General features: G+C 39.9%; 1 protein-coding gene across 5 annotated transcripts; it reads left to right on the top strand.

The window, feature by feature from the left end:
• Positions 1 to 14,817: 14,817 nt before the first annotated feature.
• TOX (thymocyte selection associated high mobility group box) lies at positions 14,818 to 206,411 on the top strand. Of its 5 annotated transcripts, none has more exons than XM_028736880.2 (10): positions 14,819 to 15,681; positions 116,869 to 116,934; positions 129,331 to 129,573; positions 158,878 to 158,916; positions 163,005 to 163,283; positions 168,597 to 168,827; positions 187,848 to 187,928; positions 194,354 to 194,740; positions 201,901 to 202,052; positions 203,503 to 206,411. In XM_028736880.2, the coding sequence occupies exons 1-10, from the start codon at positions 15,547 to 15,549 to the stop codon at positions 203,537 to 203,539; spliced, it is 1,650 nt and encodes a 549-aa protein (XP_028592713.2). In that variant the 5' UTR covers positions 14,819 to 15,546; the 3' UTR covers positions 203,540 to 206,411. The 5 variants fall into 5 exon arrangements, with proteins under 5 accessions (XP_077789109.1, XP_028592713.2, XP_028592715.2 ...); XM_028736879.2 differs by lacking the exon at positions 14,819 to 15,681 and adding an exon at positions 59,248 to 59,268; XM_028736883.2 differs by lacking the exon at positions 14,819 to 15,681 and adding an exon at positions 115,611 to 115,625.
• Positions 206,412 to 239,857: the final 33,446 nt, after the last annotated feature.

Below are 239,857 nucleotides of genomic sequence, written 5' to 3' on the forward strand. Positions count from 1 at the left end.
ACGGGCAGGGGTACCTTTACACACACACACACACACACACACACACACACACACATATATATATATATATATATATATATATATATATATATATATCCTCAGTGTTAATCTGATTGGTATGGATAACATTTATTTTTATTTTATTTTTTGCATGAAGAGACTAATTACAATTATATACTGTGTGCTGTGCAGTCGACTGATGTTTCTCAGAAGGAATATGCTATATTAATATAAATTTTTGGCACCATATAAATGTATGTTCTAATACTGGAAAGTGTTTGAATTTGTACAAATTGGTTCCAATTTTTTATTTTATTGAAAAACACTTGCATACGATTTTACATGAAGCATTGCTCAAAGTTGTAAAAGGCTATCTTTATGTGCGCATCAAACTACATGCATGGTCAGCAAGTGCAAAGTATTTTAAACACAAGAAGACTCCTATAAATAAGCCATATATTTGTTGCATATTTTCCTTTATGCATAAGGACTTGTCACTTTGTGATGAATATTTCATTGCACTTTCCTCCAGAGGAATGAATGGCAACCATTCACTTGTATCCATATGAAAAGGTGTATTTGAGTGCACCAGCGAGAAGCCTGGCTTAACCTGTTCCCTGTCTCTGGTGCCCATCAAGCTGTTGCTTATCTTCATAGACCTACTCTTTCATCAGTACAGCCTTATTCTGTGTTCTGTTTTGTCACACTACAGTGGCTTGAGTGTAACAGAGAATTTGGAATTATGTAGTGTTAGGAATTATTATGTATTTGCTACGTTTAGATACTGCCTTTCTGCCATTGCTCTCAAGTGTGTTCATGGTTTAAAATAGTGGCTTACAATTGTTCATTTTATTTTTAAGACCTGCCTTATTTCTGTGGTTTTAAGTTGTTTAAAACTGTTTTGAATATTGTGTTTTAATTGTTGTAACCCCCTGGGACCTTAAGGTAATATATTATCATTATAAAAATAGGGGAAAATCTATCTATTTGCTCAGACTTTCTCTAAGCAGTAGCACTGCACTCTTCTGCCTTACTATTATCTGTGATTTGGTTTCTCTGTTCCAAATTGTCATCATTTGTATTTTTCCTGTTGTGAACCACTTTGAGATTTCATTTAACAGTAAGTAAGATAGAAATGCTATTAAACAAAAACAAGATAAATAAGATTCTGTGCCAGAACTGTGAGTAACTTTCCTGTCAGTGGTCTCTGTTTTCTCTGTTTTGTATCTGCAGCATGGCTCATTTTCTATTTTGTTAAAATCCTGAAGTCTGGCCAAAAAGAACTGTAATCCTAAAGAATTCTGGCATTTCTTTTTACCATCATTTCTTCTCCAGCAGAGTTGTCTTCCACACAGGGGAATTTTCGCTTTCGCATAGGAGTCTGCAACAGTTCTACTCAATTTCAGGAGACTGATGTATAAGCTGTTATTCCTAAATTGCTCATCCTTCCCCACAATCAAATAGACTACAAATTGGATAAAGTAACTGGCCTTGCCCAACTATGAGGCAGAATTTTCACGCTTACTGAGTTTTGCAACTTTTCAAGCCATTCAGCCATGAAGACGGAGTATGACTTTACTAAGCTGCATATTCCAAGCCACATGTTTTATACATTGTATAAATGGCATGCAGACTATGTTTGGGGTGGTCACCCTTTCTTCAGTGTACTAATTTAGTCATACTTAATAGAAAACCAAGCCATATGTCAAGACTTCTAATTCATATATAATTATATGTAGCAGAAGCACAAAATTCCTAGATTTCAATATATGTGTCATAACCTTACACTAAAGGTTGCTGGAAACCACAGGAGAGGAGAGTACTTTTGGACTCAGATTTTCCTGGGAGTAAACGCCACCAAGCACAACACAGAATTTACTTTTAAGCAGTGCTTTTTTTTCTTTAAAAAAATGTTTAGGGGTACTCTCATTTTCCTACTCATATTGAAATACTGCTCCTCAATGAGGCCAGACTTAGATTCACAAAATGTTTAGGGGTATGTGCCCCTCCCCCCGAAAAAAGCACTGCTTTTAAGTGAACATAATTCTTAGGCTCTTTTAAGTGAACATACATATAATTCTTAGGCTCTTGAAGTATTTTGTGCCTATGGAATGGAGCAGAGTTGTTCTCTTGACACTAGCAATGCTGTTAGCTTACGTGTGTGGGGATCTGCTTGGGCAGGGCAGTGGCACAGGCAGGGTTGTGCACCACTGAGTGTGCCAGAATGCCTCTGTCTGTACATCCACACAGCTCTGAGTTTGCCACTGCAGCCCAGCCCAGATCAGATCAGCAGCAGGGACATGAGTGTCAGGAGGGTGGTTCCACACTATCACGTGGGCTGCTGCTGATTTTAATACAGTGATACCTCAGGTTACAGACGCTTCAGGTTACAGACGCTTCAGGTTCTGGGTTAGACTTCGCTAACCCAGAAATAGTATCTCAGGTTAAGAACTTTGCTTCAGGATGAGAACAGAAATCGCGCGGCGGCAGCGGGAGGCCCCATTAGCTAAAGTGGTAGCTCAGGTTAAGAACAGTTTCAGGTTAAGAACGGACCTCCAGAACGAATTAAGTTCTTAACCCGAGGTACCACTATATTTCAGATTGTTTCCCTGCTCATGTAAACAAAAGGAATCACAAGCCTTAAGACAAATTCCAAGCTCTAGCCAACCATCTACTTACAGTAATTGCTTTTATCTTCTCAAAAGGCTCACTGCGCAATCCGAAACATCTATATTCAGCCTAAAACAAGCAGGTTGTTCCTTATTCATGGTGAGAGATATGTGTGCTATGTACCTCTTGAAGCTGTCAAGAAGCAGGGCAGGCTTTGCAACACACATTTAAAGCACATCACTTCCACTAAAGGATCCTGGGAAGTGTAGTTTGTTGAGGGTACTGGGAATTGTAGGTCATGGGGACTACAATTCACAGGAAAGTAATGTGCTTTAAATGTGCATGGGTTTGGCCTTAAATGTAGGTTAAGTGAGCCCACAATCTGTCTTCACCCAGTGGTCATGGTAGCAAGAGGCTGAGCAGCATGTGGGGGGGGGGGGGGTTGGTAGGGAAAGGAGGGGAATTGCCTTTATATATGGCACACGTAAGGAAATTGTGACATTTGAATCTGCTGGGAGGGTGAAGATTTGCCAAATCTGAGGAGACAGTGGAACACACTGATGACTTTCAGTATCTGGGCAGCATATCCTGCTGGAAGTTAAAGATTGATCTGACATGGAATTGGATTTGTGACCACAACATTCAGTCACAGTAGCAGATGCAAAATATGCCAATGAAGTGTAAAATGATATTGCTACAGTCTCTTGTGCTTTGCATCTGGTAAAAGTGTAGCATGTGCTGAGAAAAGAGGGCATTCAAATGGTATCTCCTCTTTGAACAGGAATGATACCATTGAGCACTGCTAATTAGGTAGGAGTCCTCCGAACAGAGCATCCAGAGTAGAAAGTAATCTAAATGTCCAGCACAGAAGAGGAAATGAACATTAGTTTAAATATACTGTGCAGGTGAAGGAAGAGTGTTTTGCAGGGTTTCGTCTCAAGGACAAGGACTAACCATTATCAACAGGGCTTGATAGTGTTGTGGTTTTATGCGGGAGAAATGAAATCTGCAACAAGTGTTGCCGTATACTCCCAGCCTCTTTGAGGAGTGTTCCGGTTCAGTATTCCAGCTAGCCTGGAACAAGAGCTTTATAGTGCTCACGGCGGGAGGAGGAAATGCAAAGTTTCACGCCAAGCTTATCTCCCAGGACAAAGTTCTTTGTTTTATTGACCTTGCTTTTCAACTGAAAGCCCTCACTGTGGCTCACAACATATAAAAACTGTGGTGGATATACTTCAAACCATTAATTTCAAACAATACAAATGCCAGCCTATCTGAACCAGGGCACAGGCCTGGCATTGTCTTTTCTTGCCTCCCCCTTTTTCTCTCTGAATCCTTCCCACAGGGCAATGGATGGCAGGTTGCGGAAGAGGAGACAGTTCAGCTTGAGTAGGAACAGGCACTTGCTTTTGTCTTCACCTGGTCCTTCCCACTGGGCATCTGGTCTTGGATTGCCTGTGCTTTGCAAAGGGGTGGTCCAGCAGGAACAGCCATCTGACCATAGCATTTCCCTGCCTCTCCCATCTCTTTCTCTCTGGGTTCCTTTCCATAGGAGAGACAATCCAGCTAGACAAGGAAGAGGCATCTGATGTTATTCTTGTATGCCTCACTCAACTCTGAATTCTGAATTGTTATCAGGATATCCTGGATCACGCACTGGGCAAGGGCCATAGCTAAGCGGTAGAGCATCCACTTTACATGCAAAAGGTCCCCAGCATCTTCAGGTAGGGCTGGGAGAGACCCCTGCATAAAACCCTGAAGAGCTGCTGCCAGCCAGTGTAGACAATACTGACTAGATGGACCCATTGTCTGACTCATTATAAGGCAACTTCCTATGTTGCACATTTGTGTTTTCCTGAACTCTTTAGAGCACAACTAGTATTCAAACTGATTAATTTAAAATCAGGGGGATCACATGTAATGATTTTAATAATATTCCCAAACATAAATGTAAAAAGTTTTAAACAAAATCGTTTACAGGGAAAGATGAGGCACCAAAGTTCTCCCTGGCCTGCCACCATCCCAGTATAGCACAGCATCTCATGAATTTAAACCTCACAAAACTAAGGTATGCTCTTTAGGGCAAAAGAAAAGGAAATATGCAGCTCCCTGGTCCATGGTAAAGATGAGCTGGAAAAAATCCAGCTCACTAACAGATGACCAGTCCAATTATGTTTAAGCACTTTATGGAAAATCTAGTTTATGGAAAGGTATTTATGGTATTGCAACTGCTTCTCTAGATTCTCTCCGACATATAATTCTTTTTTCAATCTATCCATAAGAAAATCAATTATTTCATATTCTGTTTCAGTTCTGCTTTGCCTTGCCTCAGTTCTTCCACCCTCAAACTGAAAGCTCCCCCCTCCACCTTTTCCCTTTCTTTCATATCATCTTGCAGCTTTCAGGGGGGAAAGCTGTCTTTCTGTATGCTATGTTCTTAGGCTTTAGCAATTTTCCATTTCACTTCTTCCTTGTTATACTTTTTTCCATTTAATATTTTGGGAGAAAATTTGTTCTTTTGAAGGTGAACAGGATCCTGTCAAAATGATTCAAGCCAAGAATGTTTAAGTAGAAAGTTTAGTTTATGCCCAGTTTCCTTTTAATTCCCTTTAATGCTTGGGTTTTTTGGTGTGTGTTTTTTAAGTAGAAAGCTCCAACAGAAGACATTCATGCAACTTCTGGGCTTTTGCATGCACACTTGCTGCTGGCTTTGGAGTATGTCCATTCCCAGCTCTGGTATACCTGACCCACTGCTAAGGAACTGAACTGTGTAGGTTTTTCCAGTTTTGTGAGTTTGCCAAATAGAAGAGCAGTCCACCTTCCAAACATCCCTGTTTGCTTAGTGGCTATTTGGTTCAGTACAGTATATCTCTTCAGGTTTAATTTTTTTACATCCAGAAGGGTTGGAAGAAAGATGTTAGAGCCACAGTCAACAGATCTTCTGTGTCCATTGGCTCTTCTGGGTTCTTATAGTACCTAGTGTATCATTCTGGGGGGTGAAACAATTGTGTGCTACGCACCATTGACCCTTTCTTAAGTAGATTGATAGTTAAGTGTCTAGAAGGTTGGCACTGTCCTAGTTCACATATTCATCTTCAAACAGAGTGGGTACATGTAATGACTCACTTATACATATAAGTCATCACCTGATCTTGCAGTAATCAAATGATAAATAGTGCTCGGTACATGGTGTATCTACAATTACTGCTTTCCAGAGGTAGTCACACCTGCGCATAGTGCTATTATGAAAAATACCATAGGTGACCAGTTCTCTCGTGCATTTCCGTGGGTATTCAAGTTGCTTTGAAATGAACTTGAAATGGATTGGTGGCATATTGGGGCCTTTGGTTTTTCTTTTCACAAACACTGCAATGTATATTAATTTTTCAATGTATAGCAATTTATATCCCATTTATGTTAAGGTAGGCAGTGTACACAGCATCACTTGAAATGGTGGGAGATCTGGTCAGATCAAATTGTGTGAAGATGAAACTATGCATACAAGGCAAGACTTTCTATAGTCTTGTATTTGGGATCTTGAAAAAGTAGAAAAGTGGAAAAGATTTGGAAAAGTGGATAAAACATTATTTAAACTGGACACTATAAATAAGAGGGTACTTGGAGAGTGCCCTGGTTTGTTTGTTTATCACAAACATCCTCATCAAAGTAGGCCTATATTTAAGACTCATTTATTGTTCCCGCTCATGACTTCTAAAAACTGCTAACCCACATAATTGAATATTCAAAGCAGGCAAGACAGGGAGGGGAATCTGTGGCCCTCCAGATGTTGCTAGACTGCAATTCCACCATCTCTGGTCATTGGCCCTGCTGGCTGGGGCTGATGGGAGTTGGACTCCAGTAACATCTGGATGTCGAAGGTCCTCATCATTTGTAGGCCAATGAAGCATCCCTTAGTCCACAAGTAGATTGTGATCTGCCAGTTGGGCATCACTACAATTTAGATCTCTACTAAGAGGGACTTGTCTCTAGTTATGAAAAAACACAGCAAAAGAGATCATGGTAGAGATTTAGGAAATTATGCTTGGTGTAGAGAAAGTAGACAGAGGTTTTTCTTCCTCTACCACAGTAACAGATCATGGTATCACCCCGGGAAATTGTTTGACAGTAAATCAGGATAAATAAACTTACATGCTTCTTCACAGAATGGCTTAGATTGCTTCAAATAGGAATTAGTTAAATTAATGTAAGAGAAGTCTGTTAGCCATGATGAAACTTCATATTCATGGGAGGTATGTCTCTCATTAACAGCTGCTGTGGACAAAAATGGGGGAACTTTTTTTTTTTTGCCCTTTCCGGTAGCATTTGGTTGGTAACTGTGGGAAGCTGAATACTGATGGATCCTTTGGTGTAATCCAGCTGTGTTTCTCTTACATTCTTATGAACTGAGGCCAGTCCACATATCTGAACTGGAGGTGGGAGGGAGAAGGTCTTCTGAATGGCTGTAATATTGTGAATATTCTAATATGAATACTGAATATTCCTGCATTAATCCTGATAATGAAATTTCTAAGAGAATGGGATTGCATGACTGTTTCTCCCATATAAATACAGACGCCCCCATTCGAACCTAGAAAACATGTTTGTCAGGAATAAAGCTCATATGTTAGGGTTCCATGGACCAGGAGGGTTTGTTGTTATTGTTGATTTATTATTATTAACCCAAGAAGCATTAAGACCACCCAAATTTTGATACAGTTTCAAAAAAGGCTTAATGTATAGACTGAACTTTGGAATATATTTATTTGCGGTACTCTATAAAAATATTGAGTATCATATCAAGCTTTAACATTTTTCAGTAATGGAAAGATCATGCATCACTGACACATCACTGTATATTGTAAGAAAGAGGGCCGATGTGTCTCTGCCTAATTCTTCATAGAGAAATTGTTCAAGTACAGCTCAATTCTGTTAAAATTTATTTCCTTATTGCTGTCAAGGTTGTTGATGTGCTCTGTAAATGCTGATTCAGGAAATCACAATTTTCAAGGTCATCTTTGACGCGCTTTTTAAAAAGTAGACAGACCTCTCTGTTGAGCTGCTGGAGCTTAGAACAGATGCCCAAACATTCTGAAGGAGAAATATGGTTGAGATTGCCATGTTCCATTAGAGAAAGGTGCATTGAACAAATGAGAAATGAAACAAATTAGTTTTATTAATTTATTACTTCTATTCCTAGGCTGTTTACTATCCAAAGATCTTGAGGTCATTTTACAATACATGAATACACACACACACACACACACACACACATATGTATAATGAGTACAACAAAAACCATGTCAGCGGATTGTTAGTATTGTGGATAAATCAGTAATGGTTGCTCCCTGATTCCAACTGCCCACTGCCACAAGTGAAAACTTATTTCTACCACAGGCAGAGTGAAATCTAGCTATTCACCCCCAGGAATGGTCATTGCTATCTTACTAACCAAAGGTGGTAAAGGTACTCCTAGCTACTTCAATCAACCCATGTTGACAGTAAGTCTTCTTTTGTTAGCTGTTGGCAGTTTCCAGAAAACACCACCCACAAATGGCTTTGGAGACAAGAGAGTGGGGCTGAATAGATTTGTTCACAATGCTATTGGTGCAAACAAATTTTAGTTGCCAAGAATCTATTTTTTTAAAATGGTTTTAAAATAATTCAAGCTAGAAATGATTTCAGATAAAGCCATAACACCTTGGCCAATAAACCCAACCCCAGAAAGAGAGGTCTTTGCATAGAGTCCTGTGGAATCAAACAACAGGAATACAGATGTGAATCTACATTGCAGACAAGAGTAGAATAGAGGTAGGGGTTACTGCGGTTGCTCCCTAGTGACAGCAGTGAGCTCCAGGGAGTGTGCAATTTTGCACCACCACTGAATGTGAGCTTGAGTTGGGGAGCCAAAGTGAGTGCATTGCTGCCAATGGGGGCTTGCGCCCATCGGGACTGGTAGGGTGGTAGTCAGTGAGACCAACAGTAGGTGGAGCCAGAGCCTATGACAGGTGGAGCCAGAGCCAATTCTACTTCTGCTACTATATTCCCCTTTGGAGACTTAAAGAACAAAACAGACTAAGGAGGAAACTGACAGACAGGGACACCCCCGGAACTGGTTGTAAGTAGAAAAGCAGGCAAGTGGGGGCTGGCACAGGGCAGACTGAAGTTGGTGAGGGCATTGCTCCATTTGCCTTAAAGGACACTGATAAATACATGATTGTATACTTGGTAGGTTGGGTTGGTTGCCTCTGTTGAATTTCTGTATTTTGGATCTGCTAGATTGGCTGTTTTAGTTTATCTCTATTCTATTCTATTCTGGTATAATAATAATAATAATAATAATAATAATAATAATAATAATAATAATAATAAATGATAAATAAATTTTATTAATATCCTGCCCTCCCCGGCCAAAGCCAGGCTCAGAGCAGCTAACATCATACAAGTAAGACAATGCATAAAAACAAGTGATCGATAAATTAAGATACATCCTGGTACGTAGGCTGAGACCCTATCTGCCTGCGGACTGTCTCGCCAGAGTGGTGCATGCTCTGGTTATCTCCCGCTTGGACTACTGCAATGCACTCTACGTGGGGCTACCTTTGAAGGTGACTCGGAAACTACAATTAATCCAGAATGCGGCAGCTAGACTGGTGACTGGGGGCGGCCGCCGAGACCATATAACACCGGTCTTGAAAGACCTGCATTGGCTCCCAGTACGTTTCCAAGCACAATTCAAAGTGTTGGTGCTGACCTTTAAAGCCCTAAACGGCCTCGGTCCAGTATACCTGAAGGAGCGTCTCCACCCCCATCATTCTGCCCGGACACTGAGGTCCAGCGCCGAGGGCCTTCTGGCGGTTCCCTCATTGCGAGAAGCAAAGCTACAGGGAACCAGGCAGAGGGCCTTCTCGGTAGTGGCGCCCGCCCTGTGGAACGCCCTTCCAGCAGATGTCAAAGCGATAAACAACTACCTAACATTCAGAAGACATCTTAAGGCAGCCCTGTTCAGGGAAGTTTTTAACATGTGATTTTACTGTATTTTTGGTTTTTATGGAAGCCGCCCAGAGTGGCTGGGGAGGCCCAGCCAGATGGGCGGGGTATAAATAATAAATTATTATTATATTATTATATCCCACAATTAATTCAAACAAATTAAAATTAAAACTGGACAAGTGGCCATCTTCAGGTTAAAATTGAAGGCGGTTACCAACTGTTTCCACTGATATTATAAGCACCTGTGAGCGGGCTGGGAACCTCCTTAGTGCTTGGTCTTATACAAGGAGAAAATGAGTCAGACTGAAACCTGACCAAAGGCCTGGCGGAACTGCTCTGTCTTGCAGGCCCTGCGGAAAGATGTCAAGTCCCGCAGGGCCCTAGTCTCTTGTGAGCGAGCGTTCCACCAGGCCAGGGCCATGGTCAAAAAGACCCTGGCTCTGGTCGAGGCAAGTCTGATCTCCCTGGGGCCCGGAATCTTTAGGATGTTGTTATTTGCAGAACTCAAGGTCCTCCATGGGGCATACCAGGAGAGGCGGTCCCATAGGTACGAGGGTCCTAGACTATATGGGACTTTAAAGGTTATCTATATTATCTAATTGTTACACTTTAAAATGTGGATTTTATATTTTTTGTATTTATTTGTGATGATTTTGTAGATTGTTCAGAGACTTCTTTGAAATATAGAGTGGCATATAAACTACCAAAATAATTCACCCAGACCCATTGAACTAGTAGCATACATCTTTCATTATGGATTAGGAGATGCAAACCAATCCAGATACTTAATGAGATAATGTGGGTGTGCATTGTGTGTAACAAGTCAGCTGTTTAAGGGAAAGGATCCTCCTAACTCCCACATGCTTGTTCGGCTTGCAGTTTTCTTGCACTTTCTTGTTCTCTTTTTCATACATTATAAGGCTAAGCAAGAAAAGCTGGAATTTTCTTTTTTAGGAGGGCCACAGGGGTAAATGGGAAACCAATTCCCACAGGTCCTAGTGGGTAATTCAGTGAATTTATATTGCACTGGAGATTCTGCTGCTTCTGGATTATGTTGTTTTATAGCATTCGTCTTCTGTATATTGGATATACTGTCATGCTTTATTTTTTATCTGTTGAGTGGGCATTTTTCCATTTTGTATATAAAGAGCAGTATTTAAGTTGAATAAAATAAAGATTTTAGGGGGAAACTGGGGAAAGTCTGGATTTCTGGAAGGGGAAATGATATGTGGGGTTTAAAGTTTGGAGCTTGGTTATGTACTTTCGCTTTGTGCTCAGTTTGCGGTCTTAAGCAAGTTACTTGTCTCCATCTAGACCAGAACTTTGTTGCCCTGTTGTTGGCCTCCAGAGCTTGGCATTTGGAGAGATGCTGCCTCTGACATGAAGATGTTATTCAGCTACCTCAGGGGTCTGCAACCCGCGGCTCCGGAGCCGCATGTGGCTCTTTTACACCTTTGCCGCGGCTCCAGGGTGGATACTAGTGAGGGGAGGAGGCGCATTGTGCGCCCCGACACTCCCCACTGTGGCGGGCGCTGTACTGGCTGTGATGTCGCATGGGGGTGGTGCGTGTGTTAGCCACGCACCGTCCTGACGTCACCTTCCTGGTTTTGTGGCTCCCAGGTTTTTTTTCTTCGGAAACGGGTCCAAGTCTTTGTCTTAAAGGTTGCAGACCCCTGAGCTACCTGTACTGATAGGAGCTGCTTCCATTGGTGTAGTATGTAGAAGAGACTTTGGGTGGGTGGGACTTAGGGAAGGTGTGGTGGTAGTAGCCTGGCAGCATAAGCAGGGCTTGTAGAATCCTCACTAGCTGAAGGTACTGTCTGCTTGATCTACATATCTCATTTGAGTTTATAGGAAAGCCAACTGGAATTGTAATGTTGAAGAAAAGAAGTGGTGTTGATTAACTGTTAGTTAATTTATTGTCTGTCTCCCTCCTATAAGCTATGAGCTTTTTGCTTTCCCGTGTGTTGTTCAGTTTTGTTAACTGTTTTACTGCTTATGGTTTCAAAGCTCAACAAGCTACCTGCTTAATTTCAAATCCTTCGCTTTTTTTTATTCTGCAGCTACTAGTGACAAACAGTAATCATCTTGGTGGGTTGTCAGTAAGAAAACCTGCTAAGTTCATTTAGGGTTTCCTGATTTCATTTTCAATTTAACCACCTCTATCTGTGCTTGACAACTTGACCTTGAGCTTTCTATTTCAAGAGAGACAGCATGTGCAAAGAGAACAGTATGGAGCCAGACTTTATCTCAAAGGTGATTCAAAATGGGTGGGTTGTTTGATTAAGAAGATATGGTATGTGCAGAAGAGAGTTAAACATTCTGAAATGCCACAACTTCTGCTGTTTTAAAGAAAGCATTTGGAGCAAAGCCAGCTTAGGCCTCAAACTTAAGCACACTTACTTGGAAGTAACTCAATTTCCATTTAAATCAATGGGATTTACGTCCATGTAAATACATCTGGGTTCAGGAAACTACCTTGACAGAGTTGTACACAATGCTAAAGATTGAGGCAAACGGAATGGGAGATTGACAGAAATGTCTCCCCAAGTCTCTTTGTATTCAGATGGATTGTGGAAGGATGTGTGGGACAGAAAAGAGTAGAACTTTGCGATTCTGGAGAAAAACATTAAAAATGCTTGACATTTTACTGGGCAGGGCTGGGCCTTAGTTACCCTAACAGACCAGACTCCACTGACTTTAATCAAAAAGCAGCATAAATGAAGAGTGGAAACAATGCAACAAACTAAAATACTAGAATTCAACAATGGTGATTCATTGTAACTGTGTTTCAGAGGCATCCTCTCAGTTAACCACATACTGTATCCTGATAACTAGGAGTAGGCTCTGCTGTAAAGGTAAAGGTAAAGGTAAAGGTACCCCTGCCTGTACGGGCCAATCTTGACAGACTCTAGGGTTGTGCGCTCATCGCACTCTATAGGCTGGGAGCCAGCGCTGTCCGGAGACACTTCCGGGTCACGTGGCCAGCGTGACGAAGCTGCTCTGGCGAACCGGCACCAGAGCAGCACACGGAAACGCTGTTTACCTTCCCGCTAGAAAGCGGTACCTATTTATCTACTTGCACTTAGGGGTGCTTTCGAACTGCTAGGTGGGCAGGAGCTGGGACCGACCGATGGGAGCTCACCCCGCCATGGGGATTCGAACCGCCGACCATGCGATCGGCAAGTCCTAGGCGCTGAGGTTTTACCCACAGCGCCACCCGCGTCCCTACAGGCTCTGCTGTACAGGGCTCTAATCCCAAACACACTATGCATACATGTAAATCTGCCACTGTGAACATGTGGTTTTTGTATGTATGATTATAGGGGCAGAGACTCATCAACGGTTTTGCCCAAGCTTGCAAGGAATTCAGCCTTACAATCAGCTTGACAAAGGCTGACGAATTTTCTACATGTAGGGAATTTTCTACCTGATTTCGAAAATTATAGGACCAGGACCATCCTTTGTGATAGCCCTGCACATGCTATACTTATTTATGTATCTAGAGCACTAAAATTATATTTGTAAAGACAGAAAAATGGGAAAAAAATAGTTTCACTATATATACTAAAATAAAAGCTTTTATAGATCAGTTAAGCTAAATGATTATTATCAAATCCCATGAATTAATGCACATTCAGTTGTCCTTTGTGTTAAATGAATTTAATTACTTTTATAAATTACTTTTATAAATTTTGACTACACCTGAACCACATACTTGTACCAATTCTTGAATTAAACAAACCTAACTGTCCAAATTTGCATGACAACAAAACTAGAACAGGTTTGCTGAGGGGATTAAATGAGGGGGAGAACCATAAACACCACCTTGAGCACCCTAGAGAAAAAGGTGGGATACAAATGCAATTAATTCAATAGTAAAAATAATGTTTTGTGTTTTCTTCATTTTTTGGCCTCTGCTGTTGTCCCCACCCCACATGCACACTAGTTTTCAAAGCTTTGCTTTACTTTCTTATGCCACTTTACAGTTTCATTGTCCTAAATAATCATAACAAAAAGGCTATGTTTGCAAGATGTATACGTCATCTAAAATTGTACATTCTCCAGTCCTGCCACTACCACTGCATCCAGGTGGCTGAAGTCATTATTCCCATTTTATGTGCTGGACAACTGAGACCCATATGGCTGAGGGAAAGATGTCACATGCCTTAGGAGTTCCCTTGTGCATGGGGAAGTTCCCTGTATTGTCTTACTGCTCTGTGAGCATTCAAAATCTCTTTGTGGTGTGCAGTAGGCCATGCCAGCGAAGCTTTGAATTGCTTTCTCTCAATCTTCATCTTGGCTATTAATTTCAAAATGGCTCATTTCAGTGGTAGAGCGTCTGCTTTGCATGTAAAAGCTCTCGCCTTCAATACCAGTATCTCCAGGTAGAGCTGGAAGACACTCCCTGCATGAAACCCAGGACAGCCAGTGCAGGTCAGGGTTGACAATATTGAGAAAGATGGACTAATGAATGGTCTGCCTCGACATAAGGCAGCTTTTTGTGCAAAATGCCTTGAAGCATCAATCTTGCATTCTGGACATAGGAAGCTTCCTTATAAAATGCCAGACCACCGGACCACCTAGTCCATTTCTACCTTGCACTCACCACGACCTGTTCAGGATCTCAGACAGTTTCACATCACCAGCTCCCTGGCGAGGCATGGCCCTGAACCTGCAGGTGACTGCAAGCCCGGCTAGATCCGTTGGTCCGAGCATGGTGCTGATAATGCCAAGGTTTCGAGTTTGCTCCCTGTATGTGACAGCTGCATATTCCTGTATTGCAGGGGCTTGGACTCACTGGTCCTCGAGGTCCCTTTCAGCTCTGCCATTCTACACTTGTACGCTGCAGGCTGGAGCTGCCTTGAAGAAGTTCAACTCTGCACATGCTCAGAGGCTCCCCCCTCTCTTCCACATTGCTTCAAAGGGTCCAAGAGCAAAGCTAAACTACTGGGGACAGGCAGGAAATGGGGGCTCGGCCTTGCTCAAACTATCTTAAAGTCCTGGCACCCACCCACCCACATTTTCTCTCTTCTTTTAATCGTCTCCTGTCTCTCTCCCCCCCCCCCTTTTGCCTCGTTTCCCCTTCCTCCTTCCTACAGAAGCGCGGAGATGCCATAGTAACTAGCCCGGGTAAGGGCAGAAGTGCAGGAGGAGAGTTGGCAAGGGAGGCCCGGCTGGCGGGCGCCACAGCGCCCCCTGTCTGCGCTCCGCGCGCGCTCCGCGGCGAAAGCAGCAAATGGCTCTGGATTCGCGAGCTCCTTTGTGTGGAGCACACTCGCAGCGAAGCGGCCGAGGCGCACGCCGGCTGCCTCCTCTCCGCCCTGCCGCCAGCGACGCGGGGCAGCCCTGCCGGAGCCGGGAGTCCGCCTCAGTCCGAAACCCAGCGGCTCGACGGTAGCTAGCAGGGGCTGGTGCTTCCCCCCCCGGCTCTCTCCCTTGACTCCTCTCGAGGCGGGGAAATAAAGACCTCCGAAATAAATCCGCTGAAAAGAGAGCGGAGAGAGCGAGCGAGAGGGCGCGGGCTGGGCAGGGAGAGGCGAGGGCGCCAACTCTCCTCAGGCGCAGCGCGGTCCTGGGCTGCTTCGGCGAGCGGCGCGTGTGGGGACAACGGAACTCCTCGAAGTTACCTGCCCGGCCGTGAGAGAGAGAGAGGAGGCGGCTTTTGTCTCAGGTAGCCGTCGCCGCGCCCGGCAAGACCGGTGCTTTTGGGAAGAGTTTCTCTTCCCTCCCACCAGCCCTTCTTCTCTTTTACGAACCGCAAACGGATGTGAGGCGGGGAAGGTGTTTCTTTCCCACCCCCCTCCTGCTTCTCCTCAGGCACCTCAGTTTTCAGGGGTTTCCCCGCCCCCCGATTTCTCTCTCTCTCTCTCTCGTTTTGTTTTGTTTTGCCTGAACGCCGACACGAAGCGGGAAGACGAGGAGTTTGCTTGATGTTTTAGTGCGATGGACGTACGGTTTTACTCGCCGCCGCCTCAGCCGCCGCCTCAGCAGCCGCCGCCACCCTCGCAGTCCGCCGCCGCTCCGGAGACCCCTTGCCTGGGACCTTCTCCTTGCCTGGACCCCTACTACTGCAACAAGGTGATTCGGCTACCCCCACCCCACCCTCTCTCTTTCCTCGAAGGGAGTTTGGCTTGGTTGGCAGATGGCTGGGCAGCTTGAGCGAGACTTGGAGCGGGGCAGGTTGCAGGCTGGAGCCAAAGGCACCACCAGCGCCGTGTGTGTGTGTGTGTGTGTGTGTGTGTGTGTGCGCGCGCTTGCCTTGCCGTTGTGCAATGTTTGTGTTGTGCGCGACGGCAGGGGAGGCAACTGGGCGCTTTTGCGAAGCCCCTCTCGGCCTGTTGTGTGGGGTGGCCTGGGCGCCTTCAAAATGCAAATCCATGAATTGGCCGAGGGGCGGAGGGAGGGAGGGAGGGGGAGAGAGAAAGCCGCCTCGGGCTCGCAGCCCTTACTCGTGAGTAAGTCCCATGGCAATTTATGGAGAATCCAACGTAGGGCAATGCTCCCGGGACTGCAGCCCTGCCTAAGCGCAAAGTCTTTTTTCAAGTGCCCCCCCCTCTCTCTACGCTTGGGATGCTCATGCGGGAGATTTAAATTCACCCCTCTTTTGGGTGTTACTTTAGGGGAGGGAGACTCGAAAGACAAAGCGTGGTCAGATCGCAAGCTGGACAGGGTTGGGTTGGGTGGGGGACTGTGGGGGGTTTCCAAATTGCAGAAGCGTGGCAAGTTTTGTATCGACTAGAAGGAAGCCCAGAATCAAACTGCATCCATTCCCTTTATAACTTGATTCAGCGCCATCAGAACAAGTTTTCTCCTAAGTAGGAAAGACGAGGCGAAATTTGCAAAGCCCTGGGCAGGGCAGAAAGAGAGTGGAGTGTACTGCTCAAGAGTTTCGCGGGACTTATTCCAAGTATGTGTGCATAGGGTTGCAGTCCGGGTCGTCGTTTTCTCCTGTCTGGTTTTGTGCTACAATCTTTAACGCTTAAGGCTTCTGCCCCAGAACTTCAGGGCCACTGATTCCTTATTTTCCACATTCTTTTTTCTCCCTGGCTTCGGCCAGCTGCTAATACTACTATGCATGATGTGCATCTCCCTCCACCCTCCTCTGTTGTAGAATGGGCAGTGCTGGCCATAGGAAATAATCAGGAAGTGCAAGCTTTCCAAAACACTCCCCCAGGAGGGGAGAGGAACAGAACTGCGAGCAAGCATTGGTAGTAAGATTTGTTTAAACCTGGGTGCCTGTTAAGCTTTTGTTTAAGCGCATAGGCTGGAAGGCTGGAGCTTTTGCAGGCAGCACCAGATCTTTTTGTGTATGTGCCATATAAACTCCACATCTGATTAATCAGCACCTGGCTATTCCTTGCTTGTTGGTGATTCTGTGCTTGGTTTGATTTGCAACAGAGAAGGCATTAAAGATGCCCTTTTACAAAAGGGGAGTGTGTTCACTTTATGTTCGAAAGTGGAGTGTGGGCATAAGCCCTGGGGTTTTTGTCTGTTGTCACCGGTGTGTTTGTGTTTAGGAGCTATTTCAAGTGTTTGTCTAAGGCAAATTGCACCTAGACATAGTGCTGTAAATACAGACTTCTGTTTTGCTGCTTGTTTTAAGAACACAAACTGTTGCACTGTGATAAAGACCCATTCACTTTTCAGGAAATATTTCCTGCATGATATCATCTGTCATTCATTATTTGAGGAACCCTGATGAGGACAAGACTTAAGAGTGTCCTAACATCTTAAACTTGGAGCTTGATGGCAGAAATTCATTAGATTGATTTGTGTACAGTGATCATCTGGGCTGCAGCACTTGGGCTTTTAATTTTTACAATCAAGTAAAACCCTTCCTTTGAAAAAGTTACCTCTTTTATAAAGAAAGAAAGAAAAGATTGAAGTTTGGATAGCAGGAATAAACCCTGTATATGTGCCAGGCTGTTCATGTGCTGAGGCTTCTTAAGTATTGAGCAATGATGATTATAGAACTACTTTCACTCTGTGACTTGCCACTATAAAATATAATCTCGATTATCTTTTATTGTGAATTGTAAGCCTGCCATGCTGAAAAGTAAAGAAGCATTGGGTAGAATTAATGACATAAGCGCCAAAGTGCCTGAAGAGCCATTTGGCAATGAAAACTGGACGAACGGTTATTAAATCTATCAGTGATTTAAAGCTTCAAAAAGAAGGTAATGACTTGAATACACATTTCGCTCATCATACTCAAGATGGTGAGCCAGATTTAATTTAAAAGTTAAATGCTTTGGAAAATCAGGAATTACGTTAATATATTAAATCATTTTCCAATTAAGTGCTTTAAATCATTTTGGGTGGCTATCATTTTTGATTGAATAAATTAATTTAGAAAGCTTCCCCCCTTCTCTGTTTGCCCTATGTTCCTAGTCAGTTTTTTATTTGCCACCCCCCCCAAAAAAAAACCCTGGTTAAGTCCAAGCATAAAGAAGCAAACTTCTTTTGACTGTGAAAACGAGGCACTCTATTTAACTTAGTCAGGACTGATAATGGATTTCAGAAATGCTCAGTTGTAAGACTTGCTCTGTTCTTCTTTCTTTCTTTCTTTCTTTCTTTCTTTCTTTCTTTCTTTCTTTTTCTTTTTCTAAGCTTAGGAATGACATACCAGGAATGTTTCTTGTAAAACAACATTCTTCAAGCAATGTATATCTCTGTCAAACAGCCCTGCCAATGACCATTGATTATAGAAAATGGACTTAGAGTAGCTTTGCTGGCTGGGCCCCTATGAGGCATGTGTTGACTGAACATCTCATTTTCCTCCAGTCCCTCAGCCCTATCTATCCAGGCTGATTAACGTTGTTATAAAGCCTTAACTTTATGTGTGCTGTTGTTCTTGGGTACAAAGAACATTTTTATGAACAGCTGTTGGATAATTTCCCCCCTAAATGCTGCATCATCTTTAGCAGATTTTATGAGTACAGATGCAATGGGAAGCCCTATAACCTAAAACACTAATAGCAGACATGCCTGTGTTCACCGTTTCCTCTGAACTTTCAAGCTGATTAGACATTGCAGGGCAAACTTGTTTGCTTTGTATAAACTGTACTATAAGCTGCATTTACTTCAGAGTGATCCCTTTTAAGCCAGTAGAGTGGATCACAGTCTTAAACTTGTTTGAAATGATTGGAAATCAATCAGTGATCCTCGGGTGCAGGTCTTCTGACATACAATGTCATAGTTCATGTGTAGTATAAGAGTTGGCCGTATCTACATACGTTTGTGGTGCAAGTTAAAATGAATCACCCTTGGCCATGTTTTAAATAACATACAATAGTATAGATCTTTCTGCTCTGCTGATTTTTCTGTTGGCTGTCTTTGTTTCAAAAGATGACTGAGGTCTTTATAAACTTAAAAATAATGTCCCGAAACATTTTAGTTGGCCATTGCCATGTTTTGCCTTTCTGCATAGTGTGCTTTGTACGTATTGTATTGGATCATGTTTCTTTCCCATCAAAACCTCAGAGGGAGAAAAGTGAAAGAACAATGCAAGCAATGTTGGTTATGGCAACTGTGTGAGGTATCTCTTGTACAAACAGAGAGAATGGATGGCATGCTGCTGTATATAGGTCAGCCTCTGAAATAACATAGTGAAGCTCATAGGCTGGGCAGGCAGATTTAGACTTGAGGTAATATGGTTTACCTCTGAAACTTCCAGGAGAGCTGTTTAGGGATGGCAGCCTAGATCCTCATAACTTAAATTTCCCTGGAAACAATTCTGTTGTTATATGCACAGGGCATGAGCACAGCAGTGAAATAACTCACTAGCCTTCTGCTGTTTAGAGATGTCATGCCTTTAGTTTGAAGATATATCCATAAAAACCAGTATTTACTCCTTACATATACTCATTTCTTAAGTACTGTGAGTAGACGGTTGCTTATAATTTTTGTAAAGTTGCTGTTATTTTGAGCACAGCTGAACTGTTTAAGTATCTGCTTTATTATGATTTTGTTTTGACACTGGTAATAACAGAGATGCTGACTTATGCCAACAACAGGAGGGGCATAATGGCCTTTATGGCTCCCAGTAGCTAGCATTGCAAAATTATGTACGGATTTTCTCCCACCCCCTGAGATTTACTGGTAAATATATATATGCCCATGGCTCATTTGCTGTTTACTTCTTTATACTTGTCAATGCAGTGGAAAAATACAAGCTGATTAGATAGAGAGAGAAAAAAACCTAGACTAAACAAAATGGGGGTAGGGAGCAATGCAACATAAGGAAATGAGTACATAAAACTTCTTTGTGGGCAAGTAGTATTTTAAAACTTCTTTGTGACTGCATAGTCAGAAAACCATCGTACTTACAACAAAGATTCTTGTTAGTCTTTAAGGAGCTATAAGACTCTTTGATATCTATGTTGCAATCTACAACACAGTGCAAAACAATTACCCCTTGGAAAATGTTTATAGTGTTTATTTTACTATTGTATCTTTATCATGCCAAACCAAAACTAAAATTGAGCTCTTTATAAAATGTCCCAAAAGTGTATCTCTTTCACAAGCATGCTTTGTTTCTGATGCCTGGTAGTCAAACTCCTACTCCCCCTTGAATTCAAGGAGAGTACCTCAGAAAAACTCTAAAGTGCTTACGTAGCTAATATTTTGAGAAATTTCAACATCTGCGTGGAATCAATTGGGTGTTGAATAAATTTTGTTCTTTATTATTTTCTTGAAAGGGTAGTTTTGGGTGCTCGCAAAACATTTTTACTCCATTTTTACTCTTAAAGAGAGAGAAACTGTGCTTGTATTACTGATTTGTTGTGTTGATGTTTTTAATAAGCTTTGATACATTTTATGGTACCAGTTAATGGCCACTACTTATTGTGGACAAATTAGATTGCAGTAGTCCAAAGAAGCTCAACAACTTTTGTTCCCCTAAAAAAAGCTGAACAACTTTGACCTGAACCCCCAAAAAGGGGGTAGATCACTGCCAGTTTTTAACTCTGTGAGTAGATCACAGTCTCTTGGGAGTTGGCCGCCCCTGACATAGTGAGTTAGATTCTCTAATCTGTGTGTAATAATGAGTGGCTCAGACCATCACTTTACCTATAAGCAGTGACTTCTGCCAGTCCTCTCTTGGGAAAGGCCTGCACGAAACATATTCTCGTGAATGGATTCAGCAGGAGCTCTAGATTCCCATTCATTGCAATTCTTATGCAGCTGAAATATTTGCTGTGTTGACCATGTTGAACTAGGACATGGATGAGGCCCTTCAGATGCAGTTGAACTCCAGTTCCCATTAGCTCCAGCCAGTTTGTGGTCAGGAATTATGGGAATTGTAGTCCAGCAACATCTGGAGTCTCACAGGTTTCCCAAACCCTGGTGTGGGGAAATCAGGATATATTGTGCAGCTTGACCTGTCACGGTTTGAGATTTTCCAGCTCTTATGTCCTGATCTTGAAAGGTTTGTGTCCTCTGATACCAAAAAGTATTAGATAGCACAGAGCTATTTTCACAATTACTTTTTTTAACAAACAAACCACAGAAGTTTTGATAATAACATAACCTAATAAAAATATAACATAATAAAATATATTTAGGCTCCCTACCAAGGATACAAACCTAGTAAATGAAATGCCATTGATTCCAATAGACTTTGCTCAGAGGCATGTCTGTTTAGGATTAGAGTCTGAATACTTGCATTAGGTGAGAGACCAGAATTCCTGAAACTCTATATCCAAGGCTGACACAATAGCACATACTGAATACTCCTAGCACAAGCTTTCCCCTTTCAATCAGGGTTTCACAAACTTTTAATAGAAAGTAGGCGTCCATTCTCTTCTATCCATGTTCTTTGTGTCAAAACATATAACGGTGGCAATTTCTGACATTATTTTTTTTTTTTTACAAAAGTGATGCTTGCTCTGTGTGGATGTTTTCATTAAGGAATTGTTATTCATTAAGAAACCTGTTATAAGCTGATCAGTAAATGAGGTTCTCAATGCAAGTGCCAATAAACAGTTAATTATAGACAGCGAGACATGGAATTTGCTTAACCCAAATGAGTTTTTCTGGTGGTAACATTTTTCCCCCACAACATTGGGCTTGAAAATGGCAACCTTGTAATATACTCTGCAATGAAAAGTACATTCCAGTTTGGCAACAGATTAGACAAAAAATTCTGTTCAGTTTGTTGTCTGTGCTGCACTGTTCAGCGTAAAGTGGATAAATGCTCTGGGCTGAAGATACATCTTTTGTACTTGCATTTTAAATGTCTGTTTGTATGTAGTCCTTTCATGTTCTTTTGCATATATATGCAAATATATAGATATAGATATATAGTTACTTTCTTCAAATCTACTTTAGTGTATAAACCAAGTGAAGTTTGTTTTTGTATAATTGCTGTGCCCCCAACCTCTTGTCCAACCATTTGATTTTGTTGGTTGTTGGGTCACCAGTCTTGAGATGATTCTGAATAGCTTGCATATCCATATTTGTGTATGAAACATGTTGGACTACCTTTACACTAGAAACCAGTAGCCAACGATTAGCCAATTTTGTTTAAATTGATGCACACACTATACATATATATTGTAGCTATTGGCTGTGTGCAATACATCTCACTAGTGTTTAAACAACTGCATTGTCTCCTGGTCTATTTCTGAGTACAAATTAGTTACTGCCATTAAACAAACAACTTGGCATGATGGTACTGAAGGACTGCCTTCTTCCTCATGGACTGCCTGAATGGTGAAATTCTCCTTGCAGTTCCTTTGCCCACAGAACTGGCCCTGCCATTAGACAAAGTGACATTAAGCTGCCTCAGGCATCTGATTTTGGTTGTCACGAAAGGGCAGCAAATTATTTAATTTATTATTATTATTATTATTTTTAAAGAGGGGGAGAGATGCTTGCCAAAATAAGTGGCTGTGGGTACCTTTGAGCATACTATATCCTGTTCTGTCTCAGACAGCAAAATGTTTGGGACTGGCTTTGTTCTCTGAGTCCCCAGCCTTTGAAGGTATGGTGGATGGTCTGGCCTTTTCTGTTGAAAGGCCTTTTCTGTGGTGGTGACTCAATTATGGAACAGTATCCCCAGGGCAGCTTCTTTGTCCTAGTATTCATTGGGGATTTTTGTTTTATCAAGTGAAGACAGTTTTATTTGCTCAGGCCTTTTACATTTGGTGGTTGTGCTAAGGTACAACTGGTTGTTGTTCATATTGTATCAAATTTTTTTGGTCAGCAGTTTAACTATGTAGCATGAATTAATCTGAAAGCCTTTTGACAGAACAGCAGGATAGGCAATCTTTGGAATAAGTGAATAAAAGTATCAGTCATTCCTGTCCCTATCACTTCTTTGGCTGGCTTGTCCCATAGACCATAATGTCACTGAAGACAACAGCAACTTGTCATGAGAAGCCCTGTATCAGTTTCTCCCCTCAGTACTGCCACCTTGTTTATTCAATACATAGGCCTTTCTCAGGACTGCACACACCATACATTTAAACCACTGGGAGCTGTAGTTTACCCTTCACAGAGCTACAGTGCCCAGTACCCTTAACAACATATAATTCCAAGGATTCTTTGGGAAAGTCATGTGCTTTGAATGTGTGGTGCTTACACAACCTCTGTCTCCTTTGCCCAACATTCTCTGCTTTTCAGTTAATTGTCTTCCATTTCTCAGCCACCACATCCTGACTTTAAACCTCCTTCTTAGCCCTCTGCTTTGACATTGCCCAGCACTTCTGTCCTTCCTATCTTATCCCTCAAAGCTGCATAAGCTATGGATGGGCAACTGGTCCAGATGCCATTGGACTCTAATGCAGGGGTAGGCAACCTAAGGCCCATGGGCCAGATGCGGCCCAATTGCCTTTTCAATCCGGCCCACGGACGGTCCGGGAATCAGCATGTTTTTACATGAGTAGAATGTGTCCTTTTATTTAAAATGCATCTCTGGGTTATTTGTGGGGCATAGGAATTTGTTCACCCCCCCCCCCCAAATATAGTCTGGCTCACCACATGGTCTGAGGGATAGTGGACCGGCCCATGGTTGAAAAAGGTTGCTGACCCCTGGTCTAATGCCTATCAGGGATGAAGGGAGTTGTCATCTAACAACATCTGGAGGGCCACAGGCAGCTTACACTGGCATTAACTTTTCCTGCAGTGAGCCTTGTGTAAAGGTTTCAATGATGCAAGCCAGATAATTTTCTAGTACTTTTATTTTCCATGGGAAATTTTCCATTTCTTAAATTCATTAGTAATGTTGTCAACATCTAATACCATATTGGGCAAGCTTGGAAGCTTTTAACTTTGTTGACTAACTAGAACTATAATAAACATGCTAAATTAGATAACATCAAGAGCATCGGAAAAAAATTTGTGTGCAAACTGATTCTTTTCTGATGCATCGGGGGGAGGGATCCAATTCTTCTAAAAAGAAGCCCACATCACTGGAAGTTTTCTCTATTTTCCCTATCTTCTCCCTGGTATTCTTATCCTGTCTCTAAGCTATGTATTTCCTCAGCTAAACCTAACCTCCTAGAAAATGCCTCACTCCACACAACCCCAACCTCTCTGGGGCACAAATGGTAGGAGGGAAATAGGACAGGCAAAACAAGAACAACAAAAAAAAAACACCTGTGTACTATTTGTATACTTAATTTGTTGAAGTCAATTATATCCAATTCAGCATTGTTTTCAAAGGTATATAAGGTACTGGCAACATACAGGGATTTATGTGTCCAAGGTGGGCCAGTGCGTACTGGCAGAGGAAGAGGAGTGTGGGGGGAGCGCACCACCCCCAGCAGCACAACCCCCAGGGTGCCATCACGGCTGCTCCCCCATCTGCACTGGGCGCCCCGCCTCCGCAGGTGACGTGACCCGCCCCCAGGACACGCGCCCTGCCCCTGCGGGCGGTGCACCCCACCCCCGCCAGCTCTCCGCCACTGCCAGTGCATACTGTCGTTCATGTAATGGGTTTCTCACCATTTGGAGGAAATGCCTCCATTGTGCATGTGATGGGCAAATGGTAGAGTCCTCCTTCTTTTCCTTATTGAAACTGATACTATCGAAAGAGGGATACACTGTGTGGAAACAGCAATACCAGGGTATAGGCATCCTGCATATGGTGGGTCTGTCTGTGCTAAGGATCAAAGGCTTCCCCTCACTCATTCCAGCTTTCTCTCTACCTGTGCTCACTTTCTCACTGTTTTCCACAATAGAGGAGCATAGGACGCTATCCATATCTAGCATGCCTACTTGATTCTTTTGGATGCTAGTCTTCCTGCTGTGCTCAAAGAGAAGTTGATGTCCCTGCTGTCATTAGATGGGAAAAGGGATTTGGTATAAGAACATGAATTTCATTTCTTTTTTCTGCTGTGGACAGTGCTGAGGTAATCCATTGGTGTGTCATCTAGGGCAGCGAGGGTCAGAAGATACAGTGGGATCATCGCCTACTGGTAGAACTTTGGGTGATTTGCAATAGAATGGAAGGATTTCTGCCCCCTAATTGCTAAACGAGCAATACACCAAAACGATCCTTCTCCAAATTAGACTGCTGAAGTGAAAAAAAAGAAGATTTGAATAACCATGAATGGATTTTTATGTCAAAGGACTGTGAGTTCAGCTTATTTCTGGTACTCAAAGCAAATCCTTGTGCTCAGTAGCTGCTCAGAGGGAGGCTCCATGTTCTTGGGTATTCCTTTGGAGCAGGCTATTGCTTTCTTGCCCTACATACAGACAGAGGAGGATCACTTTGTCTAATCCATGTAGAATTTGATTTATAGTTATAAAACATACATAAAGGGAGAAAAGCACTTTTACAGGTTTCTGTGTTATATATTTTGGTTAGGCTGAGTGGTATCCTACGTGTTCTCATCCATTAGAGTGTCCTCTCATTCACTAGTTAGTTTCACTTTGTAAGCTTAAAGATTTCATACTCAGGGTCTCTTAACAGTTAAGGCATAGTTAATCTATGTGGGGTAGCCAACATAATGCCGTACAGATGATATTGGACTATAGCTCTCATCAGCTCTAGCCATCATGGCCAATGGCCAAGGATGATAAGAGATGTAGTCCAAGAGATGTATACGGAGGGCATCATGTTGATTACTCCTGATCTATACTGAGCAATCCTCTCTGGGTTAAGAACATAAGTAATAAGTAGTTACTTGCCTATGCTTTGGAAGAATCCTAACAACACTCACACACTAGTATTCCTCCAGAAACTGAACAGTCTATCTTCTGCCCATCTCCACAAGAAAACAAATCTTTATATCTGTATGTCTTCTCACCCCGTTAGTATATGATGTTATAACTACTGAAGATGTTTTCCTAAAAATCCACATCCCTTGCCCATTTAATAGTGGAAAATAAACTACCAGTTCTGTGGTTTTCAGCTGTGGACATAATAAATGACACTATAGTTCTCCTCCTTTCAAGTTCTAGCATTGTGATACTTCAGTATTATATTCCATCACAGCCACCCTTTGCGAATGCAATCAAATTTTTGAATGGGCTATAATTCTTCCACTTTGGGCAAGGCCATCCTTATATCTGACAATAAATGTTTAATGTGTTGTATTTCTCCCCCCTCCCCCCCACAAAGATACATGTATTGTAAAGCTTGTCAATTTATTTCTGGATCAGTCCAGTTTTTGTTGTTTACAAGACTTGCTTTCCATGGAAGAGGCTTCCAATGTTACAAAGTCCCTTTGGCAAAGAATAAAATTAAGCTGATACACATTGTGCATATCAGCCTCAAGTAGCATGCTAAAAAAAAGGGGGGGGGGAGTAAATGTAAAATGACAAGAAAAACTTTCAACAAAGGTACATTTTACATTTGGCAAATGCAGTAATTAAAATTAGTCATAGAAACCTACAGATAGTAGAGCTTAGCATCATAGTTAATGATTTATTTTATGTTAATGACTTTCTGCTAGGGCATAAAAGACTGCTCATAATGGACTCTCAATGCTCTATTCAGTTGCCAAGGATAATGGGATAATCTTCCCCAAAATTAAGCTTTTTTTGAAGTATATTATGCTGTTATTTTTCAAGTTAACTCTTCAAAATTTATTGCAGCACTAATCTTTCAAGACCTACTTGTATCCTTAATGGAAATGTGTTTTAGAAACATCAGGTTCCTTGCTCGTTAACCAGGTCAGTTAATTATGTTGGAAATGTTTCATTTTATGTTTAGTTTTATATTCTAGAGATTAATATTCATGAAGTGGAAGTCTTAAATGTGGCGTTAGGTTCTGTGCTGAAGCTGTAGATGTTCTAGCGGATTGCTTAAGTGAAGGGGTTGGAATATAAAGTTTTTTAGAAATTTCCAACCCATAACTAACTGACCAGTAGTGAAACCATTTTTTCATTTTGGACTAGGGTGTTTGTGGGTTCTTTTTTTTAAAGAATGTTGATAATTGGTTATAACCAACACTATATTTCAATAACAGATAATTTGCCTACTGAAGTTTGCATAATGTGCTAATCATGTCTAGTGGTTAATAAAGGCCTCCTCTCTCACTCCCCTGATGGCTATAAAAGGCTATTATGTTTGTGGCAGCAGTTCAGGTACAGCTGCTGTGTGTTAATAATGCATCATTGTCCCACTAATAAACACAGCAAAGGTCATCACCCTAAGCACCTAAAATACCTATTTTCTATCCAAAATATTTATTAACACCTTAAAAGCATATCTATTCATTTTAGTTAACTGTATGTGAGTTAATGACACTCATAGCTTCTTGTGTATCAAAGCTTTTGACTCCTCTGTTGTACTGTGGACATATGTTAGTGTTGTAGGTAATCTGTTACTGCTATGTTCCCTGCCCCCACCCCTGCCCATTTTAGCAAGCTGTGCAGTATGTGAAGACTGGTCTGGCGTTGTACAATTAACTAGATATGCTGCTTAGTAGTAATGCTTAGTTTTTAGGTGGCTTAGTTGAAGATCATAGGATAAGAGATCAGGCTGGTGGGATGAGGGACAGGGGCTTTTCTACCCTTGCCCTATAGCTATGGAACCCCCGTGCCGAAATGTACAAGCAGCCTCCTCCCTGAGAGTGTTTAGGTGGCCTCTGAAAACATTTTTGTTTAGGATTGCTTTTAATGAGGGGTTTTAATAGGCAGTAGTCCCTGTTTTTAGTCTTTTGGGTGGCTGTATTATAGGGACAGAAATCCAATCACCTAGAAAGATATGAAATGTTACCATGGTGCTGTTTACTTTTTATATGGTTTTAAATTGTTTTAAAAGTTGCCAGCTATCGGGGAAAATACTGAATTTTGAACGGCACCGAGTAAAAGTATTAAATAAGTAAAAAAATAAATGAATACACAGTCTTGAAGACTGGCTGACAGTAATCATAGTTAAAATGTAGTGACGTTAATTTGTGTGTGTGGCCAGGCACATATGAGTAGGGTGTGGATGAGTTTCTTGCATCTGTTTGTGCAGTACACTTATTTAAGTTTTAGCTTAGTGCTCTGTGCTGTATGTCCATGGCCTATTTGTTACTCACATATTCCCTTTTAAAAGGCAGGGATTGCTGTATTCATAAAGGCTTTATAAAATATACTTTCTCCAGACAAAGAGGATTCACATGGGATTTCCATTTTGCCAAGGAAACATGCAAATCAATAGGCCAGCACTTATCTGCATTGAAATTAGGTATACTGTAATTTATGGGCATAGCAATATTTTTTCCTCTGTGTTCCATAGCCTAACATTCTTTAAGGTAACCCTGGTTATGTCTCCTTGGAGAGAAGCAACTGAACAAATCTCATTTTCATATCATGTGCTATTGTCTCATGTTTTCTGTTACTCATTTTGATAACCTTGCATTTCCCCCCTCCTGTTTTGATTTGGAAACAAATGTTCAGAGAGCAGAGTGATTCAACTGTGTTTCTATCATCAAGAGAAATGAGAAAAGCCTGACTAACTGAAGGAGTTTTATTTGTGCCGTACACAGCACACAACAGTTCATTTGTCATGGTTTAAATATATAATACAGACAATAAAATGTGTGCAGGCACAGTTGTGATATATGTAGTGTCTGGCCCTGTTCCTATTGTTCGTGGTCTCTACGGTTGTCATACATTGTTCTTTGCACATCATCCCCTTAACTTTGACACAATTTCTAGCTTTCAGTGCTGCAGCATTTTCATTGCACAATATACATGAGTTTGACAGGGTGTGTTGAGGACAACTCTGGCAAGCAATTGATATTTTGAAGTGGCAAGCGTTTCAGCAGCTGCTTGCTTGTGAAAAAGGAATGATAAGATATACTGTATTGTTAGTTTCAGGCAAAGCATTAAGGTTTAAGCTCTGTAAAAATGTACACATTATTCGTCAGTGGTGAAGCAAGTCTTTTATGTTTTTTAGAGCTTAGCTCCCTGGCTGATGTGAACTAGAATGACATTGGTTTAATGGTCAGTAAATGAATAGGAGTACTTTGAATTTGAACTGCTGCCAATTTTGCACCAACAAAGAAACTGACAAAAGAAAGATTTTATGTGAAATGCAAAGCGCAAGAAATGTTTTGGAGGGAGAGGAGTAGCAAAACTCCAAAAGAAATATTCTTTAAGGCAGCGTATAATTTAAATGATACCAAAATGGTTAAATTATATTCATTTCATGTGGCTCAACAGTTTTGGACATAAGCTGTTACATTTAATGTCTTGCAGAACTTGTGTGTCTGCCCAGTCTTTTAGAATATATCTGTGTGGAATTCACAGTGTGTTTTTCTAAGTACCGCACTGTGCCCTGAAGGCCTGTTGGAAGAACATTAGAGTTGTCCACTGCTGGGGTTCCCAAGTATCTCTCGCTATCTGGTAGTGCGAAATTGTAGTTTAATCAGTTGTGGCATTTCCAGTGTGTAACATTCATTAGCAAGGCAATTTGTCATGACTGTTAATAGTCAGAATGCATCTGTTCTCCTCCTCAGTCACTGACCATGATAGGTACAAAGGCAAATATTTCCATTTCTGAACTTAACTTCTACTGAATTGTAATCCATGGTTAACTGCTTCAAGATGCATGCACCAGCAGCACATCAACAGGACTATGTTTCCCCGACTCTGCTTTTTATAGGTTTCCCCCCCATAAAGTATATTAAAGGCATTAAAGGGTAGGCATTCTTTGATTAGTTGTTAAGCAGGAACTGTAAGTTATGGGTGTAGTATTATCTATATTCTGAGAATAACACTATTTAGAGAGTATCATATATTAAAATGCATGAATATATATAAATAATAGCAGCAAGTATATAGTCTGCCAGTGATTATTTATTTGGAGTGCTTCACTGATTTTATATTCACTTAATATTTTATAGCCAAAATCTTCCTTTAAATTAAAAAAGAAAAAACTATTATTGTACATAGCAATATGATCAAGATCTAATTAGAAAAACTTTATATGTCCACCCTACCCCTGCAAACTCCCTCGTAGTTATGGTTCTAAAAGTAATAGGTTAATTTATTTCTGTTAGATGTTTTTTACACATAGATATTGCTCCTGTGAAAGACAAAAGCTTTATGGTGCATTCTTAATTTTAATAAAAGGTCCTCTACATTTGATACTTAAAAAAAGAAGAAGAATCTGAACCCAATGTTGATAAAATCTCTTCCTACTGATAACAAAACTGTTACTGTTTAAGTTCTCATTTAGCAGTTAGTTGGTACGCTTCAGTGAATGTTGTCAAAAAGGCTTTTCTCTTGAGTGATAGCCTTGTAGGAATGTGAATAGAGATTTTAATTGTATATCATGTGTGTATATCAGAGTGAGTGGATTCACTGACTCTACTTAGCTACATCTTTACAGGTCAAACATGCAAAAATACTGTGAGATATATATATATATATATATATATATATATATATATATATATATATATATAATTATTGCTTAAAGATGCTGCCAACCACTGGGTTGCTTCCAGTAGTATGTACTGTACAGTACCTTCATTTTCATTATATGCCAGGATGTGTTTTTTTTATAGCCTTTGCTCAGCAAAAATTTATAGCTATCGCAAAACTAGGTTTATTTTCTAAGCCAGTGAAAATTTTAGCCGAGGCCAACTCTCCTTTAGTAACGTGGTTTCTACAGTCTTGATTCACAAATCAATAAATAGGAATGCATATGATTGAATGGGACCTGACTTGGCCTAAATCTAAGGCTGATATTTTTACCTAGGATTGCACAAAGTGAGGATGACTTTGAATAAAAATGCACAAGGTTCTAGAACCAATGTGCACTCTCAGCTGAGATGCCTACAAATGTGAAGATAGTGCAAGCCTCTTGCATGGGAGGAGATCTGGAAGTTCTGGTTTGTATTAGGAAGCAGAATGCTTGAATTACTCCACTTTCTTGTTTCTCCCTAAAGTTTCAAACATCTAGAGCTAGCTGCCCTTTCTGTGATGATTTAATGTTCGTTTTATACCACAAGGGCACTAAGCATTATAACAGTGTTGAAAAGTGACATTCTAACCAGGAAGCATAAAGCCTAATCAGGGGTCAGCAAACTTTTTCAGCAGGGGGCCGGTCCACTGTCCCTCAGACCTTGTGGGGGGCCGGACTATATTTTGGAAAAAAACATATAAACGAATTCCTATGCCCCACAAATAACCCAGAGGTGTATTTTAAATAAAAGCACACATTCTACTCATATTAAAACACACTGATTCCCGAACCAGGCCGGATTTAGAAGGCGATTGGGCCAGATCCGGCCCCCGGGCCTTGGTTTGCCTACCCATGGCCTAAGTGTTAAACTACATATTACATTGAAAATCAATAGAGTACTGTGGTTTCCTGAACATTATTTAAAATTGAAATGCACCTATTATTGGGAGAGGGGCTGCCAGCTAGTTTGCAATGGTGGTGTTGAAGTTGCCCTCCTCCTCTCAATTGTTTTTACTCATATTGCCCACTGTGGTTTGCCTTATGAAGGGAATACCCCACCAGGCAAACAGCAGTTGCCCTTTGAAAAAGGGAAACTTGGTCCCACTCCAAAAAGATTGGCAGCTTCCAACAGCTCAGTTTGGGAAAAGAAGTCAGAGAATCCAATCACAATGTTTCATGTAAAGTGTAGCTTGTCCTTGAGTAGACTGAACAGGGGCAGAAGTCAAAGGAATTTGTGACATCCCTGTAGCCTTTATCATCTTTACCCCGGTTCTGTTCTTAGCACCCCAGAAAGTCAACTGGATTTACCTCACGATTAGATCTTCCTTCAGATATTTGAGGAATCAATAGGTGATATCACTTGCTGCAAACAGTAAAACGCTTGCATACTATGAGGTAGTAGAAATCTCATTAGGGTGCTTAGGTTCCAATCTTCAAGGCTGACCCTAATACAGGGTTGGCACACTGTCTCCGAAACTTGCTCATGAGCAACACAACATCAACACAGGCCGGAAAAAAACATTTACCTGGATCAGACACTCCTGTATATGTTAACTGTGAAAGTACAGTAATTTTTTAAAAAATGCATTGAACATTTAATTGCAGTCGGGTGAAATGTGGAGAAAAAGTTATCTCTGCTTGCCTTGGCTGTTAATTAGGCAGGTAGGCCAACCCTGTCTTTATTTCAGTATAGTGTAAGATCTGATTCCCCCCCCCCCTTAAGTCTTTAGAGATTTGTAATAGTTCAGCATGGTTTGTAGTTGTTAGACACTCTGGTGTTTTAAGATTGTTGGTGTTATTCATGGGTTTTATCTGTACTTTTGTTTTGTTATGACACTGTGTTTCAGATGGAATTTATCTACCTTGCTCTTAAATGGATATGATATATCAATTGATTAAAAATAGTATTACTTACTGAATAAATATATTACATAGCACCAGGAGGTCCATAGTACCAGGTGGTAGGTATGAATTTAAAGTCTTTATTTCTGTGCACATAGCAGTAGATGCTGCAAGGACTACAGGGAACATAGGAAGCTAGCTCCACTGGAAGACCCTTAAGACCTGGTTGTAGCTGTATAGGACCCTGCCTAAGAAATTGACTCAAGGCCTGCTTAGGATATTGGGCTTTAGTGAGCAACATGTACTTTCCATTAGGAAAACAGGTAGATTTGGGTCTTGATGAAACAAATTACAGGTACAAATTTAGAAATAGTCTTAACATCTCTGTAATTTAATTTGTTGTATCTTGACTCTCTATGTTTTTTGGGAATGAGATTTGATACTGAGGCCAGGGAAATGGGTGTCAGGGGACGCTGGGGAATGTCAGCAGACAGTTCAGAAAAGTAAGAACTAGATCCAGAAAGAACTTTGTCAGGAATTATGCAAGTCAGAGGGCAACTAGAACGTATGGGGTGGTGGAGGAACTAGCATGCTTTCCACACTGCTTTCTCTCACACAATAACTTAACACATAATTGGAACACCTCAGGTTAAGTACTTAATTCATTCTGGAGGTCTGTTCTTAACCTGAAACTGTTCTTAACCTGAAGCACCACTTTAGCTAATGGGGCCTCCTCCTGCTGCTGCGCAGCTGCTGCACGATTTCTGTTCTCATCCTGAAGCAAAATTCTTAAGCCAAGGTAATATTTCTGGGTTAGCGGAGTCTGTAACCTGAAGCGTATGTAACCCGAGATACCACTGTAAAGTTTTTGTTGATGTTTGACCAGTCCTGGACTCTAGGAATGTGTTCTAGTTTTGCTTAATGATGCTTACTTCTGACTAAGGAATGTAGCCTTTGCCAGTGAATGAACCAATTATTGTTTGGCTTTTTCTTTTTTATATTCCAAGTGTAAAAATAGAAATTTTGTTTACAAATACAGGAGCAAGGAAAGGGGGATGTCACATCCCATTGCTAACCTTATTTATTTCTCTGTGATGAAAACTTCTGGTCTGTACTCTGCTTATGTATAATCCCCAGCAGGAAAAACTGAAACAAGCCTATGACACGGTTTGCTCACAGCACATCACAAATTGTTACAAAACAAAACAAAACAAAACAAAACAAAACAAAACAAAACAAAACAAAACAAAACAAAACAAAACAAAACAAAACATGAAACCCATTGAATTACTGTACCATTCTGCAGTGTATCTGTGTTCCTGGGAATAATCCTGGGTGATTCATTCAGGAGAATGCTGTCAGATTAACTTGTGCTGTGTTCTCACCAAACTGAGGTAAATATACAGAAGGTAAAATTACCATTAGTGAAGAAACTTCAGTTAAATGTGTGTTGCTTTTTACAGCATACTCTCATTGTCTTCACTTTCTTTCATGGCGTCCCCTGACTTTGATGCAGAAAGGGCTCATTTTTAATGCTTTTCAGTGTGACAGTCAATCTATGCTGAAAACTGCAGCCATCTAGTTGCAAGCTGAAGTTAGCCCGTATTTATTTTAGCACAACGCTGTTACAATCTCATATTTATCCAGTTAATACAACAGTATAGTTTTGTTTATTGGTCAGAGAGTCAAGGTTTTGAACCAGAAGAGTTGGATGCAGTACAGCACTCTTAATAATTTCATACAGTACAAGTCATTTTGGGCCTGCTGGGAGGAAATTTGACTTTCATAAGTCAGTGCTTGTAAACTGTTTATACTTGCAAGTATATAGTTGGATATACTATTGTAAGTGGGTGATGGAAATTATAGCATGGAAAAGCACCTTCTAAAAGAAAGTACGTGGAAATATGTTTCATGTGAAGTCTTCTGACTGGAACACTGAATGGAAGCACTCGTGTGTTGCAGTATTCTGTTGCAGTTTGCGCTTGTACTTCTGAATACTAGATTCTTGGGTAAATATCTCAAGTATGCTGTTGCCTTCTTTCCCTGCTTGTACATTTGGCTGGGATTTGAGATGCCATTTGCCCAAAACAATGCAAGTGAGTGACCTTACTCCCAGCACCAACCACCAATACCCCATCATTCTTTAAAAAACTGCAATATGTGTCTCAAAATCAGTGGCATGCCATGCATGGTAAGCTGTGAATTGTTTCTCCTCCATACTCTAGTGGTATCCAATCATAAAAGCCTAATGCATTCAGGGATCCAGTCTATAGGACTGAATAAGAAGAAGTCCATTCTTTATTGTGAGATGCCATACACTGACCTTTCCAAGAATTCCAACAGTAAATACAGTATCCTTGGAATGCCTTCTGTAACAGCTTGTAGGTAGCTCACTAGTAGTGAAATCCACTTCATTGTCCTAGGGCTTTTGTGCCAGTAGAGGTGTCCCCTAATGGTGACATATTTTTTTTTTGCAATATCTCTCCCTCCATGGCCTCAAAAATCTGTTCTAGAGGGTTTTCCAATCTGCCAGATTTTCTTGTGAGTCCTGGGCACCACAGGTGGAATCTGCAAAAACATCTTCTCCACTGAATCAAAAGCCCTTGCCCAATTGAATACAACTGAAAGTTAACATTTATTTATTATACCTCACTGATGAAGTATCTGTTTTAACACATTTTTTATTTCATCTATAGATAATATCATTTATGATAATTTATTATTTTTAAAATATGTATATTTTTAGAAGAAGCTCTGTTCACAGTAGCCTGGCTAATTTAGTAGTAGTTTATGTCTTGATTTCAAAGGATGGAAGTCCACTTAAAAAGCAATTACCTGACAAAACATATTTGCAAGTAATTATGGCCAACCTTGCTTACAATAGTTCAACAAACCCTATATTTTCTTAACATGGTATGCAATTAGATTATGATTACACCTTCACAATGGTTTATTGTAAGAATTGAAATACACTCCGGGAGCTCTTATTGCATTTTAAACACTCTGTTTGCTTGGGACCACTGATGGCTGTCAGTAGCTCTTCCTTAATACAATCTCATCTCTCCGTTTTTACCTTCATGTGTTTTAAATTGAGTTCAGTGCCAATAAAATGCTTTCTTCTCTTTGTTTTTGAATTTTTAATGTTCCAGCACTTAAAATAGCCGAAAATGACACAATGCTAGCCACAGTTTGGTAGGCTATGTATGTCTTTAGAGTTGTTGGCTCACTAAAAGAAATGAAACTACTTTTCATGTCAGAAAGAAGGGGGGAGAGGATGGGTTCAGTACAGCGTGTGCCCGTTTCTGGTTTTTAATATTCATCTCTGAATTAAGAATTACCTCTTTAACATCTTTCTTACTTCACTGGTTTAAAATTTGCCTTTCATATGCAGGGCAATCTTTGGGTGAGTCATTCCAAAGTGCTGGTGGTGTTTGTTCCTTCCTTATAATTGCATTTAGTGTAAAGCTCTCTGCTCCGGGTTATGTCCACTTAGTTGTTTAGATGAAATAGCGTGTTGCTGAGATGGACAGATTGCACTATTGCAATATGTTTAAATGCAACAACACATGCAGAGTATATGTCATGTTTTTTATATTAGCCATTTCCTTGGCTTCATGATAGCTTTGGGATTTTAGAAAACTTAGCACTAATAGTACATCTTAATGTCACAAGTTTCTTCCTGAAGACCTTATTCATAAATATTGAAGGAACTTTTGTCTACAAGCTCCTTTATTTTGTCAGAATTTAATTTTATTCAGGAGCAGACATAGTGTCCTAACATACATTGTCACATTTAATGTAACACGTAAATCACATCTTATTAAGGATTCTATTAAATTATTAAATACTGCAATTTTTTTAATGTCATATCTTGAACCTGTGACCAAAGTGTTATTGGCAAATGGATGCTTTATTGGAACCTGCAAAGAGTTTGTAGCTTTCTTCTAGGGAGGTTTGACCAATGTTGTGGTTTTTAAAAAAATATTTCCCCAGAATTCCTATGCCTGTTATGCAGGTGCTAGTGTTGTTGGGCATCTAGTTTCCCATGCCACAGTGAGATGAACTGCACCACTAGAGTTAAACCACAATTTTTCCATAGTCAACAAGCACCAGGTCCATGAAGCCAGTAAACCTTATTGACACATTCCTGCAGTTACAAGCAGAGGACACTAAACAGCGTTATCAGTGACTACTACTAAAGCATATTCAGAGGTGGTATAATTCTGAGGACCAGAAGCTAGTGATAGGCACTGGGTGGTATTTGATTAAGTCAGACTAGATCCATTGAAACAAATGGATTTAACTTAATCCGAACACAACCCAATTAACCTCAGTGAGCCCACTCTGAGCATGACATACTTGAAAACACCCATCATTGGATTGTCATTGCCAGCTTGACTTAGTCCTAGAGGATGGCTCAATTTGCATGATCAAGAAAACCATCTCTGTCTTACCTGTATTAGCAGCAGAGGATGGAAAGCCTTCCCATTAATTTATGATTTCTTCATATCCCTTAATAGGCATTTCTTGGAGTTGCCAGTGAAACTTTAGAAAGGAGCTTCTGCTGTGTGTAGCGGTTTTAATATAAAGGTCCTACTTGTGTGTGTGCAGACATGAAATGAATAATGCACCAAAACATGGATGCCGTGAGCAGACAGTGATCAACTAATCCCACTGTCAGGCCTAAGGCAGGTTCCTCAGAATACTTGTATCCATCAAAATATCTGTCCAGAACTATGAGAAAAGCAAAACTATGAGTCAATGAAATAGGTTGTCAGTTTTTGTAGTTCTGAAAGCCTTAGGGAGGCATTCATGATAAACTATGAATTCATTTTTGGTTTGTTAAAGGCAATATCTGTCTGTTGCTCTAAAAAGAGAAAAAAATCTATTTGTACAAATAAATTAAATTAAAATGTTTATTATTTATAACTTTAATGTTTTATTCAATATTATTACATAAAGGTTATCATCCAGAAGATAAAATTTTGTAAATAAAACAAAAAATACAGAAAATATCAAACAGATTTCTAAGTTTTAAATTAACCTAGCATAACTTCGTAAGCTGCTTGATTATACTGTATCATATTTTTGTGGCAATTAATGTAATAAAGAATTAAGAGTAGAAAGAACAAAAAAAGGAAAACTCAAAACTATGCTGTATTTTAAGGAAGCATAAGTTCTTCTGAAAGTATTTCAAAAATGGACTCCATTTTGCAATAAAATTGTTGTGCCCCTGTCCCATTTCCTTGGATTAAAAATAAAAATATAATCTATTTGATTTTGACCTTAGAGCAAAATCACAAAGTTTATCAAACCATTTGTCTAATGTTTAATTCAACTGGGGACCTCTATTCCTGTATGAGCAAAACTCATATGGCAACTATCAAATGCAAAGTCAAATTTAGATGTCCTGTATTGATGATAATGATAGTAGTAGTAATAATAATAATAATAATAATAATAATAATAATAATAATAATAATGGGGGAAGTGGTAATTGATACCCCAATATGTTAAATATTAAATTTGTAGCTTTCCCACAGTATTTGTGCACTATACAGCAGGGGTTCCCAAACTGTGGACCACCAGTGGTCCATGAGCGTCATTCTCATGCTTCATGGCAAGTGGCGTCAAATATTAGTATTGATTTTTAATTGTATTTTTATTGCTTCTTTTATTTTGTATCTTGTATTTTGCTGTATTACAGTTTTAATTCTACGGGTTACACATTGTCATTCAATAAAATACAGGATACAAAATAAAAGAAGCAATAAAAATACAAAACAAACAGCATCTAGCACAGTGGATTACAACTGCAACAAAAGGCGGAGAAATCATTAAGTGGTTCTTTAAGACCATCAGCAATTTTCAAGTGGTCCAATGGGGGGGGGGGAGTTTCAGAACCACTACTGTACTACATATCCAACACATACAATGCTAGCATCCTGGTTGTTTCCTACACCTCCAACATGTTTTTGAAGAGTACATTTTATTCTATTGATTGTTACTGGAGTTAGCTACCAGCTTGACAACACCTTAATATATAATGAGAACCTAAGGGCTTTATTTCAGAGTTTTTCCCAGACTCTCTTGGAAATATTACATCCAACATCTTGTGCTCATTTTACCATTTATTTACCACTTGCTCATTTTAGCTTTCATATTTCAACAGCAATTTATATATCTTAGATAGTTCATATTTTTCAGTCTTTGAAATAACTTTCTCAGATTCTGTTCATTCCCTTAACGAATGATTTGCTCTCAGATACTCTAGTAGTATCTGAAAATTCTCAAATCACGGAAAATCTTCTGAATGCCTTCTTATTTCAGTCCTATTATTTGTTTTATAAGGCCTTTATAGCTAAATAGGTTGTTCCTTCTCCAGTTCTTACAATTTAGGGGTTTGTTTTATTACAGCTGTTTTTATTGGATCATAAATAACTGCTTTTGTTGTTATGGTATTGATGACCATGCCACTTAATGACTTTTGTTTGAATTTCCTTGATGGTTTCTGTTGTTACCCTCATATGACTACTTTTTGTTCTTTGTTCTTTTGTAATTTTTGTTTTCACATCTTGACAGCTGCTGTTAAGACTAAAAGTATAAAGGTAGTATTTTAAAAAATGAATGAATGAAAGAATTTATCTATGAAGAAATCTCCATAACTTCCAGTGAAACAGTCTTTTAGCATCTCAAGAAATAATAATACAGTGGACCCTTCAGATACAAACTTAATTCATTCTGGGGGTCCGTACGTACCCCGAAAAGTCCGCAACTAGAGGCGCTGCTTCTGTGCATGTGCGCGGTGCGATAGAGCGCTTCTGTGCATGCGTGTGTGGCAAAACCCAAAAGTATACACTTCCAGGTTTGTCGCATTCACAACCCAAAAGTTACGTTATCCGAAGATAACGTAACCTGAGGGTCCACTACAAAATTATTATGTCATAAACTTTGTGGCCTGGAACTCAAGTCTATGAAAGTTTATGTCATCCAAAATTGTTGGTCTTGAAAGCACTACAGGATTCTCTGGGCACCTTCTGGCTGTCACTACAGGCATTCCTGCCACTTACACAGGGGTTAGGTTCTGGGGCCCCATGAGTATAAGTTACAATAGCGTAAGTGAGGAACGGGTGGCGCTGTGGTCTAAACCACTGAGCCTAGGGCATGCTGATTGGAAGGTCGGCGGTTTGAATCCCCACGACGGAGTGAGCTCCCATTGCTCGGTCCCAGCTCCTGCCCACCTAGCAGTTCAAAAGCATGCCAAAAAGTGCAAGTAGATAAATAGGTACCGCTCTGGCAGGAAGATAAACAGTGTTTCCCTGCACTGCTCTGGTTTCGCCAGAAGCGGCTTAGTCATGCTGGCCACATGACCCGGAAAAACTGTCTGTGGACAAACGTCGGCTCCCTCGGCCAGTAAAGCGAGATGAGTACCACAACCCCAGAGTCGTTTGCGACTGGACTTAACTGTCCGGGGTCCTTTACCTTTCAAGTGAGGAGCATCCTATAAAATGCCTCTAAATACTCGCTTGTTTCTGGGTCTCCAGCTCACTCTTCAGACCAGACCAAAAAAATCTACCCTGCATGTCAGCTACCGGGCAGGGAGTCTGAGCAGTTTAAACAAAGCTCCGTTGTACTTCCAGTCTCTTTGGGGCTTCTTCCACCCTCATGTCCTCTTCTGGCTATGGGGAAGATTTCCTCATGAGCCACAAGGACTCTCCAGGTGTCTCCTGCCATTTCCTGTTATGATTTTATTCATTTATTTCCCAGCACTGCACATATATGTGGTTGCACGTGAGTCAGTCACATGTAAGTCGGGAGACTCCTGTTTTTTCTGGTGGAATTCCATCACATACTGTAGCGGCAAATTCAGGTTGTGCAGTCATTGTTCATTAAGAGACCTTGCACAACAAACCTGCGTCCTGCAAAAAAAGGAGAGAGACCTTTTTGTGAAAAGGATAGTTTTGGAAGATTTGCTGGGCAGTGTGGGATAACACATTGTAATCTAACCTTCCTGGAGACAAATCAGAATGAACAGGTTGTCTGGAAGGTCCCTCTGCTGTCTAACACAGCTACTTCTCTGCATGTTTTTAGCACAACGTGCATTTTCCCAAATCACATTCATATTGTCGTGTGCTCCATGTGAGCTAAATGACTAACCTTTAAATTTATAGGTCTCCTGGTCTTTTAGTCACTAAATACATTTTGGCCCAACAGCAGAGCCCTATAGTAGTTGTTCTTGGTCCATTGCCTATATTCATGCAGACAGGTTTTATAGGCGATGTAGTTTGTTTGTGGTTGTATGAAATAAATGAAAATGTTTACATTGATCTCAATTGACTGTAGATTGAATATAAATACTGCCTACTCTTTCATTTAGAAGGAATGCACAGTTATTTAATAGTTTCTATATGCTGGGAGTATCAATATTCAGTGCTGCATGAATTAATAACATTTTTAAAGTAAATATATGATGCAGCCATGCTATTTAATTTGGGGTTAATAAATGCTTGCCAGACAAATGTGCAGTCATGTAGTTGGGCAAATGCACAAAAATGTCATTAACTTGTTTATATCTCTAGGCAGTGATGTATGTGACAATGACTCTGAATTGTCTTGCTTTGCATACATCAAAAACTACCTCATTTGCCAAATACGGCTGTGATCTTTTGTCTGTATTAATTGAGAATGGCATCCTTATTCATCATGTACAATTTTCTTTGTAACCATTAAAATACCATCCAAAAATGACCCAACTGAGGAGAACCACAGAATAATACATAGCTCTCAATGATCTGTTGTTGTAAGCTTTCAGTTTTATGCCACTGAAATGAATGAGACCAGAATGATATTTGAGTTGTAGTACAATTGCGGCAGAGTAGAGATTTCTTTCTTTCTTTTCTTTTTTTCTTTTTGGAATATATCAGTAACAGCATTTTGCTTAAAGCAATTTCATCAGCAGTGCATTTTTGTTGCCTCCTTTGACCTTCTGGCAAAAACAAAAGCTCATGAAAAATATATTAAGATAATTTACATTACTTGTCAAAAACTGTGTTTGTTTCTTGGATAATAAAGGTTTCATTCCCTTGATTAAATTTATGTTTATATTTGACATTTTCCTGGGGTACATAAATCCACATGGCAGTTAAAGTCTATGCACTCCCAGTACCGAGTGCCAGCTTGAGTTGAATTTGGACACATCGCATAAATAAAAGTGGTTTTACATTTCACCTTCATCTGGTAGGTAAGCACTCCACCTTTTCTTGTGAAACATAATCGCTTTTGACATGGCAAAATTAGATCCTGGCTATTTATTATCTGCTGAAATCAAAAACCATAACTGGAAAAGCATGTGGCAAGTCCATTGGAGCAGCTTGCGTGCAGAGAGGAAAAGAGAAGACTTTCCAATTTTTTTAGCTCAAGGTGATTTTCCTCTAACACCCAGAGCATTTTAATTAATTACCCTGAAAGATAGAGTAAATTATTATTTGAATACTTTATGGCATTACATGTTAACATTTCAAGGACAAAGTGCTTTACTTGCTTTTCAACAATGCTTCATCTGTCAGAATATATCTTGTGAATTTATGCAGTATACCACAGTGTAAAGGATAGTCAGGTCTTCTCTACTATGAATTATTATTAGGAGTCAGTAAAATTCGGTCTTCTGGAATTGAACCGAATATTTATGAATGCTTTGTTTAGGCCTGAAAATTAGCAAAAGTGCAGATCTCTCCTGCTTCTTGCAGTTCACACAACCTTTATATAGTTGCCCCCCATTATGTCAATATAGCATGGAGGTTTTATTGTACAGAGTTGTGTACTGATGTTGTGTATCATTTTTACAAATTTAGTATATAACAATTGTCCCCTGCCCTCAGCATAGTAGTCTTCATATATTTTTTGTACATTTATATCCCACCATTCTTTCACAATGGAACTCAAGACAGCTGTATATGGGGTTTCTATGCAGTCTGCTATCCAGGCACTGACTAATATATAAAAGGATGTCATATAGAGGAGGGAGAAAGGTTGATTTCTGCTGCTCCAGAGAAGCGGACACAGAGCAATGGATCCAAACTACAAGAAAGAAGATTCCACCTAAACATTCGGAAGAACTTCCTGACAGTAAGAGCTGTTCGACAGTGGAATTTGCTGCCAAGGAGTGTGGTGGAGTCTCCTTCTTTGGAGGTCTTTAAGCAGAGGCTTGACAACCATATGTCAGGAGTGCTCTGATGGTGTTTCCTGCTTGGCAGGGGGTTGGACTCGATGGCCCTTGTGGTCTATTCCAACTCTATGAGTCTATGATTCTATGACCCTGACCTAAACCTGCTTAGTTTCAGCAAGGTGGCTCCATCATGTGATCTCCAGCCATGCCCTGGCGCAGTGCCTGGGCCCCATGCCAGCTCTAGTTCATGTTGGGTGGGTATTTTAATGTATAATAAATAATGTAATATAATGTAATCTGTTTAGCAACATTTGTGTGTGTGGCAACTTAGGGGGTGACACGGGGGGGGGGGAGGGCTCTAGCGCTTTGTCCACTGTCCTTTGCTTTGTTCCATATCAGGATTGGACTGCTCCTGCATGGAGGTGTAAGCTCTCATTGGGTTGTGAGGAGGATTGGGAATGCAGTGGGGCACAAAGGGCTAAAGCCCCCATACCCATACCCACACCGGTGTTCCAATCTAGATCCTGTCTGGAAGAAAACTACTGCGCTGAAAGACAAACTATGAGATTAATGTAATGTGTTGTTTGGCTCTTAGCTACAGTATGGCAATCAGCCTTTACCTGGGCTTTGCCACATCACTGAGGCTAAGAAAAGATGAAAGAAGGCAAATATTCTTCTTGGTTCCACTAATCAGAACAGTTACAGTACACACCCTAAGGTGGGGGCAGTTCTTCACATTGGAAATCCAAGACTGAGATCATGGAACCTATGTGCATTGGCCGTTGAGGCTGCCATATGTGCATCTGGGAAGTGCCAGGGAGGCTCTGTTTTCTATGCATTTTTCACAATCAAAATTGTCATATAGCAGGGAGACTTTCATCTGTGCACCACCTCTACCACCTCCAAAATCTGGATGAGGCTCATAAAAATATTCAGTTTTCATGTGTGTACATTTATAGTATCTTTACCTGCACCTTGTACACTATTAATGAGGACAGAACGGTGGCCTGCAGTTGTCAATTTCATTGTTGCAAACTATTGCAACTAGACTATGCATCTATTTGCCAAGTTCAGCAATGATTTCATTTGTTGGACATTAAGTGCATTTAATGAATTCCGTTTACTCCAGATTCTGTAATTTTATGTGATTAGTAAAAGAAAACAAGATATAAAGCTGACACTTGCCAGTGAGTCTACTTAGAGGTGGAAAGCACATAAAATGTCTGAGCTGTTAACTGAACTTTCTAATCAATAATAACAAGCTGTACTCAACAGATATAATATGTCTTTTGCTATAAAAGCACCACAACCTTCTCCTGACTTCAGCCAACCATCAGTAGATTAGATTAAATTCCCATTTGCTGCATTATATTAATATTTTCAGTCCAAGAAATAAATGCGTCAGTTTCTATGGCTACACTATAATGGGCACAGCCATAAGAGAATGCCTTAAGGGCACATAAAATACTTAATGTACAGATTGAATAGGTGCACATTATTTATTACTAACCTATCAAGTCAAGAATTTAGTGATCTCATTTTTTCAGATTTGCTATTTGAACCAACTAATTTGCTTGGCTGAGGTTATTGACTATTTAAAGACACAGTGGGGTTTCTTTAAAAAAAACTGTTAAGGTAAATTTGGTTTAGAGCCTTTTCATTATTACTCTGTCATATTTTGTTAATAATAAAATGTAGCAGTCTTCTTGCATGCCAACTATCACATGACAATAATACAATGTTTGTTAAATGGATACGTTGTGTAGTTCTGAAGTTTGTTTTATAAAAATACATAGCAATTTTTACAAAACTTCTTGCTTAGTCTGTTTTATATTACTGTATGTGTATCTGAAAGCATCCTTTCCATGTGTTCCATGTTTGAGTACTCTGCTATGTCAGAAGCCTACTGTACGTGGGACGTTAGCACATTGTGGAAGATGCTAGCAAGCAAGATATGCCTTCACTGTTTAGAAATACAGCTTATAACTTTTGTTATCAAAATACTGCAAACACTCACAGCACCTATATGTGGTCTCAGAATTAGGGCAAATAAAATAGTGTGTTGGTGTAGGGGAAGCCTGCCAAGCAGTTTATGAAATGCAATTGACCCTCTTGATTGTTTCTACCTTCAGTTAAAAACAAGCAGCATTCTGGCATTTGGGAAGGAAACGTCATGAACTAGTAAAGCATTATACTTACAGCCTTTATTGTCATTTCTGGTTGGTGTGCACCTAAGTCATACCCAGAGCATATTTTAAAAACCTCCTGCACATGGAAAGCTAGTACATGAGAGCGAGGGCTAAAACCCTCATATATTGTGCTACTTGTGCTCCAAACATGTGATCCTCACCTGCAGTCTGAAGTGGTACAATACTGGATGAAATGTACCATCTAGCTTTTTGCTAGTTTGATTATAGTATTGGGCAAAACAGTGTTTGGTAGGTAAGAGTAAGTACAGTATTTGTTGCACCTTCTGTTACAACAATACATGCCAGCAGCTAGTACATAAGGAAACAAAAAGGTACAGCATAACCCTCAAATTCTATTTTTTCTGACTTGAGTGTAACAATTTCAGAAGAGTGTTGCAGGATAAGTGTCATACCAACTAGATTAGGGAATCCACCATGTTAATGACAATAATATTCAAATATGTTACATGCAATATGTAGCTGCAGCCCTTTGACTTGCATTTTATTTCTAATGCGTCCACTATTGTTGAACAGCATACTAGTAGCCCTCTGCTTTAGAGCTAGCAGATTTAGAAGAAGTCTTTACAAATGTGCAGGGTGAGAATTTTTTTTGACTGCTTGTTGAAAGTAGTGGGGGGAGTCGAGACATGCTGTCCTAGAGGAGTTGCCACGGTCCTAGCAGGGGCAACTATTATGTCTGTCCTGGAGCCCCCTCTAGGGAAGAAAATGACTTGTCTGGTTGCTCTGGGGCACTAAATGATTTGCTCTGGGGCACTAAAAAAATGTTAATGGTGGCTTTTAGACCCAACTGGTTTGTGTTATTTCTGGTGCTGCTGTCCATTTTCATGACCCACCAGCAGAGTACAGGATCTACTAAAGGGCACTTGGGAAAATGTTGATTAGAAATGATTGAACCTGGTGCTTGCATACTCATAAACAACATCTCTGTATCATCACTAGTGTCATATCTCTTGTGAGTTTTATCACGAACAGTGGAAGCATGTGGAATGGATTGCAACAATCCCCAACTTGTTAACATTTTTACAATAGGGTACGACTGGGAAGCCACTGAGATTGTTTCCTGACCATAGACTGTGAATATACCCATTCTGAAAGATTTGATGAAGGAAAAAGCTGTATAAAATATTATTTTGCACTTTCTATGTCCACTGATATTATGTTTGATCTTAGTCTGCTAATATAACTGTAGTAGACTGCAGCGCTGCCAAGAGCTGACATTTCCAGAATTTCACATGTCAATAAAACTGTTTAAAACATTGTAGGGAGTCTGAGTGAAGACAAGAGAGACTTAGCAGAACATATTAGTGGTTTTAACAGAGGCCTCCCAATCTAGTTAAGCCTTAAAATTTATGTTGTGGAAAATCCCATTTTTAGTAAGTCAAAATAACCTTTGTGACAACTTTTATAAACATAAAATGCTAAAGAAAAGTGACAGTTATTTACAGAGCATAGCTTATGTAGAGTGTGAACATAAAGTTATAACCTATGAACTGGTTAGAAATAGAATAATATGCCCATGAAGTACTACAGACTTGGGAAAACACAGAGTGTAATGTCTTTGCCACCTCATAAGTGACTAACGTTTATAGGCCCTTTGTGGGCATTTGCCATTATCAACACTACAGTAGTCTTTTGCTTTTAAGTACTCTTGTGGATTAAATACATCTTGTTAAAACAACCGACTATTAGATTCCAGAGAAAACATAACTTCTGCAGTTTTTCTGCTGCTGATGGAAGGAAATATGGAAGGAAATGAAACATCTGTAGAGTGTGCAATTGATTTAGCTATGCTGTGTAAAGAAATACCTTCAAGGACAGTGATATTTCTGTGAAGCCACCTCCTCTCTGGTGCTGTGGAAAACTATTATGATGCAACTGTTTGGATATGTTAATTACATTTAGAATATGCTACACTATCCAAGGCAAAATGTCCTGGAAAGTATGAGGAAATAGTTGCTTCATGCACCTTCATATAACCTCCGCACAAACAAATCAGGATGAATACTCAAGAAAAAGGTTAACTGTAAGAGGCTGATGTAGCTAAAGCTAGAGGGGAGATAATTTAGACAGAAAGTGTTCACAGTTTTAGGTCTAATATATGCCCCATATTTGCCACTTCCAACCTCTTCTCTGGGTGGACAGGCACAAGTAAGACATGAAGCAGGCATCCCATAGTTGCCGACAGAGGCTTTGAATCATGTGTATACATCAACTTTATTTTGTGAGTTTCCTTTCCCCCCACTAAAGGTTGAAGGTTAGTGCAATGTAAGATACAAATAGAAACCATGTTATCAATGCAGAACATTGGCTTATGTTGTCAAGTGTCTTATCTGACTGGCAGCTGCTCTTTGAAGCTTCAGGCGGATAACTTTTGCCAGCTGTGTACCAGCAGTTTTACTGCAAACCATTCAAATGGTGATGCCAGGCTCTGAACACAGGACATTGACAAACTGAAATATACCAAGAGGGCAACCAGCATGATGTGGGCCTGGAAAACCAGTCCTGCGAGTAATGGCTAGAATAGCTGGGTGTCTCTAGTATGGGGAAGAGAAGGTAGAGAGGAGACATGATAGTTGCTTCAAATACCTGAAAGCTTATACAACATCAGATGGAGCAGAACTGGGCAGGACTGGAACTAATGGGTGGAAACTGCAGAGAAACTGATTTTGATTAGAGATCAGAAAAACATCCTAATGGATGTTTGACACTGGAACAGACTGCCTTGGGAGGTGGTGGACTCTCCTTAACTGCCAGTATTACAGCAAAGGCTAAATGGCCATCTGTCAAGGATGCTGCAGATGCAACCTGCATCTTAGATCTTAAGCTGAGCTAGGGATTGGCTTAGATGTCCTACAAGGTACCTTCCAACTTTAAAATGCTGTGATCCAGTAAAATAGATCCCAGTGTTCTAGCATGGATTGAGGCTTGGACTTTCTTTGTCAGCAGACTCTTGAAATCTGCACTTCTACACAGGATCGCCAAGTTATATACAAATACATCAACCAAGGCTGGCTTGCTTTGCATTGCTCCCTGTGAATAATATTAATATAACACCAATAATCCAGTACAGTTTTAATAATTAGTGATACTATTTATGTATTTTTTAGTATTTCTGTTTCATATCTTTTTCTCTTTTTTTGGTAATGGGTTTATCAGTCTGAATTATCTTTAATAAGATATTACCTCTGCTGCTGGTGGTGATACTAGCTTAAAGTTAATTGCACATAATATAAATGTATATTAGGGGCTCAGTTACAGCATTTTAGTTTGCTTTTAATGAAATAAAATGGGATTACAGTATCAGAAACAATACTTGTGTTCATGTTGCATTCTGATGCTTAGCGGTGGTGTGGGAGATAATCAGCAGAGAAAGGTATTGCTCTTCTCTCTAGGAGCATAAACAATGAGAGGTACAGGATCCTGCACTCTACCATCCTTGCTTTCCTATCTTTTCCAATACAGCAGTACCAGTTGGCTTCTTCATAAATTACGTAATAGGAAATTTATTAATTGCTTGTGTTGATGGTCTTTACTTTTTTATTTATCAGCCCTGTAAACTAATAATTTTCTTTAGGATGCAGCATTTAGTCTTGGTCTGGTAGATTGGTGGGACATACCCTCCATCATTTCTTTGATGAAAATAGGGACGTCCCGTTCCATAATGATACTTTTACTATTTATACCCCACACATTTTACTGGGTTGCCCCAGCCACTCTAGACAGCTTCCAACACATATAAAAACATAATAGAACATTAAACATTTGTTAAAAACCTTCCCTATACAGGATTGCCTTCAGACGGCTTGGGGGTTGGATAACTCCATACCCTCCAACATTTATCCAATGAAAATAGGGACATCCTAAGTAAAAGGGGGACATTCCGGGATCAAATCAGAAACTGGGAAAGCTTCTCTAAATCAGGGATGTCCCAGGAAAATAGGGACACTTGGAGGGTCTGGTGGGATAGTGTGAGAGGGAAAAGTGACACTTAAATTCATGCAATCTGCTTTTGAAAGGAAGTTAACAAAGCTTTTAGAGCAGGCATAGGCAAACTCAGCCCTCCAAATGTTTTGGGACTACAACTCCTATCATCCCTGACCACTGGTCCTGTTAGCTAGGGATGATGGGAGTTATAGTCCCAAAACATCTGGAGAACTGAGTTTGCCTATGCCTGCTTAAGAGCCTATAATTGAGAAGCTTTTTCTAGCCCGACACTGGTAAAATTAATGTAACACAAGCACATATGAGCATATGGGACAAGGATTTCTAAAATGGGAACTCAAAGGATACTGTCTTAAGCAAGGAGTAAGGCCCATTGAACTGTGTGAGACTTACTTCTAAGAAAATCTACCCAGGATTGTACTTTCATTATTGACTCAGAAAGCTATGCTTAGAGATTTTTCACAAGTATCTATTTTCCTTGAGAGTTTTCTTCTTTGTACAGTGCTACCTGAGTGGAATGCAGTGGTTCAGGTTGTCAAATGCTGCTTATCCAGCACACATATTAAATCACAAGTATTATGCTTATGTTTCACAAGTGTTGTTCTGTATAAAAAGTCCCATTCCACATTATCAAGGGCATTTTTGGATCTTGGTTTGTAGCTTTCTCTTTGATGAAGTTCTTTTGATCCTGGCCAATATCATTGTTAATTCCATTAGCAATTATTGTAGTCCCAATTTTAAAATCCTGTATGAATAACAATATATTGAAAATGTGAAATATCAATTTGAAATTCAGTCAAAAATTCCAGGTCATTAAATTTATATTTTAAAAAATGTAACAGATTTCAAAGTACCTGATTTGTTGCCAACTTACACAGCATCATAGCCATCAAAAAAAGTATTGATATTTTCAAAAATGCTGGGGCCATGGCAAGTCTCCATGGAGAGAAAGAGAGATCATTGTTTTCTTTCTAAAATGAAATGAGTGAATAGTGTGTTCTTATGAAACAATCCATTGTTTTAGTGAGAGTGATGCCCTTTTATATACAGTACTTGAATCATAGAGAGGCAAGTCCATTTCAGGTGGTCACAAAGAACATGTGGCGATGCAGCAAGTGTTTGGATGCATCCACTCCACTCCAACCTTTCAGACTTCTGCAGGAACAGTAGCATAGCTGAACACGCTTAGAAACTTCCCTGTCTGATAATGCAGTGTTCTTGATTGCAGGAGGCATATAAGTATATACATACAACAGAACAAACTTAGTAGCTTTGCTCAACATGGAAAGGTTGTTAGTGCAGCAGGCTTCCCCAGTGCACACAGGAGTTGGAGAAGCCCCAATTACTCTCCCTAGTTTGAGCCATCCTGCACTCATTTTTAAATGCCTACATTTCTTACAACAAAAATCTTTCTCCATTTGTTCTAGTTGCATTACAATGAGCAAATCAGACCTTTGAAGTAACATCTCCCCTGTCTTCTAATAAATAATTTTCTATGCCTAGGTTAAGCACAGAGTTTTATCCTTTGAGTCATCTCTGTGCCTTTTGGAGAGACATTAGCAAAATATATTTAAATAAGAAAATGTGAATGATATATTTTGAAGCATTCTTAGAAGTGAGCTATTGCTCCTTTCTGCTGTAGTCATTAATAATGACAGATGTATACAGTGTTCACCCACATTATTGTCAGTACCGGTGAAAGAGAGAGAATATTTATTACTTGAGGAGGAGAGAGGGAAAAGACATGAAGTTTCATTGGAAGAAAAGAACAAAGCTGAATGTGTTTCTTTCAGATATTTAACGAAGTGCCTTTGTGAGGGTTTGGAGCTCAGTAGAAGTGAATATCAATATTTATATAGCATTTGCTCACTACCTAGTCCTCTAGGTGCTTTCCAAAATACAGTGAAGTAAACTCAGTGCTTACATTATATAATCATATTTTCATATCAGGTGAATGTTATTATGGAGGAAAGTGTGGCTATATATGCACTCATATTTTGGGGAAGGGCTTTAGCTTAGTGGTAGAGCATCTGCTTTGTATGCAGAACATCCCAGGTTCAATCCCAGCATTATCAGGTCGGACAGGGAATCTCTTCGGCCTGAAACACTGGGATGTGGCTGCCAGTCAGTGTAGGCAATACAGCTAGATGGTCCAATTTTCCGACTTGAGACTAGGTGGTTTCTTGTGACCTTGAAACAGAACAGAAAATTTTAAAATAGAAATCTGTGACAAAAGAGTGAGGTTAAGAGTAAGCACTAATAATAATAATAATAATAAATTTTATTTATATCCCGCCCTCCCCAGCCGAAGCTGGGCTCAGGGCGGCTAACAACAATCAAATAACCAAATAGTTGAATAATCACACATTCTAAAATATTTCATTATAAAAATTAATTAAAATCAAATTGATGGCAACCAAAATACTGTGCAGGTTGCCAGAGGAGGGGGTCAGGCTGCGCCCCAACCAAAGGCCTGGTGGAACAACTCTGTCTTGCAGGCCCTGCGGAAAGATGTCAGGTCCCGCAGGGCCCTAGTCTCTTGTGACAGAGCATTCCACCAGATTGGAGCCACAGCCGAGAAGGCCCTGGCTCTAGTTGAGGCCAGCCTAACCTCTCTGAGGCCTGGGACCTTAAGGATGTTTTTATTTACCGACCGTAGGTTTCTCTGTGGGGCATACCAGGAGAGGCGGTCCCGTAGGTCCCGTAGGCACTACAATTTCAGATTTCGGTAACTGTTTGTAGGGGGAGTGTGGAGAATCACAGAAAGTTTTAAACTACTTCCCAAAAAAGTTCATAGGAGCATATGTTGTGGTTACTTTGTGTACCTTGTAATAACATTGCTGTAGTTATCAGCACAAATTAAACAGTCCCTTCCTCTACACCCATCAAGGGTATGTAGGCCTTTGGCATGCACAACTGGTATAGATTCAGTTTTAAAGTGATTTTTAAATGTGAGAATGGAAACCAGGATAAACATTTGGAAGAAACAAGTTCCACGCTGCAGGATCTAACAAAGCAAAGGTCAGATCATCCTCTAATTTTAAGATATGATGGCATTGGCAAGCGCCTTAAAGAGAGGGTTCTTATGCATGATCCCTACAGTGAGGCTTTAGGAGTGGTCTACCTGGCAATATACGGTATCTTGACTTGGCTATGGTGTAGTTTTGACAGATAAATACAGGCTTAGTTCTCACTAATGTGGATCTGGAGATCCTCAGTGAAGTTCACAAAATCTTCATTAGCATTGCTGGTCTAGATGTTGCACTTAAAGAATTTAACCTGCGTTTGTGTTTCTTCACATGAAGAGATTGTCAGTGATTTGGAGGGCAGTAAGAAGAGGCCTAATCATAGGGATTAAGAGATGAAAGTCAGAAAGTTGAGTCAGCTGAAAGAAACATCATATTTCAGGAGTCTGGTGGCAAAGGTTTGGAAAATCAGACAGGAGAGGGAGAATGGATCAATGGATTTTGTGTAATATAAGATGTTTTTGAATGTAGTAGGAAAGAAGAGATGAGTGCAGATGAGTGATTATGTGCTTGAGAGGAGGGATACTGTCATGGGAGATAGTGACAGGGAGTTGGGAGCAGATAGGGTCAAGGGAGCGTGTAAGGGATTACACAAGGACATCACTGAATGAGATGGCAGGAGGAGGGTTGAGGGTATGTAAGAGGGAGGAAAGCTAAAAGAAGAAAAGGGTCAGGAAAAAGAGAGAAGGGGGGAAATCAAAGTGGATAGTTTCATTTTTATTATGGAATAAGGATGCAAACTCTTGAGCAGAGAAGAAAGAGTAGTGAAATAGTGTGGGCCCTGCCTTGGTAAGGCACACAACTCTAAAGATTCTTAGCCCTGAATCATAAAGGTAAAGTAGTGTTATTTAGCCAGGTAAATGGAAGACAATAGTGCATCAACCTCCTAGGGGTGGGGGGAAAGTGTCATGTACAGGGGAGCTATAAACCGTGTTTAAATAGGGTACACTCCTGTTGGCTGCTGTTCTGAATATATGGTACAGATATGCATACCATTGTTGTGTTTTAGGAACACAAAAGAGCTGGCCTGGTGGCATTTAATTGGACTTGAGGGCTTTAAAAATGAGGTGCTGAACTGAGTACTTTAGCTCTATAGGTGCTGTGGTTTAAGAGTGCTGGTCTAATACTACTCTTATTTCTCAGCTGATTTAATGACTATTATTTTTAGAGTAATGTTACTGTTGTACAGAAGATGCTTTAAAAAAGGAGATGGCAGTGTAACAGTTGTGAAATAATGATTTCCACCTGTGTTTACATATAAAAGTAACTTGGAGCATGATCTTATTACAGAGAGAGTTGCCTCTATTGTGGGAGGGGGGAATATTATTTTTCTTTTTCTTTCTTTCTTTTTGGTAAACTGAGCATTTTAAAATTCAGTTTTGTATCTATTATGGTGTTTATTTTTACAAACAAAGAATTTTAATTAAGGATACGTTTTGGGTTTTTAAATTTTTTTTAAAAAACACTGGAGTGAAAGTTGAATCTAATTCATTGGGTTGGGTCCAAAGTGGGGTGTGCAAACATCAGAACAATTAATGCACACAATTATAGGGCAAAATATTTAGGTCGCTCTTTTGTATAAGGATGTTTCAGTCTGAAGCTGGAATCAATCTCTCTGATAGTGAGGAGGACTCCCTTTGCTTACGGCATTTTAGGGAAGAATTTGTAGATTGCACTAGTACTGTATTATTATTATTATAATCAGCTCTGGTTAATTATTAACCTGCTTGATAAAATCCTGTCCTGGTCAAAATGACCATGATACTGTTGTCAGGAACAAAGAAATAAAATGTAGGCCCAATATAGGAATCTCCAACCTTTGCGGACCACCTGAATGTCCATCTTTGACCATCACTGGTGTGAGAATCATTGAACTAGAGTCTTCAGCAATGTCTGATAGAGTCCTTGGTATGAGAATAGGGATTTTTATAAGGATGTCCCTATTGAATAAATATTGCTTAGAGTTTACTGTGTGTTGAGCTGGGCTCATGTAGTTTTGTTTAAGGCAGTCTTCTAGTCAAGGGGCTGCTTGTGTGAACTGGGTCTAAGAAGTACTACTATGATAGTGAATGTGATGCTGTGCTTCTGAATCATGACTCCCAACCTGTATTTACTTGTACTGTTGATTAAGCATACTCTTTTGTCATAGCTGCTTAATAATATTGTTTTGGAAGTACAACAGATAGACAAAAGCAAAGATAATTGCACTATAGCAGTGATGCATGTTGACTCTATTGACATGTGACACCCCCCCCCCCATCTTCCCTTGCACATAAAAAAGTTAATTGACTAGGTTTCTTTTGGCTCATTACATAAAAGACATTTCTTATAGCCAGAATCATATTCTGAATTCCTTCAAATGAGAGCAGAATGGAAATATAACAAATAAACTGTGTTCTCATTTTGTGTTTCAAACTGCTGTGATTTTCTTTTCTTCTCTTACAAAAATGTTTCTGAAAATGCAGTTTATTTCTTGTCACAGTTTAAAATGCTGCGTTATTAAAGGTATGAAAGGGCTTACTATTTGCTCTTTAATTTCCTTACTAATATGTTGGCATGTTTGGTTTGAACCTGAGCTAGTGGAAGTTTATTCTTAACCAAAGCAGTTCCTTTTGGAAGAAAGTAGGTTAAATGTGAGTTGTAGAGCCCCAGGGCTCTTTTTTTTTGTTCAGCTTTAAAACTCCTTCAAGTGGGCCTCCTTTTAGAGACCTGGATTCATATGTTTGTGAGGTTGATCCAAATTAACATCAGAATACTTCCTTTCAACTTTTATATATACAAAGAATTGAAGAAGAAAAAACCCTACTATACTAAACTAACAGGGTTTGAAATCCCTCTGAATAAAGAGAGTTAATTTTCCTTTTGCTCAACGGGATTTTTAAATGCCTGTAAGAGTATGTTAAGGTGCTGTGGAGTATAATAAAATGCTATTACTGTCAAAAAAAAGGTACATAATGAAGGCATCTGCACAAAAGGCTCGTATAAATGTCAATCACTTCCTTCTGGCTTATACTCTTAAGTGCAATATTTGAAGCAGATAATGTTTAATGTTTGGACAACATTTCAGAACCTTCCATTTTCATCAAAATATCAATCTGTCTTTATCGCACCATGGTAGAATGGCTTTGTGAGTTATTTAAGTGGCATTATTTAGGAAACAAACCAATATTGCATAAAACATTTTTAGTCCCCAAATGCATGCATGTGTGTATGTGTGCATATACTCACATGAACACACACATAAATGCACACATGTGCATGTGCACACATGTTAGAGCATGTTCAGGTTGCTGTTTAAAGAAAGTGGTCAGCCATTTCCACAGTTCTTTCAGTTCCGTTGTTATTTCCACCCAAGTCTCATCGCTTCCACAGTGCACAGTGCAGGTTAACTGGGAAGCTAGGATAAGATCTAGTTGTGTGTTGGTAACATGTAAAGATTTGAAAAAAAACCAATGTGGAAACAGAGAAAACAGATTATGTTCACTTCTGTGTTCAACTGATCATATGAAAAGCAATGTTCAAAGAACATCAAATCTGATCTATAATAGGGAGATATTTTTAGCCTTTAGAAATTATCATAGAATATATCTTACTTTACTTAAATTACTGTTATTTGGCCTTAAAACATTTAAAGACTTTGTATTACTTAGATACATTCACTCAATAAATTTAAATTGATTTTAAAAATTTAAAAATTGATTTGTTCTACTGCTGTGTGTAATCATCCAAAGTTATGCCTGAAATGTGTATAATTCCACCAACTAAGCTTATAGTTTTGCAAATAAACACTGTGTCTGAAAGTAGCATCGTAACACCCAATAATTGTAGGTCTTTATAGCCTGAAACTTCATGCTTATCTATTTTTATCATCAAGTTTATTAAAAGCTCAAACATATATTATTTCAAAGTATATATCAAGAACAAACCATAGTCAAGTGCAAGTTCAGAGGATAAATAAAAACAATAATATTAGTTTCAATTACATACTTAAGCTTATTCACAATAGTACGTGGAGATGTACAGCTTGTGTGGATGGCTTCATATCAAATATGAGTTTTGAGAAAGGGTTTGAAAGAAGCAAAGGAGGTAGAATCACATAGGTGAGGGCGTTTCGAACAGAAGAGGCAGAATGGGAGAAAAGTTGGAGGGAGAAGGAGAGCTTTTGACAGCTGCAAATAAAGGGGCTGGTGGAGCAGAGCTCATGAGCAAAGATGTATTGGGATATGAGAGCAGAGAGATAAAAGAGGACAAAGCTATGACGAGCTTTTAAGATAAACACAAGAAGCTTATGTAGTTTATGGAAATGAACAGGGATTTAAGGAGGTAAGAACATAGAACATAAGAAGCTGCCTTATTCTGGGTCAGACCATTAGTCTATCTAGCTCAGTATTATCTACAGTTTCATGCAAGGGTCTCTCCAAGCCATACGTGGAGATGCTAGGGATTGAACCTGGGGCTTTCTGCATGTAAGGCATATTCTCTACCCCTCCCCAGTGTTCAGATACCCCTCTCCTCATGTGAGGTGTCCTGCATGATTAGAAGGATGAAAGAAGTGAACAGTTTAGGCAGCAGAGTACTGGATAGCTGTGGGAAAGACCAGAGGTAACTATTGTGTGAAACACCCCATAGTCACCTTTGGCTGGACTTAACCATCTAGGGGTCATTTACCTTTACCTTTTGTTGTGTGGAACAGATGGGAACAGGAGATCATAAGGGTCAGAAGTGACGTGACTTGGCAACATTCTGAGTGTGGGGAGCAAAGGAGTCAAAGCTTCTTCATGTCTGGTAATCCAGGGTGCCCTGTTATTATCAATAGCTAGGGAGAGGAGTGAGGAAAGCAGGATGCTGGGCTTGGGAGAAAAGATGAGAAGCTCAGTCTGTGTACATAGTGAGTTTTAGAGGAGAATGAAGCATCCAGGCAAAAATCCCACAGGCAGGTAGAGATGAATGACTGGATCCATAGTAACATTTAAACCTGGGAACAAAGTGGTGGTAGGAGCGTCAGCAGTGTTGGCAGGGCTCCAGTGGCTTTCAAAAAGTTCTTTGGTTGATTTTTTAAAGGGTTTAAATGCTAAGAAGGAGCAGAAGGAAACAAGGCTGTGTGTTGAACTATAACAAGGTGTCCTAGTTCTGTGCACCAGAAATGTAAGTCCACTTTAATCATCATCATCATCATCATCTTCATTTATTTAAAACATATTTGAGCATTTTGCTATTTAATTTTTATATGGTAAGTTGTAAACACACTGACTAAGAGATGAGGTAATATTAAATAGAGCAATAACACCATACACCTAGGATTTCCATTTTCAACACTTTTGTCCAATTTCTTGAATGGAGAATAAACCTTCAGAGCTTGTCAGAATTTCTGGGCTGGTTCAAACTTCTAACTTTTATGCTCCATTCCACTCTTTCCTCTCCATCCATGAGGTCTGATTTCACCTCTGATCTGCTGTTTGGGCAAAGCGTGGCTGGTTGTTATATCTGAATCAGCAGATTATGGTTTGCAGTTGTCTTTCAAACCAAAACTAGAAATCATAGTTTGGAGGGCAGGCATGAAGATAAGTGTGCTGATTAAGAAGTAATGGCAAGTTATGGCTTGTTTAAATAATAAAGCCATGTAGGGCTTTAGGTTATATAAAGGGCATAGGAAACACAGAAGCCCCAGCTCTTTGATCAAATAGTGGTTTGCATCTGGAGCAATCTATTATCATTTCTGAGGTCAAAAAGAAAAGGAAATGTAAGTGTAATGAGTAAATATTTGAAAATTTATACCATTTATTTAAAGGCCAAGTCTTTCTATGCTTTTTAAAGGACTGACTCTATGGGTCCTGATCTGTGATGCGGCAGCAAAAATGCTATTCTAGACTGCATCAACAGAAGTATATTGTCCAAGGGAAGTAATAGTAGCACTCTATTCTGCATTGGTCAGACCACACCTGGAAGTCTCTGTCCAATTCTGGGCACCACAATTTAAAAAGGATGTTGACAATTTGGAAGGGCAACCAAAGGAGGGCAACCAAGGTGATCAAGGATCTGGAAACCAAGCCTTATGAAGAACGGTTGAAGGAGCTGTGTATGTTTAGCCTGGAAAAACGAGACTGAGAAAATATGTGATAGCCATTCCAATATCTCAAGGGCTGTCACATGGAAGAGGGAGCAAGCTTGATTTCTCTGGTTTTGGAGGGCAGGACCCAAACCAATGGTTTCAAGTTACAATAAAGGAAATACCAACTAAGCATCAGGATGAATTTTCTAATAGTAAGAGCTATTTGACAGTGGAACAGACTCCCTCTGAAGGTGGTAGCTCTCATTCCTTGGAAGTTTTTAAGTGGTGATTGAATGGCCGTCTGCCATGGATGATTTAGCTGAGATTCCTGTATTGCGGGGGGTTGAACTAGATGACCCTTGGGGTCCCTTCCAACTCTGCAATTCTATGTTTTATGCTTTAAGTGTTCTGGCAGTATTGTTCACAACCAGAGCACTTTCTGACATTTATGCAGCAGAGCTAGAAAGGTTATTGATCAAGATAAATAAGAAGCTATGCTATTAGATACTGTTCATATTATCTGTTAAGCTTGGCTCTTGTGCACCTTATTCTCAGCTGAAAGTTGTTCAGCCGTGAATACTGGCTGTAAAAGTTAATCCATCTACATACGTGGTCATGTTCCTTTTATCATTACACCCACAGATTGCTTCCTGTCCTCCATAACCTACAAGCAAACTAGTCATTTGATGCAATGATTCTTCTGTAAAGTAGTCTGAGATAAAAAGGTAAAGGGACCCCTGACCATTAGGTCCAGTCATGACCGACTCTGGGGTTGTGGCGCTCATCTTGCTTTATTGGCCGAGGGAGCCAGTGTACAGCTTCCAGGTCATGTGGCCAGCATGACTAAGCCGCTTCTGGCAAACCAGAGCAGTGCACGGAAACGACGTTTACCTTCCCGCCGTAGTGGTATTTATCTACTTGCACTTTGACATGCTTTCGAACTGCTAGGTTGGCAGGAGCAGGGACAGAGCAACGGGAGCTCACCCTGTCGCGGGGATTCAAACCGCCAACCTTCTGATTGGCAAGGCCTAGGCTCTGTGATTTAACCCACATACACAATCCTTAAAATAAAATTATGTAAGTCTCTTGGACATCTTTTGTGTAACAAGCAACTAACAAGTTTAATAAATAATAATGATATTGAACATAATAAACTATGCTACTATTTAACCTACTTTTCCAGAATGGTTAACGGATTATGTTTTTCCTTGGCAGTGAAGGCCAATTGCATTTCTTAGACCAACCTGCCCAGTCTGACAGTACAGCAGCATGAAGGGTTTTGTAAGAATGGGTACAAATGAATGCCAAGTGATCCTTTACTCCCCATAAATTAACTGTAATAAAACAGGATTTGAGAAGAGACTAAAACCAGATTATATTGTGTAAGTGTGTGTATCTGTAGAGGTTGATGTTAGCAACAGGTTTTAAACAGTGCAGCCTACATTGTTGTTTTCACACATGTGCATTTGGGATCCAGGGGAAATTTTTTTTTAAAAAAAAGATGTTGAAGTGGTGGTGCTTCTGTTTTCCGGTTACCTTGGCTGTTTTCCCAACACAGGCAATCCGTTATGACTGTGAGTTGCATGTTTGGTTCTTCTGAATCTATTAGTATGTTGTGACCAAAGCAGTGAAACTGGGTACCAAGGCAGTTTGCTTAAAATATTTGAAGATCAAGATAAGTTACAAGCACTTTTCATGCCACCCTTTAGGCTGCAATCCTGTACCTACTTTTTGAATAGTCATTGTGTTGTTAAGGTATGTAATAGCTCAACTACAATACGGGCACTACCAAGAAGTCCTCTGTAGATGTTAAATGGGCCTCTCAAATATGTAGGTAAGTGTAAATTATTATATAAAATAAAAGTTAAAAAATTTCAAAATTTTTTTTTATTAAATTTCTTTTATTTTATTAAATAAATATATATATAAATAATAATAATTAAAAAAAAAACTTCCTGTATTACCTTTCCTTATTTCTGGGAAGGGTACAAAAGAAGCATGGAAAAGATCTGCAGGAAATATTATAAAGCTAAAATACATTCAGGAATTATTTGGCAACAGACTAAGAATATATTGAGGAAATGTGTAAGAGATACTTATCAACTTCATCTTGAAATGCAGTAGAATTTTTCCTAAACTGTTTCAGGCTACTGTTGAAACACTACAGAAGTTATTGATATCTAAAGTAATTTGTAGATTATGGTACCTGGTTCCCAGGTGAGCTCTATTCTGCTGTTACTTGCAGTTAATTCTAGAATTGCCTGGCTCTAAATCTGTTTCTCCTCAGTAATTTTACACAAGATAAAGTGGTTTTCTTTCCCTACAAATGTAGATGTAGAAGGGCACATCTTGTAGAAGGACTCATCTACAAATGCCTTTTATATTTCTTAGCATATATTTCTCAGCGTATCTAGTATGTATTACAAATGCAAATACCCTTTAAAACATTTATCTGGAAAGGTTTACAGATTTTAGTAAACATGTTGGATTTCCCCCCATCTTACTTAGCAACTGGATTAGCATTTTTAGACTTTTACACTTTAACAAGTTACTGTGATTGATCAGCTACTTAATTACCATTGATTCTCCATGTGAGTACATAATCTCATGGCATAGCTAGAGTAACAGTTGTTAAGAACTATTTAACATCATACTCTCCCTGTGTGTAAATATATAAAATCATTTTACTTTCCTTTTTGGGCAACATGTTTCCTAACAGCTGGGATTTTTTGAATAACTGCCATCACTTATGAAAAATGGCAAATCTTTTTGCAGATTTGTGGTCAGTGTTATTGAATTCCAATCCATATAAATGTTGATTAAAATCTGTTTAAGAGCATAAACGTTCTGAGATTGTGCTGAGGATCCATGGTTTATAAAAGTAGGTTTTCTGTGTGAAAAAATATGGAGATAAACACATATATTATTAAATACATACAGCATTTCAGTGTTCGGATTTGATTATTCTGTGATTCGCCCTGAGATCTATGTAGAAAGGGCAGTATACAAATTTAATAAATAATAAGTAAACAAAATTTTAATAATTATGAATATTTGCTAAAATATGAAAGTCCTGACAATGGCAGTTTATTAGCTTTTCATTACACCTATGTTAACAATCAACTTTGTTTTGCTCAAATCCTGCTACATGATCCATTCTATGGTGAAATATGTGTTTCTGTGTTCAGGGCATCTTGTCAAATATTTCCTATCAGGTTCTAATGTTAACATCCCAGGACGCAGTGTGTTTGGGCACAGGAGTCTCTGTCAAAGTGGAAAGGCCAGTTGAATATGACAGGGAGGCTTCTTGGGACTGCCATTGACTTCTGAGAATCAAGAGATTAAGGCGCTGAATGTCATTGGAACCCTTGGCTCAGGCTCTCCCTATCAGGAAAAGACAAATGTTCACTCTCAGGTCTGCCATAGTCCATCTATTTTTCTGACCTTGAAGTCAGTATCTGTTTCAAAGATTTAAGTTATTAGACCCATGAAGATTTAGGCATGCCTTTTGTTTTGTGGTGAAGTCTGCTAAGCTTATTTATTAAATTTGTATGCCTCCCTTCATCTGTAGATCTCAGGGCATTTTACGACACAAAATACACGATAAAAACAAAACCCACAAACCAATAAACCTCCCATCTCCCCCTCTTCCTTCTCCTCCTAACAAATTTTCAAAGGGGTATAAATAAGATGTTAATCAGCCTAAGGTCTGGTTGAACAGGTGTCTGTATAGGTGTTACCTAGAAACCTACCTAATGGTGGTAAATCAGAGCATGTTACTCCCAGAAGTATCATAATTACACAAGGATGGCTGGGAGACTTTATAGCACTGGGGGAACATAGGCCTTAGCTGATGGCTGGGGTCAGAGATACAGTGGTATAGCTGGGGTGAAAGAGTGGTCTTGCTATAAAATTTAATTTGCCCACTTTTCAGAAAACAGGCTTGTCCTGTTCATAATGACCATAGGCTGTGGGCCTGTTTTTGGGGTGAAGTAGTCCAAACCCACAACTGGAATTAGTGGTGTGTTACAGAGTGTTGGATCCACCACAGTGTTGGGAATTTCCATTCCACCTTAAGGAACAGACATGGGATTCTTATGTGTCACAAGTATGTTTACATTCCAGCACAGTTTGCTGGGAACTTCTGTTTTGTATAGCTTTTGCTTTTGCCTCTCTCTCTCTGAGGAGACGAAAGAGAGACAACATGTTTTCTTTGTCCTGATTTATGCTTAATAAATCTGTAGCTTGTTAGTATGCTTCCACAAGCCTCACACCACTTCTGTTTGCGCAGCATGCTCTGCTGATATAGTGTGCTCAGGCTTTGAAGTCTCAGTCGCTGATTTACGTCGCACCAGAGATTGGGGGTTCGTCATGACTGGAAGGGCATGATCCAGCTGGGGGCTAGCCAGCTGGCTTCTCGACCCCCGAAGGATGCCAACACACAGCACCCAGAACCCTTCTGCTTGTGCTAGTCAGGTTGGAAGTGTTGGGGGAAATGCATTGTGGGGTTAAGCAGAATCATTTATACATTCTTTTAAATACTGTGGTGTTAAGCAGAATCCTTTACACATTCTTTTAAGTACCACATTTTCATCATTTAAAAAAAATTAAAGTTCTAAAAATGTAGTTACAGAACTAAAGTAAAGTAATAACAAATTCATCCTATGCATACTATATTTTTGGAAATGCCTAACTATTAAGACATGCCCTTGGTTACACCATGTTTATTTCACAGTAAATTACTGTAATGTTGCACAAGATGTGTGTGTATATATCTAGTGAGTCAAAAGAAACAGTAAAACAACCCAGAGTATAAAGGAACAAAAAGAATTTTCAACAAATAGAATGGATTCCCACTTTAACAAAAGAGCTTTAGAACTTCCCAAGGGTCATCAGTAGGTCAGCAACCCAGAGAAGATAAAGAATAGTATTTTGATAATGTCTGTTTGCCTTGCCTCCCACAAGTGTAATATACACACTGTTTTAAAAATTGCAGTTTTAACACTCCAACCCTTCTTCTTAATTGTTTATACCATTTCTCCATTTTATTTGACTGGGCATTATCCTGTTTTTCTCTGCCTCATTACACTTACGAAAAATAGCTTCATGGCCTGATCTTACAGATTGGTGTTAACTGACATTGTCCGTTTCAGAATCATTCCTACCAGTAGACTTGTGTCTCTCTTTAAAATGGAGAACTATTGTTATCTACATACTGAAATAGCTTTGTATGCCAGCGTTCTTTCTTTCTCACAGTGCTCAAGGTACATAGGAAATCCTGCACTTCTGTTAATTTAAATGGCCAGTGACCATGTAAGATTTTTTTGGGGGGGCTATAGATGGGGAGGGCGCTATGAAGATTGGAAACATTTTTTTTTCCTGTTCCCCAAATATCTGTTACATGTACTGTTGAAATGGGGCAGGTTTATTGGAAGGCAAATGTTGCAGCTATCAAACATAAGCTACACTTCTTGGCTGCCAAATGTGAGTGATTGGCATAAGCTGCTTATTTCAAAATGTGTTAATTATTCACAGTTTCTGCAGAATTGTTTTCCTTCACACATGATTGGTGGCTGTGATGACCATTTTGATGAGCTGCTTATAACATTATTAGGGTGTTTTTGTTACTTGTTTTGCTTTCTGGTGCCTTGCGGGTGGGTATGCTTCTCCATCACAATTCAAGCATGTTTCTTACATGCCTAAAGCCAGAAACTGAAACACACCATTTACCAAGTCTACCTACTTTCACTAGGTGCTCATAAATGTAAGTTATGCAAGTTCATGAATAATGATACATTAAGTGTGCTCTTTAGGACATTAAAAGTTAAGTACTGTGGTTCAGCAAAAAATATTACACAGAAAAAGATTTGTGGGGCAGAAGGAGTTTAAGGATGAGAGCATAACATATATATCATGTATTGTTTATGACTAAACAAAGATGATAGAAAGGTACGCTGTATCCATAACTGCAATTTCTTGCTTGGGCTTATTACAAGCTTGTGGCGTAGTGGAAAATTCTGAAGTGCAGGCATTCTTCCTGACAACCCCATAGCCAGGTACCCATAGCCATGCCCTTTTGTAAGACTATATAACAAAAGTGCATTTTTGACCAGTGCAGACATTATTTCTTCAGTAACAAGCCTGCTTTTCCCCCTCAACCACTGCTCTGTCTAACATCCAACTTGATGAAAAGTTCTGTTGGACTCAGAGGCCTTGGAATATTCCAAAATAATGGGCAGTTTAACCCTTAGCCTTGCCTGCTAATGCAACCCGCCTCTTCCTATGCTTAGCTTATTTGGTTGGATTGTAAAGAAAGTTTATTTATTTGGAGGAGGATTAGGCAATAACACACCAAGAGATAAAATCATTGACATCTTATTGTAATTATTTGTATGGTTTTAATAGATGTTATATAGGTATATCGTTTTAATTCTATCGATGTTTAATTGGTTTTCAATGATAGTTTTCTCTTTGTTGGTTTGTTTTTAATCTGTCAGCCACCTTGAGTCCTGTCAGGGAAAAAGGCAGGGTTTAAATAAATATATTATACTAATAATCAACCATACTGTGAAATAAGTGGTGATGCTGCTTTCTCACTTATCCCGGCTCCATTACAATAATTACTTCTGTAACTGTGTTCATTAAGTTATTATATCAGCTTTGGAAGTTAAACTGGATCTCTTGGTTCCAAACAAACTATTATTTTAATCTGTAGAATGACTTACAAATAATCGTTTTTCATCCATTATTATCACAGGTGGCAAAACTTTTGTGCTTGAATCAGGACTACACCAGACTTTGGGGGTGTGGCATGACATGGTGCTGATGATGAGCCCTTAGCCGGACTATAGATTTATGAAACCATTAAATTTCATAGATGTAAGGGCTAGATCTTCACATTTTGGGTAACTCAGCATGTTGGGAGGCCACCACCGATAGGAGCTTCACTTCACTTCAATTTAAAACCAGCACCAGCACCTGGCCCTTAAAAGCATCCCAGGGTCTGGCAGGAGTTGTGCCAGTGCGGGGCCCCTCAAATCCCTTGGGAGCTTGGCGGGTGTCCAGGCTTGGCTTGATTGACCAGAAATTAAGGAATCTTCAGTTTTGTGTCCATACAAATAGAATGGTAGCAGGTCCCTCATATTTAAGGTACAGTGCAGAAAATGGAGGCTTTTGCTAGGGAAGAGTATGTTTTTAAAGGAATGATTTATTTATACAAGGCATCTACCCATCCTTGTTTCAATTTGCCTCTAGATGTTTGAGGCCAATGCGCTAAGAGTCACAGCTGCTGAGTTCACATGTTACATTATTCACATAAGTGCAGTTCACTTGATAGACTGAACTTGTGCTACTCCTGCCATCAGTTATTTCCCAATCCAGAGGGTATCTGTTGTGCATTTACATACTATTTGACTTAAATTGACTGAAATTATCCCCTTTGGACCATTTTACATTAGCAAGATTGTTGGAATATATCCTTTACCAGGTGTGCCATCTGCTGCCCATAGCCATATATCCCTCCAGTGGAAAGCTGAGAAACCAAGTCATCCCTGCAGCCACATTAGTCTTTTATCTGTTTGAAAGATTATGCTCCAGGAACTTGCGTAGCACATGGTGAAAAAGTTTCTTTTTCTTTATTTAAACCATTCTACGTTATTCTTTTATGCAGTCATTTTTCGACATGTTTTTGTTTCCATAGCTTCACATTAATAACTTGAGTACTCATTTCAAAGAGGTAGCAGAATAATATGATTGAATAATTTCTACCATAAACTAGATCCATAATTCTGTTACTGTACATATATTCTATATCTATCTATATAAGCTGAAATTGCATATAATTTTTTTTCTGGAATCTTTATAGAATTTCCACTCGTATGCTTTATGCAAGTTTTTTCATCCTAAGTTTCCCCCCCTTTTGGGATGGAGGCAGGGCCTGCTATCTTCGGTCGCATGGATTTTAACTATAGGTTACCTAGGAACACTGGATTGATTCTAAACACTAGAATGGTGAACTTTGACCTCCTTCATAGCAGATGGAACATTTAGTGAGCAACTGGTCATGTGTACTGTTAACTCTTAGCAACTAACAAAGACACAACATATGCCCTGTGCTTTGCACAGGCTGGAAATAGATGTTATTAAAATTGCATCCTCCAAGCACCATACAGTTGTAACATGAAATATTATGTTCATTAGAATGGAGTAACATTTCCCTGTATTGCCTTTGCAACAACTGCACAGCATGTTTTTAAAATGAACATTAACAGACATTACACATAGCCACAGTTGTCAGTGTTTAATTAAGGAGGGTCTCTGCAATGTAGAATGTCACTGTTTGTAAATGTGTTATAAAAGGTTCAAATTAAAATGCTGTACAATTAGTTTGCATGACAAAATGACTTTGCAAGACCCCTACAATAGACAATTTAGAGAAATAACTATTCTGTGTTTAAAATACTAAAGGAGCAACAATTTAAGCAGATGGCAGTGGCTTTCCTCTTGATTATAACTTTGAGGCATGCTTTACTAAATGGAATCAGCGGGGTTCATTAAGGTCCCGTTTGATGTATCAGTATTATAAAAATACCATGTTAATTATCCTCAAACGTTGCAAGTTACCTCCATTTTCCTGCAATCAGAAGATGAGAGAAACCCTGTGAAGCAAATTAGTCCTAATTGAAAGAAGACTGATTAATATTTAAATAAGGCATTGTGTGAGGGATTCTGCCATGAGAAAAATAGGCTGAACATCTGAATTAATTGCATAGCAGGTTAAATTAAATTTCATATAACGGGTTGGAAGATGAGTTGGCACAGTGCTTTAGCAAGGAACACAATGGCTGAAATACCCGTCTTTTCTTCCACTCTTGGCTGGATTCCATCAAGGTCCTTGTAGCCCTTACCTCTTTGTTGTCCCTCTTTCAATGCAAACAAAGGTACTAACAGAAAATTGCAACTACATTTTTTTAAAAAATGTTAATCCTCCCCCTTTTTAGAGGAAAATGGAGGGAGGGGAGAAAACACCTGTCTACATTTTGTCTATTTCTTTTCCATGTTAGCTGCAAAACTAGGAAATATCAGTATCTTTCTTTCTTTTTCCCCACCCCTCTGTTCCACATTTAATGAGGATTGATGACATAAAATGCTAATGGCTGGAATTTAGTTAGAATTGTGCTATTAGTGGGTTATCACTGTCTGACATTTTCATGTACAGGAGCATACATGTGGAGCCTGTTTAAAGTGATTGGGTTACTTAAGGGTCCCTGTTAGGGATATTTAATCCAACATAAATTACTTATGCACTTTGTTAGTGTTCAAAGAGAGAGTGTCACGTTGTACATGTTGGCAGTTTTCCAGTCAAGAGCTGTTAATTACTGTACAGCTCGTGAATACATTTTGTGGCAATAGAAAGTGGGGAGGGGGCAAAGGAAGAGAGGAACTCTGTATCCATGGTCTGTTTTACTAAAAAACTGGCTAGGTGAGAGTGCAGGGGGGCAACAGAAAATTACACTGAAGTCATTTTCACCCTTAGGAGTTACAATGCAGTTTGTTTTCATGTTGAAAATAAAAACAAATGACAGCACAGCTCCCTAAGGGGGAGAGTACTTTAGCTTTAAAGAATCCCTGCCAAAAACAAGCCATTATCTATTTGTTTAGCGATATTAAAAAAGGATCTTCTCTAAAGCTTTATTTCAGAGTCTCACATCTTTGTAAAGTTCAGGGTTTGCTACGATACTGTTTGCTTATCAAATTGCATACAAGTGATAACTCAGGAAATTGTGCATACAACGTATCTACCATTTCTTTTAAGTGTATGACCATAAATGTATAACCAAGTTCTCTTAACATTGTTGAACTTACATTAGTAAATTAGTTTTCATCCCTCAGTACAAGGGATGGGATGGGGGTGGGGAAAAAGCAAATGTTGGTTGATATAGTTACACAGCTTAACCTTGGCAAGTAGCCATAAGAAATACCACTGACCAACTAAATATATTTAACATGCAGTCACATAGATCATGTTACTCTATTAGCAGGATAAAAAATATTATTGTTTTAGCAAGCTATCTGAGCACTGTGCAGATAAAGGGTCTTTTTCTGCCCTTCATATTCGTAAAATGGAAACGAGGGGAGCTAACATTTGTCCTAAAGTAGTATCTTTCTTTCACATTGTAGTCTAACATTTCTATTACTTGCGGAGTTGTCCATAGAAATTCCTTATCATGAACACATTTCATTTTCTGTCTGTATTTTGAAAATAGCTTTGGGCACAAAATATGCAATATTATGATTATGCAAGAAAACTGTTCTTTGCATGCATCATTTATAAAGCTGGGAGGGGGGCTTTTCCAGCAATTTTACAGATACCTTGCCCAGCTAAACACAGACTGTGAGCTGTAGAAAATCTAACCAGCTGTTTAATAAGTTAACATACACTTGTTATGGGTCATCTTATCTGTGAACAGTTCTATTTCCTGTTTTGCAATTCATCAGAATCAGTATGAGGTCATCCAAGTAAGTTCAGGTTATGTCTTCTCTCTAGCTGAGAATGATTTTTCTGTGCTTTTTCTTTTTTGCAAGCTATTAAACATGTGAGGAGCAAGGCTGCCAGTCTCCAGCAACCCAGTACCTATTGGTACCTAAAAACATGGGCCTGGCAACTGAGGAAGAAACTGGTTCCTCTTCCTCTGATGTATGCTGCTGTTAGCTAAATTTGGCACCAGCATAACTTGTTGAATGTGTCCCACCTATTAATTCTGTTGCTTCACTTTATCTAACCCAATTACTATTTCATAACTGAGATAATGGCCTGGTTGGCATGGCACTGTAAGCCTCACTATGGCTTGCCAGGACTGTGTTAATGTGTGGCTCCCAGAGACAGAAGCTCATAGCCACTTTGCTCATAGCCCCAGTTTCCTTTACTGCTGCACTGCATGCCAATTTAACCTGGGCTCATGGCTAAACTCTCCTCAGTAACCTCCAACTTTAGCCAAGAACGAAGCTTGGCTACCGCTCATGGTTAGTTGGATTGAAATAATAGGGACTCTTTAGATCCTTTTCCCACCTTGGGTTTGTAAAGTGCCTGAATTTTTGCTAGAGTGTGTGATCTAAGACAGGTTTGTCTTACAATGAAGACTAGACTGGTTGTTGATTAAGATGTCCCAAAGCAGAAGTGTTGGAAATGATTGGTGGCGCTTGTTGCTGTTCAGCTGCTGCAAGAGCATGGGGCTTCCCATGCTTTCTTTCTAGGGCTGGTCAAAAATATATACTGCCATTTTCCCCCAAAAAACTATTTTTTTAAGTGTTAACTTTACTAGAAGTCTAAAAACAAATACTTTTATCTTTCAATACCTATATTAATTACAAAAAATGAATTAGTTAACTGTTGTGAAATGATCAAACACTTTTTTGGGGTGGGGGGGACAAGGTTATAGAAATTTAATAAATAAAATAAAATAAATAAAATAAAATAAAGCAGCCCCCATTCCTACCCTATTAAATAAATGACACCGTAATGAAATTAGAAAGGTACACTGCCACCAGCACAGTTGTATTTGTGGTTTCATATGGATGATTTACTGGTATTTTTATTATTGGATTTTATTCTTGTTTTAAATTGCATCAGGACCCCTTTTTGTGGGAAGCAATACATAAATTCAATACACCTAACCATTAAGGAAGGTTTGTAAACTGGAATAAAATAAACTGACTGACTGTGAGCAAATAATAGGTGGCTATTGGCTGATCTGTTAACTTGTGGTCCACATCTACATAGTTCACCTCAGCCTGTTGCTTGAGGTATTTTTTCATCAGGCAGGAAAAAAAAGAACCTGGGGCAAGGGATGGAGGGGGATGTAAAGTGCAAGAGGCAGGCAAGAACCATCAGTAACTCTTTGTCAAATGTTCATTGAATGGAAGAAGTAAGCCATTTGCTTTATATGTGAATGGGGATGACATGTGCAAAATGACCCTTGTGGCTTGCTTGGATCTTTGGGCACTAGCCCCGATTCTACAATTAAAACCAATTGGTTTTCTCTTTATTGGCTAGCTTTCCCTTCAGTTGGTAGAAGAGGAGAAACCCCTGTCCTTTTTTGGCTTCTTCTAACAGTGCCTGCCCTTTCCTCACTATTAAGTGTTAAACAAGTCTGTCAGTTTAACCTGTACTAAGCTGCAACCTTGGTCTACAGCATGTGCAGGCTAAAGTATCTATGGGATAAACAAATACATGAGGACAAAAAACCAGCAATACAGAAACCCAGAAACACTTTAAAATTCAAAAATATCCACAGCGGCCTAAGTACCAAAGTCCCACATTGACAGACACTTCAAAACAATTCACTAAAAGGACCTTTAAAAGGGTCAATGGTTGCAACTTAATATTCAGGCACTACTGTGCTTGGATTGGCCTGTGGTTTTTCACTTGAAAGCCATGGGGGTTAATTATAGTAGTACAGCTTTATATTATAAAAAATAATTGAGACAGCTTTTTTTTACTAATTATTATTTAAATTTCAACTTACTGATTATTAAAGTTATTTTAACTACAGTATTATTTATGGAAGCTACGGTAATATGCAACCAGAGTATGTGCTCTGCTATTGCACCATAATCTGTAACTAGGGATCCCACTTATTCTAGCTTTCCTTCTGGAAAAGAAAAGGCAAAATTTATCTAAGGATGAATCTGTTGACGATTACGAACTGAAGTTCATTCATAGACAATTCATCATTTAATGCAAGAACTGATTCTCACAAGCCTATTCATAACTAAATTACTTCAGCTCCTGATGACATGCAGCTGAAAATTGAAGTTGTCTCCCATTGAAAAATATTATGTTTCAAATGATGCCTGTTCAGAAGAAGAATGTGCCTGTGGCATTTGATCTCTGGAGGCTCTTTACACATATAAGCTTTAATTTGTAGCAACCATGCACATATAAATTCTCCTAAGAATATGGACTGACAAGAGACCACCAAGAGCCAGTGTGGATGGTTAAGAAAGCCATATGGTACAGTGCATCCAGGAACACAGCTCCTCATAATTTACAGGGTGATTCATAATGAAGCATATAGTTTCCATTCACTATAAATGGAAACTGTATACAGTCATACCTCGTGTTGCGTTCCGCTCTTGTTACGGACTTTCAGCTTATCAATGCTGAAACACTGCAAACAGTGTTTACTTCTGGGTTTGCCACCCACGCATGCACAGAAGCGATCTGCGCACATGCGCAGAAGAGCTCAATCGTGCCGTGCACATGCACAGAAGAGGTGCTTTAGTTGCGGACTTTTTAGGGTGCGAATGGCACCCCGAAACGGATTAAGTCCGCAACTAGAGGTACCACTGTACTTCATTAAGAATCACCCTGTGCTTTGCATGTATAGTATTAACATTCCATATTAAAATGGGCCTGCCACTTAAAACTAGGGTATCAGGGCCAATATTGTAGCCTGCCAACACATGTGGATGGATGTAGGAGGGGGGGTTGCCTGACCAAGCATTTCATAGAAGAATGACTGCCAAAATATGTGGCATTGTCTGTATCTTGTATTTGTCTAATAGAATTGAAGAACTTGATTAAAATAAGCACCATAATGTACAATGTCTCTACTAAAAGACAAAGATTCACTGTTCCAAACCATGGTTATGAACAGCTGCCTAACTGTGAGAATCCCCCCCCCCCCGTTTTCTTTGTAATGCCGGGTGATTTGCTTATCTTCACATTTGTTGAAAGATGTAATTAGAACATTTATTCTGTGAACAGCTTTTAATGCACAGTCAATAGTATCTGTGGTTATCTTAAAATGAAACAGTTATTACAAAGAGCTTATTGTTAAAATTAGGGACTGCAGATGCAAAGTTGTATTGTTTATTCTAGTTCTTTCTGTGAGCTCTGTAAGTTCTTATAACATGGTAAATTGTATCATCCTTGTTTGATTTCTAATCCTAGATGATTAGCACTGTTCACAAACTCAGACCCCTTAAAAAGGTTATAGGTGATAAATTTGCTGACCATAGAAATGATCAGACACTGGTTACTGAAATTTCTGACAGATATCATATACAGTTGTACCTCGGGTTAAGAACTTAATTCGTTCCAGAGGTCCGTTCTTAACCTGAAACGGTTCTTAACCTGAGGCACACTTTCGTTAAGGGGGCTTCCTGCTGCCGCTGCGCCACTAGCGTGCGATTTCCGTTCTTATCCTGGGGCAACCACTTCCTGGTTAGCAGAGTTTGTAACCCGAAGCGTCTGTAACCCGAGGTACCACTGTATAGAGTGATCACAGCATTGCATTTAATGTAGTTTAGGTGGCCATCCCATTTCCATTTAAATCACAGGAAGCAATGAGAAACCTTTAAAATTAATGTATGTTTATTGTTAACTTCAGCAAATATAATTGCACTGAGTGACTACAGATTACCCAACATAGAGACACAAGTGATTTGTTTGGTGGTCTGTCTGTTCTTTAATACATCAACTTGATTCCTGTAATTTATTCCACCTTGACTTTCGGTTTAGATTATTGCAGTGCATTTCAGTTGTAGCTATCTTGGAAGATAGCTTGGAAAAGTACATATGGAAAAACCGAGTCTCTAATCTTGTTAGGAAGCATTAGCCATAGGGAACAGGTTACCCCAGTTCTTCAAAAACTTCACTGACATTGTTACTTCCAGGTCAAATTCATGTTATTTAGACTGATCTTTAACGACGTATGTTGGCCATTACCTGTGGAACTATTTCTTAGGCTTGTTTCCTAAACTCCAAGAAAGGCAGTGCACTCGAACACCCTTTCAGTATTTTTTAATCCTTGCTTTCAATTGGAAATGACCTTTAACCTCTAAAGAAGCATGTGTGTGGGTGTCAGTCAGATCTTGCTCTTAGTTTTAAAGGAAATCTCCTGTTTCTTTACAAATAAAATAAGAAAGTAACTGAATTAGGCAATGTTGTGTAAATTACAGTTTTTTCTTTGGAAACAGTTTCAAAGAAGAAACTGTAAATTACAGTTTCTTTTTTGAAGAGAATCGGCAGAGGTAAGAATAACAACGGATCTATGAAGGAAGTATTCAAATTACTGAATGTTTTGCAAAACATACATACTACTTACTAGGCAGAAGATCTCTAAGCTGTTTACAAAGGGCAATCCAAAAGATTCATTAAAGCACACGGATAAAAGGCAACATTTAAAATAATAATAATATGATATTTAAAACTATAAATAAAACCATCAATTTAAAAAGTCATTGTGCTTATTAAAGATCCTTGTTGGCCACATTCGTCAGAAATGTACATATGCTCTTCATTTACTTCTCATAATGTTGATTTTCAACAGTGAGTTGCTTGCGGGTATTAAGTCACTCTTGCATTGTTTGGTCCCATGCTATAAAAGTTACACCTATAAACTAGAACCATGTGCATCATGTGACAAATACAGTTGTTCTCCATCTTTGCCTCCCATATATCAGATGCTAAGTAACCTATAAATTGTGCCATAGAATTGATATTTTTGTGGGGTTGACTCCATAAATGTTTAATTCAACACTTCTGCTGAAATAGCTGACAGTTTTGGGGAAAGTTCACTGTTTTAAATGGACCTTTGATCTTGGTTTATTATAGCGGTTCTTATATTTGTGTGACGGATCCTGTGTCAGATACCAGGAGCAATGTATGAAAGGAAGATCTGGTTGCCCAGAAAAACATGTTGAAACTATATGAATAGCATTCTGCAGATTTTTCTTTCAGTGTGCAGGTACATAATTCCTCAAAACATAAGCCCAGACACCAAGTTACTTGACCCTGTCTTGTTGAAGTTGTTTGTCGCAAAATAACCTCTAATACTATGGGTTCATAGCAACAAAAGTAGTAGGATTATGGCCTACTCTCTTCAAGACATCTTTGAAGTTGGCAGAGTATCTTTAATTTTATTTCAGCTTTGGGATTTAGATGTGAGTGCTTAGGAAGCTATTAGCTTGGGTGGATTCCAACACAGTAAAGAATAGGACTAAAAATCTCTAATAGCATACATGTTGAGAGAGTGTAGAGTACTTGAGTTGATAGAAGGCGTCTGTAAACCAGCTGTGGTGGTGAGTGGCCTTTGTGGTCCTGGGGAATAGGTGACTAGGTGTTGAGCTTCCGTGCAAATTCACACTCTGCAGATGTTAGGCAGAGGAAGCATGAGGCGGTTTAAGTCTGCCCTGCCTCTCCATCAACCTGTCTTTGAGCACCCACCCTACCCACGTATAGGCATTGTTGGTTGCTGTTGGAGTCCAAGTAGGAATTTTTGGCTACCAGCTGATTGGTCTTGCTAGTGTGTTTTTCTACCTACTCTGTATTGATTGGGTGGCAGATTTAATTAGCTTTTTTTGGTGGTGGGTGGACACACAGCTGTTAAATAGGTTAAATAAATGTGACCCAGTTCATCCAACCTTGTCTCCTGCTTTCTTATTTCCCTGTTTGGTCAAAATAATGGGACTAAAATTCTACTACAGAATGTGTTGAGAGAGTGTACGATTAAAAACAGAGCTCTATGGATTCATGGGTTCGTAGAAGATGTCTAAAAGATTTTGATGCATTGGACTTGTTGGACAGAGGTTGCAGTTGGAGATAATACATTAATGCTGCAGAAACATATAACTAACTAGATGTTACTACTAAATCTACATCTGCATATTTTTTGAGCTATTGTTGGATGATACAAGCATCTGATTATGAGGGAAAGCATATAACTGTATTCTTATCTTTGAGAGATCCTTCTAATAAGTGTTTTTGGTAAACGTGTGCTTCACATTGTGATGATCTTCTCTGTTGGCATTTGATGTTTATTTATGGTAGATTTGTTTTTGGACATCAGTGTTTTAGATTCATGACAATTCTTCTCATATGGTAAAATGACAAATTTCAAGATGTAGAATGTACTATTGAAGATCTCAAAGGGATCAATGATGTTTTAAGTTCTCAAACACAGGGCTAAAGTGGCTTAAACTTTATCTGTACATGCGTTATGATTACAGCAGATTCCAGATCTGGGTCTAGTGAAGAAGTTTCATTGAGTTTCACTTCCTGGACTCAGCTACACTGGCAAACAAAAAGTACACACACACACACACACACACACACGTGTGTGTGTGTGTGTGTGTGTGTGTGTGTGTGTGTGTTATATGTATTATAACACTGTGACACTAGATGGTGCTATGGAGTCCCATTTTTTGCTAATCCAATTACTCATGCAAAGTTTAACAAACGTGTTTAACAAACTGAAACAGTTCTTTGATGTGTCTAGATCCAGCCCATCTTTGCTGGCAAGTGCATTACCCTAAAGCATGTAGGCTTAATTGAGGGTCAACCATGTATTCTAAATAGGAAGATAATGGGTTGCCTTACTATGCTGAATGCTTAACTCTCAATAAGAATGGGTTGTTTTGGCAATCAGGCAGTTCAGCCTAGGTTGTTAGGGGTCCTAAATCTAAAATTCTGTGTGTGAAAGCCAGTGTGGTATTGTGCAGAGTGTCAGACTAAGACCTGGGAGACAAGGGTTCTAGTCCCCACTTGACTGTGAAGCTCACTGGGTGACCTTGGGCCACTCACAGTCTCTCAGTCTAACCTACCTCACAGAGTTGTTGCAAGGATTAAATGGAGAGGGAAGAGTAACTATGTTTGCCACCTTGAGCTGCTGGGAGGAAAGGTAGAACCTATATGAAATAAATGAATGTATGTATGTTTATGTGCCACTCCTTCTCAAAGGGTTAGGCAAGCAATGAGAATGGAAGCATACATGACAGTCTGTGACTGTCTGTGCAGTTTATGGCGTGAGAAGGTGCTTAAAGCTGTCAGAACTATTGGAGACTGTATTTTGGTGGGGGCAGCAGATGAAGACAAGGGGGCTTCTTGCATTATGGATATGTTTACCTCTTCGTGCTGCAAACCTCCATGTAGCAGGGCTTTCTCCTCCTGCCAAAGACTCCTGGGAAAGTTTGGGGGGGGGGATAGCAAGAAAAGGCTAAAGACTTTTTTGATTCCTCTTCCCTTCTCAGCAGCACAATCATGTCTTTAGATTTTAATGATTTTGTAGCTTGCAAAAACTTTACCATATATATAAACAAGAGTGATATCAGGTTGTCATATTCAGAGTGCACCCATTGAAATGAACCCTGAATTTGAGTTAGTTGTTATCACCCTAATATTATAATACGTTTTTCTAAACATATTTACCCCCACTTTTTAGGATGTTGCAAGGATTTTATACATTTGGCACAATGAAAGAGAGCGAGCTGAAATATATTTTAGCCAAGCAATCATTTTAAAATTTTCATACTTTCGACAGTGACTTTTATGCATGAAGTAAGGTAGGATGAATGGCCTACTTCTGTCTGTTTTCATTACTCCATTATTTCTCTGTGCTGCTCCATCTTTTTTTACTCTCTATGCCTTGTGGGATATTAAACTTTCTCTAATTATTTCAATAAGATCAGGGGTTATCGATTTTTAGGGTATCATTTGCTTGTTCCCTAATAAAACCTGGCTCTGTGCTGAAAGCCAACAAAGTTATTTAAAAACAAAACAAAATAAAAAACCACCACTTTTTAGTAAAATAGATTAGAGTATATATTTAAAGGCCAAAATTATATCACATGTAGTTTTTCTTTCCTGTTAAAATAAGAGCCTCATTTGTTCTAAAGGCTAGTAAGTATTGCCGTTTTGGTGTTTCAAATAAAAAAAAATTTAGGTTATGTGGCAAATTTCAAATATTAAGTGAACCTTTAAAATGAGTAAATAGGGGACATTGGAATTTTTAAAAAGAACAAAAGCAGGAACCATCAGTAAGTTTGTGTAGCATTGAAAGTTCAGTGCAGCTAACTGATTTTCTTACTTTTCATAATAAAGTATTTTATAAACATATTCCCTTAAAAATAACAGTGAAGATGGATTAGGACTGGAATAGGCAGCATACAATCTTCAAAACTATTTCATACACCCATTTATTATAGCTTGCATTTATTTTTGCACCAGCCACCAAGGGCTTCTGCATAAATTGTATCTCATTAGTTCCTGCCTTGATGGCAGATTTGGCTCAAGTGCATGGAATTCATTGCACTTATGATACCACGTTAGGATGGTGGATGACTGTGGAACCCTCAGGTAAATTCAACCTGTCTGCCTCGTCTTGCTCTCCCAAGGCCAAAGACAGTGATTCATATACATGATTATGCCTTCATCAGATATGAATAATGACACAACATATACACACTGGATAGCCTTACCTAGGTAAAACACGACAAAAAAACATAGATAACATCTTAGTTTGGGCTTTGTAGGCCACCTGTAGACTACAACCACCCAGTAGCAGATGGTGTTGGGGCAGTGGGGCTGACCTAACCTCTGGTTAGTGGCATCATTGCTGCTTACCAGGCAGCTAGAGGGAGTAAGGTAACAGTGTCATTCATGCACGGCAAGCACACTGCGGGGACAGCAGATTGGCTCCACCAGTGCATTTGCACCACAGCCAACTCACTGCCCCCTTGCCCCCTCTACCTCCTAGTAAGCAGCAGCAAAACAACTGATCGGAGGGCAGCTGAGCACCCCCCAACCCACCATATTATCTGCTGCTGCAAGCTTCACTAGGAAATCCTTACAATCATAAAATATATGCAGTGTAATATATATCTATCTCTATCTCTATCTCTATCTATCTACGTATCTATCTATCTATCTATCTATCTATCTATCTATCTATCTATCTATCTATCATCTATCATCTATCTATCTATCTATCTATCTATCATCTATCTAATCTTAATGACTGCTCCATGGCATTTGATAGGTCTTCTGCCTTGAGATTATTTTAAGTACATGAGTTTGGAATTGACTTTAGGGACATGTAATACATGTGCTAAACATTAGCTATCTTGTCCTTCTCCCATTGTCCCATGGTAGTTCAAATTAATTATTATAACAGATTTTAGTTTGGATATAGACTACATGGTGTTTAAAGATTTTTATCACCTCAGATTTACATTATTTGGGGCAGTACTTGGGCACTGTAATAGATGAATATAATTCACGTTGACATTTAAAAAGCATAGTTTATGTAGATTCTGCTAAATAATACCATAGCTTTGTTTTAAAAAAAATGGAAGCAAACTTGATGCCTGGATAAAAACCGCATTACTGTTTTTGATCAAGGCTTAAATGTTTACACATTGGGTGTTTTAACTAATGTACACAGACATCGTTTTAAGACTAACTGTGGAATTGTGCTACCTCTGACTGGAGTGCAAAGGCAATTGAGCTTGAAAATTGAGTAAAACTATACAAGCTCGTTTCTCTCTGTCTTTTGTTTTTAGCAGACATTGACATCCTACTTAACTTTCAGAAAAGATTTAAAACTATTTCCCAAAATCCTTGAGAAGATATGGAAAGCAAGCCTGCCCCTTCATGTCTCCACATAGTTTATATGTAGGATGTAGGCATGTGTTGTTGGACTTCAACTTCCATTAGCACCAGCCAGCACTCCCAGTGTTCAGGGTGACTAAGGGAACATGGGAGGCATGGATCAGCATGTTGGCTACCCTTCATTAAAACTCTTGTTTTTACTGAAGGCACTACTTCCTTACTTTGAAAGTTCTTTACAACCTTGCCTCCCATCTGTCTATGGTCATATATTGATACATCCGTGCTTTTGACCTTGCTTCTCCAACTTCATCAGCCCAAAGGCCCCATCTTTTATTAAACAGTTCTTATTTGTTCTCCTCAATGCCCATTGTACCTTGGACACCCTCCTAGAGTTCTTAGTTGTGCTGTTTGCCTCTTTTTTCTCAATTCCTCGTGCATAAATCTACCATTATCTGTGAACAGAGTCCACAAATTCACTTTTCATCTTGTGGCAAGCGCAAGGTGGGGGTTAATCACTGACCATATGCTAGACTTTGAAGCACCTAGAAACACTGCTTTGGGGTACCTCTGAAACTGAGCTGTTTTGCAAGGCTAAAGAACCTCTGTCTTTCTCCCAGGGCAAGGGAGGTGTCTCTCTGCATTGTCTTTATTTTTATTTTTAAAATATTATACCTTCATCCAGGTTTCATCTTACCTCCAAAAGAAATTTAAGGCAGCTAACAAATCATAAACCATATTAAAAATAAACATATTAACACAATATATTTAGCAGGAAACAATACCTAGGGATAATTTTTTTTAACCCTTTCAAATTAAACAGGAAAAATGTCCAGCCAAAGCCCTCTTTAAATAACCAAGTTTTTACTGGTCTCCCAAAACAGTGAAGAGTAAAGAACATCTGACAGAGAGCAGGCACCACTACCATTAAACTTTGCCTCTGGTAGCTGCCAGCCTCTAAGAATCTTAAGTAGAGCCTCCAAGGATAAAGTGAACATACAGGGAGGAATTTCTGAAATAAGGTTGTCCTTCAGGTACCCAGTTCCAACCTAAACTTAACGGCTTGGACACCAGCAACTTGAATTGAACCCAGAAACAAGCAGGCAACAGTTACAGATCAAATGGGACAGGACTTCAAAGTGTCTTCAACTCTTCTAGTGGTTGCAGGTGTGATCTTCTTGCCCCCATCCTGAAACTAAGAGAAGAGGAGGGTAGGATTGTTCCTTCAGTTGTGCTGAATTTTAGAGGCACCAGGAAACACCTCTTTTGGAATTCCTTCAAAGTATAATCCACAAGTGGAGAATGCTGTTGCACACAGGTTCTACTTACGTACAGGCTTCCCTCGAAAATCTGGTTGGCCACTATAAGAGCAAAGTGCAAAATTAGCTGGGACTTTGGCCTGATTCAGAAGGGCTCTTCTTATATTTTTAACTGCAGGATAAGGCTCAAGAGCATATAATCAGTGATGGGGACTTTGGGAGGAGGGAAGAGAGTTGGCGATGGCCACATTTTGGCTGACAGCAAGGCCATTCTACATTTGCTGGTTGAAGTTCTCCATCCTCAACTGAAAGTGCACATTTCTTCTTTACTCCCTTGTTGCTCTTGTCTGTCTCCCTCCCATCCATCTGTTGTCACAGGAGCTTTGCCAGGAAAAACAAGCTGGAAACCCTAGCAGTGTGTAATTGTTAAGTGGAATAAAGGATACAGAGCAGTAAGATTATGCATTTAACAGTAACAGTAATTTGAGGTGAAAATAGGTTGCTTTGTCCTATTCAGCTGTTGACGTTTTTTGCAAAATTGGGTGGGCTGGAGTGTGTACTCTTATGGGACAAAACTCAAAAGTAGGTGAGTGTCAATTTAAACTATGTGTGGAAGTTACTTTGCTTCAGGCAAAGCTCTAATCTATAGAGCAAGCATTTTAGCAAAATAAAACTAGTAGGTTGAAATACTAGTTTATGCCTGGTAGGTAGCCTATGAACTACTTAGTGCATGGGGTGTGTGTATATAAAAGGGGTGAATAACTGGCTTAATTAGACATCTTAGGAACATAGCACCTAAAGCACAAGTGTAAAAACAACTTTTTCTGCTTGCTCTTTTATTTTGTGGTGGTCATAATGAAAAATAAAATAAAGTTATTGAGAGCTGAAGTAGAAGGGGAAACCAAGTAGTTTTTTCCATTCACCTTATTACTGAGCTGTGGTTACATGAACTTCCTTTTTTCTGTTATCAAAACCTCTCAGCTAAATGTCAGTTAAATATGCTAAATAACCAAACTGTTTCAGGCACAAAGAAACAACGTAGAGGTACCTGTGCTTGATTGATTATGGAAGGCCAAGATATACATGTAAAGTGTAGTGACTGGTGCATTTTGCATTCCTCTTTTAGTTAATAAAATAGTTGTAACATTCATAAAAAATATTTTCCAGTTGAAAAAAAGTGTTTAAAACAATAGTAAATAAATAAATAAATGTTGTGGTCTTTAAAGTGGATTACTTCATAAAACTGAAAGTGTCGCATTATGACATAGCAAAGTAGTGCTGTCCAAGAGATTAAGGCTGTTATCCATTGGCCTGGGAGTAAGCTCCATTGAACTGAATAGGACTTACTTCTCAGCTGACAGGTACAAAATTTCATTGTAAATATAGTAAAACTGCATAACCGCACAAGATGTATGGGTGATACCAATGTTAGTACATCTACTGAAAGCACTGGGTGGCATTCAACTAAGCTTTACTCAGAGTAGACCCACTGAAATTAATTAACATGACTAAGTTAGCTCCATTGATTACATTGAGTTGACTCTGAGTGAAACTTACTTGATTCCCACACACTGGACATAAATCCATTTATTTCAGTGGATCTATTCTAAGTATGCCTTAGCTGGATTATCACACTATAATTACAAGACTGTAATGCCTCAGATGGAGTAAGAAGACAAGTGCCACAGGATGGATGAACTTTGCCACTTGGGAAGGTCTGATAATTGCCCTGAAATAATTGCCTTATAAGGTGTATGGTTGCAATAACAGAAAAAATTAATAATACAAAAGGGAATTTGACTGGAAATGAAGACATTGATCTGACATAATAAACATAAAATCAGAAATTCTGACTGAGTCTACCCTTCCAAAGCCTCTTCAGCATGTCAAATAGCATTTAACTTGGCTGACTTGGCAGAAATCTTGCTGCAGAATACTGTGTTGGTAATAGGCTTCAAATGATTTTATTGGTGCTGGTAAAGGTCATTGTGACCTCAACACCAACACCACTGAACTAACTTAAACTGATGAAAATAAAGCTTTAATGGGGTTGGATCATAACATTTAATTTAATTAAACCACATTTTCTATTTATGAAATCATAACAGTATTGTGTGAAGTTCATGCTAAGGCACTGTAGATAGTGTCAGTACATACCGTAATTTATTTGGAAGATGGCACTGAGTTTAGTTGTATCTGAGTGAAGTCAGGTGTTTCCTGTGGCTTATTGGAGAAAGAAGAATGTTCTCGTCTAGCTTCCTAACTGGTGTGTCCTCCATGTTTTCCAAGCCTTCCATGATAGGGACCAAACTGTGGGTGACCATCATTTATTGTTTACAAGCTTTGCCTCCATCCACAGAGGTTGCAGTTTGCAATGGGAAACCTGCAGGGAAGAAGAAATTCAATTCCCACTGGTTGTTTTTGTGCTGAAAATTACCTTTTCTAAGATGCTTATTGGCTGGAAGAACAGATAATGGTACTAATTTGAGGTATGGCTTTTCCTGGGGGGGGGGGGGGCTGATGAAGATGAAAGAAGGCACTTACGGCTGGACAGTGAGGACGATCCATATATGGCACTGGCATAGCAATGGTATTTCGAGTACCACCACTCTACCCACCATATTTGTTTCTTGTCATGGAAATGGATGGTTTGGGGTTTATTTTCACTTTCAAAATATGCCATCAAGTGATATTTTCTTGGAAACGTGCAGCATCCTTGGATATTGAGCAGAAATATTAAGTTGGATTTGGCTGCTGCTATCAGTAGCCCTGTAAGTAGCATATTGCATGTAGACTGTTTACAGCTGGTGAAAATATCGACCCCCTTCAGGCAATTCTTCAGCGTCAAAAGTGTTTGCAGCATGGCTGAACACTTGCACAGCCACATTCTTCCTACGCTCACAGGTCTAACCTCCCATCCCCAATAACTTGTAGTTGAGTGGTCATGTGGTAGTGGCCAGGTCAGTAAAATGTGGAGAGCGGCAGTTATGTTCAGGGTTGTATACAAACACTGCTATGTATGTTGAATTGATTAGATTGTCCCTTTTGTTGTCCCCTCTCCAACAAAGACTATCAGGGATACTATTCTAAAATATATTTTATTGGGGCTCTTCCAATTTTATTCTTGATTTCCCCACCAGATATTATTATTGTAGAGCAAAAAGAACACCAAGTACTAACAGTGTATACACATACAAACCTACTTTCATTTTATTTATTTCTTTCTAATCAATGAATTTGTTTTATAATGATGAAATTGCAAATGAAGTCTGTTCTAGAAAGATTAATTTAGTCCTGCTCACAGCTGTGAAGACTGTGGAAATAAATATCCCCTGCAATAATGTGTTCTTGACAAAGGGCATAACAAAAGAATGATTTCTATTCAGAGATAGGGGGAATATTTATTTTGCATGCTGGGGGGAGGGGTAGTGGTCTGTTGCTGCGACCCTGACCTAGTTTTGTAGCTGCTTATTATTCAGCTATATGTTTCAGCTCTTTCTGTAATTTAATTTGGCAACTTTTTCTGCATGTCTGCTCTGAGCTCATACCAAGAGCACCTACCGCTATGTCCCGTCCAAAATCACATTTGTGTTTTGTTTTTAAAAAACCTAACACATTCATAACTCAAAAAAGAAATTCTTTAATTGTTACCAGAGAACTGCCTGATTACAGACTGACTGTCTCGTCCAGGCCCTGCCATAATTAGTAACCACTGTTGACATTTAGATTTAAATTGAATTTTCTTCTAATTAAACCCAGAGGGGGTTGATCCTCTCAGATGTACAGGTTAATAAAATTAGTCAGAAACTGTTAAACAGTAAGCTGAAATCTCTGAGAGTGCTGTGCCAGTGTATTGTTAGAAAATCTGTAATTAATAATAAAAGGATTCATTAGATTGCAGAGTTGCCTTTTTGTTTTGGATTGTGTATGATTTTGTTGCAGTTATTTCTTTAATTGGTTCCCCTCCCCCTTGGTAACTATAGTAGTACTAATTTTTATAATACTTGTGAATATGTAATCAGAAGCACTGTAGCACTATTCATCCATGCCTTGCAATATAATGTTTAATAACAGAATCTCCCCCCCCCCCCAGACATGCACTGAATGGTAATGAAATACAAAAGACAAGACTCAAACGGCTTAACTTTTGAGCAATATTCTTCCTATCATCAAACCATGCAGGGCAGATAACATCTTCATTCCAGTGGTGTCTTACTATTTTTGCCCAATTAATAATTTGAACTACATCTAATGAGTCTGATATTAATTTGTAATTTCTTTGCCCACATATTGCCAATTGAGTTGTGATTTACTTTATTTTTGTCTGGCCAACAATCTGTTGTTCTGCTTTCTAATCCTACTTAGAGAATGAAAGAAAAAAACAATTAGGAATGTGTTAATATTGGGAAAGCTTAGTTGTCAAGACAATACAAAAATATAAACAATGGACATGCAGGAAAGGTATGGCATTTCCTGTGATAGCCAGGGTTAAAAACAAAACAGAGCAGGCAAAACTGTAGTTATCCAAGACTAAGACATAACTTTATTTCTCATATTATTATCTGCCGCTACAAATGTTTCATCTCATAGAAGATGATGGTGAGGTCACACGTCGTTGTTGTTTAGTCGTTTAGTCATGTCCGACTCTTTGTGACCCTATGGACCAGAGCATGCCAGGCACTCCTGTCTTCCACTGCCTCCTGCAGTTTGGTCAAACTCATGTTGGTAGCTTCAAGAACACTGTCCAACCATCTCGTCCTCTGTTGTCCCCTTCTCCTTGTGCCCTCAATCTTTCCCAACATCGATGCCACATGTTATTATTCATTTTAAATTTATACTACTATTAAAAGCAAAAGAGCATTGGCCTAATCCAGCAGGCTCTTCTTATGTTTACACGGCATAGCTGAGAGGTCCAAGAATCTGACCCCTTGAGGGATAGAGAGAATTCAGAGCTGTTGCTATTCTACCTCAAAATGTCACATGTCAAGGCTCATTGCTTGCTATTGCTGGTGAGAAAACTGGCTATTGCTAGTGATTAGCTTTAGTCTTCTGGAGTGCACCTGCACTGTGACAGATTTTCTCTTTCCCTCCACGAGCAGAACTCCTCTCTGCCAATGAAGGTCAACAACCAATGTGCCATTCTAACCACCCAATGATCAATATGGTGGAGGGAGGGGCGGTTGGATATAATTGTTAAATCATAATTATGGTGCATGAAAGTTTTAGTTCCACCTGTACTATGGACTTGCACTAAGACCTTGATTTCTTTTCACTTCTCCGTCTGTGAAATAGCAGTAATCGGACCACTTTTTGAAGCTATTACAATAGCATACAGAATAAAGTATTTGCAACAAGGCACACCAATGGCAGCTCCGGCTGTTCCAGAATTGAAAGATACTGCTCTGATAACCTCTTGGATAGATTCATGCAGTATATATTGCATATGTCTGCCCTTGAAGATAGCTTAGGAGCTGCAACTGGAATGGAATGCCACAGCTTGATTGCTATGGGGAGCAACAAGAAGGGATCACATGGTTCTGATTATTGAAAGAACTGCCCGAGAACCACTCAGCCCCATTCAAGGATTTGGACAGGTGTATGTGAAGGAGCCCCTTCCTGTACCTTCAAACCCATGCATTGCAATGGGTTAGCTCCAATGGTGAGTAGGATGGGCTTTCTCAGTGGTGGTGCCCTGCTTAAGGAACTCCCAGGAAATTATTCATTTAGCCTTCACTTTTAACGTATTTAGATATAAGTTAAATGTTCTTTTGTTGTTGAGGATTTGGGGTTTCAACGATGATTTTTTAGAATTATGCTGCTGATAGTAACTCTTCTGTGAAGTTCACTTTAATTTTTTGTGTAAAAAAGATGGGGTTACCAAACAAACCAAATATCAGAACAGAATTTGAAGTAAGTTCCAATATTAAAGTGTAGATCAAATTGAAGAGGGCAAAGCTAGCATTCAATATAAATGGCCCACTTTTTGGCCCTGGCTTTTTATTTTTTATTTGTAGATGAAGCAGTAAAGGAACAAGGTGAAAAACAAATGTGCAATAAGTGAAATAACTCGCACTGTATTCAGTACATAGAGTTGAGTACCTATATGATAATTTCAAATGGTAACTGTAGTTGCAGGTGCAGGGATTTTCTTCTAAAATGAATGGAAATTTCCTTCAAATGTGTTTGTTTTTCCTGCTTTTTTGCATATCCATTCAAATATCTATGTAAGGTATCTACACAGATAATTTCACAAACAAAGTTAGTTAAAAGCAGCATGGGTAGTGTAGTAATATTTAAATACAATGGTTTTTAGAATAAAATAATTGAACAGAAAATGTATTGATGAAGCACTCTTCTCATATTTTGCACTGTTAAAGTGTAGTCTAATGGGGAATCATGACTGAAGGTCAGTCCACTAACACATGGACTGTTCTTTATTTCTAGAGATCACAGCTCAAGAGAAAATGACTAAATTGCAAGTGTGAACAGCAAGGTCTCATAAACATTCGAATAAAAATCCATAATGATTTTTATGATTTTTATTTCCATAATGATTTTTTTAGTTCAATGGCATTCTAATTACTTAAATTCCAAAATGCTAAGTACTGTTATGTTATGGGTCATCCTTTGAAGGCCATTCTTGTTCCACAGGGTGTGTTGGTACAGTTTGGTTCGCCCTGCCCAATTGTCTCTGTCCCATTCGCCATTCTTATACCTTTAACCTATTTTCCTATGGAAATTTGTGTAAACATTGGGTTCGTTTTATTTGCTTAATCTCAGCAATTGGCACAAAGCAAAGAAACAGATCAGAAAGCTATTGCCTGAAGTCTTCACAAAATGTTAAATGGTTAAAAAGCAACCCTGAACTGGCCTCTTCATTCACATCTTCATGCAGACTATTAAAATGAAAGATTGCTTTTGCTCAGGATGTTTATATTCAATCTGTAGCAACTATTTATAGACACCTTGTGCTTTTTATTATTATTACAAGTAACCTTTGTGGTTCTGGGTATTAACCTGTAGACTAGTATCCATAAGACTAGGGGGGATGCATAGTAGTTTCTGGGCAAATAAGTGGATCAGCCATATTGTGGAGAAAACTAAACATCTGGGGAATGGAAGAAATCTTGTTTGTTTGTATACTCCCACTTGCTAACTGTGTAGAGCGTAAGTGGGTATTGAATGTATAACTAAGTGAGGTAGTGCCATTTAAATGGAAAGCTTTCAGTTCAGTTTTCTTAAAAATAGATTGTCAGGACTTCAATCCTTAAAAGAAATAAGAAAAAACTTTTCATGAATTTCTGCTAAATGAAGATTCATCAGCACAGTGTTCTTGCTGAAACCATATAAGGTGTGCTGTGCATATGGATTTAGTAGTACCATAGATATTCAAACCTAATGGAGCTAAGGTTTCATACATGTGGCTGGAAGGTTAAGCCCCGTGCATTGGGAGCACCCATGCTGCCATCTACAGACAGCACACAGTAGTACCAATATATTTGCATGTTTTGCTCCTTGAAGCATTTAACAATGCCAGTAGACTGAGACGGCCCGAAGTGTATCATCCTGTGCTAACAGCAGGATTTATCTTGCCCTGAACACTCCAGACAACGTATCTGGGCATGCACTGCCGCTCACACTGCACAGTTCTATGGGCATATTTCCAGCACTGCTCTTGAAGTGAATAATCAATGAATATGTCTCTGTCAGTTCACATCTGTGGTTGCCTGATATGTAAATATTCTGTTTGGCAGTTTTTGGATGACTTCCTTGTTCTTGTATAAAAGCTATGTACTCTTGTGCTGTGATTAAGCAAGGAGAAGTGTTTATGTTTGGGGGAGAAAGGCTTGCTATGGTGTGCTAGAGAAACCTGTGACTAGAATGGGAAAGGTTGTTGCTTCACTTCTTTCCCCGTGCACAGCCTGACTGAAGTCAGTGGAATGCCCACAAATATCATACAAAATTTCACTAAATATCGGGACTTTGCACAACAGCCTTTCACGGCAACATAAAACAATGATTTAAATGACTGGCAACTCAAGAAAATGTGTTGGCGGAAAATGTATTAAAGACACCCCTGAAAGCCCAAAGTGAGAATGCCTGCCAAATCCATACTGGAATAGTGTTCCACAGGATGAAACCAGTGGCACTAAATGCCCAAGTTCTGGATGAGGCCAGTTGGGCCTCTGTAACACGGGGGACAGTTAACAGCACTCCTCTGTAGTCGTTATGCACATGATTCTGTTCTTGTCATCGCCATTACTTGCACAGTTGACCACTAAAGCAAACAGGAATATTACAAATAAGTGTCTTTAACTCAGCAGCCTTTCCTTTATATTTAAAAAAAAACGTAATTTGGAATTTAAGATGCTTTCTGTACCTTAAAATGTATTGTGTGACAGTGATCTTCCATTTTTCAGTTTATACATAATCAATTTTTGGCGACTATTAAAGATGTTTCACCTTTTTTTGCCACTTGAGTAAAGTTTAGAATGCTAGGCAACACCAAATTATGCTTCGCCACTACATGAATGAACCTTGGATCATGAGTTCATCTTCATGTGCTGCAGTGTCCTTACTGCTATTCTGGTTTACGGCAAGCTATAGCTTGCAAATTACATTTGAACCAGCAACCTGTGTTAACCAGGTTTGATAAACCAGAGCTTGATGCTTTGAAATGTTGGTTGTAGGGCAGGTCAACCCATTGTTTGTCAGCTCCGTTCTGCAACATACTATGGTTTGCCACAAACAAACAAAGAAGTCAGATCATGAAAGGGGGAAGGGAGTGCATTAAATCAAGTTCATTTATGTAGTGTCAAACTACAATTTCTCTATATATATATATGAACCAAGCCATAGCATAATAATTATGGCCATGTTCATATAAACAATTAAATTTAGCAAAGATGCTTGAAATCTTTATTTGTTCATTATGGATAGTTCTGTACAATCCTTCCTTAAATATTCTCAGGGCACTATACATAAGAAGAAAATACACAATTAAAATACAAATCAAACAGAAGAAAGACCTTCAGATCCAGATAAAAACTATCAGAGGGGTACCTTTATCCCCTCAGCTAGACCAGTAAAGAAAAAGCGATTTATATGTGTTGTATATGCGATATAACATTGTGCCATCAGATGGCGACATGGAATCCCATTTTTCTGTACTTGTTTCCCCCTTTTAAATTTACAACGCTTCTTTGATGTGTCTAGATCCAGCCCATGTTTAAAAGGCCTGGGAAAATTGAAAAGGACAGTATCTGAAAGGACAACACAGGAGGGATCTGGTGGACCTCTTTGGAGAGAGCATTTCATAGTTGGTGTTTCTACCACTGGGAAGGCCTTCTATTTTCAATCTGGTTTGCTTCTGCCTATGTATACACTATACACAAAACTAGAATGTGAATATTTGTTTCTATACATAAGGCATTTTCCCGGACTTTAAAATAATGCTTCACAAAATATTCTTGCGGTTTGAATTCTACTGGTCCATAAAGAGTTGCAAATGACCCACTAAAATAATAAATGCCAAGTATTTGTTCAACCTATTTTCTTAGCTTTGAATCGAAATCTGCAGATCTTTTCCAGGAAGCTGTTGCTCTTTGAAAGGGTGTGCTGTTAATGTTAGTGCTGTTAAAGAAAAGAGAGAGCTGAAGAAAATTGCTGTTGACTGGAATCAAACTACACTTGTTGCTTACAATTGATTGTATGTTCTTCAACCACAAAGATAAATTAGAACACAGAAATACTGCAATAGAAAAGTGGTCTAGATGTCAGCAACAGTATAGCTATTTTTATCTTTCTGTTGTAAACCATAGCTTACAGTGGCTGAAATGACATTGAACTGTTTTTCTCTTTTGATGATTTACAGCCTGTAGAGTGCATTGGAAGTAACAGATATCACGTTTTATGTATTTGAAAGTATCAACACTGATGAGTTATGCTTGAAGATTTTGAGCCTGAGTCAATATAATGTAGCAATTTCAATTTCTTAGATCTCCCCCCTACCGGGGGGGGGGCATAATAAACTACACACACAGGGAATACTATCACTATAATGAACTTTCATTTCCCGCCCCAGTTTTACTAATAACAATCAAGTGTACTGAACTAGATTTTTATTTTGTGAAATATGTATTCTTTTCTATCTTAGGGAACCAATGATGAAATCTCTATTTTTACCCTTGGCTTTGCTTATGTTAGGGGCATTAAATATATGCTGTCACTCATTTACAAATATGAGTGATAAAAGGCAATACAAACTGAGCAAAGGGCTACATTAAGGTTGTTACAATGTTAAAAGTAGACAGTGTAACCTAAACAAGTTTACTCAAAAATAAGGCTTTTTTTATTTTAAAGGGACTAGCTTCCATGTAAGTGTGCATAGGATTAGAAGCTAAAGCAGCAGTACTGAACTCAACATTGTAGGCTCCATTTAACACAGTGAGGCTTACTTTTGAGTAAACATGCACAGGACTTGCCTTTAAATAATATACATAGAATTATTTCTTCTGGTTCCCTCCCCTTTTTCAGATTGATTTTATCTGAGCATTTTAGGTCAAGTTACTGAGTCCCTTAAATGAACATAAGCACAAATTTGCATTTAAATGGAAAATGCTTTGAGCCTGAAACTTCTCTCTTTCTTTCTCTCTCTCTCTCTCCCTCCCTCCTTCCCTCAGAGAGAGAGAGAGAGAGAGAGAGAGAGAGAGAGAGAGAGAGAGAGTGGAGGGCTGGGAGAGAAAGAGATCAAAACAGTTGGACAAGTAATGAAGTAAAGACCCACAAGGAATGCAGTCTCATACCACCTGTACATGTATTTTGAGAATAAATTCCACATATATAAGTATACTTACTACTGTTGAAGGACTTGAAAATGAATGACCACAACTGAAGTCCTACTGAGCCCATGTATTCACATTACAACATTATATATATATACAAACACACACACCCCAAGTCTTAGCTGAAGTCAATGCAAAACAATAGAATTATGGAACTGTAAGAGACCTTGGAACTAATCTAGTCCAGTAATGCAGGATCTGCAATGCAGAACACAACCAAAACGCTGCTCACACATGGCTGTCCAGTCTCTGATTAAATACCTTCAATGAAAATAGATATGTTCCACCAGCACCCAATGCAAAACAACTCATACTATTAAAAAGTTTCTCCTAATGCTTAACAGAAATACATTTCCCTTCAATTTCCGCCATCCATTCTAGGTCAGCGGTCACCATGTTTTATATTTTTCCTGGTACTGCGGAATGGTCCTAGTTGCTGTTAGCAACACCACCTGAGTGCATGAGGTCTTTTTCTTTGTCAGGTTTTTGTTGTTGTTTAGTCGTTCCGTCATGTCCGACTCTTCATGACCCCATGGTCCAGAGCACGCCAGGCACTCCTGTCTTCCACTGCCTCCCGCAGCTTTGCCAGACTCATGTTGGTAGCTTCGAGAACACTGTCCAGCCATCTCATCCTCTGTCGTCCCCTTCTCCTTGTGCCCTCCATCTTTCCCAACATCAGGGTCTTTTCCAGGGAGTCTTCTCTTCTCATGAGGTGGCCAAAGTATTGGAGCTTCAGCTTCAGGATCTGTCCTTCCAGTGAGCATTCAGGGCTTATTTCCTTCAGAATGGATGGGTTTGATCTTCTTGCAGTCCATGGAACTCTCAAGAGTCTCCACCAGCACCATAATTCAAAAGCATCAATTCTTCAGCCATCAGCCTTCTTTATGGTCCAGCTCTCACTTCCATACATCACTACTGAGAAAACCATAGCTTTAACTATACGTACCTTTGTCGGCAAGGTGATGTTTCTGCTTTTTAAGATGCTGTCTAGGTTTGTCATCGCTTTTCTCCCAAGAATCAGGCGTCTTTTAATTTCATGACTGCTGTCACCATCTGCAGTGATCATGGAGCCCAAGAAAGTAAAATCTCTCACCGCCTCCATTTCTTCCCCTTCTATTTGCCAGGAGGTGATGGGACCAGTGGCCACGATCTTAGGTTTTTTTGATGTTGAGCTTCAGACCATATTTTGCGCTCTCCTCTTTCACCTTCATTAAAAGGTTCTTTAATTCCTCCTCACTTTCTGCCATCAGAGTTGTGTCATTGGCATATCTGAGGTTGTTGCCTTCTATATTTGTGTTCTGCTGGCAATAGAAGACCTTTCTTTTTAAACAAGCTTTGATCCTTTCTTAATTTGATTTCATTATTATTGAGGTTTTATGCCCTTGATGTTGTTTTTAGTCTGGTAATTTATTATTATTTGTGTAAAAATATTGTTGGTATCCATCTATCTACAGAGACAATGGAGTGTTCCTCTGGGGGGTGAAGTAAAACCACTGGAGAGTCACTGTGCCAGCTGTAGCTGCTGAGACTGGTAACCCGTAATTGCTGCCTCCTATGTTGTTCTTGCTGTGTTAGCAGTACCAAAGTCATCTCCCCTGGGGCACAAGTCTGGGCAGTGTGTATGGAGGTCCTGGGTTGTCCTGACGACAAGATCCCCCTCTTGGCCTCGCTGATATGGTCCAAAGGAAAGAAGAACAATACATTTTGCACAGCTTGGCTGCGGGAGTTGCCAGAAGGAGGCATACAAGATGTCATCCAGCCATCTTAGGGACTCCATTCCTCATTGTGTAGGGCTTACTCCTCAGCCTTTTGTTCTCCAGAAGCTGTCCTACAAGACAGTGGGTATAGATTTTTCCTCACGATTTACTCCTGCCTGAATAAATAAATTGAAATTGAAATTTGTGGGCCACAGTATTAAGCACACAATACCTATTTTTATTGAGTGCAAATGTAGCTAACATTCTGTCAGTTTTTATTTGATGCACAACACTCTTGCATGTCATGGCCTGCCATAACGGGAATGTTTAATGATTTGCTGTTGCTGTGTCCAAGCAACACATTTTTAGGCCTCACATCTGTCAGTAGGCATGCTACTGCAAGTCCCTTAGCCCTGTAGAATTGGTATAAAGCTAGAATAATGAAGGCTAGCCTGCAGAAGGCTTTGATAGTTTCCACCAACCTATGCATAAATCCATCAATGACCCCTATGACGTTGGACTCAATCTTCTTTTTGATCTGCCCACTTTAGGGGCATGACACTACAAATAGGGACCATTATAAAGAAATATCCTGTATGCACAGTCAGAATTGCTGGAATTGCCCTATTTCCAGTACAGAGCCCACATCACTTTTCAAAACTGGCAAGTGCTTTTCAAGAGCAGCTCACTCCAATGAGTACAAAGTAGAACAAGTGACTTATGCTGGTTTTCTTCTGTTCTTTTAACATTTTTTTCACATGCTTGCATCTGAGAAATGGCCCTATCACAAGATATAGAAAGCTCAACTATGTGACAGGGAAAAGGGGGATGAGGAGTCACCACTCCCATCTCTCAGATGCACACATGTGAAAGAATACAAAAATGTTCCCCAGCTATAGAAGAAATAGTGCTCTAGACCTTTCAAAGATGTTGATTACATTACTTGTTAGTAAAAGCTGCACATTCCTGGGATTATGTGAATGTTTGTGAATTGTTTATGGGGATGGAACATGGTTCAATGGTAGAATATCTCCTTTTCTGTAGGAGGCTCCAGAATCCGCCTTTGGTATCTATCTAGCTATCTAGCTATCTATATTTTAAATATGAAATATTTCTGATAAAAACCCTGGAGAGCTACTGCCAATCAAAATAGACTATTCTGGGCAAGATGGACAAATAGTTTGACTTAGAAGAAGGAGAGTTCATTTCTAATTTAAATTAAATGTGGCTCTATAGCTCAAAAGGAAGCCATAAGCTAAAAGCATTACCAATTCACACCCATTGTTATCCAAGCTGTCACTTATGTGTTGTTTTTACCTGTATGGGCCTATGGCCGTAATAAATATTATCTATCTTATCCGAATTTTGCTCCAGAATTTGTTGGCAAATTCTGGATATGAGTAAGCACTACTAGAATATTGCTGTCAGTTGAGCCCTTCTGTTCTTTTGGGAGTCTGAAGTTTTAGAGGGTTGATGTACTCTGTTGGATAGATCTCTCTCTCCCCCCCCCCCTTTCTATTAACTTGTCCAGTCACATTAGATACAAGTTACATTGCTTGCCATTATCACATCCCCATCATCTTGCTCAGTTGATGAGGTCTCTTGAAGGCAGCACATTCATTACTGAGGAGCTAAAAATAATCCTCTTGGATTTTGTGTGGTTAGCCTAAACTCTGTCGTTGAATGTGTTTGATCTAGGTGGTTTTCTTTTGCGTTTGTAAAGCCGTTGGCTCCCTAACCCTTGAAGAGAGTTGGCTGTTATCAAACCCATGATCTTGTAACTGGTTTCCCTTCTCCTGACGTCTCTAGAGAACTGTCAGAAGCTCGATCCATTTGAAGGGAAGGTACCGTCTTTCTTTCCATTCTGTATCAATATGCTTTGACATTTGTATTTTTTTTATAAAACACACACACACACAAATAACCCCCTGGTACCATACCAGTTGCTACTTCAGCAATGTTGATAGTGCTCCGTGTTGATGCAGTAAGCTATGTTGTAAATGTAGCAGGATTTCAACAGAATTATAAGCAATCATTAAGATGAAATGGAAATGGGGAAAGAATGTAAGTAGAAGAGAGTTGTGTTTATTTATGAGCTTTACACTTGAGGGACAAAAATGGACAGGACAGCAAATTCTTGGGAAATTGTCATTCACAGTTGCAGACTGATCTTCACTGATATATTCTGTAAGATTTACATATAGCAATCTACCAGGACACATGTCTTGTTCTTACATGTGTATGTGGTAGATATTTTTTGGTGGTGTTAGCTACCTTAAACACAGGGGAGAGCTCCCACTCCCTCCAATATATAAATCAGTTAAGTTGTATTACTTAAATTCAAGATTAGCTTGATGTGGATAGGGATGCAAATTTGACTTCATATCTTTTAAATTGAGCAGAAAGTACCTCGGGAAGGGGGGCGGGGCAAAGAGTTGCATTTGTTTTCAAGTCAAACCAGTGTGTAGTGGCTTCATTATTTTCAGCAGTTAGAATGGCTTTATAATGTAAATAAGTACAGTGGTACCTTGAGTTAAGTACTTAATTCGTTCCGGAAGTCCGTTCTTAACCTGAAATTGTTCTTAACCTGAAGCACCACTTTAGCGAATGGCGCCTCCCACTGCTGCCGTGCCCTGGGAGCACAATTTCTGTTCTCATCCTGAAGCAAAGTTCTTAACCCGAAGTACTATTTCTGGGTTAGTGGAGTCTGTAACCTGAAGCGTATGTAACCTGAAGCATATGTAAGCCGAGGTACCACTGTAGGGGACTTTTACACCTATTCTTATCAGGTTTAGTGCTTTTAGTTGCACTGAGCTTTTCCTGTAAATTTATATACTGTGGAACAAAAAGATGTGGAGAAACTTTGATCAAAGCATTAATGACTCCCAATTCAATGATGAAAATGGAAAGCCCGACAAATGAAGATGCTTGTTTGTCAGGTTAAGGGAAATGGATAGCATGTAAAAATCAGCTGTTTTTGTATGTGAATATTCAAATGTATTAATATTTATTATTCGAACCCATAGTTAAATAATCTGTTTTTCACTTCTTTTATCCTTCAATCTTGATTTGCTGCATTTCATCAGAAGCATCTGTCAACTGACAGGCACAAAGCACTATAAGAATATAATTTACCATGAGTTTTAATTGCTAGTTGATTGTTCTTGTAATAGTCAATTAATTTAGCTATCATATTTGAGATATAAAATGAGTTTCTTCTCAGCTTTCTGTACTGAACTAAATGTGTGTTTTAATTTTCATTCTGCTCCTATATTGTAGATTTAGAGTTTTCTGGCCTCTGGCTGAGACAGTTTAATTACCTCTAATATTTAATTTTTTCAGCATGAAAATAAACTTTCTAGACACCTGCGGCATTATTTTAGTGCATGAAAACTTGAAAGTCAATCTGAATAGGTCTAGATCTATGGTGCAGCCACTGTAGAAAATAATAAATAACATAGCATAAATTTTAATTCAGATCCTTATCATGCAGGGAGAGCTAATTTTGAATTAAACTTGAGTGGAAACAATTTATAAATCACATTGGTACAGTTTTAATGTGTCCCTATTCTTGGAGATTATTTGAGTTTAACTCAACTGGTTGAGCAGGTTAAAAGTAGTAGCATTTGGGTAGCCTAATTGCTTTACATTTACAATACAGTAGCTTGTGCAAGTTACATCATTCGTCTTTAGAAATAACATAATATGGAGGCTTTGGTTGCTTTGCTTTTATTAGCATTGTTCTCTGTTTTTACATGCTTTCAGAAAGGCAACTTCCATATTGCTTTATGCACTGCAATAAAAGTGTGTTTGTCTTTTCATTTGGAGGTGCCATTCACTGACCGGTAGAAGAGACCTCTTTAGAATGCTTTCCTGTCCATAAATAATGGAGTGGGGGACAAGCTTATTATCTCTCTGAGAAACAAGTTCTTTAAGGATCTGCTTTTATCAGGAATGAAGAAACTCTGCTGGATTTGTCAATCTTAATTCAGGAGCTGCTTTTTTCTGTTAAGAAAGTAGATCATTTGCTGTAAGCCAGTCATCATGTGGGGGATGTGGGGATTTTTAAGAGTTGAACTAAGCAATTAAAGAACATTACAAGGGTTTTGGGGTGTGGGTGTGGGTGTTTTACAGTTGATCATTATGCCTTAATGGCTTAATGCATCATTTGTAGTATGGTAACTTGTGTTTAGGGGACGCGGGTGGCGCTGTGGGTAAAACCTCAGTGCCTAGGACTTGCCAATCGCATGGTCAGCAGTTCGAATCCCCGCGGCGGGGTGAGCTCACGTCTTTCAGTCCCAGCTCCTGCCCACCTAGCAGTTCGAAAGCACCCTTAAGTGCAAGTAGATAAATAGGTACCGCTTTATAGCGGGAAGGTAAACGGCGTTTCTGTGTGCTGCGCTAGTGCAGGCTCGCCAGAGCAGCTTCGTCACGCTGGCCACGTGACCTGGAAGTGTCTCCGGACAGCGCTGGCCCCTGGCCTCTTAAGTGAGATGGGCGCACAACCCTAGAGTCGGACACGACTGGCCCGTACGGGCAGGGGTACCTTTACCTTTACCTTTTAACTTGTGTTTGGTCATGTTTCAGTGGAACATGAATGACACAAAACTGGTACATTTCTAGGTGCTGATTTATTACACCTGAATTTAACTGATTAATAGGTGAAATTGATCAAGAGAAAGTAGAATAGATTGGATTGTAGATTTCTTACTCCACAGAAGCCAATAGCAGACCACTGAAATCCTTATAACCTCACAACTACTGAAAGATGAACCCCTAAGTGACAAAATGGGAATAGGTTACTTTTAAAATAGTCAGATTACAAGCAGGTGTTCCATTTTTCATTTGGTTTTGCTGGATATGTTTTTTCTTACTAAGTTTTTGTTAAAATTGTTTACAAACTCCTCAGTTATTTTAATTTGTGTTCATTTAGTACTACGTATAAGAATGTATTACATTCTGCAGTTTACTGTCTCATCCGCTATGTATGCATTTGTACATTTACAGTGGCCCCCAATGAATGATTTCTTTGAAACACATTGGGCCTGGAGACTTCCTCTGTTTTTACCTCCAGATAACCTTCAGAAAGCTAGTTTTCAATTATATTAAGACATCGTTAGAAGATAGGAAATGACTTTTCTAATAAAGACTCTATAACATTATTTGTTCCCAGTGTTATGTGGGAAACAAACCAGGAGTCAGGGTTTGGACAACATGTTAAGTCAAGGTTTATTGTTTGCTGTTGCTGCTATAGTATACCCAGCAGCAGAAAAAGAGCAAATCAGGGACTTTTGAACAGTGTGCCAAGCATGCTGCTTCTTTGAATTAAAGCATAGTTAAGCATTAGCTATGGTTTAACATGACACCTTTGAACACACCCGGAGAACATTTCCTTTAAATGTTTGGACATCTATAACATATTTGGGGGTGGGTGGGAACAGCTAGAATGATGTCCTGGTAATAGATTAGATAAGCCTTCCTCAACCTTGACTCTCCAATGCTGTTAGATTGCAACTCATCCCTAATTATCAGGACCAGTGGTCAGGGATGGTGGTAGTTGCAATCCAGCAATATCTTGGGGAACCAAGGTTAAGAACAACAGTGCTAGATTGTTCTAAGCAGTGCTTTCTTCTAGAGGTATGCAGGGGTACACATACGTTTTGTGAATCTTTGTACTTTTGTTCATTTACTGTATTTATTTTTTCCGATTTGAACTATAAAATGGTGATTTTCTTGAGTCAAAATGAGAGTACCCCTTAACCTTTTTTTTTTTTTTTAAAGCACTGGTTCTATGTACAGGTGGCAATCATTTTGTTCGTGTTCAGTTGATGCACGGCTCCTGGTGCACGGTTTGTTTTGGACCCAGAAGAGGCCAGAACAGGGGTGGAGCAGGGGGGGTTATGTGTTCTGCACCAACTTGGGGGCCCTGCACCAACTGGGGGCCCTGGTCAAACCCACCTTGCATAATTGATCACATGACACAGTGCGCGCACACACCATTTGAATGGCAATGGCCATCAACTTTGTGGGGGCCCGGCCCCTCAAATATTTTATAGTGGGGGTTGAAGCCCCCACAGCACCTAGGAGTTGGCGCCTATCTGTCTTACAGTGACTTATGGTGCTAGAAATAGATGTAAAACATTTGTCCTTTTTGTATGGAAGGTATGTTATGTCTATTTAAAAAATAATAATACATGGCTTATGATTATGATATGGAATGTAGGTTGACATATATTTTATTGGTAGTTCATACTACTATAATGCATGGTGTCATAAAAATTAAATTATATGAAAAAAGACCTATCTGCTTCTTATATCTGTTTCTTACAAAGTGAATCACTTGAACTGAAACAGCATTAAACCAGTTGACAACCTGTATTCAAACATCATTGTGGTGAAATCAATTTGGAACTTTAGTGCTGAGAATTCTGATGGGAATTGTGCTGTCTTGTATTCAAAATAGAAGTGTAATATATATGTCATGGTAATTTGAGTTGACCTTTTCTATAAGTTTAGAAGGTAAAAATTAACATTAATTTATGGTTTACAGATCTAGGATTAGGTTTGTTAGGGTGTTCTTATAACAGTTTTTTTTAAAAAACACATTTAAGTTTTTTGTGTGTGTGAAAACAGAATGCAAAGCTGAGACAATAAAAAGTTACTTTGATTTCTTCCGCTCAAACTTCTGTTTCCTGAGGTTTCCTTCCATGTTTCCTGTAACCATTTTTATTTTAACTTCTTGCACTTTTATACCTGTCACATTTCAGCCTTTTATGTTCTGTTTGAAAACAAGTCTTTCTAAATAAGCTACAAGCTAGTTTCTTGAGCAGACCAGAAAGATAGCCTGAGGTTGTCCTGAGAGTTTTCATTTTATCATTGTTCAGAAACAGCAAGGCCTGCCAGGTACAACTAGTGTAACAAGCACTCCAGCATCTCCATCATGCAGCAAGCTGCTTCTGGCAAAGAGATCCTGTACAGTGAAAACATTGGTGGAAGAGCACAGATTCTGTAAATCATGTTCCTTTCATTGATTACAATTTCAAAGTGCATTAACCCTCCTTAAGGCTCCAGGCACCACTTTAGTAAATACTAGTGATGTGTACAGCTGTTCAGGCAAACTTTATGAAAATACATTTGTTGATGCAAGATAAATACACACAGATAAATGTACATGGACACATACCTGACTGCAGGATGTAAATATGTATCAGAGGTATCAATTACTTTCCCGTTTCTATGTGTATTTACAGCTTGTAAAAAAAGAGAGAGAAAATTTCATTTGCATATATACAATGGGTGAAATTTTAAATCAGCTTTGATACATTCCATATTAAAATAATAAATCCATCAGCTATGTAAAGCAGCCTTTCCCAACCTGGTGCCCTCCAGATGTTTTATACTGCAACACCCATCAGTTCGGGAGTGATGGGAGCTGCAGTTGAAACCATCGGAGGATATCACATGGGGGAACAGTAGAGTAGAGAAAGTAGAGCAGTTTATGTGGAAGCTTCAAATAATTGCATGAATTCAGGTTTTGTTTAAGTAATCAGGTTTTTATGAAGTGCAATTTAGCATCTGAGTTTTCCATAGCCTGGATTATATTTGTTTCTATTTTTTTAAAGTGCCTTTCCTGTTGGGTTTTTTATTTTTGTACTTCCATGCCAGTACTTTGAAGGCTTTAACATTTATGTGAGTTTATTCAGAAAAAAATTAGACTTCCTTTCTGCTTGAGGAGCTAAGTGATTTACTCTGTTTTTGAGCTTCAGGGCCAATGCTTAATTTTCTTTTTATCGCATTCTTAGTTCTGTATGAAGCAATTTCCTTTAGCTTCACTGCACCAAAATTCTTTGGGTTTATGCTATTTACATTTTGCATTGGTTTTAGGATTCAGTTTGGGTTCTGCTATAGTGGACCCAATTTTACCTTAGTTTGTGCATAGAAAATGATAGCGAAAGGGTACAAATTTGAAATTCTGGGGTCAGGGATATCCCTGCCCAAGGCATTAAACAAGGGAAAAGGTCTCCTGTGTCCCAGGTATCAAAGAGCAAAGCATCCTTCAAAGATTGTGCAGCATCGTGCACAGTATAGGCTAAAGCAAAGGAGTTTCTCCAGTTACTGCTGGGTGGGGGAAGTGAAAGATTTTTGCTTTCATAAAATTCTATCCCATATTTCTTTCTATAAAGAGAAAAGTTAGATGAGTAAGTGTCCCTTCTTAGAGCTTACAATTCCTAGCAAGAACGTCAGAAGAGCCCTGGTGGATCAGGCCAGTGGTCCCGCTATCTAGTCCAGCATCCTGTTCTCCCAGTGGCCAACCAGATGTTGATGGGAAGCTCTCAAGAGCTGAAGGATTTGACTTTGTCTTATAAACAGAGTATTACTTACAAGAAGATGTAGCAGTGCTTTACCAGTTTGAGTGCCATAGAAATAAAGGGATCACTGCAGAACTTAGTGCTACAGTGCAATGGTAAAAGGTAAAGGTAAAGGTACCCCTGCCCGTACGGGCCACTCTTGACAGACTCTAGGGTTGTGCGCCCATCTCACTCAAGAGGCCGGGGGCCAGCGCTGTCCGGAGACACTTCCGGGTCACGTGGCCAGCGTGACATCGCTGCTCTGGCGAGCCAGAGCCGCACACGGAAACGCCGTTTACCTTCCCGCTAGTAAGCTGTCCCTATTTATCTACTTGCACCCGAGAGTGCTTTCGAACTGCTAGGTTGGCAGGTACTGGGACCGAACAACGGGAGCGCACCCCGCCGCGGGGATTCGAACCACCGACCTTTCGATTGGCAAGCCCTAGGCGCTGAGGCTTTTACCCACAGCGCCACCCGCGTCCCTTTAGTGCAATGGTACTAAAGCACAATTAGTTGCTGCAGTGGTTTCCCACTGAACTTTGAAGAGGAACACTATAACTTTAGTGTTCAGATTCAGAGCTGGCAGCAAATCTGACCCCTGCAATATTTCTGTTCAGGGTTTTTTCTCACTGTTCATCATAGCACAGTCCTATAAACTTGGGAACAAAGGCTGCTGCCTTATGCTAAGTGATTCTATGGTGGCAGGGTGCCCATGACAGTTTCTCAAGTTTTTTGTTTGTTTTAAAATTGTCACAGACCCCACCCCCCATCTAACGACTGTACCATACTGTTATATTCAATAATTAAAGGAATAGGTATTGTGTATGTCATCCACTAGATGGCTTCCTCTGTCAGTATTGTAGTTCTGGCAACATTTTTGCTTCAAAAATGAGTCTGTGCATGCACTACCATATTTTGCCAGAAGTTGCTGCCACAGACTTCAGTGGGGCAGGACAATCTTAATAATGTTCAAACAACTGCTCAGATCTTTACTAAACCAATGAAGAATTGCCTTACTTTCAAAGACTGAACAAAGAATTACATCAGTAGTTTCTCCCATAATTAAAAAGAAATATGTAATTTGCCAGTTTAAAAAAATGAATAAACTGGGAGCCAACATGTCAGTTTTAAGCACTATTTAACTTGTTCTATCTGTGTTAACTTTTATTGGATGGGTTTGAAATCTGGCACATTCATGGACCCTGTCAGGTACACGTCTGTAAAGTTTTAAGTTAGCTCAATGGGTGCCATTTTTATAATCTATACAATTTTGAAGCTTATTATGGTAGGTTTTTGTTTCTGTTTTGCTACCCGTGCATTGTTTTTATTTGTTTCTGTGTTATATATGTTTGTGTTTTTATTTTTTAAACCGCCTTGTGAGCCTCAGGAGAAGGGTGGTATAGAAGCATAATTAATTAATTAATAATACTTTGCCCCTTTGGTATTCAACTTAGTCTTTAAGTATGTATTATTCCCATACTTTAATGAGGAAAAAGCTCATAAACACATAGACCAGCCATGTGTAGATCTTGTTCAGGGGGCAAAATGCTATCATTCTTGATCAAATGGTTCTTGGTGCTCCTGTTCAGCTGGGACGATACTGAGGGGTTGTCCTGCAAGGATATAGAAGTCAGGTCTTTGCTGTGAATTTGTGCCTTATCCATCTTCCTCCCAAATGTGCTAAGAGAGCAAAAAGCCTCCTCCTAGTTAAGCTAAGCTTTTTGTTTTGGCAATGACTGCCAAGCAAGCTTTACAGTTGCCTCCTGGAAAAAATCCTCATGTCTGCTGCTCGGACATTGTTTTGATGGTCAGGGGGTAAAGCCTTGAGACAGGATGCCTTTGCCAGTTTCTGGAAATTGTGCTCAGGTCCTGCTTTTGGACTTTACACAGACATCTGGTTGGCCACTGCGAACAGGATGCTGGACTAAATGGTCTGATCCAGGAGATCTCTTCATACTTTCCTATGTTCTTGTGCAACTCTTTCCTGTAGGCTTCCTTCTAGGTCTTCGCTCACCTCTCTTCACACTCAGAGCTCCGTATGAACCATTTATTGGTTAATAAGTTGTCTGACAAGGTAGCCACTTTGTACCTAATTGCTCAGTTTATTTATGTATTATTGATGAGCTCAGTCTTGAACTCCATGTTCCTTGGAGGCTGCTTGATAAATCTGTCAGCTAATCCTGTGTAAGACACAGAATTTCCTGCTGTAGCATAATACATGACATTGCTTTTACTTTGTATTCCTGAAAGAAACCTGGTTGCGCATTTTCAGTGGGCTGTGTCTGGCAGCATGAAATAAAATCAGATACATAATTCACACTGCTTTCTGCATTACCTAGAGTTCCACTGTGATGCCCTGTAATGTGGTGAATATCTGTTTAGCTTTTTAAATCAGTATTCTGGCTGTTCTGGCTTGTAAAGGGTCACCCTACTGAAAACTATTTGAGTGAGGCAAAGGAAACAGGTGTTTTTAGCCTGGAAGAAAGAAGTCAGTTTGAGTATCCAGAGGGTTCTTATGAAGAAGGAAAAGGTGACAGTTTATCACAGTATCTGAGGAAATGGAAATTAGAGGGCTCAATCTGTAACAAAGAAAATTTAGTTTAGCTCTCAAAATATATGTAAATAATGGACCTTAGTCTAGAATAAGTTACCAATAAAGTTGTGAATTATCTTTCTGGGATGTTTCTAAGGCAGAATTAGGTAGTGAACTGCCTCTGGTAGGCTAAGTAGGGAACCCTTCTTGAATTTTCCAAGTTTTATGACTTCAAACTGAAGACAAATTGCCAAATGTGTAAGCCCCATTTACTTAGAGACTGTACTGAAGTAGCACATGATGGATTCTGTTCTTACCTATCTGTGAAATCTGTCTCACACAACTTGATGGGTGTTTGTAAGCAGAACTACATGTTGCTGGGAGCCACAGCCTCACATCTTCTCCGATAAAACTAGTAAAAAAAGAGTGTGTGACTTAACTGTCTGCTAAGGAAGTGTAGTGAGAGGGGGACTTGAGAGGGGGAGAAGGAGATCCTTTGAGGTCTTCAGAAGAGGACCCGGCTTTAGATTCCCCTATGGAACTGTGTAAGATTTATGGTGGTATATGGTAGAGCTTTCTTGGTGGTGGATAGAGCTGGGTCATATCTGGTTTCCAACATCACAATATATCACCAGCTAAACATCGTGATACACCAATATACACAATATCTGAAATAAGGATGGAGCTATGTAGAGGCATTGGCTGGCTTCACAGTTTTTCCCACATTGTGATTTTTGCATAGCACTCTCACACATCATGATTCGTGATGTATTGCCAGGTCAAAATTTATGAAACCAACATCATGATATGGACTTGAAACTGGTTTCGGACGATATATTGATATATCACCCAGCCCTGGTGTGGGGCTGATGTACATCTGTTTTCTGTGAAAAAGTCACATCAAGCTTGTTGATGGATAGTGACACCAATTGATATTTAGTGTAAACCATTTTGTTTATTCAGACCTTTAGTAATATTTAAGTTATAAATATTTCACTGACCTGTCACTGTTACATGTTCCACAAAATGGTATGACCACAGTTTACAGAACCTCAAAAAGCAAGGTCCAAAAGAGAGAGGAAAGAACAGGGAAACTGAACCCTTCACGTATACTTGTCACATGAGCAGTCTTTGCCAGGCTTGGTTCAGAGATAAACGTGACTGCTGAACTACTGTTTCCTAGATAGAACCATGTAGGTTCTGTAGTTTTTTGTATGGAGGTCAGGTACTTATATATTCTAATTCTGTGAATTTCAAAATGTGTATTGTTTTCAGGAATATATTTCCCTTGCACTTGAAGGTCACATTGAATGAAGCTGTAGGACAATGCTAGAGAACAGTCTTATTTTTCTAGGTGAAGTAATCACATCCTCTGGGAAAATAGAAAAAAAAAGACTTTGCACCATTCTTGGTTCATAACTGAGGATGAGAAAGACTTTCCAAAGGGAAATAAGCCAGAATATGAACTTTTCTTGCTGTAGCCTTGTTAGGCTGCTACCCTGCATATTGGCCAGTATGCAAGAAATCCTACTCATTGTGGCTAACTCAAGTGTCTGAAAAACCCAAAGTTAGGAAACTAGATACATGTATGTGGTTAAGTTTTAATTAGTGAGATAGATTCTGTGTTACTAACTATCCACATAGATACTGGGGAAAGCAGGTCATTTGAACTGTATCCTTCCTCAGCCTTTTCTCATTTCTCATCCTCTAACAAAAACAAATTCACTTTCATGATGAGTCAGTTAAAGATATTAATGGAACGCCAAATTCAAGGAATCTACCCAAGAGAGGGTGCATTCAGACAGGATTATTGCATTAGTTTTCCTGGTTATAACGGTAGTGCTGCTGCACAATTTATATATTGTGTTAATGGTTACTTTATGATACTGTAGCTTTTTAATCAATATATCACTGCGTTTATTACATTTTAAATGGCAGGGGGGAGTGTATAAGTGTCTAACCACTACATCACACTTTTGCATACAAAAGATAAAATTGTTTAATGTGTATATGACCTTCAACGTACTTTATGCAGCCACCGGGTTCAACTGACAAGCCAAGTCTGGTGAGAAAACAGATGCATACTTGAGAATCCTATGTATGCCACCCTGAATTTGCAGATTGAGAAGGCAGAATATAAATCTATGAAATAAATATCAGTGCACCCATGAACTGTAGTGTGCCATAATTGCACCTGTACATTGTGTTCACTCTTTTGAAAAAAAAAAATATGTAGCAGTGGAGAAACTTGAGATTGTGGAGAATGTAGTTTCCATAATAGTGAAGTATTATTATTTATTAGACTTTTCTGGTTTTGGTTTCCCAAATGTCTCCAAGCAACCTGCAACACGTTTAAAAACATAAACATAGATAGTTTTTATCATTGTGTAAAAATATCAAAATACATAACATTAATTAAAATATATAAATACCAAAAAAGCACCCCTTCCCCAATATATTTTTGCACAGAAGGGAGAACTATGCTGGCTGTGGCCTCTCCCATGGTTTGGATTGTGAGAAGATAAAAATCTAGAAGAGAAGAAAGACGTGGCTCAGCTATTCTCAACAAAACATTGCCTGCTCTTCCTTTGGCGTTTCTTAAATTCATTCTTTTTCTTTCATTCATTAAATCCCAGACTGTAGTATAGGCAGCATGAAGAAGTTCTCACTCATAAAGTGTTCTCATCTACCATGTGACTACTGAACTTTCTTTCCCCTAAAACATAATGCAAAGTGCCAAGGGAGGATGCTTGGTGCCAGGTTGTTTTGACTTTTGGCGGATTAGAAAGTGACAGTTCAGCTTCTGCTAAAATAAATAAGTGTGTAAAATTTACTAGACATCTAGGTGCATGTTGTGCAAACGTGGTACAAATTCACAGTTAAAGGAAAGAAGCTAACTCTGTTAATGAAGGATGTTGGACAAGCTAATTTCCCACATGAAGACTCTGCTAGACACCTATCCTAAAGTATTGAACAAGCTTGTCCTTCTTTTAATGAGGTACCAGATTTGCATACTTATTCAGGAAAGTGGAGTAGCTTGGGGATGTTCTGTAGATTATATTCTCCTTCTCACATGTCAGATAATCTGACATGCTTTATACCATGTCTGGTTATTTGTCCATCTATCCCAGTACCATCTACTCAAACTGGCAGCAGCTCTCAAGAGTCTCAGGCAGAGTTCCTTCTCATTACCCGATCATCATTTATTTATTCTTAACTTGAGATGCCAGAGATTCAGCCTTGGATCTTCTGCATGTGCACTGCTACTACGTTATGGCCGTTTCCAAATCAATATGAATATAATCAGCAGATAGCACAGAAACCTGAAACTCTGAATTAAAATGACAGAAGTGATATATGGATAATTGGCAAAGTAAAGCTTTGTGCTTACACATACATACACACACACACACGGTTATTGACTGTTGAAATACTTAGACTTTTGTGGGGATGAGATACAATGAGAGTTCTTGATGCTAAGCTTGAACACTTTGGTTAGTGGAGAGATGCTTGCAGCATTTTTTTTAAAATCTAAATGATTCAGAATGCCTTGACCTGGAAAAAGTGAAATGCTGCAGTTAAAATGGCCCCCTGTTGTTGGTCAGGACACAGGAGCTTAATCTGTTGCTTCTGCTTTACCCCCCATATTGCTTGCAAATGTGTAAGACAATATTAGGCCACTGTGGGATTTCTATCTTTTTCTGAGTTGTTCCCAGCACGTGTAGCACGGTAGTCTGAAAGAGGTTCCTAGTGAAGCCCCACAACTGTAGATCTGTAAGAAATCCTTCTATTAATTCAATACACAGAAGGGAAAGATCTTGTAAAGGCAAAAGCAGTGAGTAATCTGGCTGGTTTAACATAGACTTGGCTCTGGCATGGGGGAACTTGGACAGGCTGCCCTTGATGACGGCACCCAAGTGCCGTCCATAACTTAGGCCTCTCCCTACTTGCATACTTCAGAGTTGACTTTATCCAATGGCAGTGCCCATTGCAGAATGACCACTGCTAGCTAGGTATATCTGCTTGCAAGCTAGTGCAGCTGGGAAGCTAATGGCTGTCTCTACCACAAAGCTCAATGTTCTGCAAGCAGGCTTTCTTTGCTGTAATGGGCCTCTGCTTCTGGGTGAATGGGAGGTTGGTGGCTGCCTCTGTCCCTCTCTGTCACCCACATTTTTTCCTGTATGGTGATGTCTCCCACAAAAGGAGCTAATATAAGAAAATGACAAGTTGGTCCAAGATGCAGAGCATTTAATTAATCCATCACTGACTTATTTTTTATTTGTTTGAAGTGCAAACCATGTACAGTGACGCTCGGGTTGCAAATGTGATCCGTGTGGGATGCACATTCACAACCCGCAGCGTTTGCAACTCGCGTCTGCGCATCTGCGGACACGTGGGTTGCGCTTCGGCGCTTCTGCGCATGTGCGACTGCCAAAACCTGGAAGTAACCCGTTCCGGTACTTCCGGGTTTCGGCGGTCTGTAACCCGAAAAAACACAACCTGAAGTGGCTGTAACCCGAGGTATGACTGTATTCTAAATGGCTTACAACTGGGGGAAGGGGATAATACTAGAATCATCATTGTGATTATTTTTCTAAGATACTAAGATAAATGAAAGAACTAATACTGTATATGACCCTATTGAAAGCCATGCCCCTGAATGGAAATCCCAGTTGCCAGATGGAAAATACACACACACAAAAAGAAACCCAGAAGCTTCCCCATTCCTTCCCAAATAGATAAGCAAAGAATAATTCTTGCTCAGCTCCAGAATGAGGTTGTTCCATAGCAAAAAAGGTTCTCCTTCTAGCAGCCGATTGTCATTACATAGATGGATGGTACCATGAAGCAGGTCCTAGTTTTACAAGCAAAGATGGAGGAACAGTCCTTGTCATTTATTTTCAGAACTTACAGACCTAAAAAAGCTGCTCATTTAAAATGCAGTAGTTTCTCTTCCCGTGAATTCTGTTTTTAAATGAATGATCATATTTATTGCTCTAAGATGTTTACAACAAGGTGCTTTTTGGATTCTACAAAACTAATCTATCCTTGAAAGGTTGAGCACATCTGCCAGAATTGGGAGGCAGCTTCAGTGTTGCCTGTCCCCTTCAGATGTGTCTGATTGCTTTCATCTCTATATTCAATAAACAGTTTATTCAGTGTTTCAGGATTTCAGTGGTCTTTTAAAAAATGCATTTAACCCACAAGGTCAAAGGAAGCTGAAATCCCACAGAGAGGGTGCATAGTTCACCTCTGCATGCCCACAGCCTTACACTAAGCAATATGGTAGCCCACCCTGTGGTGTCTGATATATCCACCATGTCTCTGTCTGGACTCTCCTTCTCCTCCACTTAGTTTGATCCTGCTTTTGCTAGCCTGCTGTGCTCAGTGCTGCATCTTCATTCACTGCAGAGAGAGATGACAATAATTTTGAGACTCAGCCAGGCACTGACACATGCAGCTCAAGGCAGAAAGCTAAACAGACTTACAACCTCTCTTAAAGTGTTGCATTAACTTCTGTCAGAGGTACAAGAAATGAATGAAATGGAGGCTTGACCTCTGTTCTATGGCTTCAAAATTCATTCTGTTTGTATTGCACATTTAACCAAACATTCAACTCCTCTATATTTCCACAGGTACTATAAGAACAAATTAAGTGAGAAATAAACACTCATAATTTAAATAATATTTATGTTTCTTAAGGATTGTTTTCACCACCAGTGCTATAATACGATCTTTGTGGTTGACTGGAAGCAGCTTCTACGGTATTTTCTATATAACTTGCACCAATGGTGAAATCCCACTGGTGATCACTTTCAGTTCAGGAGATTCTTCTTCTTTTTTGTGCTATGTATACATAATCAAGTGATTAAATTGCAAGGCAAAAAGGAATGTTGGTATGATTTTAATATTGAATCAGGATTCCTTTTTCTGATTGTTTTTAATTAATGCACATACATGATCATACATAATGGTAATCTGTAAGAAAAAATATGTAAATTATATGCTATGTATATAATTTGTATTTGCTCAGAAGTCTAGGTCTTTAATTTTAAAAAGCAACGACAATAAAAATGGAAGTACGGCGGAGCAATAGTATCGATAGTCCATAAATTGGATCATGTTGTTTAGATCTGGAGAATTTTGTCAGCATTACAACAATTTACTTAATGATCAAAATGTATATGTGCTTTTAAATTCATGTAAAACTATTAAATATACATCTTTATTTTTGTGGAGCAGCTGAACATGAGATTGGGTTCTTAATCTGCATATTATTTTTCACAAGCATGCTCCTGAGAAAGGACTCTATGTTTGTTCTGGAGTCATTTTCTGAACTTTTAAAAATTGATAAATGCTGAAAGAAAAAGATCCCAATCACACATGCCTCAGTCATGAGACATGGGAAATGCAGCAGTCATGGCTTCTTGATTTATTACCGGTAATTGCATCTATGTCTCACCTTTCCTTCAGGGAGCTGAAGGTGGTGAACATATTTCTCCCCCACTTCAGTTCATCCTCACAACAACAGCACCATGAGGTAGGCTAGGGTGTGTTATAGGAGAAGAGCATTCCATGAATAGAAGAGGAATGGAGTCTATACTACTGGCCTTGCCCACGGCATAATGTGTCTCTCCACACAATGAGCACAGGCATCTGAACTTTGCATGATCAGGGTTCCATACGGCACAAAAGCCAAGCACATAGAGTTGTATACAGTGGCACTTCTCCTTTAAGATGAACCCTAGGAGATGATATAGATAGATTGATAGATAGATGATAGATAGATGATAGATAGATAGATGATTGATAGATAGATAGATAGATGATAGATAGATAGATGATATAGATGATGATAGATGATAGATAGATAGATAGATAGATAGATAGATAGATAGATAGATAGATAGATAGATAGATAGATAGATAGATGATAGATAGATAGATAGATAGATGATAGATGATAGATGATAGATAGATAGATAGATAGATAGATAGATGATAGATGATAGATAGATGTATTGTCAGAAACAAGGGCTCATGCCTTTTAGGGTTTTTTTGTTTGTTTTGTTTACCTTCACTTGGAAATTTCATGCTGCTGTGTAAATCACATGAAGTATTGCCAAGTTAGGAGAAGATTCTGTTTCAGTTTTATAATGACATATCATTTACAGAGCCGTTCTGTTTTTAGCTATAATGGTTTCTGTAACAAGATCAATTTTTCCCCTTTAGCCTAATCAGTAGATGATTTACTTCTGTAATCTACCTTTGCTTCATCCATATTTTTCCATTTCTGACTAGCAAACCCTAGAAATTGCTCTTTCTGGGTCTAGGCTTTGGGTTTGTTTTTTAAATGACTGCACTTTGAAAGCTTTTTTGGGATTAGTGTTTTACAGAAAATATAGGTTAAAAACATTAGTAACCCTCCCCAAACACATTAAAATACAAAGGATCACTAAGTGGTTATGATTCATATTCTCTCTCTCTCTCTCTCTCTCTCTGTGTGTGTGTGTGTGTGTGTGTGTGTGTGTGTGTGTGTGTTTGAATTTTGTAATGCTGTGCTTCCTAACAAATTGCATTATAGAGCAAAATCTTTCCAGTGTTTCTTTTAAAGAAAATTATATGCAGCTAATAAATCAAATTATAATATTGGCTAGAAGGCCAAAAATTGAAGTTATATCTAAAACTTGTGAAAATGGCTACTTTTAGTCAGCATAAGCAATCAAAATGTGCTGACTGTTTAGAATTCTTAAGCCATTTAAAGAATATCCTAGCAGGAATAAAACAAAAGGAAAAGACTAATGTTCCAGGAAATAGGTTTATTTGAGTTGCTTGCTCTATGTCTATAGCAACTTTGCAGAATGGAAGTTGATCACTTTATGTTGAGAAGAAAATGTGACCTTTTAGGAGAACCTGTGCACTTGGGGCCATTTGTCACATCAGCATTAATCACTTGACAATACTGTATGTGCAAAGGAGAGCCAGCTCATACCCTTCTGTCTCTTTAAGAATTTTAAACTCTCCACAAAGACCCTTTCATGATAGCAATGCAAGTCAGATGCTAAACTTCGCTTGAATACACAAGAAAATAGTTAATCCCACCTAACAGGAACTCAGGCGGAGAACCTTCCCAATTCACACCTCTCTTGTCCTACTTCCAGTGAATAGGAACACACATATAAAATTGGGGTTGCTTCCATATCTTCTTAGCCCATTAGTTCCAGCAGGGTAAGTGCCCTGGCTGACATCTAGGGTCCCACTCTGCATAAAGAGCAGGAGGATCCTCAAAGACACAGGGCTCCCTTAACACATTTTTAAGTAAGTGAAGTAAGAGATATTACCATTTCAAAAGAAGCCCCCTTCCCTTGTTAAGCTTGGGTCTAAAATAACATAAGAATACCACTGTATTTATCTCAGTGGTGTGGACAGCCAAATGAGATGTCATCCACTATAGCTTTGTTCACAGTGAAATTGCATCAAATAAATTGTCACTTTCTCTTGTGGGAAGACCTTCTTGCAGCACCTGTTGGTTCCATCATGATCATTGTGAGGAGTCTCACTTATAGGCCATTCCAGTCTTAAGTGTCTGAACCCAGGTGGAACTTATCTCAACCCAGCTGGATCTCATGTGCACCTTCCCTTAATTCTTCTACTGCTAATGTTTTCCACATCCATATTTCTTGTGTCACAGGAGGTATTCAGGTTTATCTTCCCCTCCCATCCTTAATACCATTCACAAACCTTTGAATTCCTGCTGCTGTATTATAACATTCTTCCGCAGAGATGTGAAAGCCATCACAGTTGATGTTTCCTTCTGACAATAATCCTACAATTACCCTTACACTGGTACCTTGGGTTACAGACGCTTCAGGTTACAGACTCCGCTAACCCAGAAATAGTACCTCGGGTTAAGAACTTTGCTTCAGGATAAGAACAGAAATCACGCGGCAGTGGCACGGTGGCAGCGGGAGGCCCCATTTGCTAAAGTGGTACCTCAGGTTAAGAACAGTTTCAGGTTAAGAACGGACCTCTAGAATGAATTAAGTTCTTAACCCAAGTTACCACTGTATTTATTTTCCTTTTACCTTACTCAGCTTATGGAACTTGTCATAGCACTTGTCACAGCACTTGTCATAGCATTCTAGAAACTATCTCCTTCCCATCTATCACAGTGCTGAGAAACATCTGCTTAATGAACCTGACATCCCCTATACCCTTGGTAACAATGTACCGTATTTGTTTCATTATTTGTATTAGGTTGTTATTCGTCCTTCACTCTAAGGTCCCAGGGCAGGTTGCAACAACTCAAATAATACAAACAAACACAAAGGCAACACCATAATAACATTAATTAATAGTTTTCAGGTAGATCACAAAAATAGTTTTCAGCTGTCATGGCCAGCGAAAAGGGAAAAGTCTTGGTGAGATATATGACCTTGATAATTCTAGCTCAGGTAGAATTGAAATATTCTTTCATCTGTTGATGAAGGAGTTGAGTCTTTGAGAGTTAATGTTGGCTTTGCTCTCCCATTTGGCACTGCAACCAAGGGTAATATATTATTTATTAACTTTATTTAATCACTTCTTATTGAAAAAAGTCTCAAAGTTTCTTATAACAAGTTGAGAATGCAAAGATTCCATAACATAGCCAAAAGCAATGAAAGCATGCATGATACTAGAAGTGTTCATCTAGCAGTAATCAAGAATAAGAAAAATACCATTCTCCACCCAACTAAAGGAACATCAAGAATAGCCCCCCCCCCCCAAAAAAAAAAAACAACAACAACCCACAAACCACAGAAAGATCCAGATGCCTGGGTGAACAACGACATTTTTGCTCAGGGCTGAAAAGCTGACAACATTGATGCTAAGTGAACCTCCTTTTGGAGAGCATTCTACAACTGGGCTGCCACTGAAAAGGCATTTTGTACATTTTAGGACTGCAAGGTCTTTGGTCAGATACTTGCATCCTTTAAGTAATGTTTGTGTTGGGTAAGTACTAGTCTGCCAATGTTGGTCAGCCAAAGGACACAAGGGTATATTCAACAGTTGGGACATAGACTGTAAACATCCCTGCTTTAATTACCTGTCCAAAACGTAAATCCTTTGTTTGGTGATCTAGTAACAAGCATGTAATACAAATGGGCACACTTAGTTTTCACTGAAGTTTTTCAGATCTCTTAGCTAGCAGTGAATGTAGAGCATTGATACAGAATGTTGCATATTGCAGTTTGGCAAAACGGTCAGCAGCCCAAATTGAACATTTTAGACCTTTTTATCAAGGAAGTGTAATAAAATTTACTGATGGGAGAGAAATAGCAGAAACTTTTTGGGAAAAAACTCTGGTGCAGATCCTGAAAACTTGAGCTGGTGGAACCATTAGAAGGCAAGATTGTACAAAGTATCAGAATTCCACTTACCATAGCAATCAAAATCCCTAAATTTTATCCACACAACTTTTTTTTTAACCTCCAACTGGAAAAATGCTACAGCTATTTTCTCAGCCTTGGTTTTATACTTTATTTTCTGTTGCTCTCCGTGGGTGGTCTCCCACTGTAATAGTTCCTACACCTAATTTTCTTCTGCTTGGCTGTATTATATGAAGCTTTAGTATATGCAGACCTTTCATGTCCTTCACATTCTAGCTTGACATTTCTTCTATTAAGTCTTTGAGATGTGGCATTCTAGCTGACCAGGTACGTTCAAATTGCTCAATAAAAATATATATAGCTCAGTTTGGATTTTAGTTCTCAGACACACTATTTTTGAAAACAGATAAGGATTCTTGCCATTAGTAGTGCTTCTCTCACTAGCTGGTTTTTCTTAATTAATTTATTTTATTTTTAGTTGTTTTTAGAGGGGATAATAGTCTTCTAAAGGACTTGTACACATCAACAATGCACAATCTAATTAAGTCATTGATTACATGGTACTAAATTGTCTTTAATTCAAATAACTTGGTTTGACAGCCTGTTTTGGACCACAATTCTCAACACAGTTACCTGAACTAAATGGGACATATTTCTGAGTAGGCATGTATACGAGGAATATCTTGCTAATGCGTGTCTGCTTGGATGTTCCACAGTACTTAAAGGGTCTTACAGTCATGCTACATGAGACATTCATCATATAATTTGCCCTTGAGATTCTTTTAAGAGATTGCCATGTCAGATTCAGACTGAATACCTAGCATTTGGCGAGGGAGGGTAGGGAGGCTTTAATTATTCTCCCCCAGAGTGCTTCCAATCTGGATCGTGCACCTACACACCAACAATGTGGATTGGCAAAATTGTCCCATCAAAGTAAAAGGAAGCTTTCCAGACACAAACAAATTGCAGGCGTTGAGGAGGAGCAGTTCAGATCCCCTCATGCTAACGACCTGATTCAACTCACCAGCAGTGGTGGGGTGGAGTCACCCACCTGACATTGGCAGGGCTGGGCTAGGGCAGAGACACAGCAAGATGAGACTACATGAGTGTAATGGCAGGAATCTCAGCAGTGGTCAACCTGTGCACTGAGATAGCCATAACCTCACCACCACCCTGCCCTAGGCCCATCCAGCTAAGCAGCAGTGACTCTGGTGTCAGGAGGGCAGCTCTGAGGCTCCACTTCCCATGTGCCATCATGCTGGCAATTTGTGAAAGATGAGGTTTGCACCATGATAAAAATCAACTACCGGGTTAGTGTGCATAAGATTTTAATCGAAGTTGCAGGCACAACCACCCACTCCTATGCCACATTAAATATTTAGTGATTTGAGCAGAAAGGGTTGACTACTTTCTGCCATACAGGTTTCAAGTAAAAGTCCTACTGCAATGTTAGGGTACAGTGTTAACTGCATACTACTTTTTTCATTTACAAAGTGTATAGAATCCTTCATTCGTTTCAAGTCATACTAGGAATCATGCTACAGAATCCTGATAGTCTTCTTCCTCTTCTTGTTGGTTTCACCAAACTGCTCATGCAGTACCAATTTAATGTGAAAAGAAAATTTGTCAGAAGTAATTTATCATGTTTGAAGTATCATATTAATTTTCATATAACAATGGGTTTCAACTAGCATTAGCATGGCACTTGGAAGCCCAGATATATAAGCTCAGGCTAAGTATCATATAGCTAAAGAAAGCGTAGTCAAACCAGTTAAGGCAGAGGACTATAAATATTCTTGGATTGACATCAGTCTGGCTGATGAGTTGATTCTAGTAAATTAACAGCACAGTCCCATACTGAGAGGTAGACTCCATTAAATACAGTGAAATGGTTTTTGGCTTAAGAATGTCACATAAGAATCTGAATTTGAACATTTATATATGGGCAGACTTCAGGCTTGTTAGATCTAGTTTGGGGTGGTTGATTTTAGAAATCCAGGATCTACCAACCAGAGTGTGGTGCAAAAGACATACAGCTAGAAGTGAAGAACTGGGTGCCTCTGAGCACATTCCAAATCCAGGGATTATTATTTTATTCAGTATTAGAACTGAGTTCACAGCTCTCTCACACAAAAGTTCTCTCCTGGCTACCTTCATTTCAACAGTCTAGATTAGGTAGGAAAAAGACATTGTTGGTATTGTTAAACAATTGTGAGTCAGAAAACCTCACTCCAGAGTCAGTGGACTTTCTCTGGGCTGTCTAGGGCTGTGTTTTGTAGTAGGCAGTTTGTTGTCTTGTAGGTACAGCAGATTAAAATGATTTTACTTTCTCCTGCTGCAAATGGTTTTCAGGAAAAGTTTGAGTGAACAAGGATGGGGAGGAAGCTGGGAAAGAGTTCAATTTTAACTCCTGTCATTTTGATTCTTGTCAAGGATGATAACAGGGCAATCCTATCATGTCTACACAGAAGAGTCCAGTGGTGTTTCCCAGGTCAGTGGGTATAAGATTGCATTCTAAAAAGGCTAGCTTTGCACAAGTCAAACACTGGATACAACAAGCCAGAGAGGCTTCAAAAAAAACCTAGTTTAATTAAAACTGTAATCCTACCCACGTTCACCTGGAACTGTGCTCCATTCAACTCAATGGAGCTTAATGCTAATTAGACTGTATAGGATTGCATTGTTTAGTACTCTAAAATAACATGATACAGGAAAGTGATTTGGTACAAAAGGTAGGTTTGGTAACTTGAATGCTGTTGGGATAAAATTCTGGCTCCTTGTTATATACTTAAAAAACAAAACAAAAACTTCATTACTTCCTTGCTCTAACTTTATATGATCTCTTACACCTGTGAGTAAATTGCACAAAATATACCCAACAATACCTTGGAGAAACAATTTTAACAAGCATAGTACAATTCTCAGGATTTGTCTCTTAATCTTCTTCTAAAGTTAAGTAGGAAAACAATGAGAATTACATGCACATTTAGATGCATACTTAAGAGTATGAAATAAATAAAGTATGAAGTAAACAACACTTGGTGATAAAACGTGTCTTCATTTCATAGTTCTGTGTACTTGATGGTATTTATATAATAGGTTATGTAATGTTACACTGTCAAAGAGATTTATCACACAACTGTATTGAATAACATGAAATGTACTGTATATCTATTCTATCAGTTAAGGTAGCAGAGAGTAATTTATTTTCACTCTATCAAGTCAACTATTGCCTTAACCTGTCTTTGTTTAGCTACATATATTTACCACCTTAAATTTCTAAAGATTTTTCCTTATTTTTAAATGCGTATTTAATATATTTAATTATAAGTTGTTATTTATCAGTACTGAAACATAGATTTTGTAAAGAGCCATTTTTTAACTTTTCCATTATTCTGCTTTTCTCTACCGCTTACTGCAATAAGTATACATGGTGCACAAAATGAGCCATTTTGTTTTAAAACAGATTGCAGATGAAAGGAAACCATTCATTGCCTGCTGTAATTACTAGAGCACTAATTACTCCTAATCACTGGCATCCAGGGTCAATAAGGATGACAACAGGAACATCAAAGACAAGACGTGCACTTGCAGTTACACATCTTTTAAACCAGGCTATAATTTTTTAATGGCGACCGTTTGTCACTTGACGCTAGAAGGATTCAAAGTTGCTAATTTTTAATCCACAGATAGATAGATAAATAAATGTATATTTATTTCTTTTTCATTTGCAGTTTGACGGTGAGAACATGTATATGAGTATGTCAGAGCCGAGCCAGGAGTACGTGCCAGCCAGCCAGGTGGGTTAATTAATCTTCTCTGCCTTGTTTCAAATTGTAATTAAACAAATTCAAAGAGTTGCATTGCAAATGAGTGGCACTATCAGTAACTGCTGCAATCAGAAATAATCATAATTTATAAACAAAGCATTTAAGCCTTGTTTCCAGCTAATGAGATAGCACTGATAAAACGCCAGAGTTGGCAGTTGTTGAAGACACCACCTCGTTTGCTCTCCAGAATGCAAGCAGCTGTTTTGCCAGCATGATCATTCCCAAGCAGTTGTTTTACCTTTAGGAAATCCTCTTTACAGGTGCATGCTATTTGTTTATCTGACTACAGACAACTTCATCATTATAAGCCACAGGTGCCACAAATTGCTTAACTTGTCACGTTCAGGTCTGTTTGGTCTAAAGAACTGGTGTATTCAATTGCAAGGGCACCTTATTCCCCCCAATAAATTCTAACCCACCACATGGCCTGTTTAGACCTTCAGAGTTACAAAACAGGCCAGACAATAAAATACTAAAAAGCAAACAAAAGTTCATGCTGAATCAGGTATGGCTAGTCGGCTAGTCCAGACATTTGTTTCTGATGCTGGCAGGTAAATATATGGCAAATGTAACATAGTATATTACCACACACCCACATACCCTTCATTCTGTAATTAAAAACTTTAACATGACTGGGCCATGATGTTAAATATTTTCTTTTTTAAAGCTGTGTTTAAAAAGAGAGTGTTCCCAGACGATTACTTCCCAGTTGCCTGCTGAATTCGTTTTAGAGTGCCTTTTGGAACTTCTATGATTGAACTTGCTTGGCTAAGACTGCTATAAACTCTGCACGTAGTTTTGAATAGAACTGTTTGATTAAAAATTGGGGGTGGGATATTCTTTTTTAACCTTTACATCCAAAAAACTGTCTTGACAAGTTTCGCAGTACTGTGTTAGATTAAAGCAACCAGGCATCATCTTGTTCGTGCCTTAAGGGCTTTGAAGCACAAGGGCTAATTGAATTTGTTTGAAACTGTAGAAGTACAAACTCTCTGAATGATTGCTGTTACAAAGCAGCTGCTACCTTTCAGAGAATCATTATGTCTGTCTTAAATAGTTTTGAACAAAGAATGTACCTCCACATTTTCCAACTGAGCCATTTTCCTTCTGCTGATATGTCTATACTATGCATATTAAAACACCAGGTATCACTTCATTGGGATATTTTAAGATATTTTTAGAAGTTGGTTACACATTTTATGCCACAGGACCATCTCAAGTATTTACCAAAAGGATGCTAAAATGCCCTTTATTGGTTGTAGGATTAATCTATATGATTTTACTCAGAGTAGATCCATTGAAACTAGTAGACTTGAGGTTGTCCTGTGCATTGTTTTCAGCAGGTATACTCAGAAAACAACTTAATGTTGTCTACAGCCTATACTTTTAAACTTTAAATACATGTATTCAAAATGCGACAAGAAAGGAAAATTCCACAGATGAAAAATGTTCATGCTGCTTCTCATGAATTTATACTTCACAACGAGAAATAAGATGAATGTACTAAGAAAGCTGAACTTCAAATTCCTTATGTTCACTAGAATGTGTTCATATTCATGGAGGCATCTTAGGGCCTTATTCTAAGGCTTTAAAAGTCAATTCATCACCTTTAGGCTAACATAAGTAAAAACTCAACTGTCAATCAGGAAAAAAGTATAACATCAAACATCTGCATAGCTTGGTAATCCAAGACAACTTGCCTCACAGCATCACTTGACAATTATCATTTCTGTTCAATTTTCAAATCAGTACATGCTTTGGGACTTATGTACTAAGTTGCTAAGTAGCAACATATGGCTCACTACAGTTCCTGTGATGTTGCTGCAAGCAAACAGCATAATTCCAGACTTGAAATGATTTCCACAGAAAGCCGTTCTTGGAAATGAGCCAGAAGTATAACTATACCATAAAAAATAATGATATTCTTTTAGTTTGTCCCAAAAGACTGTTTGATGCTGCTAAGCTTGTGTATATTTTATATATGTAAATATTGTATTCTTGGTGACAAATATCTGGTGTAATGTTATGCATCCCAGGCAGCTTTTAAAATATTCTCGACGCTCAGATATTCATTATCACACAGTAAATCGTGACGTTTTCATTAATAATTGAACTTCAGTGTGATGATATTTAAAATAGCATGGAATGTGCACCCATTAGGGACTCTTTTGCCTTTGCCTCATGGCAATCTTCCATGGTCATCTGTGTGCATCTCCTGATAGTATTTTCCATGTGACACATCATGGAACTTCTTAGAGTTGAGTATTTTCTAGAAACTTGAAAAGATGACCATAGTATTTTATCAAGAGTCCCTTGGTTGTGATTATGGAATAATCACCCTGGAGAACACATCAGACATGATGCCCTACAGAATGGGCATTGCCTGTTTCCGTAAGTATCTAAGATCTAGTGCTTTAACATATAATGGTGGTTATATTTGAGATTATGAATTAATTTCCACCAATTCCAGCCTCTAAATCAGTGAAACACATCTGAAAGGCTCTATAATTACTTGATAAGATGGGGTAAATTCCTTTTTATTTTTCCCCACTGCATGTGATAGGACATGACCTTTGCATTTTGCTTTCTAATTTTTTTGTTGATGAATTGGTCTTCCGGGCCTGATATTGCACCCCTTTATTTTTCACACTTTTTGTTATCCTAAACAGCTTTGATATTGGCAGTCTGGTGCCTTCCCTTTATAGTTAAATATAAGCCTGGATTACAGTTATTAATAATTTTTGTGCAAGGCTATACCTCATTAAAAAGATATGTTAATTTAAACACTGTATGCTATCTATAAAGTGTTATACAACTTTTATCAGCTGCAGTAGCTGGTTTCTCTGTTAATCAATAAAACAAAAATAACTAAAGCTATTATTTTATCTTCCAGAAGGCAAACAGAAAATCAATCATCCAATGATACATTTTCAGGAAAGTGCTCGGGTTATTTCCTCCCAGCTCATAATGCCTGCTTTTATTTTCTGCGTGAGATAACATACCCTTGGATGGTTCATACCCAGTATAAAATGCCCCTTAAAATATGCACTGTATGTTCTTCTGTGCTCCTTTTCAGGTGTAAAAAGTACCCTGCAGGTATCATAAAATGTAGGCTCCTTTCTAGGAAACTTTCTAGGGCAGCAGTTTAAAGATAAACAACCATGGGGAATATTGAATGAAGATGACCATCTAGGTCTGTGGGCATTAAAGTATTTTGAACAACTTATTAGGCAAACAACTATGGACCTGTTCCTTGCTGCAAAGGCTCCCTCTGTTGACCCTTGACCCAGTGAAACAATAATGATAGGAGGCTACAAATTAATCTAGTTAATCTCACAATGTCTGGCATCTCAACAAGCCCAAACTAGTTACTCAAACCCGTCTTCAGCATAGCATTCAAATGATTACTCTGTGCAATCCCAGAGGTATTCATTACAGACAAAATTGCTCTTGCTGCCTTGCATACAAGCTGAGTTTTCAATGGGAAATGAAAGGCTGCCTGGAAAAATAGGACACCTAATTAAGTTAAACTACTCTAGCATTTGGCTTGACATCTTCATTACTCAAAATTAAAAAGATGCTTCACTTGAGCACACAAGTTACTATTGTTTATGTTGTTGCCTTAAATTGGCGGCTCACACGGCAGTCTGTTTTTCAGAATTATATCTTTTAATAGCTCGCATATTTCTTGCAGTTTATAAAAATGTCTGAAGAGCTACCAGAGGTACTCATAATAGTCTATATACTGTAAGTACAAATGATTGCATATCTAGTCCTAAGTCTCAGCTGTTAGATGTTGCGCTGGACTCTCACACAAGGCTTACCCATCCTGTGAGTCTTTATTGATTTTTTTTTCCATCCACCCTAATTTTGCAGATTAAATTGAATACTCCTTCCAATAACTGTGTCCCCAAGACCAGATTCCTTCTCCTCCAAGAGGTGCTTGGGACTTTGTGGCCACCTTGAGTGGTTGTTGTTTTTAAGTAGTCTTTTCAGCTCCCTTTGAGTGGTGCTCAGTGGAGAAGCAATACAACAGAATTGTATAGAGCAGCAGTCAAAATCAGAAAATGGAAGTTCTTTTGACAATAGCAGAACGGAAACTGAATCCTTTTGGCTCAGTTTTACTTCTAATTCTGAATTAATGGGTCTCATCCTAAGATGGAAAGAGATTTTTACTGATTTACTTTCCTGCTTGCAGCTCATATGACCCTCGCCCCGAAAAACAGCGTAAGAGGTAACATGTGGGATTACAAAGGAAGATGGTGACAGTCGCCCCCACTCTTTCCATTCAGATGCCCCTTTTGTCAGGATAGGACTGTTTGTGAGTGGAAAGTCACCTTTAGATCCAACACTCGTGTGTGTGTGTGTGTGTGTGTGTGTGTGTGTGTTTTAATGTGCAGTAAGCCCCAATTTACATATGGTATCATGCCTAAAGCGAAAACTGTGTATAGTCAAAACACATTGGGTTAAATGGGGAGTAGGTTTACCAAAGTCATTTTCTCCAGAATCCCAGTCTCTTTCCTTACCCTTTATATCCGCCCGCCCCCATTTTTTATTTTTTTTTTATTTTGCTACTCTCGTAAAACTGAAAGCGCACAAATAATACTAAGCAAAATTTGACTGTGTTAAAATACAGCTGTCTTTGTCATATTAGGGAGTCACCTATTCACATACTGGTGTGCATTGCCCCCTCCCCCACCATCAGATTAATTCAGCTAGAAAATAGGTTCTGTAAAAATTAATAGAGAATTAGTAAGAGTAATTTTGGATTTCACCCTAGGAAACCCAATTTCCTTTCTTTCTGCATAGTACACCTTGTTGTGTTCTGATATGCATTGTGACGGAATGTTTTCATAGTAAGCGACTTTAGGTTTGCAGCCTAAGACTATCACAGTAATGAGAACATATGAAAAGCACAGCATCTTCATTGCCAGTTTTAAAATCAAAGATGTTAATGAAGCATCTGACAGGTTAAATGTGGTGTATAATATACATTGTTGTGTAGTAGCAATGTTAATATTAAGACATATTTTTATGCTGCAGTTTGATTGCTACATTGTTTTTAATGGTATGGCGTTGATTAATTCTACTGCGTTTATTTCCAGTATAACTTAGGCTATCTGACAACCGAGTCTATAAAACGGTACTTGCAAGCAAGCGTCATTGATTCCAGCAAAACTTACCGGTACTTTCAAGTACTTGTGTTCAGGGTTGAGGGATGAAAATTATCACTTGGACATTTATTTTCATACTAAAGCTCTGTGCTTCACAAACACTAAAATATAAAAGTAATGGGTGGCAGACTGCATGGCTGATGTAAGGAAAGAAGAAGAGGAGCAAAAGGAAATCATTTTCAATGGGTTTTTAAAATCTTGTTTTATCTATATGTGCCACTTTGATAGCTGAAAAGTGAAGTAAAGATTTTAAAGAAAAGAGGAGGAGGGGAAAATACTCTAAAATGTAAAAAAAAAAGTACGTTCAGAATGGAGTGGAACATCATGAACCTCACATGTTCTAACAGGATGCAGTTTGATCTCTTTAAATATAGAATAAAAGACAACCAAAAATCACAGTTAAGAAGAAGCAAAGAAAAAAGCATGTATCATATGACAGGACTCAATTATTACTTTTGGATAGCTTTATCCAAAAGGACAAGACTTAGTCCCTGGTAGCACTATATATTGTTGCAAGCAAAGATCAGAATGCTATCTAAAAATATTTGGGTCTACGTATATGTACAACTTTGGAAACGAACTATGAAAGACCAAACCCTGCAACAAACCCAGATACCAACTCTGTCCCTGTATCCAGGAGTGGCTGGCGTGGAGGACCACAGATCTAATCACCTGACATTGTGTTGCTGACATGTACTGAGCAGTGAGGGGCAGGGCACAGTGGCAGTGAGGTCAAACTGCCCCGATCTCACCCCACCCCACCCCGTCCTCACAGTCTTGGTGTGTGGCAGTGACACTACTGCTATGAGGCAGCTTTGTGGGCCCAGTGCTCCCCAGTGGCCATTACTGCTTTTACCTACTTGGGCAAAACTACTACAGAACCTAATAATGTCAGCCACAACTTCAAGGACTCATTCACCTGTTCATCTTCCAATGTGATATATATCATCATCTGGCAGCAATGTCCTTCTGCATTCTGTCTTGGACAAACAGGCCAGTCTCTGCACAAAGGAGTAAATGGATACAAATCTGATATTAATATGTATATATTGCTTAAGACATTTGATAGTTTTTAAGGTGCCACAAGACTCAAACATGCCTTTTAGTATCTTTGTCAATAGTGTGCATTTTCCACTGTTTGGAGAGAGGTAGCACATATGCAGCAATAGGACCATACTGGTATTTCATCAGACACTGAAAAGATGAGGGCATGGTGAGGGGTCCAGTTCACATATGGGTTGTAATAACGACCACAAGGAGCTGATGCTGCTTGGTTACTTTCTGAGTAACAGTTACTAATTACATAGCACAATCAGTGAATAGATTATTGCATCTTCAGCCATTTAGCTGCCTTAAATTTCCATGGAAATGGGGTTCTATCTGTTGGCATGGCTTTTTCCTTTTGCTGCCAGCAGTAATCCTATACACACGAGAAGTAACCCCCATTGAATTGAATGGGACTTAGTTGTAAATACGCATGCATAGGATTGTGATGAACCAGTTTAAGGTTGGGTCACTACCTATACGAAAATAGTTGGGGAAGCTATTCAAATGGCATGTTTAATTAATAAACACCTATTTCCTTTTAGGGGACTCTGAATTTGCCGCTTTAAAAATCAGTTATGCAGCAGTCAACATTCTCCTGGTCTTGTAGTGGAAAAATAATGTTTTGCTTGAAGCACTGCCCTTTATCTAATGTGAATTAAAGAAACTGATGAACACTTCACAGGGAAAATGTACCTTCTGCAACAATATGCTCTTGATGACTTCTGCTTGACTTAATTTATTGTGTGTGTTTTTAAACGATTGTGACATTGCTGTTGTCTGTTCAATAAAGAAATATAAGAAATTCTTTACAGGATCATTGAATTAGCCATATCAGTGATGCTGTTGGACATTTTTTGTTGAGTGTTAAGATGATTTATAAAGTAGATTGAAGTGTTGTACAGTAATGTATTATATCGGGGGAAGAGAATCTGTCACCTTCTAGATGTTGCTGGACTACAACTCCCATCATCCCTGACCATTGGCCATGTTGATGGGAGCTGGAGTCCAATAACATCTGGTGAGCCATAGATTCCCCAACCCTGATTTTTTAGTTCCACGCTATCCTAGTTTATGTGTAGTAGAAAAATGTTGACCACTGCTTGGTTCTTCAATACTCCTAACTTTCAGAAAGATGCATGTTGTGGCTTTCCCTCTGTTTTAACAAATTATGTCTACAGTAGTCTATTCCTAGCTACAAAAATACTCATTTCCATTAAAGTCACTATGATGTAAGCATGTGTAATTGGGTATAAGCTACAAGGCTTGACCCAATGAAGGTGCTAAATAGCTTACTAATGATTAGCTTGCAATTTGCTACCACACTAAGATCATCATTCTTTCTGTAAAGTATGGTCAATAATATTCGTGTCTAATAGATTTGTGGGGAAAGAGAGGTGGACCGCAACTGCTGGAAAGCAGTCAAATTTTAGTGATTGAATTCAAGCTAGAATTAGTCACTGAACAAGCATCAGGAAACAAAGCCATTTCCATGTAACCCAAAGGAGAAAGGTGGCATATATTTATACTTAATTGCTATCTTTTCATTTTCAAATACTTTGATGATAGTCAGGATGTCATTATAATTATTATATATTAACTTCACTTATTAAGTCATGCTCTGTGCTTTGCCATGAAGTGTTACTGGGCATATTTTACAGTCCATTTAAGAGACAATAGTTTAGACTCACTTAGCTGGTATTGTGTCAGGCAATTCACTCACATTGCTGACCTTCAGTACATACTGGAACCTGATAATTTGTTAAAATGTAAATGACTGGATCCTATAGGATATAGCATACTGTTCTGTCCCAAGACCTGATATTGTAGGCAGATACATTGACATATCTCAGTTGTATTTTAAATTAGTGGTGGGATGTAGGGTTCTGGCTTTCATAAGTTCATTGACACAGTTGGAAAAATGTTGTTGTTGTTGTTGTTGCTTAGTCATTTAGTCACGTCCGACTCTTCGTGACCCCATGGACCAGAGCACGCCAGGCACTCCTGTCTTCCACTGACTCCCGCAGTTTGGTCAAACTCATGCTGGTAGATTTGAGTACACTATCCAACCATCTCGTCCTCTGTCGTCCCCTTCTCCTTGTGCCCTCCATCTTTCCCAACATCAGGGCCTTTTTCCAAGGAGTCTTCTCTTCTCAGGAGGTGGCCAAAGTATTGGAGCCTCAGCTTCAGGATCTGTCCTTCCAGTGAGCATTGGAAAAATAGAAATTATCTAATTTGTTAGTTTCCACATAGTGTACATTTATTTACTATTACGTTGCGAGAGAAATATTTATAACACAGTTCCACTATGTCTAAACTATCTCCAGCAAAACATAGATTGAGTTTCCTGTAATAAGTGAGCGTGTGAGACTCCCACAGTGAAGTCACCATCATTTCACTCTCCTTTAAGTATTACGCAGATGCTCTTAACCTGCCCTCCATTCCTCAAATCATGGATATTCTCACAGGTGTACATATTCTTTACATATAATGCTGCTTCTCCTCCCTTCCTGTTTGGTCTATTCCTTTTGAATAGGTTATACCCCTCATTTTCTACATTCCAATAATGAGTCTCATTCTCAGGATCCAGCCCTGTGTGACATGTAGCAAGGTGAAGGTGAGATAGTCACAGGTAGCTTGCTGAGAGCATTAAAACTTGTGGTTTAGTTTGTTCTATGTTGCCATAAGGCAGCTCTAAAAAAGACACAATGTTAAGGTTGTCTTTTTGCTCTTTCACCTTGATATACAGTGCAAGTTGCTAAGAATTCCTTGTGCTTCCCTGCTGTTTTTTCAGTAAGAAGCAAACTGATTATATGTTTGGCAAAGGGTTGTTTGGGTTAGAATCTCCAAGCCACTCAGCCATCCAAGGCATGTATAACAGATTTTCAGTAGAATATCCTGATAATTCACCTCCAAACTTACTAGCAAGTATCTGAGTCAAACCTGGCAGCCATACCTTATACTGAAGCCATACCTTATACCTTATAGGTGGGATTGATGGGCTTCTCCTGTTGACCCACAGAAGACCAATTCTCTTTTCCAGAATGTGGGGATCTTGGACTTTCCCAAGGCATTCTCAGTCTTTCATGGATATCCTAGTTTCTTCTTTTTTGATTGGAATACATGTATTCCCAGAACTTGGCACACATGTATTTTCCTTCTCCCATTGCAACTTTGACAGTATTGCTTACAAATTTCTGGAGAGTAGCTCAGTGGTGCCCCCCCCCCCCGTCAGAGCATCTAAGTCATTCATAGGTAAACTAAGGCCCAGAGGCCGGATCCTGCCCAATCGCCTTCTATATCTAGCCCACGGACGGTCCGGGAATCAGCATGTTTTTACTTGAGTAGAATGTGCCCTTTTACTTAAAATGCATCTCTGGGTAACTGTGCCCCTGAAGGACCAGGTGCGCAGCCTGGGAGTCATTTTGGACTCACAGCTGTCCATGGAGGCGCAGGTCAATTCTGTATCCAGGGCAGCTGTCTACCAACTCCACCTGGTACTCAGGCTGAGACCCTACCTGCCCGCGGATTGTCTCACCAGAGTGGTGCATGCTCTAGTTATCTCCCGCTTGGACTACTGCAATGTGCTCTACGTGGGGCTACCTTTGAAGGTGACTCGGAAACTACAACTAATCCAGAATGCGGCAGCTAGACTGGTGACTGGGGGCGGCCGCCGAGACCACATAACACCGGTCTTGAAAGACCTACATTGGCTCCCAGTACGTTTCCAAGCACAATTCAAAGTGCTGCTGTCGACCTTTAAAGCCCTAAACAGCCTCGGCCCAGTATACCTGAAGGAGCGTCTCCACCCCCATCATTCTGCCCGGACGCTGAGGTCCAACGCCAAGGGCCTTCTGGCAGTTTCCTCATTACGAGAAGCAAAGCTACAGGGAACCAGGCAGAGGGCCTTCTCGGTAGTGGCGCCCGCCCTGTGGAACGCCCTCCCATCAGATGTCAAAGCAATAAATAACTACCTGACATTCAGAAGACATCTTAAGGCAGCCCTGTTCAGGGAAGTTTTTAATCTGTGATATTTTAGTGTATTTTTGGTTTCTATGGAAGCCGCCCAGAGTGGCTGGGAAAACCCAGCCAGATGGGCGGGGTACAAATAATAAATTATTATTATTATTATTATTATTATTATTATTATTATTATTATTATTTGTGTGGCACAGAAATTGGTTCATTCCCCCCCTCTAAAATATAGTCCACCCCCCCAAGGTCTGAGGGACAGTGGACTGGCCCCCTGGTGAAAAAGCTTGCTAACCCCTGATCTAAGTCATATTTCCTTCTAAGCTAGTAAAGGAGAGCAATTATAACAACAACCCTCTGTGGGGTATCGGAGTGCATTGCCCATTGCAGTTTCCCCTTGGCCACAATATGGCCAGAATAGAAACAAAGTAGGCAGATTGGAAGCAAGAGCTTGAAAGGAGATAGAATTATAGGAGAATTAAAGGAGAAAGCAAATTATACCTGTATATGTTCTTCTAGTCATTCAGGAATACTTGAGCATTATAAGCCACGTTGCTGTGGCTTTAAACCAGGCTTCCTCAACCTCGGCGCCCTCCAGATGTTTTGAGACTACAATTCCCATCATCCCTGGCCACTGGTCCTGCTAGCTAGGGATCATGGGAGTTGTAGGCCAAAAACACCTGGAGGGCCGAGGTTGAGCAAGCCTGCTTTAAACAGTGCTTCAGTAAACATGCACCTGAAGGGAGAATAATTTCAGGTGTTCTAATGCTGCTACAACAGTTTCAAAGGCTACTGTCTTACCCAACTCTCTTTCTCATGCACAAGCCTTTCACAAAATAGTTCAGTTATAAGAATACACTTACAAGACTTTGTGCTGATGAAAACAAACACAGCATAATTCTGAACACTTGAAGAAGAAAAGAAACGGGTTTTCCTTTGTCTTGCTGACATCCAGCATAATTCAGTTGGTTCACTGTTATTTAGAAAATTATTACTCTGCTTCTGTTGGATATTTACCATCTGCCTAATTAACACCACCAGCCAGCAGGAAGAAAAGGAAAAAAAAAACCTTATGCAATCAAATTATCGTTTAGGTGGATGACTTTACATTAATTTGTATGTAAAAATAATAATAATTGTAATTTGGAATGTGGTTACAAATATACAACTTGATCCAGCTGGATAATGTAGGCATGGAAGCAGTACTTTGTACATGGATCCAGGCTGCATCCAGTTTCTGTTGTTGGACTGAAAGTCATGAGAGCTACTGCTCCAAACAGATGGTAGGAGCTGTCAGCACCATTAATTTGTTGGGTGGACAATGGGTGGTACTGTCAACACCATTCACATTCACTCCCAAAACTGTTTGTTTGTTTGTTTGTTTGTTTGTTTGTTTGTTTGTTTGTTTGTTTGATATGCCACCCTTCATCATAATATCTCAGGGCGGTTCACAGATTGTAGGCCCTGGGTGGCCAAGTTGATATCACTAACAGTCTTGATTGTTGTATATGTGTGTAAGGTTAACATTTGCATCCACAACTGTGCATAGAGCTGAATCTACTTGTAGATACCCATGTAACTGTATCAGAAACAGACTTACATTCTGTTTCTAGGTTAATTTGGTTCTTCTAGTATAGCTGAATGAATGTATTCTTCTCTTGTACACCTTAGAGCAACATTGAAGCACAATATTTCTCCCCCCCCCCTTCTATTATTTTTGTTCTTGAGTGGCAGGGAATCTTATGAGGTCTTTTTGATCCAATGTTAATTTCATAAATTGCATTCCACTTCCAAAGTTCCCATGAAAAAGGTATTCAACCTGATCAAGACTCTGAGAAAATTGTAATGGGGCCCTTGAATTCAGCTGCTGGGGAGGGGGTTTTCTATCTAATGGAAGCTGTGAAAATATCAAAGGTTTTATGCCTTTGAGGCAATTTTTATTCTACACACAGTAGTGCAATTGCTTTATTACAGTGTAAGGGTGTTTAAAATGGTCTCTTTTCCAATGCAGAAATGACTGCTTAATACTCTATAGGATTTGAAAAGGGAATATGGTCATTTTGTTTAAAGTTTGCAGTGTTTTTATTTATCTGCTGCCTATCTTAAGGATAACCCTATCTTAAGGCTTAGGGTTCATGGCATTTTAACTGAAACTCTGCTTTTCATCTTTCCACAGTCTTTTCCTGGCCCAAGTCTAGAAAGTGAAGATTTTAACATACCTCCCATCACTCCACCTTCATTACCTGACCATTCACTGGTACATTTGAATGACACAGAATCTGGTTATCCTTCACTGTGTCACCCGATCAACCATAATGGCCTGCTTCCATTCCATCCACAAAACATGGACCTACCTGAAATCACAGTCTCCAATATGCTTGGCCAAGATGGAACACTGCTTTCAAATTCACTGTCGGTGGTAAGACTTTTATCTACATATTTTTCAAAGCATGTTTCAAGTGCCCTTATATCCTTCTGTAATTGGATTTAAGCATCTAGTACTGTTTTGTGGTTTGCATATGTAGCTTTCTTAATAGATTATGTCTGATATGCAGTGGTTTGAGCTAGTGGCTGGTGAACTCTTCTTGATTCAGTTAAGAATTAGACTCGAATCAGAAAATATTTGTTTCTCTTCCTGAGTCCAGAAACATTTAGGGTGTGTTGCTCTCCTGATGAGCAGAATCAGGCCCAAATATCAGGCCTCCCACTCCTTCCCTCAAATATACTGGATATATGGTAGAGAGCTATTCCTTAGGCTTCCTGGTACCTGCAACACAAGGGAGAGAGGGAGGGGAAACCCTGGTTTAGGCTTCATAGTGGAACCTTTGAAGGTAAATGTATTTGCTTTATAATTAAGCTAAGCATTGTGAGCTGGAAATATTTATAGTTTCCAAACCAGGCTTGTAAAATTTTTGGTTACATCACCTGCTTAGATTTAAACCTACATTGAGACATGAGTAGAGTTCTTTCAGTTTGACTGGATATGGTCCAAAGTAGTTATCTACAGTAGAAAACCGTAGATCACATTTGTACCCGTGGCAAGAAATCCACAGCTGGCCCTGCTTTTTCTTGCTTCTTATTATCACACGTGTTGTGTTGCTCATTCCAGTGTTGGAAAATAGTTGAGGACTAGACAGTCCATTGAATTTTCTGTTCTCTTTTGAGGTCAGAGCTTGACCATAGTCCTTCTATTCTACTGGGTGAAAGGTTATTTTTAGTAATTTTGGGAACTACTTCAAATTTGCTTCAGTTTCAACTTACAGATAAAATAAACTACCCCAGCTTTACATAAAGGAAAGCGATCTGAATTATATGGAGGGTCTTAACAATAAAAAAGTAAAAGTACCCAGAGAAGGTAAGGGTAAGCATCTGACACTTCAACAAAGTGCTCCAGCAGTGCTTCATGGATATGACCTCTTCTGTACTGAAGTTAGAGTTTGGAAGCTGAGTGCTCCCTTAAGTATTGAAGCTTCATATCTGATTCTTGCAAAGAAATGGGAACAATAGAACTTTGAGAGCTTATAGATCATTGCACTGAGCAACTGGAGCAAGGGAAAGGAGAGCGAGGCCAAGGGATGCAAGTAGCCAACCTTCTTTTGAGATCTTAAAGTAGGACAGGCAGAGAGAAACTCAAAACTCAAGGGGAGAAAAATGATTGAATAAGACTCAAATAGTTTGTTTTCCCTTGAATTATGTGTTGTCATCGTTCTTTCATCACAGGGTATTTATTTATTTTAGGAAATGGATCAAATCATTCATATTAAATCAATCTCTAGGCAGTGCACAATAAATAAAATGTAGAACAGCAAAATCTTTGTTTAATTCATTCTTTCTCTGTGTTCATCAGAGCCCTTCCTTAACACTTCTCAGAAGGCTAAAACCTCAGTCTCGGCCAGTGGACATCAACGAGAATGTCATCCAGGCAGGAATCAAGCAGTGGAGATAGGGACTAGCCCCCTGGAACTAGTGACAGATATTACGGGAAAGGGTACAGGCAGAATCATCAGTGACTCACACAAGCAACTTCCTTTCCAATTATAACACACAAAACTGTATGGAGCCAACTCCTAGGGGCCAAGGTTCCTTTACCCCCCCCCAATAAAATAATTGAGCACCCCCCAAAAAAAAGTTGATGGGCATTGCCATTCAAGTGGTTTGTGTGCCCCACATCATGTGATTAATTATGCGGGGTGGGGGAAGCCAGAGATGAAGTAGGCAATTAGCTGCCAACAACTGAGTCGTAATAACTATTATAGCCCCAATTCTGTCACTACTCTTTTTCTTGTATCCTGGCCAAACTTGCGGCGGAACTTTTTTCTTCCACACTTTTTCTTTACAGTCCCCAATGACCTAGCTGACCTCTTCAGCAAGTGCTCCTTCTATATCTTAAAATTCTTTTATACTGCCTAAAACTAAACCTCATTTTCCCCGCCTAGGTCCTGAATTCATCATCCATCACACCTTTCCTTTTTCTTTAGCAGTCTGAGCTCGTTCTTGGGAGCTCATCAGTCCAAATCAATTCAATATAGCACTTACTAGATTGTATTGAGATAAGACCTCATTCACTGACAATGGTTGTTTTGGAAAAGGTTGGTTTGGGGGGGGGGGGGTTATCGTAAAGTAAGAAACCAAGGTTAATTTTTTTTTTGTACCAAAGAACATCTATGTTCTTTTAAAGGTCTATTATCTGCATGGCAGTTAAAATAGAGCACATATTCTTTCAACATTATGTCATATTTTGGAAACTAAAGAAGGAAAAGATAAGATGGATTTCACTTTATCTGAGTGGTTTAAATTTTTAAATTGTGAAGTTTAAAGTGAAAAAAGACAGTAAAAGGCAGTAAAAGTGATGGATTTATTTCTGAAATGCTCTTTTTTGTACTAGCAACAAAAGCTGGGATAATGCGGGTTTATTATCTAGCTTAGCATATATTCAAAGCTCCCTTTGCATTCTAAAGGCTACTGAACAAGTGTTTTGACAATGATTACATCAATAGGTAGAACAGAGGACACATGAAACTAAAGTAGAAATGTTTCTATGAGTTTGTAGCAAATGCAGCATATCAATACATTCAAATGCTTTCACTGTAGCATTTCCAATTTACTGCCTACAGGAAAGAATGACGTATTATTACAACTTTCAAAGAGGACCATTGTTGTTTCCATTTCTGAAATATTCTTAAATGTTTGCATTAATTTATTTTATATAAATTTTTCAATATGTCAGAATGTTATTTGATTTTTTAAAAATCTATAGAACACCAAAGTCAGATAAAGTTACCAGATTCAGAATAACAAAATCATTTATTTAAAATAAAATAAATATTATAGGGATTCAGTTTCTTCATACAAAAACTCAATATCACAGCATTAGCGTTCCATCATATTGGCTGCAATAAAGGCTGCAAACTGTTATATAACATTTCTGCACCAATAGCTGAAGCCTATTTTTTATTTTCATGAGAGGACTAAAGAAAGCATCTTACAAAACACTGAAGGAAATGGAACACCTCTACTTTATTTTTCTGTATCATGTAACATGTTTATTTTTTTGTAACTGGTGGTAGTGAACCTTATGTAAGAAAAGCCAGCTGTCTGTAATGACAGCAGCATTTTTTATAGTTTGAGGTAAGCTCAAGTTACTTGTGGATCTCAGCTTGCATGTACTCAGAAGGATTTTTAACTTTCTCCCTTCTCAGTACCACTTTCCCTTTAACACATTGGAAACTTCTGACCATCTCTCTCTCTCTCTCTCTCTCTCTCTCTCTCTCATCTTCCACCACTTCATGTGAAGCGAATCTGTGTGTCACATAAGTGTGAGCTGAACTCTGAGTGCTTTATACCTTCACCTGGTGTTGGGTGATTACATTTGATTGCTGTGTCATGCTGAAAACCAGGGCTTGCAGTGTGAGAGAAAACAGAATCCCTGTGACCCAAATGTGTGGGGTAAATAACAAAATAATCAGCTGTGTGCCTGGATTCAAAACACAGGGCTAAACACAGGCTGAACTCTGCAGCAGGGGAGAGCACCCAGTAGCAGAGTTTAAAGTCAAGCAGAAGTATAACATTAGGAATATAGTTTGTTAGACACATTTATCTCATTTAGTCTTGCAAACAGCACTCCCCTCTTTCTACCCCTCTTAGCATGAACAGGACCACACACTGTAAAGTAAGTTTTAAAAGCTTTACTTACAAAACATTCCAAAGGCAGATTAATGCATTTATCTAAGCAGCAGCAAAGAGAACACAGGCAGAATACGCTTGGGTAGAAAATAAAGATAGTTTCAAACAAGTGATCTAAGCTTGGATTTTGCTTAGATACGTCTTCCTTTGTCATTGACATAGTGGGGAGAGAGAAGGAACAGGAAGAGAAGGCTTCGCTTCCTGCCTCATCAGAGAAGAGGGCGTGTGACCTAGCCGAGTCTAGGTATCCAGCTTTTTTGTCCCAACCCCATCATACACTAACTAGTACTCATACATAGTTATGTTTGACTGCAATTTCTGACCCATCTGTGTATTCTTCCAGAACTAGAACATTACTGAGTTGCACACCCAAAGCTTATAGTCTAAACTTTAACAGTGATAGAGGGTAGCCGTAGATAGAGGGAGCAAAAAAATAGTTGCACAAGGATAATGTGAATAACATGTGAGAGAGAATTCAATTGACCATACTTAGACTTCATTTCTGCCCAATGGCACAACCCTATACATATCTATTCTGAATGAAGCTCAGCTGATTTCAGTGGAATGTATCTCCAGATATGTGTGTTTACAGATAAGGGTGTATAGGACTGCACCCTAAAAATACTACCAAAACCACCAAATGATACAAAAGGCACTTTCTATATATAATGCGCTTTATATATAGGCACTTTCTATATATAATATATAATTCCCAGTTTAACTGTCTACCCCAGATGGCTTGATTCGGAAGCTATTTCTCTATGCTGAGATAACACTATATGAAAAAAGAAAATACCGATGTCCCTCCTCATGGAGTCCATAGAAAGTCTACACACACACACACACACACACACACACACACACACACATATTAAACCCACCAAAAAGTAATGAACAAAGTTGCCTCCTCAAAAATACACGCATGTGCAGGTATATACACACTCACAGTTTCACATTCAGTAATGGAGGAGTACAACTGGGTAATATGGGATGATACTGCCTAGATAATATTCACTTCATTCAAGCAGCAATATTAGGAAGAATATGTAGATGCAAAATCTCTTCAGTTTTTGAAAACTGAAAAAACCCCACCCATCTGATTGTCTCTCCCAAACCTTGCTGCAAAATATCATGAAATAATCTAAGAAATGCCTGATGTTAATGCAATATGGTGCTTTATTCCCCTCTTAACAGAGATTCCATAGAGGTTGAAGGAAAAGAGAAACCAAACATTTATAAAATTGTTGCTGTAGATATAATTAGATCCATTTTAGGACCAAAAGTTTTATGTAGCAAACTGACAGAAGGATACACAATAATTATAGTTCGTTGACAAGCTGAAGAGAGTTCCCTTTTTATCTTGCAGCTTTAGAAACTAAACTGTAAATAAATATGCTATTTGACAGATTGTAATTGCCATCAGCAGGGCATCTTTTCATTTAATCAGATGGTGTTATTAAAAAGGGGGTTACAATTAAACATTTTATAATGTGACGTAGAACTCCATTAAAATTCTCCAGCAAACAGTAATTTGCATTTGATGCTTCTGCAGCCCCTTTCTATTTGCAGAAATGTTATTGGCTGTGACCTTCCACTGGATGGGTCTCTGTTTGCTGCTCTTTTCATTCTTTGATAAATGATATTGAGCATCCTGTCTCTCTCCCTCTCTGCCTGCCTCACAATGCACTTGAAAATATAGCATGTCTACATTAGATCCTTTTGACCCTTACAGTGGAACATGCAAAACAAACGAAATGAAATGTTGAATTCTCTTGATGTAGAATTAATGTTCTGGATTTATTTTGCAAATAGTAGGTTCTATCCAATTTGCTATTAAATCTGTTTCACTCAAGAGTAATAGGAAAAAATAGCAGTTAGGGCTCAACTTAGGAAATCATTTAATATCACTCAGTGAAGGATACTTCGGAGAACACACACACACACACACACACACACTGAGCAAGAGAGCTCACATTTCAGAAATGTTAAGGCAATGTCTCTTGCTAGGTTCCCCTTTTCACTTATATTCCTGTTCTTTACTGATGTTCTTTATAGAAAAGAATTGATTGAGTTGTAGCTCTATATCCTGCCTTCTGAATAAATACAAACCTATTTTTTTCTGTGGGTTTGTGTTATAGAGACTATACAGTGGAGAATTTGATCCAAAGTACTGATATTGACATCTCATTTCTGGATCACCACATACATTTCTTAAGAAAAGTTAGTATATGTGGGAAGAAGAGAGAGCAGGCCCAGTATAATACATTTTGCTGCCTGGGGTGAAGGATAAGATGGTACCCCATGATTCCACTTGCTGTGGAGCAAAGTAGGGAGATTGCTGTTGCACAAATATCCTGCTAGCTTCCCATAGGAAGCTGGTTGGCCACAATGAGAATAGGATCCTGGAATGTCAGTATTCTTACCTGCCCTTCACCGTGAAGTCCCGGGGTCAGTTACAACAACAACAACAACAACAACAATCAATTAAAACTATTTAGTGAATACAGGCAACCCCCTATTTATGTGTCTTCAATATGTGTATGACTATGCATATGTGCATCATACCAAATCCAGAAGTGACAGAAAAAATCACAAAAACATCTGAAAAAGGGGTGGAGTAGGGCAAGGGTGGGGAGTGGCAGGGGCAGAATGGAGTGTTTGCAGATATTTTCAGTGGTGCTCGAAATATATGCAATTTCACTTAAACACATGGTGCCTTGGAAGGTAACTCCTGTGTAAATGGGGAGTTGCCTGTAGTTCATTCTTCAGCATATAGAGGTAGTTGCTCAGTTCTTTGGATCCTGGTCATTTATTTTATTTCATCCAGTTCAAACAAGCATTCTCATCAAGCAAGCACCCACAATGTACAGATGAAGAGTGGAGACTGAAAACAACATGTCAAGCCATCCCATTCTGCAAGATTCATGATTTTGAGGCGTATTTAAATGATCTATGGTACAGCCGTAATGTTTGGCAAGATGAGCCACCTGTTGTTTGCTTTTAGCATATATAAAAAGAATTAAAATGAAGGCAGGTATTTAATTTATGTGCCCTGCTTTCTCTGGCTTTACTTTCACCATGGGTCATGTAATAGGACCTGCAATGTTAAGGCATAAAATAGCTTGTGAAAAGGTAACTAGTTACTACTCCTTGGTGAAAGGAGATCTGAAATGAAGTGTTGGCAGTTCCATTGAATCGCAGGTTACCAGGGAGACTATGGCTCATGTTGCATGTGCTTATGCCATAACAGAGCCATATACAACACTCAAAGTTCAGCCAGGAGCCACAAACCAGGAGCAGGAGTTGCACCAGGGATTCCAGAGGAAAGGGAACAAGCCAATAGTCAGAGCTAAAGAATGCATGGAAACATGTCATAGAGTCAATAGTCAGAGCTAAAGAATGCACGGAAACATGTCATAGAGGTGAAGACATTGTTGCTCCAAAAAGGTCCCAGCACAAACAGAAATATCAATGAGTGTCTAATTGCCAGCCTAGTTGTGTAGAGCTTAACATGGTGATCCAACCACCACCATCCCAACAAGTCCAGGGGGTGGATTAGGCAGAGGAGTACTTCTGCCCAACTCTCCTGGCTCAGCTGACCTCCTGGCAATGGATGGCAGACCCACTGGCCAGTTCCTCACTGGCAGGCGCAAGTAGAAAGTCTTGAAACAGGGTGTTATGAGAGCCAGTGCAGGGTCCACTCGATCCAAAGCTGGTCCCACTGTTGCCGCACAACAACATCAGACCTGGTTGTCCTGCCATCCACCTGTGAATGGCAGGGCTGCAGATGCAGTGCTGGTTCCTTAGACTGCTATACAGACAGGGAGATGTGGCAGGCAGCAGTTTTGATATGGGCAACCAAACATAAACACAACCAAAGACTTCCAACTTGCAACCCCGACAACTCCCAATAGCTTATTGACTTTGCTTGGCCTATCTGTTCCTGTTGGTTCTATTAACCCAAGACCCACAGATTGGAGCATTGAGGAATAAGGAAAAGGACTTTGCTCTAGCTGCGATTCCTGCATTGTAGGGGGTTGGACTAGATGACCCTTGGGGGTCCCTTTCAACTCTACAGTTCTATGGTTTTATGACTCAATGATAGAGAAGGCCCCAGGTTCAGTCACTGACATCTCCATGTTTAAGTGGGAAGGACTCAAAAGCCATTGTCGGTCTGTGTACGAAGCTAATAAACCAGCAATTTGGTATGAGGCAGCTCCATGTATGTGAGCTGGAAATATTTTCCCTATTCACTTTCAGTCATTATCTACTGCCCAGACAAGCCGGTATGTTCTATAAACCAGGTTCTATAAAGCTACTTTAGGCTTATGCAAGGCCTTGCGTTCAGTCACTAGGATTCTTGGCTTCACCTTTTTCTTTAAATAACAGCTACTCACTCCTCGTTGCCACATCACAAAGCTGTTTAGCATGCATCAATGTGCTGTGAACTAGATGAACAGATATTTGGATCCTGGCTTTGAATTTGACAAATTTATACGGGTCCAAATAGGCAATGATATGGCTGATCTTACTGTATCATTTATTAGTCTGAGCAATACTAAATCTAGGCAGGAAAGAGACCCAGGAAGAGAGAGAAATGACCAAACAGCCAAGTACAGTAGAATAGTTTTGTGTTTACGTGTTACATTTTGTACTTTCTTGCACCCTTGTAATAAATCCTAAGCTTCTGATTATTTTCAGTTTATGTTATATGATCCTTACTGGAAATTTGAAGACTTACTCTAGACATACTCTCCCCTCCCCTTTTGTGGGGGCTTATTTACTACCCTTAGTAGTAGAAAAGTCCTATTTCAATCACGTTTGAAATACCTCATTTTAGACAAGTACGTGCTGCTCTGCTTACAAAACATATATGAGTGGAATATGCAATTACCACAACTCAGTTGCCTGCCACAGAAACATTTCAGCATTATAGCATTACAAAAATAGAATGACATGCATAATGAAAGATTTCAAGATTCACCCAAGGCATTTATTCTCTTCACCTTAATGTTCTCAGCAGAAGCAGAGTATCCATTAAAAGGTACTATGAATTATGGTTGCCTAGCAACAGGAAAGAGCTTGTAACAGCACCACAGAATGAAATGGCTGGTTGATAAAATGAATTTTCTCTGAGCATTAGCCTGTTGAAACTGCCTTTTCTTGTGGAACATAAAGTGCATTTATTTGTCTCATGCATTTTTTATTAGAAAATTATTTGAGTTCCAGAGACTTGAATCATTTTGCTACAGGAGATATTTGATTTTAATGTGTTGTACTAAAATAAGTGATAAAAGACATTTTCTTCAAAGTAAAGACACCGCACAATTCTAGGTAGCTTCTTTGAAGTAAGAAATAAAATCTTATCTCGGGCATGCAATTACTTATTTCTAATTAAGAGTGACATTAAGTAGCAACAAAAGTTCACTTTTAGATTTTTCTTTGAGGGACAAAGTTTGACATAGTAGGCAATATGTGGTGAATAAGGCAAACAGTTCTGTTGTAGGTTTGACATGAGGAAAATCAGATTTTGCTTCGTTACATGGTACATCAGTCTCTATAGAAGCCTGAAATACAGAAACAGTTGTGACTATTATTCATGTCTACAGTTTACTTTAATGCTTATATTTATCTTAAATTTCCATAAGTATTGGAGAAATGTGTATTCGAGAGAGAGGGAGAGGATATGACATCTGGTAGATAGGCTTTGTTTTAGCTATTGCTAGTAAATCATAGCATATAAAATATGAACAGCTTTCTTTTAAGCATTTTATTAGGATATAAGTAGCCAATCTAGTGCCCCCCATATGTTGTTGGATGTTGCGGTACAATTCCCAATCCCTAGTGGCCAGTAGGCAGGGATGAGGGAGTTGTAGATCAACATCACTGGCTGCACCTATACTAGATTATATGTTATGATAATCTCTAAATTATATTGTTTTCCCTTACTGTATCTGGTTTATCTAACATCTGTAGCAGTCATGGCACAAACAGGAACTTTCTCTGTAATAGCCATAGAGTCATCCTGTGTGTAGCAAGTGGGCAGTGCTGGCCTCGAATAGGGAAGAAGTATTCTTCCTGTGGTCCCTGGTTGGGATTGAGTTTATGCCTGTATTAGGAGTCTAGCAGCCCTTAGCAAGTGGCATAGGAAGTTACAATAGTCTCATGAGCTCCAACTTTTCTCCCCTTTCCTTCCTTGACAAAGTTCATAGAATCACTATAGGTACAGGGTCTAGACCTTGGATTGCAAGCTAATAAGCATGGGTAGAGAAGCTACTAGCATGAGTTTGACCAAACTGTGGGAGGCAGTGGAAGACAGAAGTGCCTGGCGTGCTCTGGTCCATGGGGTCACGAAGAGTCGGACATGACTAAACGACTAAACAAGAACAACAGAGAATACAGACTTTAGTTGCCAGTAAACATTACATTGTTTGTTTGTTTGTTTTCTTTCTTTCTTTCTTTCTTTCTTTCTTTCTTTCTTTCTTTCTTTCAATTTCTATTAAGAATTTTCAGTGTAAGAGACAATAAAAGTCAAACTAGTCCAAAGAAGATAAATAGGAAAGAAGCAAGAATAAGCAGAGAATAAAGAAAAAGAAAGAGGAGAGTATAAAGAAGAGAGAATAAACACTAGGCCTTCTGTCACAATTATATCTTAATCCTTATTCCACACGCAGAAAAGTGAACCCTCCCAGCTCTCACCTGTGAGCTTCCGCCTCATCCCCCACCTTCCCACCCTTGGAGATCCTCTCTACCATGCCTCTCACGCAGGGCCCTTCACCTTCCTGTGTGTATGTTCATTAATCCACGATAGGAAACTTCAAAAAAACAAAGCATAAATATAGAGAGAAAGCAAAAAAAAAAAAAAAAATTATAGAAAAAGAAGATAAGAAATAAAAAAGAAGTGAAATAGGATATGCCAGTTAATTATATTCAAAGTATTCAAAGTGTGCACTCCAGAAAACTCTAGCTGTGTTAGTGTCTAACTTTTTCTCAATCTGCTGGGCATCCTTTTCCACTGAAAAAGTCCAAAAGTAACTCTTCAGTTATTTGACAGTGGAACGGTCTCGCTTGGGAGGTTATGGACTCTCCTTCCTTGGAGTTTTGAAGCAAAGGTAGATGACCATCTGTCAGGGACGCTTTAGCTGAGATTCCTGCATTGCAGGGGGTTGGACTAGCTGGGACTTCCAACTCTACAATTCTATGGTTCTTTTGTCATTAAGTGTCCAAAATAGTCTTTATCTAGTCCAATATGATGGATTTCTCCCCAAGGGTTCCAACAGCTCTTAATCATGTAATAGTACATACTTATTTGCTTGTTATGTCTTCCTTAAATCATACTCAGTTCCATATATTCCAGTCCCATTTCCTGATGTCCAAGCTTCATCCTGGTTTTTTAGAAAAAAGTTTTTCATGGTCTGAAAACTATTAATACCGTAGTACATAACATTTTACAAGTAAAATAATGTAGCTTGCAATTAAAGGTAAGATAATTTCTGCAGGTTAAGAAAGGCTTATGCTATACAATGATAGATCAGACAACAACTAAGGCAAAATTTGATATTTTCGTCTGTGATCCACCCTTTTGCACCATACTGGAGGGGTTTGCATTGCCTGGAGGTGTTTCTCTACCGAGTCCTCCTACCTTCACCCACAAAGTGATGACTCCACTGGTACAGAGCTCCCCATTGTGCCCACCAAAGGGGCAAGTAGGCTGGATCCCAAATTACTGCACCACCTCCAGGCAGACACAGTGGTTTGCCTTCCCCAAGCTTCCAACCTGGCTGACATGAGCAATGGGGTTGTGAACGAGGTGGTGGCTCCACCAGGCTGTCACATCCTATTGTTGTTTGGAGGAGGCTTGGATTGTCTTATTGGACAGTTTGGTTAACAATATTCAATAAAAATTTTACTTTAACAGATGACTGTAACACACTTCAATTGCTGGCAGATCCTGTTTCTAACTTTTTTAAGTCCTTTACTGTGCTTTCCCTATGCATATACATTCAGAATTAAGTTCCACTGAATTCAGCAGGAAGGGAAAAATAATAGGATTGCAGTCTTTCATAGTGGAAATTGTTTAGTCTTATGTCACATTATAAAGGACAGGTAAAATGTGTGTGATTTATTTTAAACCATTTTGAAACAGTTCTTCATTAGGTTACATGCTGAGGTGTTGTAATTTAGTACTGAACCTTTTATTAACTTTGTGGATCAATGCAACAGATTGATACTGATTGCAAACAAAATATTCCATTTAAACAGATAATTTATTATGTTATTAGTATTTAAGGTGTTACAAGAAGATTATTCTGTCAGCTCTAGTTTATTAATAATACTGCTTCTAGATGAAGTCATTTCACACTAATTTGCTGTTTCATTGTTTTTCCCCCTTACAGAAGACAGATGTTCATAACATTTTTTCTGAAGATTCCAATGCTTTGCTAACCATAACATTATTTATTACTTGTTGTGTTTCATTGCATTCTGAATCTTTTTTGGAAAGGCATAAGACTTTGTATGGGAAAACCTACATAGCAATAGCTAAGTTTAAATTAGAACACCTCATTTAAAATGATGTGGGTTGTTTTCCGGTACGTTACCATTTGACAATGCATATATATAATATGATGGGTATGTTCTTCTGAAGAATAGCTTTTAAAGGGCTTCCTGGTTGCATACGGTTTTGATTCATAGATATGGGGCCAGGGGCTCTTTGGGTTACTTTAACTTCTACATGACTTAGAAACCATGAATATAAGATCAGAAATCGCTGGAATATTTTTTTTGTCCACATGGTTATTTATTGTTGCTGTTCACAAACCAACTGACCAAGCTGTTTGAATGCTTTGATTTCAGCAAAACGTTTTATGCCTTTTGTTTCATTTATTCTATTTATCAAAGCCAAGTCTTTTAAAGAATTGGCTAGAAATACCATTCTGGAGTGTACAGTCAGAATGAGACATATGGTAGATAAAAATGTGTAAAGAAATAGCTAAATGTGGTTGTAAGTATTTCTCAAACATTCATCCTAATAGATGGAATCAAAGATACATAAACACTACCCACAGCCAAATTTAAACAATGGGTCTGCCAAAACAGATAATATAGTAACAACATGACAGTATGCAGCATGCTGTTGAACCAAATCTTTATTTGTCTCTTGTGTTGTTAATTATCATGCGCTGTAACTAAAGGAGTTGCAATAGAATCTACACTATTCAGTTATATTGCAAAGAGTTGTGTGCAAAATAAGGCAGATCAGGAAATAAACTTTATACATAATATTGGGAAAAAATGCTTATGATGTAGCAGGAACTTAAGGGAGCATACATTGCAGCATCTGGTTCATATAACCACATCACCAGGGGGAAAAAGCAAAGTATTCAAGGGCAGAGAACCTGCTGTTTTTCACCCTTTAAGCCTGAAAAATTCATAATCGGATGCAGGACTGAATTCTGAGCCTCAGAACCAAACCACACTTTGAGAGAAGTAAATTTCACTGAAACCAGTTACCTTTATTTCTAGGTACAGGTATAGCACTTAAAGCAGAAAGCATGGTCCTCTTTCAGGTTCCAAGTCTCCCATAGATACTAACACAGATACTGTTCATCCATTCATCATTCATTCATTTTATTTGTATGCCTCCTATACACAACAAAATCAAACAAACACTACAAAAATAATTTCTTAATAAGTCCTGGGGGCATGGCGGCCAGCGCAGGCGGGGGGAAGCCATGATGGCACCCCACCGGGATCTCATAACCCAGTGGCACATGTTTTGCACACACAAGGCTCCAGGTTCAATGATCCTGGAGAGCTATTACATGTCAGAGCAGATAGTACTGGTGTTCTAACTAGTAGCCCAGTGTTCTTCAATCTTGGTTCTCCAGATGTTGGGATACAACTCCAACCATCCCCAGACAGCTTAGCCAATACGCAGGACTGATGGCGATGGCAGTCTTAACAACATCTGGGGGCTCAAGGTTGAGGAACATTTGCCTAAGCTGATACTAGATTGTTTCCTAAGTTCTTATGGAATCCCTTGTACCTAGGTATTTTTAGAAATGAATGTATACTATAACATTATTTATTGAGGACTGTAGCTTAGTGGTAGAGCAGCTGCCTTGTAAGCAGAAGACCACAGGTTCAACCCCACAGCATCTCCAGGTAGGGCTGGGAGGAGCTCTCTGTCTGAAACCCTAAAGAGCTACTGACAATCAAGGGTCAGTATAGACAGTACTGAGCTAGATGGAGCAATGGTCTGTTATCTATTTACATTAATACAGTACCTTCAACATTCAGAGAGTAACAGAAGCAAAGAGAGAGGCATGGAGAAGGGGGCAGCGAAAAAATTGTTTCCTGCCTCAAAGTAAACTTGTTCCCAAACACGCTAGACACTTAAAAGAATCAGTGTCCAGAGCTATTACACAAATTTGCACATAATTTGCAAATACTAATTCATATGGAATTGATAAACATGTGGGCCTCTGAGAAGATAGTGCATGCCGATCTTGCTGGCACTGCATTTTGTGGCAATGTGGAGCCGCCACCCTACAAGCAAAGTATTTTTAAAAAGCTTATTTTTAAAAAACAAAATGGAGGACGTAGCAAGAAACTTGGAACCCAGCAGAAGAGACCCATTGCTCAGGCCTCACTGGGCCATCCCCTAACAGTGTCACGGCGCACAACATATTAAAATGCACAGTCAAAACATCTAAGAAGTAAGCAGATACTGCTTAAGACACTGCTAAAATAATCAAACTTGTTTGGAAGTAGGTGTCATTGAGGTCAGTGAAACTCAGTTCCAGGTATACTTACTTAGGGTTAGGCTTCATGTGACATAGATGGATTTGCTCACATATTTACCAACACAACAAAAGAAAAGTTTTGTATACTTCTAATAGGTCCCGTTTTCAAAGTGTAACCATAGTTACAGTATGCAGTTTTTGGCTGCAGGTATAATCACAGAGCAACACTTGATCTCTGCAATTTAACAATTTGCTTAGCCAATGATCATGAAGGTGGTGTACAGATGATTGGAGACAGTATTATAAGCAAGAAAAAAAGTATGATGTGTAAAACTGCACAGGTGCAGGATTAGTAATTATCTCTATAAAGCAAAAACTGTCTAAACTGCCTTTCCCCAACCTGGCACCCTCCAGGTGTTTTGAACTACAACCCCCATCTGGTACATCCATTGGAAGCTGTAGTTCCGAAACAGCTGGAGGGAAGCAAGTTGAGAAAAACTGGCCTAAGTTGGTATGAGGTTTTTTTTTAAAAAAAAAAGAAAGAAAAATAAAAAGCTTCCTGTCTTGTTCCAAGGGTACATTTTCTTCAGATGATGAACACAATAAGACTATTCTGTTATAAAGTAGAAAATAAAGGAAGAGACAGACTTTTTTGCTCAATAATATAGAGGCCATTGAAGAAAAGGTTGTTTTCTCTCTTATTTTGCACCTTAAATGATGAGCATTTAAGGTCCCCAACCCCATTTTGTGGGTTGCCATCTGACTATTCTGATCCTGATCTGATTTTAGGATGTATTTTAACAGATTGTGTGATTTTATGTTAATGTGTTATACATTTGATGTTAGCCGCTCTGAGCCCTGTTTTGGCCGGGGAGGGTGGGGTATAAATAAACATCATCATCATCATCATCATCATTTAAACTGGAGAAAGTTCTTAGCGATCCCCTAAGGTACCCTTACATGTGTCAGGAAGGTTTTTTAAATCTCTCTTCCTGGTTTAGTTATCTTATGCTTTATACTAGGGATGGAGAACGTCTGCCCCTCCAGATGTTGTGGATTCCATAATCCATGACTGTTGGCAATGCTGACTGGGGCTGATGAGAGCAGGAACACACCAACCTCTGGAGGACCATAGATTCTCTCTACTTTTTATTAATAAATATTAATTGTGCACCTGTGTGGTTTCTTTCTCTCTCACACATGGTTGGTGGTGCAGGATTGATTGACTGACTGACTGATTGATTGATTGATTGATTGATTGATTGACTTTGCAAGGGTAAAGCTGTCATTGTTCAAGATACAGATACTGAGTGTCTGTGTGTCCCATCTTGATCTCCGATCATACTGGTTTTATTGGTCATTTTAAAATTTCATGCTTTCCAGAATGGTGAAAAAACTCCAGTGAACCTCACTTCTTGAAATTATGACCCGCTTTGCTGCAACAGGCATCAGCTAATTTGGATATGACTCTGGAAACGGTTTATAAGGAGGAAATGCATACCTATCTTCTATGTACAAAATACTTTTTTAAAAAATTCATATATATTTAAAGTCCGTGAAAAGGGTGTTTAAATGCAAGGTGGCCTCCCCTCAGCAGATTTGATTAGAGTGTATATATATTGTAGTTTGATTTCCTTTATGTGTGAAATTGATAGAACAGAACATGTTTCCAACTCTGGTTTGGTAAGATTTCACCACTCCAGTGAGGTGCTTGGGACTAAAAGAAACAACTACAATTAGAAACTAGAAAAAAATGAACTAACAAGCTTTCTCGCCTGCAGCAAGCCTCCCCCATTATGTCTGAACATTTATGAAGCTACCAGTGTTGATTTATTACTGCTGTAATGAACTTCACAGGCATCAACAGATTAGTATCTACTTTGACAAAAAGCCATTGTCAAATCTTGTTGGACTGCCTGATCAGTTTACTTTTGTTATTAATGACTCTGGCCAGCTTTCTTGATCTATGAGCAATACTGTTAGATGACAGAGGTCTTCCATTTGGGCAGGAAAAGAGAGAGAGAAAGAATCAATGTAGCATTTTGTTTCCCAGCATTTTGTTTCCTATCAATGCTGTTGATCATATAGAGTTGTAATTTCAAACAAAGTCATTAAAGTAAGTACTTCTAGTGTATGAAATCTTCTGTGGTGTTTTCCCAATGTTTATTGTGAGTTTACCTGTGGACTGTGTTTTCTGTAGCTGTTGGAATAAATGGATTGTCAAATGTTCCTTTCAGTTGTCCTTACCTACTGTTCAGAATACAGTTAACTACTTATTCAACTTCTTCTTCTTCTTCTTCCCTTTGGAATGTCACAAATAAACCTCAGTGACTAGACCAAAATAGTTATTACCATGTTGCTTGCTTTCCAGTGTTCCAAAATGTCAGACATTTGACCTGCGTAGCTTTTAAACATGACCTCATTGCTGCTTTCCATTCATTAAGCTATCCCCTTTTGCTCTCTTGTCATAAAAGATAAATGAAGATTCACACAATCTTGGTGTGAGTGAAGATTTATTGTTTACATTAATGTAGATTAAGTAGAAACAAACCAATTATAAATCATGCCAATCTTGTCATTTTAAGACTCCATCAGTTTTCTTATTCCCATGATTACAATTTCTGGCCCTTTATAGCACTTCAAAGATGAACAACTCAGACTACTTTCCAAGTTATAGTTAGCAATTAGAGTGCATTCTGCAGTAGAGTTCCGAGATTTAATTATGCAAAATTCGTGCTTTCTCCAATTAAATTAATAAATATATCAGACTTGTCTTTTATGCAGTCGATGATAAAATGCTCTCAGCTCTGTATGTGAACAATGCCTCTGGAAGCAAATAAAAACATTAGTTCTGCCTCTGAGATTTACAGAATAACCTACATCTTTGGTGGGTGGGAATTCAGTCAGTCAGTGTTTTGGTGGCTTGTTTCCCTCAAGGAAACAGATTTGTAATCTACTAAAGATAAAAATACTGGCATTGGAACAGCATTCTAGAACTTTTCTGTGTGCTCCATTTGACTCTTTTGTTTACTACTGGAAAGTGATCACACCTAGATATGGGATGTGAATACAGATGGATCTGAATCCTACAGCCATCTGCAGAGTTGTAATTGCTGTCTGTACCCACTAGTAGCAAGTGATTGTGTGACTATGGTTGTGGACATATTACTCTGCATGGATTCCACATTATTATTTTTGTTTGTTACTTAGTGCCACCCACTATATCTGCCCCTCTCTTTTTTAATACCAGTAAGCTACTGGGGGTTCTGAACCAGTGCCTCAAGAGGGTAAGGATCTGGATGAGGAATAGCACACTGAAGTTCACTCCAAACAAGACGTGCTCCTTTTCTGGAGGAATACAGGCTTGTAAACAGAACTTGTTTTGGATGGAATTCTACTCCACTTGGGAGTTCTTCTGGATTCAGCTTTACATTTGACCAGGTAGCAGCAGTGGCCAGGATTGCATTTACCATATCAGGCTGGCATATCACTCATTCCTCCATTATCAGTTACTTCAATGCACTCTTCATGAGTCTGCTGTTGGTGAATTTTTGAAAGCTGCAGTCAGTCCAGATTTCAGCAGCAATGATGTTTGTGGGCATATACTTATATATGTTTGTGGGCATATACTTACATAATTTTTTTGCCATTTCTCATAATACTAAAAAAAACAAGGTTCACCAAATAACTTGAACATTGGGAAATTCAACACAGATAATAAGAATTGCTTTTTGCAACAGTGAATTGTAAAACTATGGGATTAGCTACCACAACATATCATGGTGGCCACCAATCTAGACAGCTTTAAAAGGGTTAGACAGCTTTGTAGATGGTAGGACTATTAGCAGCTGCTGGCATTGCCTCCAGCATCAGAGGCCACTGAATATAAGTTGCTTAGGAGGATGAATGGGGAGTGCTATTCATGTGTTGCCTTAGGGGCTTCCTATAGGGATCTGGTTGACCCCTGTGAAAACTGAATGGTAGACTAGATATACTTTTGGTCTGATCCAGCAGGGCTATTCATATGTCCACGTGCAAATGACATTTTCTGACTGGGGCATGCAGAAAGTTGATCCATCCTGTTATGTTGCTGTCTTGGGCCATGGTAGTTGCAGATGCACCCAGTCCTTACCACACGTTAAGATATTTGTGCGACTTAAAGTTATTTGTACAGAAGAGGCAGCAGCATTACCCTTTATGAACTGTTCCATAGGCCAAGACTTGTTAGAGAAATGGTCTGCTGCTATTATTCAGCTGAGAGATGTAAGGAAACATCATAAGTTGATGCAGTGTTCGTGCTCACAGGGAATAAAATGTGTTAGCCTACAAAAGTATCTTTCCTGGATTTAAGGATCTGCCCAGCAAAAAATAATAATAAATAAACCACTCATTATGTACATCAGACCTATTGGGAGGAATTCAACATAGTGCTATAGAAATTGTTCTGTCAGTGCAAACATTTCAGCTTGCCAGATGGAATAGTCTCCTCTCCCTCCTCTCCCTGCACTCTGTTCTGGAGGTTTTCCCAACCACCCTGAGACAATCTGTGGAAGATGGGAGCATGGGGAAGGAGAGAGGGGAAAGTTCCGTTGTGCTAGCAGAAGTCCTTGCAGTGGCTTCTGCTAGCGGGACTCATTAGTTGAAACTGGCCCATTGTGTCTTGAAGATAACTTGTGGGTTACATTTCTCCAGCTCTGACCTTTGAGATAAAGTGGAATTAAATACAGTATTACGGTACTTTCTTTGTTACGTATCTGTTACTATGACTCTTCCACAACTACAAAAGCTATACTTATAGTATCACATCATCTGTCATGTGGAGGAAATACCAGAATGATGCAGCTTCAAAAAGCACAATAATGTTGGGAAGCAGAAAAGAAAAATAATTTCATTTCTTAATCAGTGCACAGTTCAGTGATGTTAGACTTTTGATATATAACATGAAGAGCAAGATCAGATTTGGCAAGTGTTCACAAGTTAATTAGCCAGTGTTACAGTTTCACAGATGCTGTGGAAGAAAACAACCTGCAGTTATATAAAGTGTACACAAAATGCTACAAAATGTGGTATACTAGAGCAATTGTGAAGCAAATTCATTGTTGCAGGGTAAAGCAGCAAATTGGGCATCAGACTGAAAGCATTGTAAAACATTTCTACTCTTGTTTCAGAGTACTCTCGTTTGTGCTACCTACCATCCTGACATCTTGCAACTGTCACAGTGAACGAGGGACCTTCTGCATGCATATCATATATTCTGTGGCCCTTCTTCAGGAAAACTGAAGCATAATGATTTAATCTTTTTGATCATTAAGCAAACTATAGAAGTTTTAATACAACTGTTTCAGTTTTACATCAACCTGGAACCCCATCGATACTACGAAGACCTGTAGAGATTTATAATGTATAAGTGATGGCTTCTTGCTGAACTATACAATGTTCTTTTTAAATGACATAGAATTGTAGAGTTTCAAAGGGTTCAAGGGTCCAACCTCTGAATAAAAGACAAATTTCTTGCCTTGCTTTTGTTGCACGGCAACACAGATTTATTATTTCTAGTGATTCTTAGGGGCCCAAGGTGAAGCTGAGGGTGGTGTGGCGTTCAAGATCTGCTTTAATAAACCATTGCAGAGTACCAGATGGCAAGTTTGGTCTGAAGAGAATGGACATGCAGAAAATGTTAAGGTTTTAAAAATCTTTGGAAATACTAGATACTGTATAAGCTTTCTAAGGCAAAAGGGGAGTGAGTGATGCATTCATCTGAAATGGCACATCACTGCATTTCCCCTTAGAAACTGCACCTGAGGGCAGAGCATGGGTGGGGACAGATTCTTTCAGATTCTGACTTAGCATAGCAAGAGTAAAATGAGATACTACAGTGATGGGAATTGTCACTCCTGGAACAGGGCTAGAACTGCATGTTACGTTGCAATTACTGCTTGTCATTGACAGGTATCAAATTACATGGCTGGACTTATTAGAAAAAATGAGTGAATGAAGTATTAAGAAAGAGGTTGAAGAAGGATTGCAGGAAAGGAGATGCTGCATAAATATTGGAGCAGAAGAAGTAGCCAAGCAAGGAAACTACAGCAAGGGATGTCACGAAGGGATTAAGACCTTTACCTATCATGCAAGAAGATTAAGCATCAACCATTGAATAAATAGATACATGAGATGAAGAGATTTCTCTCTCTTCCTTTCTGACATGCTGAATTTTTCAGAATTCTCATTTGGGGCTTCTGAGAGCTTCATGCCAGGAAGCATGTATATAATAATAATAATAATAATAATAATAATAATAATAATAATAATAATTTTATTCAAATCCCGCCCTCCTCAGCCAAAGCCGGGCTCAGGGCGGCTAACAGCAATAAATGATCCCAACAATATGATCCCAGTTTAGATTCCCTACATTGTCACCTAGGAAACATTGGTTGTGTTTGGGTTGAAATGAGTACACTGTGATGTGAGGAGAATCACCACACAACATTACTGTGGGTTGCGCCCTAGAAACCTTTCCATATAGATAAGCCCAGGAGCGAGCAGCTTTTCAAAATTGAGAATTAAGATTTAGAAGCAGAGCCATGTATGCAGTATAAAGGGCACTCTAGACTGAAGTGTGTTTTCTAAGTATGTTAGTGTATTCTTTGTTTTATTATTTTAACCTATATATTCAATTCTAGTGTTGTTCTTAAATAGCTTACCCAAGGTTGACATTCCTTGCTTTGCTACATTTTCTTTCAGAGAGCCATTGAATGAGCCAAGTATATTTTTTCCTTAAGACAGGCATAAATGTCACTTGAGATTAGATAAGTTGTTTTAGATCGCCACGGGCTGTTTTATCTGTTTTACAAAGTGATCCTATACATATCTGCTCAGAAGTAAGCCCCATTGGTTGAAGCCCTAAACTGCTCTGGCAATAAATTTTACCATTTTTCTCCAAGGGGAAAGTTTTGGCGAATGATGGGGCTTGATTTGCATGAAAGTGGGGGTGATAAGTAAGTGGGAGGGCCAAATAGCAAAGATTTGAACTTGCCCTTAAATGGCTGCGGTTCTGGTAATCAAGCCTATGTTCTTGCATGGGAGAATTGCCACTGCTGGTTTGTTTATGGAATGTTCATGGAGTTCCCAACTGCTGTAAGCTGTGAATGAGAATCCTGAGGATATATATGTCTATATCAGCCTTCCTCAGATTGGCACCCTCCAGATTTTTTAATTTGGCTCAAATTCCAAATTTGGAGACTTTATTGCCAGTGGTCTGAGCTGATGGGAGTTGTGGTTGAAACATTGGGAGGGCACCCAGTTTGAGGAAGGCTGGTCTATGTAGTGTGACCTTATGTTAAATTTACACCAACCAAGATGTGGTTCGTTTCCTCGTTGGACTCTGTCAATGAGCATTTGTGGGGAATATTGGTCTATCTGTCCTGTTGATAGAGACTTACATTGAAACACATTGGCAGTGGTAACGTTAGCTAGATATTGCTAGCTGTAAACAAGTTGCTCTGGTGATACCGTTTGCTCATTATGAGGCTTGAAAGGGATTCCCCCCCCCCCCATATCCAAAACTGGCTCAAAAAGCCACTGATTTATTTATTTATTTCACATTCATTGAGGTATGGGGCGCTTTGCAAGCTTTAATGAATAAGTAATCTGTGTTTGGCCTTGTGTATTGATTTTTGTCAATTATGTAACTAATAGCTGTTTTTATTTTAATAATGCAGATCTTTCAGTGCTTCGTTCTGAAATCAAACCTTTTCACATTGGCTTACTCTCCTGTTCCAAACTACTTGTCTTTTATTCCCTCTTTGTTCTGTCCCCAGCCATTGAAGCTTCAAATTATTTTATTCTGCAACCTCTTATTTTTCTTGTCCCTCTTTCAGAACTCATTGTCAGTACCCCAGTATCACTTTAAAACTAAAGCACATCTTATCCACATGATGGGTAGAATATTTCTGCTAGTTTTTTGTTAGATTTCTCCAGTTGTAGTTCACAGGGCTAGGCTTTGGCAGTACATATAAAGAGGAGAGGCGTTTTATCTTAAGAATGGTTGATTTTACTGTACGGGGTGCAAGAGGATGAAGGAAGCGCTACAAAACTGGTTTCAACACAATATCAGTTAATTGGAAATGGGTACATTCTTTCTGAGACGTTGGGTCATGTGTAAAATGTCAGCAAGATGACAATGATAATAAGAATCTCTATTTGCCTCCTTTTATATATATATATATATATATATGCAGGTTTTGGTGTCCTCGGGTGTCTTCCCGTGTAAAAGTTGGGGTGTCTAGGCGACGTTTCGACGAGGTCTCACTCGTCATCTTCAGGCTGGTGCTTTCGGCTTCTTGTTACTGGAACAGAGCAGGATCTCAGTGTTTGAGTTCCTATAAATACTGTTGAAGGTGTGGTGTATAGCCTCCATGTTCTGGGCAGAGAGGAGGTTCCCAGGCTAGTGTGCCTTTTCTTCTTTTGTTCCTTAATTACTTGAGGGATATCTTGAGTGATTTCTTGAGTGATATCCTGAATCCCACTTAGGTGGGTCATTAGGTGTGGATTAGTTGCTCAAGCCTTTGTGTCTTGAACTCTTGAACTTTGTGAAGAGTTTTTCTGAGGAGATGGCTGTACTGCATTTGGTTGTGCTCTGGCTTGGCTTCGTGTATAGGGGCGAGCTGTGGTTTTGTGGCCTGTGCCAGCCAGATCTGTGTAGGGGTTGCGGGGGGGTGCAGCATCCGGAGGTGCCACCATGGTTTGGCTACTGGATGGTGTCTGTAATTTATCTGTGGAGAGGGTCTGGGTTTGGGTCTGGTGTGGTTGATTGGTGATGGCGTTCTGTGTGCCTCTGGATCTGGTGTCAGATTTTGTGGGGAGGGCTAATTTCCAGATGTCTGGCAAGCGGGATGTGTCGTCACGCTTGTTCATGTTGTGAGGGTGTTTCTCTATCTCGATGGCTTCCATGATTATTCTCTTGTGGTGATGTTCCATGTTAAAGAGCAATTTGGAATCTGCAAAATTAATTTCGTGTCCTGTTTCTTTCATGTGTTGGAAAAGAGAGGAAGTTTTTTCTTCTTTTTTGACGGCATTCTTGTGTTCTGCGATACGTGCATTTATTCGTCTGTTTGTTTGTCCAATGTACGTGGCTGGGCAGACTTTGCAGGGTATTTCATAGACCCCTTGGTTTTCCAACTGGATTTTATCCTTGGGGTTTCTGAGGATATTGGCTATTTTTTGGTTGGTGCAAAAGGCTGTTTTGATATTGTGTTTATGGAGGATTTTGCTAATTTTATCTGTAGTGCCCTTGATATAAGGAAGGAGGGCCATGCCATTGTTTTCTTCTGTGTCTTGGTTTTTGGGGGGTGTTTCTTTTTGGATTAGCTTCGTAACCCTGTTTTGCTGGTATCCATTGGCAATTAACACATTTGAGAGATTCTGTAACTCAGTTGTCAAGTGGTCTTCGTCAGCCAGGCGTTTGGTTCTGGAGATGAGAGTCTTGGCTACGGAGTTTATTTGTGCAGGGTGGTGGTGTGATTGTGCATGTAAGTAGCGGTTGGTGTGTGTTTTTTTCCGGTAGATAGTGTGTCCTAGGGAGCCATCAGGTTTTTTGTAGATTAGGACGTCAAGGAAGGGAAGTTGGTTGTTGGCTTCTATTTCCATAGTGAATTGTATTTTGGGGTGTAGGCTGTTGAGATGTGTGAGGAAGCTATCCAGTTTTTCCTTCCCGTGTGGCCAAATTACAAAGGTGTCATCAACATATCTGAGCCAAAGTTTGGGTTTGTGTTCTGACTTGTCTAAAGCATTGGTTTCAAAGTGTTCCATGTACAGGTTAGCGATGACCGGTGAGAGGGGTGATCCCATAGGTGCTCCTTCTATCTGTTTGTATCTTTGTCCATTGTGGATGAAGTACGTGTTGGTTAGGCCATCACCAATCAACCACACCAGACCCAAACCCAGACCCTCTCCACAGATAAATTACAGACACCATCCAGTAGCCAAACCATGGTGGCACCTCCGGATGCTGCACCCCCCCGCAACCCCTACACAGATCTGGCTGGCACAGGCCACAAAACCACAGCTCGCCCCTATACACGAAGCCAAGCCAGAGCACAACCAAATGCAGTACAGCCATCTCCTCAGAAAAACTCTTCACAAAGTTCAAGAGTTCAAGACACAAAGGCTTGAGCAACTAATCCACACCTAATGACCCACCTAAGTGGGATTCAGGATATCACTCAAGAAATCACTCAAGATATCCCTCAAGTAATTAAGGAACAAAAGAAGAAAAGGCACACTAGCCTGGGAACCTCCTCTCTGCCCAGAACATGGAGGCTATACACCACACCTTCAACAGTATTTATAGGAACTCAAACACTGAGATCCTGCTCTGTTCCAGTAACAAGAAGCCGAAAGCACCAGCCTGAAGATGACGAGTGAGACCTCGTCGAAACGTCGCCTAGACACCCCAACTTTTACACGGGAAGACACCCGAGGACACCAAAACCTGCATTCTTGTACCCGTGAAAATCTACGAAAGCAAATATATATATATATATATATATATATATATATATATATATATATATATATATATAATTTGTGAATAGCAAATGCGTATGAAATAACCTAATGTCTTCATATCCTCTTGTTTAATGAGATATGCCATGATTTCCCTTAGTCTTTGAAGACTGTGGCCATTTCTTTTCCAAATACAGCAAAACCAAATCATTACGTTTTCCTGTTTTTAAATATACAGTGCTTGGGGTGGCAAACTGCAGTCACATTATTATCCTGCAGATATTAATAAGACAAAGTTGTAAATAATACAATACAGGAGAAAGAGAGACTTATTAGCATATCATTAAACCACTTTAGTCCCCAGAGCAAAACCCATTTTTTATCACTTACTAGAAGTGTCTTGCCTTATAATTATACATATATGAAATTGACAAAGGCACAACATTTGACTGGGATGCTGGGTAGCTTGTTCACTTTGCCATAAAAAGACATAGTCAGAATATTTAAATTGCTGCTATTCTAATTAGTATCAGCATGGTCATATGCGTGTCTACTCAGAAGCAAGTTCCATTGAATTCAGAGGGAATTACTACTAGGTAAGCAAGTGGCGCTGTGGGTAAAAGCCTCAGCGCCTAGGGCTTGCCGATCAAAAGGTCGGCGGTTCGAATCCCCGCGGCGGGGTGCACTCCCGTTGTTCGGTCCCAGCGCCTGCCAACCTAGCAGTTCGAAAGCACTCCCGGTGCAAGTAGATAAATAGGGACCTCTTTCTAGCGGGAAGGTAAACGGCGTTTCCGTGTGCGGCTCTGGCTCGCCAGAGCAGCGATGTCACGCTGGCCACATGACCCGGAAGTGTCTCCGGACAGCGCTGGCCCCCGGCCTCTTGAGTGAGATGGGCGCACAACCCTAGAGTCTGTCAAGACTGGCCCGTACGGGCAGGGGTACCTTTACCTTTTACCTTTAAGCAAGTGTAGGATTGCAACTTAAGACATTTAGGGTACTGTTAATGCTCATAAGTATTTGAGCACTGTTTTCAGTTAATAATTCTGGGAGGAAATGTAATTACCTTAGTATTGTTACATGTGATTTCTTATGTAGTTTAATTATAGAATGTTATATAGTTAATCATAAACCCCCTTGATGACTCTGAAGAGTCTTATAGTGCCCATAATTTCCCACCACCTCACTGGACAGTGGAATGTTGATGAAAGAAATAACCAGTACTCCTAAATCAATTTGTTTAAGAAAGAAACTTCAGTTACTAGGCCATTTAGCTTTAAATTGTTTGATAACTTGCTTAAAATAAAAAGCAAAATGGTCTTGCATATGTTTTCTTCTCAAGTATTTAATGAAATGCATCTTCATACTATAGGAGGTGCTTCAGAGTTACTTCTCTATGGTTTCACCCCTATTGTTGCAGATCGTATCCTCCCAAAAAGAGGACACGTGTTGCGGTGAGACCTGGAGACCGACCTCCTGTGTTGTGGGTGGGTAAGATTGGATAGCCACAACACCCAATTGGTAGGTCCCTTGATGTTGGGTTTAATCTGGCCAATGGGTCCAAACAGATCGAGGGACTTATTTATGCCCCTGCACGTGACCCAGAGCTTCCTCTTTCGGCTCGTGCATTCGGAACACCCACCCACCTCTCCCTACTTTTAGGGCATTTTTTGCAATTGACCTTTCTATGCCGTCGTGTGTCGTCTGTCGTTGGGACAGCCGCATGGCAGGAATTTCCCCCACTTGGCTGATGGGCTGCTGCCATTTGGGTTTCACCTGCCACGTAACAAATCGTCACAACTTGTAAGGTTGCGGATAGGCACTGGTTCAGGTGATAGGGATGGAAGAATGGTCTCGCCACATGTGAAGGGTATTCCGTTAAAGGAATCCAGGAACTCAACTGGTTTGGTTAACCCCCAAGAGGGGGTTGTGTCCATGGTTGAGTCCAGGGGAGCATCTAGAGGGTGAACATAGTCTGTTCCTGGCTTTTTGCCTACCCAGGTGTTCACCCTTGGCTGACCTATGCTGGTGCCCTGGGTCAGCGCTGCTTGCAAGGGTGCAGGGAGCTAGTCGAACCAGAGCCTATGCAACCACTCACTTCCTGTAATCAATAAAGTTGTGGCCTAAATTCTGCCAAAAACCAAAACTAAAATTTGAGTCAAATGTGTTTTTATTTAGGGGGGAGGTATCTGGGTCTGAACACACAATAACATTGAAAGGCCTGGCACTATGCGGTAGGACCAATGTATTTTCCATTGTATCATCATATTGAACCATAGGCGATGGTTCAATGGGGCTGCATGACTGGTCCTTCTGACATGGTGCCAAGCCTTTAAATACTTGGACTGCCGAATGAAGCAGCTCTAGCATATATGAAGGATACCTGATTTGGTGTTATAATGCAATATACTGCTGGCTTAGGAGTTCTAGGAAAGTGATTTTAAAATATGAAATAAGGAGTTCCCTTTTCACCTGTGATTCAGGCTTAAGTTATAATTAAGTGTAAAGTGTTGATAAAGGCAAGCATGCTAGTATATAGGCTCACGTATTAAAATATTAACCTATTAGAATTAGGATGCACTGGGTTTGGTTTTTCTAAGATTCCCCATTAATTCTTCAAAATGAGTCACAATTAGAAGTTTTATTGATTGCTAAGAGGGTCCAAATGAGTGGACCCTGAAAGATGAAACTAAATTAAAGGCATCTGTCCAAATTAAAATGGAAGCATGCATGAAGAATATACTAAATGAACATGTATGCTCCTGTAATAATACTTTTATTATCTTCAGCTTGCAGGCCAGACTTTTAATTATGACCTCTTTTTATATATCAAGGAAAACCATGTATTTGGGATTAAAAGCCTATTTCTTTAACTAGTCAGGTTAAAGGCTGTGGCTTGATACATTCCAGGCTGCAACTTTTATAAAAACCAGAGAACACTTCTAATAACACTTTTCTAATTTAATGGTTCAGTGCACAGTCAGTAAAGATTTAAATAATTCAGAAAGAAAGCCTATTTTCTTCCTTTATTGGAAGTTTGAGTCAGGCAAATTCTTTGACATTTAATAGGTTTTAACCCTTTTAATAACTTCTTATAATGAAATTTATTGGAGGTTGTTTTAAATAAAGGGTTATTATATTAGAGTGAATAGCAGTCAGTGTGTTTTTTATGATTAGTTTTGAGACCTTGGCCCTGTGTGACTCAAAAGGTTATTAACACATCAAGTAGAAGAGAATGTTAATATTCACAAAATTAAGTGTGTACCAAGAAATGTTACGCTAGTACATTTGTGTCATTACATGATCATGCTCTAAAAACCTGCCGTTAACATTTGAGTATTTAATTGTTTTAAAGAAGCTTACGGTCACTTACAAGAGCTGATATGGTGAAAGACAAGATGGCTTCCTTCAAGAGAGCATTACCCAGTGTTAATAGTAGAAACCAATAATTGAATGTTATTTTTTCTTGTTTTTTTTATTACTGAGAAAATTATTTTAAGCCTTATAATTTCAGTTACTTAAGAATAAGATTAGTTTCTCATCAAATGAGAAGTTAGAATTATATTTTGATTCTAGCCTGAAGCAGATGAGGTTATTTAAACTGCAGCATGCTATAAACCAGAGATCCAGGCAATGTACATCTTTTGTTACTTAAACTTTATCAGTAAATCACTAAGTCCTTTAACAAATATATGAATATTTCCTATATTAAGGGTATATTTTGCACCTGTCATGGGCATCTTTAATTATCATATTCAGATCACTTTTTTATTTCATCCTTTTGAATTATTCTATTGCAGTCCATTGTAACAAGTGACCAAATTGCAAAATTCAGCTACAGATTTCAATCATTACTGCTGTGACTAAAATGCACAGGCAGGTTTGTGAGGCCTTCAAAAAAGTGTTTTCCTCGATACAAGAGGACTGTTGATCTGGAAAAATATTGCAAGCCTTGGGTGAAAACATGGCATTCTTAGAGCAGTGGAAGTTCCTTTGTTGCATTTGGCCCATATGACCTCTTTGTCAAGGTCTGGGTGGGAGGTAGGGATGCCTGTTTAAAGAAGCTTGCTGTGCTCAGTGCTGAACAGTGAGATTCCCTGTTGTTATTACTGAAAACTGTCCTACCACATCCTGCCACTAGCCATCCATGCAACTTTTAAAAGTTAATAAGGAGTGAACAAATGGATTTTTAAAGGAATGCTTATGTAGCACTTAAAAACTTTAAAGGATGGATAGCTCACCTGGAAAATACAGAAGGGCAAAACTAATCACAGGCATGTCTTTTATTTCAGCTGCGAAACTGGACTAACATGGCAGCTGAAGAATTTGCTGTGAGCTCTGTTTTTATATTACATCTGTCTTTTCCCTTGGCTTTTGGGTTAATTTTCATCTTGCTTAAGCTAGCATGTATAGCAGGGGTGGACGACCTGTGGCCCTTAGCCTTATTTTATGTGGTCCTTGACCAAATTCAGAAGCCCTCTGCAAGTGGTCAGCTCAGACCTCGTGACAAGAGCCATCTGTTCCTCCCTGGCAGCTGCTGGGTAAAGAAGAAAAGTGAGAAAGAAGGTGTTGAAAAAGTGTCCATTTTTAGTTCTAGCCTCACCAACAGCCAGTTTTGGTCCCACACACAATTGATGTGAGGTTCCTGACAAATTGCCCCAAACATTACCCGCCTCTAACTTGGATGCCTTGTGGAAATGGAAAGGTACCTGAATTCACACAAGATGTACTCCCAAATTTCCACCAATTTACTCCTTCCATTGAAGCTCAACACTACATCTCACTTTGTTCAAGAATGTCTCCCAACAATTGGCAGTGGCATTTGAGCATTTGCAGAGATGTGCAGTAAGGAAGAAGGGGTGGGAAAGCCATTTTCTTTGGAATCAAGGTATTATGATTCATGTAAACATGATTACTGCGATCTAAATCAAAAGAACAACGTTGGTTGTTCTGTGCTCTAATAACTAATGTCATTAAAGCCATAGTTATTTACAATTCATACTTATCTGATCTTTGTGTAGTTCTATGCTTTCTTCTTGATTCAGTCAGTTTATGCAATGGGAACAATTGGTTGGGTAAAGGCCCAGTAGTAGATGATGCGCTTTGCATGCAAACGATCTCTGGAATCTTCAGGTAGGACTGGGAAACCTTGGAGAGCTGCTGCCAGTCAATGTAGACTATACTGAATTAGGTTGACCATTGACCCAACTCAGTATAAGACATTTTCACATATTTCTGTAAATTAAGAACAGCTGACTACAGCCCCAAACAAATTCTGCCATAGAGATTTGCTGCCAGTATTTCTTTCCATATTTGATCACTTATCAGCATTACTAGGTTGAACCTATTAACAAACTGCCACACTCGCTGCCCCAATAGCTGTCTTACTCATTTCTTACACAGTGTGGTCTTCCTCTTCCTCTACATGCAAGCTCCCTTTTCCTTCTAGTTCACTATGGTGCTATGTTTCAACTGCACAGATACCAGCCGTGGGTAGTTTTCTAACTAGGTGCTAGTGGTGGGTAGGGCAATAAGCAAAAGTGGCTGGATAAAAGACTGCTAATTTTACCTTTGTACAGTAGGCTTCTTTCTACCTGCACAGACATTGCCCTTCATCCAGGAAAAGTAGAAGCATTATCAGTGTTCATTGACACATTCCAGCCAGACAGAAATGGCACGTAAGAATGCAAGGCAGGGCCCACAGGGAGAATGGCCTGAGAGAAGGAGTTGTGGCTGGAGAGGTGGCCAGATAGAGACGCCTGGTACCTGAAGTTCCACACAAACACATTCTCTACCTGTACTGTTTTGCAATTGCAGGAAACAGGACGTGGTGGTGTTAAGGTGTGGATTACAATTTCAGCTATCTATTTTAACAAAACTCAGCTCTAACTTTGCCTCATTTCAATTTTTTAAAATAAAAAATGCTATGATAATGTGCCACTGAAATGTATCCAAAAGGCCCTGTAGATAAGTGCTGGGGGTGGGTGGGAATACTCTGTTGAGTAATTGTACAGTATAAGCTCTAGTCACACTTTAACTCCTGCAATGCATTTCAGTAGCCTTGAGGAAAACTCTCTCCAGCGTTCAGGGTCAAACGATAACAGGCAGGGCTAAATGGAAGGGCTTCAGAGAGGCCTCACTTCTCCTTGTTCTTGCTGCATCTGGCACACTTCCAGGCCTTTCCTGCTAACACCACAGAAAGCAGCAGCTGGTGACTAACATTAGCAAATAAGGCCTCAGGGCTGCCCATATTCGAGTTCTTCATTCACCAACTGCTATTCAGCAAAACAGCTGGATCAGAAGCGATACAGCCAAGAAGTAGTTAGAGTTTTATGTGTACAACTGTTCAGATATAGATTGTCTGCTAGAGGCAGAGATAATGATAGCTTTCAAGGCTAATATGTTTGACTAGGATGGAGCTGGTGTTTGAAAGAAGAGATTAAAGTGCCAGTAACAATCACAAAATGTTTTTCAAGATTCAAATGTAAGCCATTGGTTGACAGTATACATTGATTTCCCCCTCTCCTCTTTCCTTTTCCCCTCCCCCCTCCCTAAGTATCAATTCTACACATGCCAGAAATTTTATTACACAAATCTGTACAAAGCCTGTTAAAAGTGATAATTCATATTGCAGTATTCCACATTAAAATGTTTGGGTGAAAAATAAAACTACAGTGCATGTTCTGGGACTTCTAGATACAGCTGGCATGAATGTGTTGCAATCCATGCGCATGCCAAAAAAATTAAAATAAAGCAGATCAAAACCTAATCTCCATAGCATTTCATAACCTATAGTCATGTCCTTAGTTCTTGATGGAAATATTACAATATTATAATGACTATCCTACCTGCCGTCAATAGTTATATGACGATCTCTAAGGGTTGTATGAGATGCAAGCATGCCTGTGCCCAACCTAGTTCAGACATAGGTGGAAGAAATGTTTCCTGCTTGGATGCTGAACCACAGTGAACCTCAGGCTCCCCATTTCTCCCTCTTTATTCCGTCTTCCTTCCCTCCTTCTTTCTTTTGGATGAAATTTAATGCTTTTGATTTTAAACTATCCACATTTCCTCATGATGTTCAAACTTGGGGAACTGTGATTTGCTAAAATTATGAGCTAAGATCAAGCCAAGGTAAAATCATGGTTATAGACCCTGGCTTCTTCTCAATTCAAGTTTTAAACAAAGCTCACTTTCCCAAACTCAGACATCATAGGGAACTGTGGTTAGCTTCTGGTGCATGAATAAGCAGAGGGAAGTAAACAAGCCCAAAGCTCTCCATGCCTCATTCTCATGCAGGAAACGTGGCTCCTTCACAGCTAAACTGGGCCTCTGTTTTCATAGCCAAATGTGTAAACTTCCTGGAATTTAAATGTTATGATAAAATATAAATCTGAGAGAAAATTTAATTATTTGCAACAATTAGTTTATGATTAGACTGACATTACTACTTTCTGCTATATAAGTTGGGCAGACTTCCAGACTGTGCCCCTTCATTAAATATCTAGAGCTGTTCTGTATTGTGCAACACTTGAAAATAAATACATTTACAATTTCAAGTCTTCTATCCTCATATAGTTAAATACAGAAGCACTTGTATCGTCACTTACATCACCAATTTGTTTACTTGGATCTCCTAGAACTTCTAGGGTTGTGTCCAATGCTGTGCCAGCAGAGTTTCACTGGTACAACAGGACTTGTTTCCTTTCTTCCCCTGCGTGCCCACAGAATATGCTCTGGAGGTGACAGGAGAGGAGGGCTCACAGAAGTCAGTTGTGCCAGCGAATTACAGTGGGACATTGTGGGATATCCGTGGACAAGTATATTTGTCTTCCAGAGAAGTAAAGCACTTCATTGTCCATTGATTAATCCTCATCTCAGCAAAGTTTGGATTCATTGCTTGAATTAAAAAAACAAAATCAGAAGTCCATTAAGGTTAAAAGCAGTGACCCAAATAAAGCGATAGATTAATTTGTTGGGTTCAGAACTTTAAAGCTCTTTGCATTCATTTATGATTAGTCAGTTCAATGATAGCATTTCTGAAATCAGAATAGTTCCTCAGGCAGTTTGGGGTATATTAGAACTACAATACCATCTACTGAAGAATTCTGCAGGCCTCATATTTAAACCCCATTGATTTAGGAAAAGTTAAGATTTAAATCTAATTATACAATTGCAGCTCATAATTTTTCTGTGCTTGGAGTGTTTTTCAAGGCATGATACATGAAGGGATATTCTTCACTGAAGTCATTAGAATCTCCTTAAGCACTGAGCTATTAAACACTGTTGTTCTTAAATGCTGCAATGTTGTTTTAAAGGTTAAGCAAAATATTTTCAAACTCCTAATGAGACAGAATACTTTCAATAGTGGTATAATAATGATACACTCTCACTTTACAAATTCTCCTTTTTCTTTTAGATGCAAGAATTACGGAATACAGAAGGAGCTCAGTATAGTTCCCACCCCCAGATAGCAGCCATGAGACCAAGGGTTCAACCCGGAGATATGAGGCAGCCTGGAATGCTGCAACATGGTCAGCTGACAACCATTAACCAGTCACAACTAAGTGCTCAGCTCGGTTTGAACATGGGTGGAAACAATGTTCCACATAACTCCCCATCTCCTCCTGGAAGCAAGTCTGCAACTCCTTCACCATCCAGTTCAGTTCATGAAGATGAAGGAGATGACACTTCAAAGGTATGACTAGCAACATACTTTTGTTTTTCAAGGTTTGCAACCAGCAGAACATCACACTGTAAGCGATTCTATAGTTGTATGATATTGCTTAGAAGTTATTTCCATCAAAACAGCATATTTCTGAAATGCGCTAACAAGAAAGATGATGTTCAAGGCTGGAGTAAGAAGTATGGCAGGAGAGCTGTTCAGCAAGAAAGAATTCTAGATTTTTCTTACAATGTGTTTGTTTTAATGAATGAGAGCATGGGGACATGTTGACAGAAGCAGAAGAGGACAGGAGAATAGCACAGAAAGGGAATGTGAATTCACGCAAACAATATGTAATGATGGCCACCAGCTCAGGGGCGAATGAAGGCGTTGTGACACCTGGGGCGGGGTGTCACTACATAAGACACATGTGCAGCGTTGCTACGTGCCAGGATTCTCTGCTCGCGGCTGCAGCCGCTAACTGAGGATTCTCTACATGTGGCTGTACTGGCAACGGAGGGATCCCACCGCTGTCCGTACAGTGCTGGAGCGGTGCCGCCAGCAAACCGCTATGTACAGCGCATGTGTGTTGTCGTTACGTACAGCACATGTGTGCAACACCGCACATGTGCTATACATAGCAGTTTGACACTGGCGCCGGGATCCTCTGCTCGCAGCTGCAGCTGCAAACGGAGGATCCCCCACATGCGGTTGCGGTGGCGTGAGGAGCTTCCTGCAACCAATCAGAAGCCGCGCTTTGGTTTTCAAATGTTTTGAAAGTCGAACGGACTTCCGGAACAGATTCCATTTGACTTCCAAGGTATGACTGTAGGACTATTATTACCTGATTAGCTTAAGTTGTTAAACCACAACTCAAACAACAAAATAGTATTTTATGGAAAAATTAAATTTCACACACACAGAGAGAGACTCAAATGTTGATAATTATGGAAGGGTGGATACAAGCCCAATTTTGTCCAAATTTCCCTTTTTGGGGATTTTCCCTAGAAGACAGTCCTTAGAAGAAAGAATTCTGCTGCATTCGTTTTTGTTAGTGATGCATGAAGCTTTAAGACTTACCAATAACTAGAATTTTGCAGTTGCCACTTCTATGTACCATTGAGATTATTTAATGTAACTTTCCCCATTTTCTTCACATTTATTTTGACCACTTAAGTGTTCTGAATGAGTACTGCCTTCCAGTAAATGTAACAATTCATCCTATTGGTTCATTAAACATGTATATTTCTGGTGCAGTGGTACCTCGGGTTACAGACGCTTCAGGTTACAAACTCCGCTAACACAGAAATAGTACCTCGGGTTAAGAACTTTGCTTCAGGATGAGAACAGAAATCATGCAGTGGTAGCAGCAGGAGGCCCCATTAGCTAAAGTGGTGCTTCAGGTTAAGAACAGTTTCAGGTTAAGAACGGACCTCCAGAAAAAATTATGTTCTTAACCCAAGGTACCACTGAATTGCTATTTATAATTGTGACACATTAGATGCTTTGTATGATCACAAATCCGTATTCCTAACTAGACAGATGACTGTGTGTTGCATGGTTGTTTGAATTTCACTTATGAAAGGATTTCATGGAATTTAGAGAACAGAGAGTAATGAGAGGACTGTAAACAGCAAATGTTAACTAACTGAAACATGATCACTAAAGTACTACTGCAGCCTATTCTGTTTATGTAGCAGAGGCTTTACCATTTTTACTTTATATGGTAAGTTATAAGTAGAATTTTATGTTGTTTGTTCAGTCTATTATGCAGATGGTACTTGATTAAAATCTATTTTAAACTATGGTGATTACTGCGAGATAGTGTGAACGAAACAGCTCTCTTACTGCCATTAAAGGCCTTGGAACTATTTCAGTTTATTTTAAATTTGCTTATAGGCGTTCCTTAACTTCTCAGGGGACATTTAGATATCAACAATGTGCCTTATTTGATAGTCTTAAATCCTCTACTATATATCCTTGTGATCTATTATTTGTGCAACATGGTTAATACACACATTTTTAAAGTGAGAGACTATTGCTTTCTTGTGATAAATAAGTTAAATACATCACTATAATTAAGCAATAAGGCCTGACAGGAGGTGGATTACCATGAGCTAACTACACCTCTAGGGATTTTGAAGCACAAGTCTATGCTTAGCAGAATAAGTATGAGGATTTTTTTTAATTATTTCCCATCTGTCTCTGTTTTGGTGGTTAGCAGAAAAGTCTGTGTAACTGCTAGATGCTTGTAAGCATAAGGTAGAACATCATCCCCATTATTTTCAAGGTTATTAGTTGTGGAATTCTTTTTAATTTCCACATTATAAAAAGAAAAAAGAAAAGAAAGAAGAGAATTTCCCCGAGGAATATTCACTCTGCAGCGTGGTAGAGAAACAAGTCAAAGCCAATGGATCATTTAAACTCCTTCAGAGATGTTCAATTTGCCAAATAACCGTTTCCATACTTAACCTTTTGTGAACATTAAAAGTTACTCACAAGGCTAAGCAGTGAGTTATAATTGTAGCCCAAATATGTAAGATTTTATTTAGATGCTTTTGAAAAAGTTGAATTTCCCCTTAGTGCTATATTTCTGGCATGATAATGCGTTGCCACCTGAACACAACCGCTCCAGCAGGGGAAATGCTTCGGAGCTGTACATGGGAAGATGGCAGCCTGACAACTGTGAAAGCACTCTAGTGCTTAGGTATTTAGGGAACAATCCCAACTCGCTCCAGTGGGGCAACCACTGCATCACCAATGCTGCTTCCCACAGTGCTAGGGGATAAGGTGGGGGCAGGCAGTCTATGGAATCTTCTACCCCAAGGTGTAGTAATGGCCACCAGTTTGGATTGATCAAAAGAATTAGACAAATTCATGGAAGATAAATGGGACGTGGGTGGCACTGTGGGTAAATCCTCAGCGCCTAGGACTTGCCGATCGCATGGTCGGTGGTTCGAATCCCCACGGCGGGGTGCGCTCCCGTCGTTCGGTCGCAGCGCCTGCCAACCTAGCAGTTCGAAAGCACCCCCGGGTGCAAGTAGATAAATAGGGACCGCTTACTGGCGGGAAGGTAAACGGCGTTTCCGTGTGCTGCGCTGGCTCGCCAGATGCAGCTTGTCACACTGGCCACGTGACCCGGAAGTGTCTGCGGACAGCGCTGGCTCCCGGCCTATAGAGTGAGATGAGCGCACAACCCTAGAGTCTGGCAAGACTGGCCCGTATGGGCAGGGGTACCTTTACCTTTACCTTTATGGAAGATAAAGCTGTCAGTGACAACTAGGTAAGGTGGCTATGTTCTACCTGCACTCTGGATGGCAGCAGTGGCGTAGCGTGGGGGGTGTAGGGGGGCCCGGCCGCACCGGGCGCAACATCTGGGGGTTAGGGTTAGGGGGCGCAAATCCACGGGTTAGGGGGTGCAAATTACTTGCCTTGCCCCGGGTGCTGACAACTCATGCTACCCCACTGGATGACAGCATGCCTCTGAATAGCAGTTGCTGGTGAGCACAAGTGCAGAGAGTGCTGTTGCACTCTTGACCTGCTTATGGTGCTTCCTATGGACATCTGTTTGGCCACTGTAAGAACAGGATGTTGGATCAGATGAGCCTTGGGCAACAGGTTTCTTATGTTCTTATGAGTCTAAGGGCTGAAGAAGACCACATGTTTGGGTGCTTGCCCAGGCCAAAACCTTCCAGCAGGTGAAAAGCTACCACATCAGATAGATTGTTAGGCTTGCATATTTTCCACTACAATGCTGCTTTTAGACCAGAAACAGCTATTACATAAGTAATCAATTTGCGGCATAAGATGGAAGATTTAAACAACAAAATTTAAGTTGAATGAGCCTTGCTCTTTTTCCTGAGGTTTCTCCTACTTTTTGGTAATGGTAGGCAAACAGATTTGGTTTAATAATCCATATTGGGCATGCAGCTTGATTACTTCCATTTCATTCCCCCTCTGATGCAAGCAGGCAAACAAACCGGGGTGGGGTGGGGTGGCGCTTAGTCCAAACTCAGGATCATGACTTGTTTCTATCTAGTCATGATCGCCTGCCAAACTTAACTCATATTTGTTGACAGTTTATAGTTATTGATTTTTTAGACAGCAACAAACCACAATCCCAGGTTCACATATGATGCCTCCCCCAGTGTGAAGCAAACTGGAAGCAACAAAACTGTGTGCCCCAGCTTCTTAGCTTACAGTTCACAGGGCCTGTGTAATATTGGCTACAGTGGCAACCATTTTAAGACTGCAACCATTGCAGACTTTATGGTCTAAGCCAGCTTTTTGCTTGCTTTGTCTCTCTTCCCCACTCCCCCTCGACCCCACACATTGCTTTCCTTAATATCCAGTCTGATGAAATGTTTTTGGAAAACTCAAAAGCTTCTCACTAAACCTTTGATATTTGAAGATCTGAAGAAGAATTATATGGAAGATTTTCCCTATTTGTCAGTAACACCATCTTTATACTTGCTCTCTGATTCTTTCTTGGCTTCAGTGGGAGTGGCATTTAGAACATAAATAACATTGTGCTTCTAAATGAATTGTTGGAGTTATCTTACCCCAGCACCAGTATCAAAGTTTTAATAAAGCTGTTTTCTGTTCTCTTGTCTGACAACTGAACCTCTAGGGAAAAGCACAATAGACATTTGACCTTGAAAGGCAAAGTGATAAAAAAATGATACCCCTGGCCATACAGTTATGTTGATCAGCAGCCACATAATAGATATTCTTTTAAGTATCCAACTTCAGATACTGTTACACAAACAAGATTTCAAAAATAGTTTCATGGTTTTCGATACAGCTGAATTGCAATCATATACAATTCATGTCCAATCCCATCCCTATTAAATCAGGAGGAAGACACATTGATTCTTAGGGTTTTTTTAAAGCATGCATACAATTGATGCCAGTACTAAAAAGGGAAGGAAGAAATCTCCATCAGAGAGAATGTAACTTTTACTGCACATGGATTGCCCCAGTGGTTGAACTATAAGCCAGTGTATAATGTGTTATGAAACACTTTGCAGTGATGTCATGCCATTAGCAGTAAGACTTGAAAAAGATGAAAAGCTAAGCCAGAACTTAGATGCAGCAATGAAATGAAAGCAAACTGTAAATGTATAATAAAATTATGAAAATAAGATTACATAACCAAAAATACCTAAAATGCATTTTATAGATGAAATCATGTAAGATGCCAACAATTTGGATTATGAAAAGCACTCTAATTAAAATACAATTTCAAGCAAAACCCCAGATGCATATTGGTTGAGAAATGGGGATTTAGTTTGTTCTACGATCATGATAGTTTGTATTGTAATATAGTCTTTGCTTTCTTTGCAGATCAATGGGGGAGAAAAAAGACCTGCCTCTGATATGGGAAAGAAGCCCAAAACTCCCAAAAAGAAGAAGAAGAAGGACCCTAATGAGCCACAGAAACCTGTTTCTGCCTATGCATTATTTTTCCGAGATACTCAAGCTGCCATCAAAGGCCAAAACCCAAATGCTACCTTTGGCGAAGTTTCTAAAATTGTCGCTTCCATGTGGGATGGCTTGGGAGAAGAACAAAAACAGGTACAGCAATACACATATACATATGTTAAGTTGATTTAACTTTCCATTAGAAATGGGTCTATTGGCTACTGTGTTTCTTTGATTCCAAAGAGAATCAATGTGCCACATCAGAATATGAGCCACAAAAGGAAAACTTGCTAGAGGAAAACTGGATCAGCTGCATTGGCATCCTTGCCTATATCTTGACAGTGTTGTTGTGATTGCACGAGCTCTGGGCCTAGATTCAGCTACTGTTATATTAGGAGACTTTTGGCACAGATATGACCAAACAGCTGCAATTTTGGTGCTCATCCCAGGCACATTCCACCTTAGAAGTTGATTCTGATCTGTTGATCTTTTCAGGACTTGCCTCTTCTAGCCTATCCGTCTTTGCTGGTTTGAAAATTCCCGCAGGATCATACCAAAGGAGTGTCTGCACGTTCCTTTGACTGGCCGTGCACTTTGCTCTTTTATAGGAGAGCCTGTATTCCCTTTTAGTCAGTGCCAGTCGTCCATCAAAGGAAGCCCTTCCCAGTAATATCTGATATTCTTCTGGCTCCAGCAGAATATGATTGCTGTAGCACACTGATGTGCAAAGTGTTATTCTGTTTTTAGCATATCTATATGTTGTGTGCCTGGGCCCTTGTCGGCAGAAGAGAAGTAATAGGCGCCCATGATACACATGCAGTCCCATTCCAGACAGCGTTTGGAATGGCTATTGTTTGACAAAATTGCATTTCCCAAATGACAATGTGTTTCTGTTTAAGTGGTAGGAAAGTGTGATTTCCTCATCACAAAAGAAACCTTTAAGAAAAGATATCTGGATTACTTTGCAATAACTGTGAAATTATTGTATAATAAAAAGATGTCTAGAAGGGCCCAGGCCATGTCTTGGGCTTGAAAGAATTAGCAGCTACCTTTGTAATGCAGCCCTTCTGTGGAAAAGAGAAGTGAAAGTCTGTGATTTCAGATGTGGGGGGGGGGGTATTATTTTAACACAAATGCAAAAAGGAACTCTCAGCACTTCTTTATATTCCTCCCGATTGTCTCTTCCAACCACTTTGGGACTTTCTTCAAGTGAATGGTGAGGGGAAACTATAAATGAGACCTGTGAAATCAAATGATAAGGAATACAACAATTTCTAGACTCCTAATATCATTTTTTTTAAAAAAATAAAAAAATAGAAACAGTATCTTCCATATACAGAAGAAAATGCATTTCTTGATCACATGTCTGCTATTTAGCTATTCCCTCTGCACTGTTGCTGCTGGTTCTGCTTGCTTTTTGACACAGTCTAAAATTTTAGTCGAGTTTTGCTGTGTACTGTGTGGCTTATTTGTTGTTTTAAGCTGAATGAAACCCGACTTGAGGCTGCATGGTGAATAGCAGGCTATAAATGACATTAATGTTTCCATGAGCCCCAGCCAGCATGATCCATTCCAGCCAGGGGTGATAGGAGCTGTAATCCAGCACCACTCATAGGGCCACAGGTTCCTCACAACTTCATAATGCAACAAGAGAAGGTCCCTGTTACCATTCACAGAAAGAATTAATTCCCCTCCACTACCACCACCATACAATGCTGTCCCATCCTCAGGCCATGGCTATATCCCTCCTTAGTTCCCCTAGGGAAAGGTAACAGAGATCTTGCAATCTGAAAAGACAGAAGGTAGTGAAAGCCCAAGAACTACTAGGAATACACTCCCCTCCACCCCTTAAAAAAAACCTTCTCCTGTCCCATTATAGGGAATTCACAACAAGAAGCCAGTCAGCTGAGATGAACAAATTTGTCCCTTGTTTAGAATTTACACAGAAATGGTTGCATACAATTATTTTCTTTTGAGTATTTGCCAGACATGTTACATTAATTGACGGAAACATCCAGGGGTTTCTCATTTTCCAGCTGTGTTTATTTGACTAGCATATGGGAGCATGCAAATTATTAAAGGAAAGCTGTGTTAATCACTTGGCTTTGGCAGTTTCTCTTTGTGAATTGCAGAGAAACCAATGTGTATTCCATTAAAGAACACATAGTACAGCCATCTGAAAAGTTGCTACCTATTGTCATGTAAGTCTTAAACCTTCAAGCCTAATTCAAGTCAGTGACCACTTTGGCATTATCTTCAACAAAACAAGATTTTGCCCTAGGAATCTGTCGAGAAAGGTTATTCTTCTTAGCCATCATTATTATTTATGTGTGGCTTATAAGGACAACTAAATTGGCTAGTGGGCCAAACACTGGGGCAATGGATAGCTTGTCCAGGTGCATTAAGGAAGGATTTTTCCCCCTCTTCAATACTCTAATGTATACAGCAATGTCTATTGCTTGAAGTAACATGCTGGGTTGAATGGACTATTTGTCCATTTCAATACAGGAATTTTTCTATAATATGTGAATATATTATATTTCAGTATCATGTGAGTGGCTGCTTGCTTCAGGCTTCTAAAGTACATGCTGTGTTCAGACTAAAGCTCAGGAGCAAAATAAATTGTGGCCTCCTAAATCTCCCACCCTCTTCTCCCAAGGCCAGCATTAAAATGATAGAATCATGGAACTTCAAGAAGCCTTAAAAACTTTTCCAGGCATAGATTTTCCTTCAGAAAAGACAATCTGTCAAGACCAAGATGTGAGTGGCCTTTGTATATCCTTGCTGGATGTAGGATCTGGGAAGAATCTGCAGGTCCTTTGGATGGGCTTTCATATGGCAATAATTACTTTTCACCACAATCCATGTTTTGGTCCTGTCCAGGCTAGACTACTGCAAAGTGCTCTACTTGGAGGCTGCCTTTGAAGGTGGTTCAGAAACTTCAGCTGGTTCAGAATGAAGCTGCCTGACTACTATTAGACAACTTTATTATATCAGCTGCACTAGTTACCAGTGAGTTTCTGAACCAATTCCATGGGTTTTGACCTTTAAGGGCCTAAGCTGTTTCCCTGCAAGCTGTTTATTTGACTACCTGCACTCATATTTCCTTGTCCACGTCATGATCTGTTTTGTAGACTTTCCTGCTGTGCCCATCCCCATGGTCAGTAAAGTGGGTGGCCACAAGAGAAAGGTCCATTTCTGTGGTGGCACCATGACTATGGTATTCCTTATTTTTGGACCTGCACCAAATCTCTATGCTGCTGGGTTTTCTGAAGGCCCTGAAAAGGAATCTTTTCCAACTGCCCTTCCAGGCATGATGTTTGTTAGCTGAGTGACAGTCTGACTCAATTATGTTTTCCCCTGTTCTGCATTTTTTAAACTCAAGTGTTGATTTGCAGTGTTTTAAATTTTCTATGGCTTTTAATCTTTTGTTTATTTATACACTGGTTCGGACAGGCAAGCTGCCTAAAGATACTTTAAACAAATAAAATAAAATAAAATCTTCCCGCTTTATTTGTGAAAGAAATATTGCTTGCAACTCTTATGGTGTTAGCATCTTCCATGTACATCTCTGAGCAAGACAAGACTGGCTTAGGTCATCTTTCCCCCATTTTATCCCTATTTTTCTTTTTACGACATGGGTACTAAGCTCTGCCACTGAATCTTTTAGCCACTTGTGGTTTGGTTTTAGGAATGTTGCCCTCTGTCCCCCCTCCACATCACTTGGTGTGCCCCTTTGGTTTCTTTCTAAATAAACTTACACTGCCCATTTTTCTCTGCTCGTGGAAAACATGCACGTGGCAATTAAGAGTTAAAAGTATTGTGATAAATGGAGCTTTCCTTGGCTTTCAGACAGAAATCTGAGTTAAAAGGCAGTGTAGGTAATTTTTCTTCCCCATTCTGGGAGTCTAAGAAAAAAACCAACAACTTAAATCCAAACCAGATGTAAATGTAAAATGAAACTTAAATTCCTAATTGGAGACCCAGTGAAGCTATAATAGAATGAACAAATTACAAACAAAATGTTCTTGTTTACATTAATATAACTGACTTCATGGCTTCAGCCAAAAGAGCTCAGTAAAACATGCCATTATGCTAAAAATGGAACGGCATGGCCACTCCAAAGTGTGCTGCGCAAAGTTCACCTCTTATTTGTAATGCCACTGTTGTCAGTTGAGTCAAAGCAGGAATGGCCTGGTCCCAATATATGTGCATTTGCACGTGTATGTTTATTTAAACCTTGTACGTGGACCTTGTAGGAGGAAGACCAGTCTATGTTCCTAGGGACCCACTGCTTAATGATCAGATAAGACATGCCAGGGAACTGTTGGAGTGCTGTAACATATGCTTTCTTACAGGCTGCATAATTTGTTCTCAGTAATATTAGCTGTAACAGTTCAGCTCAATAGCAACACCTCATTATTTTATCCCTCAGTATTTATTCCTATGTTTGACGCCTCATGAAATTACTGTTAATGTGTTTATATAAGGGCAGATCTGACACAAGTGGGAAGGATTTAATTTCCCACTCAGTCTTTCCTGCTGATATGTCCTCTTTCCCCCTGGTAGAAGTGGCAAGTGTAAATAGTTAATTTGCTTCAATTATGAGCCTGTCCTGCTAAATTAGAAGCAGCAGGGATATGAAGAGCTAGAATTATACTTCTGAGGCAGCTGACAAATCCTCTGAGCCCACAAAATCAAATCATTTACTCCTCGCTGGTGTTCAAACACCCACTAGACAAATGCTGCAGCTTATTCTGTATCATTGGATGAAACTCAGATTTTATCCTGCCAATACTTAAGGAAATCAAAAGCATTTTGATGATACTGTCAACGTTCGTGTTGCTGTCTGCTTCTTCTTTACCAAACTGAAAGCTTACAAGGGTTTGAAACATGGCTACTAAACATTTCTCATATTGCGTAAACACATGCAACCTCAAAACATGGTCATATTAAGGAGTACAGGAATGCACCTTTAGTTGAAGCAAGTACAGTAGGGGGGTAAACCCCATTCATTATGAAATATACTCAGAGTCGCAAAGTGATTTCATGCTCTTTATTCAGCTCATAGTGGTGAGGAGGAATGGAAGTCCCCTCAAAGTATCTGCTTATATACATTATTTACACAATGGGCTGCACGTGATTGGCTAATTGCGGAATTCTCCTGTAGGCCAATCAGGTTGTGGATTCACTTCTACCTACAGCATGATTGGGTGGTTCCTGCCGACCAATCATACTGCTGCATTGTTCTAGGACCAATCAGACTGCTGCATTTTGAATCCTATTGTTCTAGAACCAATCAGACTGCTGCAGTTTGGATCCTATTCAACTCTGTGCACGACACATTATTTTCCTATATATTATTCTATATTTTGTAACAATGACAACCTGTTGAGTCAGTGACTTGAAATTTGTCATATGGTTTACCTGATGAGGTCTATGAATGTGCCAAATTTTAAAAGTCGCCGGAGGTACAGCATTATTTTAAAAGTGCTGAAAATAGATGCTTTGACCTTCTGGTGGAGGCTATATGTAATGCTTACTCCTTTCATTATGGGATATGACAGTATGGTGCATTGGTTAGATGTGGGGTCACCAATCTTTGGGCACAAGCAACCTGTTCCCTGCCTCACAACACCTGTCTCTGCAGCCCCGCTCCCACACAAGCAGGCACATATAGCTGAATTTTTAAACACTATTTTAAAATAGTTTTTAATATTTTAATATATTATTAATCTGTTGTATTTTATAGTATTCTTTAAAATTTTAATATATTTAATCCATTTCATTTTTAAATACCATGGAAATTCAATTATACAAAAAAACACCTTATGGTTTATGACCAGAGCTAAGGCTACCTTGTGTTGGATCAAGCTCCCCAAAGCCAGCTACTGATGTTCAGACATAGATAAATTCACAGGGCGATTCCTCTAGCAATACAGTTAAGGCTCAGACAGCAAAACAGGACCAAGAAAACTCTGTGAGTTATCATCCTCCAGTCATCTGGATGGAGCCTGAAAGACCAAGGAAAGATATTGGTGTGCAGAGGCTAAGTTGTCAGCAAAACCATTTAAGAATACCAATGTCTTAATACTAAAAGCCTAAGAACCAGCACCAAAATAAACTACAGTAAAGCATAATCTTAGTAAAAACCAGCCAGACACTGACACAACAGTCATAGTTTTAACTATGAATATTCATTTCCAGGACATTTATTCATTTTTTATTCATCAGCAACACATTTAATTATTATTTTTATTGCTCATAGAATGAAAGCATTATATCTTCTCAGACACTCACACAGGAAATAAGAATGAGTTGTGTCCAAACATTGTGTGAATTGAAATCTGTTTGTGCGATATGTTTTCTCCCTCCCTCCCAGGCCAGCCCTGAGAAGCTTTGCATCCATCTTGTCCATACATCAGGAAGGGCCTGGCATGCGAGGTTGCAGTGGGAAGAGGCAATCACAGAAAATTGGGCAAGAGGAAGCTGTATCATTTGTTTATATTTTGTTTCAAGAAGACTTCTTTCTGATAAAATAGTTTAATAAACGGCATTCATTTAGATACAAAAACATCCATACTGCTTTGCTTTCTACTCTTTTGGATGCAACTGTGCTTAATGAACTGCAACCCAAGTAGCTTGATAAAATGTCAACTGATGGTGAGATACTAGCATATTTACCTAAATATCAATACTGAAGTCTTCTATGCAAACTAAGTTTGTTCCCACTGGGTCCTGTGTGATGTTCCCAATAATTTCTGTGGGAGTCAGATTTCAACATCTACAAGAGGATTCATAGACTGAAAATTATCAGCAATTTTGAGCAATTACATTTGAGATTTGTTTTCATATTTCTTTCAAATGTCTATCAAAATACAGTTAACATAAATACAGTTAAACATAAATACAGTTAAAGCCAAAGTGAGAGCATTTGGGTCAAAATTAAGGGAGAGAAGAATAACAGAGACCTCATTGTGGGAGTTTACTATAGATCCCCAAGCCAAACGGAGGACATAGATGATGCCTTCCTGGAACAGATGGCCAAGCATGCAAAAGGAAGGGAGATGGTAGTAATGGGGGACTTCAATTACCCGGATATTTGTTGGATGTCAAACTCAGCCAAGAGCATAAGGTCAAACAGATTCCTCACTGGACTTGCAGACAACTTCATTGTTCAGAAAGTGGGAGAAGCAACAAGAGGAACAGCCATTTTAGATCTGGTCCTAACCAATGTTGATGACCTGGTTAGTGGGGTAGAAGTGGAAGGATCATTAGGCGCGAGTGATCATGCTCTTCTGAAGTTTACTATACAGCGGAAAGGAGCAGCCAAGCATACTAGGACTCAATTTCTTGACTTTAAGAAAGCCGACTTCATAAAACTTAGGGAAGTGCTGGGTGAGATCCCATGGACAGTAATACTAAAAGGAAAGGGAGTTCATGATGGCTGGGAGTTTGTTAAGAGGGAGATAGTAAAAGCACAACTTCAGGCAATACCAATGAGACGGAAACATGGAAGGTGCCTAAAGAAGCCAGGGTGGCTATCTAAAGAACTTTTAACTGAGTTAAGACTAAAAAAGGATGTGTACAAAAAATGGAAAAGGGGGGAAACCACCAAAGAGGAATTCAAACAAATAGCAAGCACGTGTAGACACAAAGTCAGAAAAGCTAAAGCACAGAATGAACTCAGGCTTGCTAGAGAGGTTAAAAGCAACAAAAAAGGCTTTTATGGGTATGTTCGTAGCAAAAGGAAGAACAAAGAAACAGTGGGGTCACTCAGAGGAGAAGATGGTGAAATGCAAACAGGGGACACAGAAAGGGCTGAACTCCTCAATGCCTTCTTTGCCTCAGTCTTCTCCGATAAAGAAAACAATGCCCGACCTGAAGAATTTGGAGCAAATGATTCAGCAGAGGAAACACAGCCCAGAATAACTAAGGAGATAGTACAAGAATACTTGGCTAGTCTAGATGTATTCAAGTCTCCAGGGCCAGATGAACTGCATCCAAGAGTATTAAAAGAACTGGCAGATGTGATTTCAGAACCACTGGCAGTCATCTTTGAGAATTCCTGGAGAACAGGTGAAGTCCCGGCAGACTGGAGGAGGGCAAATGTTGTACCTATTTTCAAAAAGGGGAAAAGAGAGGACCCAAATAATTACCGCCCAGTCAGTCTGACATCAATACCAGGGAAGATTCTGGAGCAGATCATTAAGCAAACAGTCTGTGAGCACCTAGAAAGGAATGCTGTGATCACCAATAGTCAGCATGGATTTATGAAAAATAAGTCATGTCAGACTAACCTGATCTCGTTTTTTGACAGAATTACAACCCTGGTAGATGAAGGGAACGCAGTGGATGTAGCCTACCTTGATTTCAGCAAGGCATTTGACAAGGTGCCCCATGATATTCTTGTAAAGAAGCTGGTAAAATGCGGACTTGACTATGCTACCACTCAGTGGATTTGTAACTGGCTGACTGACCGAACCCAAAGGGTGCTCATCAATGGTTCCTCTTCATCCTGGAGAAGAGTGACTAGTGGGGTGCCACAGGGTTCTGTCTTGGGCCCGGTCTTATTCAACATCTTTATCAACGACTTGGATGATGGACTCAAGGGCATCCTGATCAAATTTGCAGATGACACCAAACTGGGAGGGGTGGCTAACACCCCAGAGGACAAGATCACACTTCAAAACGACCTTGACAGATTAGAGAACTGGGCCAAAACAAACAAGATGAACTTTAACAGGGAGAAATGTAAAGTATTGCACTTGGGCAAAAAAAATGAAAGGCACAAATACAAGATGGGGGACACCTGGCTTGAGAGCAGTACATGTGAAAAGGATCTAGGAGTCTTGGTTGACCACAAACTTGACATGAGCCAACAGTGTGACGCGGCAGCTAAAAAAGCCAATGCAATTCTGGGCTGCATCAATAGGAGTATAGCATCTAGATCAAGGGAAGTAATAGTGCCACTGTATTCTGCTCTGGTCAGACCTCACCTGGAGTACTGTGTCCAGTTCTGGGCACCACAGTTCAAGAAGGACACTGACAAACTGGAACGTGTCCAGAGGAGGGCAACCAAAATGGTCAAAGGCCTGGAAACGATGCCTTATGAGGAACGGCTAAGGGAGCTGGGCATGTTTAGCCTGGAGAAGAGGAGGTTAAGGGGTGATATGATAGCCATGTTCAAATATATAAAAGGATGTCACATAGAGGAGGGAGAAAGGTTGTTTTCTGCTGCTCCAGAGAAGCGGACACGGAGCAATGGATCCAAACTACAAGAAAGAAGATTCCACCTAAACATTAGGAAGAACTTCCTGACAGTAAGAGCTGTTCGACAGTGGAATTTGCTGCCAAGGAGTGTGGTGGAGTCTCCGTCTTTGGAGGTCTTTAAGCAGAGGCTTGACAACCATATGTCAGGAGTGCTCTGATGGTGTTTCCTGCTTGGCAGGGGGTTGGACTCGATGGCCCTTGTGGTCTCTTCCAACTCTATGATTCTATGATTCTATGATTCTAACTCTTTCCACCTGTAATAAGTTTCCATGAAAGATGACACATTTAAGTTGGGAGCCACCCAGAGTGTCTGGGAAAACCCAGCCAGATGGGTAGGGTATAAATAATAAATTATTACTATAAGTATGTTATGTTTAGGCTGTCTGAAACTTCCTACACCCCAACACCATTGATGCAAAATCCTGATGCTATCAACAAATCACTTGCTGATTCTTGCTATGAAGTAATGTGTTTATTAAAGTGAGCATTTATCTCCCTTTTAAAATTATGTATTGACTTCTTAATATGTTCCTTCAATAATATCACACAGCAAGTATAATATTTAGCCTCAATACCCTCTAGTTTATTGATTCAATATAGAGCATATTAATTATCTATTAAGTCTCAAAGCATGATTGAGCAAGATTGCCGGCCTGGATCCAAACATTGGCTTGATGGGACACTGCCTGGAAACTCTAGCCTATGGAAACTCTTCAGTTCCATAAACTGAATGGAGCTCAGTTCATTGAATGGGCTTTCTTCTCCAAATGTCTCCCTTTCCTTTGCAGCCCCATGAAAATCCACTCTTAGCACTTGGACAACCCTCAAGAAGGCCACGGCATGAGGGGCTGCTATCTGTCTTTGAAAGCTTGCCAAACCCTCTGAATTTGAATGTAGTAGCAGAGTAAGAGGTTACAAGAAAGATAGTATTGTCCTGGATGACTTTCCTTGAACACAGTCTCTGTATTTAAGAAGCCCAAAAGTCATGTTGTTGCCTGAGTAAGAGCCAAATTGTCCTATTAAATTTCTGTGTTGAATAGACGTGTGGAGAATTCAGCTCTTTGTGAGACTGCTGTGCAATTTCTCCATCAATCACCATCAGGTTCATTAGTCAACTCACATTTAAGGCACCACCACTGACTCTACTTTTAGTAGCTTCACCGAGTGCAGTAAGCATGGTTAAATTGTATGAACCAATAAGTGAAACGTGATTTGTCTTAACATACTTACCATGAACATCAATTTAATTTTTTTAAAGTTTCTTGCAGCTTAATTTCCCATGAGAGTCCTGATGAGATCCCATGGAGAAGAGTCCCGCCTTCATATTCCATTTTGCCAGGCCCTAATTCTCGGGTTCACCATAATGAGGCTTAAAAAAAATAATCCACAGCTTATTGTGGTTCGGGAGCGGAGGTGTATCAGCCGAGGATTGCAGCTGGGTGCTAACCCTTCCCTTTTCAGCTATATCCCTTTAAAATGTCTCTCTGCTGCTGCAGTGAGGCTTGAAAAAGCCTTCCATTGGCTCCAGTTGAAAGCTTCCCTGCCTGTGCTCCCCTCCCCCCCAATATTCTTGAAGATTAAAGATGGGAAGGATGAATTCTTCCTCCATAGCTGAACTTTCCAGAATAATTAAACACACACACAAAATTAGGCTTGGGGGGCGGGGAAACAAAAGTAGAGGTTTTTTTATTTTTAAAAAATCATATTCATGGGATCAATGTGTGAGCATGTGATTATAGTATACTGTCATGTCTTGGGTTGAATGTGGTTCAGGTTGAGCGCTTTCGGGTTGCGCTCCATGGCAACCCAGAAGTAACGGAGCGCATTACTTCTGGGTTTCGCCGCTCACACATACACAGACACTCACGGAAGTGGCAAAACGTGACCCGTGCACGTGCAGACACACTGTAGCATCTTACGTTCCATTCAGGATGCGAACAGGGCTCCGGAACGGATCCCATTCACATCCCAAAGTACCACTTATATGGTTGCAGTGCATGTGGTTATGGTTTGTATGTAGTGCCCAGTTTATCCAAGAAATAGAATATGGATATCAAATCCTAACAATCAACGACACTAATGGGAAACCTGTGGCCCTTCAGATGTTTCTGGGCTACCACTCCCATCACCCCTGACCATTGACCATGTCGGCTAGGGCTGATGGGAGTTAAGAGTGCAACAAAATTTGGAGGAGCACAGGTTATACCTCCCTGATTTGAGAGTGTTAGCCCAAAGCTACATAACAAAAAATTTCCACAAAAACCACTCAGAGAAAGGTCAGGAGGGAGAGAGAGAGATTTGAGGCCTTCCAGAAAACCCTGAGTAGTTGTAGTAAAGAACTACAAGATTCAACAGATTTTCCTTTATGTTGAGAAATGATTTTACACACCCACCCAAAAAAACTCCCACTCCTTCCCACTTGCAGCATGTGGAATGACTAGGAGCTACATTTTATGTTAGTTAAAATTAGTAGTACAGTAGTAGTAGTAGTAGTAGTTAGTCATTTTAACTTTCCCAAGGCAACCGAAAGTGACTTACAACTAAATATTAAAAGCAAAATAATCTAGCCTAGCACATAAAAAGAAACAGCACGAATAACTTATATATTCACTTTCATGCTTCTGCGTAATATGATAAACAAAAACAGGAGGCTGCTTGAATTCCATATGTAGCAAGAGAAGAACAACAAGTGTTTGGGTTGCCCTTAACTAGTTGTCTTTCCAATTCTCTATTTTTCACAACACTAATGGGCCATGGTTGTGCTTAGCCTCTCTAAAAGTGGAAGGAGGCATTCTCACATTGATAAAATGCAGTTGTGAATATTATCTCTCACCTGCAAGTCTCTTAATCTACAATTTATGCCTAAAGGGCTGTAATATTTGGCATCTGCAGAAAGAATATGGGTGGAACACACTGTCTTTCGTAAGTATTTTATGTGCTGCAATTGCCACCCATCTTGTGTCTCCAGCTGCCTGCAGTCTATGGGGCATGCTGAGGCTGGCGCAAAAGGTGAAGATCTGGCTTTTGCTGCCAACAGACTGCATTCCCATTCAGACTTGTGTTCTAGTCAATATTGGTTGTACATACCAACCCTTTGATGGGCCTATAAAGCCAACCACTTCCCCCCTACAGCTCAGACATAACACTAGAAATTCTTCAATTCACCTTTACCCAGGTGCTTGCAAATGGCCTAGTAAGCCCTAAATGCAGTTGATTCTACTGTTGTATCCATGGATAACATGGTTTAGCCTGCCAAGAGGAACTATGCTCCAGAAGGGAATTGTTTGGGGAGGGTTAAGGTGAATTGGATTAAATCAGAACAGTGTGAATCGTGATTCAAACTACTAGTGATCTAAATCTTCTGGTTCATATATTTCCTCAGCAACTTTAACATCTAATTGGTTGTTACACTAATTAAAGCACCCAAGTTTATATTTGAATTGAGCCTTTTCAGAACCTAATCCAAAAATTTTAACTATTCATTTCTAACTCTTAACATTCATTTTTGCTGTACAGATTTGAGGTTTGATCCAGGCTAAATTAGCTGAAATCAATGGGGAAAGTTCTAATTCCCATTGAAACTAGTTGGATCTAGTTCATCTAACTTAGTATGGATCTGTCCATCATAGTTGCTTAAAGACAAGAAAGCACTTGTGAAATCAATTATTTGTTTAAGGACACTGTATAAGGACACTAAGCAAGATCTAGCTAATGCAATGAGGTAGGATAGACCACGAGTCACAAAGTACTTCTCTGCACAGCTCATAATTAATTTTCTTCCAGAAGATGAAGTAATGACCACCAAACTAAGCTGCTTTAAAACTAGGCTACATGACATGACAGCTGTATATTACCATCAGCATTAGAGGGAGTATGCGTCTGCATACCAGTTGCAGGGAAACTGCAGTTGCAAAGCAATATAGAGCTCATATCCTGCTGTTGGGCTTTCCATAAGTATCTGAGTGGCCATTGTGGGAAATGGGATGGTGGACTAGATCAGCCTTTGGTCTTCTCGTGTCTTTATGTTTTATTAATGCTTGCAGTACATGGATATAGCTAAATGGAGATGGCTTTCGCAAGTCTTAATTTCTAATGCAGTCACTGTCAGGCCCCTGATACCCAACAGTTTTTTTTAACTTCCTTCAATTCAAAACCACATGGAAGTACAATCAAAACTGAACTCTGCATAGTCAATAGCCCTTTATTGTGAATGTTGCACCCGTATCAAAAAGAAGCCGCCACTGTGTGGTAAAATGTGAGTTTTCACATGATATTTGAATCTTGGGACTTGAGCCTACCATGTGTGTACAGGATTATTCCACTTTAGTCATAATATTTTCCTGTCACGGTTGTCCTGTTTAAACCAGAAGACTAAGACTAGTTTTATTGCACCACAATCTTAAAAGAAACCCAGAAGGTGCTTAGAAATGCTTAGCACCTAAGACTGTGCATGCCTGGATAGGGGAAATGGCACTATGTTTGTATGATAGGGTGCCATAATCATGCTTGCATAAAAAGCTCTATAGAAATACCATTAATTGGACTTACAAAATGAGAAATGCCAGGAATAAATCTCTGTGATCTTTTATTCTTATTGGGCTCTATTTTTTGTTTTGAAAATGAAATAACACAATTATGCAGATGTATTCAAACAGAGAGTGCAATTTGCATTCTTGCCTCTTCTTTCAGGTCAGGCAAATTTAATTTTAGCTGCTGGGGAGGGGAAAAACCTGTCAGCTAACGGGTGTTTCATTTCCTTGAAACAAACAATACGTTTTAGCAATAACCACAAACAATCAACTCAGAAACGCAACTTGTTATAAATCCTTTCTGAAACAAAATGAGCTCAGCTTTGTAATCTGAAGAAATTGCAAAAGAATGCACACATGCCGTTGCACAGCTAGAACCAATCTATTATATTTATTCCTCTCTCGATATTTACAGCTTTAGTATCCTAGGATGCCTGTTTCTCCATTATGATCTTATGTTTCCCTGGGATGCAAAATCTTTAATCCTTTTAAGCAACCTCTGGGTTTTCCCAGCAGAGATCAGAGGGACCTGCATGCTCTTGAAAACACAGCTTTGATGGAATAAAATAAAGCACATTTCATAGGAATAATGTGGCACCACTTCACAAATAATTTTGCAGTTTAGAAATCTACTTAGGAGTATGTATGTGTTCTTCTTCTTTGGTGATCACTCGTAGCCAAGTAAGATTGTCTTCCATGAGCACGGTCTTAACAGTGAGTCTGTAAGTGACTGCAGAGGCCAATTCTGGATCCACATATCCTTCCACAGTAGAGACATAGGCTTCCAGATGGGAGTTGATCATGGTGAGGGTTTGTCAAACATCCCTTTGTCTTAGCACGTTTCCCCTTTTCATCCTGAGTTTGAGCATTTTCAAAATCCATAACACCTTTTGTAAAGGCTGTTCTCCAATTGGAGTGCTCACAGGCCAGTGTTTCCCAATTGTCAGTGCTTATACTACATTTTTTAAGATTTGCATTGAGAGAGTCTTTGTTGACCACCAGCATTACAGTTTCCATTTTTAAGTTCGGAATAGAGTAGTTGCTTTGGAAGACGATAATCAGGCATCTGAACAACATGACCAGTCCAATGAAGTTGTTGTTGAAGAATCATTGCTTCAACACTGGTGATCTTTGCATCTTCCAGTACACTGGCATTAGTTTGCCTGTCTTCTCAAGTGATATGTTAAATGATGGAATCTTTCGAGGAGTTGGAGATGGCATTTATAAGTAGTCCATGTTTCACAAGCATATAGTAAGGTTGGTAGTACAATAGCTTTGTAAACAAACATTTTGGTTTCCCTGTGAATGTCCCAGAGTTCAAACACTCTGTACTTCAACTGAGAGAAAGCTGCACTCACAGAGCTCAGGCGATGCTCGATTTTGGCATCAATGTCGGCCCTTGTGTAAAGATAACTGCCCAGGTAGGAGAAGTGATCAACACTTTCCAACGTTACACGAGTGAGTTGGATTTGTGGCGCTGCAAAGCGGTTGTTTTGTGCTTGTTGGTGCAGCACTTTGGTTTTTGGGATGTTGAGACATAGGCCAAAGCTTTTCATAAGCTTCTGCGAATATATTTAGGATAGTTTGGAGGTCTTCATTTGAGTGTGCACACACTACGTTGTCATCAGCATACTGAAATTCTATGATGGAAGTTATAGTAACCTTACTCTTTGCTTTCAGCCTACTCAGATTAAAGAGCTTTCCATCTGTTTGACATATGATTTCTAGTCTGGTGGGGAATTTCCCTTCTACAAAATTTAGGATCATGGCAATGAAAATAATAGAGTTGGGGCGATAACACGAAACTGTTTAACACCTGATGCCACTGTGAATGGTTTGCTTTGAGAGCCATTGTTATCTTCGATTGTTGCTGTCATATTATCATGGAGGAGCTGAAGGATGTTCACAAATTTATCTGGGCAGCCAAATTTCAGAAGGACGGTCCACAGGGCATTACAATTTAGTGTTGAAGGCCCTAGTCAGGTCAATAAACATCATATACAGGGGTTGGTTTTGTTCTCTGAATTTTTCTTGAAGCTGTCGAGCGGTGAAGATCATGTCCACTGTTCCCCCTAGAAGGTTGAAAACCATTTTGGGATTCAGGAAGCATAGCCTCAGATATTGTTGGAAGAGAGTTTGCTAAGATCCTTGCCAGAATTTTGCTTCCTGCAGCTAATAAATAGATGCCTCAATAGTTTACACAATCTGTTCTATCACCTTTCTTAAAAAAGAAATTGATAATTTTTGTATCCCTAAAGTCTGCTGGGATCTCCCAGATTTTTTTTATGAGCTTGTGGAGTTGTTGTGTACGTTTAATTCTGCCCTCTTCAGAAGGCATCCCATCAGGTCCACTGGCTTTGTTGTTTTTCATTGGTTAATAGCTGTGCATAGCTCTCCCAGATCGGGAGATACTGCAAGCTCATCTCTAATTTGTTTTTGCGGAATTTGTGAGAAGACCTCAGCAGCTATGGGGGAGTTGGAGTTAAGGAGATGCTGTTAATGTTCTTTCCAGCTCGTGCAATAACTTATCTTTTAGAAGTGTGGTACCATCTGTTGAGGATCGGGGGCATATGCCATGATTTATTGACCCATAGATGGTCTTTGTGGCTTTAAAGAAACTCTGTGCATCATGAGTGCCTGCTAAGTGCTGAATCTCTTGAGGGTTTTTTATCCACCAGGTGTTCTTTAGTTCTCTGGTTCTATGTATGCATGCACTAGATTAAAATAATATAGAATAAGAATATCAGAAGTGATCAATTTAAAATTGCAGGAATTGTGCTTACTCTAAAACATGAGAAGGAAACACTATAGTCTTTGTGGAGATCATTTAACTACCTCCCCTCCTCCAATGACCTTCTTTTGGACACAAACAATGATTGTGCTCCTTTGGACAACATCAGCGAGGCCAAGAGGGTGTGTGTCTTGCCATCTGAACAGCCCAGGACCTCCATACACATTTCTCAGGTTTGCATCCCAGGGAGCTGACTTCGATGCTACTAACACAGTGGTTTGCCTTCATCCCAATAGGCACACTCCGTTGTCTCATGAGATAGATGAATGCCAACAACAATTCACTGTTCCTATCAAATTCAAAACAATTGGCAATAATTAGTTAGAGAAGATGTGTAGCTGGAAGTATCAATAGGTAGGTTGTTAATACCTGCCCCCAAACTATGTAGAAAGAGCTCTGTTGCTTTATTTACAGTAACAAATAGAGGTAAGCAGGATAACGTTACTTCTTCCACATCCTTTGTCCAACTCCATCTTTTCCACATGAAATATCCTGTTCCTTTAATTCTCATTCCCAATTGAAATAAAGTACAGGTAGCTTCATTTGCCCACATCCTTCTGTCTCTATGCCTACGTCTTGTTCCTTCATTCTGCTTTTTGCCCTATTATCTCTTTGGGATTGTAAGCTCCTTGGGGGCAGGGACTTGTCTTTTTTGCCCATGTAACTCGGTAAGAATCTGTGTTCACTGAAGGTAATGCATAAATGGTAATATTAGTAGAAATAGTAAATATTAATAATAATTATTAGTTCACTGTATTTCTGACATTCAGAGGTGAATGTTCTGACTTACCGTATTTTTCGCCCTATAGGATGCACCGGCCCATAGGACGCACCCAGATTTTTTTTGGGGGGGGGGAATAAAGGGTGAAAAAAAGTATTTTCCCCCCCCCAGGCGCGGGGCTGGGGCGGGGGAAGCCCGAGCTTCCCCCGACCCCAGCCCCCAGAATGGGAGCCAGAGCGATGCCGAAGCTGCGTGCAGCTTCGGCATCGCTCTGGGACCCGTTCTGGGGGCTGGGGTTGAGCGAGCTTCCCCCGACCCCAGCCCCCAGAACAGTCTGCCACCCGCAAGCCTTGCAAGCCCGGCGGGACCTCCCGCCAGGCGCGCAAGGCTTGCTGACATCTGCCTGAAGCACAGGGCGTGCTCCGCAGCGCACCCTGTGCTTCAGGCTGCAGGCTGCTGCCCGCAAGCCTTGGGAGCCCGGCGGTCACTCCTGCCGGCCCCCAAGGCTTGTGGATAGCTTCCTGAAGTCTGGAGAGCGAGAGGGGTCGGTGCGCACCAACGCCTCTCGCTCTCCAGGCTTCAGCGAAAGCCTGTATTCGCCCCACAGGACACACACAAATTTCCCCTTCATTTTTGGAGGGGGGAAAGTGCGTCCTATAGGGCGAAAAATACAGTATATAGCCAAAATGGCAATATAGTGGTACCTAGGGTTAAGAACTTAATTCATTCTGGAGGTTAGTTCTTAACCTGAAACTGTTCTTAACCTGAAGTACCACTTTAGCTAATGGGGCCTGCTGCGGCCACCGCACCGGTGTGGAGATGAGTGAGTTCCTCAGGTGATAATCTTACCACTTTTTAATTAGCATCTCAAAATGGCCACACAAATTATTTCTTAGGGCAGCTAGTTCTGTTCTGACTTGATCTTTCTGACAGTTGAAAGAAGAAGGTGCAGAGACATGGTGAACTTTGCCCTCTTTGCCTTTGCAAGTCAACATGTCATACCCAATCTCATTGGATGGGATCCAGACCAAGCTGGTTACACATTAGTCCCCTTGAGATCAATAGGACTTCATTTAGTCATGACTAATCTGTCCCAGAAATTTATGCAGGACTAAATGTGTGGTTAAATGTGGTCAGGATCTGATTTGTTTAATTTAGGTCAGCCCAAGAGAGGTTCTTTCATTATGACCACCATATAGTAATTGCTGGAAATACTTCGCTGTGGCAGGTTATATGGCCATATACCAGTGCCAGCCACTGCCAGGAATCTGTGGCATGAAAACTGTAGGTCAGCCCAAGTGACTCTTGCCACTCCACAGAGCCCCTCCCATGCAGGAAAGGAGCTTCTACAAGATGACAGTAACATAAAAGTGGAGTTTGAGTAAACCAAACTAATCCTGTAATTGCATATTATTATTCTTACTGCATTTATTCGTCATTTACAATATAAAATGTCTCAAGGCGAACTACAAAAGCATACATAATACAGAATGTAATATACATCAAAAATATATGAGAACATTATGTTCATCCTAATGTAATAAAAGATTCTCAAAATATAGTAGCTTTGATCAACCACATTAAAAAAAAACAATTATTCACTCTCCATTCATTTTTTAGGTTTATTTTTTAATTGGATCATGGTGTTTTTGTCATGTGGGTAGTGTTGAGCATGGTTTTTCACATTTCAACTGCTATCTTGCTTGCTTAGTTAACAAACAAGCAAAAGTTTGCAAGGTAAAAAAGATAAAGAGAATAGGGAAGTTTGCTGCTGCTGTGTAAATATTGCAGGTTATGATGTTTTAATTTATAGCCCAACAAGCCTAGTTGCTGATTTGCCACTCTTCCTTCTTTTTCAGGTGTATAAAAAGAAAACTGAAGCTGCTAAGAAGGAATATCTGAAGCAGTTAGCTGCATACAGAGCAAGCCTTGTATCCAAGGTAACATGTTTTTAATATTTAATATTGAAAGTCACCCTGATAAGTTGTGTTTTAATGGCCGGGTGTAAACCTTAATAAATAGATAGATAGATAGATAGATAGATAGATAGATAGATAGGCATTGGATGGATTATAGGTGTTCCAGCCATATATTTTTTATTGTACAGCTGTGTAATATGTAAAAAATAATTATTGCTTCTCTAAGCTTTTAAGTTAATTCTGGGAATTGCTGCTTAATACAAACAGCTGTTTGTTTATGCTAGATGGCAAACCTTATCCCCCTTTCATTTCCATAGCTTAGAGACATGAGCAGGACCGCAAATGAAAGATAAAATTGACTATTGATAAATCTTACGTCTGCCAATGGAAAGTTGGACCGCAACCAGTAACTGGCTGTTTTGATTTCCACTAGTTTGTGTGTACTTGTACAACATGATCACCACCTTGTAGGTGACAAATGGACTAGTTGTACATGGCATGGGCTTGGATTAGTGCCTTGTATTAATGGAAAAGCCACTTTTGAAAAGGCAAGGTAGCTTCTCCACCCTTCAGTTTCTGCCAATACCTTCCTCCTGCTGCAGCCCTCCGCGCCTTTTCCAATGCTGTTCCAAAGGGTTCCTTGACCTTCAGGAGTCGGGGTGCAGAGGGTATATAGAGGAGGATTGGTGTACAAGAGAAGCTGTGTTTCCAGTTTGCATCCAATCCATTTTTCTCCTCTCTCTCTCTTTTTTTCTCCCCCCCCCCCCACCCCATAAATGTACCCATATATTATCTTTTATCTATGTAACCCATTGTAAGCATCCGTATGCTGGTGCAGCAAGTCTTAACAACATATTTGAAAGTCCTATATATTCAACTACAGTGGCTTGAAATGAGAAGTGTTTTCATGCTGATGAGTCTAAAATTTGATATTTCAATACTCTAGATTTATTTTATTTTATTTTATTTGTTAGGATTACCAGTTGCCAAAAGGTGACCACTGTTCACTTGGAATTGATGATACAAATGTACATTAGTCTCCATTAAATATATTACAATGTTTGCTAGAGCTTTTCTCAAAGCCTATTCCCCACTCCTGTCTTAGAATTATTGAAATTAATGGGGCTACAGTCAAGCTGTTTGATGTGTGTGGAAATAAATATATAAAGTAAAAAATCACATTACAAAGCTTTTTTTCTAATGCTATTCAGATTATGATATTATTTATAATACTGACTAAGCTTTTGCGTTGCCCTTAGTTGCAACTTTTACTACTTTTGCTAGTAGTTTGTATAGCAAATTGTATAGCCTTATTTAAAATGCTGTGAATTGCAATTTTGAATTTAAAAAAACAAGCACTTTTATTGCTTAACATGGCACTTTTGTGTTCAAGCTGATAGTAGATATGTTAGTTTACCTGTTGAGTCGATATTTGTAAAGTATTTTATGGAGGCAGCTCTAGAAGCTTAGGATATAAAACATGCCTTATTTTATTTCAAAAGATATAATGTGCTATTTAGATCAGACTGGGGTCCCTTCTACAGTACACGCAATCAAATATAGTATCTAACATGTAACATTCATTTCATGAACGATTTAGGAATTACGCCTCCTCCTTTGGAGAACAGCTACATTTGTTAGGGGGCTACTTTGGGACTCAGGTGCAGGATGTTGAGTCCACACTCCAACTGGCATCAAGTCTCTTTTAAAAATATTATAATCTGTTTATTCAAATATTTACATAAGTGACTACATATATTATTATGAATAAAAGAAAATAGATATATGAGATGATCCAAGATATAAACAGGTAAAAATATAAATCAACCAGTGTTTATAAAAGCATGTATGTAGATAATTTCATTCCTTGTAAAACCCTATCGTTATTCAAATCTGCAGACACATAAAAATCCCCATTGAAACCTGAATAAAGGGTATTATCATAACAGTATTTAGATAGCTAAAAATATAAACAAATATTACTATATGTCCTCTAAAGAATATGAATTAAGTCTTGCACTTTATTATTATGATTGCCCTTTTGCCAGAGCTGCCTCCCTGTCCATGTCTACAAGTCTGATATCCCAGGACTTGGCACAGATATTTTAAACACTTTACAAATTAGACTGTATTTGAAAGACAGAGAACAAATAAACCAGACAGGTCTTTCTTTCCAAATTTAGTAACAAGTTTCACTTTCCGACCCACTGATGTCTTTCCCCTTAAGCTGGTAAAACATTTCAGCTTTCAAACAAACGTCCTCACACCATCACTGCACTTCCAATGCCTGGGTCCCAGCATCCTTAATCTGTCACTTCCCAGCTAGTCTGGATTCTTAGCCCCATCTCCTCTCTACCATCACCACTCCCTGCTTTTTCTCCAGCCCTGCATTGCTGGCTGCAGCCTAAAGAGGCAGGGGTCTAGGATCATAGAATTGTTGCATTAGAAGGGACCCCAGGGGTCATCTCGTCCAACTTCCTGCAGTGCACACAGAGAACAATTAACCTCCAACCCAACCAGGCAGGCTGGTAATTCTCTATATCTTGCCCAAGCTTTCTCAACCTCGGCCCTCCAGATGTTTTCGGCCTACAACTCCCATGATCCCTAGCTAGCAGGACCAGTGGTCAGGGATGATGGGAACTGTAGTCTCAAAACATCTGGAGGGCTGAGGTTGAGGAATCCTGCTCTAGCCCCTGAGACTCTGCCCAGGCCACGCCTCTGCCAAGCCGCACTCTTCACTGAACCTCACCTGTTCTGAGGTTCTGAGTTCTGAGGCTGAAAAAGGTTCCCCACCCTAGTGGGGTACATAACACTGGAACAGTGAAACAATGCTATTAGTCAATCCCCACCCAGTTTAAGAGAGCTATAAGGTAAAGGTAAAGGTACCCCTGCCCGTACGGGCCAGTCTTGCCAGACTCTTGGGTTGTGCGCTCATCTCACTCTATAGGCCGGGAGCCAGCGCTGTCCGCAGACACTTCCGGGTCACATGGCCAGCGTGACAAGCTGCATCTGGCGAGCCAGCGCAGCACACGGAACGCCGTTTACCGTTTAAGAGAGCTATAGAGAAGGTTAAAACCCTTCACATTGAGAAAGAAAATGACTCCCTATCAGTAAGGTCCAACATTTCTTTTGTGCCATAATAATAATAATAATAATAATAATAATAATAATAATAATAATAGAGCTACATTTTAAATCTATTGCCTTGTGTTTGGGTTTTCTATGTGCAAGTATATCACATTGGGTGCAGGTGGAACGCATATTCTTACCTATGCGCCGAGAATTGAATTCCCTTTATCATTTCCATTTAATTTTGCTCAGTTTACTGGAGAAAATACGTTTTTGTTGCCATCATTACTACAGCTTGACTTGGGCAAATGAAGTTATCATCTTTTTCATTGTATATCATTGCGCATAATGAACCAATTTCTGTAATGTGCATATTGGCTGATTGGTGGTGATGGTGCATACATCAAAAGGAATACAAATGGTTCTTCACAGGCTCCAGTGACCCCAGAGTGCCTGGAGTAACGTTAAACTTATTTTGACTTGTAAATGGAGGAAATGTGACATGGAGGTTATAGAATAAGGGCATATATGCATCTTCCAACTCTTGTTTTGACATAGTACTGCCTTCTTTCAAAGGAACATTTTATCTCTCTCTTTTTTCCCCTGGCATGTTTCACCTTCCACTAGTTATTCATTCAACTTCTCCCTAAGAGATGAATTATTATTCAGGTACATATCCACTGGCAAGCCCCGGGGGAGTTAATCTCTTGCTCCTTGCTGCATTTATGTGAGCACATCTAGTTTATAAGTCAGCTCTGATGAAATGACTGTGGGGAAAACTGATGTAAATAAACTTTTAAATATATATATGTTATATGGAAGTTATTAGGAAACACAGTTATCCACTGATTGTTCCAAAAAGTTTCTTTTTTAAAAAAATGTTGCTGGATAACTTTATGTTCATAAATGTATATTGGGTTTATGACTTAGAATTAGTAGAGCTGAGCCTGCTGCAGGTAATTTCTGAGACCTTGCATAGACTTCTCTCTAGGGCAGAGATGAGGAGTGCAACTCCCATCCTCCTGGGCTCAATGGAGTTGGAGTCTCACAACACCTGGAAGGCCACAGGTCCCATGTCCCATATCAGTTCCACATGCATTCGGTCATGAGTCTGCTTCATCCTGCTTGAGATCAAAGAAGGAGCTTCTGTGTAGCTGCAGAAAAGCCCTCTAAACACAAGTCTCGGTTTGTTTGTTTTATTTAACAAAATTTATATATCGCTTGATTCTAAATAGAACCTCTAAGAGGTCTACAAGCAGTAGTGTAGTCAGTATCACAATGTCATTCACAAATAGTGATGTGATAGTTACTGAACAGTCGTTCATTACTTTTCTTTTCAAAGTAATAATAATAAAAGCCATGTGCCCCTCCTTTCTCAGTGTCCTTGGCCATACTTTGGAGGAGATGCTCACCTAGGCACTTCATCTGCTCTTGTCCCACCCTTTCTCTCATTTCCATCTACCACTCAATACCTCTCAATGGGCCATCTGGAATGAGCAAGGATTCATATGCAAAACAGCTATAGAACTGTAGAAACAACAGTAAGGACTTGGCCATGCCTCCTCTTATTCCACTGCTTTCTCCCAGGGAAAACTGTTCTTTGGTGATCAGTCAGAGCAAACAGCTATTCCAGTTTTCCCCAGATTGCCATTTGTTTTGATCTGTCGCTAAAGAGGGAGTTTGAGAAGGGGAAACTGCTCGGACCCATGTCTAGAAAGTGTGGCTCAAGCAGAAAACTGCTTGGACCTGTGCTTTCTAGGCTCGGCACAAACAGAAATATGGGTGAGCCCTAAGACTTCAACTCGATGAGAATGAAAGTGAATGCAGAGGCAAGAGATAGTAGGAGGAAAACAATGGGGTCAGGGAGAGAGAGAAAATACCGTATTTTTTGCTCCATAACACTCACTTTTTTCCTCCTAGAAAGTAAGGGGAAATGTCTGTGCGTGTTATGGAGCGAATGCCTACGGATGGCGGGGGGATCTGCTGCAGTCGTGAGCAGAGGATCCATGGTTCCCCTTCCTTCCTTCCTCTGTGGCTCGCTTTGAAACAGCAAAGCGGGAGAAGAGCCGCTGAGTGGGGAGGAGAGAGGGACAGAGAGCCTGCTTGCTTTAAAGGAGCAAAGCAGGAGAGGAGAGGAGCCACTTACACAAGTGTAAGCGGCTCCTGTCCAGTTGGCTCCTTTAAAGCAAGCAGGCTCTCTGTCCCTCTCCTCCCCACTCAGCTGGCTAAATAGCAGCTAAGTTTTTCAGCTCGCTAAGCCGGGGAGGTGGGAGAGAAGCAGAGCCTGCTTGCTTTAAAGGAGCAAAGCGGGAGAGGAGAGGAGCCTTCTCCTCTTATACCCCTCGCCTGCATTATTAGCAGCATCCTTCCCCACCCACCCCACACGTGTTCCTTCTCCTCTTATACCCCTCGCCTGCATTATTAGCAGCATCCTTCTCCACACACCCCACGCGTTTTCCTTCTCCCCTTAAACCCCTCTTCTGCATTATTAGCAGCATCCTTCTCCACACACTCCAAGCGTGCTTCTTGTCCCTTGAGTGCTTTTCCTTCCCTCCCCACTTAAAACGTGGTTACAAAGCACGGATCCACATGGATCCTCAGGATTTTTGCATTGGGTCACCCCAAATTCACCATCAGATCACATAGCATGTCCATGGCTACAGCTTGCACCAAAAAAATCACGCACCCACTGTTGCCTGGGGCCGCAGTGGTGCAAAAACGTGGTTGCAAAGCATGGATCCACATGGATCCTCAGGATTTTTGCATTGGGCTACCCCAAACTCACCGCCAGATCACATGTCTGTGGCCACAGCATGAACCACAAAAATCATACATCCACTGTTTCATTTAGAATTTTTTTTCTTGTTTTCCTCCTCTAAAAACTATGTGCGTGTTATGGTCGGGTGTGTGTTATAGAGCGAAAAATACAGTATTAAGGATGCATTTGCATGCTTTCCCAGAGGTAGTAACTACATCATGCAAGTCAGTAAGTGGTATGTTACATAACTGGACATATTCATGACAGGAAAATGTTTGTCTAATTCCTGGCTCTTGTTTTCAAGGTCATGTACAACTTCTCGTTTTGACTTGCCTTTAGGTTTCCATTGCTATGTCTTTTATTATTTTATATTTGGGCGAGCAGAAGAAACTAAGAACTTGTTGCAGTCATGTCCTGCTTTAGTTTTTACATAAGCATCTGCTTAGCCTCTGTGAGAACAGAATGCTGGACTAGACGGCCCTTTGCTCTGATTCAGCAGGGCCCTTTGTACATTCGTAACCATGTCATGCATTCATTCACTTTGGCTATAATGCTAACAGCACTAACAGCCTTTAAATATTGTCTGGTGTTTATGCTTTATTTTTTTTTTTCTGAACAGAGCTACAATGAACCTGTGGATGTTAAGGTATCCCAGCAACCTCAGATGATGAACACAAAGCAGTCAGTATTCCATGGATCTACACAGCCTCATTCGGCATTGTATCTAAGTTCCCATTACCACCAACAAGGAGGAATGAATCCTCACATAACAGCCATACATCCCAATATTCCTAGGAATATAGCACCTAAGCCTAACAGCCAAATGCCAGTGACTGTTTCCATAGCCAATATGGCTGTGTCTCCACCTACATCCCTTCAGATGAGTCCTCCTCTTCACCCGCACCTCAGTATACAACAACACCAGCCACTTACAATGCAGCAGTCCATTGGGAACCAGCTACCAATGCAGGTCCAGTCTGCTTTGCATTCACCTACAATGCAACAAGTAAGTCCTACCTATGTGTTTTAATCTCTGATGATGCATTAATATTTGTGTTACTTCCCATTTTTGCATTGGCTCAGAGTTCCAGGTTTCATATTGCAGCTGCGAGTTATGATCCCCAGAAATCTGCTCTTCTCCCTATGGAGGAAAACCAGGTGGTTCCTGTTCTCTAACCATATAAAAAGTCACGCACGTGTAGACAACTTGCAGGCTAGCATGTGCAAGGCAGAAGCTTAGCTGGTTATTGTATGTGAACCTATCTTGTGGCCACTTCGTAGCCTTGTTGAACACAGGAAGCTGCCTTAGCCTGAGTCAGACCATTGGTTTGTCTACCTAAGTATTGCTCAGTGTGACTAGCAGTGCCTTTCCAGACCCTCAGCTGGAGATGCCAAGAACAGAACCTGGGACTCTCTGCATGCAATGCATGTACTAAAGTCCTGATGCCCCACAACCATGCTACTTCCTTTGTGATAGCAACAAGTGAGCTAGTTCATTGCATAGAAGTAGGGAGATGCCAGGACGTTCTGCGCTCTTGCTTCCCCTGTCCATTTCTGGTGTGTATGTGAATGCTATTAGAGCTTATGCAAACAAAGGAGAGAAATGTTGTGGCAATTAGAGCCATAATTCATACCATTAATCATTCTGAATTCCAGTACTGTGTTTTATTCTTTTTATTCATCAACAACACTTAAGAGGAGTCTTTCCCTAAGCTTACAACTCCCATATCTCTGACCATTGGCTGTGCAAGCTGGGCCTGATGGCAGCTGAAATTCAAAAATTCTGGAAAGCACCAAGTCAGGGGGAAATGCATAGTAGAGTTCAGATGGGTCTTATTCTGCATTGTGTTATTTCAACTAGAATATCAAAGTACTTGTTCCTTGGCCCCAAAATGAAAGAACTCCATTATTTTCACTTAATATTCTCTTAGTCTTTTCTTTCTGAGATACTTTTTTTTTTAACATTAAAAGACAAGTTATAAGAGGCATACCATCAATTTAAATTCCAGTATGAAATCAGTAGCATCCTGTTTGTGGACTTTTGTGACCCTGCCCTCAGTGCTAGGCATTATTCAGATGTTTTCATTTAGTGTGCACTCAGGTGACCAGAGCTTTTTCCTAAGCAGTGTCAGTTAATTTAGATTCTCAATATATGAAGGTTCCCCCAATTATTTTCCCCCAATGTGCTTTAACTTATGTATGTTATAATGAACCCATTATGTTGCTCATTCACTTAGATTCATTGCCCCTCTCAGAAGTTTCTCACAGGTCACCTGTCAGATATTACCTTCTAAATCATGAGCTTCATTAGAAAAATGCAACCTAAATGAAGTGTAGCTAAATTAGTCACATTTCTTTTGATTTTCATAGGCTAACAAGACATTTATACAGGAATTTTGTGTTCACACTGAAAACAAAAAGCACTACAATTCTTTTTTTAAAAAACAACACCACACCACACCATTTCCTCACATCTTCTAGAGAATTTGGTAACAGAAACATTGTTGCCATTATGTGTGTAACTGTCTGGTTTTTGGTAACACAGATACTCCTAAAATGAGTGATAGATACTCATAAAATGAATCAACAGCCCCAATGAAATTCCATTGCTGTTTTCAATAAAACAGAACAAAAGTCGTGTATAGGGAACCCAAAGTCTACCTACTGAATGTCTACTGTGTGTTTGCAAAGATTTACGAGCACTCTGGTTAACTTCCTAGAATATTGAAGTTCATGGATCTGACTATGAGCCAACTCCCTTCTCACCCATCCCAGTAAGACCAAACTGCCTGCCTGCCCTGCGAAAGACTTCTTTCATACAGTTTTTTGTCATTTATTACATGAGTGGTAACTATCACATACCTCTCTCCTCATAGTGCTAGTATGCTGTTCATTCTCCTGTTCTGTCACACCAGCCTTCCCCAAGCTGGTGACCTCTGAATGTTTTGGTCCGTAACTTCCACCATTAGCCTCAGCCAGTTTGGTCAGGGATGAGGGAACTTGTAGTTCCAAACCATCCAGAGGTCACCAGCTTGGGGAAGGCTGTGTTGAACAAGAGATAGAAGTACCGATCTACTAAGCTGTTGTTTTTCTATATTGCCATGATAGAAGGCCTACAATTCCGTTCTTTATTTTTATCACTTCCGTTGCAATGTGATCACATGGGTGGCCTTTTCAGACATTGCAGCTTCACTTCTTCCGATCTGTTTTTATCCCGTCAGTTCTCGGGCATGCTGCATTTTCACCACTCATTATTTCCCCTGCCCTCCACTTCCCCCCACGTACCATGTTTCTGAATGTGGCTAACAGGCATAGGGAGAGGGAATCATTAATATCTGTCAACTGTCCTTATAACCTTAAGGGAAAATCTTTGTATGATATCACACAGACATATTTTCAATTTCCTTGTGTAATAAACAGATGCTTTAGGATTTGGATGCAATTTAAAGGTTTAAAAAACATCACATTGAGATTGATGAATAAATCAGTTGTGAAGACAAAAACATTGATGCCTGTTGAAAATACCTCTCCAGACAGGCAGGAAATGAAATTAGTTCCCGGTAAAGTGTAGAGATGAGGATCGCACTTTACGTTCTGCTGCAGGCTTTTTAGTACTTGCTACAGTCGCACACAAAAACCCCAGCTAGGGATACAGAAATCTAATTAAAGAGCAAATGTCCCGTCTGACATCAAATTAATCTTTATCAAGTCCCCTATTTTTATTTCAATCTGGCGCAAGAAAATGAAACTTAAAATTCGAGGCATGTTGCAAAACAGTTGCTGATTTTATCTTGAGCATTACAAAGCAAAACATTTGGCATTGTCTCATTAGCCCACAGAGCATCCATTTTCTGATATTTTTTATTGCATTGTTGTTTGCAAACCCCTTACATGAAATTCTATTTAAGCCATTCTGCATCAGAGTGGCACAAGCGTCCAGTGAATATTATAGACTGCTTGAAACAGTAGCCAAGAAATTTGGCCTTTTGTTAGCTTTGCAATTCTAAAATTCTTCAGTTATATTTTGTTAGCTTTGGCATAAACCTTTACGGCAAATATTAGAACAGCAACATGATTTCCTGGGTTGTGGGAAGCTCCTACATCTGTTCTGTTGGCTTGTAACAGGGGAGAAGGGAGCCTTCATTAATAAGGAATCCTGATAACCCAAGGTTCAAAGAACTATTAATTATGGTATGACATATTTTGTTCCTTGTTGTTTTCAATCAGTATCCATAACTGTGACTGCTTTTGTACATAGGAAAAACAAACGAAAGTAAGAGCCATTAGTCGAAATTCAAGAAAAGCCACTAATCAGAGCTGACAGTTCCAATATAAGCCTCAAATTAGACAGTTCCAAAGCACTTCCAATATAAACATCAAATCACACACTTGACAGCTGAAGGAGCTATACTATACGAAATATAGGCTCCATTTGCATTGTCAGCTTTAGTACATGCTTTGACTTAAGAATACTAAAATCACAATTTAGTGAGACAGTTGTTGTTTGTCTGAGGGTTGAAGCTTATAGATGAGCATGTAGAAGCTTGTAGACAAGTCAACAAAGCAGGCACAGCATAGTATTCTGATTTAGGCTGTATCTTCTGCATGTTTAAGGCCTAATTGAAATTGGGGATTTATTTTGAAGTAAGGAATCATTATTTTGAAGTAAGGAAACAGGGACACGGGTGGCGCTGTGGGTAAAAGCCTCAGCGCCTAGGGCTTGCCGATCGAAAGGTTGGCGGTTCGAATCCCCGCGGCGGGGTGCGCTCCCGTTGTTTGGTCCCAGCGCCTGCCAACCTAGCAGTTCGAAAGCACTCCCGGGTGCAAGTAGATAAATAGGGACCGCTTACTAGCGGGAAGGTAAACGGCGTTTCCGTGTGCGGCTCTGGCTCGCCAAAGCAGCGATGTCACGCTGGCCACGTGACCCGGAAGTGTCTCCGGACAGCGCTGGCCCCCGGCCTCTTGAGTGAGATGGGCGCACAACCCTAGAGTCTGTCAAGACTGGCCCGTACGGGCAGGGGTACCTTTACCTTTTAAGGAATCATTGGATCAGGTTACTAGTCCATTTGACTTCATTTGTAGCCTTGGACAAAGTATTCCATACACTTGGTTCCATAGGGTCACTGGAGAATATTTTAAAACTTATTTTTTTTTTAAAAAAAGGGTTTTCAATTGACCCATAATGTTGGCTTTGCCTTAACTGCCTGAACACTTGGTTTTACAGTATTTCATTTATCTAAAATATTTCATTTATCTAAAATGTCACTAGTGCCCATGTCCTGTGAACTAGTGACATTTTAGACAAAGCGAGCAAAGGGTGTTTTTTCCTGGACTATGGGCAATCATGGGGAAGTATTGGTGCTTTGGGGGAAAGGCAAGTGTTGCAATTAGATTATATGTGCAGAGGCCTCTGCTTGGCTGTTGTGAGAAATAGGGTTCTGGACCAGCAAGGATCTGTTGGTCTCACCATAAGCTTAAAATATGGAGAAAATAGAGGCTAGAGAGAGAAGGCGTATCTATAGGTCATTAGGCTTGGGGGAGCTTCCATGTACTTGTTTGAGGCCACAGCACTCCACCCCAAATCCTTAAAAATAATCCTTTAGAGACAATGCTTAGCTCTGCCTGAGCAGTACTTAGTGCTCAGGGTTTAGACTAAACGGAAAGCATTTTTTTGTGTATGTGAAGAATCTCATTTTACATTTTGAATTGCAAGAGGACTTCTCAGACAAATTACATTCAATTTGCAAGACATTAGTGTGTTATGAGATAGGCAGATTTGTATTCTGAAAACTTCTGAAACATAGTTTTCCGAGACCCACTTCAGATAGCAATCTCAAAGACTGGTCAAATGGAAAATCTGGTTAACAGCTATGGCATTTCCTGAATATAGATAATGTAGTCACAGTGACTCATGCTCTGGTAACCTTCCATCTGGATTACTGTAATGTGTTTTACATGGGGATATCGTTAAAAAATGACCTGGAAACTTCAATTAGGGCAGAATATGTCTGGCAGAGTGTGGTCTGTGACAACCACAAGGGACCATGTAACACCAATACTGAAAGATCTTTATTGCCTGCCTATACGTTTCTGAGCTGATTTTAAGCTGCTGGTGCTAACATGTAGAGCTGTAAATGCATTGGAACCCAAATATCTGAAGGCATGTTTCTCCCTCTATCAGCCTCCTTTATCAGGTGCCACCATTAGAGTCCCAACAAAGGAAGATACACCATGTGGTGACATGAGATAGGGCCTTTTCTGTGGTGGTTGTGAAATACCCTCTTCCTGGAAGCACAACGGGTGCTGATTTTGTTAGCATTCCAGTGCCATGTAAACATATATCTCTTTCACAAATCCTTTCCGGCATTTTAGTCTGGCACTGCAGTGAAAAGGGCCATAGCTCAGTGGTAGAACATCTGTTTTGTATGCAGGTGGTCCCTGATTCAGTTCCCAGCATCTGCAGGTAGGGCTGAGAAAGATTCCCTGTCTGAAACCCTTGAGAGCCACTGCCACCCAGGTCAGACAGAATGGCGGCTTCTAATGAGATGTTCTTTGAGGTTTTCTGTTATGCTGGTTTTATCATTGCTTTTATCCGCTCTTTTCACTTTCTGTTTTATTGACTGTGATTTTAACAGAAGGATAACCTGCCTTAAGATCATTGGATGAAGGGTGGGACTAAAAATATTTTAAATAAATAAACAGCCATAATGTTACTTTGACTTTAGTGCCAGTGAACTATTTAAGAGAGAATTTGCTCAAGGGAAGTGAGGATCTGTGAAATGGGAGTGCTAGTTCTCAGCGATGGTTTCTGAATATCGCTTAGGAACCACAGTTACATCTGCACCAATCCTATATTTTAGGTAGCAACATTAGATTTCAAGTTACGGGAGAAAAGTGGATCCAAGTTTGTTAATAATGAACTCCTTTTTATTGTTTAAATATTTATTATTACATGTATATTTCAACTTTGTCTCCAAGGATCTCAAAGTGCTGCATATATTTCTTCCCTTTCTCAATTTATTCTCACAACCACCCTGTGAGGTAGGGCTATGGTGAGAGACCGTGACTGACCCAAGGTCACCCAGTGGGAATTTGTGCCCTGGTCTACCATCTCCTCTAACCACTACATCACACAGGCTTAAATAATAGGATTTCAAAAGAAAAAGCAAGAGTGTTCTAACAACTCTCCATTTATATGTTAACCTCTTGGTTTGAACTAGGCATTTATTGTATTTGCCAAATGCAAACAAGGGTCATAAAATGTACCATTTCAACCAGATAGGTTCTACGTAGCAAAATGAAACCTTTATTTTAGTTAGTGTGCCTCCTTCTGATGTCACCGGGAAGTTCATCTCTGTTCTCTTCTAGTCAAAATTGGTGGGTGTATAATAGTGTTTCTGCGCAAAAAGTGCTTCTAACCTTTCAGCAATGCTCTCTGTATATTTAAGCTAAATACTGTACTGCAAATCAATGCATACCATTCTTGAAAATCTGATCTACTCTGCTGATTTTGGCAAACAGCATTTAGGCATTCTCACTCTTGGCTGAAAACAACAGCAAGTTGGGTTTTTATGCTGCTTTTGCTACATTAGTCCAACAACTGTTAAAAAGCCTTAGCTGAATTTTTGTGTAGTTGAGAAAGAAGTGCAAATAAAAGAAGGAGCAGATGGTCCTTTTGTGACTGAACCAAATAAAAGGGGTTTGAGAACAATAATTGTGAATAGGTGTAGTCTAATAAAACACTCAGCCACCTGCTGCCTGCATCCTTCAAAAAGATTCTGTTGCATATTCTTGGAATTAACTAATAGTGTATCCTTGGGTTGAATCGAAATACGAGCTGTAAGAAACACACAGACCTTTCTTTTATTTTCCCGTGTTGAATGAGTTGTTTTTCATGGCTTTAAAATGTCTCTGTTCTTTGTCTCCGAGTTCTACACTATTGCAGTGTGTTATCTAGCATTTCTTCTCAACCAATTAAAAAAAATGTGTGGTTTTTTTCCCCTTTTGGAAAAGCACAAGCATCCTTCTATTTTCTTTTCTTTTTTTCAAGTTTGAAAATGTAGAAGTACAACATTGGTACTTTGTCAGAACTTTCAGTTAAGAGGTTAACTTCGATCTGCAAACCTTATTTTGAATTCTCCCCCCCCCCTTTTTTTTTTTTTTTAGGGTTTTACTCTCCAGCCTGATTACCAGAATATTATCAACCCAACATCTACAGCTGCGCAAGTTGTTACCCAAGCGATGGAGTATGTTCGTTCAGGGTGCAGAAATCCCCCAGCACAGAGTGTGGACTGGAATAATGATTACTGCAGTAATGGGTGAGCAGCCAGTGAATGCCACCTTGTGTTGAGTAATATTTATGACAAAAGCTAGGCAACAATTGTGGTATCTATTTTTATATTTATCATCTAGCTCAGATTACAGGGTTCTGATGCCTTTGGTTACTAACAGATGTCTAGTGAAAATAATAATAAACAAGCTGTGGCTTGCTTTACATCAAACCAGTATATTTTACTATTAGGGAGACTGCTATTTAAGAGAACAAGGGCTGCAGTACTGCACATAATTAATTGCAAATAAGACTCACCCTCCACTGAAATCAATGAGAGAAATGGAAAATTGTGTCAACCACTTACAGTAAACAGAAGAGAATATTATCTTGATAGCCATATACTTGTTGGCAGCTGTCTGTCTCAGGAGACAATGAAAGAGTGAACATTTGGGGATGAAGTCAACCCGTTGGAAGGTTACAGTAGCTGTAGAAACCAATATGAGAGAGACATGTTTTGTTGCAGCTGGGGCAGATGAAGGCACCCAGTTGTGCTGTTGCAGATGCACCATGGCGTTTCTTCTCTCTGCACTTCTCCTAGTGGTCGCAGACTACACACTCCTTATTCAATACAGTGGTACCTCTGGTTAAGTACTTAATTCGTTCCGGAGGTCCGTTCTTAACCTGAAACTGTTCTTAACCTGAAGCACCACTTTAGCTAGTGGGGCCTCCTGCTGCCGCCGCGCCGCTGGAGCACGATTTCTGTTCTCACCCTGATGCAAAGTTCTTAACCCGAGGCACTATTTCTGGGTTTGCGGAGTCTGTAACCTGAAGAGTCTGTAACCCGAGGTACCACTGTAAATGAAGATCTACAAATTTGTTGGGGTTCATGGCCCTTTCCTCCTCACAGCAGCCATCCCTGCCTCTAAAGCGATAGGGTGTCTGAGATATTGGTCAACTTGCTTAACTAAGGAAGAATATTAAATATATTTAATACAGGGATGGGGAAGCTGTAGCCCTCTAGACGTTGTTGGACGCTCTACTCTCCCAAATGCAGACCAGGGTGCTTTTCCCATCAACCCCAGACAGGATGGCCATTGGTCAGGGGTGATGGGGGTGTTAGTCCAAACAACATATGGAGGGCCAGAGTTTCCCCACCATTAGAAAGAGCCTGTGCTTTTCTGTTTACATGTGCACAGCCAAGCAAAGATGCTTTGTGTCCAGAGCATTTATGTTCAAAGACTTCCGATGGGAAGGGCAATCAGACAGGCTGGTTTATAAAGGGGCACAGGCTTACTCTCTGCTGGGCTGAGGTGCTCCCTGGATTCTTGGCTAGAATTGCATGCCTGTCTTTGGCCCAAACTGGGGGACTTTGCTAACACTTCTGGCCTGCTTAAGATATCAAAACACTGATCTCAAGGCTTAACATGTGGTTTTGAGTGTCAACACTAAATGTAATTCTCTTTTCTCTCCCCCTCCCCCAAATTCTTTCTGAACAGGGCCATGCAGAGGGACAAAGCTTTGTACCTTACCTGAACAGTTTGGGAAAGCGCCTCTTCTTTCCACTGAGGAATGCAGGGAAGTCTTTTCATCCCAGATTGCTATATGCAGTCAAGGCAGTTCTGCATTTATTTAGAAAATATAAGTTGCTAAGCACTTAGGACTATTTAAGCTGGTGGGTCATTCACTCTGGGGGGAGGGAAATAGTCTTGCTCCTTTCTCCACCCCCTTGTTTCTTTTTCTTTCTCCTTCAGCATCCTTTAAATGGACGTTGCTTTTCTTCTTTCATTTAGGAAGGAGGCTTGGACCATTCAGATTTTATGTTGGTTTTTATTTTTGCTGTGAAGTGCTGCGCTAGTAACTGCCTTAGCAACTGTAGATGTCTTGGATAAAAGTCCTGGATTTTCCATTGGTTTTCATAATGGGTGTTTATATGAAACTACTAAAGACTTTTTAAATGGCTTGATGTAGCAGTCATAGCAAGTTTGTAAATAGCATCTATGTTACACTCTCCTAGAGTATAAAATGTGAATGTTTTTGTAGCTAATTGTAATTTGAAACTGGCTCATTCCAGTTTATTGATTTCACAAAGGGGGTTAAATTGGCAAACATTCATATTTTTACTTCATTTTTAAGCAACTGACTAATAGTTCTATATTTTCAAACTCTTTGAAAGAAAAAAGGGAAATTATTCCCAAATGAATTTAATTAAACAGAAATTGGCTTTCTGTCATTAGTTATACAAAAAAAAAGTTTAGTGTTGGGAAAAGAGCAAACACATTTATTTTGTACTGCCTAAAACTGCTTTTTTATCACTTTATGTGTAATGGTTAGTAAACGTCATTTACGTCCTCTTATGTATAAAATGGCCAAATGCTTTCTTGATATTTTATTAGATGCTGAAACAGATTGGAAACATCTAAATTATAACCTTTACATACGGCTATGTATTATTGTTTCTTCATACTGTGTCTGTATTTAATCTTTTTTATGGAAGCTGTTGCGCCTATTTATGAAATAATAAATATAGGTGTTTGTAAGTAAATTTGTTAGCATCTTAAAGAAGATTTTTTAAAAACTACTTTTGTTGGCATCAATGTATTTGCTGCTGGTGTGAATACTTTTAGTTTAGTTTTTACAGTGATATGAATAAAGCCAAACCAGCTTTTCATGGCAGAAAAAGAAGGTAATCAACATTTATTCTATACTTCCTAAGTTGATCTGTGACCAAAAAAAAAGTAGAGGGGGGGAGCTAAATCCTTAACAAACTTCCCTGTATCTCTAGTCACAAGTTATTACCTAGATCACATTAGTGAAGACTAAATAAGGAGATATAGAGTATGTCAAAAGTCTGATGTGCACAGGGACTTCCCCATTCTCTTCTGTGAAGGGAAGCTTTCTGCACATAGGTAGGAATGGTGTTACATGCACAGGTCATTCCTGTGCCTACAGGCAACAGCAAAGAAGCCCCTACATGAGTGCAGCTCCATATAATGTATTGGGGCAGCTGGGGCAGCGCCACTGTTTTAAATGGATGCCTTTGGCATTCAGAGAACATTTGCCCCACAAAACAAAGGTGAATTATAATGGAAAAAAGAAACCAAAATGTAAAGTTACCAAAAAATACTTCAGTTATGAAGGCAAAAAGGGCTAGGTCATAATTTTTATGAGTAGGAAGTAGCAAGAACAGGGCTAAATTCTTCAGTAACCACTGAATGGCCCAAGAGTAGAATAGTGATTAAGAGAGGCCAAAACTGAGTATTTTTACCACTTAGATTAAGGGAAGTCCAACATAGTACCCTCCAGATAATATTGGACCACAGCTCCCATAAACCCTGACTATTAGTCACATTGGGAATGATGAAAGTTGTAGTCCAACACTATCTGGAAGAACCACATTGGCTACCCCTTGGTTTAGAACATGAATAGTTATGAATAACCCATTCTGAGATGAATCCATCCACGGTCCTCCAAATGGGAATGAGCCTACTTAGGAAGGGATGAATAAGGGATGTTGTAGGTGTGTCAAACACTGCCAGTTCTCCCATCTGTATATTGACTATGCCAGAGACAGAGTTAACCAATCATTCTCCAATTAACATTGAAGGTAGCACTCTTAATTTTTGGACCCTATCTTTGTTTCCTTAAGAGTTCTCCTTCTCCCCATCCAAACAGAGCATCAAATTATGTTTTGAGAAAGCTGGTGCAATTTCTGTTTCCTTTTGTCCACTTACCGGTACTCTTGGCTACAAGCTCTGCCAGGCAATTCATATCTCCTGTTTGGGAAAATCTAGTATTCTCATCTTAAGGGATGCTCAGGGTGGCAAACTTGTACTGGTTAAATTGCGAATCAGCTGGCTTCTATTTCAAATGTGAAATAGAGATATTGTGTTAATCCAATCCAAAAGAAAAAGATGTAAAATGCCTGAAAAGTACATTATGTTTGCTTTGAAATGAAATTAGGCAATGTACAAACTTGAATCACTTGAGCATGTAATAACTAATAAATAATGCAGATCAGATGTGATTATTCAAATGGCTATAGCTGAGTTCTAATTTTCTTGTCTTGAATCCATGTAGGAAGTCACAATTACATTCACGGTTTTATTGTCTTTATGTTGACTACTTTAGAAATAAACCAGCACTAACAATTAGCTAATATTTCCCATTAAATTCTGTTATAGTAAAATTTCATTTCCCACTCAGAATAATTCTACAAAGAGAGAAGCAGTTGGCAGTTATGGGAATCAGCTTCAACAGGATTTGATGGGAGAGTGCTGTGTTATCAATATCTTTGCTAGAGAGGCTGTGCTGTCACAGAATACCATTTATTAATTTCAGTAGCCAACCAAGGTTCAAACTAGAAGCAAATATCAATGTCAATAAAACGTATGTCATAATTAAAGAATTTCTGTGTGGTGGTGTTGCTGTTCAAGTATATACTGGAGGTTAAAACCTCACACCTTTACACTGCTTGGAGGTATTTTAGTCATGTTTCCATAGAGCAAATGGACATTACATAACTGCATGAGTGGTTGTTCCCTAACACACATTCTGTGGAAATTTGGCCTGATTAGTGCAATGTGCTATTTCACATTATAACTACACAGGCAAATGTCCAGCCTAGAGATCAAAATTGCAGTCTTGAAAATGAGAGTAGCTATTTACTTGCCTAGAGCAATCAGCTGCCCTTATAATAACATTCTGAATACTCACCTAAATGTCCGACTAAGTGCATATTTGCACACCAACCACTTTTAAATATGATTTCTATACAGTGCAATCTTATATTTATCTACCCATAAATAAGTCCTCGTGGGGACGCGGGTGGCGCTGTGGGTAAAAGCCTCAGCGCCTAGGGCTTGCTGATCGTAAGGTCGCGGTTCGAATCCCCGCGGCGGGGTGCGCTCCCGTCGTTCGGTCCCAGCGCCTGCCAACCTAGCAGTTCGAAAGCACCCCAGGGTGCAAGTAGATAAATAGGGACCGCTTACCAGCGGGAAGGTAAATGGCGTTCCATGTGCTGCGCTGGCTCGCCAGAGCAGCGATGTCACGCTGGCCACGTGACCCGGAAGTGTCTCTGGACAGCGCTGGCCCCCGGCCTCTTGAGTGAGATGGGCGCACAACCCTAGAGTCTGTCAAGACTGGCCCGTACGGGCAGGGGTACCTTTACCTTTAAATAAGTCCTACTGAGTTTATGTACCTGGAAGTGAGTATAATATTGCAGCCATACCCATGTTATCAAGCTTAGGATATCCTTTCTGGAAAGCACCATGCATTTAAAGCATTTTGCATGTTAAATATTGCATCACTGGTAAAATATTTTAAATGATAGGTGGAGGGCTAAAACATATATTTCAAACTGCAACCATGAAAATAGTTTAGTTATATGAAAGATATCCACAAATTATACAAGAAGCTAGCAACCCTTTCAAATTTTGGTACCCAATGCTACACATATGCATGTCAAAGAAAGAGACCCAACATGCAGTGGTGTAGCAAGGTTAGCTGGTACCCGGTGTGGAAAATTTCTTGCCGCCCCCCAACGCTAGAACAGAACATTTGTAAGGAGAGATAAAAATGTTTGTCATCAACACTGACAACTTGGGACTTTGGGGGTTTTCATGGAGTATCCTGCCAGGTGTGAAGCAGCACATGTGGTTCATTTCACCAAAGGCAAACATGGGCAGGAATGCACAGGAACCAGTAAAACATTTACCCAATGCTGGCAAAGGATTTCATCAAGGTTCATCACTTATCTTAGAGCACTGGTATAATGTTACAGGACTTCTGGCAAAAAGAATAAAAATTGTAATCCTCTTATCACTACACATGGCACAGTGTATCCTCCTTGGCAGGGTTATTTTTCTATTTTCAGACATGCTAAATCATAAGTGAAATGTAGGCCTTTTATGGAAGTAGAAAAATTCCCAAACTTTACTGTTGGCATTTTAGAATTCTGTCAAGGTGGCTGCTAAATGAAAAGAAACCCACCACTTTTTATATACATCAGCACAAACTGATATTAACTGGTGGTCGCATTTTGCCAAGGACTTCATACTTGGAACATCAATTCATTCATGATATGCTACATTTTAAAAGGGATTTAGAAAATTAAAAGTTGAACCAGCAAACATGAGGCAGAGCATAAGGGAACGTGCATTTATTGTGCATTTGTTATGTTAATAGCTCACCTTTTTCTTCAAGGACCTCAGGTTGGTGTACATGGTTTCTCCTCCTCATTTAATCCCCACAGTGCCCCTGTGAGGTAGGTGAGGCTGAGAGGCAGTGTCTGGCACAAGGTCACTCAGTAAGTTTCATGGTTCAATGAGGATTTGAATCCTGGTCTCCCAGGTCCTAGTCCGACACTCAAACCATTACACCACATTGGCTCCCAAATGTACGTAGCTCCAGTCTATTCCAGAACAAAGGGTTCATCGTTTAATTCAAATTTACATTGAAACCAAGCATAATTGTCCTGGTGGGCTGTCAAGGCAAATATTAATTTGGCAAAGATTAATATTGACTTGCTAAGATTAGAATTGACTTGTTAAGGCTGTCTAGCAGCTGCATTTGGCAGCATTCCTGCAAGTGCATGTCATATCAGAGTATAAGGCTCAGACGTGGTTGCTTGCCAGCTGTTACTTAAAGCACCCTTACACCATTTTGAGTATTCTTGTTCTCCAGGCTAAACAGCAAGGTATTGCCAACTGAGAGTCTTTTATCTGACCGAAAGTTAAACTTTCAGTTCATGGCTGAGCTGATAACAAGTACCGGAAGCCAGTAGGTGGTTAGGATGGTATTTGAAACTCAGGTTGCCTCTGCTGAATGTGGTTGTGCTGTTTCTTTCCTTAAAAAGTCAGAAAAACCACAGCGAGTAACTGTTTCATGAAGGGGCTTAAAGCAATAACAACATATAGTTTGAGATTCATGGAGCTGCTTAGATTCATGCAATGGACTTGAGCAAAGCTACTGCATTTTTTGACACTTTCTTTGTTCTTTTTGGCACACTCACAGCCTGCTTTTGAAATTCAGACTGCAATCCTGTGCAGCCTTATTACCCGCAATGAAGCCTCACCGATTTGGGGACTTACTTCTGAGTAAATAGGATCATACTGCTCCCCAAGTTTCTAAAGCAGATTGCCAACAAACAAGCGGGGGAAACAAATCTAAAGCCCCTTAGACTTATGGAACTAGTTTGATGGTATTCATATATACCTTAAGGTATATATGAATATATACCCTAAGGCAGTGTTCCCCAACATTGGGCCTCCAGCTGTTTTTGGACTACAATTCCCATCATCCTTGACCGCTGGTCTTGCTAGCAAGGGATGATAGGAGTTGTAGTCCAAAAACACTATATATACCTTATAGAATCATAGAATCATAGAGTTGGAAGAGACCACAAGGGCCATCGAGTCCAACCCCCTGCCAAGCTTTCTCAGAACGTACCCATCTGCTGTACACTCTATTGGCAAAGTTAAACACAGGTGGGTACTGTATTACCAGCACACAGCATATAAAAGCCAGGCACAGATCTTTCTTAAACATATGCATAGAATATCCTCAGTCAGTGAAACTAACCTTAAACTACCGGTATATAAGCTGCTAAGTTATGCAACATAAAGCACAGTTTAGCATCAAATATAAGCAATCACAGAGATTCTGGAGTAAAACAAACATTAGCAATGAAAAGAATAATGCTCCACTGTGGCTAAATGTCAATATAAATAGCAATGTGCTACAATTAAAGTTGATTTGGCCTTTCCAATAGAAGTCTGATTTTCTGGGATTAATCTCGACCTTTTCAAGTTGCATCAGGCTGAAATAAGTTGTCAGAACAGATGTGAATTTTATTTGCAAAGAACAATTGTAATGTTGTAACCCTTAGAGGGCCAATGTTCTCCAGATTGCCTGGCAGATGAATGCATCAGACATGGACATTTTGATAATTGTAGCCATGGAGCAAAATCCTTCCATGTCAAAAGATGATAATGATTTTAATTTTCATAAAAGAAAGATGCACAGTGGATGTGTTTACCTTGGGTGACTGCTTCCTTCTGCAGCACTGAGACATTTCCCCTTGTATATCTTTGTAATATGGCTGAGATCTCAACACACAGGCATTATCATATCTCCATGATTATTATTTTTTTTTTGGGGGGGTACCCTGGCCCTGTTATGAGATCTTTTACCTATTACGTAGTTTTGGACGTCTAGGGGGCTCAATTCGTTAGACTCAATTTAGGGAGAATTGGGTGGAAATTATGGCTTCCACTAAAGCTCCCCCACCATACCTTTCACCCCATAATTCAAACACTGTCTCTGTGCAACAATTCACAAAGTAAGAAATCCTTTAGGCAGAAAAACCTGAATTATATTACAGAATTTAGAAATTTACAGAAGAGGAGAAGTGCTGCCACCACCAGATGCAAAAAATGAGGCTGTATATAATTGTAACTAAGCCCACTGAAACTTATAAACAAGCACAGGGTTGAGCTACAATTGTAAGCATACCACTGAAATCAAAAGGACTTACATAGGCTGAATGGGGCTTAGTCCCAGAGAAATTAGTACAGCGGTACCTCGGGTTAAGAACTTAATTCGTTCTGGAAGTCTGCTCTTAACCTGAAACTGTTCTTAACCTGAAGCACCACTTTAGCTAATGGGGCCTCCCGCTGCCGCTGCACCACCGCTGCACGATTTCTGTTCTCATCCTGAAGCAAAGTTCTTAACCCAAGGTACTATTTCTGGGTTAGCGGAGTCTGTAACCTGAAGCATATGTAACCCGAGGTACCACTGTATACAACTGCAGCCTTCAATGGGGATGTCAAGTTTCACTTCTTCTTATTCCGTCCCCCATCCCATTCTAACATTTGGTTTGTACGATTTTGATAGAGCTGATCTCCATGCAGTACCATTTCCACAGGAAGAAAATCTCTGCATAGATCTGAATAATGTGCTGATTACAGTCTCAAGATGCTGGAAACGTGTGGGGACAAGATTTTCAGGAGAGGGGTAAATTTAAATCAAGTTTGCTTCCTAAGTGGAATCAGCCAGTATCAGTGCCGGATTTACATATAAGCTAAACAAGACATAGCTTAGGTCCCCACTCTCTTGAGGGCCCCCAAAAAAATTAAAGGAAAAAAAACCCTGGATGTACATTTCCAAAATACAAAAAAAACAAATAAAATAAAACTTACATATAGCAACAGTGCTTTGTGTTGTGTAGGCTCCTGTGATGTAAGTAATGGGCCCCACCTGCTAGCCTGCTCCTTAAAATATCACTGGTTTGCTCATGTCTGTATCAATTACTTTGATAAAAATCATATTTTGTTATGTGCAAATGGCTTTAGATACCTATTAGGCCCATAAATTACCATATAGCATATATTCAACACAAAAAACAGCAAGAATTTGTTGTTGACAAAGAACAACTGGACATATAAAGGGTCCCATATAAAGGGTCAGTAGCTTAGGGCCTCTTCAAACCTAAATCTGGCCCTGGCTAGTGTAGAGGGCCAGAGACACCTTTCTGACACCAGCGTCACTGCAACTTATCTAAGTGGTTCTAGGGAGAAGCTTGGTTACCTGGACGCACCAGTGGAACCAATCCAGCCCTGCCACCAGTGCGTCTGTGCAGCCCGAACTTCACCACTACCCCACCCTAGTCCCCATTCAAGTAAGCTGCAGGGACACCAGTGTTGGAAGGGCAGCTGCCGATGCACCAAACTGACCACTAATGATCCTATGATAAGTATTTGCTGTACGTATGCATGAACACCAGTGGATGGCACTAGTTGTTGTACAAGATGTCAGACACAAAACAAGACCACGCCGCTCACTTCCCCTTCCACATTCACCCAACATGCTTCTGGACATGCTATGTGATTGGTCACATAGTTTGGTTAAAGAAAAACAGTGGTGCAGGGCCAATCGCTGGATCTGGACTATGATTTGAAGGCAGAAAGCTTTGAACTTTTGCCCTTGCTATAGTCCCAAATGGAACCAACCCCTCACTTCCCATCCATATTGTTTGCAATGGGAGATTTCTTTCCATTACAAGTTGCACGTGTGTCTGTACATGGAGGGCGGAATCTGATTCCAATCAGGACCATGGAGCAATCCAGTTTGTTGGCGATGCCCGCCCACCCCACCCCCCACACCAGGCCAGCTATTGGTTAATGAAAAAGCAACTATGCAAGACCAAACTACATGTCAAAACATCACATCTACTTTGGTCCAAAGTTGTACCAACTCTGAAATTGTATTCAAGATTTTTATCCAAAGTGGACATACTGCAACTCAAAGAATTGTAGTTGCAGGTCATTACCTTATTTGCATTTGCTTATTTTTATTTTTTAACTTTAGAGTGTTCCATTTGGATTTTGCATTTAAAAAGAAAGCAAAAGTGGATGTTGCTGCGAGTGTAATTCCCTGTGGAGGTTTATCTAAAAGGAAATAACCTTTCTCAAACATATCCTCCCAGCCAAGCACACAACTCTGATTCTTGAAATGAATTTGTTTATTATTTTGTCTTTCTGGGACCTTAACCTCTATGCCCAGAGAACTCTGGAAACTAGAGTATTTTTGTTGACAAAGACAAGGTAATTGGTCTGAATTGGCTCTCTGGTGAGCTGGACCTTAGACAGACGAGGGGAAAGACAGAGCATCCTTTTTCTTTTTCTTTTATGTATAGCAGTCAGAAGATGTCTCTGAGGCTTCCTATACGTGACTTCACATTCTAATGCGTTTGCACCAACAGATGGTTTAGATACAAATCTGTTAACTTCATTTGGGCAAATGGTCCCATACCAGAAACAAAATCCAGTTTTTAAAAAACACATTTTGCTTGAAGCTGTAAGTTAACATTTTCAAAGAAGTTGGAGAAAATTTTACTAGTGTCTATTATGTTAATCATCATACCTGTCATCAGATAATAGGCTTCTGTAACAGACGGGGACTCTAAAAGGAAATTTATGCTTTTTAAAAGGGCATTAAAATGTCTTTGTACATTTTGATTTATGTGTCTTACACACACACACACACACACACACACACACACACACACACACACTTTTACATGTTTGCAATTTCCCATCAGTTTTGTTATGATCTTTTCTGCTTCAGAATAAGTTAGTATCTGCTCTGTCAAGCATAATGAGGCAAGTTCTTCTTTTGCTGTTGTTGTTGTTATATTAAAAAAAAGTGTCATTGCTGGGAAGGATCTGATCAGTGAATGAAAGCTGGGGAAAAGACTGCTTGGGGAAACCTAATTACTCCTAAGGGAACTTCCAACATCTCTGAGTCCTTTCTTGACAAGGTAGCCTATTGGATAGCTGCCATGAAAAGCAAAAGTATGGCTTTTATGGGTGTTCAACTGTGTTCTGCAGGAGCTCAAAAACACCAAGGCCAGAGGATTTACCACATGGGACCGACTTTTGTATTCCTGCTGATATTACACTACTGTAGCTGTTATAACTCAACAGCCTTCACACACACACACACACACACACACACACACAGGCTGAATTTGTCATTACGGATGTGATTACAGGTGCAATTAAATGCTTTAAAATCAGATAGATTACAATGGACAATTGAACACGTGTGCAACTGCTTCCCAATTCTGGTAAGCATTATTGGGAGTCTCACCTCTCTCTCCACCATCAGAGGTGCCTTTGGATTAAAGTGGATTTCAGATGTCCAGGTCTGAAAGGCAACTGCCATAGGGACCTGTCTCCTCACAGACAGAATGGTAGTAACTGCTGATGTGTGTAGTCAAAGCTATGGCAGGAGCATCACCAAGTGAGCAGCTACTCAGACCCTGCCAGAATGTGCCACATATGCACATTTTCCAGGCGAGCCCCAGGCGAGCCCCAATGGCAACTTGTGCTACACTCAATATGACAGCAAATTTGCAAAACTCAGCAGTGGCCAGAGGATTGGAGAAGATCAGTCTACATCCCAATCCCAAAGAAGAATGTTCCAACTACCGCACAATTGCACTCATTTCACACACTAGCAAGGTTATGCTTAAAGTTCTACAAGGCAGGCTTAAGCAGTATGTGAACCGAGAACTCCCAGAAGTGCAAGCTGGATTTAGAAGAGGCACAGGAATAAGGGACCAAATTGCAAACATGCGCTGAATTATGGAGAAAGCTAGAGAGTTCCAGAAAGAGACATCTACTGTACTTCTGCTTCATGACTATGCAAAAGCCTTTGACTGTGTTAACCACAGCAAACTATGGCAAGTTCTTAAAGAAATGGGAGTGCCTGATCACCTCATCTGTCTCCTGAGAAATCTCTATGTGGGACAAGAAGCTAAAATCCATGGGTTAGGGGGCGCAAATTACTTGCCTTGCCCCGGGTGCTGACAACCCACGCTACGCCACTGGTCTCTTGTGTTGTTGGAAAAGAGTGTTTGTGATGACCAGCTTGTTCTCTTGGCAGAAGTCTATTAGCCTTTGCCCTGCTTCGTTTTGAACTCCAAGGCCAAACTTGCCAGTTGTTCCTTTTATCTCTTGACTCCCTACTTTAGCATTCCAATCCCCTATAATGAGAAGAACATCCTTCTTCTTAGAATTGCATATCTGGGATTTTAATAGCTGCAACTACAGAACTCTAAATGTCAAAAGGAAACAAGCAAAGTGTGAACAGAGTAGCAACATTTCCCACTATCTGTACTCAAAATACGGAAGAGATCGTTGATGCTGTATGGATGGATATGCCAGGACTTTTAAAATATTTCAAATATGGATGTTAAGTTATTTGGATATCATAGCTGGCTATCAGTTTCCTAGAAGGGGCTGCTATTTTTAAAATCAGATGCCTCCTAGTGGCTTGCTCTGTGTCTGCCTTTGTATCCTAGAATTTAATAACTTAAGAGGCTCTGAAAGCTGACTCTAAATCCTGTTCTGCAACAGATATTCTAGGAGTCCAAAAACTTTCAAGGAAATTGACATTTTACAAAAAAACAACAAAACAGGATGGGTTTATTACTGTACCAAGACAAAATGCTTCATCCCACATAACATAGCTTTACTTACTAAGCTAGTACAGGGCTAGAAAACCTCTTGCCCAGATGTGGGGAACGTTTAGCCCTCCATATGCTGCTGAACTACAACTCCAGCAAGCATCAGTTAGCAAGCATGCCCAATAGCCAGGGATGGTCCCATTGAAATCAGTGCAGCTTACTTCTGAGTAGATATGCACTGGATTGCAGTGTGGGAGTTGGAAGATCAAAATGGCACTAGCATGTGCATGCCTGATGTTGCACAACTGATATTTGCTGCCCTTTATTTTCAACCCTATCTAATGCCAGGAGGTGACTCACTTCACCCTGCCTAATGGCATTACAACCTTGATATCAACTCTTCAGTTATGCAGGTGTATGGAAACTTTTTTGTTTGATGGAACCGATGCTAGACAAAACTTGGTTGGAATAAACTAAAGCATCTGGTGGGAAAATAGAATAGATATGCACCAGGGCAGTTTCCTATTGCTGTACATTATTATTACAATCAATATCACTTATGTTCAGTCATGTGGATTGTCTTCATATTAGTTATGCTTCATTTTGTATTATGAAAAAGGATATATTTGAAAACTGATCAACATAAATTATGCAGCTCCTAAGTAATTTCTGATTTAAACCGTGTTTCATATGGTGAATTACTAGTCTAGAGTTATCTTGGTTTCAATGTGCTTAATGTGTGTTACATTAAAACTGGAGAGGGTGTTATATTTATTCCATTAAAAGTAACTATGTTGGGTTAAGCAAGCAAGGGTCAACTCTGTCACTGATATGGCTTATAGGACAGAAACCACACCCCACAATTATATATGAGAAGTCACTTCAAAGTTAGAATCCTCTCAACACCAATGGATGTTTGATTTCAGAAGTTTGTTTTCTTAGGAAAAACCAGGAACTTGATCTCAATAAGAAGAAGAAGAAGAAGCATTTGGATTTGATATCCCACCTTTCACTCCCTTTAAGGAGTCTCAAAGCGGCTAACATCCTCCTTTCCCTTCCTCCCCCACAACAAACACTCTGTGAGGTGAGTGGGGCTGAGAGACTTCAAAGAAATGTGACTGGCCCAAGGTCACCCAGCAGCTGCATGTGGAGGAGTGGAGGCGCGAACCCGGTTCCCCAGATTACGAGACTACCGCTCTTAACCACTACACCACACTGGTGTAGTAAGCAAACAGATCAAGGCTGTGCCTTGGAAGACAATCAAGTGAAACATAGAATTCAGCTTTGATCCCAGCCATATCTACTCAGAAGTAAGTTCTATCGAATTCATTGTGCCTTATTCCCAGGGTAAGTAGATTTTGAATCAGAGGTAGCAGGTGTGCTGGCTTATTGCCATGACACTTTCTTCTATTCTGCCTGAACTATGTTCTTATTTAGTTCATGAGTATTTAAGCCTTTAAGGCATGAAGCTAAAATCAAATCTGCTCTAACGCAGTAGAGCTCAGGGTTATGTTTGGGAAATGGAAGTTTTCCACTCTCACCCTGTACCCTTCTTGTGAAACATAACCCATAGGCTTCTCATACAAATCCTTCCATTGGGTAGAGTGATGCAGGTGCCTCAGGCAGCAGCTGCTGAGGGGTGACAAGATCTTGGAATACAGAGCTGTGTGTGCCATGTGGTCTGGGCTTGTGCCCTCTAAGCTTGCCTGTTGCCCGCAGGTGCTGTGGCAGCACCAATCTGGTCAGCTTCCATACATTGAACAGGAAAGAAGCACCATTTTCTGCTTTGCCTCAGGTGGCAAAATAACTTAAGCTGTCCCTGCATATAAAATCTAAAAAGATGTTATGATTGTGTACCTGCCTGCCCCAATATTGCTTTAGCCCAGCAGTTTCATATATAAAACTACTCTATACTTGGTTGCACTAAGCAATGGCATGCATATCTCCACAGACCAAATAAGAGATATTGAGATATCCACCCTGGGTATCACATTGCAGCCCTGGTGGGAATAACAGTTTATGGTTGTTTGACATATACGGTATATTTGTGTGTTCCAAAGAATGTATAAAGCAGCCATACAGTGGTGTGTATCAAAGACATTACAAACTTTAGGTCCAGTCCAGAAGCATATAAATAAACCTAAGTCCTGATCGGTGGGATCATTAAGTATTTAAGGCCCATGGAACACAAGAAACTATCTTTTTTCAGCTCACTGTTTTTTACACTTGGATTCATAGAGCTGGAATTAGTCCATCCCTTTGCCTATGTGAGAAACCTACAGCAACTACAGCATCCTGATAGGCAGTCATCCAGCTGCTGTTCCTAAAAACAGCTAGTAAAGAAGAATCCATTACTTTCCGAGGCAACCTATTCGACTGTCAAACAGCTTATACCATCTGAGGGTTCTTTCTAATCTTTGGTCTAAAGAATTTTTATTTTTATTAGAATCCATTGGTTTGGGTGCAGAGCAACAGAAAGCAAATTTGCTCCATCCATTCTGTTATTCTGTAAAATGGTCACCTGAATTTACATATATACAACCCTACATTTCTAAGCTGTGGCTGAAAGCAACTCTGTACTGGTAAGTAAGAACATCTGAAATCTAGCCCATTTCAACAGCAAACAAGAGTGGAAACCACTTTAGACTCTTGGAGTAAAGTCACTTTAATTTGGGATAAGAGCGTACAATGTCCACACACACTAATGGTGCTTTCACGTGGTCAATGGAGCCACAGCAGTAGCATAAGGAGAAGTCTTCTGGATCAAAACAAGAGGGCACATGCATTAGCATCATGGTTCCCACTATACCAGACTTTTGGGAAGTCAACAATGAAGGCAATGATTGACCACAGTAACTGGTATTCAGAGGTACACAACTTCTGAATATGGAGAGTCCATTGAGTTAGCATGGCTAAAGGCCACTGAAAAGCCTATTCACTAATGTCCTAGCACATACTGCCTCCACGTACGCCTACCTGCATTCAGTATGGAAGTCCAAAGGCGTTTCTAAATGTATTGAGGTGATCACACTTAGAATCCTTCCAGCAATCAGAAACCCTTTGTTGTCAGGGTACCTGGCCACAGAGAAGATGCTACGCATTAGCATTCAAACATATATAGGCATATTCAGCTTCCCATGCTGTGAACAGGAAGACTTGAAGTGGAGCCAGTGCATGCTGGGACACTGGGTACAATGCTTCTTTTCATGATGCCTCTCTCAACTTTATGGCCACATGCATTTGCCCCAAAAGGATGGATAGGGCTGTTGTTGTTGTTTAGTCATTTAGTCGTGTCCGACTCTTCGTGACCCCATGGACCAGAGCACGCCAGGCACTTCTGTCTTCCACTGCCTCCCGCAGTTTGGTCAGACTCATGTTTGTAGCTTCGAGAACAATGTCCATCCATCTCATCCTCTGTCGTCCCCTTCTCCTTGTGCCCTCCATCTTTCCCAACATCAGGGTCTTTTCCAGGGAGTCTTCTCTTCTCATGAGATGGCCAAAGTATTGAAGCCTCAGCTTCACGTTTTGTCCTTCCAGTGAGCACTCAGGGCTGATTTCCTTAAGAATGGATAGGTTTGATCTTCTTGCAGTCCATGGGACTCTCAAGAGTCTCCTCCAGCACCATAACTCAAAAGCATCAATTCTTTGGCAATCAGCCTTCTTTATGGTCCAGCTCTCACTTCCATACATCACTACTGGGAAGACCATGGCTTTAACTATACAGACCTTTGTTGGTAAGGTGATGTCCCTGCTTTTTAAGATGCTGTCTAGGTTTGCCATTGCCTTTCTCCCAAGAAGCAGGTGTCTTTTAATTTCGTGACTGCTGTCACCATCTGCAGTGATCATGGAGCCCAAGAACGTAAAATCTCTCACTGCCTCCATTTCTTCCCCTTCTATTTGCCAGGAGGTGATGGGACCAGTGGCCATGATCTTCATTTTTTTGATGTTGAGCGTCAGACCATATTTTGCGCTCTCCTCTTTCACCCTCATTAAAAGGTTCTTTAATTCCTCCTCACTTTCTGCCATCAAGGTTGTGTCATCTGCATATCTGAGGTTGTTGATATTTCTTCCGGCGATCTTAATTCCGGCTTGGGATTCATCCAGCCCAGCCTTTCGCATGATGAATTCTGCATATAAGTTAAATAAGCAGGGGGACAATATACAGCCTTGCCTTACTCCTTTCCCAATTTTGAACCAATCAGTTGTTCCTTATCCAGTTCATGGATAGGGCAACTGTGTTGCAACGGAAGGGGAAATGCTTCCTTGGAAATATGGCTCAGTTTCAGAGCACTAAATGATGAGAAGCCCTTTCTGTTTTGAAATCTGGTAACCTATGGCTCTCTGTGTGCTTGGAAACCTCAGCAACTGTATTAGTAAAATGGCCATGCAGCAGTAGAAGGAAAATACCGGTAGGTTGCTCTGGCTTCATGCCACTACATTACCATCTGAGTAAATGGTAGCTAGCCATGTGTTCTGTCAAATACACAAGGCATGAAATTGGTCTAAGATTAGCCCTATGTGCCATTAATCCCGGAGTAGTTCTGGCCTTACAACAGCATACGATGAAAGAGACTTCTGATTGGTTGGAGAATATTCTGTATCAGGAGCGCATCGTTCCTTGGTTGTTTATTATAAGACTGAAAAGAAGCCACATGCCCATCTTGCTTTATGTTTTCCCTTTGCCGGCGGGGAGGGAATCAGTTAAATAGAATAAGCAAGCAGCTCACAAAAGGTAAACACCAAGAAGAGAAGATAACCAGATGGGATACTGTCAAGGTAGGTTGCATTTTTCTCTCAATTTAATGATAAACTCTTACAATTGATAAAATCTTCAAGCCAGCCTATGTTTGGTACAGAAAATAATTTGTGCAAGGGAAGCATCTGTTCATTATCATTCAAGGGTTTAATTGTATGTTTCTTATAACCTAGAGGTGTTTATATACTAACCACATGCATTTCCGTATGTCCAACATCTAAGAGAGAACAGGTTTTGTTTTGTTTTTTCGTCTCACAAAGAAAGGTAGCTTCAAATTAGGAGACAATATACCAGGAATGGAAGCTTGTGAAAACTCACATGATTGTTCAAAGAATTCTACAACACCAAAAACCTATGAATGGTTTCAAAGGATGGAAGGGTCAGTTTATTCTGGTCCACATCAGTTTCGCATGTACTTATTCATAAGTCCATTTCTTTTTTCCATTTGAATTTTTAAAATATATATATTTGGGAATTCATATTTAAATTTGTATTTAATATGTACTTAAATTCCCATTTTATCATAAAATATGTACTTAAATATACCATTTTATCTCAATGTGAATGCTTTAAAAACTTATTTTATCCTAAATACAAAATTTTAAAACGCTTTTTGGTACTTTCTTGACTCAAGAACTATATCACAAAATTGGAGAAGTGTGAAAACTGAAGGCTAATTATGTTCTGATATGTACATTGGTCTGGAGAGTTTGAATTAGATCAGGTCACTTAAAAATGTGGACCATTCTCCTCTAGCCCTAGAGGTATCAGTCTAAGTTGGTAGTGGGCAACTTTGGGCCCATGGGGCAAAGCAGGCCAGCCAAGCCTTTGTGGTTGGCCAACAGGCTGCCTTGGTGAACCAAATCCACCTTTCCTATGCTTGACCATCATATGACTTCAGGTGTGCACAAGACAAGAAAGTTCAAAAGAGGAATTCAAACTGTAGCTGCAAAGGAAGAATCAGGAACGCACCCCAAGAGACAGAAAAAGGCTTCAAATTCAAAAATTACCCAGTTCAAGCTGCATATGTTTCAACCACCTGGCATCTAACTTTCCCCCACTGCTCTTGTGCTGATGTAGATGGTGGGGGGAGGGCATTGGCAGCTTTCTGCCCCATGCCAAAGCCCCTCTACTACCCACCACTTGACAGGGCCCTGAACCAGCTGCTCCTCCTGTGCTGGAAACTTTAGGGAGAAAAGTACTGAACTCAAGGGCAACTGACACAATAAATGTCAGGTGCAGTTTTGAAGTTACAAGATTTATTGTTGAGGTCTCAGTCCCATTTCCAGAGTTATTTCTTTTTGTTTATGACTTGTACTCATATATTTACAGTGTAGTATTGATGGAATGTATTCAGTAATATTCTCTACTCCAGGTGCAATAAAAAATGACCTCAAAGAATGTGCTGTGGGGCATTTATCTATACTTTCATTGCAGCTTCCTGTATAGAATTAAGTGAAATTTTATGCCTGACTTGCTTTAATACCTTTAAGGGGTCCCAAATGAGTTCTTGTCCAAGGGCTCCCAAACTCTAGGGCCACCATTGCCTGCTTAGATGTTTAATCGCTGAAGGACATGGTAATGAACATAGGACAGAGCTGTAGAACCTTCAGCACTATTCAAAGATGGTAGCGCCTTGCACAGCATATCTTGGTAAGACAATACATGTAACACTAGTATATGCCTATGAAATTTTGGACAGAATGCTTATCAATGATACCTATTTCCCCAAATGAAGTTGTTGTTAAGTATAATTGTTTAATTTCACACAGAAATGGAGAATGCCTGTATGTATGTTGCTAAGGGTTTGTTTGACTGTGGAAAATTCCACTGGTGTTCTCTGCTAGCATTCACTTGAGTGTTTAACCTTAGAACATGTGACTAAGGTTTTTAATCACAAATTCACCGTTTTGAAAGTAGTTGCCTTTGCCTTTTGTTCCAAGGCACAGTCAGAGAAAGAGGTGATAAGATGCCTCTCCAGGAACTGCATCACTTTAGGCTGGATACAGGCTAATGCAAACTATGGGAGAGACAGAGCATTTATTTCAGCTCTGATCATAATTATGTTATACATTTAAGAAAAAGAATCTATGCTTCCATATGCATATGATTTATACAACTTTCTAGATGTGTCATTGATGTTTTTGTGCCTGTTTTTGAAGAAGTTCTGGTTTGAAGAATAATTATGGGCCTGGACAATTTTTATTCCAAAAGGATTCAGTTTTTATGCATCCAATTGCTTCATGCTGAACAATATTAATATCTGCAATAGTTGTTTTAGCTCATATTGAATCCACTAATGTCAGGTGACCCAGGCCTTTATAGTCATGGCTTTACAGGACAGACAAGACTGGATACAACTAATGAAATTAATCACCAGGGGAACCATTTTTAAATATCCATCAACCCTCCCACTAACACACTTTTTTTAGATGAAAGGATGCAATAATAATAATAATAATGAGATCCTCCAAGAATAGGCCTACTCCTCATGGGTTGCCTTGTAGATATAGGGGAAGGACCATGGATATGCCTGCCCCTCTATCATGTATACTGGATTCTCAGCAATGTGAACAATAAGAATGATACATGATGAGTAAATATAAGAATGATCTACTTTAGTTCAATCACTATCAGTATTAGAAACATAGAGAAGTGAGGTGCCCCAGCATACAATTCAAAAAGATGACGTCAGAATTTACTGTAAGTGGATACATATTCTAATAGTTTGATTCACAACTATAGCCTATAAGCAAAAATACACAAAATATATTAGCAGCAGCGATTCATGAATGTAAATGTGGTGCTAATAGGAAAAAGAGACTAAGGAGTTACAGTACATAAATCCCCCAAAGCCCTCAGCCTAATTAGTGAAGATAAACTGGTTGACAGATTGCACAGCTCGAAAAACATACAGCAAAGAAGGTTATAATATTTATTATTGTGGTATAAAGAGACTGATTAGACAGCCCTCACCCCCCCATACATATAGATCTAATCGCTAGCTTCCACAAAGGATAACAACTTGCTCTGTCTGCTTGGTTTGATAAATTAATCCAGATCAGGTCCAAATAAAGGGATTTGCATTCTTTAGAGATTAATGAACTTCATGCTAGTAGAGAAGCATCCTCACCAAATGTGTTAATTGCATCGCTGCTAACTAGAACAAAATGCACCATCGCAGAACTGAGGGCAACTTCTCAGATTATACAAACACATCCATATGTAGGGAAATGTGCAAATCCAAAGTGTTGGGAGTTTAGGGTCCCTGGTAAGATGCAAATATAATAATACAATAAGAATAAGAATAAGAATAAGAATAAGAATAAGAATAAGAATTATTATTGAGCGGCTTCCAACCGAATATTAAAAACACAATACAGCATCAAACATTAAAAGCTTCCCTAAACAGGGCCGCGTTCAGATGTCTTTTAAAATTAAAATAGTTGCTTATTGCCTTGACATCTCCTGGAAGGGCGTTCCACAGGGCGGGTGCCACTACCAAGAAGGCCCTCTGCCTGGTTCCCTGTAACCACACTTCTCGCAGCAAGGGAACCGCCAGAAGGCCCTCGGTGCTGGACCTCACTGTCCGGCACTGTCCGGGCTGAATGATATAAGCTCATAGATCTCCAGCGAGGCACAACCACACATTTATCAAGGTGGGTGCTTACACTTGCACAGGGTTCCTGCAACTTGTGCATTCACATGTAAGGAAACTGTAATACCTGAAGTAGCCTATGATTGTCCAAACACTATTCAAACTAGAGATGGATGAGCTTTCCCCCACTCAATTCAGATTCTGAAAGCCTCTGAGGCTTAGAAACATCCTCCCCACCTGTCCTCCTTAATCGCCAAAGCATTCTCGTTGCCAGCCTGCCCCTTTCTATCTAAACCAGTGATTCCCAACCTTTTCTTGGCCATGTCCCACCTAAGCATCTCTAAAATCTTGATGCCCCTCTCCCCGTGACATATAATCCTTATTATTCAAAAAGTGGACTCCTATTCACATGGAGGAAGCCCAAAACAATGGTGACCGCTCCAACTGAGCAGCTACAGACTCTTGGGTTATTCTCTGCAAAACCTTATTGCTGGGCCATGCTATACCAGAGCCACCGACACACCCAGCAAATAAAGGGCTTGCATGGCATGAATTAGGGCAGCCACAAGAAATCTTTAGACATTACTGCTTCCACATAAAGTACTGCCACAGAGAAGAATTGTTCACTGGCACTAACATGGAGAGAACGAAGCAATTAGAAGCAATGAAGTTCTAAAAACTGGCACAGTGAGAATATTTTATGCAGTAGAACCATTTCTCATCATGAATGTTCAGGAATAGTTTGACACAAAAGGACATTACTGCCTCCACGCCCATCATTAAGGAAACTCTGCAATAATTCAGCATTGTGAACAGCGAGGAAACTGTTGCCAAGCAGGGTGTGGTAGGAGATGAAAGATAAAATGGATGGCAACCAGAGTCATTATAGGACTGATCTGGAAAGAGACCACCCATGAAGAATAGGTGATAGCTGTTTTATGTAGCAGCAAATTATGTGATGTGCTGTAGCTGGTGCAACTGCCAAGAACTTCATTCTGCAGGTGGAGTATGTTGTAGGAGAGCCTGGAGGTTTACCAGAAAGCAAAAATGCCTTGTGAACGTGTTTCTGCACCTCAGGTGCTTCTAGTTGAAAAGTGCCCCAAATTCTGCTAAATATGGATTATTCTGGGGTATAAAACATGCTTGAACCAAAACCATAGCCATTAACAGCTGTCAAAGGTGGGATCTGGTAATTGCTTAAGGACTAAAAGAGCTTTCTTTCGCCTCCAAACTATAGTGCAGACATCATTAGTATTAAAAACAATAACTGCTACTTTATGGGAGTGGTCAAGTACGGAACGATGCTAGAGAGCTTCAAAAATGTAAGAGCTGTGTATGCAACCATAGGGAAAGGACCGAGCTTGCTACATGGTTGCATTCTTAGAATACAGGATGTGTAGTAAGAAAACATCTAAAAGTAGCACTCAGACAAGACTTTGGTCATTAGACTTTACTGTGTCCTCAGAGACATCTCAATCTAACACAAACCCTCTCACGGATAAAGAGATATTTGCTAAGCAATGATTGCCCCTCAAATATTTTTGAGGGTGTTCATTTTGTTAGTTTTGCTTTTAGAAAGTCGACATAGTGTAATTGGCCAGGTGCCACATGCCTTGGCTTTTGTTTTGTGTTTTATATATTTCCTAGAAGCAAACAAGAAATTATCCATACTGAAGGCAAGATGCTAGGGCTAGATAGACCCAGCAGATGCACCACTCTCATAAAAGCTGCACTAAATTTTGATAATTATATCTGATTTCAAATAATAATACTCTAACATGCAGAGCCTATTTATGAAAACTGAATTTCAATATTTATAGAATGTTTCATACTTTCAAAAAATAGGCAATATGGGAATTATTCTTGGAAAGATGCCTTTGTCTAATCTGCAATATCACCTTCTGGTCTCCTTCTACTCCCCAAAACCATCTGTTTCACTGATAGAGAGGATATATATATATATATATATATATATATATATATATATATATATATAAAATGAAGTACATCTGGTTATATATATACTTGAGACATCAGAGAAGATAAAAGTCAAATGTTACATATGTATAATATACAAAATTATCCTCAGAATATATTTACTATTACTCAGCCTTCAATATTAATTTGACCTCATTTTATGGCAACATTTCCAGCCTCTCTTGGGTCAAGATTTAGTGTTCTTAAATATGACCGTTCATCACGCATACTGGTTTTTGTCTGGTGGGGAAAAAAAACATGTTTATAGGTCCTTATGTACAGATCTGAGTCTGCATGCAGAGGGTAAATGTACCTACTTCAGGCAGCACAATGTGTGGAATGAGAGTGAGAAAAATGAAGGCAGAAATTGGTGTCTGAATGGTGCAGCAAGTCTTTTTAATGTGTTGGCCCTATAGGAAAGCAGAAGGAGGAGAAGAGGACAATCAGATGCCTAGGGGAAGTCTATTCTCCACAGTTTTGTTCCTCATTAACCAGTTTTCAGAGGCACACTGCCTCCAACAGTGGTGGCAGAACATGCCTATCATGGCTAATGGCCAGAGTTAGCCTTATCATCCATGAAGTTACCTTATCTTCAAGCCAAACCCATGGCTAACTATAAATAGTGAGTGTAACCAAGAACAAAATAAGAGCTTGGGCTCAGGTGTAGCACAAGAACAAGCTTGGGCTCAGGTGTAGCACTAAGCCAAACCATTGCTTAGCTCCAGGCAGCATAGCAGCAAGGCCAGGGGAGGAGCCAAGCAGCTGTGATTTTTGCTCTGAGCACTTCCATGCTTGCTTGTTCATGCTTAGCCATAGTTTGACTTGCATGTGAACAGAGCCCCTGAGCCGGAACTTGGGTCTAGCTCAGTATTGTGTACATTGAGTTGCTGTGGCTCTCTTTGGAAAGGGGTCTTTCCTGGCCCTACCTGAAAATGTTGGGGGTTGAATCCTGGAAATTTAGAATGTAAAGCAGGTGCTCTACCACTCGCCTATGGCATCTATAACTACTTAAAGCATGAAATCAAAGTTTTGTTTGGTAAATTCCAGTAAAGATATGGAGTCCAGTCATCTCTAGTTGCAGTCTACCTCTTCAGTTTCCCTGGTTCCAAGTCCAAAAATATCAAAAAGTAAGCCACAAAGCTATGTAATATTCCTTTCTGAGCAAAAATTATCACTGGAATTTATCTAAATTATCTGGTTTTTCAACCTGGCAAATAATCCATCTTGTGGCTATAACATCTAACACAGTTTGCTGCACTGCACAAATGTCTGGGCTTGTATGGTTTGGAGGACTTATTGAGGACAGCTGGATGCAGTGTAAAGAATGCCCAAATAATAATTATCTCCTACAGGTTGGGGGGGTTGTTATTATTTTCATTTATGAATTTCTTCCTAAGAAGCATCTTGAAGTGATTTCAAAATACTATAAAACGGTTAAAACAACTGCAGGTATAACCCCCCCAGCAATAGAAATTCTGAGGTATCTAATTTTTTTTTTTAAAAAAACTCCACTCAGAAGGCTTGGTGAAAGAGGACAGTCTTCATTAGATGCTAAAATGACAACAAAGATGGCACCAGCTTGATATGTCACGTGAGTGAGTTCCAAAGGGACATGGATTACTTGCCCCATGGAGGCCTTTAGCAGTTCTCTTCCATGCTGAACTGCACAACATGGACCAGTTATGGCATTTCTTGATTTCAGTTTAGAGACTCTCAACAACAGCAGAATGTGGAGGTTTAATTGTCTCATTGCACAGGGAAATCTTCTGGAAACTCTGAAAACTAGGGTTCAAATCAAATCAAAATGGACAATTCTCTAGAACCATCTGCCATTTTCATAATATTCCAGCTCATTTGCTCTCCCAGTTTCTTGAGTATTATCCTGTTACGGTAAGTAAAAGAAGATAATGCCTGCTGTTTTCAGATAGCTGCTACTTCTCTTGAACGTTTCATATCATATTGGGTTCTTTCCCCGCCCCCTTCCAATTCAAGCCACACTTCTTCTCAGAAATTATCAGAGGATTGGCCCTTGTTTCATCTTGCTCAGCATCTATTAATAGAACTTCTTTTGGTCATTAAGAAAAAGAGCATTTTATGTCCTTTTTATTGCCTCATAATATTGATGAATTCGACCCACATTGTGATTCATCGCTTCAATTGGTTTGATGTACTATAAGATGGTTTTAGCAGGCCTGTTGACTAGAAGGTGCCTTGGGTTTTTTGTTTTATTTTTATATTCTTTATTAAAAATAAAAAGAATTATAAGACAGAAGAAGACAGAAAAGAATATAAAGATTTCCCCCCCCCTAACAATAGAGATTCCTTGGTTTTTGAAGCTTTTAAAGCTTTCCTGTGGACAGTCTCTGGCTGAGAAAGATAAGACGTAGTTATCCCAAATATGTAATTTTCTCTCTAATATTAAGGACCTCTCTTTCCACCTTAATTTCCAGACAGGCTCTTTTTTTCACAGCCCGTCTTAACTCTCCTGGGCCTCCCTCCCTCCCAAACATCAAGACTGCTGGTAGCTGCATAGATCACAAGTTATAGAGATCTTTATTTGTTAATCTGCCAATTTATAGCACTCTAGTCTGCAGGATTGGGACAGGTCACAACAACACATTAAAATATAACAGACTGAATGCTCATAAATGTCAAACAGGACCGAAATCTAAACTACAGTTCTCCAATAACACTTGAATCCTGTCTACTCAACAATGTTTCTGGCATGTGGTCAGGTTGAGCTGATTTGTCACCTGAGAAACACATTCCAAAAGAGTAGTCATGTTTAGTTTCTTAAAGAAGAAAAAGGTGCCCTTTGATACCATGAAGATAAAGAAATGCATTGTGGGGTGAGCTTTCAGACACAAACACAAGAATAGCCATAATCAAAATTTACCCTCTGAATACAATTTCTTCTTTACAAAATTAGAAGGCCATGAGATTGTGTTACAGTGGTACCTCAGGTTAAGTACTTAATTCGTTCTGGAGGTCTGTACTTAACCTGAAACTGTTCTTAACCTGAAGCACCACTTTAGCTAATGGGGCCTCCCACTGTCACCACGTGGTTTCTGATCTCATCCTGAAGCAAAGTACTTAACCCAAGGTAATATTTCTGGGTTAGCAGAGTCTGTAACCTGAAGCGTATGTAACCTGAAGCGTATGTAACCCGAGGTACCACTGTATATACATTTGTGTGTTAGGTTAGTGAGATAGTGCATGGCAAAGGTTTGAGGATTCAATAGCACCCTAGACACATCCATGCAGGACGCAGGCCAGAGGTGCCATAAGAAAAAAAGGACAAGAGTTGTTTCCGCAGCAGAGTCTTTGACAGGATCTGTAGCTGTAACATAGCTAGCTAGCTATGCCTTTAGTGACAGCAGCTTCCTCAGTCTGTTTTAGCAATTGGCTCTGAAAGGCATGGAGAGACTGTGGTTTTTACTAGTGTTCTGCACTAGCAGCCTTGCACCCAACCTTGCTTGAGAATTCTAAGAAACCAAGAAATCAGTGCAGTTTTGAAATCAGCAGTGAAAATCAGTGCATATTTGAAAGATTCAGTTCTCCATCTTGATTCAGAATGGCATTCACTGTTATGAACTGGCAGGATGGCAGGGAGGAGGAAGAGGATCCCGGCAAAGGGTGTAATCGGGACTGGGACACATTGGGGCGAGGAGATGGGGGAGGAAATACTCACAGGGTGATGGAGGATGGCATGGGGATGGAGGTCAGTGCACAGGAACCAGAGCATCAGGACCCATCACCAGAGGACACTTCAGACTCCAAGGCATAGGGAGCAGCAAGAGAGGCACTCTAGGAGGCTGAGACAAGCAGGGGCCCACAGCCCAGCTCTCTAGCTGGCCAGGTGGGGCTCATTAGCTCTGGGAGGAGGTATGTGATTCCTCAGCTGGAGTTGGCTAGGAACAGATGAGGGTCACATGTCTCATCAAGCCCAGGTGCTGCAATCAGCATGCAGAGTACAGAAGGGGGACAGAGCTGAGGTGCTGTATCTGCTCAACTGCCTGTGCTGATGAACCTTGACTCAGATGCCCCTGCACCTCTATGGGACTGTTCTTTGGGTTTGACTCTGGACTGTATCTTGACTGGGGGACTTCAGACTTGGCTACTTGGATTGACCCTGGACTGCATTTCCTGGCCTTTGCTTGTGTGGATTGACACTCAGACTTTGAACTTTGGACTTGCTGCCAGGTAGGCCAGGGGTTCAGGACATAGATGAAGAACTTCTCCTTGGTCTTTGGAAACATCATGTAAAATTTGGTTGTGATATCTTAAGCGGTGCAAATGTGATGTCTTAAGAAGTCCAAATGCAGAGCAGACAAATAACTTCATAAAATAGATAGTAAAGTAGATTGTTCTGCTTCATTTCTGTATTATTAAAGCAAACTTGCATAATGGGTATATATTATGTTATTGTTTGTAAGAGGCAGTGAACCTCACTTCCTAGTGGACAGTAATGCTAAGCCTTCATGGGTGAGAGACCTGATTCTATGGCTACAATCCTATCCACACTTATTTGGTAGTATTCCCATTGACCTCAATGGGGCTTACTACGAAGTAAACATGTATGAGATTGGACTGTTAGGTTCTCCCCCACCTGTACAATAGCTGTTGGAAACTTCAGTTAAATCCAGATGATTACCTTTGCAGGGGAAAAACATCACTTGGTCAGAGAAGACTTCACCAAATGTCATTGATACACGTCGAGTCCCACCTCCCCAAACCTGAGAATGGCTTTGCTAAGCAGCTTTTATCTCTTCATCCCATTTCTAGGTTATATAATTTAGAAGGCATTGCAAAGAAATGAAATGTAGCAATGTCCCTAGAGATCAATTATAGGATGCTACAGATGTCTGCATTCCACAGCTCTGACTTCAAAAATACTAGTGATTATGAGAAGAGGGAGTAGAAATTGTGTGTAAAACATTTTACCAGCATTGCACCATTGCTATACCAGCTTTTTGTATAGAAGGACGGACACTTTACTTTCAGCCAGGGGATCATGGGACCATAGGAAAGTTGTGCCTACCTGGAAAAGCATCATGGCAAGGAAAAGGTCAACCTGGCCCCATCCACTGAGCAGAGAACAAACAGCCGCAGGAAGCTTCCTTCTCCCCATCCTAGCAAGAACAACTCTGGCTCCCCCTGCCAGTGGCCCTGACAGGGGTAGACTTTGGTCTTCCAAATTTCAGCTGCATCCAGTGTGAGGCCTTCTGTTCTGCTCAATTCACGATGAATTGTTATGAATATGTCATAGTTATGGTGCCCTGCAGCGCCCCCTATGCTCGGTACCCCCTGCGACAGGACTGGTTGTGCTGCCCTAAATCTGCCTCTGGCCCTGAGACCACAGAAGCAATGGGAAGATAACCCTAGCCTCTGGCAATGGCCAGAGGAACAAGGGCTCTTACAGCTTTGTTTGTTGTTGTTGATATGGTTGTAACTTGTTGTATTCTGTCTTGGAGATAATTTGATCAAAAGGCAGAGCATGCATTTATAAAAGAAACTCAATACATATAATCTGTTCTTCTCCATCACACCAAGGCACTTTTTCCTATCACTGATTTCATCACAGAGGTGGGGAGGATTATTTTCCTGGAGATTGCAGCTGGGGAGGGAAGGGTAAAACATTCCACCCCCTTGTGCTGTGGTCCTGATAAAAATCACCTCCCTGTACTTACTGTTTCCGAAAGGGTAGTCGTCTTAGTCTGCTGCAGAAAATGCAACATGGACTCTAGTGAGTGGTAGCTTGAAGACTAACCAATTTTATTGTGGCATAGGTTTTCATGGACTAAAGTTCACCACTTCATCAATAAGAAGAAACTCCTGATATGTTTCATAGTGATACATTAAGCAACAACATACCCGCTACAATTAATACACTAACACAGCTTCTCCCAAACTGTGGTCCATGATCTTCATTCAGGTGATCCATGGTGTGTCAGTGGATTTGTGATTGAATATGGGAGATGGTAGGTCCATTGCATTAAATACTCATGTTGATTTTAATTGTATTTTACTGCTTTTTTATTCCCTATATTGCATTTTATTGTATTACAATTTGATAATTAAATCTACCAAAGCACATTACAATTGCTATAACAGGAAGTCATTAAGTAGTCCTTCTCTGGTTAGCAATTTTCAGGTGGCCTGGGGGTGAGGGTGGGAGTGAGAACCAGTGCACTAGTAAAATTAGCACCAAGACCACTTGATAGGGGTTTTTTTAATGGCCAAATACATATCGGTTATTTTGGACCAGGGATCAGCTCTGGATATTATATGTGAAACCTTAGCAAACAGTGTGCCTGTGAGCATCAGCAGTATGTTATTGCTTCATCACTGAGTAACCACTGAGTAACAGAGACAGTTTTGTGCCCTGGCAACTCTCCTTATAAATTAAACACTACAGACATGTAAACATTATGCACCACTCTTGCCAGACTCGGTTTCTTGACAGAGTTCCAAGTTTCAAGCGAGCAGCATTTCTCTAAAAGTTGAGATAGCTTAGCAAAAGAAAAAAGACGCTTTAGAGGTAGAGGGGTGTGTGTGTGTGTGTCTTTAAAAGGGAAACACGCACAATCTCTAAAGCTTCATTTTTTCTTTTTGCTAAGCCATCTCAACTAAAGCTTGCCAGCAGAGTTAGCCCAGCTTGGGTTCCATTTCAGTCACTTTCCCAAACCCCATTACTGCTGAGTTGTGGATTATCCTTTTCTTACAAACTCGAGCCACCTTTGCATGAAGGTGAAACTTATAAATTATCAAAAGAACCACAAACAGTGCATAAATTAGGGGCAATGTAAATTGAGAGGTTAAGGTGCATAACAGCTGGTCATTGTGCACGCTCACCAGGCCTGAATGCGCATGAAATCTGCCCAAGAAACTGTGTATATCATCTGATCTGTATACACACTCTCCAACAGCTCTTGGTGAATGTGCATGCGTCAACTGAATTTTGTAGGTTATGCAACCATTATGAATAATCCTCAATAGGCTTTGGGTAATCTCAAGATAGCCTTGGAGGGGGTGCATATGTCAACTGACTTTTGTACATTCTCCAAGCATGTTATCTAGTCAGTATGCACAGTCTCCAGGAAACATGCCCTTGTTTTCTACCTCTAGTCCAGAGGTGTGCAATCTGCACCACTTGGATTGCTTCTAACCTACTGCCTGACTTTGCCTGGGACACAACAAAGCCTCCCACTGATCAGCTGGGCAGTGAGAAGAATGGGTGGGGCTCCAGTACACCTGAAGCAGTCCCACTTCATATTTCACCATAGTGAACAAGAGTGAGAGAAAACAAGTGCATTTTCTAGAGTGGAGCAGAGCTGGGGAACTTGTGATCTTCCAGTTGTTGTTGGGCTACAGCTTCTATTATCCCTCCCCATTGACCATGCTGGCTGAGGCTGATGAGAGCCTAGGATGCCACAAGTTCTCTATCCCTGTTCTGGAAGTTGCACTTTTGAATTGGAGTGGGGTTTTCAATACCATTGCCTTCCCAAAGGGGGGGGGGGCTGGGCAAGCTAGTTGTTAGAAGAAGAAACAACCCAATCATTTTCTCTCCTGCTGGAACAGCACCAGCTTTGAGTCGTCTTGCCCCCATCCCCTGAAGTAGTGCCACTTTGGAGCATTTGTGGAAAAATGAAACAGTAGCTCCGATCTGCTCAAGTGTTCACTACAGCATAAAAAAGGAGTCCAGAATATATGGGGGTGGAGGGAAAGCTGTCAAGGCTCAATAGTGCAAGCAGTTTCCTGAAGAAAATATAAAATATACACAGAGCCACCACTGAAAAGGCCCTTTCTTGGATACCTGCAGTTTCTCTCTCATCCAATGCAGGGACCATTAGGGAGGACCTCATTTGCTGATCTAAGGTTTTTTCACACTTTATTGGCTGCCACTTTGGGGGATGGTATCACAAGTTTTTACTTAGACATTACTGAGGAAAAGCAAGAGGAAGAATAAGGAATTCATGTTTTTGTCACACTCTGTTCCACCTTGTAATTCCCATGATTTATTTAACAAGATTTATATAACACTTAATTTAGAAAGCCTCTAAATAGTTACATAATGTAATATATAATCATAAAAATACCAGCCATATCAACATACTTAAAAAATATGTAGGCATAACAAAATTATTAAAATACTGATGAAACCAACTGTTTTAAAAACAAATATAGAGATAAAAAATTTTTATGTATCTTTCATTTTTCAACAACAAATCTTTTTGCTAGATTCTTAGTTATCTCCCATTTGTAATGTCAAAATGCTCACAAATACGTGTGGAAAGATGATATGGTGTTTGAAATTCCTGCCTAGTACAAATGAACAAGCAATAACATTATCAGCGTATTGTGATTGTCTTTCATGTTCAGTTTAGTGCAGACCCTTCTAACCAGACTGACTCATATTGGGAAAAACATGTGCATTTTGTCAAGTTTTTCACAAAACTGTTTGAGAGTTGAAGTTGGAACAGAAAGTTATGGGCTAATAAAAACCAGCTTTCTTATCCCATTCACTTGTCCAGTCCTTTTCAAAGGAAAACCACCCATGCAGATAGAAGGTAGTTTAATATTCAGTTGGTGGAGCTCATGTTTCCAGGTTCTTCCAAATAAATACTTCTTACTCCTGAATAAAGGAGCTTTATATTTAATCTGCATGCAGGAATGTTCATGCTAATGTAAAAGTTCCATCACAAGAGGATTTAAACACTTCCTAGCAAAATAGGGGGTGGGGGCATAGCTGTCAACTTTTCCCTTTTCTTGCGAGGAATCCTATTCGGAATAAGGGAATTTCCCTTTTAAAAAGGGAAACGTTGACAGCTATGGGGGGGGGGGGGGAATAACTGCATGGTTTCATTTCAACTTAGACCAGACTCAATTTAGCCTATGATCGATTCACCCTCCTTATAGCCACGTAAGCGTTGAGATAATTACAGTCAGTTATCAATCATTATCATGCAAAGAATAGAGCTACCATACACGAAGTCAAGCCCATTAAGGAGTGTGTCTTAATATTAGGCATGACATACCTTCAAAAAAAGTTTCCAGATATCCTCATTGTGTAATTGTGTTGTCCAATTCTACCAAGTCAAATAAGACATTAATGATTTCTGATGGCTTCATAAAACATGGTAAAAGCACAGCTCTTGTGTTATGCTGCTTCCCTGGAGAACGAGGGGTGGGGGTTGGGCGAAAATGATCCCCAAACTGCCTATTTTCTTCCTTCCTTTCCCAATTTTTTGATTGGACCTTCTTGCTTCCTATGGCAAGGCAGGAAAGGGAAGGGAATAAACATATTATAGGAAGCAGCAAGGTAGGAGGGGAAAAGAGCTTGTTTTGAGCAAATAGAACCTTGCTCATAATCTACTGGGACTCCAAAAACAACGATACTAAAAGACCTTTCTTTCCTTTTGTACAAAATATTTCCTCCCCTTCTTTTCTTTTCTTTGACAATACTGGAATCTTCCCATGAGATTTTTCATATTAAACAAATCTTGCTTTCCCGATAAACACTTAGGTTTAGATTTTCTTCTTCTTCTTTTCATTAACATGATCAGACAGTTCTCAGTCTAGAGATTGATGCTGAATTAACATCATCATCACAGAAGCTGAGAGGGGAAAGCAGTTTAAGAATAAACTGGCCATAGACAACCTAAAGTCACACTGAAGCATGATCAAATAAAACCATAAAGGATGCCAGATTGTTGATGTTTCTATTGCCTGCTCTTGATGGGATTACACTTGATAGGTATGTAAAAAGGTAAAGGGACCCCTGACTGTTAGGTACAGTCGCGAATGACTCTGGGATTGTGGCGCTCATCTCGCTCTATAAGCCGAGGGAGCCGGCGTTTGTCTGCAGACAGTTTCCGGGTCATGTGGCCAGCATGACTAAACCACTTCTGGTGAACCAGAGCAGTGCACGGAAACACCGTTTACCTTCCTGCCAGCGCGGTACCAATTTATCTACTTGCACTTTGATGCGCTTTCAAACTGCTAGGCTGGCAAGAGCAGGGACAGAGCAACGGGAGCTCACCCCGTCTTGGGGATTCGAACTGCCAACGTTCTGATTGGCAAGCCCTAGGCTCTGTGGTTTAGACCACAGCACCACCTGTGTCCGTTGATAGGTATGTAGCTTATGGGTATTTCTGGATCCAATACTGTTGCTTGAGGCTCAGGTGGCCTTCCATTAGCTTCATCTGGAAAGAGATAGCCTAACTTCTGTTGCCTATGCTCTGGTAACCTGTAAATGAGATTACTGCAAGATGTTATATGTTTTGGAAGCTTCAGCTTGTGCAGATTTTTGCAACCAGGTTGCTCACTGGGCAGGACGGTTTGAGCATATTACCCCGATCCTGGTCCAACTGCACTGGCTGCCGATTAGTGTCCAGGCCCAATTCAAATAGCTGGTTTTGACCGATCAAGCCTTAAATTGCTCAGGACCACAATGCCTCAAGGTCCACCTCTCCCTTTATGAACCAACCCAGACCCTGAGATTGTCATCTGAGGCCCTTCTTCATGTGTCTCCTTCACAAGAGGTCCAGAGGGTAGCAACATGAGAATGGGCCTTTTCTGCACGGGCTCCTTGCTTGTCAAATGCTCTCCCCAGGGGGGCTTCAGAGGCAGATTTATGGAAGCATGGCCAGTTCACCTGCACGGGGCACCAAGCCAAGAGGGCCCTGCAGGGGCCACTGGAACAATGACTTAGAACAAAAGGTGAGGGGGGAACAAATTTTGGTGTTGCACAGGGTGCTGCTGAAATTTGAAAGCCCAAAGTCTGCCACTGGAGGCTTGCCTGGTGCCACCATTATATATATTTAGCTAGAAATGTTGTTAAATGGGATTGGGGGAACCTGGAAAATAGTAAGGCAGCACCAGAATTGTGCTCTGTCTTCAGTTTTGCCAGAGAAGCCTAGCAGGACACTGGAAATGGCTGTTGCTTAGAGTCTTCACAGAATTTTGTACGAGGGAGTTAAAAAGAAACGAGGTTGGAAACATGATGAGGCTTCACCAGATTAACAATACAAAAACTGAGCAAATAGGTTTTTTTAAGCATGTCGATATCAAGGGGTTGGTGGAGGTTTTGTAATTTGTTCATTCATTTCCGATTAGGACTTGCCTGCTGTATTTTGATGAATTTTTAAGTATATTCTCTCATTGCCAAAATCTAGCCCCAAAGAACACGAAACACAAACATTAACATTACCAGTTTACATTATGGCATAGCACCTTCCAATGTTGGATTAAGATGTATATTGTGTTAGTTTAGTGCCATCAAGTGTCCAAAAATGAGAAAGGGCTCTGAATATTTCTTTGTAAAACGCCCTGCCTGTGGAGGCATTGAACTCCCAGCCTCCTTCCAAACGAAGCTGCAAGCTGGCCCTTGTTGCCATGGACATCTTTGGTGACCCTGATGCCACATTGATTCTGGTCCTGCTATGGTGCTAGCTCATCCTCAGCTACTTTACCAGCCAATATCAGCATGTGTGCAAATAAATATAGTTTAACCAGCGTGTGGCTATGGAAACATGTGTGATTGTTTGTGTGCCTCCACAAAACTGTACTGATCAAGGGGAACAGGTGTAGCTCAGTGTCACTGCATGCAGATTGGCACATTGCAAAGGTTGCAATGTTTTTAGCTGGGGCAATCAGAATAAGGTCCACTATTCAGGACCCTAAAGTGTGTTTTATATAAGGTAAAGGTAAAGGGACCCCTGACCATTAGGTCCAGTCTTGAATGACTCTGGGGTTGCAGCGCTCATCTCGCTCTATAGGCCGAGGGAGCCGGCGTTTGTCCACAGACAGCTTCCAAGTTATGTGGCCAGCATGACTAAGCCGCTTCTGGCGAACCACAGCAGCACACGGAAACGCCGTTTAGCTTCCAGCCGGAGTGGTACCTATTTATCTACTTGCACTTGACGTGCTTTTGAACTGCTAGGTTGGCAGGAGCAGGGACCGAGCAACGGGAGCTCACCCCATCGCAGGGATTCAAACCGCCGACCTTTAATCGACTTTTTATTTTTGTTCTTTGTATATTGCTTTGCTGTTTTGTTGCTATGGCTGATGGCTGACACAAATAAAGATTCATTCATTCATTCATTCACTGCATGCAGGAGGTGAGATTCAATCCCATGCACCTACAGGCAGGACTGGGACAGAACCCTGCCCAAAATCATGGAGAGACACCCACATCAGCATAATCAATGACCTAGATGAGGGATCTTTAACCTTTTCCAACCCAAACGTGCATTTGGGGACCCATTTCTTCATTTTTTACCTTATTGTTGCATAGTGGAAGTGCTCCTGCTGTGACCCAAAGTTATTTATGCCTTTCAAGTGTTATGGTTCCATTGGCTGCATCCAGTCAAAATGTAGCTCTGTGCTTGCACAGATGTTTGGGTGTCTTCAGCATGTACTACTTCACAACATTTCATTGTTTCCTCCATTGAAATATTAGATAGCGAACATCATGAGGATAGCATATATAGCTAGAAAAATCAGTATGTTATAGTGTGGTGTGCAGTTACCATCTTAAGCACGGTTACTCAAAAGCAAATCTTACCAACTCCCTTGTGATTGTGTTCCAGATTGTGGTCTTAGGCTGCAGTCCTGGGCAAACTTACCTGGGAGTAAATCCCATGGAATTTGCTTCCCAGTGAATGTATACATGTGATTGCACTGTTAATATAGCAAAACAAACAAAAACATCACTTTAAAAGGGTTACAGTCTGGATTTGTCTTGTGGTCTTGTTCCAACGAGACATTTGGTTTTCACCAATGCTTCCCTTTTGAAAATGATTCCATGCAGGACCACACATGGAAATCTCCTTCATTGACATAACTTTTTAATCAGCAGTCTTGTGGCATTTTCAGGGCCATCTTTAGCATATGTGCTGCCGAGGTGCAAAGATCCGCCCAGCACTCCCAAATTTAGTTTAGCCCCCAAATAAACCTTTATTATGCTTATGTCACTACAGTGGTACCTCAGGTTAAGTACTTAATTCGTTCCAGAGGTCTGTCCTTAACCAGAAACTGTTCTTAACCTGAAGCACCACTTTAGCTAATGGGGCCTCCCACTGCCGCTGGAGCATGATTTCTGTTCTCATCCTGAAGCAAAGTTCTTAACCTGAGGTATTATTTCTGGGTTAGCGGAGTCTGTAACCTGAAGCGTATGTAACCCAAGGTACCACTGTATTATCATTTGATAAATAGCGCTCATGCCTGCATGGTTCCAAAAGGAGGATTTTTTGTGTGTGTTTTTTGTTTAAAACCAGCTTTTCTAAAGAAGACAAAGAACACATTGGGAGTTGGTGTAAAGACTCCACGCATGTGTTTACGGTCATAGGGAGGTGTCTGAAAGATGAGACGGGCGGGCATTGTGAGCATGCGTGGGAGAGCCATCTCAGGCAGCCTTTCAGTGGCAGGCAGGCGGAGCGAGATCATGTCAAAGGTGCCTCTGACCCTGCTGCCCCGTAGCAGCTCAATACAATACACTTCGGTGGCTTCAGCGGTGGGTCCCTGGCACGCCCCTAAAATTTGATGCCCGGGTGCCCCGCACCCCTTGCACCCCCCCGGGTAAAGATGGCCCTGGGCATCTTAGACTAAAAATAAATTATAGCATTTTCTTACATTCATAGGATTGTTTAACATGTGATTCTTCCATCACCAAAGGTTAAAAAGGGAACTGAACTAAAGCCAACAGCAACCCATGATCTCATGGTAATGGATCATGACTGTAAAGAAAAACAAGTAATCTCTGTTTGCAAGGAGACATTTGTCTTCAATTAGCCACTAAGCTAACCAATTTTAATTGCTTAAGAGAACTTGTTTCTGCAGCAGTCAATCCTTAATGAAGTGCTTTTATTGAACTAACTTTCTAATTACTGTAACTAACTTCAAGATGAAGTACCTGCTCTGTGTTTAATTTAAGGACGTTATGTGTTGTAACCATACATGACCACAAGGAGGAGCACTAAATCTGGGTTTTTCGTGTGTATTCAACATGCTAACATGTTTTCTTGTAACAGAAGTTGTATTCTACATTAAAAGCAAACCAACAAACCGTTGTTGGTTCAAAAGTATGGGTAGTTTAATTATGGTCCATGACTGCATGCAACCCACACACTATAGTGTAGAATAACAACTTTCCTTCTACCAGTTTGAGGAGTTGTTGATGAAGAAAGAAACTATGAAGAACCAGAGGTCAGATTTTCCTTGAGGCTGGTTTGTAGCCAGAGCTCTGGAAAATACATCTGGCTGTGAACACATGCCTAGCGCACAGGGCACGCGTGGCTCTCCGGATGTTGTTGGGCCCCAACCATTGGAAATGCAGTCGCACCACAGTATGACATCAGCCGTTTTATTTTCAGTTCCTTTACGAACACCCGTTAGCCTGAAATTTGGGCTTTTCACAGCTGCAGCACATTGGGTCGTCAGCATCCTCATTGCGCCATCCACTGCGACCCCAATGCTGAGCCAGTGCCATTTCAGACCTCATCAACCTCTATGCGAAAGAGATGTTCCTTTTTGCCCCCACGTGCCTCC

Source organism: Podarcis muralis, chromosome 8, assembly GCF_964188315.1.
Source record: "Podarcis muralis chromosome 8, rPodMur119.hap1.1, whole genome shotgun sequence".
NCBI classification, from domain to species: Eukaryota; Metazoa; Chordata; class Lepidosauria; order Squamata; family Lacertidae; genus Podarcis; species Podarcis muralis.

Excerpts from the sequence above, each read along its gene's own strand:
- TOX (XM_028736880.2), top strand. The coding sequence starts at position 15,547 with ATGGACGTACGGTTTTACTCGCCGCCGCCTCAGCCGCCGCCTCAGCAG. Across the intron at positions 15,682-116,868 it reads ACCCCTACTACTGCAACAAG|TTTGACGGTGAGAACATGTA; the intron begins GTGATTCGGCTA and ends TTTCATTTGCAG. Across the intron at positions 187,929-194,353 it reads GAGCAAGCCTTGTATCCAAG|AGCTACAATGAACCTGTGGA; the intron begins GTAACATGTTTT and ends TTTTCTGAACAG.